Consider the following 288,358-nt stretch of genomic DNA (forward strand, 5'->3'; position numbering starts at 1 on the left):
TATTTTTTTCTCTTGGTCTACATTTGAATGAAGTATTTCAGTACATTCTCAGTAAAACCTTGGACAGAAAAATGATGACTTCTGCCTCTCGCTTCATTTGTGCAGCAGTTTCCCACAGGCCCCAGGGGTCCCAAAGATCTTTAAAGTTCAGACTTGGTATCTGAATATACAAACACTTGATACAAGCTGAAATCAGTATGATCTATCACTAAAAGAAACACGTCTGATTACCTAAGATTCAAGTCTCCGGCCCAGAGCCAGGAGCTGTCAGAGGTGCCAGCTAAGACTCGGTCCAAAGTTTTCAGATAGAGTTGGATACACACGAGCCAAAAGAATCTCTTTCAAGTCACACTGAACTTCTTAAAAGCTAATGAATAAAGTTGTGCTTAAGTATTACCATGAACTGGAGCTTTTGCTGAGCTCCAAGGATTACTGATAGCTTAAGAAGGCTGAAACACATCCCTTGCCTCTGGTACTTACAGAAGATCTCAGAAAAGGCTGGCTTCAAGGACAGGAGATGAATGATACCTCCCAGAGACCCAGGAATAAGCACTTTGCCTAGCAGCAAGTGCTTGCAGATTAAGCTTTTATCGTTTTTAAGATTCACAGGTTTCAATGTGTCCCACAATAACTTTTATTTGAGTGTTAAATACACTATGAGACCCAAAGAGCTAACTTGTCCTTAGTTTTGTACTGTTCCGTCATCCTAACAAATTAAAGTAGGAAAAAACCACTCTCTGCCTGGCCTAACACACAGCAAAGAGCAAAACAAAATCACAACTCCCTGAAAAGAACAGCTTACAAAAAATGAGACCATAAACATTACTGTTTCCAGATTAATGGCGCTGAGTTAAAATAGCAGCAAGAACCTGTGCTATTCCCCTTGTTCAGCTCAAGCTTTTACCAATTTCATGGGTGAATTTAAAGAACAGTATTGATCCATAGTGGCTATCCTTTTCAGTGCAAACATTGCACCGGACAGAGACACACACAGATCTTAGTTTAAGCAGAATATACAAGGCAGTTCTTTTCAACTGCTTATTCAGGAAAAAGGTGTCTGCCACTAAAATGTCATGCTGAAACCATCACATCATTAGCTAGGGCTAAAACATAGAGGACTGATTCAAATTTGTGCTGCAGTAATGAGTTCTTTTCAAAATCAAAACCTAACTTCTGGCTCTATTTGTTCTTCTTTCAACTGGAAATAAATAGAGTTCATAAAATTACAAAGCAACTTTGGAATCATAATACAGTTAAATCAGCAGTTACAATGATTAAGATAACTGAAGAATTTTAATTAAAAAAAGAAAATATATAATAAAATGTTCAATAAAAAAGACTCTTCTTTGAGACATATACAAACTTCCACCTCCCCCCTTTTAAACACACTGACAATAATTCTACACTAAAGTAATACTGTAGATTTATTATTGCATCTCACAAACTGTGAGGTCAATTCTTCTCTCACTAAAATCTACAGTGAGAATCCCCTTGCCCTCTGCAATATGCTTCTCCCCTGGTATCAAGGAGGCTTCTGAGCTGAAGCCTTCATAGCAGTTAACAGTGCTGGAAGCAGCATCAGCTCTTGTCAGCCCAAGCAGAGGAGGTAGAAGAGAAGCAAAGAGCAGAGCCATCAGAAGTGCTTCCAATTTTTATCAAACTCCCTAGGCTGTTTCTTAACTCCTCCATGCAAATCAAAGTTGTTATAGCTTTTTCCTGAGTTGGTTATCTGCCTCCCACAGGTAACCTGCCTGTAGTCACATGAACAGCAGCAATCAGTTTGTTAGGCTCAGAGGAAAAGAACAAAAACCCAGAGAAATATAAAATGCCTCCTATATGGGGCAGCAAATTGCTAATACTAAGTTTTACAAGATTATTACATAAAAGACAGGTTTTATCCATAAATCTCACAGCATTTTATTGAGTACTGTGAGGCAGATACTTTGAGATCCATGCTTTGAAAGCCAAGCATGAAACTTGAGAAGTGACCCATACATTGTCACATAGCAGGTCAACATGTTCCATTTCAATATCCCCAAGTCCATAAAGCCTCTGTCTATGCTTTGCTTTTAGTGAGAACCAAAAGAGAAGACAAGCAATCTGCACAGGTTGAGCTCTGAGCCTGTCATCAGGGTAGCATTGGGCTAGAATGATTAAACGTGTGGAAGAATTATCCAGTTTTCAAGATATTAGTTGGCATCTAAATTGCTAGTCCAAGTTGATGAACAAAGGACAAAAACGTACAAGAGAGGGGAAGCAAAATTCTGTCACAGATTATAAAGAACCTGTCCTCCTTAAACCAGCCACACTGTGTTTGGTCTATGTGGCCTTAGCTGGTTTTAATGGCAGGCTGGTAAGACCAAAGCATTTCCAAAAAAAGGAAAAAAGTACATTTATTAGCCTTTACCCCAAGACAACCCTGTTCAGAGCATATGCAGCACCAGCAGCACACATACATACACCTCCAGAGCACTCACACCTTGCCAGCACAACCCCTTGCAGGGCCAGAGGGGACAACTGCATTTCTTGCTGCTGCTGGCAGAGGTAAGGATGGTGCAATGCTGCCTGACTGCCACCACACCGGGATCAGTTCTGCTGGATCAAAGTCAGGCAGCTCCCTCTGCCAGTGTTCAGCCTTTAAGACATAAACCTACCTGGAACAGACGGCAAAAGACACAGAGCCTGCTGAAGTCAGGCTGATGTCTGCAGTCAGGGCGCATGGCCGCGCTGAGCAGAGGGGAGTCCAAGGGGCTGAGCTGTAATGGTCTCCCCTTGTGTCTCCTCCCAGCAATTCCTCAGCAGCTACGAGAGCCGGTAAATCAAGATCTCTCACCTCAGCCCCCACTCACCCATCAGGGATGGGAAGGCAAAACAGATAAGGCACTTCAGTGTGAAGGGCAAGAAGATGGGCTGGAGAGCTTGCGGATAAAGGGGTGAAGAACAGAAAATCATGCTAAGACCAAGGACATCAGGAGTACCTAGCAGACAGATAATCAGTGAGGGAAACAGTTTAGAAAGGCCAAAATGAGTGAAGTCTTCCATAATCAGCATTACCAGCCACCGAGACCACCGTGCTTACTCCAGACTTAGCCTAGCTCCTCGCAGAATAGTGCACAAAAATCAAGGTCTCAGGCTGCACCTGTAACACAACAAATGGCCTGAACCCAGAGAGCTCCAGGACAAGAACAGTGACCACAGTGGGACCTTCTAACATAAGTGATAAAGCGCATCTTTCCAGAAGACAAATCTCTTTTGAAAGTAAGATCATGACTGTGGAATGAGCTCGCTCAGAAACTAAGGACCAAAATGGTCAACACCATCTTCCTCTCCAAGCAAGATAAATGGTTTAGAAGTCATCTCTTCTAGAGCAGAATGAAAAACAAAACAAAAGAAAACCATTACAAGCAACTGTCACATACAGAATACTCTTCTAAGAAAAAATGGGCAAGTTATTAACAAATGACAGATGACAGCAGTTTAAGACACTACTGTTGGGACCTCAGATTAATTTTGAATGACAGTAAGACAGACAAGACAGAATACAATGTCATCAAATGAAATAAAAATTAGAGTATAAAGGGAAGAAGCATCAGTAAAATACAGAAAAATAAAAGGGGCCAGAAGGAAATGGGATATGAGAAAGAAAAAATAGTAAAGAATGAAGAAGCATACTGGGGTTACACCTTGGAGCAGATATCACTGGACGTTAACCGGTGCAGAACCACTGAATGAAACAGGTCAAGGACAGTTTCTGTCAGCTGAGGAATTGGCCCTCTACACAGAACCAGGCAAGGGCAACCAGACAGCACCCTGCCTAGTATTTGGTTGGGTGTGGGGCTTTTTTTGGGGGGTGGGGGTGGTCCCCCCTCAGAAAGTAAAGAGGCAACACAGGAAGAAAATAAATAAATATAGAGATAAATTGAAAAGGAGAAAATGGCTAAACAGAAAAAAAAAAAAGATGAGTAGTAAAAAAGAAAGAACAAAGAGACAGGTCAAAGGCAATACAAGAAGAAAATATCCACAGGTTAGTGGAATACATTTTATTTATTCATGAGCAGTGTTTTATTATGTGTCCTTGGCAGACATCCCATAACTGAAAATTTGCAAGGTAGGGAATGATGCAGGTTTAGAGACTTGAGCCTTGTTTCTAGTCATTAGCCTTGGGCAGATTTTTTTAATATACGTGCCCCAGTAGCAAGTAAACAAGTTCTTCAAATCAAGAACCTTCAGACAGGAGGCACGCTGCACACCAATGGGCTTAGACAGAGAGGTATTCCAGGAGAAAAGGCAGAAAGCATGATCATAACCTGAAGGACAGGCTGTTAGGAAAGATATTGCCCAACAGGATACAGTCTGCTTCTCACTCTGACTCTAGCTCACCTCAGACTCTGCAGAGCATCTGCCTTCCACACGTAATCCTTGTTAACCACCACTTACTTTACCTGAGAGCATGTGGGGCTCGGCTTGCTCAGCTGGCAGGGAGAAGGGATGCAAGCAGCAGGCAGCCACAGGAGCAGTGGCAGCGGTCTCTGGCAGTGATCCCAGCACAGAGCAGGCAATGTGTACGATGCCAGCTTCACTGGGGGCTCAGCCAGAACAAAGAGCACACCTCTGGCAGATGCACCAACACTGATTGGGGAAAGCCCAGCTGTCTCCACTCTCCACATGGGTTGAAGGTGCCTCTGCAGCTCAGCTCAATCACTGCTGAACCTTGTTTTGTATTGAGGCTCAACCTGGCCCATGGTCTTGGCGCTATTAATACTTGATTTTACCTTGCCTGTAGCTGTAACTGCACAATCAAAGCGATATTGGTGGCTTAATACTGATTTATCAGGTTTGAGGTGGTTTTATTCTTCTTGCCCCAGGAAATTTGCTAAGTCCTAGAGAGAGCAAGCAAAGAAATGTTCTCCTTCAGGACCTCTCTGTTTCTACAAAGGGCATTTTGGGAAAACATCTGACCTTGCCTGTCTCAGGAATAACACAGGATCACACTGGAGTTTGCATCAGTTCAGCTGAAAACCACTGTTCTTTGATTTTGTTTTTCCCACACTCACAAATAGGAAGTTGAAGGGCTGCTACCATTTCTGTAGGTTGCCTTAGTGCTGAGACTGATGACAAGACATGGACACTTAGATATGGTGTTCAAGGAAGAAGGTCTCCTAAAAAAAATTTAATGTCCTCTTCTATGAATACATATAGATCTTTCTTATTTTAAGATCAAGTTAAACAGATATGTTCAGCCTGTATAAATAACATCTAACAGACAAGTAAAGAACTGTGACTTAGGAAATTTGGATACTGTTTCTGGACCTTTCCCATTCTTCAATTCCTGCAATTGAAAAAAAATGAAATAATGATATTGCACCTCTTTTTGTAAAGAACTGTTTTGAAATCTATAGACAACAAACACCATGTAAAAGCTAGGTATGATTACTGTCAGTTAAAGCTCTTTTATCATCATTTAGCTATCTACCTATATACAAATAATTTACAGTTTCAGAACGTAAAATCATTTTTGTCTACCCACAGTACTATCTCAGCAGAAGTTTAGATACAAAAACTAAGAAGCTTTTTCCTTATTAGCCGATTGTCTTCCACTCCCTCAAGCATTACCTTTCTGAGCAATGAAATCCAGAAAAGTAGAAGGCAACTGCGAGAGGGTACAGTCCACTATAAAAACCCCTCCATTCTCATCACAAACTGTTGCTGGTCTCAACACTGCTGCAATGGCCAGCCTTCCCCCAGCAGCAGAGGCTAAAAATGTGCTTCAAAGCTGAAAAGCCACATCTGCTTCCTAGTGAGCTTAGGATATCAACACTGACCAAATCCTACCAAAACAGTGGATAATTTAACCCTAACTGCTTAGAGCAGAGAAGGATTTTGGGAAATGCTGCAGTTGTGACCAAGGAAAGTAAGAATGCATGGCCCAGGACATGTCTCTGAAAAGGAGGCCTTCCCAAGGTATCCCAAGTCAGACAGCCAGAATTTGACTCACGCATACCCTCCGAAAACCCTGGCTCACGTACAAAGTGTATTTTTGCCTCCTCTGTCCTCTTAGGATGTTAGCCTGAGTACCTTATGCCACCTATTGGCCTAGACCAGCGACGGATGCTCTGAGGAGAACTTTAATTCTGGGAAAGCAACTGTGTTAAAAAGGATCTGTCAGTAGATCTGTAAATTCTGCTAATGGAATCAATACGCTGCTGCTGCTCAGATCTTGAGGTCCACCTTCCCCGGCAGCCAGTCCGAGTTCAGCTCCCAGAATAACCAGCACTTGTGCTTTGCATTAGGCAAAAGAGAAACAGTATTGAGGGCTACCTCACTGGCAAGAAAATCCCAAAAATGAGCAGCGAGGATTTTCACTATTTTACAGAAGCAATTAAGAAAAGTCCTTTATAAAAAGAGAAAGCCTCTTCAAAATCCACCTGGATCTAAAATCAGGTTAGACTACCCCCAACTCTAGTAAGTCTACTTTAAAAAGCCCACGCAGGGAGAAGGAGCCTTCTCCCGCATTCCTTTAGCCACTCAGGCTACTGAAGTGATTCGCAGCTGCTTGCACCTAGTTTACTTTCTAGTCCAAATGTGTTTTTAAAAGGCGAGGCAGACCTCTGCAATGCGAAAGGGATTCAGAGACATCTCTATTGATCCGCTCTCGGACAAGCCATTAAAAAGCGGCGGCGGAGCAGCCGGCAGAGAACAGCGCGGCCGCGCCCCGGCCCCTCCGCGGTGCCCGCCGCCCCCCGCGCCGCCTCCTGCGGGGCTCGGGCAGGGCCTGCAAGTCCCGAGCCGGAGAGTTCAGGGCCAGACTTCGGCGGGGCAACGCAGCCCGCCGGGGCTCCCCCAGCACCGGGTTGAACCTCCCCCCCCCCCTCCTCCCCCCTCTGCTGTTCGCCCCGCAAAACGCCCGGAGGAGCGGCCGCAGCCCCGGCCCCGCGCCCCCCACCCGCCCGCCAAGCCGCCCGGCGCGGCGGGGAGCGCGGCCCGGGGCGGACGGGCGGACGGTGCTGCCTACCTGGAGCTACGGGCCGCCACCGGCCGCCCCGCCGCGCTCCGCCCGGCTCCGCGGGGCCGCACCGCGCAGCCCGCGGTGGGAGGGGAGGGGAGGCGGCGGGCGGGCTCAGGCCAGTCCCCACCCCGGCCTCGGGCACCCCCGCCCCGGTGCCCCGCTCCCGTCCCGGCGCCGCAGCGGACCGGCGCGGCCAGCGGAGCCGCGCTGCCTCCGCCCCTGGGCGTCCCGCTCCGCACCCCGGGGACCCGCACCGTGCCTGAGAGGTGCCGCTTTGCCCGCGGGGGTTCCGCACCGCTCCGGGCGGTCGCGCTCGGTGCTCCCTAAAAGTCCCGCTCCACAACCGGGAGATCCCGCATCGTGGCCGCGGGGGGCCCTGCACCGCCTCCGGGGGTCCCCCGCCTCCCCCAGAGAGTTCCCTCACTTTGCCAGGCGGTCCCGCACCGCGTCCGGGGTGGAGTGGGGGGTCCTCCCAGCTCAGCGCTCTCGGTGAGCCCCGCAGCCACCCGGCCCCGGAGCACGCGTGGGGACCCGGCGGCGCCGCTCCCTCCCGCAGCCACCTACCAGGCACCACCAGGCAGTTCCCCCCTCGCCCACGGCTCGCAGGAAGACACGGGGAGAGGGGCAGCCCCTCCGGGGAGGGGGCTGCTGCCGTGGCCGGGCCGTCGGGGGTGGGATGGAGCTGCCGCCTCCGGCCCCGGGGCTGCGACGGAGCAAATCCTGCGCCTGCCGCCGGTCCCCACGAACTGGGCTGCTGGGCTTGCACCTTCCCGCTTTTGTGCAGCAGCGGTGCCAAGTACCACGCAGATAATGACAACGCGGGTGGGATTGATCAGCGATTGATTCACTACCGCTGATTTGCTGAAGTGGCAAATACACGGGTTTACCTGCCGGCTGGACAGTGTTGGATGTGGGGTATTCCCTGGGACGCTGCAGAGGGAGATGATTTCTTCTCCGTGTTATGCCCCAAAGTAGTTGTCCCCGTCAGAGCTCATTTCTGCCTCAGTCAAAAGCAGAGGTAAGGGGAAGCCAGGCCAGCTCCCAGAGCAACTGCAAGGCACAGCCACACCAGCCTTCGAGAATGAACATCTTGCCCGTTCCACTGGTACCGTTTAGAAAATTCCTGAGGGTGAAAGTGGAGGTTTATTCCTTTGTTACAAATTTTGACACAAAGGAAAGTATCTCCTGCACTTTTGGCCAACTTCTCCAAACTTTTCATCAAAAATATCCTTTAAACCATCAGCAGCATCATAACCAACCACACGATTTGGGGAAAAAAACAAATCTGCTTAGTAACTATTTCTTTTTTTGTCCTGCTCAACCCTATAATGAAAAAAACCATGCACAAATGTTGCAGAAAATTTTCTTCTGTCTTTTGAGAGAAAAGAAAAAAATCAAGGTATTTTTTGTTTGTTAGTTGTTTGGGGTTTTTTTGGGGGGGTTGTGTGTGGGGGTTTTTTGGGGTTTTGTTTTAGACTTCATTACATGTTTTAAAGAAAAGTATTGAATGACTTCTTCTTATAGAGTCAACATCAATACTCACCCTGCTGTTGTTCCTGATAATAACTTTGAAGTCTTACAAGTATCTTCAGTTCTGAAGACTGAAGAGAATGGGGATTCTAAGATAATATATTTATCTCTGATTGTGTTTACTGGTATTCCCTTAAGTTACTATTGCCATGTAGTAAGGGTTCTTTTTCTTACAAGTTATGCTGTATAATTGCAGTAATAAATTCATTGTTTATCATCGTCCTGTTTCATTAATCACAGAAATTTTAATCACTGCAGAATATGGCCTGTCCAGATATTACATCAACCCTTCAATGTTGCGCACAGCAATCTGCAGTTCTGCTACATGTTTTTTCAAAAAACATAATTAACCAGCAGTATATTAAGATCAAAAGTAATGACCTGCATGGAATGATATTTAGTTACAGAAAGTTTGTGAGAAAGCGATGCCCTAAGTGCAGAGTGAATTTCTCAGAACTATCCAAATACGAGAATGTGACCAGAATACTTCCTGAAGACAAATGAGGTCATCTTAGTGGGTCATTTGGAGATTTCAGCATAAAATCTGAAAGATCCTGCAGAAATATTGTTACTGACTTTGGAAATGATACTGCAGCACAGCAGCCCATCAGATGGTTACACAACCTAAGTCATCACAGGTGAAAATGTGAGATGCTGGAAATTACCCAGGAAGGTGGGAAGCAAGGGCACGTATTAACATCCGGTGACACCTGTAGTGGCAAAGGGGGTTGTGGTGGGTTCATTGCTCAGGTCAACATCCTCATGACACTGATGACCCTTAGCCACTGTTGTGGCTACTGGATATCTCCGATGGTACTGCTTTGCCTGGCATGGAGGGCAAAAATTTGCTGCCTTGGCTTCTCACCGAGCCTGTCAAGCTGCAACCTGCATTATCATAACTTAAAGCTCCTTGCATCAGCATGAGCTTGCATTGCTCTTTTCTGGACAACAGACCCAGTCCCTTGGGGGCAGCATATTTAGAAATGCCAGTTCTCTCCTCCCAGTGTTCTGCAGACCCAGGCATCTTCTCTTTTTCATCTGCATCAAGAAATACCCCAAGACTTAGGAACTGCATTTATTTTTGTATTTGATGCATCATGGTTTCTTTTTACATAAGCAGTGTCTGAGCACTGGGCTGTCTGAAGGAGCATCTTCCCTTACAAAGCAGTTTTTCATGTGCTTCACTAAAACACAGCAACTCCTCTGAGCTGTGATCACGATTTTACACGGAGGGTTGACTTGAGATTTTTGGCAGCTTTTTTGCATCTTTGTTTGAAAACATGCCCTGGAATTTGACTCGTTCATCTGGAAAAGGAGAGAGGTCATTTCTAGCTTCCTGATGCAGGAAAACTTGTTGGCAGCTGTTTATGATGGGCATGAGCTTAGCTGCTGGCAGTGGGGAAAAGAGATGAAGGGAAATCTAGGCTATAACACCACCATCTTCATTGCACTGCAATGGTTTATAATATTGCAAATTGGTGTTAACTGTTCCTCACTGGCTTAAAAGGATTGTGAGATGAAGACTGTTAGGGAAAGCGGCATATATAAGACTGGCTCAAAGAATCTTGTGCTCTCACCAAAGGTCAACCAGAAATACTTGTATTCTGGTACAAATCATTATGAGGTGTCCAGACTAGTTTTCACAAATATTAACTCCTTCAAAGCCGCTGGTAATAAGTCAAGACAAAACTACTGTTTTAAATCTCTCTTAAGAAGAGAATATTTTTGCCAGTGGAGGAACAAAGTGAAAGGTTGGCACTAGTGAACATATGGCTACATCGGAAGGGACTGAGACGCCCCATAAAATGGCTTACGTCCTTTTTATGGCTCTCAAAAGTGTGTAGCGAGCCTATCCAAAGTCAAGCTGCCACTGGCTAATCAAAACTGGAAACAACAGTGCCCTGAGCCCTGTTGTGCATGAGTTTGTTGTGTTTGTGTAATGCTGCCATCCCTAGGGGCTGGCCGGTTTTCCTCCTATTTGTTTTCTTCCCTGAATTGCCTTCATTCAACCAAATTCTGTCAGCAGTTACACCAGGGGGACCCTATTAAAGACAAATGGACTCAATGTTCTTCCTCCACAAATGCTCATAATTTAAACTGCACAGCTGTGGGACAAAGTGGGAGTAACTCCGCCTTAGGTGCTTTCTTGAGGAGAAAAGAAAAAAAAATACAAAAAAAGGCAATTAGAATGGCAATTCTTCTGTCAGCAAGAGCTGAATGTGATCTGCTCTGCCTGCTGCAATCCCACCCACCTCAGCTCACAGAAGGGAATGTGGGACAGGGCCTGCAACGCTTCTTCCAGTCCATGCAGGACTCGCTGACGTACAGCCACCACACCAGCGAGCACAGGGAGCCATCGCTTGCCGCACAACAGCCTGTGAGAATCACAGCTTTTCCCTCTCCCATTGACCTATGTGTTCCTCAGGGCAGGACTCTGGGTTTCATTTGCACCTTGGCTGGATGCAAATTGTCTCGTTCAGTTGAGGCTTACATGGGGTTTGTGCTACATCTGCAGAGGCTCAGTCCTCCCTCTCAAACAAGTCGGAGGAACCGCTGTTCCATAGTATCATGTAGTATTACTATGCTCTTACGCAAGTCAGAGGTAGATCGGACACGGAGCACTCCTGTACTTGCTTTTGTGTTCCCAGTCTGAGGACTGTCTATGCTCTTTTAATTTGAGAAAATCAGTGGGAATTTACAACTTTTTTTGTTTAGTTCAGGAAGACAAACTTCCTTTGTAAATCATAGGGACCCTCCTTAATTAGCCTAAGAAAACAACTGCATATAATACAACATAGCACGTTCAGTTCACTAAATAGCATATTTCTAATGGTAACAAAGTATTACCAAGAGAAAGATAAAGACTTTTACAGGGTTTGTGAGGCAGCATCATCCAGTAACTTGAGGAAACACTACATCTGGTGCAGAGCCAGGAACGAACTTGGAGCACTGGAATTTTTTTAATAATTTTTTAAATTCTGAGTTTGGTAGTAAAGTATGAGTAGTCAGAAGAGAATACTGCTATCAATTGAATTTAAAAGCATCTGCAAAAGTTGCTAGGAATATGAGCCATAGCAGATCTTCAAGCAAGCAGAAGGAAAGAAAATCTGTCAGTGCCAGCTACTCCCTGGTTACTGGGCTATTGACACATTTCTTTGGAAGACAATTCAAATGTATATATGCATTAATTCCATTTCTGGAAAGTATGTTTTCCATTTATTCTGAAAACATATTAATACAGAAGCTTGTTTAATAGAAGATGATGGATGGCAAGCTGCTGAATTGCTATTCTTTGAGGTAGATAGGAAATTCCTGGTACCTTTCCTAACTCAAACTAATCTGAAACGGCAATGTGACCTGTAGCAAAATAGGTCTAAAGTAGGGCCTTGGAAGCAAAATATATAAATGACAGCTCATGTGGAAATGCTGAATGCAGCAGCTATCATTACACAGGCTACTAATACAGTAATTAGACATTGGATATATATAATCTGGCTTGTGTGTCACAGTTTAATTCTTGCCTACAAGAAATACATTGGGCTTTACAGTGCTAGGGCTTTTAAAAAATTAATGGAATAATTTAATAAGCATAGTTACTGAGGTAAAAGAAGACAAGGTCTTTCAGTGGGAAAAGGATGTCTGTAAAGAATGGTGAAGAAGGATCATATGTAATCTTTCATTTCTCCTACACGTCTATGGGGGGAGATGCCTAGGAAGATGAAGTAGAAGGTGGGGCCTTCTTTCTTCAACCTCCTTTCTCTTTATTATTTTATTTCTCCTTTGCTGGCTGTATTCTTGGTTTTCAACTATTACTATTCAGTGTTACTAAGGTATTCCCTTAGGAATCTCAGTCCAAGAACACAGATTTATGTGGGTAGGTGTGATATAATCAAGTACAACAGAAGAAATCCTGAAGATTGGATAAGACAGATAGGGCTACAGGAGGACCTGAAAATCAGGGTTTGGAAGGCAAGGTAATAGTAAAATGAATAGAGTAATATTGAAGCTATAGGAGTCTTTCAATTTGCTTTTAAACCCTCTTTTATTCTAGTTCTAGTTTCTTTCTTTTTAGGGATTTGTCCATCCTTTGCATTTCTGTTCAGCTCTGAAGTCCTTGACATGTCCATTTCTCTGACTTGCCAGAAGTCATCAGCTGTGTCGGTGAAAGATAGGATTGCAAAGATTTCCTTCAATACTTAAGAGAAAAATGGGCCAGGAATCAATGTTGCTATACAGCATATAGCACTGATTATTGAGATGTAAGGGTATTTATATCAGAAGGCATCCCACCTTCCTCTTCTCATGAATACTGAAAGAAGTTATGGCATTCTTGTGGCTCTGGATTAGCCAAGTAAAATCATTGGAACATGTGAAGGGACTACTACATCTTCATTACCATCCTGTGTTTACTTAATGTGTTCTGGAAAAAACAGAGCATTTGAAAACTAAGAACTTTGTTCACATTTTGGAAAGTTTCTGTTCTGAATAATCTATGAAGGCAGACAATTGACATAATTACTATATAAGTTCCAAAGAGGATCAAAACAGAAGCCTTTCAGCTCTAGACATTTTGTATTTTAATAAAATGATGTGAATTTCACCCATTTGCATCCCTTCAAAGGTTAGGTCTTCAGTCTGGGATAACCAGTAAGGACCTTCTTTTGTCCGTGGCAAGTGATTTATTCCATCTATCTTAGACACACACCTGACAACAAGAACTGTTTTTTTGGGGGTGCTCATTTTCATCTGACTGACTACAGGAAAAGCTTAAGCCTAATGGCTTAGGCTAAAAACCTAAAATCAAAGGACTAAGTTTAATGTGAAGTGAATTGCATTCTGTGTGATTAAAGAACAGGGAAATCTCTTTCTGGTTAAGGCAACGGATACTTACATTATGATTTTTTTGTGATTTAGCAGTTATGGAAGAAGGGCTGACCAAAATGGCATCAAAATGACTGCACAACCCACTGCAGGTGAGACACTAACACATTCTCAGTGACACGACCAAGAAGAAACACTGACGTTAGTGAAGGAATGCTTGTTCTGCCCTCAAAAGAATTGACAACCATCTTTGCCACTACATCTATAAATTGGCTAAAAATGGAGAAGTTGAGTGGAGAAAGTGGATGAAATGTCCAATGTCCAATGATCTAACATCCAGCAAAGAATGATGAAGCAGGACACTGGCTGTAGTGGTGGCTAACAGTGCATATGACTGGCTTGGCCTTCACATTGCACGTACTTTTCTTGTGGCAATTCTCTGTCCTTTCTGGAAGTTTTTTGAATGTAAACAAGCTATATTTCATATAGCTTTACTAACAGGGCATATAACATGATACAATTTTGTGTCGCTTAAAAATGGGAGCCATTTCACATCCAGCAGCTGAAATGCATCAAGGAGATATGACTTTTGCTGAATCCATCTGCTCAGAGATCTGACTAGAAAGACTAGAGAAAGAAGTCATAAAGGTAATTGGTCACAGTATGTCTATGAGCCATCAACAGAACATGACCGTAAAAACCCCAAGACATTTTCAGCAGAGACAGAGAAACTTTCATATTGTTCATTATATATAGTGCTGGTGAAATCTCATCTGTATTCAGATTTTCTATATGACAGAAAAATGTGCTACTAGGATGGATGTTTTGAGGAATGGAGAATCAAGTTTAAGATAGGATGAGAAAGACTAGGATGCTTCATTCCACAGAACGAAGCATAACACTGAGTATGAATTCTCCTTCTGAAAATGAGAAATAAAACCAAGAGGTGAGTGAGAGTAATTTAGGTTTAAGAGCTGTACTGGTACATGAACAAATCAATATAAATTGCTAAAGAACACAATCTGGATAAAAATTAGAACATTTCCAAATGTCAAGGAAATAAAGATCTGGAATGTTCTTTCATTAAAGAGTTTGGGGGGTGGGGGGGTGACAAATTTCATTTGATTTGAAGTGGGTTTTAATCAGCTGATGAAAATGATTGCATAAAGGATTGCCTGCAATAGTGGCGTACTAAGTAGATGGATTTATGGACTCATAAACTTCTGAGATTGTTAAGAATACCACTGCAAGCAAATGTGGAAAACTTCCAAAGTAATGTAGCAGCATTTAACATTTGCATGAAGGAAGCTGTGAATAGTTACCCTGATCTAAAGCCCTTGTAACACTATATCCACTTTCTTACAGTGATTAGAATCAGGTGCTTTAAAAATTGCTTCCTTCAGCAACAAACATCTATTTATATGCCCAGTTTGAATGTGGAGACACTGGATGAACATAGGTGCAAGCAATGTATCTGATGAGACTGGGCTTTCCAAAGCAAAAAGGTGGGCCAATTTTAAATCAGCTACGGAGCCATCTGATTGCTTAATGGAAAGAAACAGGAATCCCACAATGAGCTTAGTTTTAATGGCACTGTGTCACCCCTTTCTATAAATGCAACAAATAATACAGAACTCAGTAAAATATTTATGTGGATGAATTATGAAAGTTCTAACACAGTGTTAAAACATGAACTTTTGGACCCCTACAGCCATATTAAAATTTGTTTAATGATCCCTGTAACACTTGGATTTATCCGGATATCTGAGTTAAAGTAGTTGCAGCAGAATCTGTTATTTTATGAATACTTTCTTGAAGACCAGCCACTGCTCATTGCCTTGCAAGAGAAAAAAATAACACTCATCTCATTAAGGAGCTGAAGACATTCAAAGCACATAGTGCTTTCTCAAAAGAAAATCAACATCAGCATTGCTTCCCAGTCCTGTGCTATAAAGAGACTGCAAAGGAGTTTAAAGCAAACTGCTTTGAAAACATACAGGATTCACTTGCTCGACACAGGAGCTCTAAAAGCAGTCCTGGGACATCTACTGGACTAATATGCAATATTAGCAGCCTGATAGATAATTTAAAAAGCTGCATCATTACTCCTATACTGATGTCAGTGTGCTGCTCTTTAATTTAAAAATAACATTGAAACAAGATCCCTTCAGTTTATGTAAAATTAAATCATATCTCTAAGTCTAACATTATTTTATTCTTAAGCTATAGTAGTCTTGCTTCAAATATGTATAAAATCTAGAATAGCATATTTATATGTTGTTTAAGCCCAGCTTTTCCCCTTGTTTTTCTCCTGCTCTCCTGATAGGCTTGCTCTTGCTGGGCAGTATCGCAGGCTCAGGCTTACGAATGGACCTGCAAGATCAACACAGCAACATAGCAGTTTTACAAACAGACAAAGATGTGAAGCATCTAAACCCCAATTTTCAGAAGGCTTCTCTAGTAGTTACATGCCATGTTCAAATCACATTTTACAGGTGCCTCACTTGGGCATTCTAACTCAGCCATGTCACCTAAGTTCAAGAGAGGACTGTCACACTCCCTACTGTTCAAGGTTGCCTGATCCTGCCTGTCTCTGCAATAACTGGCAGAAGTAGTCAAAACATCTACTGTTCTGAAAATGCAGTGTTTAAAAATCTGTTATCAGAAGCAGTACACCATCTCTATACACAGTCATGTCCTCCCCATGCCAAAATAATCCAGCTCCTCTCCTTGTGACCAGTTATGCTAGCATTGATTTAAGACAACAGCAAAAATCCATCTTTTTCTTCTAAGGTTAGTGATTTTGGCCAATTCAGTCCACAGAATAGTCCCATGAATAGTCAAAATGATGCTCCTAGGGGGGCAGCACCTTGTAGCATGAAGACAGGCAGGTCTACCAGATGATGGGAGCCAAGCAGGGAAGACGTTAAGGCAATTTTGCCACTGTGAGCAATGCATAGTTAAACTGTAGCCTATTTTGACAGGAGCCCAGTAAGCTAATAAGTGTTTTCACTAAGCTGCACTAAAAGCACTCCTGAACTCTTCAAGAGCCTTTAATTTTACATCTCCCATACAACTTAAATAATGAAATTACAGCCAGAACCTGTTCAGAACTAGATGTGTGACACCAGTCTTGTTCTAACTGGTCTTCGTTTATTTTGAAAGAACAATTCCTATTTCCCTGTGACACAAGCAAGGTCATAATGAAACATTCAATTGTTTGATAAATTGTGAGGGGTTTTAAGAACTAGTTTCTACTGCTTTTTTTTTTTTTTAAATGGAGGCAGAAAGAACTGTTGGCACTTTCAGTAGAAAATACTGAGCTTTCACATGAAACCAGGAAGGGTCAATTTATGAAACTGTATTAGACTCAAGTTCTGAATCTCAGTGAATAATCGTTTTCTGTCAGCAAAGTGAAATTAAGAAACAAAACAATGTGTAAGTCAAGGTCAAATAAAAACAGGGTTCAGAGAGGGTATGTTGTTACACCTGGATGCTGATAACTGTTCTGATTAGTGTTGGGTAAAGAAGACTTCCAGACCCCTCATCCATCCTGGGATCTCAGCATCACCCTGATTCCTTCAACTGTAATTGTAATTACTATAGAGCAATTCCCTTCAGCAAGATGACATCAGTACCTATATTAAAACTTGCCATGACTTACTGCCAAACTACTAAGTGTCCTTGCAACTTTGAAATTATTATTATTGGCATACTGTCATCAGCTGCCATGGTACTTTGTGGAAGCTGTGGTTCAGTTGCTGAATATCTCCTGTTCTTCTCCATGGTCTGGAGTGTCTTGCCATGCAACACCTTCTGGGATGTGGGACAAACTGTTACCCATCAAGGTCAAGACACCATAGTGCATTACAGACAGGGAAGGCTGGCAGGGGAATTTGGCCTAGTGTGGAGAGCAGTGAGATTATAGACTCATAGAATCATTTAGGTTGGAAAAAAACCTTTAAAATCATGGAGTCCAACTGTAAAGACATTTAGTGTATAATCTCCAAATGATACCACAGAACCTCAAGAGATTTCAGCCCAGCATCAAAGCAAGCTGAAGCAAAGCCCTTAGATTCTTCCAGACAGAAATTCTTCTGAATTCTTCTTCTTTCCAGACCAAAGTTCACTTCTTCTGAACTTTCTCTTCTGCTAAATATTTATTTCTGCTCTTTATCTCTATTTGGGAGAAAAACAAATGTCAAATTTATTACAAGGGCATAACGCCTTTTCTTTCTTTTTTTTGACTGGAATTGATGAATGTTCAACGGCATTCTATGATTCTATGATTCTCTGACATTTATTGTGGAATCAATAGGAGTATATGAAACACAGAAAAGATGTGAACAATATCTCCTTAGGCCACAGACTTCTCTCTTTCCTGTAAAATACTTAATCTAAAGGCCAGTTTTCCCTGTAGGTATGCAAAGGCAGTGTAAATCCAGATTGATATTTAAAATAATGCTGCTACAGTAAACCACAAATGATCTTCCATACTTATATGGCCTTTTTGGTACATATATTCTGTAGCGTATGAGCAGTTCACAAACTTTTCCTGTATCTTGCCTAACAGTACTGTGAAACATTATCAACCCTGTCTTATAAATGGAGGATGTAGATAATGATGTCTAATCAGGTTCCCAATCTGAACCAGGTAGAAAATCTGAAACAGACTGCCCCAATCCCAGTACAATGTTCGAATCCAGTGCAATGATGCCTGTTCTGTCTCACTGCTCAAGACGAAGAGGCGAAAAGAAAGGGAGTTTGGAAGAGCTAACATGGCTTTTCTGTCTCGTAGTCTTTTCCACAGACTGCTGTGAAGTCAAACTGTAGGTTAAGCTCATTTTGCCTCTCTGACATTATTCGTAGGGTAGTCTCCATAGACAAGAGACTTGACTGGTTCCTTACACAATCCATTGCACAAGGTGGGGATATTCCCAGACCTTACCATATATTTAATGGTCCTACATAAATGTCATTCATCATTTGGCTCCTTATGATTAGAATCTGTTTCTGCAGAAGAAGGAAATCTGGCAGAAAGCCAGAGCTGTTCACTAATCGTCATGAAAAGTGCTGTGAAACCTTTAGCTTAACACTGGATGGCTGCCATTTACGGGGAAGAGACATGTCATCTGAATTTGAATTTATCTTCTCCCCCACAGGCTATACGGAGCTCTTTCAGCAGGGCAATGCAGATAAGCACTGACACAACTGAATACACTTCCAAATTTCAAAATAAATCAATCAATAACAAAAAGTTTTTCAGTGTTTACAGTGTGCTGGGAACACAAACAACCTCCTCCTCCTCCAAACTTTGAAAGCCTAATCCAAAGCTCACTGAAATCAGAAAGGATCAGATTGCTGTTTGTTCAAGACTGCAGAATTAAACATTAGAGACTTCCATAAACAAGCATAAAACTGTATTCAAATAAATTACTACAAGTAATTCAAATAAATTATTACAAGTTAGATTCTATAAGGATACTCTGGGAAGATTACTCTTCTATTGCTTCTATATTGCTTCATTTTGACAGCTAATAAGACATGGAATTACTTGAACAGGTGGAACAAATCTGTTTATTTGCTAGTGATCACACACTATTTTTACTTGCTGTCTCTGTTGCTACAGTGTCTGATTAGTACTGGTGCATGGTCTTGCACCAAAGAAAAATTCCTTCCTTCTTACAGCACCAAAGACTTACTAGATAAGTAAATGATATTGCAAGATCCCAAAGGCTTTACATAAATAGAGAAAAGATAGGATTCCAAATCAGTGAAATAGCAAGTATAAATCCAGAGAAGTAGTGGAAGTGACCAAAGAAATCTGTCTGAAGAGAATAATCCTGGCCAGTGAGCATAGGCCTGAGTGTTTCAGGTTCTTCAGCATCACAGGAGACCTGAAACTGAAGATGAACTAAAAATACAAAAGGTTTATACCTGTGTGACCCATCTGCATGACAGGAGCTACTTTACATGTCCATTACTTTAAGGGATATAAATGTGCAATAGCATCTTTAAATACAGACAAAAAGAGAAAATGGAAGGGAAGAGTAAAATGTGTTTGCCTATACTTGAAATAGAACTAGATCACAGATTGTATTTTCAATTTAAGAACAAGTAATTATTTCCTTCTTTATTACAGTTGTCAAGTAACCATATATAACTATGTATAGACAAAGACAGGGTTGTATGGGGGCAGCAATTATCAATGGACATCACTGAATGATAAATAAAGAGCTAGCTCAAAAATGCTATTCATTGCACACAGATGTCTGGACCATGGGCAGATGTCTTAAATTGTCTACACAAAGCACTTTTGTGCTATCATAGTAATTCAAATTGCTTTGCATTTGGTTCCAGACGTTTCCACAAATTGCTCTCCACTGCACATAAATTCCTATTCTCAAATTCTAACCAGACTTCAAGGGCCAAACTACTTCCTGGTGGAACTCTCTCACTTAATTTGGCTCAGCTTTATTGATGCAGACAAACCTTGAGATTGGTATGCTCATGTATAGGAGATCTTGTACATAACTCCACAGGTTATGGTTCAAGGGAGGGCATCCACTGCTCTTGTACCACCACACTGAAGGAGGTGATACTCAGAAAGCATGAGCTGGGAGAAGGTGGGGTGGAGGCATGGCTTCATGCAGGCTCTGTGTGCAAAACATGATGTGTTTCACAAGAAAATATGGTCATGATCAACAGTCTTGGAGAGAAGCTCGTTCCAAATGTCCTGCTGTACAGTATTCAGGGAAGAAAGGGCTACCATAGCTTGCTTTATAAAGCTTTAACTTGGGATATTTGTCCTTTTAAATGTGCTGGTCCCAGGTTTAATCTAAATTGTCAGCTGAAAATCATTATACCTACTGTCCCTAAATATGGAGAAGCCCAAAGAAAACCAGGTTTACTGACTCTCTAGGGTTCTTAGCTCTACTGTACTCTGCTAGCAGGACTCTGCCTAACTGAAAATCAAGTCAGCGATGATTTAAGAAATCATTCATACCCCCAGAGGAAGTATATCTTGCAGCAGAGGCAGCCCAGCGTAAGTTGCTGAGTTTTAGTTAATGGCCTTGTTCTGTCTAATGTGTCTGCTCTTGCAGGTATGACTTACAAATGAACTGTTTCCCTCTGCCGCCCCCCCCCCCCCCCTTTTTTTTTTTACATGGAAACAAAGACAGACAGATAGATTAGTTGGTTAAATATCTATTATTCTGCATTGCAACCCTATGAAGAAAATGAGTAATACATTTCCTCATGGACATTTTACAAGGGCCACTTTATACATGTGAGACTGCAAATTCTCTCTTGGTTTTATTACTCCTATTAGCATAGAATTACGTATTAGCTAATCCTAGAGGAACTATGATTTGACTTTAACTCATCATGCATTTTTGCATGCAGTCAAAATAGCTTTCAAGGTATGCTTAACAGATAGCCATACTAGATTGTACGTACCTCCTTTTTCCTTCATCCAAGAGTCATGGCACTACATGACCTGACCCTACTGCCCAGTTGCTAGTTGCCGTGGGAGAATTACCAGTTACCAGCTGAAAGGCTGCTAATATTAAAATACGGTGATACCAGCACATGGTTTCACACAGTTATTAGCCATGAAAGTGTGCATAATACTACATCATTTCTTCCTCTTCTTGCCCTGATACTGACTGAAAGGCCAAAAGGAAAATTTTGTCTGTAATCTTGGACATTTTGGCCATACAGTTTGAGTAAAGCCTTTTAGATGTCAGTATTCTTTAGAAATTCAAATTGTAAGAGACAAGACTTCTTCTTGCTTTTCAGTTGACAGGTCATAATTTAGGTCTGACGGGATATAAATGATCTCAGATTTATTTGTGTTACTGTATTACCCAAAATCATAATTATGGTCCAAGGCAACACGTGACACTTGCTAAAAATTAAAAAAAAAAAAAAAAAACAACCAAAAAAACCCCACAAACAAACCACAACAACCCAGAAACATAAAAGTGTCTAGGAATTCATCTACAGTTGATTGGTAAAAAAAACAAAAAGAAGGAACTAGACAAACAGTGCCTGTTTGAGTAAACTAGATGGGTAATGCTTTCAGTACCACTGTGATAAGGCTGAGTTGTAGCAGGACTACTGCAGTTCTCCTCCTATTTCAGTATATGCTTGCTAGTTCACTATTCACTGCAAGAAGTGAGTAAGACATCTCCAGGATGCCATTGTGCCCCATGACCTGAGCCTGCATGTGAGTATTGGCAGGTTGAAGGATTAATGGAAACACGGCTTGAATTTGTTTGGGGTGAAAAAGCACGAGCAACCCTGACACCATATAATTGGTGTGATGGGCTTGTCAAGAGTACAGATCTGCTCTAAATGTCAAATGCAGCTGATGCAAGCTAGAGGAAATCTCAGGCACTTCTTTGGTGGCACCTAAAATCAGGTTCTGGAAAAGTGTAATAACCTGTTTGGAATATTGAAAAAACGCACTGCACAGTGAAATAAAGCCATAATTCAAATGGTTTCCACTCCAACAGCAATAAACACGGATGTGCTATCCAATATTTAAACCCTTACTGCCTGATCATTGTTTTATTTATTATTATAATCTATTATTTAGATAGTATCCTTGGTGGATAGCGCTTCTCAGGAGAACTCCCCTTAAAGTTAAAAATTTATCGTATAGGGAATTTCAGAAAGAAACAACAGCAACACAAACCAGTTGGGGGTAACACTTGTTTCTGGGGTAAAATCCAACATCTTGGAACGTTGCAAACTTGGGCTTTACATTCAGTTAGGTTTTTTATACCCTTGAAGGCGTAGGAATGGTGCAGTAAGCTTAGCCACGGTAAGCAGCATAAATACATACGTCCGTCTAAAACGAGCCTGTGTAATCTGTGTTGGGTTTAAGGACAAACTCTGGGTACGTAAACGCGACCGCAGCAGGCGCGCGGCGCCGGGGGGAGGGAGCGGGCTGAGCCGGCCGGAGCAGAGTCTCGGGCTCCCTCTCGAGGACATCGGTGTTAATGACAAATCAATCAGCCAGCCCTACGGCGCGGGCAGCCTGCACGTGTGCAAAGGAGCAAACCCCAAATGTCACAGGCATAAGTCTAGGACAAAAGAATCCCCAACATAAGGTTAGTCTAGATATGGAATATATATATAGAGAGAGGGTTGCAGGCAATTCTGACTACTGATTAGGAAACACTGCCAAGCTTGCCTCTTGGCAAAGGCATTTCAAACAGATGAATGACATGGGCTAACATGCACAAGGTTATTTGTTTATTAAATTATTACATTTATATTAATTTAATAATTATATTAAATATAAATATAAATTATTACTGATTACTTATATATAAATATAAGCTGACATAAGTTTTTCCTATGTCCAATGGAGCCAGCGCCAGCTGGCTCTAAGAAAGACCCACCGCTGGCCCAGGCTGAGCCCCATCAGTGACAGTGGTGGTGCCTCTGGGATAAACCTATTTAAGAAAGGGGGAAAAAAACCCTCCAAACTGCAGCTGGAGAAGATAGGAGTGAGAATATCTGAGAGAATCAACTCTGCAGACCCCAAGGCAGTGGAGAAGGGGCTCCAGGCACTAGAGCAGAGAACAGAGCTGCCCACCGTGAAGCCCATGGTGAGGCAGGTTGTCCGTCCCCCCCCACGGAGCCCCCGGGGGGCAGCTCCCCCGCCGCAGCCCGGCAGGGCCCCACGCCGGGGCAGGGGGTGCCCGAGGGAGGCTGTGACCCGCGGGCAGCCCGCGCTGGAGCAGCTCCGGGCAGGGCCCGTGGCCCCGCGGGGAGAGGAGCCCGGGCCGGGGCCGGGCTGCGGGCAGGGCCGGTGCCCGGCTGCGGGCAGGGCCGGTGCCCCCGCGGGGACCCGCGCCGGGGCCGGCCGGGCCTGAGGGGCTGCGCCCCGCGGGGGGACCCACGGCGGGGCCGGGCGTGGGGAACTGCAGCCCGGCAGGGCCCCAGGCTGGGGCAGCCCGTGGAGGGCCCCCTGCCCTGGCAGGGCCCCGCGCTGGGGCAGGGCAGGGTGTGAGGAGCCTCCCCCGGAGGGGCAGGAGCGGCAGGGACAGCGCGGGAGGGACGGACCCAGCCCCGGGCCCTCCCCCTGTGCTGCTGGGGACAGGAGTGGGGGGGAGGCGGGGAAAGTCAGGAGTGAAGTCTAGCCCAGGAAGAAGGGAGGAGTGGCTGAAAGGTGATTTAAGGTTTAGGTTTCATTTCTCATTATCCTACTCTGATTTAATTGGTAATAAATTAAATTATTTTTCCCCAAGTCGAGTCTGTTTGCCCATGACAGTAATTGCAGAGTGATCTCTCCCTGCCCTTATCCCAACCCCCGACCTTTCTTTCCCTTGTCCAGCTGAGAACAGGGACAGAGCTGCTTGGCCATGGTCAAACCACCACACGGGGTAAAGAAGTGTAACTCCAAACCAACAAATTGCCACATGCTTTACCAGCACAGCACCAGCTGTTCTACTGTCCCCTGACAACCCAATAGTTAGGAGCTGGCAACTATCAAAATGGAGGAACCTAGAGGCCTCAGTAGGAGCAGATTTAATCAGTAAAGCAAATGAACAGGTGACATGAATTATAAGTTCATAGTTAGGAGGGTAAACAGCTGAAAATGAGTTTCATCAGTATAAAGGTGGCAGTCTTTCTATTTATCCCAAGACTCTGAGAAGTCAGAAAGGTTTTGCTTCTGTGTAAGGCTGATGAAGGAGTTTTTTGTTTCTGTGTGACTATAAAGGAGAGAAAAAAAAACCAACCCACACTCACAGGCTGAGCTAAATGTGCAATGGAGCTGAGTCTAGTACAGAGGTGAGAGTTTCATGGCTGCTAAATATAAATGGTCTTACCTAAGGTTTATATATTTAAATTTTTCTGGCTTACCTTCCCTGCTTTTCTAGTAGTGACTAAGGAAATCTCATTTTGTAACTTCTGGGTGTGGATCTGTAGCTCTAAACTGAAGACTAGTCTAATACCAAGGCCAGAACTTTCTGAGCACAGAAGTTTATTAGCAAGCTGTTATCACAGTTGAAGATGCTGCTAATCCCTGTTTTCTCTTACAGGTTGTTGCTAACAGGGATATTAATCTCTGAAATATGGACCTGGGAGAGACCAGGTAATGCTTCTGTAAACTGCTTTCAACATAACAGTTTCTAAGCTCTTTTCATAGGTGTTATGTGTGCTTGTGTGTGCGTTTCAGAGGAGTACGAAGCTGTTGTGGCAGCTGTTACTTGCACATTTTTCTGAGAAGCTCCAAGCACGCAGGTGTCTGTTGATAACTGCTTGTGGTCACTTTTTAGGTTTATGTACCATTATATTAAGCAAACCTTTCTACCTTGCCTCATTCTGGTAACAAGCACAGATGATTTAAGAAGGACTTAATTGTTGTTCTTGTTTTCTTTAACATAGTTATTGACAATACAATTACGTAAGGTTTTTAAATAATATAAAGATATCAGTACTTTGCCTGAAAAGAAACAGTTTTCATAACCAAAACTCTTGTCTACTTCAACTTTGTCCTTACAAAACAGAGGTGGTCCTAGATCAGCAGATACAGAGATCTGGTTCTAAGACTATCTGACCTACCTGCTGCAGGTGCTATATAAACATGATAGCATTTACCAAAGGTCAAAGTAAAAAGATACTTGAGGAGGTTTAATCCAGCTTGGAGCAATTGTATAGCTTCTGTACTGAATCAGATTGGTAGCTTAGACTATGGGCAGAATAAGGTCATGTTTGCCAGCACCTGTGAGCTGTGCCCTAGTATGAACATCTTTGATGTGGGAGTTGAACTTAAGGGTTCAGTGCTGAAATCTCTAGGAAAGATGATCCTCCAAGCCCTTGGAATACATCGTTATTATAAAAGGTCTAGTTGGTATTGGCTTACTTATGCTATGAAAACTTCTCTTTGAAACAACAAATCCCCATTTATTTGAAATGCATGTCAAACGAAAAGTCTTCTCTGGTCTCTACTCCTACATCTAGAACAGTTTATTCTGTTCAGCAGTTTGGAGGTTTGGCAGCCACAGCCTGGTTTATGCTGTGATGATAGCTTGGGACTTGAGCTTCTCAAGCCATTATCTTTGCTCCTGCGTGGTCATTTCCTACCATAAGCCACTGCCTTCTGGTATTTGGGCAAGTGAATAGGGTAGGCTGATGGGTAGCTGATGTGCCTGCTCCCACCCAGGTTTGGATTGTGGCTTCTTTTGAGAATAAGTGTGTATGGGTTTGTTTGTTTGTTTTGAAGTTTGTGGACTTTTGTTGGTTAGGTGTTTGGTGTGGGGTTGGTGTTTGTTTTGTTTTTGTTTGGGGGGGGGAGGGGAGTGGGGCATGGTTTAAGGGTGGGTTTTTTCCTTAGGAGGGTGAGACTTCCTTGTTCTGTTTTATTCCATCAAACTTGTTCAGATTGGGGCAGCCAATTTACTGCACTTTTTTTGACCCTGTTCCAAAATCCTGTTTCCATGATTGGCTGTTGCAGGTAGCATTGCCAGCTGATCACCCAAGTATGCTAATATCAGGTCTGGCTTTTCTCCTGGAAATATCGCTGGTTTTTAAAATAAAACCCTCTAACACCTCCTGACCAGAGATGTTGGAATACAACTATCACAACACTGACTTTATAAAGCAATCTGGCAAGTAACAGATTTGTTTGTGTGTTACCTTTAATCCTCCTCTTACTAGCTTTTCAATACATTCAACACAGGACCCATGAGTTCAGAGTGCCTGGGGAACCTTTTGCGTATAACACTGAGCACAGAATACTTTGAGGACAAATACTTATCTTTTTCTGTTGTTGGTAAGTTGGTATAGAAGAACTTGGAGAGGGAATTACACATGGTGAAATGTTTAAAATTCTCTGAGGTCTTCCTATGCTTGAATTCCCTGCACTGTTCTAAGATTATAGAGCTTAGTAGGTTGGACCTTGTTGTTAATAAAGCCAAATGCTACCTTTATTTCTGTATAAAGTATCCTGCAGACAAGTTATGTGATAACTCGGTGATATCAAGTCTAATCATGGCTACCTTAGGACTCAAATGGAAATGCAGCTGGTAATTTCTAGGCATGTTAATGCTGGTAGATTTGCCTCCTGGTAAAAATGCTTTCCGGTAACAGCACATACTATTCTGAAAATTCACTTCCTGAAGCTGGCACTACACTACTGATTTTGCACTAGTGGCTTTCCACCCTCTTTGCTTACAACTAAGGGATTTGATGGAGGCTTATAAATTCTTAATGAATCTTAAGGGAAAACTAGCTGGGCCTTCTGGTTATGGGCTGGTAGTCAACAAGAGGTGCATTTGAGAGGTGCCCTGGAAGGGCAGAGTGAGAACTTCTGGGCTATAAACATTATCAGGTGTAAAATCATATGCATAAAATGTAAACTCGGGCTTGAACCTGCTCTCCATGCTAATTAGCTGTTGAACTATAGTCCATGCTATCCATAACATTCTAGGAAGGCAATGTTAAACTTGTGAAAAAATTAATATATGTTCTTTGGTCAGGTGTTTTCATCCCTACACAAAGAAAGGCACTCTGCAACTCGGATATGTACAGCTTGAACGTATAGAGCAATTTTTTTTTTTTGGGGGGGGGGGTGTGAGCCAAACTAAAGCCCAAAACACAAACAAAATAGCCCAAAACCACAAAGACCTTTTTGTAGCCTAAAAAAAATATCCAAGCTAAGCTTTATTGTCTTTGTCATCCTGGTAAGACCCTTAAAGAGACTTCATTGGTTGGGCAGGCACCAAAGAGAAATATGGGCCTGTGACAGCCACAGATCAGACTCCTGGTATTGCTAGGTTATCATCATCTGTCAGTCCTGATGACTTTGAAACTGACTTAACTTCTGTGCTTACTGGGGGTTTTGCCCCTTTAGGATTTAATGATTTATTAATATAGAAAAATTAATCTTTTTTAATTTAGAAAGGATTAAATATTTCTATATTGGTAATATTTTTTTTTATCTTCAGTCCTTGAGCTGCTAGTGTCTTCTGTCCCAGTCTGTCTAATTCTACCTTTCTTACTTTCTATAGATATCACAGCTCTTTTTTTGCCACTTTGCAATTTTCTTATGTCTGAGCCCAAGGTATGCAGTTAGGCCCTATTAGGGCAGGGTCAGCTGAACCCTGGGGCAAGGGCAGGTTGCTTGGGAAGTTTGCAGAGCAGGAGGTGAACTCATTAATACAGCTTTTCATTAATTGCCCATAGATCAATCTGGAATAGCCTGGGAGCTAGATGAGGCTGTGGCATCACAGTGTGGCTATACAGTAACTTACAGCAATTGGAGTACCATTGAATTTCGTGCTTCTGCACTAAGCTGCCATTCTCACTTAGAGGTAAGTCTATTATAGGCATTTTTTTATTATGGTGCTGTTGTATACAAGCATTATGTGAAACATTACCAAATTATTGATAGATATTAACTGAGGTGCTGCAGTGTCTTGAACATCTATGTGCAGAAAATTATTTAATTATCCTCAAATGTATCCAGAGGTCTGAGACTATTCTGTCATATTGATATTTGAATGGCCTGCAGATGAACATATGAAGAACTATACCACATGAGCCCTTGAAGGGCAACTGTTTTCTCTTGGGTAAGAATAGGGAATTTTTTCTGGCAGCTGTGTTACACTCTGCTCTAATATTTAGTGTTTGAGACTTGTTAGGGTAAAAACTCACAAGCTTTGGCTGCTTGTGTTGCTTGCTCACTGCTACTATGTCATAAAACATAAGATTAGCTATATTGTAAAAAGCATTTTTTTGTCCAGTTCTGGGGGTATGTAAAAGGTTGAAGCTGCTCCCCAGAATTTATGTTGCTATGTAGCTGTATACCTAGATGCATATAGCCTACGTAGTCAATCAAGCAGAAAGCAGTAATGCTTCAGTATGGGTTTATTCTGTGCAGAGCTTAGTGGGTGGATGCTGTAATTTACTTTTAGGTCACAAGGACAGGTGGTGCCTAACTAGGGAAAATTAGCCTAACAGGCAAGTGTTCACTGTGTCCATGCAGAAAGATGTGTTCACAGTAACTATACAAATCAAAGCATCTCCTACTCCTGATATGAAAAATGCTACAACTCATCTGAAAAGTGCAAGTTGCTATTATGGTCCATGGAGTCAGAGAGAGCTAGTATGTGAAAGTAACTACATGGAGGTAAGTACTGGAAGTACTTATGGGAACGTACTTAAAGTACAGTAAGGAGGTGAGTACTGGAAGACGCTCTTTCTGAAGCTGATTAGATGCTAGGAATGTGTATTGGAAACAGTTTGAATGCCCTGCCATGAGCAATCCATCTTGAGTTTAGTGATGCATTTATATTATGCTTTGAAAGTCTACTTGCAAGCATTAATAGCCAATAAAGTTGTGAAATGGTATTCAAAAGGTTAAGCTAATGGATTGAACTCACTGAATGCTGCCTCAACAAATCTTATGTGAGATAAAAGAAATGAATACTTTCCAAAGGAACTTTCCCTACTGAATTTTCTGGGGAGAAATGGGGGGGGGGGAGGGGCAGGGGCAGGAGGAGAGGGTGAGGGTGGGAAGGATTCCTCTTGAGAGTCAAGAACAAATTCCTGGCCTTAACTGGAAGTAGAAATGGGAAGATAGACAGAAACTGAAATCAAGTGGACAATAGATAATACACGATGCATGATGGCATCTTATGCCATAATTTTTCACTTGGCAGAAGGAAACCTCCCTCTAAGAAATGCTAGTTTCTTTTGAAAAAGACTTATAGGGTGTTGAAGACAAGGAAACAAGTGCTATCAGCAAACCCCTTACACAGGCTTTTTTCTTTCAGGTTTCTGTCAGGAAGGAGGTTCCACAGACTGTAAAAGACTTCACTCAAGATGAACCTGAGGACTGGACTCATGCCTTTCCAGAGGTAAAACTACAAGTTTTTTCTTCCTAGTAAAAATCTAGTGCTATTTCTGGCACAACCATCCTTCTAGTCTATGTCAACACAGTACAAAATGTCCTTTCCAAATGCACTTAAGCCGGAAGAGCAGAACTTCTGTACCAAGTGGGTTTAGTACATGGATTTTATACGTTAGAAATCCAGGCAGCTGTAGGCCATGTATCCAAGAAAGAAATGGAAACTGATTTCTCAAAGAGCCTAGGAATCAAGTATTCCCCAGGCAAGAGACTGTGCAACAAAAACTGCCTGTAAGACCCCACGGTCCAGAAGTGAACTGTGGATAGGCTTTTCTTCTTGGACCCTGCATTTGCAATGCAGCAATGCAGTTGGTCTCTGATGCTCTTCATATGGGAAAGCTTTCTGTATGTGTGAGGGGGGAAAGCTGGAGGGGCATCTCACTAGCAGTATTTAGAATAAGGCAACAAAACTGCTGGGCTGTTCAGTAAAATACATTGTTGAATAGAGTTAATCTGTTACTTTGAACAACATGTTTAAACTGTTGATAAACTTCTCTGGGTAGGCAAAAGCAGGAGAAGCTTCAATATGGCAAATAGTATTCCATCAGCCAGAAGAAAAAAAGGCTCTGCTTGTAAGTGATGCTTGGAGTGCAGGTTATGGACTCAACACCACAGACACCAGGATTCTGCTGCGAATACCATACACTGCTGTGCAAGTTCAGCTGGTAGAGGTTGGTACTCTTATTCCACCCTATCAAGGTACCAGGCTGTGTGAGTCTAATAAGATTTATTCCTACAGGCTCAGGGAATTACCTTTTCTGCAGTGAGATCAAGTATGTTTTACAAACAGCGATGGATGATTCTGATGGTGGATACTGCTGTGGCATGTCCTGTAGGTGAGAAGTGCAGTACCTTGCTCCAGTGCTTTCAATGTACAGAGACTGACTTGCAACTAGAGTAATGAGCTGACAGCTCTCATATCTTGTCCCTAAGATGGTGTGGACTACACTAACAAAACGATAATCTGGACTGTTCCAAAATATGTTCAACCACTCTCTGCTGGAGCAACTAGCTTTAAAGATGTGCTTGTTGAAGCTGGTGTGAATCTACACAAACTCTCTGCCAAAGAAATGGATTCCAGGAAATATGTGTTATTGAATGACTTAAATGAAATTACAATGAAGATACCAATAGGTGCAGAAGGTGGCTATTACAAGGTTAGTGACTCATGTTAGGTGCCAAGCAACAGACTTTGTGGGGTTTTTTATTTTTTTTGGGTTTTTTTTTCTGGGGAGGAATAATTCTTCATCCTGTTCCCTTCAAGTGAAGGGTGGGAGTGAGGGGGAGGAAAGGTGTATATTAAAAATTTCAAAAGCCCTGACCAAAGACAGCTCTTGTAAGCACCACTGTGTGAATAATTTTTTTTATCACAAGCACAAATGGACAGAATCCTACACAGAACTATTCCTCAGGTTAACACAGAGCTTTTGCATTTTAGTCCTGATGTCATAGTCCTTGGAGACAGTCCTAACTGCACTGTAAAGCATAAATGGGTTCTAGTGTATTTTACACAGACCACTTAAGAGAATGGTAATGACCCATTTGTCTACCAGACTGTATGATATTGGGAGAGGCTGAGGCTATACATCTAAATCTAGTTTCTAGGAGTGAAATGAATCTTGTACAAATGTAACAACTGAACTCCAAAGAAAGTGGCAGGAGGAGCCCTTTCACTGCTGAAACAGTCCCCTCCTGCTTTGGAACATGGGAGTGGGGGACAATTTTCCAAAGGAGGTTTTCTGAGTAATCTGATATAATCTAAACTCATAGGGATACAGCAAGTGCCTCTTAGGAGTTCATAATTCCTGAGCAGAGAAGGACGGTTGTCTGGAGCTGTAGTTCTAGCTGACCTCAAGATGTTACAACACAACTTTAATGTAAAACCATATTATACTAAAGGGTGTTGATTTGAAATTTTAGACTTCTGTGAGCAGCGGACAGCATGGGGCAAAATACGTCATCAACCTGTTTTTGGAACATCAGTGGGAAGATAACAAATGGGGACTAACCAAACATACTATCATCAAGGAAATAGAAACACCATTTGAACAAGTAGAACTTGCTATAGCCACCAGTAAGTAACTGAATGTTTAATTTACTGAAGGTTTTGGTACTGCTAATAGATAATGTTACTGTGTTCCTTTTCAGACTCAAATCTGAGTGTGAGGCTAATAAATGTGACAGTGGGAACATTCCTCCCAGATGTGGAGCTTGTCAACTTAACCATTGAGGGGGCAACTGTTGCTGTACCTGAAGCTGTTCAGCATGGATACCTAACACACGAGATCAAATATGCAAATGGAAGCAAAGCCTATGTAATTCAAGTCCAATTTGATGCGCCAAGCATTAAGAAAGAGGTGTGTACTATGACACAGCAGCATACCATGATATAAAAATGATTATATCATTTAGTGATTTTAATTTCTAAATATGATTTTCCTAGTACATGAAAGCTGACATGAGAGCATACAACATGAATGTCACACTTGAATTTGTAACCCATCCAACAAGTGAGACCTTCGCTGTCCCAGTCAAAACAGTGTCAGCTGTTAAAGATGCAGGTAAACTAGTAGAATATGGGCAAAACTGTACCAGCTTGGCTGTGAACTCGTCTGTTAACTGGGCTGATTTCAGTCAGGGATACTGTCAAACTCTGGGATTAAACTCTGATGGCAGCTAGCGTGCTGGCTGACTCTTGACTGTATTACAGTATTGCCTAGTGCAAGAGGCTTTTGTGATGGGAGGAACCTTCACCTCATTATCACTCATGGGAATGTGGACCAAAACTGGCTACCCTTCATCTCTGACTGGCACCTGACCCCAGAGACTGTGCAGAAGTACAACTACAGCTTGAGGGACAATGGCACTCACTTGGCAATCTCTGTCCCTTTCCTTTCTTCCCATGTGAACTATGAGGTAAGGATGCCAGCATGTAGCAATTGAAAAGCATGCTCTAGCTGTGAGATGGCAACGTGATACATGATGTCATTGAAGGTGAAATGAAACTTCCCTTTGAGATAGGCTTCAAAGGATTAATGGAGGACTGTTTTCTGCCCTTGGAAGAACACTTCAATTTCCCTTGGTTAATGTTGGCAGAAATAGGAAAAAAAAAAAATCTTTCTGCGAGCACTTTAAGGATGAGCTGTCTCTTAATGGCACCTGTATGTGCAATGGAGTTTGTATTGCAAAACGACTGGAAAAGTTCATTGTGTGGGCTTTGAAATTAAAAAAAATCTCCTGTGGATTTGACTTTGATCAAGCACTATTACCTTTGGCTTGTATAACCTGCCCTCTTTGTTTTTGAATACTTTAGTTGAACGGTATGTCTTTATTCTCTTGTTTAACCTGTGATTGTCATCTCTAGGATTTTCATACCTCTGGAATAAAGACTTCACTCCACTTAACCTTGAAGGATGGCATCACCTTGGCTAATAGGAAGCACTTCTCATTTTCCTGCAGATTTTCACCTTCAGAGCTAATACGTAATGTGTTGGGGATTAGCTGTTAATGCAATGAGTTGCATAATTAAGTCACACAAGCCCAGGCAATCTGAAATGTTTCTAGAGTTTATACTTGTGTGATACTCTGTTTGTCTGTCAGATTTCATACAAAGTAATATACTAGAAGGCAAGTCCAATTACAGATTGGAGTGGCTATCCTGTCTAGTACTGGAGGGGGGGAAGGAGGTGGAAAACTAGATCCCCTCACACCTCCAAAATCATGAAGCTTTTTTAAAAGGGTTTTTGTAGCTGTTTTTGACATTAAATGATTTGGTGGTGTTTGGGGTTTTTTTTGGTGGGGTATGGGGAGCATTGGCATGTAAATTAGCTATTCTAAAGCTACTCATCAATACTGAATGTACTGGATATCTTGGCTAGGAAAATCCTTTTGGGAGAGGGTGAGAATTCCTAGGAAAAGAGAAAGGTAAGGGAAATCACCAGCTTCATCCATGTAGTGCACACTTTACTGGCAGTTGGCCTGGAGAAAATCAGGTGTTAGTACTGAAAAGAGTCTTGCTCAAAGCTTAGCCCTTGTGAGCTGCCAAAGAAATTGCCAGCTAATCTATGCAGAACCTCTTTGTTGTGCTAGGCTCCAAAATAAAGGAGTTTGTGTCCTGACTTGCATGAAAATGTGTTTTTCAGAGTGCCTGCCCAATGGTACTGTGGTTATTACTGCAGTAAAAGTGGCACGAGTTGCAGACCTGGACACTAGCCTGCTTGTCTTGAGGGACAGACGGTGCAAACCCAGCCTAGTGACAGAGAAGACTGCAACCTTCAAGTTCAATGTGAACACTTGTGGAACAAGTAGAAAGGTAAGGGCTTAGTCACAAGAAAAAAAAGTTTACTCTGTGTTGGGGCAGAGTTATTACTAGAACTGGCAGAGGCTCAGAGTTGAGCAGAAGTTGCAAGAAGGTCACAGATGACTTTTTGTTAAGTAATAAATCCACACTCTTTTTATGAAGATACTAAATTCAGTTGGGCAGAAGTTCTTGTTTGTAAAAATGGTTTTCAAGGTCAGAAGTGCTTTCTGAAACTAGCCTTCAGTTTAACACCTCTGAATTGCATAGTAATGGAATCAAATGTGAGTTTATGCTGTTGAGATATACTCATATGCCTTGCAGAAGCTGATTAGTGTTGCTAATGACTACTTGGCCCAAGACCAGAGTGGGACCTGTGTTTACACAATACATAAGCTGCAGGGACAAAACAGTAAAGGATCAGGTCATGCTCAAATTCAGGTTATCACGAATGCAGCTTGCTTCTGCAAGTGTTTCATCTCATGCTATACATTGATCTTGTCAACAGAAACAACTGATCTCTATCTCTGGCCCAGTGTTCTCCCTTTTTGGGGTGTTATGTCATCTTGTCATATTCAAGGTGGTGTTAGCTAATAAACTGTTTCTTCTTGACTATGGTGTAGTTGCCAGCTTTAGTTCAGCAAGCGCAGAGCTGTTGGCCAGTAATTTCTGGCCATTCCTGAGCACACTTTGCTCATTGCAATCTACCAGTCAAGTGGAGAGATGTGGATATTGTGTCAAAATCAAAGTAAACTCTAATGTAACAGTCTTGTTTGTAATTATGTGTATCTTTCAGTTCAATAGCACAACCATGACATATGAAAACGATGTCCTCTATTTCAGACCTGACAATGGTACACCAGTATACCGGTAAGTGTCATGCCCTAGAAGGCTGTCCAAGGTATCTTGGTTCTGAAAAATCTAATGCTAAACCTTTTCCCTCAGACTGAAATTTGTATGCTGGTATGCAATCAAGCAGACTGTTGATGTCCAATACGAATCTAAGAAGAACCCACCACCCAGTATTAAGCCAGGGTTTGGCTCTCTTGCTCTTTCAATGAAGCTTTTCAAAGGTAACACTTATGATTAGACTCCATAGAACTACTGAACAGTTGAGACTGGAAGGCACATCTGAAGGTGATCTTGTCTATGCCTTGTGCTCAGGCAGGGCCACCTAGAATAGGTTGTGTCCAGATGACTTTTGTAAATCTCCAGGGATGAAGTGGAAACCTCTTCAAGGCTTCTAACAGAGGTTTTGTGTTCCAGAACCCAACATAAATGGTCAACTATCTGTAGTGGATCGGACTTAGCATCACTGACACATGTTTTCTTGCTTGGTCTGGGCATGCTAAATGTTTTGTGTAGCGGATGTAATGTCAGCTTCTCTCTGTCAACTCCCTAATTGTTGCTAAGCAGAGTTAGTACTGACTGAAATAATCGTAACCTGTGTCAGAAGGAAGCTACGTGCCATACTGCTGTAAAATGTTAACTGAGCTAGCAGAAAGGGTTAACTGAAGCCTGGACCAAATACCCACTCTGACTGGAGCGGCCTGATGAAGTTTTTTACTTCCCATCCCCCCGGTATTTCTTATAGAGACAGTTTTTGAATGAGTATCTTAGTCCAATGTTTTTTTTTCAGGAGCATCTCACTTATGGATCCTCAGAGCCAAGGAATACAGTTCAGATCTTTGCTTTCCTTGCCAGTTCTTACTTTCCTGCCATCCTATCAACATTTGTTGTCATTCATACACTCCCTCAGGTTTTAGTATAACTGTGCCAGAGTAATTGGTGGTGGAAAGATGAGTGAAGCAGAAAGTTTGTGAATACTTACTCTGTAAAAAGGGAACTTTAACATCAATACTCTCTTCTAGAGAAATCCTATTCAGAGCCGTACCAGGAATCGGAATATCCTGTGGTAAAATACCTGAGGGAGGCACTGTATTTTGAAGTTGAACTGCTCCAGCCTAAAGATGTAAGACTGGAACTAAACCTGAACAACTGCTGGGCTGCGAACTCCCAAAGCCAGGACAGCCTTCCACAATGGCCCATCCTTGTAAATGGGTAAGGAGGACTTCCTGCCTGTATTTGGTAACTGCCCAGCACAAGGCCCCTTACCGTAGCTGGGAGAAAAGGGGAAGAGGACAGAAGTTGGCTTGGATGCACTGTTCTGTCCTGGTGGGCACTTGCTGCTAGGCTGTGGAGTTCATGTCAGTGTCAGCACAGTGGCTATGCCTTCTGGTGGCAGCAGATCATGGGGCTGGCCAGCAATGCTTCTAGCTAACAGCTTCCAGCTGGAAAGAAAGAACAAGAAGCAACCCTGACTGTGGCCAAATGCACACCTCATCACTGGGGGAGGCTCTAGCCACACCCTTATGGTCCAAGGAAAACTGAGAAAAGCTCCTCTGTATTTCATTTTCTTGCTTTGTTTAAAGATCTAGTTAAAGTGATGAAGGTTTAGATTAAATATATTTTTTTTTCACTTTCCCCAAAAGATGCGAAAACAGTGAAGATTCCTACAGAACTGTCTTCCATGAAGTTAATTATAGCCTCAGAGGTAAACTTCCTCAGCACCTAAAGAGATTTGAAGTGAGGATGTTCACCTTTGTACAAGGCACAACTCTGTTACAAGAGCAGGTGAGATGTCTCCATGGTCTGCCACATGCTTGAGCCTGGAGCACAGCATGCAGCAAACACTGTGTAAAGTTTCAGCTGGCCAGGTGCTGCCTGGGGTAACTAGCCACCCCTTTGAAAGCATAACACTGTAAGACTAGCCACTTAGCAGTGTTCAGGTCACCTCCTTTGGGGTCAGTACACATATCATGTTTGCCAAATAAGACTTCTCTACACATAATATGAATATTCTTGTCTTGTAGCTGTATTTCCACTGCAGTGTGGTGATCTGCAGCACTACACAACAGCCTTCAGGCTTTCTTTGTCCAAAGAGATGCAATCCTGGGAAACACAGACTTGGTAAGAAAACAGGCACTTCTCAATTCACTCCTGAATCTTTGCTCAGCAATTATAGCATGTGCTGTCATGAGCTGTGGCAGATAACAGATTCCTAGTCCTAGCATGTGCTGTAAAGAAAACTAAAAGCTGAAATGTCTCACCAGATCATAGTGTGGAACCAGTTCAGCGTGGGCAAGCATCATCTGGCGCAGTGCTTGTTAGGAAGGAAAACAACTAGCAGAGGTTGGTGTCAATCTTAAATTACGCTACTGGAATACCAAGTATGCTGCTGTTGTAACATAACACTTCTGTATGACTCTCTTCTCCTTGTAGGTGAATATGCTGACTTTTGACAGAGACTAAACAGAAACTATTTAGTTTCACGAAGCTGCAGTGAGGTGGCCTAAGCAAGCACAGCCTACCTAGACTTACAAGACATCTTGAAAGTATCTACTGGGAAAATATATTGACAGCCTCTACTGAGGAAAAGGGTCAGCTAACCAGTATGGATGTATCTTTGTCTTTAACATAAATTAGTGTGTTGCTGTCTTATATTTCTCTACAGTGTTAAACTCTTAGTCTTTTGTGGATTTACATCTGACCTAGTCTGCTCAGCTAGCAAGTCCAGAACTTCTGTCTAGTCACTTGGCAGTTGGAAGCTTTTTCGGGGGAGTAAGGGGAAGAAGGTGGCAACAGGTGTGAAGTCAATTGTAAATCACTTTGAGCCTTTTTAAAGTTTCAGTATGAATGAAAGATTTCAGGGAGCTTAATGTAGTAGAAAAAAGTGTTTTTTGAGGCAAGACAGGGTCAAACATGCTTGATCCTGTAGTGGCTATTGACAGGAACACTGCAGACTGGATCTTGCAGGTGTTGTGGCTTTGCATTGTCAAGTTGCCTTCTCTAGGTGGGGGAAATCTTTCACAGGTAACATCAGTGACTGCTTAGCTGAGTAAGCTGTCAGCCTAAACGGAAAAAAGCTTTTAGTGAAGACTCGCAGTAGTAACAATACATGGATTCTATCCATGAAGTGTTAAAGATTTTTACTTACTAGAGAACATGATGCTTATGAGCCCCTGTCAGATTATTGGGTTGTTTCTTTTTTTAATGGGAGGAAAATTTCTCCATTTCTTCTTTGCATCTGAGCAGTGATGTGAAACCAGTTCAGATTCAATATTTTCCTGTTTGAAGGAAAGCTATTGTTTAGCATGAATCACTATCCCTTAGGGCTAAAGATATAATAATGGGTGTCTGTTTTTTAACTTTATATTAAATAGAATTATACTACAGGGAATTTCTGTGAAGGTTAACTTGAGCAAGAAACTATTTTGTGACTATTTGCACATTGTGAAAAAGCATGGTATCTAAAAGGTGGTAGCTCTGTTGCTACAATACCTGTACAGAGATCTCACTAAACAGTTTGTGCTATAATTACAAGTTCAAATTTGTAAGCCTCATCTGTCTTCCAGTTGCCTGCTAAGCATTTCTGTAGTAGATGTCTTTCACTGTTATTTCTGGGAAAATCTGTGTGGGCCTCATGATGAGGGCATGTCAGGTCCCTAGCTGTGCATCAAGACTGTTTTTCAATAGAGGAGGCTACTGTGATAAAGGAGTCTTATTTTGGTTACCTCTGTGGTAAGTGAAGACTAAAGCTGTGGAGCTGTGATATTGATCAATGAGATGTAAATATGCCAGCATGGGAATAAAAAAAATAAATAATGCAGAACACGTAAAGTCTGCTGTCAGGCTTACAAGTCAGGACTTTGTGCTTAGTGCTTTTCCCTACATTAACCCAGTGGGTTGAGCACTAGTTATTCCTCAGTCTGTGGACACAATCTATTGAGAAATCAAAGGACATACCTATAATATGCTGCTAGGATTTTGCACTGAAGAGAACACAAGTATGGGTGTTGTAAGTGGTATGATGACTTCCCCGTGTCTTGCATCATGCTGCATGTCTGCCAAGAAATGAGACTGTTACAGTGTTTGCCATTCACTTATCTGGAGAAATCTTAATTTGCCGCAGCAGTGCTCTGCCAGCACGGCATAGGCTGCCTTGGGTAGCCTGAGCCACCTTCTCCCCTCTTACAGCATGCAAGGGGAAAACCCTAGCAACTAGTGGCTGCTCTGAGAACCAAGCATGGGGTTGGGCAGCCTATTCCAGTACTGTTAACTCAGTCTCAGTTGTGGCTTCCTGGGTTTCTGATTCCTTTCTTCAAACTAAGACTCAAGGGCAAGATCACTTAAGAATAGATATCTGGTACTTACAATCTTGTCTAAGGCACCTTAATTTCTTTCCGTAAGATTAGTCAGTATCTCGAGATTCTTTATCTGATTATGGGGATTCAAGAGTTATTGAAAAGCAAGATGATGCCCAGGTAAACTGAACAGCTCTGCTTAGTGCCATTTTGCAAAATGGAAAGTGTTAGTAGATAAGATGGTCCTTTACTGTTTTGTTAGGGGGAAAAATCAAGGAGATTCCCTTCCATGTTTGGACTAGGATTTATATAAAGCTTCTTGTCAGATTTTCTAACAGCACGATACACAAAATCCATTTGAATATCAGTTAAAATCTTTTGAAAACATGACAGTAACGTTCTCTCCACCTCAGAGGTGTCTGTTTATACTAAAATTCAGGAACTGCCTTCCTGGTTATAAATATATATTCTATTAAAAAAAATAAATCCTCTTCAAGTGTTGCATCAACACCTCTTTGCCTTTTAAGTGGATATTTTATGACCACATGCTTTTCTCCCTGGTATTTGGGATGTTATTTTTATATCCCTGTTAACATAAGCTGAAAGCAGATCAATCTTCTTTGTTTATGCTTAATGTCTTTGGCAATTTTGACAGGTGAATGATAAAACTATAAGGAAAAAGAGAAGTCTGGTGTAATTTGTTTTTATAGGAAAATAGGCACAATAACCAAAGTGTACTACAGAAAGTTATTTCCTTTTCAAATAAATGGTGGTAAGCCAGTGCTACAAGTAGCCTCGTTATATGTGGTCAGTGATAGTAAAAAAAAAGAGATCTGCATTTCTATAGTCTGTGTTCAGTGACATGGTTAGTATATTAAAACTCTACTGCTTTGGTGATGTAAAGTAGCAACAACTTGCTATTAATACTAAAAAAATAAGAAAACTGACATTTACATTTTCTGCCCCAATTAATTTTCTCTTTTAGTACATTGGTTTACTCTTTATTTTAAATCTCAAAGTCTTCAGTAAATGTTATGCACCTATATCCAGAGGAAAATATGTTCTGACAATGATGTAATGATTTAGGAAGCCATGGTTCAAGTTTTGGCTTCTGCCACAAGTCTGTTCGAGTCTTCAGCTAGTCACTCCCATACTTACTGCTTTCATTTGTGTATGTGAGTCCAGAAACACCTAAACACAGTGTTAGCACACTGTTAGCTAGGTTCCCAAACCCCAGACAGGCATGTGCTTTGAAAGAAATGCTTTAAAGCTTGAGTAAGCTGAATCAGTTGCTTTATACTACTTGGTGTAGTGATAAGAGCAAGTTGCTGTGTAAAGAAGCAAAAAGTCAAGGGCTTGATCAGGGAAGGGATTCAGATGGACCCAAGTTCTATAGCTTGCTTAAAACAAGCTGCTTTGCTGGGAGCTGGGACTATGCTTCGCAACTGAATTTCCCATCTGTTAAATGCAATAATAGCATTTGTGGTTGTATGGCAAATATGTTGGGGAGTAAAAGTCAGATACTGGCTCCTTAGAAGCTCCAGTGTATGTATATTGCTGTGGGGGTGGTTTTTGGTGGTGTGGGTTTTTGGGGGGGGTTAGTTACATGCAGAGCTGGAAGGATGGCCCCCAACATCCCTAGGCAGAGGGGATATGGAGCTGTGGCAGCTACTAGATAAGCAGCTCTCCCAAGGAACTGTCTGAAGCTCTTTTGCAGGAAGCCCACCCCCCACCCCCCTGCAAGCACACCTATGTGCAGCCCAAATGTGTAACCATAAAACCTCTTGGCACCTACATGGTGCTCTTCCGTGTAGAATTTCAAAGCACTGTGGGGGTGGGGTGGGGTGGCCCCAGGCTTCCCTCTGCTGTGGGGTGTGAGCTCTCTGTGGCTCACAGCCAAGGCTTGCTTAGGAAGCTTCTTCCACGTGTGATCCTTTAACCAGTGGGCAATAATACTCTTTCTTAGGCACTTACTCTTCCCACCAAGAGGGAATTTAGTCTCATTGCCACCTTTCAGGGTGTTTGTGTTGGGTATTGTTGCTGCTGGCAGGTAATGTGCTGCTGCACCCTTTTTATTGGGTGGGCAGAGAAGTTGTGACTCTCCTGAATTCAGGTGGAAACCTGCCATGGTGAATGAAGCTGCACAAGTCTCCTGAATACTGGGCGAATACCCTATCTGCTAGGCTTCCTCCTTTCCATTGGTGTGCCTTTTGTTAAATAAAGCAGCACCATATACTTCCAGCTGCACTAGAACAGCCACTGGTCTCTGGAATATGAGGAGAAACCCACAGCCTATTCTCATACTGTTGACAGCAGCAACTTCTCCCTCCAGCAGCACTAACTGCCTGGCTGATGGCACCACAGGGGTTAACTTGCACAAAATCCATTATATGTAAACTGCCTGCTCTGCCCTGCCTTATTCTTCCCTGATAGAAGGATTAGGATGACTGCGGGGCAAAAGCCCCTCTTTCCTCTGGCTTCTGAAGCCTTAAGCACTCTGTGATCATACCTGGTTCCCCTTTCAGTAACTTGCCCAGAGCAGGGGCAAGGGCACAGCTCGGAATATGAAGAGCTGCTCAGAAAAGTAGCTAATGGAGTCCGGCCATGTCGCCTATGATTCGGTGCCCCTTGCTTATCTTGTTCTCTTGCCTTCCGCCTGCTTCACTGCACTGCTCTCCAGTGTCTTTGGGCAGAGAGAGGGTGCGCACGGTTTGAGCTGTTTCTTTCTGGCTCTGTGAGGTGTGGGAGTTATGTTTTGGTTTTTTAAACGTCTGCAGCAGGATAGTGTAATCATCTCATTGGTAACCTCAAAGTGAAGGACTAGTAGTTCAACTGAACTCCCATGTTTCTGTATCTCAAGGCTCAAATTATTTAATTCATGTAGATCTTATGTTCTCTATCCCTTTTCTCTTTAGTATTTGAGCGCTTGTCTGTTTCCCTTTCAGCTTTATGCCTTGTATCACTCGTGAAGCATGATTTAATGAACCAGTTTATTGTATGAGAAATCTATGAACGCAGCAGAAATCTATGTGGTGGTTGCTTCTCTAGTACCCGTGTTCTGCTCTCCATGTCAGTAAGGAATTTCAGTGGCATGTTACCCTGGGAAAGGGAGAGAGAGCTCTTATGGCTGAAGAGTTCATTTCACTGTCTGGGACTAACCCCAGTTCAGTCTCCTGTATCTTTTTCTCTTCAGCATGGTAAGCAACTACATTCTGCCTAAGGAATGGAATTTAATCCTTCAACCATGAACTTCTAGTGACTTGTTGGGCTGCTACTTTAGCTTTATTTCCATGCAGATTTTTAGCATGCTGTGTTGAGAGATGTTTGTATGTGAAATGTCCTCTACTTCCGTGATTTGTGCAACTTTCTCAAACTGAGATTTTTTTTTTTTTTGTCTCTGTTCTATGGATTACTGTGGTGTGTTGTTGAAACTCAATATGGACCTTACGTACTAGCTCTGGAGGCTAGATCTCATACCCTTAAATGGGGACATAACTTGGTCTCTTTTACATCAATTTAAATATCCTAAATTCCTGGAGGTAAAGGAAAGAGAAAAGACTGTATTCATTTTACTGAAAAATAAATAAAATCCAACATTTAGTAGCAGCAGGAGTTGTACTTTCATGAATATAATAATTCAGACTATTTCCTTGGGATCAGCGACATGTTTATGCCAAAGGGAAGAATTACAAAAGGAAGGGTTTATAGAGATGCTCCATGTCAGGCAGAGCAAGAATCCATTTATTTCTGGGAGGGGAAAAATGAACTGGCAGATCCTAGAAGATCTGTCACAGGTAGGTACAGAACCTACATATGCTGCCTCTTTATACCTCCTTGGTCACTTTCCCCCCTGCCTCACATGCTGGTGGAATGAGAGATCCCCCTGAAAGGGGATCAAACAAACAGTGCAAGAGTACAAGGTATTCTAGTAAACTAACTCTGTCTTGGATGATGGGCCTTGGGCCTGTTGCAGGACAGTGAGTAAGATGATGTCGTGGTTGGTTGGTTGTTGGGTTTTTTTAAGGGAACAATCTGCCCTAAGTTCAGCTTAGATGCCACCATGTTGTGCTGGAGCCTAAAGTATTGAAGGGTATGGCAGTGGCCACCGGAATTCTGGGGCTAGGGAGTAGGCGCAGGCATGGTCTAGTTCACTGGCACAGAAGCAGTAAAGTGTCCTAAACCTGAAGCCTTGACTTTGTGGTTACTTTTGCTCTGCCCTGGACTTGCAGGGAGACAGAGGAACTCTACAAGCACTTAGAAGGAAGCTGTAGCCCAGTGTGCTCAGGGCCTTCACCTGCCACTTTCTCAGGGGTGGTGGGAAATGCTAACCTGAGCCATTTCTCAAACCTGCAGGGCCTCCTGCTGGGACACTCTCTCTGCATACAGCATTACTTAACCTCGCTGAAGAGCAGCAGCCTTCTGAAGCCATTAGGTTTCAGAGTTGTTTACTTGTAGATGGGTAAACTGAGGCAGCAGTGCTGGATGACCACCCAAGGTCATAGATAAACTAGCAATATAAGTGGATCCTTCTGACTCCTTGTTACTCTGCTTTAATCATGACCCTATAGGCTTCCCTAGCTAAACAACTGGAAAACATAGTTGTTACCTGTAGTTTTAGGTGTGGAAGATGTAAGAAACAAGATTAAAAGTTTTCCCAAGTATGGACAATATACCCAACCACTATACTTGTGAATGATGATGGTCTTTAACATCGCAGTCTCTGTGCATCTGTTGGTGGTTTGCCAATGCTGAGAACACCTCTTTAGAGCTGTCAGTGTGACAGTCTTTGAGAAAGGATGCGAGATTGGGCTCTGTTACTGTTTTGTGCAAGATCCCACAGGCAATGTGCAATTTCACTCCCTTGCAGAATGTAACTCAGACTGACTTTGTCTGTGTAGTTCTTCATCTCCTCAAATCTGGATCAGCTGCACAGGCTTATGCTGAGGAATACTATGCTGACATTAGTGCTGCCATCTCATGTGCACAAAACTTTCTCTGGTTTAACAATTTTATAGGGCTTTAAAAAAATTATTTTACTTATATCCTTGCTGAAACCCTAAAGCTTGTGAGAAATCTAACGTGGGTTAAAACAAAACAGAAGCATATGGGATATGCTTAGATGTGGCTATGTTTTGAGTGACAGTGCTACCTGCATAAATTTGAATGTAGCTGCTTTTTTGAGACACTGATGGATTTTGGGCTGATTGCTCCAGTATGCTTGTGCCATGTGAGAAGAGCATGGAGTCAGCTTAGGCTGAACCCTAGAGAAAAACAAAAAAATTACAAGGACAATTGTATTTCCTTCCAAACAAACAGAAAGAGGAAAAGAAAGAAACAGAAAGATGCAATAAAGTTTTAGGTTTGTGGTGCTCTGCTGCAGGATATATCTGCAAACCTAAACCATCTGTCCACACAGACATGCTGATCTAGCCATCCTGGTGAGACAAGTCTGTTACCTCCTCGCTGCTGCTTTCTCTGTGCTTACATCTCCTCATGGAGAAAAGGTTAATCTGATTTAATTAGCTCCATGCAACTCAGCAATGGGTTTTGCTCCTCTCTGTGTTGCTGGCCTTAGCACAGCCACGTTTTAAGAGTCAGTCTGCAGTGAGAGTTACAAAGCAACTCACATTTTTTTTGGTAATATGGTGAGACCTGTGCCATACCTGTCAGATGAAATTCAAAGTAATTAAGGATTAAGATTTATTTTTTTAATTTTGAAGTTGTGTGTTGTACTAGCTGTAGAAAACAGCTGATCTGACATCTTTTAATAAGGAGACATGGTTACTAGAGCCCTCCTAGGTTTCAGTACACCTTGAGGATAAAACTTTGCATCTTGCTAGTACCTGAATCAATTTATTTCATGTCAGAGAGAAGGAAGATAGCTCATTTGTTCTAGCAATTTGATGTACGAATGTCTCCTACAATTCATCAGGCATTGAAGCAAGGGGGGTTTAGGCATTAAATACAGAAATACTATATGTTTCTGTACGTATTAATGAAGAGGATAAGATTTAACAGCAATTTATCTATACAAAATGTCACTTTCCTTATATTTAATTGCCAGTATTTAGCATTCATTGCTAGATTTTATTTATCAATCAGATATATAATACAAGATACAAACTATGACACTGATACTTGTTTATGAGCAAAGATGTTCTCACTATTACTTTTTGCTTGACTTTGAGGTACAGTAGAAACGTGGATAAATAGACAATACTTGAACTAGCTATACATGTTTTTCATCATCCTAGTATTAAAGTGCCTACAAATCAATACACTGAGTAATCTTATAGTGTTTTGTCATTTACATTTTTAAAATTCAGTTTAAAACCTATGGATTTACTGTTGCCCTTCTTAAACAGAAGATCAGTCAGAACAGTGATATGTAAATCCTAGGAAGATCAGTTGGCTTTTTCTTTTAACTTTTTTATCAGACTAGGTTTAATATTTCCCAGAAGCTTATTATTAAAAAAAAAAAAAAGACATAAAAAAAGCAAAAAGCAAGACTTCTGTCTTGGCAACCTGCAGCTCAGGTTTTTCAGGCAATCCTACATCACCTTCCAGCATCCCGTCCTATGCACAACGGTGGCCCTCTCTTTCCCTCCCTTGCTCCGTCCTCCTCTCACAACCCGTGCCACCGCGGTCTGGTGAGGAAGAAATTTTGCTGGTTTTTTGTTTGTAAAGACCCTGAGCGTGCTGGGGCAGGTGCCCCAGGCAGGGTCTATACCCGCTTGACGCTGTTGAGGAGCTCCGTCAGTTCGCTGATATACTTGATGGTGTACTTCAGGGTTTGTATTTTGGTGAGGGGCTGTCCCCTCTGGCTGTAGACGGGGGGCAGGTAGTTGCGCAGCGTGTGGAGTGCATCAGCCAGGGTCCTCATCCGCAGCTTCTCTCTCTCACTGGCCTTCCTTCTGCGCTGGGCAGACATCCGCACCTTGGTGCCCTTGGGCAGCCGAGCCTGCCCGGGGCTAGGCAGGTAGGCAGGGGTGAAGTCCACCAGGTTGTAGCCCACCAAGCTGCTGCCACCACCGCTGCCGTAGGGGGTATCCACCGCTGCCGGGCAAGGGGATGAGGAGTAGGATTCGAAGGAGGGTGTCGGGGATAAGCTGTGTGGAGACGAGACTGGGTGCAGCTCGAAAGACCCAGTGGTGCTTTTCCAGTCCCAGGATGATAAGCAGACAGAATGTTCTGAACCCAAAGCGTCTTCCATGTTTATCAATGTCTCGTGCAATTTGTCCATGCTGGAGGAGCACTCCGGAGAAGCAATGCCCTCTGCCCGCCAGCAAAGGCTGGAGCTGCTGGCTGCCGAGACCTTTTTATGATGGAGGGAGGAAAGTGACAGAGTGGGAACGTGGGTTTGGTGAGAGGAGTTCAAAGGAGCGCCACAAGTGCTAAGATGGAAAATGAACTCCTGATGTGCTAGTTTCTTCTCAGTGATAATTATCAACCTTCAGCTAAAAAGCCTTTAAGCTAACAGGCAACAGCAAGAAAGGAGGAAAAAAAGATTATCTTCTTGCAACTAAACCAATTAAGGCTGCACATCTACATTTAATGTTGTGCTGGGGGGATAAGTGGTGAGAGAGGAAAAAGAAAATTAACCAGTTTACAAAACAATTTACACAAGCAGAATTTAAAGATCATGACTGCTAACAGAAATCCTGTATTTAAGCTGTTGAGCTCTGATTTCAGTGTGACTGAAGGTGATGGCACTACAGCAGTGAAGATTTGATCTATGCTGACTACTACTGATGAAGTCTCTCATTATCTGCATCCTAATAGTAAAAGTCAAAGATGGTTTGTTTGGATTCATGTGTGTTATGGCTCGGTGGATTTCTTTTATCATGAGACTGCAACTTCTCTCTGCATCGCTTTGGTTTTCAACAGAAGAAAGAACAGCAATGCATTCCCCTGCAGTCTGTAGATTAATTTGCTGGTTTAAGTTGTGACTGAGAAATCAAAAAGGGAAAACTAACTGTAAACAAAGTCAAAGCTCCATTTAAAAAAAGACACAGGAAAATGTGGTTTAAAATAACCAAAAATCTAGGAAATTAAATACATAGTGTATAAAATCTGGGCCCAAGGTTTTAATAGGAATTTAATTCAAAATAATATACAGATTACATGCATTTAAGGGAAGACTAGAAGCTACTTCTGTAAAATTTTCTACCTCTAGGAATCCATCCTTATGCCAAAAGAACTTTTTCTAGCCCTGACTCAACACAATAGTGAAGTTATATGTTAAGCAGTTAAAGAGCAAATGTATATCCCATAAATTAATAACATTAAGAATGAGCACTTTTCATCTCCAGGCTTCAGAACAGCTTACAGTGATGATTAATGATCTGTATTACTCTGGGAAAATGGATAAGCAGAGTTAAGGAGTAACTTGCCCAAAATCACAAAGCAAATCTTTAGGGGAGCCAGGAAAACTGTCTGAAACTACTGAGCTCTGCAGCTCTACTGAGCATCTCGGCTACCAGCCATGACTTTGTATTGGCCCATAAAGGAAGCAAAATAAAATGTATGATGAAAAGAAGGGAAAAAAGAATGCCAGCCTTGAGGAAAAAGAAAAGTAGGATTTGCTTTACAGATTCTTTCTGTGTGACAATCTCTGTGTGAACCATAATCCACGCTGAAAAAAGAGGAGGCATGCCTCTGAATGGTACATAGCTGAAGCAAGGTAAGGATTTCTGGAATACACAGTTTCTTTCTGATTGTGGAATCCTTGCTATAACTGCTCAGAAAAAAACCCAATCCAATACTCACCATAGTCATTAGGAAGACTTCTGTGAATTTTTGAGTTTGGGATTAAAATGTTGGGAAGCAGTTTATCGGAGACTTACTGATTTTATGCTGTGATGAATTAGAAAAAATGAAAAAGGAAAAGATTTTCTAGTTTCAATCTGGCCTGAGACAGCTTGACCATGATGGCATTTAAACCACACAGAAACGTGGGGCACAGCTCGTCACAGTCAGGATTGCTTTGGGTTTAGTGGTTATTCTATCATTCTGAGCTCTGCTTTATTCCTTCTTTAAGGAAATTGTGCTGAAACAGTCCTAAGAATCACAAATGCTTGCTACAAATTAAAATTTAAGACCAGATGAATGACAGGTATTTTCTGTGACCTCAATGAATGGAATGAGTTTCATTAGGCACCAAGGCAACTGTTGCAAGTTCACAAGTTAGACACAAGGTGTAATTTAGCATAAATAGGGGACTCAGGTTTGTCCCAGTTAAAATCTTTCTCCACGTTTTCTCTTCTTCCTCCCCCTATTTGGGGCATTTATAGTGCCTCTTCCATTTGACGTGTCCCCCGCTCTTATTTTGTCTTTCACTTTTTTGATAAACACAACAATTAAAAATCTACAAATAGACAAAACTCAGGAGAAGGAGGTGGAAGAGGAGGAACTTCTGTCAGGGTGTGCCAAGAGAAAGCAGCCTGCAAATATATGTATGTGTGTACACACATATATTAAAATACACATATTGAATGTAATTATATAAACTGTTTTGCTCAGCAGTTTTGATTTTGGAATCAAATGTTAGTTAAATGCAGTCAAATTTAGAAGCAAAAATTTCAACAACCCACTTGTTCACTGACTATAAACAATGCATGTTGCCAATTAATCTATACCTCTAATCTATGCGTAAATAATAAAAGTGTTGCTCAGACACCAAGGGGGAAAAGATTTTGTGTGTGTCCAAGATGCCATTGCTGTAAATAACAAATGAACACAGTCTGATTTCATCTCTCTGTTCTTACATATAGGGATTCAGATGAGATTAGGCAGGGAAGAGGAATGTAAGTTACAGCAATAGCTATACCTTTTTTATAACTTATGGATAAATGTTTAGAGCAACCAAGGCAGGATATTAGACTATGTGGACAGCTGCTCTGGATGCGTGAAAAATCACTGGATTTTATAAGCTTATGCTTTTATAAACTGTTACATGGGCAAGAAGAAATTACAGGCTTTTCCTATATTAACAGATTAAGTGGCTAATGCCCATACTTGAAAACTGCCTTGCAGTTGTGCACACTGCTTTATTTCCATCAGGCTCCACGGAGCTATTTCAGCTTGGACCCACCCAGCTGTGTCCCACACATTGCCTGACTGTGGTTCAGGGGATGCCACTGAGGGTGTAGGGGTGAGCAAAGGGTTTACCCCTATGAAAGCAAGCTTTGCCAGAGCACGTGTCTTTAGAGCCAAAGGGGCCGTGGCTCTGTTTGCCCTACTCGTATAGATGCAGCCAATGGTTCAGTTTTGAAAAATAGCCGCCTATTTCTACCCACAGCCCTCAGGTTTCCAAACTGTACTCGCAGAAGTGTGCCTCAGTTTTGGCCCACTCAGGAAGCTATGTAATATCTCTTTCCATGATCCCCATATGACCCATAGCCTGTGTAGGTCAAAAGGCTCTCATGGTATGTAGCTGTTCTTGGATTAGTTAGGTTTGTATAGTGCTGTATTTCCACCTGCAAGTATGAGAATCCCCAGTTAGGAAATTCTCTCTTAGAGACAATTACAACAGGAAAAAATTACTGGAAATGGTAGAACAGTTCACGGTGTTGTTTTATAACAAAGCCTTAAAAAGTACCGTACAGAGGCACTGGCAAGGCTACAGTCTGGATACCAGGTTTATTTTTCTATACCCTATGACTGTTATATATTCTCTAATTAAAGAGCTAAGAAAGTTTAGTATTTTAGGTGGCACCTTCCTAGAAAGTAAATCCATGAGGCGGGGGGGGGGGGGGGGGAAGGGGGAAGTGTTTGCAATGTTTATTTTATTCTACCTCTCACAAATTTTAGGAATTACCTTTTTATCTGTCAGTAACGTCAAAACATTGAAGGGTAGTGAGATATGAGTTTAACACCAATGAAATGTGAACTGACACTTAAAACATGATAAGGCATTTTCTGCTTGACTGATACTTTTGATTTTCATTTCAGTAATTTATTCTGCAATATAAAGGCTAACAATCTTCATCTCCTTTAAAATGAAAGTTTTCCTGTATTTTTGAATTCATTATGGAAAGGAGGAGAAGGAAGCACGGAAGGAACAAAAATTTTTCCATTAAAAAAAACCAAAACCCACCACCCATGGAAAAGAACATTTTTAGACCTTCCATGTGTATCTGATTCAGGTTTTAAATTTAATATAAGTTGTCCAGATAATTGCTGTAATCTACGAGTGTGGTAGATAAATGCATTTTTTGTATACAGTTATTTAAGGACTCATCTACTTTTTTTTTTTTTTCCCCCTTATTTTAGAGTATATTTCCACCAAGCTGTGAGTTTGGTAGGAGAAAAAGATTTGTAACAATAAGTAATAAATCATATTGGATGGGAAGATTGCAGGCTGAAATGGAGCAAACATGGATAAATGTGTTTCAACAACACTAATCCCATAACAGTCAGGCTCCTTTACAATTAGGATAGAAGTCTAGTCTTATTTTATTAACAAGAAACAGATCATACTAATATCCTTGTAGAGCACTTAGATGATAAAGCCTCATCTTGTACTTTGTAGCAGAAGAAAATATCTATCTCCCAAAAGCTTTTAAAGTCACTTCATCTCTTATCTAACAAGAGGTTTCCCAAGTATTAGATGCTTGCTGCCTGCTCGCTGTGGAGGTGGCTGTAACCATCCTGCTTTACACAGGCAAGACCAGGAGTCAGTCAGCTGTGTACAAAATGTGGGGCAAGCAGCTGCAGGTCTCACTAACTTCAGCAGACGCAGCAGGTGTTCAACACTTCTGAAAACTAGTGTTGAACACCTCAGTTTAAGCCCAAGCTGGCAATAAAGGAAGGAAAGGATCCACCACATTTGTTATCCAGAGTCACATTAGCCACCAGACAATGCTTCTCTCCTTTTTAAGGCTTTCCCTCATTTTGGATAGATGACTTTTTTTGTTTTTTAAATGAATAGATTTTGCAGCTTTTTTTCTACTTGTGGAAGATGGTTTTAATCTGGGTCCAGCCTCAACTGAAATGAGACTTCTAGGTAAGCCAGCTGGTCAACAAATATATACTTTTCTTCTTTTTTTTTTGTTTTGTTTTGTTTTGTTTTGTTTAGGTCAATATGCCAAAGGATACAGATGAATAGACAGCTACAATTCCCAGAGGGAAAGAAGGCAGTAAGAGAACCAGGACTGAGTCTGAGTCTAGCCCTATGAAAGGGAGCCCACAAGCCTTATTATAATCAATGAAAACCACATGTAAATTGGATGTCTAATTGTTATTACTGCCTTTAGCCAAACAAACCTGTGGCTAGCACAAGAGAAAACATTCATTTGTTGTAAGACCAGAAATAGGTTAGTTCTAGTGCTGTTAAAAACTCCTGTGTTAAACTTAAAACCTTTAATGTTCTCAAAGGTGCAACTACAAAATGCCAAACTAAGAGCCTTGTTATGGGGAACAGTCAAGTAAGTATCATTGCTTTCACCAAGGCTTTGCATAGTGACAAGCATCTCTCTGGTGTTGTCCTGGCAGGATCAGGATCTATCTATTCGCTTTACATCCTCAAATGTAAGTATTTGATCCTTCAAAAAATGGCAGTCTCCATCGACTGACAAGTGACATCAGCTCCGCAATTCATTTAAAACATCTGATCTCCAACCAACTGGCTTCCCAGATGAAAAGGCCTATGTGTGGAATTTACACCTACCCACCTTTTAAGTAGGGAGTTTATTACCTAGTGGTTTTCAGCTGATATTTAGGAATGTCTTTTTAATACCCCTGTTAACAGAAGTTGAAAGGAGGTTTGAGTATGTGGTTGGTCTTTTAATGTCTACTGGCTACTCCAGCCAGAAGGAAAGGGCAAAGCTGGGGGAGGAAGGGGAGCCTAACAAGTTTATTTTGCTCAGAAAATGAGAAGTAGCAGATATTATCAAAAAAATAGAAGCTGTTTCAGTAGAATAACTCCATTATTGCTTAGTGCAGCCTAATTGTATCAGCTTTCACATTTGGTTGTTAACAAATTTGTCTGCTGTGATAGTTGGATATATTTCAGTTTTTCATGGGAGAGGTGGAGGATTACCGGTTGCAAGTATTTCAAGATCATCAGCAATGCTTTCTTTTCTACCCAGAAACATACATTCCAATTTAAAAAAAGTACAATATAGTTTATCTCCAAGTGTATCCTTTACTCTCCCTAGAACAGCTTGAGGATTGCCTCTGCCGTGTGTCATAGTGGTTTCATAGGGGTTTTTAAAAAAAATGGGATAGCACGAAAGGGTTGGTACTCTTGCTCTCCTGCTATTACAATGGGCTTTTGAGCACTGTGCTCTACATGGTTCATTTTGCAGCATGATGAATTTTCCAAAACTTGGTAAATCTTACAAGAAATTTCAATAGCCAGGGAAATTGCATTGAAAGCTGTTGTGACTATTTCTAGTTGAGCTGCACAGCTGAATCTGGGTGTTTGTGAAGGGAGCTATTTTTCAATTGCTGTGATTACATTTCAGCTCAGGCTGTTACTTTTCATCCACTGAACCTCCTCATCAGTATGTGCTCGTTTCTTCCTCCCCCGTGTTCTAGCATTGATGTGCAGAATTGCTGCATGCTGCTAATAGAAACCATGTTTCATCTCAGTGCTAAATGAAGTTATGCTCTGGGCACAGCCTGCAGTTCAGTTTAATAATTATAAAATGGATCAATAGTCTGGGTAAGAGACACCATACAAGTGTTAGATTACAAATTTTATTTAGCTCTTACATATTTCCCATTCTGAAATAAAGTACCATGTGCCTGTTCAAGCCACCTTTCACAAGCACATGGTTAACCCACGGGTGAGGACCATTGATTTTCAACTGTAATCATAAATTTCTTGGCAAGTTGGTAAATCTTAATTTTAATCACGTTCAGTCCCAGGGAGGGGGAACGGGGTGGGGGATGAGGAAGTCTGTCCTTCAGCCTACTGATGAATGTGAATGGCATAGTAAATTTGGGATTTTATTTTTATTTTTTGCAATTTCCTCTGAATGCTTCCATGAATTTTGCCTAACAAATTACATTCAGTTCTAACGGTCCCATGAATACATTTGAGTAAAGTTCCTGTTTTTTAATAGGCAACATTGCGCTTACAGAGGTTTTCGGTTTATACTGAAATGGGGGAAGGGGTTCATGTATTGGAGAGCAGAGCTGCCATCCAGAGGGACCTGGACAGGCTGGAGAAAATTACCAGGGAGCAGCCTCTGGCTGTGCAAGGAAAGCAAATGCAAACCCCTGTGCCGTGTGGGACAACCACGCAGCAGCACAGGCTCGGGGTGACTGGCCAGGAGGCAGCTTCCCAGAAGTAACACCTGGGGAACCTGGTGGGTTGACAGGCTGGAGCAAGTCCAGAGAAGGATCACCAAGCTGGCCAGGGGGCTGGCAAACACAGCACATAGGAAGAAGCCCAGGGGGGCTGGGTCTGTCCAGCCTGGAGGTGAGAAGGGTCAGGGGAGACCTTACCAATGCCTGCAACTACCTGATGGTAGAGTGAAAAGAAGGGCAAGTAAACTTAAACTCTTTGTAGAAGTTCACAGTGGAAGACAGACAGACAGACAGATAACACATCAAGGTCTGAGTCTTAAAACCTTCAACCTTTCAATGATGCATTATAGCTTTCCTGCTGTACTTCTGGTGATAGAAGACCAGTATTTTTCCTGCCTGATTAGGTTTTTGGACAGTTGTGTCTGGGTGACAAGGACGTGGTGCAGAGGTCTGTTATTCTCCACCAGTGAAGACCCTGCTCCTTTTCTTTGCCTTATTATCAGCTTTTATTTTCTACCTCTTCTCAATTTTTCTACTTCTAGCTTGTGCCATCTATGATTAAACATACCTTTTCTCTTTCTCCCCCCACTCCATCCCCCTTTAATTTTCAGCCTGTTTCTCATTCTTTTTGGTGTTTCTTGATGCTGGCAGTAGAACATAATACCTTTTTAACATCCCCTGGCCATATAAATCATATGTCTCTGTTTATCTGCTCAGTTGGATGAATAAAGATAATGTTAGAAGCAGGAAACATTTAATTATCCACTTGAAACAGGCTTTTCAGGAAGTCAAAAGCACAGGTTATCAAATAAATAGTTACACTAATTATAGTTACACTATATAGTTGCAGATAAGGCCTCCATTAATGTTACAAAGTTGCAAAAAGTCATTTATGTCAGACAACAGCTGTTTAAAAAACTCATATTATTTTCTTTTCTATTTTGAAACACATGAAAGAGCAAAAAAACCTAAACTCCTACGGGGAAAACTTTTGCATAGGCCAGTAAGTCAAGCTCATAAATCTATTAGGTCAAACAAAGAGAAGATAAAATGCAGAACCAGTGGGAAAAAGGGATTCCTTATCAACTCTTAGCTTGCCTTCACTCTGACAGCCCATTTAACTGTAAGCTGCTGGCTACCTCGTCACTCTGATGAGACCGGGACATCTGGTTTGCACCCTGCCTAAGTTCCTGCTTCGTTAATGGTAATTGGGATGTGTAAAATCGGTGTATGCATGAATAAGCAGGTAGATCTTACAACAGCAGGTATGCAAATCTTGAGGGCAGCTGGTCCTGGCTAAAATTCTGCGCTTTTAGGGTCCAGTTTGCTGTAAACCATGAAGAATAGTAAAGCACAGTCTGGAGAGGTAGGACAATCACACAGACAGAAAATCAGGTCACAAATGTCCCATTCTCAGCCCTGCTGCTGATATGCCTGATCATAAAGAGACCCTGTCTTCTGCTCCTGCTCCCTCATATTGCTCCCTTCCTTAGATAAAGACTGTGTCAGGGGAGGGATTACCTCTCCACAGAGATCTTCTCTATGATGCCCACCACCGTGGTCAATTTAAAGCTCGTGACACTATCCTATTAGAAAATACTGTATAAAATGGAGACAGTATCAGAAAACAATTCAATCTAAATTCTGCAGATAAAATTGCTTTAAGTCAGCTGAACCCCCAGATAAGTGATTTTCTAAAGTAAATAGTGGCAAATGGCTTGTCTTAAAAAAAAAAAAAAAAAAAGGCAAAACTTTAATTTCCCTGACATTGACCTGCCCTGTCAGGCTGGGATGCACATTCATCAGTCTCTTGCTCTTATCTGGTATCTGACATTCTGTGATGAGCTGAAAGCAAAGTAATACAGATGGATAATGCTCTCTTTTGAAGAACAAAATGTACCAGGAACTGAATTTTCAAGTATGTTCAACGTGAAGTTAACTCTTAGATTGAAGAAGCATCTTTTAAAGGAGGGAGTGGAAAAATAAAAAGGGCTCAGAAGGGCTATTGGGGATTCCCTATGAATGTGCATATAAAGCAAGCTAACGTTTACATAGTCCCTGCTACCTTCAGTGTACTTTAGACAATGGCTAATCAATACTCATTACACAGCTTTAAAAAGGCTGAGTACTCTGGGATGGTGAGTTCCCTCTTCCCAAATACAACATGCAGCCTGAAGCCAGCTATTTGGCCAGACACCACCAACTTTGGAGTTTTCCTGAGATCAGACAGGCTGTCCTCCTCTAAGGAACCTAGCAAGCCTTGTCTTATTTCAGAGAAAAAGCTCATTTTGGAGAAATATAATTTGCTCATAGCACAGGAAGGAATTTCATGCAGGGAATTTTTAATTAGGGAATGCAGCCTACATATGAAGCAAGTCTGAGATGAGAATAAAATAAGTCCCTGGCTCACAGACCTGGAATTAACTGTTATGATCCAGCAAAGAAATCATCTGATTATATTAAATTTTAGACATTCACGAGGGATACAATAGTCCTGTTTCAAATATTCAGCTATGTTCCTCCTGAATCCTGTGACTCCCCAGTTATTTTGGGGTCAAATAGTAAACATTAAGAACATCCTTTATATATGCTAGGTTATACACTTGGTTTTGCTCACATATGTTCATGGCGCTAGTAATGACCTGATCTTTTTTTCAAGGTTTCCTCTTCCAGCCTAAAGTCAGCTCTCCTGCCCACAGTTAATTGCTTGCTTTTTAAATTACTTTTTAAATAACAAAGCAAAAATATAAATAATAGTTAAGAAATGGCTACATGGCTGTCACAGTCCTTTCTTGAGTTTGCTTAGTGCCAAAATTCTTGAAGCGTCCCACAGTGAGAAGTTCCATTTCAACAATAAATTCAAACCTACAGAAGCCAATCTTTACAGCTCAGTGGGTTTTACATCAGACTCTGTATTCCTTTAAAATCTTCCATGAGGACTTTCTCTAGCAAAAAAATAAACGCCAACAAATAACTCCAATAAAAGAAGCTCATATATATTGTGCCATGTGTTATTGACACAAGGCCACTCAAATTCAGTAACAAAAAATTTTCTGGACGCAAACTGTATAATTATTTTTTCTAGTGTACATCTTCAGAGTGACTCTCAGGGCTGCTTTTGCTCCTAGATCCTCCACCTGGTCAAACTGGCCAGGGGCACAAGCACTGGAGGGAAAAGATCAAAGGCCTATAAATGTGTCAAACTTTCAAATGCAAATCACCTGCCATAACGCTGCTGAGAACAAATCCTTCATTATCACCATTCTGTGAAAGGCTTAAATTAGCCTGAATTGGCTGAAAAGAACAAGAAAAAGAAAGCAATTTATCTTCCTGTGAGTTTTATTACCTTGAGATTTATTTGGCTAATGGTCCAACAGCCCACTAATCAGAATATCTACATAACAGATTCTTCAAATGATCCATAAATAAAATATGTGATAACATACTGTTGCTATTAAAGTTAAACCGAGATCTGTGACAATAGGTTATTAAAAGAGTTCTTACAATAAGGCATTCTTTTTAATTACCAACCTATGAGCTACTGTGATTTATGTACTGACAATTGTCAACTGGCTTCTTGGCTTGAATTACATTTAGGGGAATTTTTTAATATACACTTCCTAAACTGTATGTTCTCTAGATAGATGCCATACCTACCCTTATTTTATGCTATCATTACTCTGAAAGCATCTTAAAACGTACTATGTCTTGGGTTTTTTTATAGGTAGTTTCAGAGATGTGATAGAATATTTGACTGATCTAATTGACTGTAAGGGCAAGAGTTAAAAAAAACCACAATTGCATTATACTTAATCTTCATTTATAAGGGGAAATCCTAGCACTCGTATTTTGTTAAATAAACATTGCAGAGAGGGTTTTTTAAGTGGGCTTTACTGGGATCTTTGAAAGAGGATACGCCTTGATCAGAAATCTCTTGGTCAGGCTGGATAAGGGTTGTCTGAAGGGAGCTGACTGGGAACGCTGAACTCAGCAAGCATCTTCAGAAGGTGTCCCTGCTTGTGTCTGGCGAGAATCCCCAGAACATCTGTGCTGGTAACTTTTATCTGCACCAGGGACACTTTGTACTTCACTGGCTCTTCTGCTGGTCCAAGTTTTGATATATTAACCCTCTGAAACATTTGTCCCTCCACACTCACCTGCTGGGCTTATATTCTGTATTATATGATTGGTTAAACACAATATACAAATTAGGATCTTTTTGCCGGGGGCAAGTAACAAGGTTATATGAGTTCATACAAGAAGGCTATACAAGGTTATATAGATACCTACACAGAGGCCATACCATAAGGATCATAGAGCTTTGAAAGCTTTTCTCTGTTCACTGTCATGTCAAAGCAGTTCCAAGCCTTGGGCTTCTGTGGCAAGTGTGGCCTGGCAGTTGAGGGGCATTTATGACTGTTGATAGTAATTTTTTCTGTACCTCTAATTCATGGCCTCCCAGCACAAAACATTTGGTTTTTTTAATCCTGGAATCATCATAGAATCATTTAGGTTGGAAAAGACCTTTAAAATGAAGTCCAGCCATTAATCCAGGACCAAGTCTGACACTAAACCGTGTCCTTAAGCACCAAATCTATGTGTTTTTTAAATACCTCCAAGGGATGGTGAATCCACTACCTCCCTGGGCAGCCTGTTCCAACGCTTGACAACCCTTTCAGCGAAGAAATCTTTCCTAATATGCAACCTAAACCTCCCGGGGTGTAACTTGAGGCCATTTCCTCTTGTCCTGTCACTAGTTACCTGTGAGCAGGGACCGACCCCAACCCGCCTACAGCCTCCTTTCAGTTAGTTGTAGAACTTAATAAGGTCCCCCCCTGAGCCTCCTCTCCAGACTAAACAACTCCAGTTCCCTCAGCTGCTCCTTATAAGATTTGTGCTCTAGATTCTTCACTAGCTTTGCTGCCTGTCTCTGGACACACTCCAGCACCTCTGTGTCCCTCTTGCAGTGAGGGGCCCAAAGCTGAGCACAATGTGTGAGGTGTGACCTCCAGTGCCAAGTACAGGGGGACGATCCTGCTGGCCACACTGTTTCAGATACAAGCCAGGATGCTGTTGGCCTTCTTGGCCACCTGGGCGCCCTGCTGGCTCATGTTCATCTGGCCATCAACCATACCCCTAGGTCCTTTCCCACCAGACAGCTTTCCAGCCACTCTTCCCCAGGCCTGTAGTGTTGCTACAACAACGTGGCATTCTTGTGACCCAAGTGCAGGACCCAGCACTTTTTGTCAAACCTCATACCACTGGCCTCAGCCCACCAGTCCAGCCTGTCCAGATCCCTCTGCAGAGCCTTCCTACCCTCCAGCAGATCAACACTCCCACCCAACTTGGTGGTCTGCAAACTTACCTCAGTAAGCCTGGCACTCAACCCCCTCGTCCAGATCAGAACTGGCCCCAACACTGAGCCCGGGGGAACACCACTTGTGACCGGCCACCAGCTGGATGTATCTCCATTTACTACCATTTTTACTAAGAAAGAAAAACACATTTACTAAGAAAGAAAAAAACCCCAAACCCCCAAACTTAAGTTGCTGGTATCTTACAAGATAAATATGCTATCACAAAGAATTTGTTGCAAGATACACACCGCTGTTATTGGAAGGAGTATAATTTTCTTGAAGGAATTTTTTCAGTTCTGTGTACAAATTCCAACACTTTCAGTGCCAGAGCCACATGGCCCATTTTACACACTTATATTCAGATTATCAGTGCAGGGAGATGAAGGTCCGCTCCGTAAGACCTCAGTGGTGGGCTACTGATAACGCAACAAGCAAAGGACTGGTGGCTTTTGAAAAGTTATTTATGAAACCTGCTAGGTTGTTACACAGAGATCAATTAACTATTACGTGATACCTTCCAGCAACACCTTCCAAACCACTAACACCAGAGACTACAATGTGGAAAGTGCTGGAAGAGATGGTGCTGGATAAGGGTTTTTTTGATAAGCAGAATCTTGGCGTTTACAGCTAAATAATAATAATAATAACAAAACAATAAAAATAATATTAGGAAAATACTGTGAAACTTCCTTGCTTTTGGTATTATATCTCAGGACCTCTTAACCCTGTGATTATTGTAGTGTTTTCTTCTGGTATTGCCAAAAAGAATATTCTTAGAACAATAAAATAAAATAGTCTATAAGGTTTTACAATTAGCATACTAACAACCATAACAGCTATTGACAGTTAATACTGGAGGAAAATATAAGTATACCATCAACTGAAAACAGTACTCCTTTAGAAATCACAAACAAAAATCTTGAGTTCACAATTTTCCCCAAATACCTATCTTGCAAATTCTAAGCAATCTGTGAGCATTAAGATTTGGGATTTTTAGGAAGGGACATAAAGAAAAGTCCAGAAAGCAGAGTGACTCTTTGATGATAGCACAACAGCAGACACCAGAACAAAGGTGTACTTGTGCTTGGAAATGCATGTGCATAATCCCACCACCTTCACTTGGAGTTGATGGTAAGAACACCTAACTGAACTCCTCTGTAATGTCAGCAGCACCTTTCTCAGGTCTTTGATAACCCCTCATGGCAAAACTACCTTTACATCCTTATGCCCCCCCCCCCAAGCATCATCCATCTTTTTTGGTCTGCCCGATACCCAAAACATATCCCATGTCACAGCTTAGGGCAGCATGTGTGAGCTGACCGACCAGCTGACTGTCATCAGAGCCACTGCCGACTTCTTTCCATCAGGAAGTCATGAAAAGCCTTTCTGTCTTCCCTGAGCAATTGATAATTAAAAAATTACAGCCCTGAAACAATCAAATTTTGTTGAAATTGGTCATTTGTTAAAGTATGTCAGTGAAGGACAAAGGGAAAGAATTCAGATAAGATAGACAAAGCATCTTTCCATAAGGCTCCATGCCCTTAACTGGATGGCATGGCTACTTTCCCATAAGCTCATGCAGACCAGGAGGGGCACATAAGCAGTTTTCTCCTTCTCTGACTGAAATTCTTTATTTCTTAAGAACTTCTATCAAAAAGACACCCCGCATTCTTCTGATCTATCCAACAGAGTAGAAGAGGCCTGATTAAGGCTACTAAGCAGTAGTTCTGGTTACCCATACTAAGGACGCTGTCAGATTTCTACAAACACAGAAGAATGTAAGAGACCAGCAGCCTGTACAACTAAGCAAGCTTTCTGGAGAGATTTACCCACAGTCAAACCATAAAAACAATTTAGGTATAGAAAAATGCAATTAATGAAACTGTTCCAGTGCCATACAATCATCTATGAACTGCTAATTGCCCACTCCTTCAGCAGCATCTCACGTGCAAGATGCTGTTTATCCCAGCGGTGTCTTCCTAGGTCATAATGAGACATTAGCCCTTGAACTAATTAGAAGAGAATAGACCACCTCCCACATTTTTAACTGGCAGGTCTTATTTGGTAAAGAGGCCACTCAACAGTTAACAAAAACCAGCAACATGTTAGTCCGGATGACTAGCCCCCGTACAGTAGGTGTGCACGCGGCTGTAACTCCTGGAGCATATCGTTCCATTAAACTCCAAGCTTTGGGGAACCGGAGCCCGAGCCCAGGGCTCTTTTCCAACCAGCTGCAGATTCAGCAGCAAGTTTAGCTCACCAGTGCAAAAGATTCAAAGAAAATGTCTACAGCACATCACAGCGGGCTGAGTGACAGCGAGGCTTAGAGGCCAAAGCTGCTCTGAGACCTGGCATCCAGGTTGGACTGGAAGACAGGCTGAATTTGCCCTGAAACAAGGCCACAAATGTCACAATTTTGCAGAGATAAAACTTGGGACAGTTTCTAGGCTTTGGGCTATCTTTCTGTTACCTGGTGTCACTTCCAGGGCAGCACAGGGATGTTGGAATGGAGGAAGAAGACAGCACGTAAGGGTTCATCTGTTAAGTTTGCTCAGAACTTTATCCAAAGCAGACCACGCTCACAGTTCCTCCCACCACATCCTAGAGTACCCATAGCTTGCCACAGATCCAACCTCTGCCCGTAATGTTTGGTAGGACAACTAACTTGGCTTCAAGCTTGCCTGGGGAGGTGAAGCAGAATGCATTTTCAAAGATATTAAAATAACACAAATGCTAACGTACAGCTACTCCTACACTATCTGGGCATTAAAAATATCTTTAGTTAGCTTTTTATCCTTTGTTGTGCTTTAGTCAGGCAGCTAATTTATTTTAAATATCCATCAGGTAGAATTTTAGTGTAGGTAGCTGTTTTCATTGAGCAACATTTTCCAAGGTATGTTCCCTTTCCCAGCTGTGTTCTGTCTTTGAAGTGACAAAATCTCTCCAACTCTGTCAAGGGAAACTGGGGTGAGGGTTAGAGACAAGGCTTGAGTTTAAAAAACTTTTAAAGTTTGATAGATGATTGATCTTATTAAAAATGTAGCACTGAGAGTAGCTACGATGCAGAATACATGAGCAGAACTGCGCAAAGAGTGGTTCTGCCACCCATTGTAATTTTGTTTTCTTGAAACAGTTAGGAGTGTTTTGTTTCCTGAAGGAAAAAGTGCCAAATCTAGCACCGAGTTTACTGTTTTGTCAGTAGCACTTGGGTTTCTAACAACTCTCAATAATATTCTAACTGCAGTTTCCTTTTAACTACTTATATAATACGGCAGGGTTTGACACTTTTTTAGACATGAAAAGACTACCTTGTCTCAAGTAACAGCTGCCCTTAGTCTTTCTCACCACTAATTTCCAAGCACCTTTCTTGAAGAGCACAGAGCCCAGCCTGTGCAAATCCTTAAATAATCCCCTTCTCAAATTACAAAATTTCTGTTAACTAGTAACTTAAAGTTCATCAATTCTATCAATAAAGTAGAAATTAATACATGCAATGAAAATTAATTTTTCCTTTTATTAAGTATGTTCACCATGTTGATTAAGTATTTCCATATCTACCCACAAAAAAGTAAGAGCGTGTGTGGCTCGACGGTGGATATATAGGTACTGAGGTTTTGGTTTTTGTTAGTTTGGTTTATTTTAAACATTGTGATTTTTTCTAGCTTTCCATGTAAATAGTGTTTATTTTTATTTGTTTGATTCCCCGTAGACCTGAAACAGTGAGTTACGATCACAAGGAATGCTAAACAAATGTTTCCCCTTAAGCTACACCAAATAGATTTGCTACATCTAAGCAGATGTTTATTACTGTTTATAAGTGGAAACAGTGAAATTTATACTGCTAAGACAGAATTTATGTATTTGCTCTGTATCTGCAGGAAAACATCCAAGCTGGAGGGATGCTGAGATCACGAGTGACAGACCAGGTAAAATACTCAGGCTGGTAGGGTAGTTTTGCAGAAAAAATTTGCAGAAAAGTACTTGAAGAATAAAGCATCCTTTACTTGCCCTACCTCCATAGCAAGTGTATTTTTACTGCTTTAGATGAAGCACCCTGAAACAGCCTGTTTGGGCTGACCAGATCAGGTGATAAAAGAAGATACATTCACAGTCATCAGGCTGATGTGTCACATTCACTTATACTTACAGTCAGCGTAACATAATCTTGTAGGAATATTTCCTGCAGAAGAAAGTTATCTGTTACACCCACTCAATTTATTTAAACACCTTCACAAGTGTGAAAGGTTGAAAAGCTGTCAGCTTTGGCATGGTAAAAAATGTTTGAAAGAAAAATCATCCCTAATCCTTCAATTGAATAAATTACAGAAAGATGAGAAATGAAAACACTTCAAAAACTGTAATTTCTCTTCTGTAAAAAATCACAAGTTTCAATCAAGCAACAATCACCCCCAACGATAAATGTTCTTGTGTTTATTTCACTGCAGCGAGCAGATATAGCCTAAACGAGAGGACATCCTATACAGCTGTTTCACATCTATTCCTGCTCCTAAGGTAGTGGCAGAAAACTTACACAAAATTGAGATGCGTTGCAAATGAAAAAATTGAAATTTTTCTGCTTTTCATGCTTGAACTGTACTTACAAAACCAGATTAATTTGTAGTGATAATAAGCAACAGTTTTTTCCCTGCACAGATCTTAATATCTTATGATTGTATCTCATTTCTGGTTTCCATCATCCACAAAACACGAACTCATCATAATTCTAGCACAGTATTTTCAGCAAATCACCCATTAAATCAGTCACTTCAGCCAGATTTGGAAAACAGACACCAAACTCTCCAAAAACTGCTCTTGCCCTCGAGTTCTAAAGAAAACACAGAAACCTACACACTGTGGGTAAAATTGTATGATCCCTCCCGCACGAGTGCATTCCCATATACTGGGAAGGGACAAAATTGAGGTCATCCACATGATCTTGGTGGTTTTATTAATGAAAATTCAAACCCTTGATTTCAACTTTCAGTGTTCACAATCAGCAACAAGAAAAAGAATCATACATAACCAATAACAATGTTTTCCCACAAGAAATGGTCTGATCTCTCCGCTACTGACCACTGTATAAGGAATCTCTCAATTTATGGTCCTCAAATCACTGCTACTCTTCTTCTCTTTCACAATTCTGTTCTTCTAGGATGCTCTCACATCAGCAGAGTGATTAGGTTTTCAAGAGACCATCTTCAAAACTGAAAATAAGTTCCCAATATATTGGGGTTTTTGCTTATTTCCATAATACATTTCTCATTTGGAAAAATCAACTATAAATAAACTTTCTCCATCTGCCCACAGAGGAAAATAAGAAACTACCATTTTGATTAATTACATGTTGTATTATCTATAGACTGCCCATTCTTCCTTAAAAGACATCTGGAATTTGGCTTCATAACTTTTAAACTGAACCGACGGTTTCATTAAGGCACGGATATTCTAAATTTCTGTTGTTAATACTGCGTCTTGGTAGGAGCGGCCTTCCGTCTCGTTAGCCCATAGAAAGTTATGAACACTTAAATGCAGGGCAGGAGGCATATGCTAATAAGCTGTTGAAGACAACTTCTTTATGTACGAAACAGAGACTGCTTTATCGTTAAAGAGGTAGGAAGAACACCTTCAAAAATGTAATTGTATTCAAGTTCCCCCTTTAAAAAAAAATAAATTACAGACTATTATTCAAAGAATCTGCAATATCATAATTGTATTTTGATTTTCTGTAACTTAACCTTCATTCTATTACAAATTATTTAGATGAGATTTCATATCCTTAAGAAAAAATGCCCCAAATTATACATGTTTGATTAAAACAGCTATCAAATTTCCTTAACTATTAGATACGACAGCTACAAAACCAGAATATCCTTATATGGCTTATTCCATTCTTTGGAAGACGCACACACTCAAATTAACAGTTTATTTACAGGACATGGCAGATATAAATTTAGTTACCCTGCAAGGTGCATCTGCTATGTGTCTCTATCTCATCCTTCGGAGATAATCAACACAAGCAGCATCCCAGGATTTGAAAACCATTTTAAAACTAGCAAAATTAAATTAGTGGAGCAGAATGGAAAATTTCTGTTGGGAAGAACTGTATCACTTTGTCTTATTAAGAATATCGAAGAGCAGTGCAGGCACTATTTTAATGTCTGGTTTTATAAGCAGGACTAATAGTTGTATGCAAAATTCTCACAACTGGCTGGACATAAACAGACCTTACGCTCCCTTGTATACGGTACCTTGATGCTTATGTATCAAGCTCAGCATGTAATCAAGTCCAGAATAACTGGCATTTGCCTATAAACAACTATATTTGGTACTTTTGCTAACATTTTTGTTTCAAACTTTTGCTCCAGTATGCAGTATTTTGCAGCCCTTCTTATCCATCAAAACTGTGTCCACTAAAAATTGATAGAGCATACTACAGAAACTTTGAGCAAGAACTCTGTAAGAGCGGAAGGCTGAGTCAACTGTTATCATGATCTATTTTGTGGAGAACTTAATTGATTTTGAGTCTTCCTTTTAGTCTTTCAGACAGGGGAAGGGGACTGTCTGCCCATGCGTCAGTCAGAACAGCACTTCCGGCTTGCTGTGTGACACCAGAACCTGACCTCTCAAATGGTTCCTCTGTACTTGGGGAACAATAAACTTCCTCTACACAGGATGGTTCTGGAGATATTTGCGATGAGAAACTATTACTGATTTTTTTTAAACTGGTCGTTTCCATCTCCCTTTTAATTAAAAGGGCTGAATCACTGTTTGTTCTTTTGGTAGTAACAATGTTACTCCTTCTCTTTATAAAAGATTTTTTAAACTGACCAGGGTTCAGTTGCTTCTTCTGCTGCTCATAAATTAGATTTTTATTCATGTTCCCATCATCACTGTCTTCACTAGAAGAACATTTGTTCTGACATACGCTCTTTTTAAAAGAAGTTTTGCAAGTATTTTGAATAAAAGCTTTTTTAATGTGATGGCCAGTTATGACATCTGCTGGTTTTGGAGGCACTGGAAGCATTTCACACCCAGGATGCCACAACTCTGTTGTTTGCCCACTGAGGGCTAGAGATGTTGAACTGCTTCTATTATGGTCTTTTTGCATCATTTCAGCCAGGGTGTCAGCTTTTTTGTGCTGATCTTGATGAAAGTGTACGCTGGATTCCCTTGCATAGTTTTCTGATAGCACATTTTTACTTTCCTGCACTAGTTTATTTAACTGACATAAGGAAAAAGCATAATTTTTATCAGGATTCAATGTTTCTTTTGTTTGTTTAAAAGATTTCAAAGACTCCAGTTGTGTTACACCTTCAGACAACAAAGGCTTTGATGGAATTGAAGTCTTCTTAAGTATTCCCTCACTTAAAGACCACTTCTGAAGTTCTCCCATAGCATCATCTGAAACCATATCATCTGCACTATCAGAACGATGTTGATCAGACTGCACAGCATCAGAATATTCTGAGCTACTTCTTACTGTTTCATGACCTAGCAGATGTGAGCGTTTTATGCATGTAGTTAAGTGAACTGCTGGATCATGGGTATCACCCCCATGGGCTGGTGAAGCGGTGAGGAAGGTTCCTTCCCAATCGATACTGCGCAGTTGTAGATCAGTGGAAGAGGATGACATCCCTGAATTTTTAGGCAATTGTGCTGGCAATACAGATGAGTCAGCCAATGTACTCTGCAAGAGCAAGTAAGGTGAAGTCAGAGAAAGAGCAGCTGCTGATGCTGGCATCTGAACAGCTGTTACACAGGAAGCTGCAGCTAACGCTACATCTTTTGATTCAGTACTTCTCTGGTGTATCTGGTGTTCTGGGGGAGTTTTTATATCTGACGTGGAGTCTTGCACAGGAAGAATCCCACATCTAGACTTTAAATTCATTTGAGACAGGAGATCACTAACTTCATCACAAACATCTGGCAATTTCTTCCCTTTTGGTCTGTCTTTCCTACCTGAAAAAAACACAGGGCCTATCAAAATGACATATTAAACACAGTTCAGATTTCCTGCTGCTGAAGTATAAAACGGTAAGATAAAATCACAGTCCCTGCAAGATATGCCCTGATCGCGGCAAAACATGATACTACTCAACAGTGGGAGAAGTATTTGTTGCTTTTTCTTCTTGTATTCTGGCAGGACCCTTAAGTTCATAAGAAACAAGCTTCTGGACTTACTTTTCTGTTTCTTCTTCAAAACTTCTGACTTCTCCACTTGATAAAGACCAACAACATCAGGATAAGCAGCCTGAAACAAAGACTCCTCCTCCACCGTGACTACAAACAACTCCACAGGCTCATCTTCTGCATCAACATAATGTTCTAAAAAAATCATGAATATACATTAGACAGGTATATAGACACATATCAAAACAGGGAATAAGAAAAACAACAGAAGATTTATGAGTACAAAGAAGGTATGTAAAAAGGTCAATAGTACAATGTTGAGATTTAGCTACAAGTAAAATCTTTTTCTTTTTGCCAGTCTCCTGGCACAAACAGGCACGCTAAAGGCAGAAATCTGTCGGCACAGAAAATTCTCTAGCTGGTAAACAGTCACAGCTTCAGGTGCATAGTGAAATAAGATATGAAACACAGAGTCCAGGTCTTATTAACCTGTACCAGAAAAAGCACTTGAAGACTGAGTCCCTTGCTTTCTAGGTAGTTTGTTGGTTTTTTTTCTTAAAATAAACATTGCTTTTACTTTCAGGGTTATGTGAAATCTGATCCACATTTCCTATTGTTTTCACAAAACAGTTTCCAATTCATCCACATGCCATTGCTTCATAATGTTGTCAAAATCTTCTCCTTTTTAAAGCATGCTTTTCTTTTTTTCTATGAACTCTTTTGTTCCACAATGTACACAGAAATGAGACCAACCTGGTTTTTGCCACTGAATTTCAAAACAAGGAATTCCATTTTTAACACGTGTCTTGACTATCCTGTAAGAACAAAAAGAAGCCCGTTATTTTGCTTAAATGGAAAATGAAAAATCTTAAGTTATCTAAAAATATTTCAGTACTCTAATTTGTAATGATTCAGAGGAAAAAAATATTCTTGTAACCGTGAAATTAATATACCTTTTAAAAAACACACTACTTCTCTGTGTAAGTTATACAGTAAAATTTAGGGCCTAGACTTGAGTACTGAAACATTTTTTTTTTTAATGATATAGCTCAGAGGAGCATAACAAGAAATCAAAAAGCTATTCTGTAACAGACAACTGTAACGCTGACTCCTACAAACATCAGTTTGATACCTTCAACTAATGCCACAGAGAAGACTGTTGCCATAGACAGTAATTTTCTGAATGACCTGACATAAATTTCCGCATCATTTATATCCTTTGCAGGAGAGCATGAAGAAGATAAAGCATGAAATGAGCAGGGACAGCCAGTCTTTATGAGGTTTTTCTAAAAAAACAATTATCTACACCCCAGTTTAATAGGTTCCTACCTGTGAAGAGGCTCTTGCTGAATCATCACCACATTTTTAAACATTTGTAAAAAAAAAAATCTTCTAGAGCCCACATGATCTATCTTTGAAACCCCTGAAACACTAGAAAGTGTTATAAGCAGAGGATGTCAATTAGTTCATTCATCAAGGTAAATGCTGGTAATTTATCTATCTAAATTTGTGTAAAAAGCAGACCCAACCAATCTCTCCACTCTTTTGAAAGGTAACACTGAATAGGAGAGCTTCTCTGCAAGTAATAACTTAACAGACTATGACACATCAACCCAGAAGAGACACTATTACATTGCTACTGACTATCCTCTGTCCCCCCAAATTACGGTCTATAAAATCTTGACCAGCATCAAGGAACACGGAAAAACTATTAACCTTCCTGCAATACAATAATTCGGGGGAGGTGGCATTTGAGTTTCATTTGGGAAACGAAACAGTCAGATACTAAAGCTAAAATAAGTCACAATTCCCTTCACACAGTGAAATTCACATTTACCAACAGACACAGTAGATTCTAAAAGTTTACGTAAGTTTAAGAAAAGATCAGATAATTTAAAAAAATAAAATTACATAGAGGGCTGACAAGAACATAAGAAGGTACTACTTCTGGCTCAGAAAACCCTGAGTAACAGAAGCCTGGATGGTGGGAAAGTATTATAGGGGAAAATAGTTACATGCTTATCTTTCTTTTTCCTGCATATCCATTTTTAGTAACAGGACACTTGGTCATTTTTGTATTCCTAAATGCAGCAGTCCTGAATGAAAGTTTTGTTTTGAGAAGAAGGGGTAGCAGAATAGAACCATAATGCAATGATTTCATCGGACACATAGCACGCAGACAGTCGGTAGGTCTGGTAAGAAATCAGAGACCATGACTGAACCTGCAGATGCTCATTTCTAAGCTTAGGTTCTTATTTTGAATTATGGAAGTCAATTACACTTCTGCTAAGAACCTGAGCAAAGGGTCAAACCTGTAACGCTAAATCTCATGTGCAGATCCAAGGAAACAGAATAAAAAATAAGCACAGGAAAAAGCAGGCATTGTCAGAATGAAAGGAAACTGCTATATATCTTATGCTACTGCTGCACAAAGTAATTATTGGTGTACTGATCTAAATTTTTACCTCTCCTCAAAATGAGCATAAAGCTTGAGAAAGAGATGGAAGAAAATAATTAAATTTCTGTAAAAAAAGGAAAAAAACCCCATGTTTTTCATCCAGCAGCAGAAGTAAACATATTAAGTTCAAGAAATCAGGCTACATTACCGTATTGCCTGCAGTTGTTTTGAATCAACATATCCAGATTTTCTCTGGATCATATCATAACGTGTCAATAGTGCTAACAGTTTCTTACAAGCATAATGTTTGGTCCATTCCATCTTCTCAGAAGCAAACATCTGTCAGTATAAAAAAGAAAAAAACCACCCCAAACTTTAAAACGTTCTTATTCTGTTAGATATCAGGCTTAGAGACAGCTATCCTAGTAGGGACACAGGACTAAATACTGGAAAACTTCTAGAACGCTTTTATATATTACTGTAATGCCCAACAACATCTCACGGCCAAGGGAGCGAACAGTCATCTGTAACAGGGCAGATTCATTGGCTGTCAGTAACAAGCCAAGGGAACAGTTCTGTAGTGGCAGCAGCAGGGATAAGACAGTTGCTAAACCGTTTATCAGATTCAGATCAGCTACATAAGGATTTTGCATGTGAGAGAAGGATGAACACAGATTTTCATTAAAGCTGTATTACTTAACAGTGGTCTGTTATGGTATACATAACACATCATCAATCCTGGAAAATGAAACATTGTAAAGATCTGCTTTCAGCAATAAAAAAAGAAAAAAAGACCATTTTTAGAAAACAATGCTAACATGCATATATTAACACCCCCAGCTCCGCTGCGCCCCCCCCCCCCCCAAAAAAAAAAAAAAAAAAAAAAAAGCAGCTTTACAGGATATTTATCCTTTCTTCTATGGACAGAGGAATAATAAACCACTTTTGAGCTTTGCATGCTTTTAAGTAAAGGGCCTCTGAACTTCAAAGCTGGCAGTATTGTGCTAAACAGAAGCTTGCTCTCTGGTTTTGGGAAAACACTCAACATTCAGAATAAAAGACACTTCTGCTTGTCAGATACAAAACCTGATTATTTCAACAGCAAAAATATCATTGAAAAGAAAGCTTAACATTAAAAAAAGTCCACAATGATTACTTGCTATAATACCCAAAGTTACCATATACACACTATGTCAGTAGGATGATGGAAGAAGCATGAGTGAAAACAAAATCTCTATCTGTTATGCCTTTATGAAAGGCGTATTAGAATAGAAAAGATAACATCCAGGATGCATATATTATGCCATATAACCCTACAGTAATTTATACACTGTATAGATAATGCAGCACTCAGCAACCCAATCTAGTAATACCATAAAGTGAAAAATAACACAATGTCAAGTGACACTCCCCCGTCCCCCCACCCCAAGTTCTTTCAAAGTCTTCCATTTTAGGCTTTCAAAAAAATGAGGTATATTAAGAAGTTGTAGCAAGATTCTTTAATTCTTATTTCCACTAAAATTACCAATGAAGATCAAAATTATCACAGATGCCTTCCTTACTAATGAACAAAAAACAAGTACAGAGCTGAATATCCAGTATTTTGTTACATACCTGAAAGGACAATAAATTTGGCCTTTGACATTCCTTTATGTTGATCAATTTATTCTTGTTTACAAGAAATTCTTCAATAACCTTGAGATAAAACAAAAAAAGAGGCGGTTTAAGAGAGGGAAGAAAAATGAAGTTTCAATTAATTGATAAAAAAAACATCTGTAAATAAGCTTGTTTGTTACCTCAGAGAATGGAAAGCCCTCACAACTGTTGGCTTTTCTGCAGGTAAAACAAATGTGTTAGGAACTGAATATAAATGCTAAACCCACAGAATTTAAATGCTCACCCTGCACAAAACCACAGGGAAAAGCAGTTCAATTTTCATGACATTCCTACTTTCTGATGCTGTCCTCCACTGCACTTGCTTGTTTCACTCGCTCTGACTGATGCCATTCACAAGGGCAACTCTGTTTGGAGTCACTAGGTTTGCAGCATCTATCACTTTCACAGAATTTACATCCACTGTGCTCATGTTCCTTGTAAGATCCTACAGAAGCAGATGCACTAAGTGTGAGGAGAAAAGGTTTCCAAAATTTCCAAAAGCTAATACTACAAATACAAAGCTCAGAACACATATGAAGCTAACATGAATAGCAGCCGTAAGCAGATCTGACTATATTAGTTGTATTTATGTATCTACAGTGAAAACTGACAAATACAAGCAAACTTTTTTTTTTTTAAACAGACTTTTCCTCCAAACAGTTTCAGACTTTATGCTGAAGACTTTATTACCTAAAAACTACAGAACTAGTCCATGACAACCTGGCCAATGGATATAAGTAACACGTTTGAAATAAGCTTTTCCTTCTCCAAGTGATGGGTTTGAATGGTTTCACTGACGAAAAATGCTACCAAAATGAGGTTCCTTAAGATTAATTTATTTTTAAGAAAACAGTGCAGCAAACCCCATCAATGCTAATGTATTCAGTCCTCTGGAGGTAAGACCACTTCAGGCAACCAAAGAAATCACTGCTTGTCAGTATAGCATACTTTATTGATAAAGTTAAAAAGGCAAATATCTGGGATCACATAACAGCATTGTGGTAACACTCCATCTGCTATCAACTAGTTTCACGTTTGAATAAAGGTTGTCCCCAGCCTCAAAAATAATTTATATACAATACACATATACAATATTGAAAATGTGAAGATAGCCCAGAAGTTGAATGACAAGAAAAACACTTTTTAATGCTAGTCATAAAAAAGCCCCTTACCACTCCCAACCCTACACATCCAGGACAAAAAGTAAATAATTAGGCTAAAAATTAAATTCAGCACTTTTTACACTGACCTGGATGATGGCACTCAGAACAGTGAGTTACCCTTTTAACAACCAAAGGTGGATTATTATCATACTGAAATTCTTTCCATTGTTGAAACCTAAAAGGATGATATTAAAAGGATTAAAAAATACTTTAAACTTTCATACTTAAAATAAAACTTTGAAAAACAGTCATTATACTTCTCAGGCATCTACCTGAGAAACAGTTTTCCAATTTATGAAGGTTTTTTTTTTTTTTTTTTACAGTATACTATATGATTGTTTGATTTCTAGTATTGACACACACAGTGATCAGAAACACAGAAAGCATTAGGCATCTGATGTCCTGATCCACAACCCGATTAGAAATCGGCAAAAGGCTCTCATCAGTTGCTATGACTTCCTTTCCAATATATCAATATACTAGCTCAAGAGCTAGAAGCCAGCTAATGTATAGAATAATTAAGAAGCTTGCCTAGCAAAACACATGATTCATTTAGAAAGCAAAGTAAGGAATGTGGTAATCTCTCCCTGTACTCCTTCCCACCCCACCGTCAAATCAGAGTATTACAAACATTATTTTGGAGCTGAAGTACATATTAGTAAGCCTTCGAATAAAATCTAAGTACTTCAGAATACAACAAAAATTTTCATTTTACCTTTGCAATAAGTTTTGACCTCGTAAAGTCCCAATTAACTTTAAAGCTTGTTCCTTCCCAACTCCTGGAACACCCTATAGAGATAGAAATATTATTTAAAGACTAACAAGAGTATTCAGATTTTCATAAAAACTGCCTTCATAACATTTATGTAAAGAAATGATAAAAATGATCCCAGATGTTGAGAATAAACTGAGAATATTCTTGACCAAGTCCCAAAGTCAGAAAAGGTGAGAGATTACAGCTATACTACCAGTGTAACGCACAAGCTGCATAAAACATTCTTACACTCAGCAGCAACTCAGATAAAACCAGGTAGAGAAAGAAGGTAGTAGAAAACAATAGGAAGATGTTTTGTTTGGTTTGTTTTCTTTCTTGCTATCTGCAACAGGACAACAATATAAAATACTGGTGACATTATTGCCAGATAACTGCCAGATTGCTGAAACTTTTCAGAATTGTCTTGGAAAGACAAGAAAAAGACAGATCTTTCGGATTTTAGAAGCAAAAGGCTGGAACTTAAGAGACGGAAGAAACCCAGTGAAAAGCTTTCACTCACAGGAAAGAGATGCTTTATGGCAACAGAAACAGCTTTGAATATTTGAAAACCTCAAGCACTTATACAAAATCAATTCTGAGAGGTGACAAAGAAAAGTGTAAGAGCATTTTCTGAAAAATGATTAAAACCCCCAGTAAAATAACAAAACCAACAAATTCCTTCCTTTCAACAAAGGCTTGCTTGATTTTGATATTTACTCCATTATTACATCTGTAACATGCACATCCTTTATAGGAAAGGAGACTACCACTATGGATAATACTTAGATAGGAACAGCAAATATATTCACAGAATCACAAAATGGTTTGGGTTGGAAGGAACCTTTACAGGTCATCTAGTCCACTCCCCCGGGCATAAGCAGGGACATCTTCAACTAGATCAGGTTGCTCAGAGCCCCATCCAACCTGATCTTGGAGGTCCCTCTTCTAGAACCTTGCTCATAGACTGAAATCCAGAACTTTGTAGTAACCCCTAGACATAATCTAGAGTAAAAGTCAATTGATTCAAAACAATCAGAGGAGGGCCACAAAGATGTTCAGAGGGCTGGAGCACCTCTCCCTGTAAGAAAAGGCTGGGAGAGTGGGGGTTGTTCAGCCTGGAGAAGAGAAGGTTTTGGGGAAACCTTATTGCAGTCTTTCAATACTTAAAGGGATCTTATAAGAAAGATGGGGACAGACTTTTTAGTGGGGCAGGCAGTGATAGGGCAAGGGGTAATGGCTTTAGACTGGAAGAGGGTATATTCAGATTTGCAATAAGGAAGAAATTCTTTACTGTGAGGGTGGTGAGGCACTAGACCAGGTTGCCCAGAGAAGCTGTGGATGCCCCATCCCTGGCAGTGCTCAAGGCCAGGCTGGATGGGGCTTTGAGCAACCTGGTCTAGTGGAAGGTGTCCCTGCCCATGGCAGGGGGGTTGGAACTAGATGATCTTTAAAGCTGCTTCCAACCCAAACCATTCCGTAGTTCACAAATCATATATTTATAAACAATAGAATTATAAGGGGATACATCCAAACTGCATCCAGAACTGGCATTACTAATAACTACAGTTCAAAATTATCACATTTAAGTCTTCCACACAGCTTAGAGACAGCTGTTTTTCTTATTTTCACAGCTGCTCTGCTAGGGATGTACTTATACACAAATGGTTATAAAGCATCCTCACAAACAACTGAATTCTCACACCTTTGCTCAATGCAATCAACTTATAAAATTTTGTCTTCACCTCTGTCATAGAAAAAGTCTGGAATAACATATAACAGTTTCAGAAAGATTAATGCTCATGAACCATTTTGGATTATCTGTAAGCTTTCACAAATGAAATTTACAGTGACTTACTAAGCACCCTCTTCAACTAGATCTCAGTAAACATGCATTGCATACAGTTTTGTCAGCATGCACACATCTCCCTTGATACAGTTTATAGTTCTTCAAAACAGTGTAAGTACCTAATAAAAGTAATTATATTGCTTACCTTTGGAAGATAATCACAACCCAGAAGAACAGCTAGCCCAATCAAAGACTCTCTGTCGCAGCCAAGCTTCTCCTTAATAGAGGATATTGTGTAACAGTCAAGATGTGGATCCTGCAAGAGAAATTTATCGTACATTTTATTTTTGTAACATCAGGGAAGGAACTGCTCTGAGTCACATTCAGTTGTGATTGCTTATTGACCCACATCTGCAGGAAACAAGTCTATCCCATAAGAGGGGTCTTACTGCAAAAATACAGTTCTGGAATTTCAAGTTTTAAGTATGGGCATCAACTGTTGAAAACTGTTGAAAGAAACTAAAATAAGCCAAGAGGTGGTTTTATTGTTTACTACCTGTAGAAAAAGTATGACAAGACTAATACTATCCAGTACTAGTGGCTGTGTAAGTAATCTCAGGATTGCTAGTGAATCAAACAAAACATTCCTGCCTTAAATGTACTACCTTAAACAAACCCAACTACTAGAGGATAAATGTGATAATATCTAAGTGATTGTTTCAAATCCCTTCTTTCTATTTCCTATTTTTGGAAGAGTCTAAAGAGAGGGTGGGAATGGGATGAGGTACATTACCTTGGCATTCATGGCAAAGTTCCTATAAACTGTCTGAGCTCCATATAGGAAGACATCCCCATCATTGGTAATGCAGCCGTCAACATGTCCTTTTGCATTTAGGTATGCACACATCGCCTCTGCTTCCCCGGCTGCTTGAACGCAAGGGACACCTAAGCACTCCAGCAGTTCGAGACACTAGAAGAAGGAATCCAAAGGGGAAGGGAGAGTGAATGCTGAATTGGATCCACTTATGCGCTTTCTCAGGCAAAAGTGTATACAAAAACTGTTACTGCTGCACTGCCTATAGAACACTACATCAATACAAGCACTACTTTACGATAGTTTACTGTAACAGTGAAAAGAAATACCCAACTAAGAGCAAAGTACTAGTTATAGGACTTAAACACAGCATGATTAATGGTTATTCCTTCACAAAAATCTTTATAATTTAAATAGATATTTAGGATTTTTTCAGAAGAGTAACAGAGGAATATTTATCTTTGTGAAGCAACACTATTTACTAAAGTAGTAATACTGGGCTAGCACTGACATCTTTCAACAGGTGCCAGACTGTCTGAGAATATTGTTGACTTAGTAAGATTAAACCACAGTATAGACATACTGACATACACTTCTTACAAATTTCAGAAAACAATAATTTTAGAACTTATGATTAAAACAGAAATTCATACATTCAATTTACTGAAGCCACGAGTCTCTATAAATTCTATTTCATAAAATTCTGAATAGATAAAAAGTGTATGTATCTGAAACAATGAATGAAGAAGAAAATTACTGAATAGGAAGTCTTTGCAACCAGAGTAATCTCAACCACCTATAAAGACAAGTACACAATCTTCCTTTTAGCCTAATCCAGCAGGTGTCCAACAAGTGTATCCTCTTTGCTATTCAACTAGTTCACCAAATCGTAGACCTAGGTTACAAAACAGTTCAGTGTACCCTTTCAAAAACACACTAGCTTAGTTTACATAGGTACACAACACATTCCTGTTTTCCCATATACCCATCTAGAAAAAAACCCCCAAGGTATCAATACTAACACTGTAAAAGAAAAAGAAAGCTGAACTTCTGTAATAAACACCCCATTATGACTGTGGCGCTCTACAGCACAACATGCACAGATACACATCAAACAACAAAACTATTCTGACATTGTCCCTCCTTCCCAAGTTAACAGATGCTGTAAAGTCCAATTTCAAAGGCATGTGTTCCCTTAAAATTCAAAATTCTGTTGAAATTGGTTGTGTAGGAAACTATTGATTCTTTCAAGTTCTTGTATATAATTTGGTTAACATTTCTTCCTATCACATTGAAAATACCGAAACACAGCCTACAATTACCTCCTTTAAAATGGCTTTAAATGAAGATCTCCCTGTTCTTGCAGCTCCAGCTTTCTTTGAAGGTCCATAGCGCATCTCATTCCTCTTACTCATGGTGTCTGCTTTCAGCCTGGGAGCCTCTCCTTCCATGACAAACACTAGTTTAATTCCCATTGATGTTAAGAAAGAGAACCGAAAAAACAGGTTTCTGCAATAAAGCAAGGTGTTCCATAAGCTGCAGAACTAGCGAAGATTGATTTCTTCAGACATTTTCCTCATATTCCTCAGCAATAACCTTACCTTTCTCTCCACCTTTTATGATTCCCTCACCCCCAAGCTAACAGATCTTTCATCTATATCCCTGTCTTTGGCTGAAGTTGTTTTACTATGAACTTTACAAAATTCCCAAGAAAATACCACATAAGAATAAGAAAGATTTTTTGGGGTGTAAAAACATAAGCAAATTTAAAAGGCTTAATAAAAAACATTCACTATCCAAAGTCTGCTTCCAAACTCATTGCCACATTGATTCTTTTATATCAAATTTTAATCCCAAATCTCTCAATACAGGTACATCGATCCTGAGGTGACTGAATGCTGTAGTAATTAGACTGACTCATGGATGCCATTACCATGCAAATTTATTTCATATGCAAGCCAGTATCACTGACAGGTCAAGTTGTGGAGATCAGTGAAAGGTGGCATTCCTCTGGGGTCAATACTGGGACCAGCGCTGCTCCACACCTTTGTCAGCAACACAGACAGCGGGATCGAGCGCACCCTAACCAGGTTTGTCGACGACACCAAGAGGACTGGTGAGGCTGACACATTGGAGGGAAGGGATGCCATCCAGAGGGACCTTGACAGGCTTGAGAGCTGGGCCTGTGCAAACCTCATGAAGTTCAACAAGGCCAAGTGCAATGTTCTGCACATGGGTAAGGGCACTCCCAAACACAAATAGAGGCTGGGCAGAGAATGGATTTAGAGCAGACCCCACCTGGAGTACTGCATCCAGCTCTGGGGCCCCCAGCACAAGAAGGACATGGACCTGTTGGATTGAGTCCAGAGCAGGGCCACAAAGATGATCAGAGGGCTGGTGCACCTCTGTGGTGATGCAAGTCAAGGCGGACTTAAAAGAAACACTATGTCTGCGTGGCTGGGTTTGGACAAAATGGCCTTTATTGTTTATACAAACTATTTATGTATCTTAGTGCAGGTGTTAGACCCTGATAGGTTTTTGTGTCCTTCCTCTTGCTTGCCATTTGCTGTTGCTGTAGGTGCCCGTATACTGTGGTTCTAAGTTCCAATTCTTCACATCCTGTTTACATACCTGACAATTTGTGGCTGTCTTAAAGGTACACGGCTAAGTCTTTGAGGTCAACTAACTTGTCTGCAGATCCGCTGCAGACTCCAACACACCTCACCTATGAAGACAGGCTGAGAGAGCTGGGGTTGCTCAACTTGGAGAAGAGAAGGTTCTGGGGATACCTGACAGCAGCCTTCCAGTACCTAAAAAGGGCCTACAAAAAAGCTGGAGAGGGACTTTTTAGCAGGGCAGGTAGTGATAGGGCAAGGGGTAATGGCTTTAAACTTGAAGAGGGTATATTCAGATTGGCAATAAGGAAGAAATTCTTTACTGTGAGGGTGGTGAGGCACTGGAACAGGTTGCCCAGAGAAGCTGTAGATGCCCCATCCTTGGAAGTGTTCAAGGCCTGGTTGGATGGGGCTTTGAGCAACCTGGTCTAGTGGAAGGTGTCCCTGCCCATGGCAGGGGGTTGGAAATAGATGATCTTTAAGGTCCCTTCTAACCCAAACTACTCTATGATGATTAATTTTGTAAGGAAGCAATGATAATATCTAGTCTACAATAGTAAAATTGAGAGCCGTTAACGTCAGACAACATATTTCCAGTAATTTCAGGATCAATCTTTCAAAAGGAGTGGACCAAACATTTACATCTCTTCAATGACATGGAAAGACCATTACGCTGTACAGACTTTATTCGTACACTTGCTATTGGTAAAAAAGGATAAAGTGATCTTTTGAGGCTAGTCCCATTTCCAAAATAATATTTAAAAAAAAATAAAATCACTTACAGTAAGTTTCTCTAAAATACTTAACAAAACAGTTTAATTTCCAGCTGCCTGAAAACATGTCTTTTTTGTTTTGGTTGAAATCTGTTCATCCCTTTGTCTTAACTTGGAAAGATTGCATAGCGAGCTGGACTGATGTTTCCATTCCACTGAAAAAAGGACATCCTAACTAATGACTTTGGTGATGCTTCAAGTTTTACAGTTATTCATCCATTTGGGGTCATAAGCATAACATTTTAAGAAATTATTCTCAGAAGAGGCTGATATTTCATACCAGCTGAATTTAACAGAAGCCATAGCAACATCTAACAGTAGCTAGTAACTAGGCATTCTTGAGCTAATCAGTAAGATGTCATTTATGAAAATTTGTATGTACTTTCACTTTTGTCAGCATCATTTGCAAAGAACAGTGCTTTGGAGTTACAGTTGCTTATGCTTGCTTACCCCTTAAGTATGTGATTCATTTAAATTAAAAATATATTCTTCAAGGTTGTTCATAAGCCTGAAGAATAATTTAAACATATTTAATTCAACATGGGGTCTAACTAGAATTTTAATTTATAAGCCAGATCACGCTAGAGCATGCATGACTTATTATGGTCATGACTAGCATCCAAACCTCTGTGATAAACAGTTGAAACTCCCATACTACATTGCATCACAGAGCCTCAGAAACATACAGGAACTAGCACACTGATCTGTGTTGCTTGATAATCCCTGTATCACACAGTGCTATACTACAATAAGACAAACACGGTTCTGCTTACATCCATCTCATCCTTATCTACAGTTGAGACCTCAAGACAAAGCAGGCTGGGCCCAAGAACTTCTATTTGCAGCAGACCATTAAGTTGAATTCAGCCACTATAACAGAGTCTTCACTTCGAACCATTTACTTATGTAGTACAAGTGGTAACAACAGAATCAAAACAGTCACATGAATCTCAGAGGTAGTCTTAAATTTGGAATAAGTATTGTACCTAAATTATGCAGCTCCAAGACGTTTGGCTACAAGTATTTATATGGATATCATACCTCAGATATGGCTTGGTAACTACTCCAATCATCTTTTTAACCGTCTGTGCTTCACAAACCCACAGACTTAAATCAACAGCAAGTGTTTTTCCCTTGAGTCTGCTCAAGTTGACAGGTTGTCTCACAGGCTCAAGGATTTGCCACAGATTAGTCACTCCCATTGTTCTAGCTTCTTTGTTGTCAGCACAAAGGTTTTAGCTGTGAAGACCAAGCAAAATAAAATACTTTCAGAATGTAACATGAAATATGACATATTACGAACACTAAGTTCAGAAAATAAATATTTAGTCATTATCAGTTTTACTTTTATAAGCCAAGAACACTTTCAATCAAGCCTTCTAAGTGTGTAGTGACTTCAGTTCACAGATGGTTAATTACTAAATACCTTCTTTGGACTGTACATTTTCACTGCTAATAGCCTGAACTTAAATGAAACCAAACATATTTGAGGGGATAAAATAAAAAACATTCATTTCCAAGTCTCATGTGTCCCTTACACATCGACCATCCAAGCTTTATCTAAAAAACAAAGAAAACCCACACCTCTAAAGGGAATTACTTCCTGATCTGAAGTGGTAGGACTCACATCAAAATGCTTCTGTTCAAACATAAGTAGCTTAAAGCCACTCGAAGAATATTTGCAATAATGACAGAATATAAAACTTTTTGTACTATTCCAAGATGACATAAGGAGGGATAATGGCCATAGATTATAGCTGGGGAAACTCAAGTTGGACTTCAGGGAGGAAAAAATAAAATATATATTGAAAAAATCCCAGAGTACTGCAACACTGGTTTCCCAGAGGTCACAGAATCTCCATTCCTGAAGATTTTCAATATCCAGCCAGTATACTGTTTTACTGGTTAATCCAACACTGGTGGAAGTCCGCCTCTGAGCAGGGAATCAGCATTTATGACCTCCAGAGGCCGTTTCCAACAAACATTTCAACATTAGTAACACCGTGTGATTGCAGAAACATGCCAGTCTGCACGTTTTTACAATTTTAATTTTGGTATTGTGTGATTGGCACTACTTATAATGAATGCCAGCTGAAAACATGCACCTATTAGGTGGCATATTTCTTTGTCTCTTATTTAACTTTATTTACATAGCTGTGTTCTCCATGTTTCCCCACTACCATATTTAATTTTCTTCCCTTTTTTATTCTTCTGGTTTCCATACCTTGCCAGTTCTAACAAATACTCTGCTTTTCACAAGACCAATCTATTCCTGCACAGTCTTATTGTACAAAGTTTGCCTTATGCTTAGCTCTCTACTTTTCCCTCTTCTTCCTCAATATTAGAAGATAAAAATCAAATAAAATGTGGAATGTTTTGTATTTCTTTCTTCCTGATTTTGATACTAGTGTATACTCAGGTAAAATAAACCCTTCCTTTGAATAGGCGATGACTAGATTAGCTAGCTACCTGTGCTCTAAGACCTGCTTATGATACACGAGGAGCTACGCCACCTTGTGGTACGCAGCCATGTTAAATCCAGCAGTCTTCCACATTTAACACCATCACAGCCTGTCAGAACAGCAAGCCTGTCTTTGTAGGGTGCATTGTTTGATACTCTAGAACTGTTACAAAGCAAGGCAGCTAATCAATTCCAAGTTGTTTTTAAATCGCATTCTTCTGTTAAGATCTACCTTCAAAAGAAAAAGTATTTCTCTAGTCCATTTCTTTGAGTACTACAATCACTCAACCTGATTTTAGCTGCACATCTACTCGGCATAATGTATTGCTTTTGTTGTTGTTATCCCAAAGTACATAAAATGAGTTAAAAGGACAAATAACACATGCAAAAACATGGCGTAATTTCTTGAAGTCCAGGATAATCAACCTCTGCGACGCACAGGGGAGGCTAACAAAAGCTGTCCAAACCTTCTCAAAGACAAGCGTGAGATTCAACTTCAGCAAGATTTCTTGAAGTCCACCTAGAATTTTGATGTTATCACCTGGTTCCTGCCAGTCTGCATCAACGCAAATTTAAAAAAGCCACTGTGTTAGTTGTTTCCAAATATTTTTTTGGAACTTCACACGGTACTTAATAGGCAAGATAAACACACTACAAACTTTATAGTCCATAAGATTGAGAACAATAAAGAAAAAAAAAGTATAACCCCCTGAAAATTACAAAAAAAACAGGGTTTTTTTTCCATTATGAGATAATTAATTATTGTTATTTGAGGACAAACGTTCTCCCTACCCCTATTCAATATATATCTAAAGTTGAGTTATGAAAGCCCGAGTCCCACCAGTCTTTTTTGAGAGCATTCAGTAAAATATTTAGATCTGGATCTTGTATACAAATACAACTACTACTTTTAACAGAAGTTATCTGTCTGCTCAGATTTTCTTATTTATCACAAGCCTCAAATCTGCTTTGAGAGATGGTAACTTCCAAAGGGTGACTGATCCTGGGGGTTTTTTTCATATACTTAGAAATCACTGAAGACATCATGGTATTTTAAGATCACTGACCGAAAATATAAACTAAAAAACCCCAACTTAAGACCTCAGAGAAAACCTTCTGAATTTTTCACGGGGCCAGTATGTGCTACAGCTATGTGTCTTATACTAAGTTGTTTTTGGTTGGTTGGGGGTTTTTTGGTTTTTGTTGGGTTTTGTTTTTTTTTTTTTACACAGTCAGAAAAGTAAACCAGTTACTTGAAAATAACTACATAAGACATATAATGCTGAAATGTAATTCATACAGATATGCTTTCACCTATTGCCAAGGTAATTTGCAAAGACTGGCAAGCATAGCTTTAAGCCTGACCCAGAGGTCTCTTGAAAAAAGGAAGGAAAAAACCCACACGACACGTTTATAACAACTCTCCCATTCCCTCTCTGTGCTGCTGCAATACTCCACGCTTGGTACAGCTTTGCCAATAAACCTGAGCACCTGAAGCAAGCAGTAGCATGTTTCATCATTCACAGATTCCTCCTCAAATATTTTTCCCCCCCTAGATAAAAACAAAACCGAGAAATTGCATGGAAGTGACATAACAAGACGCACAGTCATCTTGAACACAAACATCTGGAATTCCCGCCTTGATGCGACCTAGATAATAACGCACCACACACCCAGGAAGAGACACTTCCCTGACCCACTGTGAGATGAACAGCCTTTGGGCGGGCTCTCCCTGACCCCCGACCCCAGCCCGGGGCAGGGGGCCGCTCTCTCGCAACGTTGCCTACCTCCCGCCCGCGGGCGGACGCCTGCGGAGCCGAGGCTGCGGCGCCTAGAGACTCCCGACACCTCCCCAGGGGAACCCGGGCGGCGCAGGGGGACCCGGCCAGACCTAGTTCCTAACTCCTAAGGCCCCCACGGAAGAGGAGGGGATGAAAGCCCCGCGGCCGCTCACCCGCGCCGCGTTCCGCAGCCCTAACGGTCGTGCCGGCCGCGCGCCCCGCCTCAGCGGCAGCTCCGCCCCCTCGAAAATGGCGGGCTCTCGGAAACGGCCCCGCAGGGCGGGGGCAGGAGCGCGCAGGCGCCGCGCCCCCGGTTCCTCTTCCGTCGCACCCAGGTATCGGCGCCGTCCATTGGTGTGGCTGTGGCGCCGCGTGGGGTTCGGGACCTGCCCGGCGGCGCTGAGGAGAAGGTAGGGTGCGGGGCTGGTGCTGCCGTGGCCGGGTGCGCTTCTCTCCGGGAGCGGCTGGGAGGAAGGGTCGGTCGGTCCCAGGGTACCGGCGGTGCTTACCCTCGCCCCGGCGCGCTAAGTCAGAGCAGTGCCGGGCCGGGACCGCCACGCCCCGCCGGTCCTGCCCGCGCCGGTGTGGCTTTCGCAGGCCGTTTTGGCGGGCACGTTAGTGGTCGGAGGTGGTTTTTGTCCGGCATGGTCGCTGTGCCTGGCGTGTGGGCTTCCTGCCGGGTGCCCCCGGCTTGGCCCGACGGCAGCCGGCGCTGCGAAGGCGGGGGAAGCGGGTACGGAGCGGCGAGCGGCCGCCGCCCGCGCTTTCCAGCTGCCGAAGGGCCGGCGTCGCTTCTCTGGGAGGTGAGCGGGTCTTCCAGGTGGCCTGGACAAAGCGCTGGGCCACGCAGCAAATAACTGTGGGATTGGAGGTGCGAGTGGGGGGATTTTTGCCCCCTCTTTCCTTTGTCCCTCCCTGTAGCAGAGGGGGAGCTGCCTTCTGCGCTGCTGTGTATGACAGTGCTGCTCCAGGGGCCCGGGGGGTGGTGGGGGCTGCTGGTGCATCGCCTGTGAACGCCTTTGGAGAGGAGTCCTGAATGCCAGCCGTGCCCACGTGAGGCGCCTGTTTTGGGTAACCCTAAAAATACTAGGCACTCCACTGCTGTGCATGAGGCTGGGCTTCTGCCTTCAGTCAACTGAAACGTGCCTTTTTAAGGACAACCATAGTGAACGATCCCTTCATTATTATAAACTGCTAGAGTTAATTTGTAACTGATTTATCACCATCTTTGTTTAAACTAGTGTAGGTCAGCAGAAGACCACAACTTTTTTCTTCCTCTTCTCCCACCCTGCGCTTCCTCCCGTATTTTGCATTCATCTCGCCACAGCTCTGCGATGTCCTTTTCTCTTCCCTTGTTTTGCTACCTGGACAAAAGGCAGGCTGGGTTGCGGCTGGCCTGGATGCAGAGTAGTTTAAGTGGGTGTTTTGAGTGGCACCCACTTACCTTACAGGGACACCAAGGCTGGCACGAGGCTGCTGGAAAGCCAGCGGTGTGGTTTTGGTGGCAGTGGGTTGATTGTGTCTGCTCTGGATGTGACCAGCGAGGTAGGGAAAGGGCAAAACAGCTGTAGAACTGCATCGCAATGCAAGTTGTGGGAAGAGATGATTAAGTTGAAACACGGGTGGATATCACTGTATGTTGCTTCCAGGGGATGCAGCCTCTGTTTTCCTATGATGTTAACAGGGTAAATACATAACATTTAATAGTCCTAATAGTTTTATGTAGCACATTTGGGGATTGCATTTTTCTTTCACGCTTTCATTACATGCATAAAAATTAATTGCAATAATTGGTAGCAATGCTGTGATGCTTTTACAATTGGATCTGCCTTGCCCTTATTTGCTTTCAGTTTATACCTCCAGTCTTTATTCCTAACTGCTTTTACATTGCATCATAGACAAAACAAAAGCACTGATTTAATAGAGAAAATGAACTTTACTTTCTGAAAGACAGTTGGTTTCTCATTTGAATTATTGATGTTCCTGAGTCTGTCATAGCAAATTTCCATTAACATAGTCCTACTTTATATTGTAGTATAAACATGGGTTTAGTTTTCAGTTTTTAAATATGATGCCCAGTCCATTAAAAACCCTTCTGTTAACATTTGTCAATAGTGTCGATTGTTGGCTTCCCAATGCTCCATTACATACCTTAAAACACTTGCAGTAATATGTGGCTGTGCCAATTTAATTGTTTCCAGTAGAGCACTGCACGTTTTAAAAACCTTCAGACAGTTCAGCTGCTTTTCCTTTGCGTTGAATTTTTTTTCCCAAACAGTTGTAAAACTTATGGTAAGTGGTGCTGAGACTGAAATCGACTATTTTTTCAATTAAAAATTTAGTGAAGAAAATTAGGAGTGTCATGTTACAAGAATTTTGGGAGCAATTAATGTAAAAAAGACCTGTCAAAAATTTCAAGCTGGTCTAAAGATAAAATTTAAATGCTTGTGTCATTTTTTGTGGTATTTTTTTTTATTTCTTTATGTTGATAAATTCTTCCTTTAACTTTTAAAGCTTTGTTTCTTGTGAAGTCTTAGTAGTGGATTCCTAGTTTCTGCAGTCAGTTTCTCCTTCCTTATGGCTTTTTTGTACCCAGTGTAGCTATTACATCTGTTGGTACTTGTAATTTCTGAGGCTACTTCAATGCAGTTTGCTTGCAGTTCCAGTTAAGTTTTGTTTGCAGTACTAGCTCGTCAAGAGTTCTGAGGTGCAGACTGTTCTGCCCTTTGCCTTCATCATGCTTAGATTACATGAGTGAGGTTTCTTCTAGGTTATTTTGGCCTGTTTTATATTCTTTTTCTTAAATGTCCAGATGGTATAGCAGTGGAACTCATAGCCCTGATCTTTAATTTGGACATTAGTAATTACATTTTAATCTTGTGCTTTCTCTTCTTTCTAGAGAGAGATTTTAATAGAACAGAAGATCGAATGAATGCTTGTCTTGTTATTTGAGTGATAGGTAAATTCTAAGAGCATCCAAGTAACTCTTTCCTGGTCTGAGTAATTTAAGCATGAAGACATTTCTATGTAGGAAACTGAAAGTAGCATAGTAAAAGGTATGTAAACTGAACGATGAAGTGTGTTTGCTCCTTGGTTTCTATGTGTATGGTGTTAAACTACATCACATAAAATGGAAGTTATAGATTCCCTTTAAATATTTAATGGACATAATAATAATCCAGTATTTGATCTGAAATCCCTGCCATACGTAATTATTGCAAGAGTATCAAATTGAAAATTTAATGCATTTCTGCATTTGCTTTGAATTTTGTTCATGGCACTTAATGGAAAGAGATGCATATTAATTTTTCTTTATCACTGAGAATGCTGTGTCAAAGAAAATTAATGAGGAAATTATTAGACGGTATTTTATAAAACAGTCAGTGAGCAGAACAGAAATTAAATACCCTTTGTAACAATGTAACAGGTTTTAGTATCTGTGGTGTTTCATATAATAAATGTTACTGTCTGTGATGCTTGGTAGTATGAGCTATCTGACCTTCTGTCAGTTGCAATCAGGCTATGGTTTGACCAGAACCTTAAGCTGACACAAGCAAAAGAAGCTGCTTAAAAAAGCATCTTTTTCCTCACAGCGACCCAAACGTACAGATCTGCATGGTGAAATGGTTGGGGAAGTTAATCTAACTTGAAAAGAAAGAAGTTTTTTTTCCTGCATTAATTTTCAGTAGAATCAGTGCCTTGAGACAGCTTATTATTCTGCTGCATAAAGAGCTGCTTGAACTCAGGGGGATGAGACAGAAACAGAAAAGGCAGAGGGAGGAAAGACTTGCTCCTCCCCCTTGCAGTGCTAGTTCTTAGGACTAAAGTTGTAATTTAACAGTCTTTATTTCATTGAGTTCTCTGTAGATTCCTCAAGTTACTAATCTTAAAAGATAGAAGGTGGAGCGAGACCCACAGAGAAGCGCTGGGAGGGCCTGAAGGCGTTAACGAGGGAGCCCCGTGGGGCCCTGGGGCTGTGCACGGCTCAGCTGGAACCGCTGTGCCGATCCACCCAGCTTTCTCACACCTCCCCTGCGGGACACTGGAGATGATGTTAGGAACTGTTAGGCTGACCTGCCTGCCCTCTCCTGGATTGTCCCATCTGTCCTGTGGGACAAGGGAGTGATCACTTGTTACTGTTAAACGCATCCGTGACTAGAAGTGTTCTGGTGTCCAAGCCCACAGTGCGTTCACTCCATACAGTCAATTTGGCCTCTAACCATGACACGTGGTATCAACTGAACATGCAATGTCTCTAATGCTGGACATTGTTTCCATTCCTGTACCCCACCTCATTTAAAAAGAAATAATATTTTTATTTATTTTTATAAATAAACTCCGCCTACTCTTAGGTCATGTGCCATGCAGTGATCTTTCTGTAGCAGTGGATATTCATTATATTTAATGCCTCTGAATTTTGCTTGAATTGGTCGGATGCATTTAAGTTAGTTGCCATCTTTCATAAAAGGGAGCTCTAGTGAAATTCTAGTAAACAAAGTTGTCTGAGTAGGAGAACATACTCAGTTTCAGAAACTTTTTGACATCAGAAAGCTATGCAGCTGATGTCAATTTTAGCCTGTTTTGGACACTGTACTGGTTTCAGCTGACATAATTCTCTTCTTAGTAGCTGGTGCAGTGCTGTGTTTTGGATTTGGTGTAAGAATAATTTGGTAACATGTTTTTAGTGGTTGTTAGGTAATGTTTATACTAAGTCAAGGACTTTTGAGTTTCTCAGGCCTTGCCAGTGAGAGGGCTGGAGGGGACACAGCCAGGACAGCTGACCTGAACTAGACAGAAGGATATTCCATACCATAGAATGTCATGCTGAGTATATAAACTTTGGGGGAGTTGGCTGGGGCCTGCTGGATTGGGGAAACTGGCTGGGCATTGGTCAGCGGGTGGCGAGCAATTATATTGTGCATCACTTGCTTGGTGGTTTGTGGTTTTTTTCCTTCCTTCCCTTTGGATTTTATTCTTCTCCCCTTCTCCCTCCTTTTCATTATAATTGTTATTAGTGATGGTGGTGGTGTCATCCCTGTCTGCCGCCCCCCCCCCCCCCCCTTTATTTTATTTTAATTATTAAATTGTTCTTATCTCAACCCTCAAGTTTAACGTTCCTGCCTGATGCTCCTTCCTGTCCCTCTTGCCAGGGGGCAGGGGGGAGTAGGCAAGTGGCTGCATGATACTTTAGTTACTGTACTGACTGGGGTTAAACCATGGCAGACACCAGTAAGTGACTTTACTGGCAAGTAAGAAGACTGTGCATTGCCTTTGTATAAAGAGGACCTTGCTTCTATTTTGGGCAAAAGTATGTGAACTTCCATGTTTTGTATAATGCTTCGGAAATCTGGGTATGAAGAATGTAGTATATGCTTTTGGGGGACTAAAAACTGCCCTAAGGTTTACAGTTACAGAAAATGTGAGATTTTGACTAACCTTGATGCCTTTCGTTTCAGCTTTGTGACTTTAGGAGACCTTGTTACTTTTGCAAGATTCATGTCTGATCAGACATATTAATGCAGAAGTCTGTGCATTATTTATCGAAGTAGAGGAAGTATATATGTGTGTTCTTTTCATAGGGAGTTGTTAGTTCATCAGTGAAACAACAGCATTTGTTTACCATAATCATATTACACTGCCTCACAAGAACAGGGTGGCTGTGTGCAAGGAACAGTACAGGAACAATGCTATGAATCTAAATTTTCCTTTGTTCTGATTTTGTGTTCTGCGTATTAATTTTCTAGGCATTTGTCAACAACATATAATTAATATGTTTTCTTTTTGGATGTGCAGCTTGCTTTAATCAAACCTGCTGATCATGCTATGATAGTTACATGCTTTTCGACTCCATTACTAACCAAAAACTATTGCTAAGTCTAATGTATCAATGAAAACGGAATCAAGGTTGATTTTGTTGTTAATCAACAAACAAATTCAGCTTGATTAGGATAATGCTAGTTGTGTTTCTTTTGTTCTAACACAACTTCTTCATAGTAAGCTTATGCTTAAATTCACTGACATTTCAGTTTTGAAAAAGTATGTTTGTTGCGTTGTTTGCTGTGATTTTAATTTTTTTTTTACTGAATTAAATAAATTGGTATGTCTGTGCTATCACCTGTAGGTATGTTTTCATCTAGAAGACTGAAACCTGCAATGTTTCATTTATTTTTTAGTACTCATGGGTAAGAGAAAGGAAGAAAGTATTTCAGAGACTAGATCCCATAAAAGGCAGAGACAAGAATACACAGAAGAAAATAGCGATGAGTCTAATCAAGAAGAAAATTCACAGTCATCAGTCGATACTAATTTATCTTCACTGTTGGTAAGTTTTCTTGTATGTTTTCCCCAACAACTTTTTAAAAAACATTGATACAAAAAAATGTCCATGCCTTTGGTTGATGTTGAAATAAGTATCTTGCATGTAGGCTTCAGTGGAACCAATATAAAAGGAACTACAGGTAATGTCAGTGATGAGGATTTCCGTGTGAGTTTGTTCTTACCTTATTTCTTTTTGGGTCATCTAGTTAAAACACCTGTTCATAAAATAACGGTATTTTGGTTTTATAGAATGAATACTTTTGAAGTTGTCAAATAACCAAATTGAGGAAACATTTTGTTTGATAGAAGTATGGTATATTTTGTTTATGGTTGTAGTAAAAGCAGAGAAAATATTTAGAAAATAAGTTATTTACTAAAAGAAGTACCAAAGACTTGTTTGTTTTGCATAGCTGACGCTTTCAAATGTCTAAAAAAAAAAATCTAGTATTTGAAATGCATATTTTGATGGAAATCAAACTTGAAAACAGGAATACTGTTTTTTTTTTTCTGCTTTTGTGTAATAGTTGAACTCTAATTTGATGGAGGATTTAAAAAAATAATTTATGAGTGTGGAAATACTGTCTTATGTATTTAGTTTGGACATTAGGAAGCATTTCTTTACCAAGAAAGTGGTCAAATAGTGGAACAGGCTTGCTCTGTGATGGATGCCCCAAGCCTGTCAGTATTTAAGAGGCATTTGGAGAATGCCTTTAACTTTTGGTCAGTGCTGAATGGGCCAGGCAGTCAGACTAGATGATCATTGTAGGTCTCTTCCAACTGAAATACTCTATTTTGTAAGACACCATGGTTGATTTTCAGTGTGCAGAAACGTTACTCCTCACGTAATTTTTTTGAACTGCAGCTGGTCTGTGTCATTGGTTTATTTATTTTTCCTGAGGACTTTGTTTTCTTAGAAAACATTGCTTTGCTGAAGCACTGCCAATAAAAGTGGCTTCCTGTCAAAACAATACTTTACCAGTTGAACAGTGGGCAATGTCACTTTCAGTTTCATTTCCCCATTCCTGATCTAATTTAATTTCTGTTGTTCTAAGCTGTGCTAAAATTTCTCACAAATAGTATTATTCAAGTAACAAAAAAGTTTTTCTGTGATGCTCTTTATTACTGCTCTAACAACCATGTAGAATCTATGATACTAATTTTTTATGTTATGTTAATATAAAGTAATTATTGGGAGAACTGAAAGTTACTATGAGTGAGCGATCAGCTTTGGTAACTTTTCCTCATTCCTACGTAACTGCTCTATAGCAAGCAACTTTTCATATTGTCATGAAACCTTTCTCATTTCCTTGTAGCTTGTAACCATTAACGTTTTAGGTCATGCTATCTTTTGAATTTTCATTATATTTAAAATGGATAAACTGTATCTCATTAAAATGCATGCATAACACCAGTTCTAATCGTTAATTCTTTAGACTGTAGGGGAAGCTGGGATAATTGAAAGTATACAGCTGAAGAACTTCATGTGCCATTCAATGTTGGGGCCTTTTCAGTTTGGATCAAATCTCAATTTTGTTATTGGAAACAATGGAAGTAAGTATTAATTGCATCATTTCTTTGTCAAAGAGCACTTCTGTTAATTTAGAAGATGTAATTTTTATTTGAAAAATAATTGCTAGCCATCTTTTAGGAACAGAGACAGATTCACTTTTGGACTTTGGAACCACACAGGTCTATTCTAGTAGTTTAAGGCTGGTGAAAAAGTTAGGTCTTCAATTTGGAGATTTGCAAAGGTGTTGTAAGTATAAATCTTTCCATAGCTAAATCATACATGAATTTGTATTTAAACTAAATGTACTTCAGTGTTTGTTATTAAATGCACAGTAATTGTCCAAGTATATGTCATGTAGAAACTGTTATAGGGGAAGGGAGTGATACTTTCTTATGTGAGTTCACTTCTGGCAGTGAGGATTTTTTTAAAAAGAGGATTTTAAAAATTAAACATAAATTTTGAAAGAGACCTTAAAACCTTTCAGATAGTAATATAAATGGTAATGTGTATTTGATTTCCTTTGTTGTATATAAGTTTTCTGTGTGCTTGCAAGGAAGGGGAGATACTTTCCTCCTGAGATACAACATCTTGTTGAAAGCAGATTGCTAAATAGAAATAACAGAAGTTGGCTCAGCGTTTGGGTGTTTTTTTAGGGAGAACCCTGGAAGTTGCAGATGTTTTTCTGGAGTTATCACTATTTTATGTATTTGTTCAGATGACAGAGTTTGGACTTCAAGTGCATGAATACATAAGCAGTCAAACAAAAATATGTAATATGGGTGGACTGGATAAAGAATTACGATAAATTCTTATTAAAGAAGTTCAATGCTTTTGTTACAGGTGGAAAAAGTTCTATATTAACTGCTCTTATTGTTGGACTTGGTGGAAAAGCCACTACCACTAACAGAGGTTCCTCATTAAAAGTGTTTGTACGAGATGGAGAGACGTAAGTAAAACTTTTTCAGTTTTAAGCTTGAATATGTTTAGTGATTGTGATTCAGGTTAGCTGATCAGTTTTCTGTTCACCTTCACTTTCTCTGTTCTCTTATTGGATCTAGCAGCATGACACTGAAGAGACCATATTTAAATAAAACCCCAAAACTACAAACAAAAAACACTAGAAGTTTTACCAGTAATTTACCAGTTGTATACCATTATCTTCGAATTGTCTAATATGGTGATATGTCCTGTGTACCACCTAGATCTTCTGTATTACTTACACAACGTACTTGGATATCCTACAGAAAAATCGGTTTAATTAAAAAGAGTTATAGGAAACTAGTTATCATTATTCTGTGAGCTATGAGGTTAATTCCTTTTCTGTCTTTCTGGTGAAATAAATGAATATACAATATAAAGACCTTAACGTACAGGTGGGTTATTAAACATACAGGAAGTGGATTCTTGTCTGCTGCAAGAGTGGGGATAACATGTTTAGGGGAATCAATAAGAGAGGTGGTTTACAACATTATTACATGTACATAAAGCTGTAACTCAGAGACCCAGACTTTTCCTTTCAGAGGTGCTTGTAATAAAATTGTTGGCAGTATCTTCCTTTATATATAAACAACTTCATGTTTCAGCGTTTGCTTGAAAAACAGAAAATACTAATTCGGAACTGAAAGCACATCTCATCTTTTCTAGAAGAGTGCTTTAAGTATTCTGCTATAGATTACTTTGGTTAGGGATGGCTGTAGAAGCTAAGCAACTGTTTTCTACAGGAGCCAGTTTGGGGACAGGAGAACAACTGAAAAGTAACTTGATTCTGCAACCTAGAGATGAGGGCAGTCAGATGGGAAGGGAAAGTGGGGGAGATCTGCTCTCACAACTGTTTCCTTTTGGCTCGCGATTTATCTGAAGCGTAGGAGGTAAAAACAGGTTACTGTATGGCAGCCTTTCTGGCCATGCGTCTCTGATGCTGTTTTGGTTCAAATAACATGTATGTATCTTCTCATTGTTACTATGACTGACTTCCAGTTACAACCTGTACAAGACCTAACAATCCTTGTGGAAAATTAGAATGTTCTGATTTTTCATAATATTTTTTTTAAATATTTGAAAGTAATTTCAATTGTCTTTTTTCAGTTCTGCAGATATTTCCATAAAACTGCGAAACCAAGGCAGAGATGCATTTAAACCAGAAGTGTATGGTGACTCTATTATCGTGAATCAGCACATTAATCTGGATGGAAACAGAAGTTACAAACTGAAAAGCAAATCTGGTTGGTAGTAGTTTTTGTCCTCAGTCTTAGAAACTCTTGAAATGCTTTCATTGCTTTCAGTGCCTTGATGTTAGTAAAGGATGGTGTTTCTTATTTCATTTATCATTGAATGATGGCGATGTCCATTTTTTGTGTTTACCTTAGACTTAAGTATTTGAGCATGTCAAAAGGAGTTGTCAGGTTCCGTGTGATGTGAGGTCATACAGTATTTGTCTTTATGAAAATCAGCTTGTTTGATAAGGCTGAACATAGTTTTTAGTCTTTTTGAGTTTTTATTGAATCGGGTGTTTTACTTTAATTCTGTCACAGAAGGTTTATGAAGCAAGGAGGGACTTCCAATTAGAAGTCTTTCTGTACAAATGCAAATGTATCAGAAAAATTAAACCCAGCTGACTGTGTTTCTCATTTAAGGCTAAATCTGTGTTACAAAAATACTAATCCCATTTTTTACGTTTACTAAGAACCGCTAGGTTGAACGAAAGAACGAAAGTCTAGGGCATTGTATGTCTCTACTTCAGACCTGCTGCTATTTTTCGTTTCTTTTTTTACCATTAGGGACCTTAATTTCTTCAAAGAAAGAGGAACTTGTAGCAATACTGGATCACTTTAATATACAGGTAATTGTTATAGTGCTTAAATCCTGTGCAGTTTAATACATCAGCATGCAATTACATGCATTACAATTCTTCAATTAAAAATTAATGTTCCATTTTGTTAAATGAGAGAGGGTCACCTCTTCTGTGTTATCTCAAGATCAAATGCCATGGCAAAAGAAAATTGAAATTTATACCTCATGCAATGCACGATAAGATTCTGTCCGAGACAGGTAAGTATCTGCTATGATCTGAGGGCTATGAGTCACGTATCCTGTTAATAAAAGTCTTGGCATGTGTAGGTTTCTTTCATACCTGAGCCTTTCTTTTTTTCTGCTCATTATTTCAGTTTTTGCTGTTGGAGAAGTTTGAGTGTGTTTTTGGTGTTTAAGTGATTAAGGAAAGATGAGGAAGTGCACATGAAGTTTAAAATATTCAACACATTCAGCCTTCCAAATTTTATAAACTTGTGTTAATATATATTGATTTTATTTTGTGGAAACTTCATAAGAATATATGCAGCAATTAATTGCATTTAATGCAATACTTTGATCAATTAAATGAGAAATGAAACTGATCTTGTGAAATAAATGGAAAAAAACAGACACTGTCTTTTTAGAAGTTAGTTATCCTCCTGGAAACAATTCTTTAGTTGTCTTTGACGTTCTGATTTGTACTTGATGGAGTTGGTTTTTTTTTTTAATTTCTTTGTTGTTTGTTTGGTTTTAAGAAGAATGGGTGAGAGGAGTAGAAGTCTTTATTTGTGGATCTGCTTCTCTCAGCTTATTACTGAATTGCTGGGCATGGAACAGGGAGATGGTTTGCTCACTGTCATGGATATATAGAGTTACATAAGAACTTTTTTGCTTAAAATAAAATGAATGTAATACTTTTACAGGTAGATAATCCTGTGTCTGTTTTAACCCAAGAGATGAGTAAGCACTTTTTACAGTCTAAAAATGAAGGTGACAAGTACAAGGTAAGAGTACTCATTTAAAATTTTGATTAAACATTAAAATACTGATTTGAAATTTTTAGAGGTGGCATTTGGAGGAAAAAAATAAATCTGAGTTCCTATTTTAATAACTTGCTGTGGGTTAACTCAGGTAAGCAGCTAAGCACCACACAGCCACTCACTTCCCTTCCCTGTTGTCACCTACTTGGGATGGGGAAGAGGAAGGAGAGTAAAAGCAAGGAAACTTGTGGGTTGAGATAAAAATTGTTTAAAAAAAATGAAGGAAAAGCTGGAAGAAAAGACAAAGCAAAACAAGACAAGACATGCTAAGCCAGTCACTCTCCACCTCCCATGGGTAGACTGATGCCCAGCCAGTTCCTGAGCAAAAGATGGCTAAACCCGCTAAACACTCACCTCTGGTTTTGGCTGGAATAGAGTTGATTTTCTTCATAGCAGGTGTGTTATAAGGCAATGTTTTGGATTTGTGTGGAAAACTGTTGATAATACAGAGATGTTTTTGTTATTACCTAGCAGTGCTTACCAGTGTCAAGGTCTTTTCTGCCTCTCAGACCACCCCACAGGTAAGTAAGCTGAGGGTGCACAAGAAATTGGGAGGGGGACAGTGCCAGGAGAGCTGACCTGAACCAGCCAAAGAGATGTTCCATACCAGTGAACATCATGCTGGGTATATAAACTGGGGGAAGAAGAAGGAAGGGGCAAATGTTCGGAGTGATGGTGTTTGTCTTCCCAAGTAACTGTTACGTGGGATGGAGCCCTGCTTTCCTGGGGCTGACTAAATATCTGCGAACTGCCAATGGGAAGCAGTGAATTAATTCCTTATTTCGCTTTGTTTGCTTGTGTGGCTTTCGTTTTGTCTAATAAACTGTTTTTATCTCAACCCACAAGTTTTCTCATTTTTACCCTTCTGGTTCTCTCCCTCATCCCACTGGGGTGGAGGAGTGAGCCAGCGACTGGGGTTAAACCATGACAATGGAATTGAATAGCTCTTTGGTTGGTTGGAGTCACTTACTTGGTTGTTTCCCCTCCTAACCTCTTGCACACTCTGCCAGTGTATTCTCTGGGAGAGCAGAGTGAGAAACAGAAGGCCTTGACATACATACAAATGCACAAATTTTGGTATATGAATACCAAGCAGTGTTTAGCACAGCTACAACATTAGTGTGTTACCTGTATTGTTTTGGTCACACATCTAAAACACGGTACCCCAACAGTTACTGTGAAGAAACTTAACTACAATCCAGGCAGTACACTGTCTTGATTGTAGCAGTCATCCACTTGCAAAAAAAAGTTTTTGAAGTTTCTTTTCTCTATAGAAAAGGACAAATTAAAAAAACAAACCCCCCCCCCCCCCCCCCCCCCCAAAAAAAAAAAACAACCAACCCAACCCAAAAAAACAAACCCAGGACACAGCTGCGTTAGTTCATTATTCAGAAATATCCCACCAGTTATTTTACTTTGGGCATCATTCAGCTTGCATACAAGTTGGCATGAGTGGTCTTTCTGTGGTAGTTATTTGAAGTTCACTTAGGTAAACTGCTGAAGCTGGCATTTGTGTCTTTTTGTTCCTTTTTAGTTTTTTATGAAGGCAACTCAGATGGAACAAATGAAAGAAGATTATTCATCTATTATGAAAACTAAAGAAAATGCATGTATTCAGATAGAACAAGGAGTAGAGGTATGTAAAAGCTGAATTAATTACTGGTACAGATCTGAGCACTGAGATAACTATAGGAGCTGAATTACATAGTTTTGTTTTGTGTAGGTCTCAGTGACATTACATTTTTAGAAAAAATAAATCTTTCCAAGACTTCATATGGTATCACAGCTTTTTGCACTCAAAATTGAGCCTCTCTGTCTTTTTTTGAGATTTTTGTGTTTTGTTTTGTTTTATTTAAGCATCTCCAAGAACTTAAGCGGCTTTATTGTGAAAAAAAGGAACGTTACAAAAACATTGGATTTGTGAATGACATGCGAAACAGTCTTGAAGATTTGAAACATAAAATGGCATGGGCAGTGGTAAATGTCTTGTTACAATGTTTCCTCATATGAAATGTACTTTTAAATTATTCCCGATGTGCTGTGGACATTCTGATATATGCTAATACATGCTTCTATTTAGGTGAGTGAGATGGAAAAAGAAATAGAGCCAATCAAAGAAAGCATCAGAGCTGAAGAAGGAAATACAGAGAAGTTTGTTCAGAAGCTAGAAGAATGCCGGGTACCTATGTGGTTTAAATCATACATCACTCTGGTTTTAGCTCTTTGACTCAGTAATTAAGATAATATTTAAACTGTGATTGTCTTCTACATTGTAAGCTGAAACTGGCAATCTTAGCTTTTCACAACCAGCTAAGAACATTCCCATTTATATATCTTTTTAACCATCTGAAACTTAATGGTAACATTTGCATTCCACATTTCATTTGAGAATAATATTAGGACATTTTGTTTTCTGTTGTTTAGTAGGGGTATGTGTTTATGTTTTTCATACTAATACTTCTATTTCAGGTAAGGTTTATATCATTGTGGCTGGGAGTTTGAGATGACAAGCATTACATATACCAGTGAACAGTAATTTAAACTTTTATTGTTGAGAGTACTTACTAGATGCCTATTTCAGTGAAGTTGGAGCATTTTTCAGGGATCTGTCATGTAGGTTTGCTTGGGTATCATTACCTGTAGAAAAGGTCAGTGTCTAATTTCAGAAGATATCTGGAACTTTAACAGACTCATTGAATGGTACTTTAAGACTTCTGTAGGTAACAAGAAAGAGTAATTTTGCCAAACATTCAGATTCACATACAAAATTTATATTTTGCAGAGAAACACTAGCCATTGTTATTTTGAACTTGTAAGTCTATTAAAACTCCTTCTCCAAACTTTCTTGATCGGTACTCAGTTTTCATTGAATTTTTAATATTTTTTTAATGTTTAAAAAAAGGAAATGTGTATTGCTTGACAATTAAGATGTTATTACTTTATAGCCTAATATGTCTGTGTGGTGTTGAAGGAACATTGTTCGAATACTCATTTCACTTCTTTCCATATTATGGTACTTGACCTTATTGTATTGAGGCCTGTCTTTGAGTAAACTGTGAGTTAGAAAAGAAGGTTGCTGTTTATTTCACAGATTTGGTAGTCTGTTGGTTCCCTGAGAATGTTCCTTTATTAATTTTCATCTTAGATTATTCATAGTAGCAATGACTTGCTTTATTTCTTCTAATAACAAAAAAAAGGCAAATGAGGTATGTCAGATGGATTCTTTTGGGACATATTTCTTCTGTAGCTTTATGAAGTTTTGAAGAAAATTGTTTCATTACTACTTGTGTATTATTCTCTTTTTGCACCAAAGATAAAAGTGAATGAAGCAGATGAAAAGTACAAAGCAATACAAGACAAGCTGATAACAGTAAGTGAAGAAGCACAAGTCCTGCATCCTCAGTGTATTTCTTTGAAGGCTGATGTGCAGGCAAAAAGAAAAGCAGTTAATGAAACAGAGGTAGGCAAAAAGAACTTTCGAAGTTCATACCAATTTAAAAGCTTTAATCTTGTCCACGCTCTACTCGTATGTACTTCTGCATCTGTGTCTATGCTTCCTGAATCCATAGTGCAGTTCAAAAGAGGTGCAATTTCCTGCCTGCCTTGCAAATAATTTTGTTTTCAGGAGCCATGGGGTTTATATCTTTACACAGGTGTTAAGCAGTGTTAAGCTTATGTCAACATAAATATGATTCAAATTAAGTGTGTTATTCTTTTTTCACATTCTTGAAATTCGAGTGATGTTTGTCTGTTTTGATGCAGTTCAGTATTTATTTACTCAAAAATGTAGTTCTCTTTGAAATGATTTCTTGCTTCTATCGATTAAACTACTGTATCCCATTTCCTTCACAGGTACTTTATAATCGTTTCAAAACTGAGTTAAAACGGCTGGGAAAAGATGATGAACAGCTATGTAAACGAATTGAAGAACTGAAAAGCAGGTAAATACAGATGCAGTGATTATGGTGCGTGTTTATTAAAATATAGGTATGCAAGGAGTGACCTCTTCTGATTGATGAGAAAATCTGCAGTAACAGAAAATATGTAACTGGACCCTCTAAATTTTAAATAAATATTTAAATATTTCTGATCCTGCTTACATACCAGTTGTTTGACTGGAAGGTGATGAGGTATTTGGGCAGAAAAAGTTTTTCTTTATTGTTGAAGATAATATAAATGTTCTAGCTTCTATGGTGTTGCAAAACAAGTATACCTTAAACTAAATGTAATAGGAATGTAACTGGGTGAGTGTTATGTGTGATTACAAATAAAAAAAACCAAACAACAAACTGTTCATGCTTTGTAGGTCTTGTAAATGCACAGAATCTTAAATGTAATTTTCTGATGCATAAATCTTTTGTGTGAAACAGTGTCACTTAGAAATTATCAGTGTGGTTTTAAAATACTGACTTACAATCTTTTCTAGTGCTAATCAGTTTTCGGAGCCTGAAAAATTGGAAAGACAAAGGAAAATCACACACTTAAGGGAACAGTTGAAGGCATTCCATGATGAAGAAATGATGATTGGTCAACAGATGGATCAGTTTCAGCAGGCTATATATAAGTGTAAGGAAGAATGTGCTAGAGTTAAGTAAGTTAAGCTTTTTGAATGTAATTGTTTTCCTTTCTTTCAAGTTTTAAGAGATACTTTCTTGTACCTCCATTCCCTGAGGTATTAGGCTTCAAGTTTTAGTTGGTTTTTTCCCCTCTAGTTTATTTTAAGACTTGCTAAACTGTTGTCTTTGGTACAACATGACTTAATTGAGAAACTTTTGGAAAATTAAGAAAAGTGTTGTGTCATTAAAGGTGAAAAGCATTACTAATTTAAAGCCTGATACAAATCCATACTGTCAGTTTAATGCCCTTCTTTCTTCCTCCCACCATCTTATTCTTATCTCTTATTCTCTTATCATCCTATGGGCAAACTGTGCTTTAAATTTTTCCATGTTGTTTAATACCCTAGTAAATCCTGATGTCATGTTACAAGATATAAAACACCACATAAGGAAATAAATAAACTTTAGAGGTAATTATTTTATGTGTAGTTAAAGGTAAATTTATAGACACTTTGGAGCGCAAGGTTCAAATACCAACTTAGCCCATACTCGAGCTAAAAAAAGCACTCTTTGGCTTTGATGTGGAAACCTGGGCTTGAACAATGTTACCAGAGGGGATTATGGTGATCTTGTCATTTATTGTCTTAAGAGATTTGAGAATTGTTGCTTATTGCACTTGATGCAAAGACTTTAAACATCTTTTATCAATTACTCTAACCAATAGTTACTTTGTTCTGTTGAAGATCTTTACAGAAGATAGTGAAATTGAAGCATATGGTTAGAAATAAAATAAACTTACTATAGACTGTTAGAAAGAAAAAAGTGTTTTAAAACTCTTGCAAATAGTAATTTTCTTTCTTGCTTTTTTTGTCTTATGTTTCTTGAAACTGTAAAAATATTGTTGTATGTGTGTAGCTAGCTGTACATTGAAATAGAGGTCCTGATACACTGTCCCATTATTACTTGAAAAATGAGACTATAATTATCTTAATCAAATTAAGGCTTCATAAGCTGTTGCTGCTGAGAAGAATTCTGTTCTCTTAGGAGAGAAGGCTGTGATGTGAAACAAACACTGGATGCCAAGCAGAAACAGCTGAGAGAGCTGAATGATAGTAAAACAAATACCTTGAAAAGATATGGACCACATATGCCAGCATTTCTTGAAGTAGTTGAAGCAGCCTATAGGCAAGGGCGGTTTAAACACAAACCTGTTGGACCTATAGGTAAGAATGGCTGCTGAAAAAGACATTTTTCCTCATGAGTTTCATTGCATAGTTGCTAATGTAAGAAGTGAACTAGAGAAACTATTTGTTCTTTAAGCAGGTTCAGGTATGTCTTTTTTTCTGTACTTTCTGGACTAAACATTTTATCCTGGTAGGTTGTCTTTTGCTTCTGTCCTTTTTGTCACGTGAACTAGCTAACATCTACTGGTTTTCCTCATTTTCCAGCTGTGTTTGTTGAGGTATTTTATATAGTTACAATGGCAAACTTTCAGTGCACCCCTCTGACTCACCTGCACTCTCTAAGCATCAGACTACTGTGCTTGGCTGCTTGTTCCTTGGTGGATAGCACTGTCCAGCTCTTGAACAGAATTTGTTCAAAATGTCCAGTGGTTGACTAGTAGGCTTGTCAAACTTAATGCTTTGCATGGAGCAACTCGGACAGAACCAATTGAGATTTTCTTGGGAAGTGGTTTCAAGTATGTTTTTTGACCAGCTCTGATAGTGACTGCTATGTTCAGTTTGTGAATGGGAGTAATGCTTCAGCATATTTTGGATGTGAGTGTAAAGGCCAAGTACTTAAGTACTTGGCATTGACTGCAGGGTAAGAACATGCAAACCCGTGTTCTACTGAAGGCAGCTGATATAATAGCAATCTTCGTGTGTGTTTAACTTGCAACATAGTTGTTCCTCTGCTTTCACCTTAAAGCATTAAATTGTTGACAAGCAATCTTTGCCTTGACATACTCCTGCTGAGCTTCCATGAAAATTGGTACCTTAATGGAAGGTAGAAGTGATCTGTCAAGGATCTTGGAAGAAAATGTAGGCTTCCAAGCATGTATAGAGAAATGATATGTCTGTGTTCTCAGGGTAGCTTGCCTGCTGTGGGGTTTTCTCTCTTTTAGTTAACTTGTTAATTTTTTTTTTCTTACAAGAAAAGTTTATTTTAGTCTCTTTTAAAAAAACCCACAAACATAACAAAACAAAAACCTTGAGTGGTAAAAATGCACTATTGGATGTTTTTTTATGGAACACAGCTCCTAAAGCCTTGTCTCTTCTGTCTTTATTTAGGTGCTTTCATTCATCCAAAAGATGCTGAACTGACCTTGGCTATTGAATCTTGTTTAAAGACCCTAGTTCAGGCATTTTGCTGTGACAGTCATAGTGATGAAAGAAATCTTCAGCTACTGATGTCAAAATATTATCCACGTGGATTTAGACCTCAAATAATTGTAAATAAATTTCAGAATGAAGTTTATGATGTTAGGCAGAGGTAAGTTGTTTTGAATTTTTTTGCTTAGCTGTGATGGTTCGGATTATTATTAGTTGAAAAAACTGTAGTTTTGTGGGGGTTTTTGTTTAAAGAATCTCATGTGAGTTTTATTAATGATCGTTTTTCTTATTTTCTTCAGAGGAACTCATCATCCAGAATTCCCAACAGTTCTCTCAGCACTGGAAATAGATAATGCAGTGGTTGCCAACTGTTTGATTGATGTGAGGGGTATAGAAAAGATCCTGCTGATTAAAGTAAGGCTCTAGGTTCCCTATTCATCTTTAAAGAAAAAAGTTTTCTCTTTGTATGTAGGATATACAATACATTCACTGATGGTGTCTGTAATGGACAAAAGAGGTAGAGAAAGATATTTTTTTGGGGTTGGGTTTTTTTTTTTTTTCCTTACCCACTGAAGAGAGGTGGCCCTGATGACTCAGCAGACCTAGACTGTATCAGTTACCAGTGTTACAAAGGTAACCACTGGAGGGTTCCCAGTAAGGCCTTCTTGGCATTCAATAAACTGTCAGTGTCCACTTCAAACACTGTTTTCTGTCATGGGCAAGACAGAGTAAACTGACAGCCCATAGTGAATTTAGATACTGGCATTTATTTAAGAATCAGTAAGGTCAGAACTTTTATTTCCACATACTCTTTTCCCTGCCCCTCAACTCTGCCTTCATAGGTCTCAACTTCTGTCCCCAGTAGGAAGGTCGCAGCTGGTCAGGGAATGTCAGGCAGAAAATATTACTGGTTCCTGCTGTGCAGCTGCTCACAGATACCGGTTTGGGCTATTACTGGCCAAAGTCCCTGGGCATTCCCTTGGATTAGTCCCTAAAGATCTCTTCCTATGTGTATCCAGGGTCTTCCCTGGTTGATTCTGGGATGTTCACCACCACCTTTCTGGGTGTCGAAGTATTCTGGTTTCCCAGTCTTAATAGTCCATGTGTATGTGGTCATCAGCCTCCTAAAGGCTGTCTTTGTCTCGTGTCTCTTAAATAATAGATGGGTTCAGGATGTGTCAGTTTCATGAGGTCCAGCTGTTACCAAGATTTGCAGCCAGCTCCTACCAGTTGTACCTAGCTTGTGCTTGAGAGTTGAAAAGTTCCCTTTCAGATATTCAGCCACCCACTCTTATATGACATTATCAGCTGCCTGTTAGCATTCACAGCTGAATTTATTTTTCGCCTACCACAATCAACACAGCTTCTTTGGACTCTGCAGTCTTAAAGCATTTGAGATGAGAGAGTGCAAAGAAACATGCTTGTGGATAGAGTCTGATAAAATAAAGAAATAGCAATGATCAGTTATTAAGTAGGGTTTGAATGAGGTGACTGGTGACTGGCAACGGGTGCTGAATTAGGATTTACATGCTATGTTGATAACAATCTATTTTTATTCACCATGAAAACATGATAGTGAACTGTTTTCTGCCACTATATGATTTCTGATCTTAATTGGTTTTTGTTAAAATTTTCTGTTACTACTGAAGGTAAGAGGTCCTGCAGATAAGTTTACAGGTAAAGTGTTCAGAGATAAAGATAAGATTTATATATTTTTATTTAAAAAAAGTACTCTACAAGCAGCAGAACTGATGATGCTGACTTTTTTTTTGATTTTGTTTTTCTCTAAAACAACTTGTCCCAGTTTTCCCGTTGACGTTCCTACTGGAAAAGAGGTGGTTTATGCTGTCTAGTGCAAAGCTGACTGTTTATCAAGCATGGCTGTTACTGAATGGGATATGTAACAGCTGAACTTCCTAGGCTTTTCTTATGGCAGGAATGCTAGTTTTGTTCTTCCCTGTCTGCCTTATACTAACTACTGATTTTCATAACGTTATTATCTTGAAGCCCTACTTGAGCACTTCCAACTGAATCTGAAAGAAGTTGTACAGCTACTATGTGGGAGAAATGATAGTTCTGAATGGATAACGTGATTGCCTTGGACAAAGGCACTTGTGACCATTTAGTCTGGCATTGGCAATGTTCTTTTTTACCAACCTGTTTCCCCAAACTCTAAGTGAATATTGTTCAATGTACTTGACAGCTTGCTTTGGAAGATTGTTTATCGTATGTGTATTTCTTTTTGGTAGTTAAACAAAAGGTCACTACGTACAGGTATGTTTAATCATTTTTTAAATTTTTTTTTCCCCCATGGCAAATTATGACAGATTGATTAGTGTATGGAACTTAAAATGCAGGTAAATTTGTAATGGTTTAGCTGCCAATTTCTTTTATTCTAAGAGGGTGGTTTTTGAGAACATAAGTGTTGTATTCACCTAAGAAAAGCAGATTCTTGACATTCTAGATCTTGTTTTTCTACGCTCTTCTATTACTGTATTTCTTATTTTTCATTAGGAATTGGAATTATTTCTTGGTGACAGCTTCTAGACTTTTAAAATTGATATCTTTAATTATGATTGCTTTTCTATTGGTATGATAAGGCCATTTTATTTTTCAGAGCAGCAGTAAAGCTCGTGAAGTAATGCAGTTTAATCGGCCCCCGAAAAATTGTAGAGAGGCTTTTACTGCTGAAGGTGATCATGTATTTGAAAAACGGTATTACTCTTCTAATTACGTCAGACCCAGGTTCCTAAGCCAAGATGTTGAAGCAGAAATAAGGTTAGCATCTTGTAATGTTGTACCTATAAAAACTGCACTTGTTGATGTGAAGAGTGGAATTGCATATTTGTACACTGCTATCCAGTCTCTCCGTTTTCTTCCTGAGATTCATGATTTGCTTCTGGGAATTCTGGAAAAACTTTTAATATCATTGCCTTTCTGTGGTAGGTACAAACCCGAGTTATAGCTAGATATCTTTCAGTTTGTGGCATGTAAACCTTGCCGAGCAAGTAGGGATTTGCTGGGCTGAATATTCCAGGAAATCTAGTTACTTACCTTTTGTTTTACACTTGCTGGAAAAGAGTATGAAATCAAAACCGTTTCTGTATAAACCTAATACCTGAACAGCGGTATCCCAGTTTACTGCAAAGGAAACCTGAATAGTCAAACCAAAGTTACATTGGCATGTGTAGTCCTACTGGTTGCAAACATTGCATCTGTGTTTTTTCAGGCTTTTGACTTCATTTATGGCAGGTATCTCTGATAAACTTGACTTCTCCTTCCCTCCATTTTATTTTTGATATCTTTTTTTCTGCTTACTTTCAAAATGGTAGTTTAAAAAGCCAAAGATATTTCAAAGATTATACTTGAATGTCACTAAGCAAACTGGTGACAATAGAATACTTTTGAGGATCAGATTATATTACAGACATATTATGTAATATTTTAATTTTAGTATTAATAGCTGATAGTGTAGACTGAATGTTAAAAATCTGTTTCTGTAAACTGAGAAGTTAAATGTGTTAGTTATACTGACATGAGCAAAGTGCTGTTATAATGAACTTCACTCAAAGATTATCTTAACTTTCAAAGTGTTACAGGCATTTCATTACCGATATTGCTGTGGGGGAATGATGTAGGCCAGTTAAAAAGGAAAAATGCCCTCCTCTGTTGCCCCCCACTTCACAACTTAGCCTAAAGCAATGACACATTTATCTGGAATAGCATACGTCATTTATTAAACACAGATTCTGGGATCGGACTTAATCAGTCAATTTCATGCATCTATAACAAAAGTTGATTTAAACACTTGTGTTAAGATATTTATATTTTTTTAAACTGTAATATTAGTAAAGTTCCCCTTTCTTTTGCAGTGGTAAAAGACGCTATCAAAGTTTTGCCATCGATGAATAGTAATACAAAACAAAGATTTTTTTATTTCAAATAAGTTTACCACAGACTGAAAGAATTAATTACGGAAATCTCTGGACGTGACCTCCTTTGTAGAAGGAAAAGTGTTGAGACTACATAAAAAACTTTCTTCAGATCTCTGTTAATGTGTTTTCTCTCTGACTAGAGCTGTTTTGTCCTAGTCAAAGTATTTCTTTCCTTTAAGATGCAGTAGTATTTTTAGCAGTAACACCACTGTTTAGTTCAAACATTTGGCCTGTTACAGAAAATCGGTAAGAGAGGTTATGGTGGTTCAAATTACATAAATGTTTTATCTGCTAGGCATTGAACTAAGACCATCAAGCAGCTATCTGCTGGTTATTAACTCTGAGTTCTGCTGTAGACCTTTGGTGCTTCTTTATTGATCATCAAAACCGTCCAATACTAAACAAAATTAAGGTATTTTTTTTCTAGGGGAGTGCATTTTTACCCTTTGTCTTGTCATGCATTTAATTTTTATTTGTGTATTTCCTTGTGTGTGTAATAAGTAATATCTCAATACTACTTTGTTTATAAAGTCACTTGGAGAAAGAAATTGAAAATAAAAAGGCACAGTTGACAGCATCTCAGCAGCGTTTATATTCCATTGAAGATGAGATTAGGCAGAATGAAGATCATCTTCATGGTCATAGACGACACCAAAAAGAACTACAGGTAAAAAGTACACTATTGGTTTTCAGAAAATGATCTGTCTTTCCCTACTTCATTTTGACTTCTGCAGTATATTTTGAATGGATGATAGTTTTTGATGTTTTTCCTTACTTTTGTATTTGCTTTCGTGTTGTTCACCTTCATCGTTTAGGACAGAATGGTAGAGGCCACATCAGTCCTAGCATATGCTGTTGTTTCTGTATGGGGGTTTTTGGTGGTTGTTTTTTTCCCCCTCTTGTGCTAAATCTCACAAATTTCTATTACTTTTTTTGCCACAAATAGGAAGTTGCAATATTTGCTGCACATTTCCTGCTTCCCCTTCCTTTATTTCTGTTGAGCCTTGCCTTTTCATTCCTAGAATCCTGTTTCTCTTCATTATCTTCATATATATTGCTGACTCGTTTTAATATGCTGAATGTTTCACCTTCAAGTGTTCCTAACTTTAATATCTTTATAAACCATTTTACAACTATTAGGCTTCTTTCTTTCTTTTCCAGTACTTCTAGGTAGGATATGTATTTGTGGTGGTAAATGTTGTTACAGTTAGGCAGAGTAAGATAATACATGCTATATAAGGTTATATTCAGTAAATTACAAATAAGAACTGACAAAAAAACCTGGCATGTGGACTCAAATTGATAAAGATAAATATTTGAAGGAAAAATAAAATACATTTTTTTCAATTGTCATGTTGAATGGACATTTAATAATAATAATTTAAAGTGTATCTGACTTTCAGAACAAGTATATCTTAGAAAAACAGATTTCATAGGTAAGTGGGAAGAGTTCTGTCTAGGCACTAATGAAACTAGAAGATGCTTTCTGTGTCAACTTAAATGAACAAATGTAAAGTTTTCTCTCTAGGTAAGCTTAAGAACATTTTTTTTTTCTTTTTCTTTTCAGAAAAAAATAAGAAAAACAAATGCAGAAATAGCAGATCTTGAAAATGTGCAAGAATACCACTCAATGGACATACATATATTAGTAAGAACAGTTTATCAAATTATGTCTAATAAGGATACGAAATAATGTTTGCAGTGTTTTGAAATGAGCAAATACTGTAGATTTTCAACTAGTGTACAAGTTCAGTAGTGAAGAACGCTTTATAGGATGTCTGTGATCGTGGCAATAGCATAATTCTATTTTTCTGGTGAGGTTTTGGTTAGTTTTTCTTTCCTTGTTTTTCTTTTTTCTAACCAGTAGCACTGCAGCTTTATGGAAGGCAAAGTGGTGGTGTAAAGGAGGTATATTCTGTGCATTTTCTTTTTTTAGTTCCAGATCCACAATGCTGTAAAACACTGGTATTAAATAATATCTCTGTAGGTAACGCTGTAGGTTTGGGGGTCAGAAGTGTCATCATCAAAGCATAGGTGAAGGCCACTCTGGAGCATAATTATTGTCACAGCACTGCTGCTCTACCCTGAACCAGAGTTTTCTTGCTTTGCTTCTAGCTTTGTTGTACGGAAGTTTTACAGTTCATGTATCACCCTAAGGAAGTATGTTGATTCCTTCAAGGTTCCTATCATTATCCATGTGTTCTTAGAATATGCACATAGTAGTTTAAGAACAGAAATAAAAGTTCGATAGTGTATTGTGATTTGTATGTTGGTGGCCATGAATTTCGGCTGTTACTCTGTAACAAGCTAATGTATAGATGGACAAGAATTCAATTCTGAGAATCATGCTGATGTTAATAATAATACTACAGTTATTTCATTTAAATTCCATGTCAGTTTTCCCACTACTTTATCGAAATCAACAAGAGGCTAAGTTGCGCAGATTTTTTTTTATTTTTGGGGTTTTTTTGTCACTTCTGATTTTGGCAGAAGCTCACGTTTTTTTAGTAGTCTGACTTTCAATGTGTGCATGTAAGTAAACGTTTCAAAATTAACTCGAAAAGTAAGGGATCGGTACAGATTCTGTAAACTCTTGGAGGGTTTCTCATTTTCTATATAATCTAGTTCTGTTGGTTTAAAAAAAAATAATTTATTCTTTGTCCTTTTGGTGAGATGGAAAAATAGTCTGTTACTTTTTTACTGGAGAATATCTTTCTGTTAAAAAATTATTGAAGGCTTACTTACTCAACATCAGCATTTTTACCATCACCTTCTGATAATGGTCTTAAACAGCTGGTAGACTTACATATTTGTAATTTGTACATTCACCTTATTCCTTTCTTGGATTTTTGTTGTTTTTCTGTTTTCTGTGCTTTCTGACTGCTACTATGAATTAATTGCTGTTCTTCCACTTGGTATTTGTCTTTCATTACTACCTTGATTTCACAATTGTTTGATTGTGAAGGAGAGTCTAAAGTAATGCAAAGTTGCATTTACATATTTTTCCCAGGTTTTGGAATATTTGTCATCTTGAGTCAGAATGTATGATAACTCATTAGAAATGGTATAATTTTCTAGGAAACATTGGCGATCCACTTACTCTTCCTGTATTCCTTTCTATAATGGATGTATATACTCTGCCACAGATCTGGTGGGAACTTACCTTGTTCTTTTGTTGAAAAAAAAATTACCATAGTGAAATACTAGTGTGGCTAAGTCTTCACAAAACCCTAGCCCCTTTAGTATTTTCATCACAATTCCCAAATAAAGTCCCCTTAATTTTCAGTCAGATAACTGGGAAATTCCACTTTTTATTTTGCAGTTTGATTTAGTGGTCTCCTGCAAGATCTGTCAGTCTCTTCTTCTGGGCTTTAGTGACAACTACGTTGAGCTGCTCATACTCTTTTTAGAGTTACAGAGTATTGTATGTAACGTTGCACCCTGTTAGTGGTAATAAACCAAAAAATCTTGTACAATAATTTGCAAATGTGTATCTTTTTATTATTCTTCATTTTAATATATTTTGACAGAAAGATGAAGCTAAAGAAAATAAGAGTAAGATGGAATCTGTAAAAAAAGACATGCAGCAGCAAAGCAGAAAAATGGAAGAACTGAAAAATACTCTGCAGGTAGCTGAAAAAAAACTTGAAGAAATGAGAGAAAAAATTAATCAAGTAGAAGAAATTGCTGGTCCAATTAAGGTAGCAAAATTTTTATATTGTATTTTTAATTCTTTCCCTTCGTGTGACAAGGAGGTGGTGATGTTCAAAGGAGGTGGGAGAAGAGATTGTGATGCTTCCTGATACATTTAAGATCTACCTATGAAAATGGAAATAGAGCATTCCATCTGGAGCATGTCAAGAAATAAGCTTGGCAATATTTTGACGGTGATGTCAATTATGAAGTGTAGTTGCTATAGTGTTTTGTGTTTAAAGAGTTTGTTTCCAGTTATTTTTAGTCATGGACTGAAAAGGAAGGAAAAATAGTTTGCTTGACTTTCTTTCTAGTCCATCACATTTGTTGTTTTGGCTTGTCTGTTTCTGATAAGGGTCGGCTAAGAGTGTTCGTAACTGTTCAGTTTTCAAAACAGCATTTGAAGTTCTGTCTGAAGTGGTTGTTATTCTGTAAAGTTGCGTAATCATGGAATGTACCGATACGTAATTTTAATTATTCAGGACTACAGAAGACACCTGAAAATCACAGAGAAGTAGCAAGACTTAAGATAAATAGCAGAGTGGTGACATGCAAAATTTGATACTGGCAAATGGAAAGCAGTTGCATGTTGTCAAGAATTAATGGTTTGAAAATGGAAAACAGAAATAAGAGACCAGCATGTTTACAGTATTGTAAACTTGTAGAAGGATGGAATGAGGAAAAACTTAGACCGCTGTAGGATTCTCTTCTGAGCCTCACTCAAATTGTATATTGCTATGTAGTCAGCCCAAACTAAAAAAACAAAAGCAAACAAAAAGATGAAGGAAACAGGTACATTATATTTATGAGTTGTTTTCTGTTTCTGATGTGGAAATGCTGAAGATAATGTTCTCATTTCTTACACAGTGGTTCTTTTTAAATAGAACAGATTTATTCACAATATTAAAACATTATTGCTTGTTACTAAGAGGACCAAATGCAATAGAGGGCAACTCTTAAATGTCTGAAAGGCTTTTAGGTTAGATGTACTGCTGTGTGTTCTACAGTTGTTTAATGGACTGCTGACAGACAGCAAGTTGTGGCTTTAAGGTAGGATTAGAAAAAGGCAAGAGCATCCGTTATTATTGGTGATGGTTGTTTTTCTTGTTTCTTGTTCTGGTGTTTTGGGGTGTTTTTGTTGGTTTTGTTTAGTTTGGGGTTATTTATTTTGGCTTTTTAAGATAATCCATCTAATTGACAGGTATTAGGAAGAAATTTGTCTTCTGATTTATATCATTCTTTATACCTCTGCTTCTCTGGAAAGATATGATACCACTTCAACTGTATCAACACTTAAGTATCATAGAAGTTGCTGTAGTCTATATCATATTATAGATAATAGCAAGGCACTGAATTTTCAGGCAGAAATGCAATTCTGGCTGAGGTCACACTGGCTAGAACGTAGTGTAAAAAGTGTAGGTTTTGGAGGTTTAGGAGAAAGGATGGCTTTCTTCTGAAGGATGGGATTAAAACGTCTCCTCAAGGTACTATTCGTAAAAACTTTACAAGCATATTATGTCCTTGTCAAAATTAAGTATAGACTTTCTGGTAAGTTGCTTTTAAAGCTCCTGAACTTTAGAAATAGTCTTACTGAAAGCAAAACCAATTAGGCAGTGTTAACAACAACATAATTTTGGGTGGTAAGTCAGTAAACATTAGAGAGATGCTTAGGGATCTACCTCAAAGAGCTCACATCTCAAGTTATTTCAAACAGGATGAATTAAACCAAGCTGACTCAGAACTGGAAAACAGTAAACGCTGTTTGCAGCACTATGAAGACAAGCAGAAAGAACACCTGGTTTGCATTAAAAGACACAAAGAATTACTAGCTGCCAAAGAAAAGGAATTAGAGGTAGGTGTGGGGGTTTTTTTTCTTTTTTTTTTCAGGTCACATGATCATGATCTTTCTGATACTTAATAATAAATCATTCCACTTGTACAACATACAGATCCTATTGATACTGAACTGCACCAAGTATTTGCTTAGCTATGTAAATCAAGTAAAAGTAATTTTGTATAAAGAATCAAGGACTGTTTTTGTCTGGCAGAGTACAGTTTCTGTTTTGACAGATAGGTTAGTGGTTATCCATCTAGGACTATTTCTTCTGTATTTTGCAATGAAAATATTAAATTACTTATTCAATTTAACTTAAACCACAAATTTTAAGATTAATACTGCTTTGTTTTTTTGGATACTGGGATTTTCCTTGTACAGACCTCATACCTGATCTTTTGAGGACTTACCCTAATCAAGCTTTATTAACTAACTCTAAAGTCACATCCGCTAAGACTTTTGGAAGACCGTCCTATTTAAATATGGTGAATTTGGTTCCTTATTTGTGTTAGCTAAATGACTGTGAACATAGTAAAGATCTTGGATACAATTCTTAACACTGAAATAACTACTTGCCTATAAACATCAGTAAAATCGTTAATGATAACTAGGTTTGTTGTGATAAGTACACAAAGAACAATACAAAAATATTGTTCTTGCATGGAGACCTTGTTTTTCCATAGCACAAAATATTTGTTGTGAAGGCTAAACAGATTTTTTTTTTTAAAAAATGTAACAATTAATTGACTTTCAAACATTACTTTAGGAAAAAGTGGCACAAGCTAGGCAAATCTGTTCAGAACGCATAGAGGTCAACAGAACTGTTAAGAGTCTTGATGTGGAAATGATTCGCTTGAGAGAGAGGATAAATTTGGAAAGCGCTCGCCATGGAAACAGAGAAGAAATAATAAAGTAAGTCATCTTTAATGTCTGAAGTAGTTCAGGTAGGATGGAGAAGATAGGGTGCTTTTAGTACTTAAACCATGTATGAAGGTATGGAAACATGCCGTGCCGATTGCTCACTCAACCAGTACTGAACAGGTTTAGGAGTCTTGAAATACCCTCTAGTGATTGTAGACAGTAGCTGTACTATATATATGAAGCTACCACTAATCATGTCACCTTCTAGTGTTTAGAATATCCCAATTACAACTATGTGGTGGGAACGTAACTGTTGTTCTGTAATGAAGAACTAACGGAGAAGTTAAGCAATTACACTGCAGTCAAAGCCTCAGGTGTTTCAAGGAATTGCTCACCTTGGATATTTTTGAGCATGGGGAGCCCAGTCATTCATTCTCCTTGGTGTAAGAGTTTCCTTTCAAAAGAATTAAAAATAGAAGTAAAGTTTAATTTTTGACTACTTTTCATTTGTGAACAGTGTCTTACTTAATTCATGAAATGCTTTTAGCTTTAATGTAGATCCTCACAAGATAGATTTGATAATCAAAACACTCAAATAAAAATTATTTTCAGCATTTAAAACAATACCTTGATTTTAATGTAATGTGTGTTGATCCTGGACTTTCTGTTAATTAAAACAGACAGTTTCATGATGCAAAGGAAAGATACGAGGATACAAACCTTAAAGTAAAGAATTTAAAGAAATTTATTAGGCTGCTGGAAGAAATAATGACACAGAGATTCAAAATATACCGGCAATTCTTAAGGTGAGTTAATCTTACTATAATGTCAGGTTTCAGGTAAAGTAAGGTATAGATGTAGGTATGTGCCCATATTCCAGGGTAAAAATTATGGAGCAGGCTTATGGGAACGAGGTATCTCTAAGGTGTATTCACAGTAACCTTTTTAACCTGATCTTGCTCCCAGAGCCAATACAATTGTGCCTGACAGTTTAGAGGCAGCCTGGTCCAAGGGCTAGAAAAACAACATGGTCAGTGGAGGCTGTATTTTGTTTCACACCAAAGTCTTTGACTTTGCCAACGTAATCTAAGGCAGTTCTGTTTCAGTGTGACAGTGCTGGTTTTGGTCAGTAGAATGTCAGCAACATACTAGCACTGAAATCATGTGGACTGTCACTCATTTTCATTGAGTGTGATTAGTGGTGCTGTGCTGAAAAAACTTCAAGGTCTTTATTCAGGTTCTGCAGTTTGACAGCTGCTTCCCTCATGGAGTTCCCATACTAAGAGTCCACCTCTTCTTTTTTGCTTCAGTCCCCTAGTATCCCGCACCTATTAATGAAGGTTTTTGTGGCGGTCTGCCTTCAGAAGGACTGATGGTCTTGTTTTCCGCTGCAGTCCTTTACTGTTTATCGTTCATTTCAGCAGAATTTGAGGGATATCTGTGTTGACTCTGCTTTCTGTACTTTTTGATCTGGGATTTGGAGGGGGTGCCAGTATGATCCTGACAAATAATAATGATCAGGAGAATCCCAGCCTTTGCAGGTGGAAGTATAGAAAGAGTAGTGGTTAAGATTTACCTGCAGAATCTGATGCTTCCCTTATGGTGCCTATGTCAAAGAGAATCTTGTTCTTAGTGCTAAATTTGAGTATGAATTCCATTTCGAGATGTCTTGGAACCATAGTCTGTTCTTGAAGGAATCTTGATGTATTGTGTATCGAGCAATTATATGCTCGAATTGGCGCGTGTGTGTGTGTGAAGGGAGAAATTAATACACTGTTTAATTCCTGGGGTCTAGCAGAGACTGTGAATTCTTTACTGTCCTTACTGTGCAGTCCTAATGCTGGATAGGAAAGAAATGGAATGTGGTCATTTTCTGTTGAAGTTGTGAGGAATGGTGTAAAAGGGTTCCAGTCTGTTGAAAAAGACTTCTAGAAAGTACAAAGCCTGTACCTTGTGGATTTCTTACCTTGGTACTTTGTGTCGGTGATTATCTCCAGCATGCCAGTACAGAATGTCACCCACTTGAGAGTGTAATTGATTTTGGAAAATGTTCTTAATGGAGCAGGGCTTAATATTTAAGATTATGATGTGGAACTGTTGATAAAAATCTGCTGGCACTTTTTCATGTATTTTAAAACTCACTGACCTAATGTTTGTTTGCTTGATTTAACTGATTTAAGGCTCCTTTCTTTACGATGCAAACTCTACTTTGACCGTTTATTACGTATTCGAGCTTGCTATGGAAAAATACTCTTTGATCACAAGAATGAGACACTTTCAATAACAGTAAGTTATTTTATATTACTTCAATTACCATAATAATTAATGATTTATTTTTATTTAATACCAGCTGCTAGAACATGTATTGCAAAGGATAGAATAAATCGTTCTTCCCTCTCCAAATCTGGTATGTTAAATTGTAGGATATTGTGGGAAACAAGCAAGAGCCAAAGCCATATTGCCATCTTATATGGACAGGTTGCTAGATTATATGGAATAAATTTGGACTGTTGCCTTAGGTGGGTGATAAGAATTCACTAGCGAGTCATCCTAGTCAGACTTTCAAAATTATTCATTCCTATTTCATTGATAGGAAGTTTGCCTTTATTTGTGTGATTGTGTAATGGCTCTAGTTGTTATTTAAACAACTTCTAATGGCTGAAAGATTCGATATTATGTTTTTTTCTGTGTATCTTTTAACACTGTTCCCCAGAACTGTTGTCATGGGCTATTTACTTTTGTTTCTGTGGGAGATTTCAGGTTTAGGAATTGAGGGGGGAAAACGTGTAGTGACAATATAAATAGGTGTTGATGCAGTCCCAATTAAACAGGTGAAGGTTATGTATTTGAAGAACTTAAAATTCAGTCTGTAAAATGTCAAGTCATTACCTGGCTTTATCAGAATACTTTTTTTTTTTTGTATAGCTAGTATTTCATGTTTCTCATGCAAGAGACCTACATTTAGTCAAGGAAAATAAATTGAAAAAAAACCCACCAAAACACTGTCCCCTTGCCCTCCCACCCCTCAACCCCCCCCCCCCCCCCCCCCAAAAGAACACACTCTAAAATAATTCTTTGTTTTCCCACTTAGCTTGTTGAAGGTAATATAATTAATAGAAGGTAATGCTTAAGCTTAAAGGGGGAATGCCACAAGGTGCCATCATAATCAACGTAACTAGAGGACTGTTTGCGATGTGTCATGTGCTCCACAGAAACGGTTCCTCCTATAATCAATATAATCAATAAATGAATTACCTGCTTTTCTATTGTATTTAGTAACTACTGGATTTTACTGTAACTACACTGGTTGACATTTATTAAACATTGTTTAACAACTATTAAAAATAGAGAATTGAATAAAAAAACACTGGCAGGGTCATTCAGTCTGTTCAATGTATTTTGCTGTGACGGAGAAAGCTGCAGTGATTGTACAAGTCGTGTTATTAAATAGTTAGGAGCCATTCCATTCCAGAATGGCAGTGGCAGTGAAGTGCATAAAATTGTTCTCAGGTGATCTCTCTCTGTTCATGTGTAATTCGTATGCCACTAAAATTATGATCCTGTTAGTAAGTCCCCTATCTTGTGTTTTAAAAATTGCTCTGTTACTTTTATTTCAAGATTCAGCCTCGAGAGGAAGACAAAGCTTCTCTTAATGATGTGAGATCCTTGTCAGGAGGTGAACGTTCCTTCTCAACAGTTTGTTTCATTCTTTCTCTGTGGTCAATTACCGAATCTCCTTTCAGATGCTTGGATGAATTTGATGTCTATATGGTATAGTTTAAATTTAAATTACATATGCTGTTCTGATTTGTGTAAGTCAAACAGTTGGGTTGTTGTTTGTATTTGGTTAGATTTTAAAACACTACAGTTAACTGTAAATAATAAATAAAAATCCCAAACCAAAACCCAAACCCAAATCCCCAAAACCAAAACTTGTTAGGGAGCTTGTTCACTTTGCTTAGTGACTGTTGAAGCATTGTTTCTGAAGTTGGTAGCCAGAGCTATGAGCATCTCTGTACTTTACATGCTTAAACCTTAGTTCAGCACAAAACCCGTAAAATATAACTTTTTATTCATTCCCCAAGCAGTTGTTACTGTGTTTGTTGCAGGTTGCCTCTGCATGTTGCTGTGACAGTTTGGGGCTTAGCATGTGCTTTTGCTTTTACAGATTTTGAGATCAGTGTGTCTCTTTTTCAGAGCAAGTACATCAATTGAGTTCACTGTTGCTGCTCAGAACTTCGTTTTATAGAGAATAATGAACAGTAAATACTAACGTCAGCTAAAACTGATAAACCTCATCTTTGTGTACAGCTTCCCTGGATAGGCAATTAACCAATTTTTTAATGTATTTTTATTTTATTTCCGCCTTAATAATATGCAGTGTGGTGTGGTTTGAGAAAATAATTAGTTCTCCGAGTTGATACTGGATTATTTCATTTTGCCTTCAGTGTCCCTCCCCTATCGGTGATTTATTTATTGGGAATCACAGACCTAAAGGCGAAAAAAGATTTTCACACTTTGTAGGTAAAGAATTTCAAAGAGGAAAGTATGCATCTAAGGTGTTCAAGCAGTCATTTTTCAGCTGACTTCTGGAGCTTAGGTCATCTTTTACAAGTTAGTTGTGAAGAAGTGTATCCATCTGTCCAGAAGAGGGTGGGTACTCGGAACCATAGGCCCTGCAGAGAACTTCCATGTCATCTATTCCATAATAGTTCCATGTGATTTGTCTTTCCGCTGCTGTGCCAGTCAGTGCAACCTTACCGTCTCCACGTTAGGGAGTTTTGATGTAATCCTGGAGACCCACCACAAGAGGGCTCCATCAGCATGTTTCCTAGGGAGATCGCTAGCCTTAAGCGTTAGTGTCTAGAAGCAGTCCTTTGTTTAACTCCTGCTAATAATAGCTTCCCATTACACATTTTTTTCGGTAAGCTTAATGCATAACGTCTTGTTCAAATCGGTAATAATAATCACAACAAAAACAAGCTACAGAATATCTTTGATTTCATGCAGCCCTTAAATCCTTTCAGGTAATTTTGAGGCAGGATTTTACAAGACGCATTATTCTGCTAAAATACAGTTCATCTCAGCATACCAATAAAGAAGTAGTACGTGTGTATCAAAGCTGATTTATGAGTAGGAGCGTGTTATTTTTCCAAGAGATGTTTTCTGTCGTCCATGTATACTAAGAAAGTAGAGTTTAAGAATTTCCCAGACTATGATTTGTAGCTTTTAGAATTTTACCCTAACATTTCTCCAGCTTAGTTTTCATTAGACTTCTCTTTAGCTCAACTTTGCTGTATAGGAATTAATTCCAATAGGTTTTTCTACTAAGATATTTTCTAATGAATTTTTATTCTTAGGCATTTGTCTTAATTTGTTCAATAATAGGCCAGTGAAATACACAGTTAATATCACTACCTGATAAATCTTTTTTCTTTAGGACATGGTTAACAGAAGAATTGCAATGGATATGATTCTTAAGGTGGCTGATTCTCAGCAGCATCGACAGTTCATTTTGCTCACCCCACAAAACATGAGGTAATACTGTTGTGTTTTATTTCCTGGTACAAGAATAACCAGGAAGCTCTATTGCAAGGAGTATACCTTGAAAAAAATATGAGGAGAAAGAAATTTTACTGTTTTTACAGTAGAGTATCAACAATTAAGCAGTTCATTGCTGATGGTTCTAGGAATTTAATAGGTTTTTACTCTTCCTTTGTATAATGTGTCTTAATATGGTAGTTTGGTGGGACTTGAATAACTTTATCTTAAGTAGAACAGCTTTTTGAAAAGTTTTACTGTTTAAAGTGGGCTCCTGATAACTTTTAGTACTGTATATCCCTCTTCTCCCAAAAATTTCAGAAGACACTGCATTTTTCCATTTTTCTATTAATCCTACAATACTTTCAAGATATTTGTCATTTGAGAGTTGTTTTTTTTTCTTAAATATCATTGATCTAGAAGCTGATCGCTTACTCCTTGTTATCTTTTTTGATCTAATAACCCCAAATTTTTTAAAAACCTCCATATAAAAATCCCCAGTAAAGCCATGCCTAGCATAAGGGGACAGTCACTCTAACCTTACACAGCTGCATAACGTTACTCTTCTCTATATTAGCCAAATGTAATCAGTGCAGCATGCAGAGGGTAGTTAAGTAGTGTTGATTTAATTGTCTTCCCTTACTAAAATCTATAAAAAGTAGAATAACGGTATTCTGTTGTTGTTTAAGTGGAAATGCTTTCTGGGAAACTTCTGAAATTGTATTCAATAAACTTAAAGGAATTTTCTATATGGTTACTGTTTATTAAAAGTTTAATAATTCTTGTGCAGCTTGGTTTTATATTTTGTTACATGTTGCATGTTCAGCGAAAAATTGATTTCACAAAAGTACAGAGGCACCTTCAGAAGAAATAAGTTTAGGATAATTGGTGGAGAAGCCCGTATAAATGTCTGTTTAATAACTTTGCTCATTTTTAGTATGATTATCAGTGATTATACAGGTACAAGCTGTGTGCCACTACAGGATCTGTAAGGCAAATATGAAGCATATTTGATCATTATTTCATTTGGAGTTTCTCTTAAAAGTACCTGCTCTATAATTAAAGTATTCTAATGGTTAGGAATCAAGATTGAAATCAGTCATTGTCTTTACCTCAAGCTTTTACTGAAGTCTGGCTTCAGTATCAGTTCAGTGGAGCCAGAACTTCACCCCATGTTACTGTTTTTTAAAATTGTAAAATTAAAAAAGGGGGAGTTAAAGGAAAATATGTAATGGAAAGAATCAAATGTATATATGAAATTTGTGGACAAGAAACACTGTTTAAATGATGCATACTTTATTTTTAGTTCTGTGCCAGCAAGTTCCCGTATTCGAATCCTCCAATTGCAAGACCCTGAAAGAGGCCAGAAAACATCAAATTGCCAAAATAGGAATGACAGAGAGGAAGAACAATAAGTATCTCTGTGTGTAAATATGGCATACTATTGGGGATAAATGTGAATTGGTATGTGTAAAGTTATTACTTTCTGATGCTGGATAAGAGGATTTTTTTTGTTAGAATACTCTCAGGAAAAGAGAAGGCTCCTGTATATTTCTTCTTTGAATTACTGTATGTGTACAGACCAAGAATAATCACCATTTTGATAACGGGAAAATCCTTAGTGTTCAGTTGATATTTGTAACTACCAGCTAGTAGAATTTTTTATCAGTTGTTCTGTTTTTTCTTCTGGAAAAGTTGAAATATATTTTGTATAACTATGGAGTAATATTTTAATACAGTGAGACTGATACTTGTAGTAATGCTTTTTAGTGTCTACACACTTAAAATTAGCATTAAGTTGTTTTCTTTATAGCTCTGCTTTATTTTGTAAACATGTGCTAATAATAATAAATACATGCTGTAAAACAGGTGTGGTGTTTTTTTCCAGTGGAACCACAGTGACTGTACATGAGAAGCTATTAGTACTTATAGTGTGTACTTTCATAATCAGAGAAGTGAGAAATTTATTTGCAATATATTCTCTAGGTGGGGAAAAAAAGTTATTTTATTTCTTCCTAAAGAGTTTATAGGGAAGAGTTTGAGTTTCTTTGGACCTGAGCTTGTACAACCTAGCAAATTATGGTTTTATGAACTTAGGTTCTTAATTCTAATTTACTAAGCTCTTGCTCAGTCTGAGTTTGCAGGTATAGACTAAGTGTAGGTATTTATTACATTGTAACAAACTAAAGTGACAGAAGTCCTTCCGCTATAGAGGAATGAAGTAGAATAAGAATTCTGGAAAATAATACAGTAGCTTTTCTACAGCATTGTAGGCCTGCATTTTGCTGGGTGTTCCTGTCCCCACTCCCCTTCCGTCTTCCCCTGGGACTATACTACAGCAGTTAAACTAAAATACACTTGCTTTATTGAAATAATACAAGCATTTATTGGGGATAAGAAGGAGACAGAAGAACCAGATTTTTCAAACTCCCGAATAAATTTTTTTCTCTTCCGTTCTCCTTTCTCCAGGAACTTGAAGTTGTTGGGAGCTCTTAAAAAACAATCAATTTTTAGAGTTCAGCCATTAGACATACTTTTTTTTTTTTTCATTAGGTGGATATAAAAAGCCATACAGACTATTGAGAGAACAGTTCTGCAGTTTCTGCAGTTATTTACCAAGCAGCAGTTCCTCAGTAAACTCACTGTAGTCTAAGTTTTAACTCTGCTTTGTAGCTGAATTTGGTTTTAGGTGCTGTACAGTGTTTTGTGCTTTCTGATGTCTTTCAGTTACTATGCAAGAATTTGTAGGTATTTCAAAAATATGGATGCTAGATGAGAACTGAAGGAAATACGCTGAGAAAGCTAGCTGCAGTTCTAGTGCATTCTAAATGTAGGAAATAAGTCTAGTGATTTTTTTTTTTTTTTAAAAGCTTCAGATGTTTCCTTCTGAAAGCCCAGGGTAATGGGCCAGCAGGCTCACGGCAGCCTTGAGGAGGTTTACAGGGTCGGCTTTTTTTGTTGTTGAAGTGTGTGGCAGAAGAGAGACAGTGGTCAAATTGAAGTAGGATAAACCAGGGGCAGGGATTGTTCATGATGAAGATAGGAAGAGCACGTCCATCCTTGGAGGCTTTCGGGGCCTAAATAGACTGCTGTATCTCCTTCAAGCAGGGATCTGCGCAATAGACCTCTGGAGGTCCCTACCAAACTAAACAATTGTAAAATCCTGTGATTTGATGGAATACATATTGAAGATACTTAAAATGTTAGGATTATGTGAAAATAGTTGGGGGGATACACCATTCAAAGTGCACACTTGGTAAAACTTGTCTAGAACACAAGCCCAGTTTGTACGGGGATGTCCTTGATACTCTTACGCCACCATGAACCACATAGTTTGACTGGATTTTGTGATGAAATTAGAATATGTTTCAGACTTTTATAATATGAAATAATAGAATGGCATATAATTATTTATCCACCTGATTTTCTTCAGCGTCCAAAAAATAAAGCAAGAGTGCAGAGGCAGGAGAGAGGGAAGACTTTATCTTCATTAGTACTTTTATCAAGACATCTATTGAGAAAAGAGCTCAAGAAAAATTATTGCATTCCTACTAAGCCAACACTTCAGCTTTCTCCCAAGTTTTCTATAGGCTTGCTTGGAATATTGGAGCAGTTGGCATCAATTCTGGTCTTTGGTTCAAATCAATATATTGTATTTATTCTGATCTACCACTGCACTTGAAAATGCATGCTTGACTGTGTAATTATTACAAGCAACTGTTTACATGGTACAGGATTAGTTCTGAATAAGCACTTGCTTAGATGCATTTATTTTTGCACCGATTCTTGTGAGGTCTCAAAACTACCTTATTCTTGGTGCTTTAAGTACAGAGTTTACTACACCAGTTACCTAGAGAGAGAACTGCAGTGCTAATGTTACGTTTTGTGACTGTGTTTGAGTTGCTGGCTGTTTTGGATGGCAGTGTGTTGCTTAATGCTGCATTAAAGTAAATGGAGCCTGTCCAGCTATATAAATTCAAGGTGCAGGGAAATGTAGAATGAGGTACTGCTGCTCTGCTAAGTACACGTAAACCAGAGAGGCGTAAATTCCCAGGAAAGTTCAACATCCTCTCTACAACTAATAATTTAAGCCTAAGTGGAAACGATGGGCATATCATTCTCAGATGTATGTTACGTTTGCAGAGTATGTGTTTTACTTTTAAGTTACAGCCAAAGGTACAAAGTGTACCATTCTCTAATTTGCGAAGACTGTTACCTGGGTAGCCTAAGCAACTTTCTTGTATTTAAAAATAATTGAATTTTCTGCCTTTTGCTGTTTGTTTGGAATACAAAGAAACTTAAATATGAGAGGATGGCCGTGTTGTGGCAACTGATTCTGTGTTCCCCCCACCATGTTTGTTAGCAAAATGTGTAAAACTTTGTTGGGTTTTTTTACCCTCAATTTTAAGGTGAGTTTCACTTTTTAAATTTGAAAATACAGAGAATGATTTGGTTTGTGCCATGTTTTATTGTTTGACTTGTAGCTATTAAGAATACGGTCTCGTTTCTTCATAAGGTAAAGAAGAAATATCAAACATGCAATTGTACTATGTTCAATTTTTTTCTTTTAATCCTGCAAGCAACCATTTAAAGCAACTGGGAAATGTGGTGTAGCAAAGATTATTTTTTTTTGATCTGCAATCTCTGCAGTCTGCTGGTTCTCGATGCTTTCCCAGGGCTGTGCTGAACTTGCACTTGCCATAGTATAAAGATAAACTCGATTGATGCACATAGAATTGAGGAGGAAGGTGCTTCTCTTCACTATCCCTTCTCAATCATCACACGTTACGGTTAATTTCTCAGTAATGATTTTCAACATGTCTGTTTATATTAAAACCGGGGTAGCTCAAAGACTCTTACTCAAGGAGGGAAAAGCATTAGAAGACCAGGTTTAGGTCAAGCAAATAAACTGTATTTGACTATGAGCTAGCTTAAAAAGCTAAGTAAGCACAGGTCTAGTAGGATTAGCATCTTAGAGGATAAACAGCTGCTCTGTTGGTAAACACAAGAACTACAATTTTTGGTTTTATATAATATGACTTCAAGTGTGTGAGTGAGTGCAAGGAAGTTTTTTTTCATGCTTTCATAATGAAATATATATTTCCCAGTATTACAGTGATAGATAATTAAGGAAAATGAACTTTTTTTCTATTACCATGCTGAAGATATGAAATAAGAATTAGGGGAAAAGGTCAAATGTTATAAATTTATTTTGGGACATATATATTGCAACCTCTGTGGAAGCTTTTGAAAATTCAGGCAGAGATCAATACACTTCCAATAAAACCTTTAAACTTCCAATAAAACAATATTTTAAACATTATATATATATATTTATATATGTTTTTAATTAAAGGGATCATTTTAGCAGGATTTTTTTTTTTTTTTTTTTTTAATATACTGCATTCCTCTGACATAGCTCTTTCCAGATTGAAGGGATGCAAATGAGGTAAGAATTAAGGCAAACCTAAAAGGCATGCAAATGAAGTACATTTATATCCACTGACAATACAAGCACATGTGTGGATCAGACTTAAGAGCTGAGGAACTCTTCCCCTCTGTCTGTCCAGTACTACTTTACAGCAGAATGGTGACATGATTTATAATAAACAGTTAACATTGCCATGGGAATTCAGTGTCACTAACATTACTCAGTCTAGGAGGACACAGAGCTAGCATCAGTAAAACATGAACAATAAATAATATAATTCACTGCAGCACAGGACTGCTGCACAGGCTTCAGAGGAATAGGGTTGTTATGAAATGACATTGCAAACATCACGTTGTGGCAGTTTATTTTTATAATATATACTTTTAAAATTCTTTAGCAAATGACATTCTCATGCACACAAGTGTTTCAAACACAAGAAGCAAGTCCATTTATAGGTAGTCCAAGCAAATTTTTGTGTGTGTGGAAATAGCTGCAAACTGAATGGAACATTAAACTTCTGTGCAGTCTATGACTCATTGTACACAAGCTCATTTTTGAATGTCACACTGCAGGAGTAATACAATGGATGGATCACTCTTTGCAGCTTCTTTGAATTCATCCAGTGTGATCTGGTCATCTTTGTTCTTATCCATCTTACTGAAGATCTTGTCTACCCGTTGCTCAGGCGTCAGACCATCCTCATTCATCTTCATCATTATCACAGTGCCCACCATTTTGTAGATGGCCTTTGGAAAGAAACCAAACGGAAAATTCAACAGATGAATTAATGTTTTCTTGATGTGATCAAATTCTGGAAAGATACCCAACAAAATGATGGCCAGTGTCCTTAATTTTGTGGGTTTTTTTTCTTAGAATCTGCTGTCCATATACTTAAAGAAGAATGTGTTTTACTTTCTTTAGATGCAGATTTATTTCAGGGGTTGCATTTTGCATCCCAGAATGAATTTCTTGGGCTTTCTGTTTCACAGTGCAAAACTGTTGCAATCTGTTCTCTGGGGCAACTGTTTATTTGGCTTTTAGTCATTCCATTGAAATATTTCACATAAATTCAGAATAATCACTTTTAGAAGCTGTCACCTTTTAATAGCTTTCTATGTGTACGTGTGAGCAAAATCTGGTATTAACTACTGTGGCGAGTAGCTTGCAGATGACGTGGGTGGTAAACGTTATCCTTCCCGTTATATGCTGTGGTCATCCTAAAGCCCATCTGTGAGAGCTCACTTCAAATACTGTGGTGTTATCCCTGTAAATTTCTGTAATTATCTGAAGTTAATCTCCGGTAAGGTTTCAGCTACAAACCAGTAATTTCATGGGTGTCAAGTGATTTTGAGATGGGCTTTGTAAATACTTTGCTGTGCTGTTCTCATGGTTAATCTGTTCATCAGAAAAAACCCAACCCAACCCATCAATAAAAACCAAACCTCTGGATATTTAAAAGCTTATATGCACATATGTACTTCCTGCAATTTTCAAAGATTACACTTGTTAAAACATTAGTGAGCTTGCGCCACTTAGACATGAGTTAGTATAGGATGAAGACATGTAATATATGCTTTTAATGATACACTACAACCTTCTGTGTGCTTAAAATCTAAACTATATGTGAACAAGTAATCAAATTCTATTAATGTTCAGACATGTTACTTCTGAGTGTTGCACTGATCTCACCTCTATAATTTCCAGCATTTCCACTCTTGTAATTTTACCATCACCATCCAAGTCGTACATGTTGAAGGCCCAGTTTAGCTTTTGCTCAAAACTGCCTCGTGAGGTGATGGACAGCGCGCAAATGAACTCTCTGAAGTCAATGGTCCCATCTCCATTTTTATCAAAGGTTCGGAAGGCGTGCTGGGCAAACTTTGAAGCATCTCCATAAGGAAAGAACTGCAAAATACAATAATAAATAGAACTGTGGGCAATGCAAGGGAGCAAGCTGTGTACCTGCCTCCAAAATACAGATGTGAGGCATTTATAAAAAGTTGCTGGCGGGCTTTGTGTGAAACTGAAGATCTGCAACGTAAGCTTCTGTAAGTTACAGTGTAATGATTATTACAAATTTACTTCTACAAAAATCTCTTAAGTTTACCGCAAAGTATATTATAAATATATCTAAAACTAAATTAACTAGATGAACCTTAACATGAAGTTGGGTGCAAAACAAGAGAGTTTACATAATATTCTCTGTTGTTGTCTCTCTGACAGCAATCACAGTGCACTTTAGTAGTGTTTTTTCTGCCTGGGAGAACCAGCTCTTGACATGTTGCGACGAAGTAGATGTGTGGGTTTGTTGTTATATAACTTCATTTATTAAAAAAAAAAAAAATACACACACAGCATAAAAAGCCAGGAACATATGTTCTCTTCTGCCAACCAACATTAGTACAAGTACATAAGATGAGAACTGAGATGCAGTTAAACAATACTTTTCATGTTTAATATCCATTATCAGTGAACGCTGCAAGTGACTAGCTTAATGAAATGTTTTAAATGACCATAACATGGAGGTTTTCTGCTGGTATTTTTTCCTTTGGGAAATGTATAATTCAAGACAATTGAGACAGCAGCAGTTCCTTCTGTGGCCCAGACTCAGGAAAACATACCTCTTAGGAACAGGAGATTAAACTAGTGCTGAAGTCCAATTGCAGTGCAGGGGCTATACACAAAAATGTATACACACACAATTTTATGGAGGTCTTCATGCTCCTAGAACACAAACGTCTTGCTCCCAATCTGACAGCTATCTCATTTTGTGCTTTTTAGCATTCCAATTCTTAGTAAGTATTGCATTTAATAATGGAAGTTTGAAGGAAAAACTTCAGTGGCAGCCAAGGAAACGGATCTGCATTTTGCAGTTTTCCATTTCCCCATCCAGAGCTTTCACTGCAGGCTGATGGTTGCTGTGGTCAGCTGTGAAAGCTCTTGAATACACTCAAATTTCATGGGGGATCTTGGGGATCTCACAGCATATACAGAAATGGGAGCTACTAATACTCTGACTAAATACAGATGTAGAACATGGCAAGCCTTTGCTGCTTTTCCTTTGAGGAGGCCAAATGACCATTTGGCTACTGTGTCTTGCCCTAAAAAATGCAAAACTGAGCAGGCAGCTGCTCACACTCTGTGGCCATGCAGGTCATGTCAGGAGCCACTCCTGCATTGCCAAAGGGGTCCTAAACTGCAAGTTTCCTTTAAACTTACTGTTTTATCTGATAGCAGCTTTTCAGACACCATTCTGGATAACCTTTCCATTGCTGAAGAGGTACGATACAATCACTTCTCTGGCTCAGTGGCATTACAGTAATTGTCAAATCTGCCTCTTCCCCTCAAAAGAGAGAGCAGGGTTAACTTTTGCCCACCTCCCTCCATTCAGAACATTGCCCTGTTGGGAATTACCCCCAAAGAGATGCAAATCACTTCATTATCCCAGAAGAGGTATCAAATATGCCCATCTCACTTCCCAAGGACCTTCTTGTGAAGCTATTTGAGCATGGTGTGGAGGCATCAACAGAGAAGGCCACTCTACCCATTGCAGCGGTATTTTGTCCATGTTAACATCCGTCGCTGTTAAAGTTGTCATTTTCTCATTTGATGTTGTATGGATCATCATCCACCCACTGCTTCCACGCCCCTTCTTCAACAGCTGAAGGATGCATTGGGTATTGTCTCCTGAAAACGTAACTTACATGCCTGTACTCAACCCAGCCCTAGTTTCTGTTTTGATAATCCAAACTGATGGAGCTGTAAATGCCTCCAGGTACTGTTGCAGCTCTTTCTGTACTTTGTTTTTTGACCTTTAAAAATTTTTGGTCTTGGGTATGGTAAGCATGATTGGGTTTGTAAACATATAAAGATATGTGGGTTCTCTGATCCAATTCAGGACTGCAGTGACTGCAGCTACCAGACCTTGCTGAATTGCTCTTCCAGTGTAAACCTCAACCTTTTGTCAAAGTAAAGACAGCTCCCTCAGCTGGATGGTTCTTTGGGCTCACACTCCTACATTCAGCTGTGTCAAAACAAAGTTACGTGAATGTTATCGAAAACCTGAATGTTATTTGCAGGTTACTGAAAATCCTGCACACTGCTTCCTCTTTTTCATGATCTACCATTCCCCCAGCTTCTGTTCCAACTGCAAATGTGAGCATAGGTGATATTTAATTTTGTATGTATAGATAGGTGATGCTTCTGCAGACCACTGGTGAGAAGTTACGCAGTGGCTCTTCTGCCCTGCAGCTCCACAGGGACTCCACTGCTTCCCCCCCGCGCCCCCCCCCCCGCAATCTTGGGAACCTAGTAGCTGTTCAAAGCTTTTTAAATCTTTAAACCAAAATCTGTCAAAATTTTAGTCTTCCAAGTGTTTCTGTTAAGAGCTGACTATTGCTGAGGATGCTGCCTGATCAATGTTTTTGTGACTGTCACACCACAGTCTCTGTAACAGAAAAGCAAGCAGCTAGAGGGAAAGGGGATGGTCCTTTTTGCTGTCCAGAGAACCAAAATACCTTCAGGTGCTTTCTCCTATGATCCAGACTGAGGAATGGTACAAATGTACCAGCTGACCCAAAAAACCAAACTACAGTGCAGAAGCTCACCTACAAAAATGGCTAAGAAGTGGCAGACACCCCAAAATACTCAAGAGCACAAGAACAAACCCAGGGATTAGGAGGGGTCAGTGGCTGGAGATGCTGAAGACCATTTCTAAATTATTCTTGGGGAAACATGAATATATCATTCAGTCTCCCACTAAAGCAAGCTGTGACTACCTCTTTTCCAGTCATGCCATTAACCTCACATAGCAGGGAGAAAAGCATTGTTCCGATTTTTTCATCACAGACAAGGCAACAAATTTTTCTCTTCTGAGGTGAGGAAGGCAGTGGCACCGCTCAGAGCTAAGCCTTGGCATTTACAGCCTAGCAAGGTGAACAAATGGAGCTAAGGCCTCTTCCTTTTTTACCCCTTCATCTTTGCCTCCCTCTAGGGAGCAAGTGCAGTAAAAGGTCCTTTAGGGAGTGAAGGCACTCTTCTCTGGCCTGTACCTGCCGATTTGTATTATTTTTAGCTCAGAACAACTGGAAAAACATTGTCAAAGCCTGTTTAAAAACCTACCTGAAGATTTTAAAGTTGACTTGAAGACTTCCATTGGTCTGCTTTGAAATGATTCATAAATAAGAAACAGAGTGAATGCAAGCCAAAAGAATTACAGAGCAAAAGAAGCCAGCTCTGGTAAAATATTATTGGATTATTAAAACACGGTGAGACCTCAGGAAGGTACAATGGCACTGACTAACTACCTCAATCCTAGTCTGAGCCAAGTGTCAATGGGAGACAAGAGTCTCTGGAAGACAAAGATGCATTTTTGGCAGCGAGAACATGAGGAGGGCAGTTTAGTCCGCCTCATATGGCACTCTGGCATAAGCTTGGTGAATGCCTCAGAAACAAGTAAAGAAACACAACTAGGATTTTCAGAGGCTACAGCCACTAGGCAAGTCGGTGCCTTCAGCCTCCTCTCCAAACCATCGTCTAGGTGATCGATCTATGAGAAATCTACTATGAAAGCAACTAGTTCCCTCCTGGAGCCATGGTACCATTGAAAAGTGCAGTCTACACACCAGCATTGTCTCCTGCTTTACCCCTTTAATCAAAAAATTAAGACAAACAACACCTGCCTGGGCTTTTTACAGCCTGCACAGTATCTGACCAGTTAGATCAACATGGTGATGTGTGAAGAAAATATTTTCTCTAGGGACAACTACCAGTTAGGAAAGGAAAAAGGAAGAAGAAAGAAAAATCCTACATATTCTGCTTCTAAATTTTGGAGAAGATTGTCTTGCAGATTCTTAGCTTCCAGAGTGTTTCTAGACACCTTTCTGGTATATGGGGGGCTTTCAAATGGTCCTGAAATAAGAATATCTAGCAAATAGCATCTACAAATTATACATAACTTAAGTCTTGGGGAAACTGATCAAATACCTAGAAATATTTATCTGCGCAGATGCTTTAGCATCTTTGAAGTGATGCCATTCACAGACAACTTTGTAACCAACTGTATTCAGATCATCTTTGGGAGGGAGTTACTGAAAAAGCATAAAGCATATGCTAAAGCATATGGCTAAAGGTTTAACATATGGTTAAAATATAAAGAAAAAACAAAACAAAAAGCAATATACTTTCCCAAATTCCCCTGTGATGGGAGGTCCAAAAAAGAAGGATCCATCCTTCCTTGGTAGGGTGGGGTAGAGCAAATCCATAGACTGGCCTGAGCAGTGCTTTGGTTTTCATGCTATGTTTTATCATGTTTGAGATGCATTTCTATTAAAAGGGAAATTCTGATATAAAATGGAGAAAACCAGAATTAGCATAGTGTATGGAAAGTTAAACTCACTGCCTACACATCCTCAGGTGACAACTTGGTCACTGATGTAAGGTCACAGCTTCCAGCACCAAGGTGGGAGCTGGAGCGCAGAATGGGAGGCAGGTGAGCAGGAGCAAGTACAGGGCTTCTGTATCCCAGGCTTGGAGAAGATGGAAGAAGCAGCCGCTGATTCACCCAGGAGATGAGATGCCCCATTCGGGGCTCAGCACTGCCAGATGCTGCTGAGGGCTGAAGTGGTGAAGAGGAACGAGTAGGGCACAGCCAGTGCAAGGAGCAGTGGGAGCATCATCAGGGGCTGGCACGTGGAAACAAGCCTAACTGTTGGCTCCCATGGGAAAAACCTTACACAATTGATGCTGTTACACCGTAGGAAGGAGTTTGTTACCCTTTTATAATCTACTTCCTTAGTGTTTTCTTTCGTCCTTTTAGTAAGTTTGCTAGGCAACTCAGTTCACCTTTGTAAGTGGAGAACACGAGCACTTTGCAAATCACAAAGTCTGGTTACTGGTAGAAGCTCAAAGGGGTATTTTTTATAGCAAGCCCCAAATTTGAACCCAGACACTGACAGCTGCTGGTCAAGCCCGATCTTGCAGATCCTCAGACGTGAGGTCACTGAGAGGGATGCCTGTGATGACTAGGGAGCAGGTTGCTGCTCTCTAGTTTTTCAAGAGGACAAAGCTCTGGGTTCCTGCCAGCAGTACAAATGCAGGAGTTGAGGATGTAAGAAAAAAAGAAAAGATTACTTTTTAATTCTCTACTTTAGAAAAAATAGTTGTAACTTACTGTAGTCTTGCACTTTATGAGTTAAGGCATGAGAAGGGGAAGAGATGTACCGGGCTGTGCCACTCTGGCACCAGGGTGATCTGTAGGGCTGCAGCCTGTGCCTGTCAGCACCTCTTTGCACAAAACTGAAAACTCATGTTTTCAGCATGAGCATAACCACAGCAGCACAAAGACACAGTCAGTACGTTTGTCCTTCTTCTGGAAGAGATTTGACTGCCCTGGGAACACACAGCTCAAGGGCAGGTCAGGACAGATAAAGACACATTTTCAAGACTTCCTGAGGGTATGTGGATTAAGAATGGATAAAGCACAATGTGCCCCTCTCATCCATGTTATGTCTCACCCTTATTCTTCGGAGTAATGCCAGTGAAATCGATGTGAAGTGTTGTGAGCTGCCTCTATGTCCAGTGCTGGAGCGGAGAGGGCTGGCAGAGAGCATCCTGCCAAGGATGGTGGCACTGATGAGGAGGGGACCAGTGGAACAGGGCAACACAGAGCAGGACGGGGCTGTGAGCAGGAACGCCTGTGTGTGAGAGCGCCACAGCATCACCCTGGATTGGTGCTGTGCATTGCTCTTTGGTCAACGGACAGAGGCTTCTCCAAAGAGTCATCTGAAGCAATCAAATTAGGTGTCTGGCTGTAAGTGGAGCAGAGGGATCATTAAGCTTAAATTCTGCATTTTTTTTCCAAAGTCAGTCTTCACAGTACTAACCAGGGAGACTTCTAGTTCCTGTAATCCTCAGACTAGGACTCTTCCCAGCTATCTTCCACATACTTTTGCTGAACAAGTGTTTTCAGAGCTTGCCTACAAAACAGGCTTTCCAAAATCACAGCAGTGGGATGACACAACATCTTTTTCCCTACTGAAAGGTCTCAGCTTCGAGGTGGAAACCCCACATTCACTTCCCTCCTCTATCTGAGACAAACTGAATGGGCAGCTCAGGAGATAGCCCAGCTACAGCCCAGTTCATATCAGGGAACTATGAGTTCCCAAACTGGGAGTAGCTTGTGTGAACTAATATTAAAGGGATCAGAAAGAGAGCGAACTCTTTTTTAAAAAAACAAATTAGCGGTTAAGAAACTGCTTTGGGAGACAGAAGATTTGGATTCTAGTATTTCCCCCACTAAATATATTTTAAAATCTACTTTAACTCAGGTAATTTTCACAATTCTTTCATTCACTTGCATCTTAACCACTATGATACCAAGCAGAATATATATTATTAGCAGTATGAGCCAATGTAAACAATCAATTACTTCAATGGCTTTTGAATTGGGCCTATGATGATGCTCAATCTGAAAGAATTTCCTTATCGCTTTTTAGTTCTGTCAAAGGTTTTCCTTGAGTTATTATTCATTGGAGGAGATCTTCAATGAACTGAAACACATCCAAATGTTGTTATTCAAGTCCAGGCCCCCAAGGGCCTTAGACAATCATGGCAAAACCCACAAAGGGATACAGGCAATTAAAAGTACTAAGCAATCCACCTCCATAGTCAGGTTTTCCATCTCTGAGGTGTCCAAATGTTTTAGTTGCGGATTTCCAAAGCCTTTTGTCACACAACTCTTCTGTCTAGACTTCAGAGATCCTGTTCCCAGAGGCAATTTACACCACCTTACTGTGCTGAAGTCCTGTGGTGCCTATCCCCAACTGTCCTTTAAATGAAAAGCATTCAGATGCACTTAGGTAATCACTGAGGATTTCAGTCTCAGAGCACTCAGAGGCTGAAGTTTACTGCAGAGACCTAACAGGCAATGAATGAGCACCCAAGAATTTGGCTTCACAGAAGCAGAAGTAATTTCAGCAGCTTTGCATGCTTCTATTAACAATTTAATCAAGCATTAAGGGATTTGGGTCCCAGAGATACAGATGTTCCTGTCCTGTTCCCAGCTCTCAGCCACAGAGGAGCAGCACATCAACACAGAAAGGCACATCACATGCCCTTGAAAGGTCTAGGGCTGTCTTGTTCATATGCATGGAAAATGAAGTGAGGGTTACAACAATTTAATTCTATTACTGAAATTCCGGGGGGTGGAATCAGATGATGTTTCTGCACTGAGCTAGAGGTAGGATGCTGGAACAGATCCAGACATGTTATTCAGAACTGTGGTACAGACGGGGACCCTCTTCTCAACTTTGTCCATATCCTCTGTTCCTCCCCTCCCTGCACTATCACTCCATTATGCAGAGAAATCCTAGGAAAGGTCTAAAAGCTCCCACAACGGCTCACGCCCAGCTACAGCACTGATGCCACTAATCTCCATATGAGCTGAAGCAAATGCTGCACTAATGGGGCTGACAGAGATCCCCAATCTCTGCTCCACCAGAGGTACAGCCAGAAGAAAATGGACAGGTTGGCTGGGTCTTGTGGGTTAACACCACATGTAAACTGCCTGGAATAGCCGCAGGGTTTTGTGGAGTACATTTCAAAGCTTAGAGCCTTGCCCAACCACATCTTGCATATATTTCCAGGCTAGTTAGTTAGCTTAATTTTTTTTTCTAAGCTATTTCCACTTTGCAGATGAAGCTGGAAACAGCAAGCATAGCCCTAACAAACTCCATTAATGGCTAATGAATTGTATTTCCTCTGCCTTCCAAAATACAAATAAATGGATAAAAATGATACTACTGCGTCTGCATGTGTACCTGTTGAAAACCAAGCTCAATGTATTACTCTAAATCACAAATGTAACTGATGTAATAGCAAGATTACCAAAGCAGATGATGATATTTAGCCTGTTCATGTGTAGGACTGCAGCTTCTGCTGACAGAATAAGCAATGAAGCAACTGCACTGACGTATTTTTTTCTTTTGCATGTTAATACAGCGACACTGCTTCAGAAGTCAGATTCCTTTTGTGTTCCTCCTACAGCTGCCTTTATTGGGATCAAAACATTATCAGTTTTCCAGCTTCTCCCTCTTCTCCCAGTCAGCCTGTGAAGGGTTATTATCTCCTTCCAGCTTGTCATACGTGTACCAAAGCACTTCACATCCAAAGTATGTCAGTCCCTGCTCAGTGTCTGAGAGAAAGGCCATTTTCTGGCTCAGCTCTGGCCTTTTACTGTGCTTTACACAGGCAAAAGGTCCACTGGGTTGACCCACTGGAAAAATGCAGAATTGGAGCATACAATGCCACAGCCTAGTACTGCAGGTCTGCATGGCTTTTACCAGCCAGTTTCCTTCAGAGGAATCAAGTTCTTCTCTCAAGTCAGCCCCAAAAAATGAGTCTGATTATGTTTTGCTTAGTATCAGGAAAGATATTACCCCACAGGATTACAATGGATAGATACACATGAATCTGGGCTTCAGGCTGGCAGGATACAGACCCACACATTTCAACACTGGCAAAATTCATTGCTGCAAAGCAGAAACCAGCACAGTATTTTCTACAGCAAGGTGAATACAAAAAAAAAAAAAAAAAAAAAAAAAAGAAGACATCAGGGAAAACACATCAGTTGCAGAGCAGGAACAGTACAGAAACATAAGATAAAAAAACCCCAACCAAAATACCTATATACTGTCCCAGAGCAATCTTCACAGTAAAAGCCCTCCAAGCCTTTTGTCCCCATAGATGCTGAGTCTGGTATAACTGCACTCTTAAGTGCATTTGCAGTGTAAGGTAGAAATATTCCACCTACGAAAACTGCCTCCAGCCACCTGGCTACAGCTTGCCAGAGTGTCCCAAGCCACAGGACTGAGCCTCTTGGAAAGGATAAACTCAAGGACCACCAAAGACCAGAGTCTAAACCAGACCTTTTAGATCCAGGTCTCAGTTCTCTATGTGTAAATCTGTGAAATGTCCCCACCTCAGAGGTGCACTGCGAGGATAAATACAATAAACAATTATGACTATTTCAGATACTGCTGCAGTGGGAGTCGTACAACTAGCAAGAACTGGGGAGAACTGCCAAACCTCATGGATGTTTACTGCTTATGCCTCTGCTCAGTAGATTTAATGCTGTGAACACCTATGCATGCATAGACACATGGGGAGGCTTATAAGCAGCTGTTCTTCACATAAAGAAGAAATATTTAGGAAAGCCAAGAAAAGTATTTTCTCCCCTTCACAGAGAAAATTCACAACTTGTACAGGCTGAAGTAGGAACAGAGAAGAGCCTGTGTCTTATCCAGACCTCCATGAACTGTGACTAGCTCTTACATTATTGTTAAGGACTAAGCCACCCTGTCTTGCAGATGCTTTTAGCCACTGCAGAAATGCTCATTTGAAGCATATGGAGAAGAAATATTTGACAATGTAGGAGTTGGCAATTGTGTGAAACATGGGTTAAGAGACCAAAGAACAAGTACACACCACAGGCTATGATAAAGCAAGATCCAGAGTAAAAAAACAGCATATGCCGAGAGCTTGGAGGAAGATGGATGGGAAAAGAGAAGCCACGCTTCTCAAACATCCATCTGGCAGGGTCTACCTCCAAAAAAAACACCCTTTCAACCTGAAAAGTTAATCTTTATATTCACATTTGTGGGGAATTAGTCATAACTAGCAGGAAATGAATCGATTTTCAATCTTGGCTTTTCTCTGATTAGATTTGGACAATAAGAAACTTAATTGAGCTGTGGTAGTGCTATAGGTGAATACACTAGCAGATCAGTTATTACTCAGTGCTAACAAAAAGAAATCTTCAGAGAGAACTGTCATCAAAACAATTAGTATTGCTAGTGCTTAACACCACAACTACCACCAATTAAGTGTTATTTCTCTTTGATCTTCTTTAACTGAGCAGCAGCACTGGAACGCTTTATTTATTTTAAGTTTGGCAGAGTCTCCCACTACCCCAAGGTCAGTGATAGCACTGGGCTATGATAATGTCAGGGTCCTGCTGTGCTGTAGCTATGCCCCAGCCTAATTACAACATCCTTTTTCTTGACACCATGTTATCTCTTTAGGAATCTGGGAACATACCAGATGGAGAATACACTTATCTGGGACATGTATTCCTACCCTCCCCCCCCCCAATTACAGATCATCTGACTCCTTTCCATTTCTGAAAAAGGCTTTATTTTCCCAGTAAGTTTTGGCTCCAAAGGTTCAGTGTATTAGTTTGAATGCTGTGCCTGCTGTGTTGTGAACTCCTTAGCGCAAATTTCCCAAAAGAACAGGACTATAGAAACATCAGTAAGTGCTATTTCCAGCCAAAAAGGCATTTGAAACAGGAGTCACTGAAGTCAGAGACAACCATCTTATGAATATACAGATGGAACTGCAGAAAAAATTCTCATGCCTGAAATATCTGAATGTCTCATACTTATGTAATATGTCCTCCTAAAATGCTTATACATATGGAGTTGTCACAGCCCAGTACTGCAGAAAGGAAACTGCAGAAAGAAGTAAAATGGCTGTAGCTGGGAGTATCAGAGAACTGAGATCTGAACCTCAAGATCTCTGTGAGTGCTAAACTACAGAATTCCTCTTCTGGATATTGAGTGCAAAACCTGCTAATTCAGGAATTACTAAAAAATAACTTTAATTTCTGAGGAGAATTCTCAATTCCCTTACAAGCACAGCTCACTCCAGTAAGCTAGGAATTAGGGGACTCATCTTTTCCAGTTCACAAAACCTTTGGGTGTAGAGCAGTCCATAAACCTTTCCATCTACAGCAGGACACTACAACCTGAAGCCCAGAAAGACCAAAGAAGAGGAAACAGAGTAAAATTTTATGGTATCACAAACACCTTGAGAGAACCTGTTCTGCTGAGAAAAGCATGGAGTACTCAAGAAGGGAAACTGGGAAGCGCTGACAGCGTCCGAAACTGGTGTAGCCTGCTGCTCGTAGCCATCACAGGCTAGAAAAGAGAACCCCAGCCTGCACCCCCAGGCAGCTCGGTCCCAACAGGAACACATGTTAACAAGACAAGTAACCGGGCTACAGACAGAGTCTCTCGGTCAGTCACTGTGCAGCGGTGCGCACTTACCCTTCTGTGCTCAACAACCACAGGCAATGGACTGGAAGCGGTTATTTTGTGTTGTACCCAAAACGTTTAACACCACCTAAGGGCTAGGCAGAGTTAATGACACAGAGTACTTGGAAACCCACCTGGGTAAATCCTGACATGTCCTTGCTTGGAGACCACACAACGTATGTCCCTAAACTCTTGTAGGCTTGGCACACAACAGATAGCTGATCAGAGTTGGTAACCGAAGGATAAGGTTTCCATGCGGGACAAAAGGGAGAAGAGCTAAGGGAATGGAAAGGACCCCAAAGTTAGAGATGAGAGGCAGGAAGGATGGTAGCAATAGCAGCAATACTTAGCATATAGATAAGGGGCAGGTGGACAATAACCTGACATCATCCTTTCTTCCCTATTGTCCCTAGACATATCCTATTGACTTTTATTTTCAGTACTGAGTTGGAAAGCAATTCAACCACTCACAGAGGAACTGTACTATAATGAAGTTTCTAATGATTTGAAATTGGAAATGGGCCTGTATTTCTAACTGCTGCAAGACCCGTCTCAAAGCTTTTCTTTTGCAATGAAGCTGTGAGCAAATAGGTTTTCAGCTATCCTTCTGAAAATTCTGTACAGTCCTACTTAGGAGATCCATCCCTCTGTAACCCTTCCAATTCTGTTCTTATGGATAACAATAAAAAAGGAGTGTTAACACAGTGCAGTTTAAAGATTCCAGCTTTGACAGATAACGTATTATCTTTCCTATCTACGCTTTCCCTTGTAACATAAACCCTTTCAATAGCCAATGCCAAGACTTAGAAGCATAACAGTATATAAAAATCTCTGAAATACCAGCATTCTGGTACAAAGAATCATGAGTATACATCTATATATAGATATCTATCTATCTAGAGATACCTGTACATCTAGATATAGATCAAGGGAGTGGACTAAACCAGTTCTTGCTTAGAGAAAATGTATTGGAGGACAACTCTTGAGCTCACCGATGTCTGAAACCCCCCAGTTTTCTTTAAGTGAAGTCGTATGCACATATGCAGTTCCATGCGAATAACAGCATTATTATTGCTGTTATTGATAGTCATAATACCTAGGAGTCTTGGCCGAGCAGCATTTGGATAAACACTAAAGCTCAACATACAAGAAAAAGAAAGAGGAAAAGTCAGTGCAAGGAGCCTGAAATTCTTATCTTTGTGACTTGAACCCAATGAGTGTTGCCAAGGGTGGGAAAGGAGAAGAGAATGACACAACCCATTGTGTCACCTTCTGGGAAATAAGATGTATTTTCAGGTCTAGAAGAAACCACAGGTAGTCAAACAATGACAGCTCTTTGGTACACCGTCTCCTTGTCTATTAGGTCCACAGACTGACTATTAGGTCCAAAGACTTTCAAAGGATGAATGGAAGGATGTAAAGGAGCTTTACATTCTTTTTCTTTGTCTAAAATGGTGTAAGAAGGGAAAATCCTCATCATATACAGATTATTTTTCCCATCAGTTACATTCTTTGCGATCTGTAGAAAGAGATGTAGAAAAACTCCTTGTGGGCCATATGGATCAATGCTTTCACATATAGATGTTATCTCCCTGGATATGCTCTTGTTGCACTAGCATGGACTGTGCTCAAAAGCCACTGCAGACAAAACGTGGATATTAACACTAGTTAATACTCTGTATGAGACTGTTCCCAAAGGTGTCTCCTTTTTAGGCAACTGGCCAGCTAAAGAAGACACTATCATCCCACAGAGTAGAGCTTTTCCCAGGTTTCACCTCTCCTATCCTAATCAACTCTTGGGGGATGCAGACTTCTATGGGATGAACTTAAGTGAACCAGATGTTCGGAAGAGGAAAATTACCCACAGATTCTGTTTCCTCAGTGCTGTAACTTTGTATTGTCACCTTCCAGTGGATTTCTGTGGTTTTACCCACTCTTCCAGGTATCAGACCATGATCACAAAGGCTCAATTTAGAGAAATCTGTAAATGCATTAGTATAAACTAGATCATGCTCCTTGTTGATTTAAAGCATTGCAAATGAGAAGGCAGGATTACCTTCTCTCCTCCATCTGCCTGCTGAAGTAACTTAAATCCTTCAGCACACAGCAGCTTTGAATTTCAGCTCCTTTTTGCCATGAGAAAACCACCACTGAAGCAAAAAGCTACAATGGGTAGAACAGCCAGATAAATCACGCAGCTAAGAGCTTACCTGCCACTTGGTTCCTTTAAGATCTTATCAGTATTCATATACTTAGTCTATAAGACACTAGAATGCAGTAAGACCATACAAAGAAGTAGTATAAAATGCATTCTAACATCCACAGAGAATGTTACCTTTAATTAAAAATTACCTTTGTCTAAAAAGGTGAACAAAATTATACTAACAAAAAAGATGTCTCAATATGCATGCTTTAAAGAAAGCTACTATCCATGCCCATACTTCCAACACTGGGTTATCTCATTGTATGCACTATTTGACACCATTATAATGACTGAAGTGCCAATAACATAATTAGGAGTCAGCTGAAAAGAAGACAGAATAAAAAATACTTAAGCAATATACTCTAATGCTGATACCTTGTTGCTTTATTTATCACACAAGCTTAGTGTAGCTACACATTCTCCTCTGGATTAAGTCACTCTCTGTGCACCAGACCAACTGAAGATACCTGTACCACTTCAGTTGTGCATAAAAATCTGAGCGTGACAAATCTAAGACTGATGTCTTCACTGTAGTGCTGAATGCAATTTCATTTCAAAATCAGATCTACTTGATTTCTTCCCCTCAGCTACAAAAAAAAAAAAAGTCTCAGAAACCCTGAATGCCCAACTAAATCCACTTGCAAGGAGCAAAATACAAGGTCTATTTATAGACATGGCAAAGCATAACTACAGGAATGTATCAAAATCAGTGTTTCCCATTAATAAACACTATCTCAAAAATACACTCAAATACGTAGACTGATGCAATTTGAACTGCCCAGCAGTATAATTATGGTAACTATCTCACACTGGGGAATAACTGTTGCTTTTCCACACTGAGTAACGAAAATGAGTAATAGATTTGACTTTTCCCCCCAAGTATTCTGGTAAACATGTTAAATAAATCAGGTTGTAGACTTTCACGAATACACAGCAACAGCTATTCAGTCCTCAGCAAGCATGCAACAATACAATAATAACAATAACAGGAAAAAAAAAAAGTTCAATATCAGGGTTAGAATTTGAAGGAGGATTAGTCATACATGCCTTCAGGTAAATTCTCTTTCTTATCTTACAAGAGCAGCAGATTGCATCATCTTCAATATTCTTGAATCCCAGAGTCAAAGATGAATAAAAAGCCCTGTAGATATTAATGGTTAAACAATAAACTATGTAATCATGACCAAACTACTATGCTACCAACTGCTTTGCAGAAGGATGCTGGTTTATTCTTGCCAAGAGGGATCCTCCCAGGAACACTGTTCTTGGAAATGCCAGTTCCCAAAACATTCTTTTAAAGTTTACAGCTGGGAGATACAGCTCAGTTCCTGACATCCCCATGTTCTTATACATCTCCTCTATCAGTTGACTGCAAATAATGCTCTCTAGAGACAAGTTATTTCTAGAGGAACACTAATGACATGTATTTCACACTTATTTGATAGACTCACATTTCAGACCAGATGTAATTAAGAATGAAAATTAATGACCTAATTCTAGTAAGATGTTAAAATCTCAAATAATAAAAAAACCAAACCCCAAGTTACAAGAAGATGCAAATAAAACAAGAAAGCATTCTCGTGACTGGTTGCTGTTATCACTGAAGTAACATGTAGGCACCTTCTCCAGCAAGGGGGCTTTTCTGAATTTGTTCTCCTATTGCATTCCTTTCCCAACACACTTCTGGCTAAAAGGGTCTTGTTGATGGTCAAAGGATTTTCAAGCCTCTAGATGCTTCATAAATCATCTGTGAGAGGCATTCAATGAACAACAGCTCTCTTATGGCAGCTGTCTCTAGAATGCAACTAGCTTCACAAAGACTCCATGTGGCATCTTTAAAAATACATGACAGAGCTGGCATTTTGTCTGTTTTAGAGTTCATGCTCTCATAAAAATAGGGCAACCTCCCCCTTCTCATAGCATGAAATATTTATGGAATGGTGGCAGCATCTTAGTAACTAAGGCTACAACCAGATTCCCTCGTAAAGAAATCTCAAAATTCTTTGCATCTTTCCTCAGTGACAGCCAAATACATAAGGGTGATAATACTGCCCAGGCAAAGACCAGGGAAATTCAAACCAGCCAGGGAATTCAGTCTCTGAGGATGTAACAAATACTTACTGAACAAAACCCACAGGAGAACTGTACACAGTTGCTGTTAACAGGAGAGATGAAACTTGAAATATGCCTTAGACAGGATATGTCTAAAGAAAAATCATAGCCTACCAAGCCAATAGGTGACAATGCTTTTTGGTGCTGTCGAAATATGGAGAATCTTGTTTTCCAGGCTGGGGTCTAGGGTCCAAGTAGAAAATACAATACTGGCATCTTTTCGTGAACCTGGGGTGGAACCCAGAAGATACCTAGTCCAGCTGCCAGGGCAGACTTAGCAGCAGCATCTGCTATGACCCTGGGCAGAGACAGCTCACGAGAAAGGAAAAATCATAAGCCACAGCACCAAAGCTGTCAAATTGAACATTCTAAGCACACACCCAAGTAAACACCATTAGCAGTTAGCAACAGTATTTTGGGTTGTCTGAGCGTGCTGGAGAGGGAATTCTGAAAGCACCAAAATAAGGTCAATTAGAAACTGCTCTCTGAGTTGGCTCTGTCCTTTCTTTCTCACAGAAGTGCTGGCCGAAGTCTGTACCTCTGATAGCTCAGTCTCTCTTGCTAGAGTGCAAGCAGACCACCAAATCTTAGGAAGCTCCCAGAGGTCAACAATATTGTCACAGAAGTCTGCCAGTTGGAGACTCCCTGTGTCAAGGTTTTGGCCGTCTTCATTTGGGGAACAGTGAGAGTATACTCAAAGCAAGCACAGAAAAAGGTAGATCTTCCACAGTTGTCCAGGTTATCCATGAAGAAAAACATCTAAATTAAATCTAAATAAAGCCCTGCCGGCAGAGAAAGGTCTTAAATTCAATCATTTGTACCTGCTGTCAACATCACTACTTCTTCCAGCCCCACCCCCCAAAAAAATGTTTATGTCTGGCTTCTCTTGTTCACTAGATTTCTGACTGCCTCTCAGAGCTGTGGACAGTCCTCATTCCTAATCAGCACCACAGTACTGACATTTGTCATCTGTGAATATACTATCTTTATTTTTGTAGCACTGTTTGCTGAAAAAATATTTTTGTAAGCCATGGTGTTTAAATGGTCTGTCACGTTTAGTTTGACAGTCAGCCTGACAAATACCAATTCAAAGCTCATTGCTTCATTCTTCTTCATCAATGGAAAGAGATGCTGCATCCTGATGGGATGATCTATCCCAAGACAGGTTATATATCCCAACAGCAGGCATGACGTGAATCCCATTCCGGGTGAGCACTTAGTGATTTCTTGGGTTATGAAGGATTGCATGACTACAGACTGAATACCTCAGTGAAGGACAAGATTTTAATTCTCAACTGAAATATAAAGTGCTATTTCCTCATGCTGTCTTTAACTGATGATGTACCTATAACCTTTCCAGATTTACTGATGAAGTAGACAGTCCTGCTGCATTTCCAGTAAAACGCATAAATACCTGCAATCTACAACAAATTATTCTAGCTAATGATCTGAAATGACAGGGAGAGAAAGGGACGGTGTGGCACTGAAGCTTAAATGCAATGCAAATTTGAGGTCACAGTATTGTGTGTTTCAGACCTGTCATGAAGCTGAAATACAAGTGAAGCTGTCACAGCGGTACTGTGACAGTACAGTTCAGCAGGCTGATGAAGTGACTAAAATCCAGAATGGCTGCAGTCAAAGGACGAAAAGGTGGGGGTTTTTTCCCTACTCTGTGTACATAAATAGGAAAGATTTGGTCCTGTTGTCCTATAAGCACACTCTCTGAGATGTCATTCAAAAGCAACGGCTGACCTGTGCTACATTTATAGAGTGGCAGAGTATGTTGACTTTTCAACTGAAATGCATCCTTGGATATTTCTATTGCTGCAGCGGAGTTTTGTTTTCACAAGAGGGCAATGTACATTTTCTAGTCACAGCTAACTGGTTTGTGCTTTTCCTTTGACAGATATCAACACTCCCATTGCCTCAGGAGAGGTAACAATCTGCAGATTTAACTAGCCATACCAATTTGTAAGATGTGTGGTTAATAACAGGTTTTCAATTTTAAAAAGAGCTGTTTTCACACCTACAGAAATCTGAGTGATCCCAAAGTACTTTGCTAGCATCAATCTAATCCCACAACCTACCCACAGGGGTGGACATCAGAGTACCAGCAAAGCAAGGCAACAAAACAAATGAGCTTGTGAGATCATAAATACATAAGCCACCTACCAACTCTACCACTTTTATACCTGACCTATCACCTTAATTTTTGGGTCCATCTGCTTGGGACTTTTGGGTGGAAAGCAGTGTAGAATATGTGCTTTAAGTACCCTTTAGGAAAACTCAGTTTCCCAGATAAAGGACCACTCTGCATTTGCACATGGAGTCCACAGTGAAGCACAGCAAGTCTGACGTAGCAGGAGCACCACAGTGGCTGCTTATGCACTGCAGGGTCAATCTGCACACGTACAGCATGCCCACGGCTGACACCAGAACGTGCAAAGCTCATTGTTTCAGTGCAAATGAGTTATACAACATATAGACAATAGTTATACAACACACAGACATTAGGAGAATTCAACCCGTTATTCACACTGCATGGTGTGGAAGCATGTAACTCTCCCCAGGAAGATTATCCAAGAAATCCAGACGCAACTATAAGAAACAGCATTTTTTGAATTTTGGAGATTGGCAAGAATTAGCATGGCTGAATCATCTATAGCTCTCGAGCCATGAGAGCAAACTGCACACTGCTGAGAGGGTAAGCAGATTTCTGGCTGCTCCAAAAAGGCCAGGAATTACAGTTTCCATGTAAAGCAGGTGAGATCTTGGTTTCTAAATACCTTGGATCGTGAATCTGATCTTCTTCCAAATTCTCCATGGAAAGGTTGGTTTCTGGTTTTAGGCATTAGAAACAAATGCTGCGTCCAACCAATGAGCTAAGATGAGGTTTTTAACGTCTGTGCTATGTTTCCAAACAAGTCCCAACCATTTACTGAAAAGTTAGTCATTCACATTTGAATACCACATCATTCATTGCTTTACATTGCACAATTTAAAGTCAGGTTTTCAGCTTTACTTAAAGATTGTCCAAAGCTGAGGGAGAGTATGAAGCATGAGGGACCTAGTAGGAGCTTCCACAGTGGGGGGAGGCCAGTTTCATATCGCCCCTGTGTTTAACACTGCTTAACATTTCTGGGCTGCTAAAAGCTAGGCAGCATCCAAGTAAGCTTCAGGAAACTGGCAGATCTCTGGGGCGCTGAAAATAGTGACCATTTTCACTGGGAACATTTATGACATCGGAAGGAAGACTCTCCCACGTTCCTTAGCTTGCACCTAGGCCCTGTAGGCTTGTCCTTCCACCACCTGGGAAGCAGATACAAACAGGCTACAGCACTGCTCTACCTCCAGAGCCCCCTTCTACCAACATCTCTTTTCAGTTTAACTTGAAAAGATAAGAGCAATTTAATCTTTCCTGCCTTCACTTGAAGGTTTTGTTCTAAATGTATTTTGACAGCAGAAATAAAGACAAAGTTTTAATAGAACTAACTGAACCACAAACTGAATTATGTATTTCCATTTCAGGAGACAATCTCACCGCTAATAACATCACCCTCCTTCCAAAAGCATGCATGACAGAATTCAAAGCATTTCGCTGATCCTTCACAGTATTTTGTATCTGGCAGTAGCTATGCAGCATACAGAGCTCCCTCTTACACGTGTATGTGTCATGTGTCTCACTCTCTTTTGTCCAGGAGTCAGGGTGGGACCATCTGAATTGCTGAACCAGTCTGCCTGGAAAATTTGTACGCTAGTGGATTAAAATGCAGTCTGAACCCTGGCAACATCCCTGCTTTGGATCTCTGCCTAGAACCTTTATTTCTTCACATTCAGTGTTCTCTGGAAACATGCAGCAGCTGCAGGCTTTCTGTAGGACCCCAATACCTACAGTCTTCTCCCAGAACAGAAGCACATGACAAGGCAGGATCTAAACTGTACTGACACCCTGGAGCACCTTCATTTTCCAACACTGGATCTTTATTTAGTTCCCATCTTACAGAAATGACTGCAGTCACCAAGCAGGTTACTAAACTGGAGTCAAATCCTGAACAGACACCTTGCTCACAGATTTGTTCTTAATTAGCCAAACAGCCACTGAAGTCACCAAAAGTGCCAATAAAATGAAAGCACATTTTGTTTTGGGACCACAAGGAAGAGGATTGAAGGAATTTGCATCAGATGCTAAACATATGCTCTAATGATCACTACTGGATTATTTGCAGTGACCTAGATGTAGGAAAGCTTTGATCTTCTTATTCCTGGGTTATTATCCAGTTTCGAGATCTCTTAAGGTCAGAGTGAACAATAATTAGGATGGGTGAAAACTGTGTGTGATATGAGAGAGAGGACCACGGAATATCGATCCCCAGACATTTCATTGAATCAAGCAAGTGGACACCAGCAAAGATGATTAATATGAGCAAGTCAGAAAACAACATTACATTTCAAAGAAATCCAGGGGTGAAGAGCTTGAGGTAATGAGATACAAAGTCTTCCACATGTAGGTCACTAGTTTTAATCCAGCTCTAGTCATAGCAAATTCTGGTCATTAATATCTGACAGCTGTCTGACAGTGGCGCAGAATGAGATGGTGGTTCTGGTTTAATTGCTAGCGGTATCTGCAAAATAAAGCATATCAAGAGAACTGTAATGCTGTTAAAAGTCTAGGCAGGAAGGTCAAGGACTGACTGGGCATTGAGAGAGGACTTCTACCCCCTTACTGATGAACTTCATTTTCTATTAGTGTCAACTTGAGATATCTCAAGGGCAATAAACCATTGTGAGGGAACAGCGGATAAAGAAAGCAAAAAACCATTTCAGAGAGCACTGCAGAAACTCTGCTGCCTTGAACCCAGACCAAGGGCAGCTCCCCAGCCGGTGCTTCCACTGAAGTGCTCGCGCTACACCAGTTCACATCGGCCCAGGGCTTCTCCCTGGTATTCACAACAAGAGCGGCAGAGAAGCCAGGACCAGCAGGTGAAAGGACAGACACATGGAGCTGTGGAAGGCAGGCAGAGAGCAGACCAAGGCCACAAAAAAAAAAAGAGACTGAGAAGGAAGAAGAAGCTCTGAACAAGCTTTGAGGATGACAATACGAAAGATGACCTTAGCATGGGTCTTTCCCCACAGGGAGCTCCCTGGTTTTTACATCTTGGTCCAGCGAAGGGTTTATTATGCACGCTGTTGGCCCTGCTGCTGTCTCTGAGGTGGGTCACAGCAGACACCAAAGACCACAGGACCAGCCCACATGGCTGTGGCTCACGAACCCACACTGCCCCTCAACCCAGGGTCCCTCCTAAGAGTCACAGCAACAGACCAACCCAGAAGTAAGCTGTGGGGACAGGATGAAGTTGTAATTCATGTAATTGGAATACAGGGTCCAGCCAGAAAGGATGAATAAGAAACAGAACTCTTTACTGCTGCCTTTTCAAAACATTTTCTTTACAGAAAGAGAAAGGCCTGAATTTCCAAAGCCCACGCGAAACATCTAACATTCACATCAGTGAGAGAAGAGATTATTTTACAGCTTGCAAGACAGATCCTCCCAGCTGCAGATTAGAACAGAAAGCTCTGTTTTCTATTTTTAACTAAAAAATACTGGGTTTCAGTTTTTCTTCTTTTTGGTAAGGGCTAAGTTTAAAATTCAACTTTGATTCATAAGAGCAAATGGTGATTTTTTTCTTTTTCTCTGATAACTGTGACTATTTTTTTTTAAATGTGATTTATCTCACTTTATCTGTCCCAAAACCAGGCATTCCATCTAAGCTAGTTACCAAAGCTCCTTCACAGTGACCGAAAATAAGTAATCACCTCCATTAGGAGACTTGTCTTAAAATAGGAGGATACATGGAATAGGTAGAATGAATTCTCCTCTCAGGATGTGGCTGCTGGAGGTGCCCAATGTATAAATTACTTAGACTCCAATATGGCAAAACTTAAGTAAATGAGTTGAACATGATCTTTGGTAACCAGCGTGATTCTTCAAGCATTTTATGGACATTCTGCATGGATACTTTGGATTCTGCCTTGAACAATGCACTCTTGATGTTACTATATAAAGCACAACATTTTACATTTAACAATCAAATTATCTGAGGATATTTGTTTGCAAAAATGACAAATCAAATATGTGCCTAAAATGAATAGCTTAGAGTTAAAAAAGATGGTTTTACAACTCACAACGACCAGTGCTGTCTTATCTGCTCAGTATAAGAAATATGCCAAAAAAGGAGTCATGCTTATTTTTTCCTTAGTATTTTCCTTTTAAAACTCCTTCACTTGCTTCTAGAACTATGCAGGTAACATACAAGAGTCACATTTCCAAGTGTTTTGCATTCAGCAGTATCTTACAAAAACCAGTGCTCTTGTAAAATTGCATTTTAGAATTGTGCAAATTCTACACTGATCATTCACATAGTCTCTCCAGCTGTTAAACAGGAACACATCAACAGAATTAAATTTTCTTTCTTTGAATGCTTTCCTTAAGTAAACAAATAAACAATACAGAAATGTACTGAGGTACAACAGCCCCAGGTGAGAATTTTCCCAGTTTCCAAGATAATTCTGCTTAGCACCTTCCAGCCAGCTATCCATCAAGCTCTAAGGTAACCAGCAGATGGTGGTGGTGTATACCACACATGCACCGCCTCACACTTTTTACTCGGCTTTCTCAGAAAGCTCGAGGAAGGAGAAACATTTCAGCACACTGTACAGACCTCCACTGTGGTGGAAGTCAAACATCCTTGATCCTTCCCAAGCAAGAGCCAAGTGCTTTAACTTGCCACAGACTGTTTTGTCACAAAAGCTGTATCACAGTAAGTCAATACTTTAGAAAAACGTCACGCCCCATGTGATAAAATTGAGCACTGCAGGACATTGATAAAAACAAAAATGAGGAATTCAGGAGTTTCTCTAGACTTCATGTAAAAAAAAAAAATAAATCACATTCTGCCCCATCATGCTACAGCTGCCTTTGTTGAATTTAGCTCCATAATTGGCAGTGGAAACCTTTGCTTTCTCTCTTGTGGAATTTACATGTTCTGCTGCTCTTCCTTCAAGCAATGTAATTAAAAGAACCTGCTTAGCATAATTAATTTGCAGACAGGTTGGGTGAAATGGGATTGTATCCCAAAGGCTTTTTCAGCATTAAGTGAAACTACTTCTTCAAGCATACTGTAATCTAGAGTCCCCCCTAAATCAATTTCTTGCATTTTGCATTTTAAAAGCTCTTCATTTTGAAAGATGCTACACTTAGCAGCCCAGTTCTGAGCTGTGATGCTGATGTAGACCTAGATTATACAGCTCATTCTGCAATCCATTCCTCTCAGAGTATCCAAGCTCTGAGCAAAGGAGGCTGAGTAGTCAAGAGCTCTTACATGTTGAAGAGTTCTTGCTGCAACCCAATTACCTTCCTCGAAAGTCTCCAACCTGATCTGAAACAGCAACATGGCATTTCAGATGTTAAAGGAAATACCAGTCCTGCAGAGCCAACCAGAGGAACAGACAGAACAGGGAGGGAAGTTATAGGGAAGTAACGGGGAGCAGCTGGGACCTCTGCTCCTCCCTGACCACCTGGACCAGCTGCAAGCCATCCCCCAAGATGAGTTCTCCTGACTGCAGCAAGACCTGGCACTATTCCTCCCTCATGTTGAGGCTGTCTGCAAGGACAAGGACATAGAGAGGGGACCTTTAATGCATTACTCTCACTGGCACCTGCTCCACCTGAGCAGCTGAGACATTGCTCACACTACCCAGCACCAAGTGCACCCGCAGGACCCTCCTGCTCCCTCCCCTGCCCATGAGTGAGCTGCAAAGGCACACACAGGGACCCAGCCCTTCCGAGTGCTCCCTACAATTAACAGTCTGTGACTTCTACGCTTTGCTTCTTTTTTATCTGTTTATTTTTTGAATGGAGAACATGTCCCCTTCAGTCTGCAACAGAGAGATTTCAGATTTCTCAAGCTCCCTTCCATGACAAACTCATTTTCAAAGAGTGATAATAAATCAATCATTTATGGCTTTAACAGCTTAGCTCTAGAGACTTCTAATTTCAATACAATCACCAGCAGCTGATAACAGCAGGCAAACGGAAAGCTCCACCCCCAAACCTCATCTAAAGCTGATCGTCCCAGATTAGAAAAGAAAGAAGATTATTTTAATGATCTAACCTGAGAAAACATCATTTAGGTAGTTTTACAAAGAGGGAGGTACATTTATGACATGACAGTGATGGAGAAGCGATGCAGAAAAAACAGCCCACAGTTTCCTTTGGCAAAATCTTTCAACCACTTGAATTTACATGGGGACTAACATGATGTCTGACAGTGCAAGGGATAGGAATTATTCTCTATTAAAAGAATGATGTATTGTAGTGAAGTACCTATTAAACTCAGCTATCATGCAAACAAAACTAATTTAGCAAGCCCATGGTTTCTAATGGTGACATGATATTGCCTGCTGATATTATTTCTATTTAAGCGTTAGTAATACTGCTTTTATAAGCAGTTGTCTTCTAATACAAGCTATAGAGTTCACTGCTCAAGATGTCACTGAAGGGGAATGCTTGGGAGGGAAGTCACTAGATTTCATCTATTGATTCATGACTGGAAGGAACGAACAGACATGATGCTGTCTGAGGCACTCAACTGGTCATTCCTCAAAAATCAGATATGAACCCCAGATAAATGTCAGTGTATCAATGCTTCTAAAATGTGGGGGCATTTGAACAAATTCAGTTATTAAAAAGATCTATTACCTTTATTAATGAAGTCCTCTTCCACACACAATCACTGTACCACATCACTGGAGTACTAAGGGATATATCACACTAAAAAGCCATAAAAATAGTCTGCAGTGTACATCTGAAGCCTTGATTTAAAAACTTACAATAGACAGGGAGGTTTATCAAGATCTGTATGTAAGGCCATTAATGACAATCTATTAGGTTTTAAGCAACAAATTTTAAATCAGAATGATAAGACAGAAAATAATGTAATACATTTTATATTATGTTAAAGTATTAAGAGAATGGGAGAGAAACAAGAACTTGATGGTTTCTATAGGCTGCATAATCTTAATTGGTTAATATCAAATACTTTATTAAACTCTTTAATAATTGACTTTCATTATTAAGTACAATATTGAACAAGCTATGAAACTTGTTAAACAGGGGACAGATAACCTCTTGAGCAGCAGACTCAGAGAAACTCATCATCGCTTCTCACAATCAAGTGCCCATCTGAATTCTCTGATATCTAAGAAGGTTGCAGTGCATGCTGGTGTCTTTCCTCCATGAGGGTATTATGGCCTCATGCAGATATTCGTGCAGGATTTTTTTCTTTATTCCACTGTCCAAATTGTATGAATCATAGACATAGATTCAAAACTCAGGGGAAGTCAGAAAGACAGATGCAAATATGCACAGAGCTCGATCACATCACCTATATTTCCTTAAGAAAGGAGACATCAAATATCATCCAGACAGATATGACAGACTAACTCTAGGACAAACCAGTGACCTCAGGCAGAAGCTCTGACATGGGACAGACCAGCGCTGCCCCTTTTCAACATAATGCGGAAGAGGATGAGGGAGACTGACAAAGACACATTGATACCAAGTGCCAAGACACCTTAACAGGAGTTTGGAAAACTAAGTTTAAATACCCTCAAGCAGGGCTAAGTTTACACCTCATCCCCCAGTATACTTTAAGGCACCACACTGGGGGCTATAAAGAAGGCAGAAACAAGGCTTTTGTGAAAAGGCCTGAATCTGCTTTGGTGCTCTGCTCCAACAAGGACTCTCCACTCTGGGAATCAAGAACCGAGGGACACAGCCAGCTCCAGTGATGTATGCGATGCAATGTTTTCTGGGAGCAGGGCTTAACCTAACGCATCACCACCCCGTCCCCGCCCCTGATATGTCTCTTCAGAGAATCAGCTCTCCCCTGAAAATATTGGCTTAAGTGTCTCAGCTCACCCTATCTATTAAGCAGGCACCTAGACACACACCTTGTGTGAAGAAAAAAAACAGAAATTATTTTCTGTTCAATCTGTCCACTTTGGTCAATTGTGCATTTTTTGTTTCTGTAACGTGTGCGTGCACGTGTGTGTATGTGTGTATATGATATATATATATATATTTCTTTAACATTTCTATACACCCAGAATCCCTTGTGCACATGCGATTTGCACAAACTCTCCCCAACACTGTATTCTTTCTATGCAGACTCTTCACGTTACGTTTTGCCAAATCAGACCACCCACAAGCAATCAGCAGCTCTTGCTTGGGAAGTGCTTCATCTCCTTTATGCAGATTGTTAGTGCCTCTCTTTCACTTCTGAAGCCAGAATATAACACAGGGATGCTTAGGATGTGTCCTAAGACCTCACCACTGAATCATCCATCCCAGGTCCCTCTTTCTTGGTAAAGGCACATAGAGTATGATCTTCTCTCTTGATGGCACAAGGAAAAAGAGATCAAACCCAACCAAACACACTGTAATAAGTAGGACCCTGTCTTGTAGAAAATAAGGCTTGCCATGCAGATCAGCCACTGCTCACACGGTTTATTGATAACACACATCACATGTTGAACCTTCTGCTAGCAACAGAAGGGAAAAAACCAACCACATGTTCTTGGTTGCACAACATCGTGGAGGGACAGCTCACCGACATCAGTAAGCCTTGCCGGAAAAGTGCCACAAAGAGGAAGAATGTCTTTTAATGATTAAGCCAATGAGAGGAAGACACTTTAGAGTTCAAAAAATGTGTCGCAACACCAGTCAGTGTTTTATTTCTTCTTAATTTGGTGAAGGGTGATTTTCCAGAGGAATTAAACATTGTTTTGACAGCTGACTGAAACCACCACAGCTTTTGGACCCTTATTTTCCCCTTCTATCTGTCCATTACCAGAACTGTCCAACTGACTCTGACTTCTCCATTTGTTAGTAGACTGGTCCTATTTTGCCAGTAGACTATTTTAGCAGCAGACCGCTCCTATTTCATCTTTAAGTGAAACAGCATTGCCAGCTTCACAGCACTTTTTTTTTTACTCCTTCAACACAGAACAGCAATTTGCAAGGACACTTTGGGGTGACGGTTTGAAGAGGACAGGAACAAAGACTACCTGCTTTTTCTGGATCTGCCCTACAGCCCCAGCTTCAAAAGCTGCAGGTTCAGGAGCGATAACATAATCCCTGTCCCCCGGGGAGTCCCAGCTGGGGTCGTCGTGAGCACAACAGCCAGCAGAACTGCTGGCAAACACAGCTCCCCGCCGTCAGAGCAGACGCAACACACGCTCTGCTCTCATCCCGAATCAGTGGGATGAAAGGGATTCATTCTGTTGGCTACTTAACCCAGGGACACAGTCCCTCCATTCTCAACAGGGATACTGGAAAGAATAAGCGGTTGCCTTGACTGATGTCAACCAGATGTGGTTTTTAGAGAATGATTTAGGTTGGAAAACATGCCTAAAGGGGGCCTGGAGAGGGACTTTTTACAAGGGCATGTAGTGATAGGACAAGAGGGAATGGCTTTAAACTGAAAGAGGGTACATTTAGATGAGATATTAGGAAGAAATTCTTTACTATGAGGGTGGTGAGGCACTGGACCAGGTTGCCCAAAGAAGTTGTGGATGCCCCATCCCTGGAAGTGTTCAAGGCCAGGCTGGATGGGGCTTTGAGCAACCTGGTCTCGTGCAAGGTGTCCCTGTCCATGGCAGGAGGGTTGGAACTAGGTGGTCTTCAAGGTTCCTTCCAACCCAAACCATTCTATGATTTTATGATTCTATGAAAACACCTTTAAAATCATCAGTCTAACACTGCCAAGTTCACCACAAAACCATGTCCCCAAGCACCTCATCTACCTGTCTTTTTTGGCTGGTTTTGTTTTGGTTTACTTACAAGTTATTTTATTTGTGACCCATGATACTCTTCAGTCTTAGTCTTACCTTGCATTTCAACTTCTCCCCAGGTACATTAGCTCAAATTCCTTCATTTAAGTTAGAATACATGAGGCTGGGTGACAGCTTTAATGGAAGTGCTAGCATGAGAAGTAATCAAATTATTTAGAGGTTTATTTTTCTTCCCATGGCCTTTCTCCATTGGTGTCAGTGACACAGTCTCTTTATTCCAAGCACTTCAGGTTGGTGCCTTCAGGCACTGCTACTCATGAGTAATAAGATCCCCCTTTAAGAACCATAATACACATGAGAAAAGAAGAGGGTAGCTATACACCGTGAGATATCAATTGCTGCTCTGAGAACAGCAGTAAGATTTTCAAATGAGATAACCATTGCTTTTCTCTACAGCTTTAAATATATCCCCAGAAGAAAAGAGAGTTAAGGCTGAGAATACATTGTCCTTTAAAATAGCATTAATATTCAACAAAAATAATAAAGCATTGTGAGACACGGGAATCCAGAAGATCCAGTTAAAGACCCAGTATAGATATTAAAAGGAGCAGTTGCAAAGGCTGGGGTTATGTGAGGGGTACTTCTTTCCTGAAGGTCAGTGCCAGGTTTCACATGGGGTCAAATCAGAGACCTTAAATGAGATCCTTGTTCTGGGTGATCCTGGGGAGAAGCCCATCTCTTATCTGTAACTTGAAGAAGCCTAGGAGACACTTATTCCTCATTTGGTGAAGGGCTTTGTCAAATTCTTTGGGAAGTCAAGTAAAGGGTATCAACCTGATTATCTTTATACACATGCCCACCTACCCCTTCAGAGATCTCCGAGAGGTGAGGAAAGAATACACTTGTATTATATATGTTGTATATACAACAACATATATATATATTATATATATATCTATATCGTTCTATATAACAACAACAGAAGTGTTGACTCTTCCGCAGCAGACTGTAAATACATAAATCCCAGTGGATAAATTGCAGGCTTCATATAATGATGCTGAGAGGGGAAACAGAGCTAAACTGGACATAGTTACCTTAGCGCTGAATAAAAAAAAATCTGCCTTCACTTTGATTGAACCATTGACTTAATCTGGTATCTTGTATATCACTTTTTTGAAGTCACTTGATAATTCTTTTTCTAAAAAGTACAGTGCACTTCTATTACAGAAAAATAAACTAGTCCTAAATTTTTTAGATTATGTTATAAAGTCAGTTGTTCTATTCTTGTATTCCACAGCCATAGATGTGTTACTATGACTTTTTTCTGCATAGTGACTTGTTTCATTGCTTTTCACAGCCTAAATAATTTGCCTCAAACGTCACAACAGTTTTGTTAGCAAAACTGTGTGTACCAAAGTACCAAACCAAGGGAACTAAAGAAAGTATTAGGAATTTGCTGCATAAACTGCCTGTCTAAAATTACATTTTATGATGTTATATTCTCATCAGACTGTGTCTTGAAGTGCAGGAAAGAATAACCGTTTTGTAGGAAACTTCTCTTAAATGCTTTTAAAGACAGTTAAATGTGTTACTTGGCTGCAATGTTACTCTGAAGGAAGGAATGCCTTGAAGAATTATAAAATGCCTTCAAAAGCAGGGAAAAATACGAACAATTTTCAGAGGAGTATGCTTCTGTTATACATGATGAATATCTGACATTTTGTCTGTCCAAACAGTTTGAACTTGCTCATTGACACCATTCTCTGTCCTACAAAAAATTATCTTCCCACTGTTAAAACCATGCCAACACTGCTGCAAAATTAATTTACCCATCCTGTCACTTCAACCTGCAGCATTCACGGTACCTCTTTCTTCATCATGTGCACCAAAGCATAAATGTAGACCAGCTCTTCACTTCAAGCAGTGATGCTACCTGTATCTACAGTTTCAGAGCAAACAGTATTACATGTTCTTCCAGTGCGTACCCACTGCAGAGGATCTCTTCCTCTTCAAAATGTCTTCTTGAAATCTGTCTGTGGCTACCCAAGGCTTGACAATGGTCAGCTGGCATTTGGATTGTGACTTCTGGGTCTCTAGGTATTGTTTCACTCTTCACATTTATTCACATGGTCCATTTCCCCCCATATACCACCACCTCCTTAAATTCAGACTATAAGGTCTGCAGGGTAAAGATTTATGCCTTGTGTTGGTACAACACCAGTCATCATGCACCTCTAGACTTAAATGCTACTGCTATTAACTGCAACATTTCTAATGTCCAAACCATTTCTTAGAAACACTCCTATCCTGTCAAGCCAAAACCATGAGACCAAAAACTTAAAAAGAAAGTCAATAAAGTCTTTGAAAAGCACTTGAGATTGACGCATTTCTTATCCAAATATAAATACATCTGCCTTTAAAAGAAGACCACCACTAAAAGAAGAAAAAACACTACACAAAATACTATTATTCAAACTTGGTCTGTTTAGGAATACTATATACATTCAATTAATTTTTTTTCTTGTTCTTCTTACTCCTTGCTCCCCATTATCTAACAGTGCATGTAGACCTAACACTTCGTGGCAAGATCTTGCAAAGCAAAACCAATCTGACAACGGGTTATTTTCAAGAACAGATCACCTAAATACAACAAATTGGCTGACTCTCTAAATTTTCTTTAACATTATATCACCCTTATTCACATGTTTCTAGAATGGAATTGTATTCCTTTTATACCTCCACATTTCTACGTATTTCCAAAACCACATTCCTCACTTGTTATTTTAAGTATATTACACTTCTATATTTCTACCCATGATTTTTACCGACCTGGGATTTGAATCCAGGCTTTGGCAGGTAATTCAGCACTGTTGCTTAGCAGCAGCTGAGACACATGTAAATGCAATAATGGAAATTCTCGCGGTTACAAAAGTGGAAAGCTCTTGCCTGCTAAAAGCGGATGTTTATAAATCGGCTGGAAGCAGAGTAAGTGGTAATATTAGATTAGAAAAACTCTTCCCAAACAAAATACAGTCTTGAACACAAAGCAAACCAGCCTGACACAACCTAAATAACAGAGAGACTGAGGTTAAAAAAGCAAAAGTAGATATTTAATTATGATTGGTTTTATGTATTGATTACTCTAGTATTTTAATCATCATATGATTACCAGTAAAAAAAGACCATACATCATTTCATTTAATGGGTGAAATAACGGATTCATGGAAGTCAACTGCAAAACTTTCGCTGCCTTTACAGAACTGGGATTTATTATTAACTCAGTTTTTTTCATTAAAACTTATTTTTACAAGCACTGATCCATGAGTCCATGGGAATCAGAAGCCAACAGCTTAGCACTCCATCTCTGCTTAAAAAAATACCTGTTTTAGTCTGTATGCTCACAGAAATGAGGACTACAGTTGAAGCTTCTTAACTCTATGGTACCATCAGCAAGAAGGAACCTACAATAGCCTCCAAACTGAAAAAAATGGACTTGGGAATGATCCCAGTCAATGATGAGGACTATCCCTTCCTGCACCGGCTTAAGCATCTTCTGCATTGGTAGCATGTACCATGCTGGACGGTTGTGCCCATGCTCATCATTAAAGACTTAAGGCTTAATACTTTGCACATGTAGAATGCAATTTATCTTAGGTGTCTAAATTGTCCAAGTCTAAAAGACAGCTATGAAACTTGAGAATCCCTTTATAGTGAATGGAGAACAGCATATCAATAGTGTCATTAATTTAGTCAAAAAAAACCCTGTTTAAGATGAGATTAATTCCTTTGAGATCTCTCCTTCAGTCCATTAGCTATTAAAGAAATTAAGGTGGTTTTGTGTAAGGCAGACAAAATGAATAATCCTCTGGAAATGCCTCTCTCTTTCCACTGACTCTAGTGCAGCCTAAATAACAAACTAGCCTTCAGAGCACAAAATTAATCCCAACCCTTACATCTGTGCTGAAGCTCAATGACAGGGATGAGGGTGACTAAACAAGCAATGACCTAGTGGAGAACATCTTGGATGTTAACTCACAAGATATGAGTACTATCCCCAAAGGTACACACAGTCTCCTGAAGATTAATTTAAGTCTATTTCCACCTCTAACCCAGACTGATTCTTACAGTCTGTAAAGAAGTTATTTTGATACCCAGTTCTTGTTTGGGACTCCTTTGACCTAAAGATAATTTAAAACATCATATTTTAGTCTACAGTGCCACATTCCCTGAGTTCTAACTCCATTTGTTGTTTATACATTGCAGATTTACACATCATATAAGGGTTTTTTTCTTCACTGAAGTCCGTGCAGCAGAAAGGAAGAAATAACAGTTTTCCCTATTCTGAATATTTGACAAAAGGTTTTATTTATTCCAATGAAACACCATTTATTTTTTATTTTTTCCCTTCTAAATATGATGGTTTGATATCTTGTGTCACTCATTCTCTATTCATTTCCATCAGCTGTATCTGGCTCCCATGAGAACACTTCAGTTTTGTTGCAAGGCCCAGAAATATGATAATCCACAGATATTTCTAGGTCAAATCCATTGTCACAGTGTCAGCGTGTTCATGAGAAATACTGATGCAATTAAACACTGATTTGCCACTCCAACTACCAGCAAGATGGATACAAAATACAGTTTGGTTTATATAGATCTTTTTAAATTATCCCCTTTAAGAACCCTGTGAAAGATAATCAGTTATACTGAAGAACTGAAAAAGGAAAAATGCTTAATACTTTTATGGTGGTTTGCATTTTACTGCTGTACAAACATTAACTAATTAAGCCTCATTATACCCAAGTGAGGAATAGAAGGAAGCCTTATTATGGTTATATATTATAATTTTACTGTCTCATTTAGAATCTCCTGGCTTGTGACTTTTAAAATAATTATTACAATTATCATAAAACTAATAAAAAGTCAGAAACAACCTTTTTTTTTTTTCCTTGGTATGAATGTGCTCTAAGCTAAGCAAAGAGTTTACAAATGCCTAAAAGCACACTTTTTCTTCATGTATGTCAGTTTCTGTTTTCTCTTTGTCCATCTGAGAGTCCACAGGACTTGATCTTGCTTCCATCAGAGAGGAAGAAAATCTTGACAAAAAACACAGTGGATCATTAATTTTAACAACAGTTAAAAAAAGAAAAAAAAGCGTGTGAAGTGAGTTTCTCTCTTGTGATTTTTACTATTTGCTAAGAAAACATTATGAGGTCTTGATAGAAAACATTCTTTTATGTTCCAAGCAACATTATAAAGTCTCTATGATATCTTGTAATTGCAATTAATTTTTAATTATTTATGAAAAATTGTTTGTTCTCTCAAATACCTCTTGCCAGTGTGTGGATTCCTCTAACCAGTGTCTGGATTCCTCTTCCCAGTTCTAACCTTCTAACAGCACAGTGGCACCCTTTAGATGCAGGTAGACAGGTTCCTTCAGAGAATGGTTCCTGCCATCTCCCTTATACATCTATTTTGTAACGAGAGGATTTACCTACTGGAGATGTCTTTGCTCTCCAGTAATAGCATAGTACTATATGTTTCTCCTGTAATACTGGAATTTTCAAGGTCTATGAGGGAAAAATCCATTTTATTATACAAAAGCATCATACAATTTTTTGTATTTGACAACATTTGAACTTCCATGTGGTTCCATCATAACAGCCTGTCACTGCAAACTCTTAGGAGTTATCCACAGCTGGATCAGCCTCTGGGAGAACCTTCCTTATAAGGCCATAATCAACTGAATGATAATTTGGAAAAAGATCTCAAGTAGTTTCCTTCAGCTGGAAGCACAGCAATTGAGATAATTCCTTTCTTCTTTTCTAATTATGTAGCATAGACCTAACGGTACTAATGTACATGCAGTAGATTCAGCAGAAGAGAAGAAAGAGAAGTAATAAACCCAAGATACACACAATACTATTTGCTGACAGCTGCTGGAAAAAGAAACAAAGTAGTAAAAAGGTCTGATAATATCAAGCAGGTCAAGCCAAGATTAATAGAAGATTAATGTTCCTAACTTGCAATCCAGAAACCAACCAGAGCACCACCAAGTATTCTAGGTTGCCACCTACTACCTGCATACCCCAACCATGGCTGGAGCTGGTGCTCAGTTCATCTGCCTGTTAGAAATCACCATCAAATGCCATCAACAGTGGTTTTCCATAAAATAACTTCTTTTCTGCAGCAAGTTGCCAATACAACCCTTGTGCTAGTTGTATAGCATTTTGACTGTACTTGCCACATTACACCAGGAAGGCCATCTGGCTAAGCAGATGTGGTAACCTGATTTGTTTGGCCAATGAACTGAAAAAAACCCACAATGGCTTGAATGGGAGTTTCCAGGAGTGCCCAGTCCAGCATCTTGTCTTGTGCGCTTCCAGATACTATATTTGTCATCTCAGGATGAGTTTGGTAACAGATTATTTGCTTGTGGAAGTTACCAAGAGAGAAAAGACAAAAAGAGGTAAACATATTATCATCACAAAATAATTATTTGTATGGCTATCTGTCATTCTTTTGCAGAGTATATCATATGCTATAAAACAAGAAACTGATAAAATGCAAGCCAAGTCTTGGTCCCACAGAAGGTGTCAAATCTCCCATGGATTTCAACAGGACCATTGGCTATTCAATCTGTTAATTTAGAACCCTATTTAAAGACTGCTGTACAGTTCTTCTCAGAACTATTTATATTATTAGAGCTGTATAACCTTAAACATGGAATAGATTGTCTAGATGATGTCCCCCTATCAAGATTCTCTTCATCATCTGTCTTAATTTTTAAAACCCTTGGGTTTATAAAAATATATGTAATTTTACATCTTCCAAGACCTATAGCAAGTTTAAACTTACCCAGCCTCAATCTCCTCTATTCTTAATTTCCTCTCATTCCTCAGACCTGTATTGTTTGACACCACCACAATTCATATAACTGCTATTACTGCCAAAAACATTTTCAAAATGAAAAAATTACAAAGAAAAAACCCCAAACCTCTGACATAGTGAATTAGAAATGTATACATTCAAAGACTAAAAGGAAGGCATTTTTAAAATCTTTCTGAAGATATTCCATTGTAGTTCAAGTAAAAGAGTTTGAATAGTTCCATAAAGTGTTTTCAGGTCCATTAACAACGAATAATGAACACTATGCCCACTCATTTTGCTTTGCTACGCAGAATCTTGCCAGAGCTGGTAAACTCATATTTTAGAAAAGTTTTCAGCTCTAAGGTCCTCCTTTGCGTAATGGATCGGGCTAGCTTTCTGATGTTCGACTGCCCTTTTCTTAAGGTAAAGAGAGAGACAAACTAAAATATAATGACCAAGCCCACATCATAGGCTGAATGAGCACAACTGACAGCAAACTTCTCATTATGTTGAAGTCACAGCATCCCTTGCCCAACAAGGCTGCATTGCAGAAATTGAAAAGCTGGAAAAGAAAAGGACAAAGGTCCAGACATCATATCAGGCTTTGCCCCTCATCTAGCCAGTGCCCCAGGAAAGAAGGATATGAGATAGCCCAGAAAAGAAGCAAAGCATATTATGGTTAATAAAAAGACAGGGATGTAGCTCAAGACTGCATGCCCAACAGCCAGAACTGTGCAGGAGTCTGGAGATGCCAAGGTTGCATCTTCTGGCCCACCCCAGGAAGAAGGAGGGAACCTTGCTCCTTCAGGGAGAAAAATTTGCTTTCTCATTATATTGCATTCTGTATATTTACCCAGTGATAGCAAGAATTGAGGCCCTAATGCAATAAATTAATTTTAAGAAATGAAAAAGCGCATTTTTAGTCCATCATGGATTATACTAAAAAACTATTTTCATTTTGGTCAAACTCTTATCCTCCACCATAGTGCTTCCCTTTCACTAAAAGTGTGAGCTGTGCACTGTTACCACTCCCTTTTTTTATACAATAAATGATATTCACAGTAACTAGGGATTGCTTTTCTTGTAAAGAGGGTTTTTCCCCCCCTTGTTGTTCTTTTGGCTCCAAGACATCTTGCCTGCACAGTAACACGACTTCAGCTTTCCCTTGACCCAGCAATTACACCAACGTGCTGGCAATAAAATGTGGGAGAGACTTCTTCAACCAGTGACCTATGTGAACTCCCTCACACCACACATGTAGAGAGGACTTTCATGGAATTATACCATTCCAGCCCTTTACTCCACATAAAAGGAAAGGAGAAAAGATAAAAAGTGTTCTTGCCCATTGGTGTACTTTGCAGTGACAGGGGCTATCCCACAGAAATCAGCGGTCCTCTTAGGACTACATACTTGCGTTCATAGCATTGTATGTAGAACAATATTTCTATGAATCTGGAAACTTAAATATAGCCCGAAGTATTCTGGAAATATGTAAAATGTATGCACATGAGCCCAGAATAGAGGAGAGCAAAGAAAATAATTGAGATGAACAATCACATGGAAATAAAGAACATTGCATACATGTATAGAAAATGGAAACAAAAACCTGAAAACTGCCTGAAGGCAAGTGCTACTGGCGATAATGCAGGGAGAATGTTTTCATAGGGATTAACTGTTCTGCAGCACTTTTCCCATGTGTAAAGGACAACATACTTTTTATTCAGATAGGTTGATTTGGCAGCCTCTTTATTGCTAGCAAAAACTATTTATTGTGCCTGTGTAGGAAAAATTCCACCCTTGGATAGCCAGAATGCAGTTCTTTTATCTCACACGGACAATTGCTCACTGGATAGAGCTCAACAGCCAATTTCCCACTGATAGGATGCCTATTAGAAGTTTGTGTGCCAAATAAATAATTTTCAAAATTCGGCTATGTGTTAAAGTAATTTTCATACTGAATGTGTTAAATCCAGCCTTTCAAAACAGATTTGATTTCTTTGGCAAAATATCATTACTCTTACAGAGAGGTACATCACTTTAAAAGCAACTGCTGAATACAAAGACCAGCATTTACCTTTTGTTAGCATTATTTTTTTACTCAGTTTTACTGCCATGGACATGCTGGTGATTTTCTGTATGAGCAACTTAATTTTCTGAGAGTCAGAATAGGCTTTCCTTACATGTTGTTTTAGACCATGTGCTCTTTTTCATGATTTTTCATGCTTTGAAGATACCTCAGGGCAGTAAATACAGGAAACAGAAACTGTCCTTACTCTCCCTACTCTTCGCTGTACCTTAGAATAACCCCAGAACTGATGTCTCTGTGAAAATAACATCAGGCCCATTAAACACCATTTTCCTGCTATACAGAAAAACTCCAGAGAAAAACACTAATACACCATAGGGGCTAATTTGTGGCATGGAGTTTGCAATTCTAACACAAGGCCACTAATTTGTTGGGCTTCCCTTGTCATGTACTGTATTTAACTGTAGCAAGAACTAACTGATAGATAAGTAATTGCTTCTTCAAGCCAAGATTAATATAGAACCCTTAAATATGACTATTACTATTATAAAATCCTATTTTCAGATTCTTATTTTATATACCAGCATTTTTTCCAAATATAAAAAATATAATAGACATTAGATATGCTATAAATAGCTGTTCTAGACTTTAATGACAGTTCTCCTGCTGGCTTTTTAGGAATCGCCATATACTGGAACTCAGAAAATGTACCTTTCTCAGGCCAAGTGTTATCTGAAGTATTGGTTTTTTAAAAAAAGAAAAACAAACAGCAAAACAAATGCCAAGCATGGACATTATATTATAAAAAGTCAAACATTACAAACTATGACTTCCTAAAGTGATAAATGGACTGTTAAGGCCTCTCTTGTTCTGAACAAATGAGCAACAGAAGAGATAAGATGAAAATTAGGCATCCCTTGCTCTGCAGAAATGAGCAACAGAAAGATAAAACGAAAATTATGTGTGAAGTACCATTAGTGTGAAGCTGCTTCTCAGCTGTACCTTTCTGTGGCTTTAGATATACATGAAATGGAATGACTGTATTCTTCCAAGAAAAGTTTGGGATTTGGTCACCACTAAGCAACTGTGAACTCAGAGTGGTGGATTACCACCTAAGTGACTTGTCCTAATCAAGAAACCAGGAGAAATTTAATGTGTGTATCTAATGTTTGTACCAAGTTTGCCTCACATGTAATGTAAGTTTCAAACATGCTGAAGATGCTTTGTACTGAAATGTAGAAATTGGACCCTGAAGAAAGGAAATGTGTTTTACTCCTGAATGAAGTTAGGAATGTTAATGGAGTACAGAGGATGGCACCCGACCTGCCGAAGTGCCACCCACATCTGTGAGGGAAAGTGGGATGCAGTAATTTAGTGAGAGGAACAACTGCATGCTTTCCTGTTGAAGCTAAGGCATACGTGTGGGTGGGGAGACTCTGAAGGGAACTAAGGACATCTGCACTTCACTGAGACCACATCCAAAGAGCATCACCTTCCAGCTACCCATGTTTACCAACTGGCTGAAAAGCAGCTGGCTGGCGTTTATCCTAGTGAAAACAAACCCATGCTAGGAGGGAGGACATTTCCTGAAGTCATCTGTAAGCTTTACCTGTGGTATCCTGTGAGGCTTTCACAGCACAATTTGTTTTAATTGGTCCATTCTTAAGACAACTTCATCATTTCAGTTACGCAGTTTAATTACACAATTATCTGCACTGACACATATTATAAAATTAGACACTGTAATTGCTACATTAATAAACATCAACACAATTACAAGCGTCTCCAGTACCAAAAAGGTATTTAGAAGAGGAACACAAATCTAGTCAACATCGACACAAGAAGTAGTGGTAGCTAGAGCCTGCGAACATGAAAGCAAATGCAAGGACTCATCTTTTTAATCAGTTCTTGTTATTTGATATTAGCACCAGGGACAGGAACCACAGAGCCAAAACTCATTAGGTTGGAACAGGGCTTTAACTATCTCATAGCCTGATCAGTTTGACAGGGAGGAGTATATTAATGAGTATCTGTCAAAGCAAGCTGTGAAGAGTCATGAGTATGCATACAGGTGTGTAAATTCCTAGTAAGGGGTAAGAGCAATTCTAAGGTATATCCTTCCAAATGAATGGGGTTGCAGGCATCTAGAAATATTGAATATACTTCTGTTGAAAGCTGCTTACATAGTCCATATAAAATTTTATTTCAGTTAATGACCTAAGAATTTTTAGTTCCTTTTTTTAATAGGTTTGTTAAAATGGAAACAATCCCCAGCTGACTTTGATACTCACTTTGAAGTGAACTGTAGTGTCATTCTCCTTATACTGCAGCTTCTCTGGACTACAGGTGGATTTTATTTAAAGCTGCATATTCAGTTCTGGGCTATCCATGCATCCAGACAGCCAAAGTTCACAACTTTTTATACAGGTGGATTTCACACCAACATCTTCTGAGAATGTTTCATATGCATTTCAGCAAAATGGCAACATCTCCTCCAGTCTGAATTTCCTTGTGTTGATTATCCAAACCATATGCTTGTCTCATTTTGTTTTGTTTGTGATTGAATATAAAATTCAGATAGGTAGCTAATTCTCATGCCAAGTAGTGGTAAGTCATCTCAATTCAGCAATCAATAGGTTTGTCGGTGCAAATAGTCTATTCCTATGAGCCTTAATTAAACATGAAAAGATGGAAATTTACTCTCATTGAAGAAAAAGAAAGTTGATATCCCAAGGTACTGGAAATGTTCAGACTATGATTAGAAGAAACCTGACTGGAATCTCAACTAATTTCTACATGATAATAAAAACTGCATTTAACTTGGTAACTAAGCAAGCTCCAGAATGCCTCTCCATTCCACAGAACCCTGAAAAAACACCTGATATTTCATTATTGCATAGCTATAGCTACCCACAGTGGTGTGTCTTGCAGTGGTAATAGTGATTTGCCATCTCAAAGTACCACAAGCAGATGGAGTAGGCTGAGATGCAATGCATGGTGCAAGAGCCACGGTCCAGAGTAATCAGACCCCGCTAATTTTTGGATTATTCATACCCAGCAACAGTCACTCACAGCTGTCCATCTAGGAAGCTTTGGAAGTACATAACACTAAGGTAATTTAATTTTCTGAAGGACTGTTGAGATGTGAGGAGGAGGTGAAGCTGAGGCATGGTCAGAGATGTTGCATCTGGGTGAAGGGATTTGGTTCAGAGCACCAAGTTCCCATCCATACTCTACGAAACAAGAATGCTGTTTTCAGCCTGAGGCCATGTGTACAAGTGAGATACTGGAAGCAGACTTTGACACTAGAAGAAAACACGTCAATGTTTTAAAACAAAATAATTTAAATCATATTAGTTTACTCCAGTGTTCAAATTAAGTGCCCTGATTTCAAAGGCTCCTTCAGGAACCCTGTAATACCAGACAGCTTATTTTATATTTTAAACAAACAGAAATATTTCTAGTTCAAGAAATGTCAAAAGCTGAAGTCCCTGAAAGACTTTAGTTGACTTTGTCCCAAGTAACAAAACCAAAAACATGCTTACTAGCCTTGAGAACAAGTTTTAGGATGATCCAGTTTTCCAAATCAAAGTTACTGAAGACCTAAAATACAGGTTTCCACTGACATAGTCACAATTTAACTGCAGAGCACGGATCGCAGTGTAGAACTCGAGTAAACATTTGATTCAAGTCTGGCCAGAAGTGCCATGCTATAATATATATATGTACCCCCAGGAAGTCACTACCAAACCATTCTGTAGGAAAAAATCCCAAACCAATAACCCTCACTCCAAAGAAATGAAAAAACAGCCATTTGTATTTTGACCCATGAAATATTTTTAACCCTGAATTTGCCAAAGACATCAAGCGAGAGGTTTAACATTTTTTATCTCAACTGTCCATACATAACAGTGAGACTTTGTATGCTCCATTCATGGTTATTTTATTTGGATTGCAAGAGAAGGGAGTATCTTTGAGAAAAGCACAGTTAGTATCACCACTCCCTCTCTCCACTGCACCCTCAAGGGTTTTCACTGGTTTGTGAACACCCTTCCTTGTGATCAGAAGGAAAGCAATGAGGTGGTATGAAGGGAGCTAGCAAATGGGAAGTTTCAGGAAGAAAAAATTCCAAAACACTTGACTTTTGCAACAGGTTGGGTAAAGGTTGTGAACCACTGATCAGTCTTGATGACTGCTCTGAGGATTAATTAATAGCAAATTAAGCATTGTTACCACAATAGACCTGAACACCATAACAGCTATGGGACTTGGTACTGACTGTTGGGTTTTTTTCTTTCTTTGAGGTCTTCGATATTTTGTGTTAACAACAGATCTCTCCATCCAAGCTGCACCACTCCTTCTGTATTACTTTTCAGGGAAATCATAACTGTATTAATGAATTCCGAGTTTTGCTACAGAAATAGTTACAATATCCCAAATTTATCGTTTTTATTTCTCTGAGGAATCCAACACAGAGCGAAGGTGAACTGTAAAGAAACAAGGTCTCTCATAAAAATGCATGGTGGTTTTTGGAACTGGTGAGCTTCCTTTAAAATAAAAGATAAAGTAAAAGTAATTTGCCTGTTACTGTTAGAAAATTTACCCATTCTGGATTCTTTCATTGGGCTATATTGGAAACTAGGGCATGCACGTACATAGTGAGATTTTTAAGCATTCCAGGCTGGATCATCTTGCCCTGGCTGCACATATCCCTTAAGAGTGCCTCCAGGAACTACATATAACCACAAACAACTCAATACTTGGTAATAATCAGAGGTTTGGACTAAACCTTCACATCCCCACACATCTGCTGACTCTGTAAGCCCTGGAGATGCCTTTGGACAGTCAGACTGCTTTATGGATTCCTGTGATTATCATTCCTGCCTCTCAGAGAGAGGATGTCAGCATATGTTACTGAACTGCTCAAGCATCAGGAAGATTCATCCCACTAGCCTGGACACTCCACAAGCTGCTATTTGGAGCAATTACTATTTAGCTATTTAGATTTCATCTCTTAGAATTGTCTGACTTCCTCATTTTCTAGATTTAGAGTCTCCAGAGATCATCTGGAGGATATGGGCTGTTATGTGCTTTGCAACAGAAGCAAAGAAAAATCTATTTTAGCCTTTAAAATTAGATACTAGCCATAATGTTGCAAAAAGAAAAGGACTTGTCCTTTGCCTTTAAAACTGTTTTTCTACTCACTTCAGGACCCTTACTCTCACCACTCATCCATATAGACTTAATTTTTAAATAACTGCTGCCTTTAAATGACAGATAGTAATGAGTATGTCCTCCACATATGATGGGAGGAGCTCTCCAGGCTCTAGATCCAGCTTGTAGAACACCAGACTTCACAGGACTCGGGATAAACAATTTCAGGAGCTCAGTGCAGTCCTAAGCGCTTAAATAAGGATTAGGAATGAAAACTCCCATTAGCTTCAGTGAGGTTAGGATTTCAATCTAAACTGACACCATTCTACATTGTTAAAGGCTCTTAGTGCCTGGTGTTGTGATTTATGGCCATATTTTGAGACCGGTCTGCTACCCAGTGTGCTGGTCCTCTTCTGAAAATCACTGTTTTCATTTTACTTTGCAGCTTAAATGAGAATCCATGTTTGTTTACTGTATTTTATTTTTCAATATGGTTGCTGATCTTTGTTTACTAAAAACAGAATTTTAAAAAAGTTCCATAAAATGATATTAAGTCCATCCATTATTTTCCCTGAGATCAGCACAGAGACAGATATGCAGCAGAAGAGCATGTTACCAGTCTCCTCCCATTCCTGAATCGTTAAAAGTCAGCTTCAAAGTTAACACTGCCTTCAGGGTTTTTTTTGATTTTGTTTTTGTATCTAAGAAGCATTCTGGCCCTTTGTTTTAAAATTCATGCAGCAAAATCTTAGCTTCTGTTTGAAACATACAATAAGTCTCTTATGTGGTTTTCTAGTAGACCTGCATTTTGGCACAGCACCTGCCTATTCATGTTTATAAGAAGAAGGAGGAGGAGGAAAAATGGCAAAAGCAGTTTTGTATGGAAAACATCCAGGCAACAAGATCATGCCTTCTGTTTTTTAAACAAATACTGTATGAAGTGATTGCAATCTCTTTTGTTTTTAAAGTTATGAGAACCCAATTTTAATAGAGCTTTGGAGCAACAAACATATATTTCATCCTGAAAAGCGCTCCCCTGTGATAAATGCTGGACCGCAAATACATTTGCTTTTCAGCATACTGCCTTTTGGATTCTTATATATTAATCTTCCTTTCAGAGGAACTTTTACTGCACTTCTGGTGAAAGGTCTTTTACCCTTTAGGAGCATTTGTTTCTAATGATTTTACTGTAATTGTCTCAAATGTGCCAATTTGTATTGAGTGCTTAAGGAATGCATTAAGAGTATTTACCTTGTAGAATGTTCTACAACCCTCCCCAAAACAAAACTTCCACTGATGCCAATGATGTTTCTGCTATTTCTTTCCAGCCTGTATTTGCCTATCTACACGTGTTGCTTCTCATAAAGCCACCTTGTAATGTCCCTGGATCAGAACTATCTGTTGCTTTACTTGTTTGCATCCAATGCCATTTCTAATTGTCTGTAACGTAATAATAATAGTTTTACTATTCTGTATAATTTTAAAAAATTCAGTAACAGTACCATTAACCTGTTCAAGGATTTTTAAATTTAAAGTTGTGTTTATAAATAAATACATATGATGTTTTCTGTGTTGCAGTTAAATTTAGGTGGCACAACCAATAAACATACTATAATATTGTCCAGGCAGACTGCTAGCACTCCAGATGTGATCTTCTGGAACGTAGCAACAGCATGAGCTAAAATCATTGTATGAGTAGATACCTCAGTAGTTTTGATAATCTGAATGATTTCAAAGCATGCTGTATTTCTTCAGCAATACAGGACTGGTATAATATACCTAAATATATTAGGTATAATATACCTAACATTGGTATGCTATACCTAAAAAGTACTCCTATTATAGGGAGAACTTAAGTGGTCAAACCATACTTGTAAAACCATCACAGCTCTTCCAGCTAAAAGAGATGATCCCAGAAAAATCAGTTTCTGCCAGCGCAACTGCATCTATGTTAGGGGCATCTGTAAACACAGCTGTGCTGTTCTGGAATCTGACTTCTTCACAGCCACTGAAAGCCTGAAACAGAGCTCTAACCTAACATTTTGAAGGAGCTCTGTGCCATCTTTAGAAAGAAGCTAGTCTGTCTTGAAAATCTGGATAGAGAAGAAGAGGCTGCAAATATACCCACTTAAATTTCAATAGATTTTTCACATTCTTTTGTTCTACACATATTAAAATGAAGGACTAGAAATAAATTCCCTTCAAGGCAGGAAATGTGAGATAGAAGCCAAAAATATGACAAACTGTTTGACTGTAATTAATCAAATAGCATTACTGTATTTTTTTCCTTTAAAACTTTATCTATAAACCCCCCAAACATAGCTAAATAATAGATGTGCAATAAATTCACAAAGTAAATTATTTAACGCTAGCATTATATCATGATCAAGCCCAACCCTACCCTTCCACTTAAAGTGCCATTGGTGCTTGTTTCCATTATTAATCCAGAGGATATTCTTCTCATGTTCAGTGACCCAGTTCCAAGAAGTATCACAATATAGAAACCTATTTTCCACTTAATAAACATGCATAATTCCTGTGAACATTAGCACTGATTATGCACACTTACACACTCTAGGGCACATTCATCTAAACCCAGTGAATTCAAACGATCTGAAGGAAAATTTATTTGGCCCTCTAGACTTCAAGAAATCCTAAAGAGTGATAGGAACAGTCCATAATATTTTATTGGTATATTTTATTTTAATGACACTTTTGTATATTAATTCCTTCAGTTGTCTGCCCACAATGCTAATAATGTTTTATGTAAGACAAAAGAATTAAAGACTTTTTAGGATAGAAAAAGGAAAATCAAACAAGCAGGTAAGGATTAAAGTTATTGATTAGGATATTCTCTTTGAAAATTGAAATGGTAGGGTCCAGCCTGTCCGATACTACTTATCACATTTCCTGCAGAAAAACAGGTTAATCGGCGTATTGCCAGCAGCCCAGAAGCGTATATCTCATCACAGGTAGAGCAACGAGAGGGTGAGCAGTGCAGATTCAAAGTTTTTACAGGGACATGATAATTGATTCAGAATTTTCTACAGCTTGATGAGTACCTTAAACCACCGTGGTAAAGATAAGGCACTCGTAGCATCTTTGTTACTGAAGAGGGAAAGAAGAGACTTCAGTTACTTGATTTTGCTTTGACTTCTAGGGCGCTAGACACTTCTGTGCAGGAAAGGTTTGAAAGATGCACCTCACATTGGAAAACAGATGCATACACCACAGAGAAACATAGAATTTCACATAAATTTCTGTCCTGAGCATTACCTTGTGGTTTTGCATTGGCACATTTGTTTACACCAGGGGTCCTCAAACTTTTTAACCAGGGGGCCGGCGCGCGGATGAAGTGGCAGGCAGTCATCTGCGGCTGCTTGGTTTCCCCCCCAACCCCCCGTGGGGGGGTCTGTAAATACCAGGGGCCGGATTGAGGACCCTGGGGAGCTGTATCCAGCCCACAGGCCGTAGTTTGAGGACCCCTGGTTTACACCATGCTGAGTTGAGTTTCAGCTCCCTTAGAATGGTATACACAAATTCCTCCCCCTCCCACGCTCTGTGCAGACTGTTGGGGCAGCTAACTTGGTGTTTCAGCATTTAGCTCTGGCTCTGGCTCTGGGTTTACAGTATATAAACAATTCTTCAACAAACTATTTCAAAAACTGCTGAAGCATTCACCTCATTCAGCACCATGGAGGGAAACATGAGCCCTAACAGCTTGCCAAAATTTCTGGATCCCAAAAAGAATCTGTCCACCCAAAAAATACTTTTAATGAACCTGTTAGATTGCACAGAATGCTAAATATGCAACAGTATAAAGTATATTTCTGCCTATTGTCTGCCTATTTAAAAGAAGTGCTTTTCACTAAATATTTTTTACAAACACTTCCACAAAAAGTGTTGCAAGTATTTTTTCTGTAGCGTCTGTTTCTATAACTGCTATTTATTTTAAGCTTTGCATGATCTGTATTTATAACGGAAACTTCAATAGCAAAGGCTTCCAAGCCAAGCTAGAGTCAATACAGTCTTCATCTACATCAGTAAACAGCACAGTACAATTGACGCAAATGCACAGAGTGCAAGAGTTAGTGTTGAGGACCTGACATCCACATCACACGTGTCCTGGATTTTTTACTTCAGACCAACTCTGTCTTATTAAAAGGTGTTAGATACAGTAATTCATTAGGTGTGACTGCAAGACACACATTCTAGTTATGTTTCATCAAAAAAGAGCAGTTTCCGTGCCTCAAGATTGTGTACCCCACTCTGTAATTATGATGGACAAGAAGTAAATGGTGAAAACCAGGAAATTCACCTCAAAATATTGCTCCTGATATAATCTAAAATGTTTTAGCTCTTTAAGCTGAGGATATTTTCTACTGTGTGTGAGCAGAAGAGAACTTCCTTTGTGTCTTGGTTAGATGATCAACCCTTTTATCAATTGACAAGAAAGTGCACCACACAAATCTCATGAGCAAAGAAACTCATCCTAAGAAAGTGTAAATCTGAACTGAAGGCAAGTCTTGTTGTATTTCTTTTCCAAATATATTGATTTATGGAAATCTTCTTCAATAAAATCCAGTTTAGACCAACGCATAAATGTCACTCCTCCCAACTACAAGTTCACACAGAGGAATTACTAATCAATACGTGCTTCATACATTTTCACCTTGATTCTGAAATTCTTTAAATGTAATCATAATGATTTGGGTCTCCTGCTGGTGGCTTCTCCTGGAAAGATCAAATTTTGCATCTGGGGTTTTGTCTGCAGACAGCAGCCAGGGCAGGCTGAATGTCCTACATAGCAGAAGTCGCCACTACGGCCAACACTTAAGACTATTAGCTCCTCAGAGAGCCCAGGGCCATTATTTTACAAGCATTTCTGTGACAGAAGCTCTGGATTTACTACAGCTAATTGTATTTATCCTCTGCAAAATTAGTATTTTGCCCTGTATATAGACATTATACATAGAATGACAATAAACTGGACTAAATATATGACAGTACCATTACAGAGCAGATCCCAATCCCCGTAACTACCAATGCAAGGGAGACAATCTTGTTTGATATGAATATCAAAAAATGTATGAGGTCACAAAACTAAAAGCCAAATATTGCAGCTTAGAAGACTACAGAGCTGTCTCCAAATTTCAAGAGAAAAATACTGCTGTGTTCTTCATGTTGTTTTATTTGCACTACCATTTTTGTAAACATGGTAATGAATTTACTCTCTGATATATCTTCATGAGCAAAGTATCTTGTGAAATAACTTCAAACAGGCCTTTGAAGAGAGGAAGTCCTAACAGTTTCAAGCTATTTTCAGAAGATATCTTTCCCTACATTTAATAAAACAAAAAACAAGCAAACAACCCTTTACTTTGATTTGCCAAAAAGAAAATAATGGTTTCTAAAGAGTTAAACAGTTGACATATTTTATTAGGAACACGTATTTTGTAAAGACCATTCACTTTCCTTAGAAACATTTATGAGAAAGTACCAGATGTCTGATCTTGCTGGATGCGCACTGAGTACTGCTTAAAATGGAAGCTATAAATTATCAGTCAATAACAAGCACAATACCTGAGGCAGTAAAAATTCTTTCATCTGAAAATAACAGTTATTTCAAAGTCAGTAATTTCTTAAGAAAAGGATTCTGAGGCAACATCTTGAGCCTTAAATATTAAAATATGAGGACAGAAGCTTATTTATGTAAGCTGGAGTTAGCACTTTTTGTTAGAACATTCACTAGAAGGAAAAAGGGGCTAAGTAATTTGTGAAGTGATCCGGTTCATTTAGGACATTTAGACAATTAGACATTTAGGAAAGGACTATAGCATGCATTTAAGAGAAAAGACAGATAGTCCATCTGTCTGCAGAAATTGTCAGTGTGCTGAATATTAACTACTTACCTTTGAAAGGCTTTTTTATTTTTATTCAGTCTCACATTGTATTTATAAACTGTTCTGATCCTACTGTTCATCATCACCATCCAATATTTTTCCTAATTAATATTACTTTGAAGTCTCTGACCTTCAGGCAGACACTCGATTCTGAATTAAAATATAATTGTCTTTGTAACACAAATACACTTCTTATGCTACCCCCACACTCTTCTTGTTACAGAATAAATACATAATAAATGTAAGGAAAAGTCTACACTGAACTTGATAAAATAATGAAAAATAAGAAGAAAATAAACTGAGCAGCCTGGATTTCCTTTCCTATACAATGACTACAAAGAGACAATAGGGAAAAAATAAAGGCAATACTTAAAATTTAAAGAAAGGAAAACCTTTATGCACAGTGTATAATTTATCTGCAGGACATACTGTCATGAAACTTCATCACTCTTTCAGAAGCCAAAAAAAGAGTCTTTTATATGAGTAGGTCCAGCAGTCACATGGTTTATATTCCACAGGTATTCCACAGGTGCAGCACCATTTACTGAACAGGACCACAACCACTTTTTCAAGGTGAAAGAGGCCCACGAATTACAGAGTGCAGAGAATATATTTCTTGTGAGTAAATCACAGCTTTTTTTCCAAATTTTTGGTTCTGGTCACTGCAGCCATATGAATCGCTGGTGTGATGAGGGTAGCACTATTTACCTCCTCATTCTCACCACTGCTTCTCATAGCAAAAGTATTCCTTAGTGTAAATGACTGGCAGCTCTTGACCATATGTTTGCAAAGCACATTACTTCGCAACCTTTTCTACAGCCAAATAATAGGAACTTAATAACTAACTTACTTTTACGTAGAGCTGCTGAAACTCCTCAAGGTTCAGTCTACCGCTTGGACAGTCCTTTAGAAATCCTTTGTACCACTGTTTTAGCTCGTGTTCATTGAACTCCGTGCTTTTCACCAGGTCCTCCATCACCTCAGGGGCCAGCTTGCTATTCTGTTTCCCCATTCTGCCTTAAGAAGAAAGAAAGAAATACAATTAGCCAAGTTTCTGTGAACATTTCAAACCTTAATTAGTGACACAGCTTAAATTCATCACTCGTTTCGTACTCACTGATGCTTTTAATCAAATGCAACTTCACAGATTCACCAGTGGACAGGAACCTAAACTGTGCTTGAATATTGAAGGCTGAAAATGGTGAAAAAGACAACATTCTTCTATCATTTAGGAGTCTTAAGGCCTGGAGACAGACTGCTTATTTGCTTTCAATTTAGGCAATTTCTAGCTTTTCTTTACACTAAGGCTGAAAAAGATTACTTCATTTTCCTTTGAATTTAACAAAAAAATTTCACAGATTCAGGGATGTCCACAGAACCTCTCTTTATCTTTGTCTTGAACATCTCTTCTGCTATGACACCTGCGTTAGCAACTATTCTTCATAGGTACAAGGCTGTGGACAGACAGGCTTGTAACGTACGAGCGCTAGATGTTCCACTGGGAGGAAGCAAAGGGAGAGTCCACACACTTGGTCTCAAAAAATGATGACACCAATCTGGAAAAATAAATTTAATTCTTATATATATGCACATATAAGTGTATATATACACACATGTATACATATATGTATATATTTACTGCACAGCTGATACACAGTAGATGGTTTATATTTCATCACTGTTAACTCTAACATACAGAAATTCAAAATATGCATGTGTATCTAGATAAATACAGTAATTTCAGTACTACTCATGTTGGCCCCTTAAGATATTTCCAGGTCTTTTGACATTTGACCAAAGATGTTCTTCGAGATAACTTTTGAGAAATCCTTCAACTTTTTCTGATTCTACTACAGTTTGTTTCATGACAGGATATATCTTTCAGTTACTTTTCAATCAGATGGCAGACAGTACTTAACTTGTCCTGTACAGAACTGCAAAGTGATGAGTAATTTCTTTCCTGAGCCTAGTTTAGCATTTTCATTTTTATCTCCCAGTATAACATCTGTCTCTAATAAAAGCACCACATTGAATGCATTGATTTCTAGTCCATATCACCACCCATTCCTGATATTAATCTGTTGCTTTTGGTGCATTCTCTTATTCCAAAGAGGAAGTTTCTTTCTCCTCAGAAAGGCATACTTTGCTCTGTTCCAAAAAATCAATGTATTTATATAATTTCCTTTATAGGAACCTTCCTGGAGCAGGTGCAAAGTTAACCATTCCTCCTAGTCTGTGTGTGGCCAACACAGCCCCTGGTGCCATACCACCAGTAGAACCAGGTGTTCTCCTGAAACACTTCATGGCCCCCGTCCCCTCTGGCCATGGTCCTCCCCGGTCTGTCCTCTCCCCTGCCCACAGCCCCAGCCCACCAAGACAACCAGGGCTGGCAGCAAACCTCTTTGCCAAGACACTACATGACTTGGCTGCACAAACATCCTGACAGTGAGGAGGAAGGTGTCTTTCATCAAAGTGTTCAGCTGGTACGAAGTTGGGAAGTGTGGTCATCAGAAAGTACAAAATGCCACACCGCATCTGGCTAGAAACTCCAGTCAGAAATGTCTCAATGCCTTTGGGACACAGCTGTTAGACAAGTGCTCTGTGCTGTGCACAGATGTCACTGGAGGTGGAAGTGGGCCACCATTTCTTGGGGTGATTCCAGCAAGCAGATCCCCCTTCCCCAGGCTCTGCATTTCCTTCCTCTACCAATGCTGCAAGATACCACAGTGTTTTCTTGCCCAGGGCTCTGCATCTCTGAACTACAAGAACCCGCTGCAAGGACTCACCCAGCTGTTAATTAATGGCAGCACACTGCCTGCTCTAAACTTACTTTGAAGCTTTGCCAAGTTCCCATCCACACATTTTGGTCAATTTAGCACAAATATGGGAAAGTTCAACCTTTCAGCTAATTGCCACAGGCCTAATTGTACACACAGATGTGCAGAAGTTAGCCATTTTGACTCAACGACAGGTTTGCAATTTACAGTACTTAGAACAACTGCCCAGCCTTACCTTTGAAGTCCCCATCTTCTCATGCATGACACTGACCTGATTTGGCAAAATCTGAATTTAAATCCCATGGTGACTAAAGTATACTAATACTACGTACTATACTAGTACTACGTCCAACTCGGGTGGCTTTTAAGTGAAATAGTAGACTGTTCCGTTTGTTTTAAATCATTAAGGGGCCTGTTTATTTCCCCCCTTTTTTTCCCTTTCTCCTTTAAACTGTGTTACCCTTTGCAGTCATAAGGTGCTTTGCTTAGGATCCAGAGGACTCTTAAAGATTCTCAGCAATTATAGTAACTACCTTAGGCAGATTCATAAGGCATCTTCCAGCTCTCTTAATTTAGCCAAGTGTGCTTTTACTTGACTCTTTTCACCTGGATTCTTAGCCCCATTAACATTTAACTCAATGACACTTAAACATGGAAAAAAGCATCTTCAGTGGACAAAAATCGGGTGATTTTGACTGACAAATTTTCTGTAATAGCAGCTTTTCTGTACTTATCATGTTAGCTTTACAGCCCCTGGACCTGGCACTATGCAGAGGTAGAAGCAGACAGAACTGTGAATTGCAACACCATCTTCCGAAGTTATCTATGTAATTTTCAGTAATGTGCATGTAAAACACTGTAGAAAATGGAGTGGATCTGCACTTGTGTAAGAATTCATGAACAAAGAGCTGGGCAAACATCACCACACACAACCTTTTCTAAGTTCAGATTCAGAGAAACGTGACATCAGTTTTCTGCTTCTGCAATACAGATCTCTAGTTTTGGTCAGCTGCTTGTGCTGCCATAGGCTGTCCAGTACGTCCCAAACACCTTCCAGCTATCCCTGATGTACCTCACCACAAAATACCCTCTAGTAAATCAAAACCACAGCTGGTATCTTGAAAACACTTTCAGAAACTATTTTTTCCACAGAACCAAACCAGTATTTGAGGAAGGTATAATTTGGGACTGCTGGGTTCTGTACTCTTATTTGCTGCTCCAGCACAGTATGGTGCATAATCTGCTGGGCTCTGTTTGAGACAAGGGACTAAACAAGCTGACCAAGCTGGTAACAATGCCTTCCAGTAATTACAGGCACTCATTCTTTCGTTTCATTTTAAAGTTCTTTTCTTATGGAATTGAATTACAATCTGCAAGAAGCTTGAGTCTCATATAATTATCAAATATAAACTCACACTTCTGGCTCTGGGAGATCCGGTTTATTTGGGAATAACAACTCAAATACAGATTATCTAGTTAATCATATCCTAACATCTTCTAGAGTTTCATTGAATCTCTTATTATTATTGAAAAAGTACAATCACCCATTAGCAATGAGTATGCCACTGCCAACACATTTAATTTTCTAAAATGAAAACTATTTTTAATTAACTTATAAACATAGTTTCCCAAACATGTTTTTTCCTTGTGAAAATCTATGAATATGCATTAGGAAAAGACAGGAGAGAACAGCTGCACAATCACTAAATTTTCAAAAGTAGGAAAGGTCACTCTGCAAGCATTTCTTTGTTCAGTAAATTCTTTTAAATTATAAATTTGTTTCCAACTTCCATGCTTCCAAGCGTGCAATGTGACAATCCAAGCACTGTTATTCATCTTCTGTTGCATCTTCTGATTGGCAGAAATCGTGAGAGGGAAAAACACACAAAAAAAGCAGCAAACAAAAAAGCAACACGTTTCAATTCCAAACTATCATGGGGGAGAGAGACTCAATAAACAAGGAAACAGGTATGTGGGTGGCAGTTAGCATCAGGAAAGGCGTCAGGTCTGTTCCCAGTGAGTTTACTTTGGCAGGAGAATGCTTATTAATATTAGCAAGGGCAACACAATCCAAATTAGAGATCAAGAAAAACACTAAAATTCCACTGTTGTGCCGCAAGTAGCAACAGCAATGAAGGCTGAGTTTAAAAACACATCATCTTGGCTGAAGTGCTGCAAAGAGGCTGTCAGCTACCCAGAGAAACAAGCTTTTCATAAATGCTTAGTATAGTAGTACTTCAGTACTTCATTAAGTAACATCCCAATTGCTGCTTTTACAGGTCCATAGAAGGGTCAGTTTTAAAAGATGGAATTTTATCAAACAACTGATCCCCAGCCTGAAACAGTCCAGGCTGGGCCAGCACCAGGCAGGGACAATATTGAGGATGTATTTGCCTGCTCTTTGCCCAGCTGGACCTCAGGAGGTCCACATCAGCTAGCCCAGGAAGTGGGAAAGGGCTTCAGCAGCAGCTGGAAGTTACTCTAAAATGACTCAGCAGCATAGCTTAGCAAACTGATTTTATATGATTTACTGAGGGTTTGGAGGTAAGGTATTAAGTCACATGCAGAAAGAGGAAGACAGTTCCTCCAGTTTTAAATCCATACCTGGTTTTAAAACAGTTTTTCCATTATTATATCTTTTGTTTGGTGTATTTCCTGCAGTGCTATCATGTGTCCCACATGTGCTCATGCTGCTTCAAAAGCTCTCCACTCTCCACAGTATCATCATCCAAACCTCCTGTCCAATGGCAAGGGTTTTACCTTGGAATATTTTACAGCAATTCCTGCACAAGTTTATCAGGTCTGCCTCTCCCACTAGGCTTGCCAGTACTAAACTGCCAGTGTGAGCAGAGTTTTACAAACCAAAATTTTACTAAAGACCTAAAACACCCCCAAACTGTTGCTAACACAGCTCCATTCCTACCTGATTCCTCTTTCCCCTCCTCTCCATTCCCCTTGGACCTCCTCATCCAGTGTTCAATGTTCAAAGCGACCAAGTGCAAACAAATACAACTCCAGCCTGTTCCTAAAGAAGAGTAAACTGGGAGCTGCCAAAGATCTCATAATTGCACTGAAAAAAGACCCAAATTCCTTTGAGAAGACAGCACCAATAGTGTCCAGTCATGCCCCTAAAAACCCAGTTCTGTGCTGTTATGCTTCCTTTCCTTAAACCCAGTCAAATAAAATAATTTTATTTCCAAGTTGCATTAGAAAGACTGTTGTCAGCAGGTTGAGGGAGGTGATCCTTCCCCTCTGCTCAGCACTGGTTGAGACACATTTGGAGTACTGGGTCCTGTGCTGGCTCCTCGTACCACACAGGCATTTACTTACTGGGGTGAGTCCAGTGACGGGCCACAAAGGTGATGAAGGGACTGGAGCATCTGTCATACAAGGAAAGGCTGAGAGAGCTGAGGCTGTTCAGCCTGGAGAAGAGAAGGCTCAGGGGGTCTTATCAATACGTGTCTAAATACCTAATGTGGGGAACAAAGACAGCACAGCCAGCCTCCTCTCAGGGGTGCCCAGAGAGACAAGAGGCAATGGACACAAACTGAAATTCAGGAAATTCGGTCTGAATGTAAGAAAATGCTTTTTCCTGTGCAGGTGATCAAACACTGGAAGAGGTTACCCAGAGAAGTTGTGGACTTTCCATCCCTGAAGATAGGCAAAACCCAACCGAACACAGCTCTGAGCAATCATTTCTAGCTGACCTTGCCTGAGCAGCGTGTTGGACCACAGCACCTCTAGAAGCACCCTCCAACCTCAGAGATTCTGTGAGACAGTTAGGGGGAAATGGGAAAAGTTATTCATACCACCTAACTCCTGGTATTCACAGTAGCTGCCTAGTTTCACTAAATGCCCTCCATGGGTAGCTGAGAGAAAAAGGGCTCATCTGAATGATCATTTGGAGAAGATGTGCTGATGACAGCAATCTGCTCCCTTCCCTCACTGACTCAAGGAGATTTGCCTTAGGTACCTGGGCATACCTGGGCACAGGCACCTAACTGAATGGGGCTACCCCAACATATCTCTATATTTTGCCTGCTTTAACACGGGCCCATGTTCACACTATTTGTTTTCCCCGTAATCCTGCAGGAGCTGAAGGAGGTAGTCAACCAAAAGCTCTGCAGCCTTGTGAGGTCTGTGCATTCGAGTTCTCTTGTATGGCGCGTGTTTTTCGTGCTCTTCCCTGGCTCTGGGAAATGAGAATGAGTCGTGTGGACTATGCCAGAAGCAAATGACAACACTCACTTTGCCAGCTCAGCTGTGCTGGCAGGCACTCATTAGGTTGGAAGGAAAGCTGTGGTTCATCCCCACCCCTCTGCCTACTCAGCCCACAAGCTCCCTCAGGAACGTGCTGACTCCTAAGGACTACATGTGAAATCCAGGCGTTGAGCAGGCAAGTATGGTGTGTGTTGTTGCAATCTTCGACACAATATAAATCTATAAATGGTAAATTAAATACTGTATAGGCTCCAACATACATACATACATACATATATAGGGGTAACAAAACCCCAAACATGAAATGCTGGGGAAAGCAGAACTATGTCTATAACCTACAATAGCAGAATAATTTTCATGTTATTTTTGAGCAGGCTGTTTATCAAATTTCCAGCTGTGTGCTGATAATAACTATAACTTCTGACAACTCCCAGCATTGTTCCTTTCTCCTCAGGCTACTTCTGACACTAGCTTTTCTCTACTAACGTCAGCATGAAGGATAGATAGAAGCAGACTATCAAGCCACACAGATGCCTCATTCCTATGAATACATTTGTTTCACAGAAGAAACTGGGAGCTATAGCCTGTCTTTCACACACAAAAAACCCTGCAACAATCTCACACCCAAAGCCCCATGAAAATAAGTACACAAGAAACCATTTATGTGGAAAAGAAGATGGATTTTCCCATCCAAACCCTTGTTCAAAAGGCTACAACTAAAATGACCTTGTCCAACAACAGTGCCCCCAAGGCAGACGACACCAAGCTGAGTGGTACAACTGATGTGCTTGAGGGAAGGGAAGCCATCCAGACCCTGACAGGCTTGAGGAGTGGGCCCATGCAAACCTCATGAAGTTCAACAAAGCCAAGTGCAAGGTCTGCGTCGGGATTGAGCAATCCCCATTATCAACACAGGCTGAGGGATGAAGGGATTGAGAGGAGCCTCACACAGAAGGACTTGGATGGATGAAAAGCTGGACATGAGCCGGCATTGTGCGCTCACAGCCCAGAAAACCAAGTGTATCCTGAGCTGCATCAAAATAAATGTGGCCAGCAGTCTGAGGGAGGTGATTCTCCCCCTCTACTCTACTCTCATGGGACCCCACCTGGAGTATTGCATCCAGCTCTGGAGTTCTCAGCAGAGGAAAGACATGGACCTGTTGGCGTGAGTCCAGAGGAGGGCCACAGAAATGAACAGAGGGCTGGAGCACCTCTCCTATGAGGAAAGGCTGAGAAAGTTGGGGTTGTTCAGCCTGGAGAAGAGAAGGCTCCAGGGAGACCTTATTGCAGCCTTTCAATATATGAAAGGAGCTTATAAGAAAGATGGAGAAAGGTTTTCAATACTTAAAGAGCACTTACAAGACAGATGGAGAGAGACTTTTTACAAGGGGCAATGGTTTTAAACTGAAAGAGGCCAGATTCACATTGGAGATAACGAAGAAATGTTTTACAATAAAGGTGGTGAGACACTGGAACAGGTTGCCCAGAGAAGTTTTGTGAATGCTCCATCATTGAAAGTATTCAAGGTCAGGTTGGATGGGTCTGTCAGCAACTTGATCTAGTGAAAGACATCCCTGGTGATGGCAGGGGGATTGCAGTAGATGATTTTTAAAGGTGCCTTCCAACCCAAACCATTCTATGACTCTATGCCTCCTAGGCAACTTTTGAATCACCTCCTCACATTGGTTTGGAAAATAATTTCTAAGCCAGCTTGCATGAAATACATATGATCCCAAATCCTGTCCTATACTTTGCCCAGTAGAACCACAATGGACAGGGAAAGCCCTTTTTCCCCCCAATATGTGCAACGGATGAAGATATTTTAGAGAAGGTTCTGGTACTTTTGCATCATACCAGATCTTAATATGCTGACACCATGTAAGTACTACACTGCTGTTGAACCTTTTGATAAAGGGGCCAATCAGTTAGAAGGAACTAGTGGTGACAGCAGTTGTCCTTCTCCCATCGCTGTCTCTCCTGTAAGCCAGCCAAGCGGATCTTCCTCACTGACCAGGAGTCTTCATCATGGCCACTGCATCATGTCATCATGTCTACGGCTCTTCAAAATCCCCATGGATCAAAGACTTCCTCACTTGGCTCAGTCCCATCCTCCTACTCCTCTCTCAAACCCCATGGATCCAAACACACAGCAGCTCCACACCTGCACTTTGCCAGCAAGGAATAAGGGCTGCAACAACCTGTAGGAGTGGAAGATGAAAGCAATCCACCTCTAAGTGTTTACTGTCAGGGCAGAAAAGACAGGCAAAGCTACCCTAGATACTGGCAGAGGTACCAGGGGCAGAGAGCACCAGAGACAGTGAAAGCCAGATGGAGCTGAACAATACCAAACACTGTGGACCTACTCCAGCTGACCCTGCTCTGGGCACGGCATTGCACTACACAGTCTTCAGAGGCCCCTGTCAAACACCATGGTTCTGTGACTCAAGAACTGCAGATTTCATTTCAGTAGTAATTTTGGGAGAAATTGATTATCAGGTATATGTAGAGTTAATATACTTTCATATTGGTGTATTGGCCATCAGTGACCTCAGGAACATGTTGTTCCCACAACTCAGAAGTAAAACCCACCCTGAACTACCAGCTTTCTCCTTCACATAAAACTTTGGGCTCTATTCTGAGTTTTTAACCAAACTTATGCTTCCTATCCCAAAATGATGGGAAGTCAATCAGTGAAAAATAAGAAAATGTGTGTGTGTTCGTGTGACACCATACTGATGTTAGAAGCAGTCATAATTTACTGCTGATAACACAAATCTCAAGCTAAGGGTGAAACAAACAGGCTAGGTTCTGATTTATATTACCCTACAGCAAAAACTGGAATAAATCTAGTGATTTCAGATTACTTTACCGGCTTTACCAAAGATTAGATTCAGGCCTGCAATCTCTCCGTGTAAAAGAAATGGGGAAAAATAGAAAGTAATGACATTAAGGAATCCAATTATCCAACTGAATTGAATAATAAATGGAGAAAAGAGGTTTAAGCAAAAGAAGAGATATATATTTTTAAATTTTATTTGAAATTAGATGGATATGCAATTAGATTCAAGCAATAAAAAAACATTTGAAAGAGCAAAAGCTGTGCAGGAAGATGCTCTAACATAACAATGATGGGTATGTTGAGGTTTTTTTCTCTAGGTGGATAGAAAGCAAAAATTTGATTTATTTCATTAAAAGCGTGGATTTGTTTTCTGTTGAGTCTGGAATTAAACAAAAAGGGAGTTCTCTACATTTCAACACAAAAATGAAGGGCAATACCAGACGCACCAGTAGCTCCACCATTGATGCACTCTTGAGTGCCACAGTCGGGCTCTATTCAAAGCCCGATGCTGAAGCTGGCAACTTGGGTATAAACTAACCTGCAGACATGGTCTGAAGTACATCACAGGGTTCTACTTCAGCCCCCTCTTCTCATTTGGATTGGGAAACTGCTTACAACATGCCACAGCTAGCTTTCCTCCTTTGCATAAAGCAGAGACTTAGGGTTGCCCAACAAAACACAAGTGCTTGGAAGAGCTTCCAAGCTCTACCACTTAGCTTCAGAGTTGGAGAGACAGGGATAAAATCCCTCTTCTACTTGCTCTTTCTCTTAAGACTCTTTTTAGACCACAAAGGGGACAGTGTCCTTGTTCCTACAGGAAGCTTAGGCTCTGAAAGTTCAGTGGTCCTTAACTCTTGTTATTAGACTTTGTTGCATGCCATAACTCAAACTTGGTTTTGGTGTTGGCCTTTTTTTATGTCCCCTTCTTCTCCAATATTTCCACAGAACTTTGTGACTTACATGCTCTAAAGAATTTAGTGATTAATTTTTGAAAATAGTAATATGCTTGTTAATGCTACGTGTCAGACAAACACGTATATACAGCTGTTGCCATAGATTCATTTTGCTATTGGCCCAGCCTCTATCAACTGTGGTGATCAGTAAGTAAAAAGGAGGTGTGAGCTGAGGTAGAAGCCTCGTTTTTCAGCAATGAAATGAGTACTTTCTTCATTGGTCTATTCTCTTCAATTTTGTTCTCGTAAATAAAAAAATGCATGCAGAATATTTACTGTACCTTTTTGTAATAATTCATATGCTGAATACCATTCCAATCACCTGATTATCCAGAATGCTCCAACATCAGAGACTTGATTGTTGTGACAAGATTGTTACATACTTTATACAAACTATAACAGGTTTTCATTGCTTTCTCTGTGGTTTTATTCTAGAATACGAGTTCCAATAGGCTTGCCCTCATGAGATGCCCTGATACATTAACAGAGAAATCCATAACCTCCCAGTCATCATTAGTTCAGAGTGGCCACTGGAAAAAGTTACACATCAGCAGTGATGATCACTTTCCATGACTTGCATTTCAAAAGAGAGGCTTATACAATTTTAGATATTTCAGAGATCTATCCACTACTCAGTAGTCCACCTCTTCTGGGATAGGTGCTGCAAATACCTGTTTTGGGGGGGAAAGATTGACAAGGCATGCCTGAACATTATAGTCTCCCTGAGTAGTTTCCAGTCTTCTTCAGGAACCACAGGACAACGTTTATGTAGACTGTAAACATCCATCTAGTTTTGTTATGCCAAACAGTATCGACATTTCCTCTGCCTGAGATACATAATTCTTGTCAATTTGTAGAGGCTACTGTTAATTAAAATGCTGCTTTTCTTTGAAATAAACACTATTGATGGCTCATGCTTGGGGATATGAGGTTTTAGATTTCAGCCATTGCCTTGACCACATTTACATATATGTACCAATTTTTTTTCATATTTTTGTTTTTTCAAAAAAATTAACTATTCTGTTGTAGTTGCCTATAGGCAAGTAATACATGCTTTCTCTCTACTTGTATTACAGCTGGTCTTCTTATTTGTTATCAGTCTGCTTTACTGTTAGTTTCAAATGTTACTCTACTCCTATGTTTGATATGGGCAAAGCCAAATTTGGTAAGCTGGTATGCTTACCAAGAGGTACTTTTACTGCTCCACTCCCAGCCTCATTTTGTGTTTGAATCCAATACATGCCTTTTTAGGACTGCATCTCTGACTCATAAGTCGTTGGGCTTTACTTAATGGTACAAGTTTCACTCTTCATTTATATCCACATCACAGCTCCTAAACAATACTGCCCTACTTTTCTGCAAAGGTGGATTAATCACATCAAATGTTAGCTGTTCAAAAAGTCAGTTGTTTTTGGTCCCTCTGCTGTCAATGGAGATGGCTGCAATTTCATAGTGATTTACCCCATGTGGAGAGAGTTGTCTGAAAGAGGCAGGATGAATATATGCATGCTTATTTTAAGACAGGATGAATCACCTTCTACAAGTGTCCCTTTCTGCTGCTTGTAGAAGCAGCCTTGTAAACTTGCTTAGATCTGAAACTGGATTTCTAAATGCTTAAAATGAAGCAAGAAAAATTCTGCTTTGCTCATTGGCAGTGGATAACCTAGAATCAAAATGCCATTGCTGATCTCACTAGGAAGCACATACATTTGCCAAGGCTGATTGTTATTCCTATGTATCTCAACCTTTATTCAGGTCTGCTCAATGCCATTATAAGTACAACATGCTGGTGTACCAAATACAGGCAATCTTTCCTAAACTACTGTTTACTTCCATTAAAGCAGTGGAAAAATTAAATCTTTTCCACCTTTTTCCAGGCCCCTGAAACTATAATAGTTTTAAGTAGCTGAACTGCAGAGATGAGGCTGCTCAGGACTGTTTCATTATGCCCTAGTGTGGTGGGTTGACCCTGGCTGTATGCCAGGTGGCCACCAAAGCCGCTCTGTCCCTGCCCTTCTCATCTGGGCAGGGGAGAGAAAACGCAGAGAGAGGCTCGTGGGTCGGGATAAGGGCAGGGAGCCATCACTCGCCAATTACTGTCATGGGCAAACAGACTCGACTTGGGGAAAATTAGTTTATTACCATTCAAATCAGATCGAACACCTCCTCCACACCCCCTCCTGTCTTCCTGGGCTTAACTTAATTCTCAATTTAACTCCTCCCCATGAGTGGTGCAGAGGGATGGGTAATGGGGAATGAGAGCTTTGGTCAGTTCATCACAGCTGTCTCTCCTTCGGTCCTTCATACTCACTCACACCCTGCCCTGCCCCAGCGCGGGGCCCTGCCAGGGCAGGGGGCCCTCCACGGGCTGCCCCAGCCTGGGGCCCTGCCGGGCTGCAGTTCCCCACGCCCGGCCCCGCCGGGGGTCCCCCCGCGGGGCGCAGCCCCTCAGGCCCGGCCGGCCCCGGCGCGGGTCCCCGCGGGGGCCCCGGCCCTGCCCGCAGCCCGGCCCCGGCCCGGGCTCCTCTCCCCGCGGGGCCACGGGCCCTGCCCGGAGCTGCTCCAGCGCGGGCTGCCCGCGGGTCACAGCCTCCCTCGGGCACCCCCTGCCCCGGCGTGGGGCCCTGCCGGGCTGCGGGGGGGGAGCTGCCCCCCGGGGGCTCCGTGGGCTGGGGGCACAGCCTGCCCCGCCGGGGGCTGCGCCGCGGGCTGGGGGGAGCCTCTGCCGCGGCGCCTGGAGCCCCCCGGCCTCCTCCTGCCCTGCCCTGGGGGCTGCAGAGGCGTTTCTCTCACATACTCTCACTCCTCTCTCCAGCTGCAGGTTTTTTGCACAGATTTTTTTCCCCACCTTCTGAAATACGCAACCCCAGGGGCACTACCACCTTGGCTGCTCGGCTGGGCCTTGGCCAGCGGTGGGTCTGTCTCGGAGCCGGCTGGCACTGGCCCTGTTGGATGTGGGGGAAGCTTCTGGCATCTTCTCACAGAAGCCACCCCTGTAGCCCTCCTGCCTACCAAACTTTACCGTGCAAACCCAATACACCTTGTCATTCCCCACTTTTCCCCCAGTGTAGTTCTTAGCCAAGTCCTGGCCTCAATCAGTAAGAATATTTATTATTAATAATAAATACAGCATTATTTTATAAGACATTTCACTTTGACCTTTGATCACCTAAACCCTATATTAAAGTTTGGTCTTCTCCAAAGCTTTTCTAATAGCCAGCTCTTTTTATTCACCACAGTCTTTCTAACAGCCATGTCCAGCAGTGCAAGACACTCCTCATCGCTCTGGGTTCACAGGGAGGAGCAGGTACGGTGAGCACTGTGTGGCCCTCATCCAGTCTCTCCTGGGATTAACAGCGCCAAGATTACTGCCCAGATTGTTTCCTCTGTTCTCAATTTACAAAACAGCAATGGGGTCTCTTTTCCATCTTGTTCACGCTCCTGTGTCCCGTAAGGACAACTATGGCTAACAAAGGATGGAGTAATACTCTGAGTAGGGATATCAGCATATGGTCTACAGTGTTGCAATAACTGAAATAAATGTAAACTAACATATACAGATACATTTCAAATCCTTTGCTTCCATTCAATTTCTGCATGAAAAAGGAACACTTAAGACTCTGGAGTTAGCTTGCTTTCGCACACTCATCTATGACAGCTGTGAACGAGCTGATTTCAGCTGATGATTTTGACCTATGTGCTAAACAACTGCATTACTAAAAACCACATGACTATATTATAACAGATAGTAACAGAACTGATTATCAGGAGAGCAGATTACAGCTTTTTATTTTACCAAAAACCTTTCAAAGTCAAAACAAAGTGTTTACATCATTGTGGCTAGTGGTCCATTGGTGCAATGCTTGCCCCAAATTAATTATAAAGGAATGGTCGGAACTATCCCTTGTGACTGCTTCAGATGGAGCATGATTAAATGCAGAGGAAATACATTACTGAGAAGATGAATCATAATTCTGCAGAATGAAAGCAATGGCTTTACACTTTGGAGTTGGACACTGAGGGGCGGTCGAAAATGTTACTCATACAAACAAGTGAGTAAATACATAAACAGTTTGAACAGGGAAAATATACCTAAAATTTGACTGGTAGTAACTGTGACTATCAAGCACAGAAGAAAACCTGAGTATGTTTCCTTAAGGTAGAATTTTCAAATAAAAAATTCCTTCATTGCACTATAATGAAATGCAAAGGTTTTCCATCACATTTTATTTTTATGGTTTGAAATAAATGTAATAATTTTACTTTAGAGTGGATCGATGGCTCATTTGAAACAACATTTTAGTTCCTTCAATCTAGTTCTAAGCAAGCAGGCTGATAAACCATCTCACAGCAACGACAGGATGAGATGCCCTAGCAAGTATCCAGTGATATGACTTCAGCCACTCCGGTCAGCTCAGCTGCCCAGACAGACACAGCGTGTCCCTGTTAGTATCTGCTAGCTCCATGTGCATGGCTCAGACAACTTAGGGCCCTTCAGATGGCACCAGACACCTCTGCTTAAGCAGCTGAATCTGATGAATGACATCTTGCCCACCTAATTTAGTCAGATAACTTGATCCTAACAAAACAGTGCCAAAGCGCCCTGCTTTGGCAACCAAGAAAAGCCATCACAGAGAAACCCTGATCACCCAAATTAATTCATCGAGCTTATATCTACAGGCTTTCCCTCTGTAGTCTATGAAAAATGTCTGCCTTCCCCTGTTCCCCACTTACGCTGGGAGGATGGCTTTGTTATGCATCTAAAGGTTAGGTGAGAAATAAGGTGTTTCTGATCTAGCTTAACACGCCGATGTTGGGTGTGCTATGCTGTGTTAAGAGCAAGCTGCCAGCCTTCCCGTCTACTCATGCTAGCACACACACAACTGGGAAAGAGCGCTCATAGAGTCAGCTGCCATGTCAGCAGTGCCAAAGGGAGAGCCACTAAGCTCCCCTGCTCTTTGTGCCTGTCCATATACAGAATCATAGACTCACAGAATCATTTAGGTTGGAAAAGACCTTTAAGATCGTGGAGTCTAACCGTTAACCTAGCACTGCCAAGCCCACCACTATACTGTCCCCTTTGCTATTTTATAGAATAATGCACAAGAGGTCCAAATCATAGTTGATCTCCAAGTCATTTTTTGGCCTTGACGGTATCCTTGATGGATGTCGGAGCGAAAAGGTCAAGGCTGGGAAAGCGTGAAACCGAACTGGTCCCACCAGGACTGAATTTAGAAGTATTCATTGTGCTTCTTCCTTTAGAAGCTGCACTTTCCAGAACAGCCAATCCAATTCTGTCATAAATAAAAATTTAAAAACGTCTTCAAGGCAGGTTGAGAACATGAGTTCTTCAGTACAGAGCATGTCTGTCACGTGGGCAAACCAGCATCAAAAAGCAATAATGCACATAACCATTACCTAGTGCTTCCTCATTAATTAGCACACGCTAGTAATACTGCTATTTGAAATCAGTCTGACAGATAATATAGATGAGTCTCACAAACCCTTCTTTCTGGAAAACTCAAGTATTTTTACAGATGACAGAGCTCCTAGCAAGGTTTATGTATTGAGGGGGAAAAAAGTGCACTCTGACATTAATATTGATAGAAACTGCAAAATGAGCAAAAAGGACAAAGCAAAAGGAAAGCTGGCTGTCTCTGAGGAGACTCTATGTCCCCAGTACAGGAACCTCATTATTCTTTCATGGCCTTAATAGCAAGCCTCTAAGCCTTGTGTATGTCCTTCAAAACAAAAAATTAATGACAAACAAAATAGAAAATCTCAAATATGCAATAATTGAAAGCTGTTAGCTGTTTCTTCCAGTTTTGACTTAATTTATATAGTAAAATAGTTCTGAGACACAGCAATGTAAAACATACAACTTTTCATAAGTTCATATGAATCACAGCATACGGTCTTTCTGTTAATAGATAAGCCAGAGTGAGGCAGGAAGACAGAGGAAGCCTCTCATGCTAAAGGACTGCACAGTTTTATTAGTTTGTACATTAAAAATAATTTGAACCATTTCTTCCAACTGCTTCTCAATGAGAGCTCTACTGCAATAAATTTTTACAACTGGTTATTGTGGCTGTGCTAATAAAACTGATACACTTGCTCAGCTGAATCCGTGTGTGCCCATGCTTTCTTTTTTTGAAATAATAAAAAACAGGCAAAAAATAAGAGAGAGTCTAAATTTCAATAGTATTTACCATGGCCAAGAATAATACGATCTATATTGAGGAAAGAGGAGGAAACAGAGAAGACGCATACAACATATCACACACACATTTGTAGTACCACACCATCCATGAGAACTTCAGTGCCTCAACCTGCAAAGGACAATACACAAGGTATAGTCTACTGGTTTGTTGTTTGTTGTTTTTTTTTGGTGTGTTTTTTTTTTTTTTTTTTTTTTTTAACTTTAAAGAGATGTTTACTTTTCAGCTTACTTTCTAAAATCATGTTTTTCTAGGACACACAGTTCAGGAGTTCTCTTTTTGGTGATAACAGGAAAAGGCGAGCAAAAAAAATGCTAGCAACATTTTTGATTTGGACATCAGTGCATGTAGAATTCCTTCAGCAAAGCACATGGGGAGCTGTTACAAAGGAACAGCTCTGGGACAGGCTGTAGCAATACATCCAACAAAACAGAAAAAAGCAAAGGTGACACAGATAAAAATATGAAAGAAAACAAATGAAAGCTATAAAAAAATTAAATTATTTAGATTATGAAATTAACCAAAATATTGTCTGAATTCCTTGAGTTTATCATCCACCAGGATAAAGCAATTGATAGAGGTTGCTAAGCACAGACAAGGTGACTCAGAAATCTTTTCAAAGGTCTCAAAATTGCAAATCTAAAATACCAGCCTGCAGTTCCATTAAATTGTCTAGGAAAATAGAATTTTTTTCTGATTCACTGCCCACCTCTGGTAGATAAGGACCCCCTGGGAAAACTACTTTAGACAACCTACCAAGAAAAAGATACTATTACAGGCTATGAATCCTGGAAAGCATGACATATAACTCTAATTCTCAAGGGGCACGATGGTTTTTTCCTAACTTAGGGCTGTCTGTTGCTGAATTGTCCAGGGGAATAGTTGAGGCCCATGGAGATGGATTGCAAAGGTGCTGGACAGAAAAAGAAAAGTAAACATTAAAACACATTTCCATTTTAAAGCAGAGTTGATCTTGCTGAGACAACCTGGAGGGTCTGGCCAAAGCCAATCAGGGAGTATCTCTCTAATCGAGAGGGAACTGTTGGAGGCAACAGGCAGGGATGAACAGCCTGGACAGCTTTTACATGGCTGTGCCTTTCACAGTAACTGCTGCTCCCAGGTGACAGGAGACAGCAGTGAGTGACAAAGTCTTATTCCCAACCATGATACTAAGCAGCTGCAACTGCACTGGCAGCTACCCTGGACAATTTAAGTCTGTAGAATCTGGAAAGCTAGAAAAATCAAACACTGCTTTCCTCGGCATTACCTCATGGTTACTTCCCTCATTACTAGAGAATGTGGAGGTAAAAAGGTTTGTGATAAAAAATGGTTGTTGCTCACCCTAATGATTTCAGAGGCTGGGAGTGACTTTGAGGATGATATAATCTCTTTCAGGATGATATAATCTCTTTCATATTTCTTGTACTTCTGCAATAAGTTACACAAATTAAACTGCTGCAAAGAAAGAAGAAAAATACCTTTGATGACAAATAGAAAAATATCCTTTCTGTATAGTCAATCCCATCTTCACCATTCAGTTGCATCCACAGCTTTTCTAATTGCAAAAACACCCCAAAACTTGAGTATATGAATATAACATCTATAATGGTATTGAAATCACCTGGCTCTAATGCTCTCAAATTTTGGTGCCTACACTAAGATAGTTATTTAGGCCAACAGGGACACAGTCATCTCCAAGTAGCAATTCAGCAAGTTGGTCTAAGACATTTCTCCTAGGATGGGATGAGTCATGCTTTGGAGGTGCTATTCTCTCTCCACCGACTCTCCAGACTATCATGTCTAATAAGCACTGACTAAATTATCTTTCCTGAATTTGTCTGATCCCTTTTTGACCACATTTATATCTTGGTCTCCACAACATCCTGTGGAAATCGGTTTCTTAATGTTTAATTAAACATTATACAATAATTTCATTGGTGACCCTATTTCTTTTACTGTGAGAAACAGTGCCTATGTCTTATTCACCTGCTCTTAATCAGTCACGAAACAGCCAGACTCTGCCTCGCCTATGTTTCATGTTCCTAACCAACTTTACTCCTTTTTTGTAGACTTTTTACAATTTTATGAACTCTTTACCATACAATTGACTATAATTACAGATAGAATGTGCCACATGCTTATACAGTAGAATAGTTTTCTACTTCTGTCCTAGCTATTTGTCATGACCTGGTAATTTCAGAGATCTGTCCTCAGTAATGCCCAGTTCCTCCCCTGATTTCTACTAGTTAAAGTCATCAATTTACTTTGTCCCATGGACATTACCTTCCTCTTACTGCCAACAAAGTCACCTACCATTTTATCTTCCCAATATTCAGTAGTATATAATTGTGCCACAGCACTTTGACTGTTATGGGTAATGGCAAATCATATGCAAACTTTCTCACTTCACTAGTCAACTCTCTAACAGTCGTTATGAATACATTTCAATTTTCCCCCACTCTCCATGAATTGTAAAAATGTGTGATAACTGTTTTCATGCCACCTTTTACCATACTATGTGTGTACCACTTAGAAAAATCAAAACTAGATGGAACATAGATTAAACGTGTTGCTACCATTAAAGACTAAAAACTTGATAAAATATTTCATAGATTCTTATATTTTAACAACCTGGGAAGACATGTTGTGATAGTTTAGGACAGAAATAGAATTTCACACACAAATTCCTGGTTCATTTCCAATCTTTGTCATTAAACAAGAGTACAGACTTTAGATACCTGATCTTCATTTAAAGAAGCTTTAAAACAACAGATAATCTACTAGGTCTGTAGCTGGATCAGGCCCTGCTTATGCTGAATGCTGCACTGGTAGAGCTGTTAACTCTCTCTAGTGTGACAATACGGGGGGAAAATGGAAGGAAACGAAGGCAAGGGAAAAGCTGAAGGAAATGAAGGCTACAGCTTATGAATAAGGTAAACACTGGAATAAAATAACATAATAATAATAAATCCCCCAAACCCAGCAGCAAGAGACAGAGTAATTTTAGAAGTTATTGTGGCACTTGCCAGGACCTTGGAGGCACTTTGCCAGGAGCAGAAGTTGTTTGAGCTGATATAGTTGTAACACTTTTTTTTCTTTCTTTTTTCCTGAATTATTCCAAAAAGACTCAATATAATGAAAACCTGTTATAGACTCCACTGGAACTGAACAAGACTCTTAAGTGATGGACTTTTTGTAGCAATATTTTTCAATCTCCGAGACAAAATGGAATACAGAACAAATGATATTCAGGAAATCTGCCCACTTTTTGATGGTGAAAAAAATCCCTTCATCTCTCCTGACGAGAGCAGCCCCATTACTAAAGCCAAGCAAAAGGGGAGGGTAGCAAGTGTACGTCAAGAAATAGATTCAGGGAAAAGGATCAAAAATCTCTTTTCTCACTTACAAAAAACTGTATTGTATTCTGTGGGAATACGCATGTATCTTGGGACAGAAAAATGTAGACTTCAAGGCAAGCGGTATAAGGAGCCAGATTTACAAAGACATGTAAGGACTTCTATGGGTCTGCACTAGTGGCTAATGAGGATGCTGTTACCTAATTGCCTTGGATTGCTTCTAGTCAAGTAAATCAAGGTGACGTTCAGTGTTATCAACCATTTCTCCGGCAGCTTGGGTGCTCTTATAAAAATCTCACCAAGTAACTAAATAGCTATGTAAATCTCAACTGAAGTATTTAGTTGCTGCATTCCCTGCTCAAAATGCAACTTAAACTCTGTCACCTCTACTTTCAAAGAATATGACACCAGCATACAAAACAGGCCAGGTTCCGAACTTCATAATGCTAGCTTGTGCATCCATGCCTTGTTTTACATGGTACCACTTCTTAGCATTTTGAAGGTTCCAATTTCTCACACACTGACACTGTGAAATATTCAGGTTGGCATTTGATTTTTCATAAAAACAGCCAGGAACATGAATAATTGTATGTCATATTAACATTAGTCTTGGGGAGCTGCGAGTGCCAAGCTGTGAGGGCACATTAACAGAGTGGGGTAAGGAACATACCTGAATAGCCCAGTGAAATTGCTGGCTGTAACGTTGCTGAGAAACACTAACATGCATATAGGTGTACACATGCAATAAATATGGGCTAAGCTGGTTTTATTATGCAGGTGTGCTTAGCGCACACAGTATTACTATGGCTCTGCTGTCAGACAGACAGTTAGGTAACAGTAAATTGACTTTGAATCTCAGCCTCAAGTTGTCCCTCTTCTTCCTTGTCCAGTATTTTCCTTGTACTTTTGGTTCCCTGGCAACATGCTTGACAAACCAGTCCAAGTAAATATGTACCAGCTCATCCTGACTCTTTCTCCCGCCTTCCTTCCCTCCTTCCTTCCTACCTGGCTTTTATTCCTGACCCAATGCCAATTCTCATCATCCCTGGTGTTTTAGTTGCACTTTTTCTTTTCCTTTTTTGGCTTTTCATCAGCAAAAGCAGTGACAGCAGCGACATTCACAGCATGCAAGGTATAGGTAAGGAAAAAAAGAGGTAGGCTTGCTTAAGCTGCAGAGGAATTCATCTAGGCAATATCTTACCGACATTTAAACAATCTTGGCATCTCCAGGCACAAAGATAACACAACCACTCCCAACCAGCAGAGAGGGATGGATGCCCAGGCTGCCAGCAGGGCTGTCAGAATTTCTCAGAGAGGCAGCCGCTGAACAGGAGGGACCAGGGGCAGGCCTCAGCATGTTTAAATGTTGCTGCATACTATACAATATTTGAGGACATTTTATGTTAAAAAACAGATTGTAAAGCTAAGCGAATTAGGCAGCTTACAATTATGTTGTGTAAAGCTTAAACAACCCAAGGCAGCCATCCAAGAAAAAACATGATTTACAGACATGAGATGCAGATGCAGGGAGGAAGGCAAGACTGGTACAAATGTCTCCCTCCCATGTGGGCAAACATGTGGGGTTTGTACATGTATATGTACTCCTCCGACTACCCAACATCACCACAGATTGGTCGGAGAAGAAACCACTCATGGAGAGGAGCCGTCTGTGGGCAGGAAGAGCAGGAGAACCAGCTATGTTTTTAGATCTTAAAGGGTCTTGATGAATCTAATAATATAAAAAGAGGGCTATGAGGAAGAAGTGTGGGAGGAGCTGATATCCCTACAGGAACATATTATTTGTTACATCCTGAAGTAGAAAAAGAGAATTCAAATTACCAGGGAGACAGGTGGTTACTTGTATTTTCTACATTTCAACCCCTAACCCAGCAGGGTTAAGTGAACCTATCTGCGTGACCTTGTAAGCAGGGAAGCAGAGCTCACTGTCCGCACATGTCATCGCCTAGGTTTCTAGGTGGAGGCTTGAGATGGCTTCGTTTTTTTGTTTATTTTTCCCAGAACAAATGCAGAAATGAACATGATTCTTGCTGCTGCCAGTCTGCCCCTGATGAAAACTTAAAATGGAGACAGAAAAGGCACTGGGGTCAGAGATGTCACTTGCATTTTTACTTTCTCTTTTAAAAACTAGCTGTACTTCTCAAAAAAACCTTTTCAGAACATCTAAGAAAAACCTTTACTAAGGTTAAGATGAACAATCAGTTTGTTCCTCTGTCCTGTTCGTTAACATAGACCTGTTGCCAAAAAAAAAAACCCCAAACCAAAAAGGAAAAAAATCTTAAATCTGACATGCATGGGAAAACCCTGAGGAGCTGCAATCACCCAAACAACCAAGTAATTACTGTCTTGGAAGTTTCCATCAAATTAGTGGCTGTCACCAAATAAAGCCACTCAACAGTCTGCTTGTTCTTCGCTGATGTCATACTTCCACTCTATTCCAGTATCAGTGCTCCAAATTTTCTTGGAAACATTATTTTTCCCTAACTTGAAAGGAACTAGGTTGATTTATGACTCCAAGAACCTGGCCAGAATCCAGAAGGACATCAAACTGCCACTCTGTAACTTAATCTGTTCCCTCAAGTAACTGAGTGAAAATGTTTCTTCTTTTATTATTAATTATGACATTAAGTAACAAAAATCCATCACAATTTTTAAAACTTTTGTATAACTAGGGACAACAGAAAACTGAGCAATTATACTATTAATGCCAAACTGTTTGAAATTATTTCAAAGAAAACCAAGAGGAGACTCTTTTACTCTAACACAGTATTCACAAATTCTGCACAGAAGAGTAACAAGGAAGTTATTACATAGTCAGTAGCTGGGAACTTGGTTAATCCAGGTTATTTCTACCTGGGTGGTATCCATTAGAAATTGGATAGCTAATCTAAACTAGTCATCAAGGCTCCAACAAACAATGGAGAGAAACAGGCATCCAATTTACCAAGAGGCAATTCATCCCATGTTAAAAGTATATATAGAAGATTAGTAGGATTAATTGCTCTCTGGAGATGTCTACTCTTGTTTGACTAACAAGAAAGCCTACACAATTAGTTTAGACTAGACATTTAACTTCTAGGCAGCTAGACTGGAATGAAAAAAAAGTTCACCCCTTAAGCTTGCTGAGCTGACTCTCCCAGTTCAGGGACAACTGCTGAGCCTACAGTCAAGCTACGCTTTGATCCTCATGACCCAAACCTCGGTACTACCTGGGTGGCAAAGTCCAGTGAGGAGGCAGTGGATCTTGGTGAACTTGGACAAAAGACCCACTCGGCGTTGCAGCAGCCCCTGCGCAGACTCTTCCCAAGAAATTCTCTTTCTGCCAATACAACCAGTTACCAGCAGCTCTTTTGGGGTTCAGATTTACTAACAGAAATCACAAAGCTTCACGTTCTGCAATTTCTCTGGCCCTTGTATGGCCATCGTCACACATGTGTTCAGTTAATACGCTTCTCTTGGATGCAAAATGGAGACTATGCTAACAATTATTTTAAAAGGTATTTTTAATAGATCTGACAGGTTAATACCATTGACTTGCTGACACTTCCACGGGGAATGGCTTAGGCCCAACTGGCTCCAGTCCTTGGTAATGAACATATAGGAAAGAACACAAGCATTTCCACAGTATTACATTTCTGTAACTCTACAAACTCATTTTGTATGAATGTATCAGTAAAAGGCAAGTTTAGAAAATAGCATCTATCTGTTGTTCCATAAAGAATTAGTTGCAACATCCCCAGTGCACCTACAGTGCTTCGTTTCAAGCACCTGGAGATAAGTAGATACCCTGCAAGTCCTACTTCTCCAAACAGCACAGGTCATTTTGACATTCTAAGAGGACTACGTTACTAGGCATCTAAGCACAGTCTAAATTATATGAGTTGAAGTAAATCCAATCACAGCCAAAGGTCCCAGTTCAGACACCATGTAACTCTCTTTACTTTCAGGTCTCATGACATGTTTCTCTAGATTCTTGCTTTTCTTAAAAGAACTGTCCTCTCAATATAGAAACGGCATGCTATCATTGCTAACCTCAGCCTTCGTTAAGCTCCTTTGATTTGCTTTCAACCATGACATATACTCATTTTGTCCTTGCTTTCGCTCTCTAAAGCACTTTATAAAACTTGAAAAAAGGACTGCTTTGTATCATATGGAAAATAACTGTGCTGTAAGGAACAATACCAAGGCTGAAAAGCCTAAAATTAGACCTGCAAGTTTTGCTTTCATTGGCAGTGATGTGTGTGCATTCATATTGTCTCAATCCTACATTCCACCTCTTCTATTCTTGCTAAACACACTACTTTCTGAAAAACACTGAAGTTTAAAATTAACAAACCTCTCTGATTCAAGGGTATACTGACCTTGATGATTGGCTATTTTGATCACCTTCACCTTTAGACTTTAATAATGAATTACAAGATCCCCTTATTTTCAAAAGCAGTAGCAACAAAAAAGCATTTGCAGAACAAAAAGCTGAACATTTCTGAAATGGTGCCTGGAATAATCCTGCAATTTCCAGGTTGTGGGTTGGTTTTTTTCCCTCCTCAGAAATTCAAACACAAATCCAATAGCTGTATTTTTCTATCCTGAAAGCAAGCTAGCGAGGAGATATGCACTATATAAAGTGGCTGATGCTGGGCAACAAGGGACTAACAGGGATAATTTAGTCGTAACAGGTTAGCATCTATGATATACACATTCTCTTCTCAGCTACATCCATTCAGTTCCCACTGTAGTCAACAGGGGGAATAAATAAAAGTGAAATGTATCCAAAAGGTCAAACTTCATGGATTTTCAAATGAAGAAAGCCACAGAGAGGCTAAAGTGAAACCAGTGCAAGCTACTGCCTTAAAGATAATGCAAGCTGTTGCTAGCGTAGTGTTTATTTTGAGTGTCTCCTCATGGAATTTCAGGATAAAATATGAGCTTGGCAGTGAGCCTGAAGGGGGTATAGTCAGAGAAGTCCAATTTCAACAGACTATCAAGATGAACTGTTGGGAGTTATTTTACAGGTTTATGGCTATAGCTCACTATATTTGTAGAACACTACAGTATAAATAGCAAAACTACGTCCACCACCTAGATACCTGCAGTATGCTCTGACAGAGCACTTTTTAGATAATTAAATACCATTAAATGCACCACAAATACTATACGGGAGTTAGGATATTAGATACAGATTTAAGTAATGCAACAGTTATTTATTCATCAAAAAAATGCTGATGTGGATCTATAATGTAGCACTCGCACTAACAGCACTAAATCTGGGGGTGATTTTCTGTCAGAAAACAGAATTTAATTCCAGCACTGTTACAGTGAACAAGAAGCCAAATAGTTTCTTGGAGTTAGAACCAGGGGAAGTCTAGACAAAGCTGGTCCTGAACTGCATTCAGTGTTTCCCACTGGAAAATCTGTGTCCATAAAAAGTAATGTTTTCAAAGTCAGACAAAGAGCATCTGGAGAATACTATTTGTTTCATCACACTGATTTTGTCAGTGTTTCCTAGTGTTTCCTACACCCTGGAAACTGCGTAGGCTGTCCTTCAAGCTTCACTACTCAAGCTCCACAGGTCACACGGTGGCATTTCAGACAATGTTGAGCTTTTGGAAAAAGAATTGAGGCTGGCTGCATCACTGAGACAAAACAGAGATGTGTTAACTACCAACTGCCTCATGAGTGGGTAGTCATGGCATGGAAACCCTGAGAAAGGTAAATACACCTTTCTCAGGACCGGGAAGTATTGTCCTAGTTCCAACCTCAGGATGAGGTAATTTCTTCCTGGGACAGCTCTTCTTTTATGCCTGATTAAGCCAGGTAATTACCTCCTGGGTTTTGTGGGTAGGAACATTATGTGCAATAAATCCATTTATGGAGCTGTGTTTTCAGTCTCGGGTTTAGCTTTCTATTCTTACATATTGCTCTTACTGCCTTCATAACTGTCATCCTTCAGGTTTCAGTAATTCTTTCAAACGCTTCTAATGATTCAATCACTACGGACATGCCCATACTTGAGTATTAATTCAGGCTAAAATTGGTAGTGAATATGAACTACAAAAGGTATTCCTGAGAAATTCAAGGTATTAACACTCATCTCTCTCTTATTCCTCAAAAAAGCATTTTTTTTTATAGCTATGTTTCCAAATAAGAATGATACTTTAAAGTATCTATACATAGAACTATTTCAGGATATTTTTGTCCCAAAGAACATCAGGAACAGGAGAGCTCCCCTATTCACTTCACTACATAAATATCTCTCATTTCACACAGAAGGAGTAAGATCCATGGACCTAGATATTTGCAGAAAGAAATTTTATATTACTTATTATTGATTATAATAGATAATCAGTAGTAGAACTGATTGTACTGTGGGATTTTATCAGAAGTGCACTGGAAGGAGAATTACCGCCAAAAAAAATTAATCAAAATTGTTAAAGATTCTGCAGTGATTTGTAGCATCCTTTCTAAAAGATTTAAACTGAATTAAATTTATATTAATCTATTTTAAAAGATTCCCCACAGAATCCTAGAACCCCACAAAAGCTATGCACTTTATAAACTTCATATACTCCATACTGTACCATATAGAGGTTGTGCACAGAGGCAGAAGGTAGCTTTGCAAATTTCTTCATTAATAATGTAGAGAAAAGTAAAAGTTAGGCTTTTCTGGAGCCAACTGACGGAGCAGAGGTAATGGCATGATATCCTGAGTCTGTATCTGAAACTGCTGAGTAAGAAACTTTTCATCAAAGCTCCACACAGACCTGGGGGAAATGTGAGGTTAAGTCGGTGACCTGGGCATAACTGATGCAGGATGTTTATTTCTTAGGAAAAACAGGTTATCATTCAAGCTGTCTGTGGTGTCTTCAGGTCTTCATTCATTTGGAGTGTCTTCATGGTAGGTCCCAGCTGTCATTAAACCAGTGGGTGCTGAGATGAGTTGTGCACTGGACTGCCAAAGAGCCCCAGGTCCTGGGCACATCCCCAGGGCGGCTCTCCCCAACCTGTCCGAGGCAGAGACCTGGTGCCAGCAGGCTGTACCCACACTAGATGCAGAAGCAGGACCCCAGCAGCACCCTCTGTGCTTTACTCCACACCATCCATTCCCCGACCAAGGAAGTATATATTTCACTATAAAGCAGTCTAGACATGAGCTAATATATACACAACACAGACGCAAAGGAGATTATTACCTGACACAAAACCAGAAGAAACCATCTGATAAACTTAAGAGAAAAAATGTAGACAGGTTGAGTAAGCTTGATGCTATTGAACATATTTCTATCACAATCTCCTTTTAGAACAGCTATTTCATCAGCTCACTACAGAAAGGGCTGCTTGCTGCTTCCCTCCAGACATATTCTGCCTTTCCACTACTTGAGGCTTGTTTTTATTCTGGCCGAGTGGAAAGGAGATTTGGAGAAATCCTTGCAGGAATGGCAGAGTGCAGGGAGCTGCCTTGCCTACTAATTGATGCACGCTGCCCAGGAAGAGAGGCAGGATGAGCAGTTTCCTCCTTGCTGGTTTATCTGCCCCCCTGGGAATAAGCAAAACCACAGTGACACATTAAGGCATGTGCTGTCAAAGTGCCTCAGGCAGAAAAATAAGGGAAGTATCAAGTGACTGAGCCCTTTCAGCCAGCCATGGGATGTAGGGCTGCTCCAGCCAAAGCAAAGTCCCACTACAGCTAACCATACCTTCAAATATTTCATTTAGAGTGATAAAAAGTCCCGTTGAATGGTTTGAAGCTACAGGAACAGAATAAAACTGGCAAGTTCTTTTGCTGAAAAACAAGAAGACTGTGGAGTTCTATTTTCAGAACACACACCTAAGCCGAAAAGTTTGCATATGAGCTCCAGAGTCTTGCTACGCTGAAAAAAAACCTGTACAATCAACTCTTAGAGATGGCAGATTTCCATCTTTTGTCTTCCATAATGTGGACTTGGCTGACAGCACTTAATAACAACTTAATGAAGCCTGATGGAGTTGAATTAGCTTATATCCAGCGTATTGGGTGGTCTAGATGACACACATTTAAATATTTTGCCACATTAATAAATGGGAAGTAATTATCACCCACAGTTGGCCAAAGAATTAAGAGATTTTTCAAGGGAAAAACAGGGAACATGCAACATCCGGACCATTCCACATAAAATACGTATCTTCCACCTTCTTCTGCTCTAGTACTTTTTTAAAAAGTATTTTTACCAGGCCTCAGTCTTTACATTGTCACACCCATTCCCCACTGAAACAAGCATGAACAGATAATAGCCACTCCCGTCAATTTTTACTATAGTGACAAATCTCAGACACAACCCAGAGATTAGCAGAATGTAACTGGTTATGCCTGTTTACTGCACTGTGCTAAGAAATCTTCACGTCCCAGTTTATTCACCATCAAACTGACTTCTAGGTAATGCTTCACATGTCCACAGAGAAAAGCCACAAAGCCTGTAAATGGAATTCAGCTATATATTATAGGAGGGCTGTACCATTTTATAGTCTGCCATAAAGCATACAACCGAGAAGAGGTCAGTAGCATGATTTTTTCTAAAGGAAACTGACCTGGGACCTTATTTTTCAAAAGTACTTTGACAATAGTGTGTGCATGAGAAACCTGTCATATGTGGAGTGCTGCCACCTGTGTTTTCTTATGCAAAAACCTAAGAAGAAAAAATATGTCAAGGACTATGGCTAAACTGATAATTAAAACTGATGTAATGATTGTATGTAAATGAAATATAATGATGTAATTAATCCAATGTAATTAAACCCCAGAGGTAACGGGCACACGCATCTCCTCACTACCTACTTAAGAGAGCCTTGCCGGTGCTCCGTAACCCACTTCCTCACCAGCTGCAGTCCAAGTGGATCATCATTACCACAGCACCACCTGACTGAGACCTCTGCAGCAAAAGCATAGGAACCTGGGAGAGATGTAAATACCTGCTTATTTCCACTTTATAAACATTATAAAATCAGACTGGTGGCGGCCTAATCATTTAAATTTAAGGTATACAATAATTATTACTTAGTTAATTAATACTTTCATTTAATTTTTACTTCATCAACTACACACAAGCACTTGCTTCTGTAAGAATTTATAAGGATAGCCAGTATTTCTAAACTGCACTCTTTAGCTTCATACCAAGTACCTCAGAGCCAAGAGGAAAGAAGCCTCAGGAACAAACAGGTCACAGGCAGACAACGATTATAACTCTGCATTGGTCCCATTACTCCATGGGAGGATGATTACATACTTATTTTAATCTGACATAATCCAGTTCTGCTGCCAAAAGGGTTATACCCTCCAAAGAAAACCTCTCTCATTTTTGGAAGTAATGCCTTGCCTAATGTTGCCTAATGTGTGTACCCTAGGATCTGTATGGCCATGTGCAAGGCAGGAGAAGAAAACACTACCCATGGCCCTTCACCCAGGAAAAAAAAAAGAGCTCACTTGGGTGAGCTAAATCACAAAGGAATAGGTGGTAATAGGGTAGACAGGCAACAAGAAAAGCTTCTCTTCCTAGCAGGTGCATGTGATTTGGTGATCATCCTATCCCAGCTGGGAAAGGCTGGGCTGGATGGAGAGCTCAGCCAAAGCTGGTGCCACCATTCATCCTCCTACTGTCAGGATCGTAGATTACCTGGTGCTGGGGTAATCAGATGCTGTGTTTCACTCGGGACAGACCAATGTCACACCAAATGTCCAATGGGACACTGCTTTCATCCAAATTTCTAGGTCTGCACCCCCATTCTTTTCAAACCCCAAATGTTGTCACCCACCAGCAGAACTTGTATTATTTGTCTCGCTGCCTTATGCGGGAGACAATCATCAGTATGGGAACAACACCCGAACCGTATGGACAACTCTTTTGAGGAAGACATTGGCCTTTACTGATTTACAGGACTGAAACACTTGTAGCTTATCAGTGAAAAATTTACACAAATGCCAAATGTTTTTCCACCTTGACTTGTAACAACTAGAAACAGGGATCCTGTTGTTTTGCCCAGACTCTTTCAAATCATCAGTGCAAACTGAGTTCCTCCCATTAAAGGAACTTCACTATAGGGCTATGATCAAGCAAATAGATAAAACGGTCTACAATTCACTATGAGAATCAGGGTCCTGGTTTCCATTCACTGCTTTGCCATCAATTTTCCAAAAAGCTCTTGGACAAGTCATGTTTCTGCCTTCTGCTTCACCACGTAATACGATGTGAATGAAATCATGTCAAATTCTTTAAATCTGCCAATACTGTAGGTGTTGTATCCCATTCAAAACTGACATCAGCAGTGAAAAACTACATGGCACACAAATACAAATGCAAAACAATGAGCAGCTTGTCGTTTAAATACTTCAAAATCAGGGCCCCAAACTAACAGCTTTTTACTGCATATAAGCAGGATTTTTAAAAGCTGCAGTTCAGTCATAAGATCAATGAATCATATGATGAGAGAACATATAAAGTCTTATGCAAATGCTTCACATTTTATTTTTCAGTCCTTCTCCCCACTTAGCTCAACATCCCAAACACCTCTAGATGAGCAAATTCCCCTGCACCCACACAGAACTCACTGCCAGAGGGAACCTGCACTGGGGGTGTTTCTCTGGTCATTTTCAGGACTTACTTGTATGTGACTTAAACCATGTCAGTTCCCCTTCTTCTTCCCCAACAGCTACATCTATCACTACATCTATCACCCTTCTCACACACTCATACAAGCAAAGTTAGCACAGCTCAGCTCGCTAGCTATTGGCATCTCAGCCAGGTCTCCTCCAAGTGCCTAACTGAGATGGTTTTGCCCTAGTACAGTTCTGATACAGCTTGGCTATCTTTACATCTGAAAAAGCGGTTCAGAGAAAAGTGGCAAAAATCAGCTGGATTTATTATTAAATGCAATGTTTCCTGGGAATTCAAATTTTTCCTGCAAAGTCTCCTCACATCGCCTAAAGAATCATGAAAAAGTGGTGAATCGGTTGACAATTTTCTAATTAATCACCCTTTTTGTAAGAGGCTTTCTGCTCCTCAGTCTTTCCTAGATGCTGACACCTTTGCCTCCTGGTATCTTCAAATGCTATCCTACTCCTTTTCCTTGCTTCCCCCTTCCTTTTTGATTCATTTAAAATGTGTTCTTCCCAGCACTGAAATCCTCGCAGATCTGATCCTGCCTACATCTCTGACATGATTCATGATCACACCTTCTCCTTTTCCCCAAGTCTCATCTCCTTTAGGCTACGAGCTTGCTGAACACTTACACCTACATTTCTAGTCAACCCTCTGTGTTCAAAGCAGCAGATTTTCCCATGTATTTAAATGCACTCACTGAAGTGTTTTGGCGGTTCAGGATGTACTTTGCACTATTCAAATCCATTCCTTGATCCATTTTTTCCAGTAGGGGTCTGACAGATCAGCTTACAGAATGAGTCCCTATAGTTGTATGGCCTTGGACTTTGGTCCAGCTACTTCAGGATGGGACTGATGCAGAAAAGAGATTTCCAGTTCACATTCATCTCTATGGGAATTTTTAATAGTGAAGGAACATCAAGCCATCCTTCCATTTGCTCCTAAATATTTCCTGATGTCTGTGCTTGTCAATAGCGCAGCTAATGCCACTGCCCACTGCCGGCATACATTTCCTTGCACTGTACAACCACACCTAGGTCACTTTTGCTGTAATTAGAACTTCTGCAGCATGGCCAATTATCATAGCACAGTTGACACATGATGACTTTCCTCCCGTACCTTCTGTGGATTTGATCCCTTATTTTTTTGTTTATTCTCCTACATTCGACATTTACATAAGAGTACCTCATTACTCAAGTGTCCAGAGCAATACCACTAACTTCGATCATTCAGAGCAAATTTAAAACTGCTAATTGCTGTGGACTTCTTGAAGGTATTTTCAATGGAAAACAGCAGCACAAGACTCAAAAGGCTACCAGCTGCTGTGTAGGTCTTACGAGAATCAGCAATCTCATAAACTACTATTCTGAGTGACAAAATACAAAGTCACAGAAATAAGGAATGTGTTAGTTATCTCGCACAGATTCAGATGTTGAAGCCCTTCTGAACATATCAATGCTGACAACAGTAAATGGTTGGGTTTACTGAGTAACACTGAGAATTACAATCTCCAGATATCTCTGTTACGTATAATCCCAGAAAAACCTTGAACGTTTCATGATCTCCTCCTTTTACCTGGAGATGAGCTGACATTGATATATTGCTATTGGTCACCGCTAATACACTGCTATTGGCAATAGGGAGATGCATATAGCTGAAATGAGTCACATATTGCAACACCTTGCAGTTTATATGGAAGGAAGTTGAATTTTCAAAGTATCTTTCCCTTTCCTCCTCAGCAGACTATGGAATACAAGATGACCGCTAAAACTCAAGCCATAGTTAGACATAGTTGTTTCCCACATATTTGAAATGCATGAAGTTGCAGGATTTTTTTATTTATTTTAAATTGACTACCTGTATTTCACCAACATTAAAAAAGCAACACAAAGTAATGATAGGACCATTCAATACAGAAATACAAATTACTTTACTATTTTATGTTTACTGTGGATTTCTCATACAAAAATTCAGAGCCTTGTTAAATTGTTTTCATTTATTTATAGTTGCATATTATGAAAAAAATCTACATTCAGTGAAAAATATTTGGAGGCACTAAAGTAACGTATCTCACAAGTAATAACAATTAACTAGCTAACAGTTCTCTAGCTCATTATTGTCTAAGAAAAGCGACTGCTTTGTGACTGAAGAACTCACATGAATAGATTTTGTTAAGCTAATTAAACACCACAGATGTTATGACAAAGTGATATGTACATACTGATAGAAGGACCATTGATAACAGCACGTAGAAATGAAAACCGCAGAGTATGTTATGCTAAATTATTGCAACATTTTCAGTCTCCTATATCACATCTTCCCACACTGACAACCCAGAAAAAAAAAAAAGAAATACATGGGCTGTGTTCAGACTACACAGATTCACAAGGAACTACATCTCGGGCCTTGCACTAAGATACGGGGAATTAAAGCACTGAAGACAGCGATTCAACAGACAAAGCAGACAGACACACAGAAAGAACACAGCTGTATTCAACATCTGTTCACACTGCACTGTGACTTCTTACAGACCTCTCTTTGAAAATACCAGTCTAGAAATCTTTGGATACCAGCCCTGCAGTTTAGAACGTGTTCTAGGGTGCACCTACACTGCAGGGTCTGCCCTGCAGCTGGAGCAGAGCACGTGCCCGAGCCAGCCTTTAACTTGCTGGCTTTGCCACTGCAAACTGCCATGCCGGGGCAAAGTAGAACGTGGTGTGAGCTGCATAACCTGCTCAAGGGCAGGATGAAGACCTGAGTACATAAGCCATGCTAAGCGCTGTACTGCTGTGTCTGGCTTGCTGCAGGTACATCATACATTTGGTTTACGGCTGTCAGCATACTTCACTCAAAACCCAGTGCCTGCAGAATAAATGTATCCTAATTAGCTTTGCAGGAGAGGGACTCAGTCACTGCTATCAGACATGGATTGGTTCAGAGTCACCTCATGAAATCCCTGAACATGCACCTTGCCCTTCTGCACTAGCTGTAGTTACAGTATCTTGTATATGTTGTTAAAATTTTAAATTTTAATAAAAGTATTTACCCTTATAGCACTGTACGTATAGCTGTACCTTCTGGAATATATACGAAGGCCAGATCCTTGTGTTATGAAGCTCACAGTTTAAAAAACAAACACAAAACCACAGTTAAAATGCAAGATGAAGGAGGCATCCACAGTGGTGAAACATGCACAGCCAGGTATCGTTAAGGAGAGGGAGGCTCTTGGGCAACAGGAGACTGTTGGAGCAAAATCAGGAGACTGTTGGAGCAAAATCAAAGAGAGGAAGCAGGAATCAAAGGCAGGAAACAAGGGATCACTAAAGCTGAGGATGAGATAGGACATGAGGCATAGTTAGTACCTGCTGACACTTCAGGATTACATTCTCATATAAGAGAGTGGGACGCCTCAATGAGTAATGTTCACCTCTTCAACCATGTGGAAATTAGCATTACTTATTGATCTGCATTCCATGAGCACCTCTTTGTGGCAGACACTTGAGAAAAATGTAAAGCACCATAACTCCTTCCAAAATTCCTATTTCACCAGGCAAGAATTAAAATAAAAAACAGCCATTGAACTATAATAGATAAGCACTTGCCCAATGGGTACCATAGGAAGAGACAAGTTTTGTAAACAAAACTTGTTATGAGAATGATAAAGGCTGCTTTGTGACTATACCTGAGAAAGAAAATGGAGCCTTAGAAGCTACTTCGCTTAAGCACTTTGGCATTTCAGTAATACAGCTGTTATCATCAGAAATTCACTGACAGAAGGCGGCATGCATTTCGTGCACTTATAGTGGGAAAAAAACAGTTTGTGATTCCTTGACTGTCCTCATTTAGGATGCATAATATAAAAGTTTAACAAGGTAAAACATCTAAAATTCTGATTGCAAGGCCAAAAAGCATGCTAATCTTCTATTTTTTTTCATTCTGCATGGATGCCAAGGACCAGATTCCAAGCCCACTGGAGCATGCTGCAGAGCATCCTCTGACCTTATGATGTGGCTGATGTGATCAGACCCAAGAGTACCAACACATTCAGGCCAAACGCAAAAAAAAGACAAGCAACAAAACAGGTGAAATACACAGGTAAAACTTTGTTAGAAGGCATTTGAAGATACAGTCCTTTTGTATAAATCAGTCTGGTTTGCAAAAATCATCAGTGCGGTCCAACATTTTATGCATCTAACTAAAACTCTTTTTCAGGCCATCATACTTTCAAACTGAAAGACTTTTATGCAATCAAAACCAGGTATTTCAAGAGAAAGCCTTTTACACAATTCAAAACAGGTATTTCAAGACCATTCCTTAACATTGGTACTCACTTGTATAATTTGAAAAAAAAGTATACATTTAAAAAGAAAAATGACTGCTTTAAGAAAGTACCATATATATCCCACTGTAATCAAAGAGCATTGACTGGGTATGTGCTGGATATTGGCAATACTTGCACAAATAACTTTTTGCAGCATTATCCATTATATGAGCTGATTTTATTTTCAGTGCTAAGACCTTGAAAAAATGTTCACTTTTATTCTTTTCAAAATCACATTTTTATATATACATACCAACTTCTATTAAAAACCAAAAGCATTTTAATTCAAACTACTAATATCCCAAATTTCACTCTCTAAGAGTCTTGTTACTTTGTATTTCTAAATATAGCAGATAAAGACTAAATATAGCAGATAAAGAATACACAGAAATATGCTGTATTCTAAAGAACTTTATAAACACGATGTTCTAATTTTAGAGAACTCCATTCTGAATAAAGTCTAATTAAATACACATATATTCTCAAATGTACTCCACAAGAAGGATAATATTTGGCTCCCCTCACTGCTATTTAATTCCATCTTGGAGTGAATGACTTAATATCTACTTTTGAATAAAAATGTTTTCTACTAAATGGAACACTAATCTTTTATTAAACAAATAATTCCCAGTAACTTACTACCTTTGTGAAATTAGTTTTAGATACTGAAATCAAATCATAGGTACTTCATACACACCTGGCTCAACAGCTGACCTATTTAAGATTAATATTCTTTCAACTACTTCAGAGACAGATTGGCTCAAGAACTTGTAATGGAGTCCAGAACCAAGATGCAAGGTGTACGTTTTAACACTAAGGATAATTAACTACTAGAAAATCTTAGGGAGAACTGAGATACATTTTCCATTATCTGTGGCCTTTAAATCAAGACTGATTTTTTCTCTTCCTCAAAAATATGTACCTGTTCATGAACAGGAGGCTGGATAGAGGCATCACTGAGTCAAATGTTATGGACTCTGCTAGACACTTGGTTAAAATTCTCATTATTCTCCCTTAAAGAGTTAAACATTTATGAATCTGAAAGCTTTCACCTCTGGAACACAACTTCTTATTTAGCTACAAGTTAAAACTAATTAAAGTAATCTTCATCAAAAGGTTTAAAGCTTTATATTTATTAGTCTAAAAGATCTGTAAATCATCATCAGACCTTGTTTGCTTCCTGAGCGTGCACTTTGACTTGTACAGTGCTGACTATATTCTTCATTGAAGTTTGAACAAGGTAATCCTGTTGGTTATCATTATACTAGCTGATTCAACTCATCAGGAGTTAAATGAAATTCCATCATCTTATGCCTAACTATGGTATGAAATACGTTGGTAGGGCCAAAAAAGAAAAGTCAACATGCCATTTCCAAGTCTTATCATCACGGATCTCAATCTTTATGTCATTTCATCAGTGAACTTTGAGAAAGTCTAAATTAGTGAACGAGAAATAGGTAAAATTATTCTTTCTGGTATTTAGTAAACTATAGAGTGGAGCTGCACAAAAACAGTGATGCATTTCTCAAGTCATCAATTACTTAAAATTAAATCTGCTTTAAGGCAAAAGTGATAAAAGATCATTTGAATCAAGAAGTTCAATGTCTCATACGTATTAGTGTAAAAGTGTAAAAATTACTATAAAAATCACCATCAGAGCTTGTTTTTTTCCTGCACATCAATTTAGACTTGTAATACTGATTGTATACATATTACTCCTCAAATGGCTTTGTGATGATAAAGAAAGTGATCTAAAAATTATTTATCTTCCTAATAGGGAATTATTTTATTATAATTATCTTAAAAGATCCACTTGATTACCTCTAATTATCACTTCTCATTATTTCAAAAATTGTAGGTTGTTGACAAACTCATGAATGTACCAAACTCTCACTCTTTCAAAACAGTAAAACTGGGAAGCTATAATATGTTCTGTTAAATTTGTACAGTCTGGGATTGAAAACGTGACTTAATGGCATTTGTTCCAGGCAGAAAATCTTCAATAACATCTGTAATACTTCCTCCTTTGCCTTTGATATCAGAATTTCAGAATACATCATGTTTAGGTCAAGAAAAGATGCATTTGTTATCTCACTCCCAATGAACACTTTTATTTCAATTAACTGTGGTTTTAACATATTCTGTTCCTTACCCTCCTCAGGGGAATAATCACAAAGAAAAACAGCTTGATTATTTTTATAACACATCAGTGAAATTAGTATCAAGTGCCTTCTAATCTTTTCTCTCCTTCAACTCCCTCCTTGAGACTACTTACTTCTTATCCAGCTTTCAGCTGTGAGACCATGTCTAATAATCTGCCTTAATTTCCTAAATGTGTATTATTGCACTTTGGGTCATATTCATATCTAAATTTTGGAAAAGCTCCTGACAGCAGAGACCCTTTGAATAACGTCCACAGAGTTTAAACACAAATTGCAAAAAAATAACATATTCTTAGCAACTTTAAATCATAACTTAAAAAGCAATAAGGATTCGAAGCACTACGTGGAGATTGTGTATTCCACAAGTAAGTATCCTTTTTATCACCTGTTTCATTATCTTTGAGAAGGATTATAGCTATTATTCCCAGAACAATAACATAAAATTCAAAAGGTAAGATTCTCTCTTTCTATGAATAAAGTCAAGAGTTGGAGCTTAGGTAAGAAAGCGCCTCCCTGTGATGGGAGCCCATCTGCATCCTTACATCTTACAGCGCTGCTACATACGCTCATAGTCTTCCCTGTTCATGCTGTATTCCTTTATCAGGCAATGGCTTCGGTGTTGCCGCATCTATAGAGTAAGTCATGATCTTTCCAAGGATTAAGGGAAATAAACAGTGAAGAAGATAATTGGTAAAGAGAAAAGCAATCCAAAGATGCAATTAAGGCACACAAAGATCAGAGAAGAAACAAAATTACACTCCAAAGAAAAGAAAAAGGCCAAGGATATACAGAATGGCAAAAGGTATGCAAATGCAGGTTAAGGTTAACGGGGACCAACAAGAAAATGGGGACAGAGGAAACGGTCTACACTCATTACAGTGAAGTCTGAGTCAAAATTAGGCATGAAGAGTAACAAAATTAAAGTGCAGAATCCGTTGGCAATCAAAACCACTCTGAAACAAGCTGCTTTTCAGACCACTCTAATGACACAGGCTATTTAGACCCAATCCACGCTGGTAAAACAGTACACATTAAAAACAAAGGGATGAAGACCAGTGCTGAAAACATTTGACATCACAGACAAGGAGCACAGTTTCTCATGGTAAATGCTATGTGTTACAATTCCAAGTACTTTAAAAACAAATTTGCCTATCATATTTTCAGTTTTCTAATCCTCATTTCAGTTAGTCCACGTTGCTGTTTAATTCACAATTAGCGGATGAACCAGCATTATTTGCCCAAGTGACAAACTTCTGAAATCCACGAGAATCTGCAAAATTTACAGAACTGAATACCTAAAATACAAGCATGAGGCACAGATATAATACAAAAAAACTCAGGAACACAGAGTGAAGCCAGACATAAAATTGGAATTCCAAAACTGGAAACCAGAATCAGGACAACAGCTTGAAAAGTAAACAATTTTGGAAGCTCCCAGAACAAAGTTCACCATATTCATGTGTTTGTTAAAAGGAATCTATATTCTTAAACTTAGATCCTGCCTGCAGCTATATTGAGAGTACAGGCAAAAGTCAAGAGGGCTGTACCATCCCAACACACTGGAAAAGAGAAGAAATGGAGGTGCCGGACCATGGTACTGTGGCCCATTCCCCATGCCCTCCAGCAGGACCGTGCTGGAAGGCACGTTGGCATCCCCAGTGCACCACCACACATGCAGCAGTCAGCAGGATGTCACACCCTGGGACACACACAGCACCTTTTCCAAAGAACACCAAAGCCAGCTTTGTTGCATTGCATCCATCCCGCACAGCCAGCCTGATCTCTGCAAGCTGAACCGGCAGCCTTCTGTTCCACTCTGCTCTGCCCTGTCCTACACTACTCCATCACGCCCCAGTTAGATTTTGCCTTACCATTCTGGCCAGAGCACATTTTTTTTTTTTTTCTTCTGGGTGGTACTGTAGTGCGTATCAGCTATGACTCTACCAGAATATAATACATCAGGGAAATGCACACGGGGAATTGTACAATGGGACTGCATGGCAGGGACATCTCTGGCATTGGCTCTGCAGTTGTGAGGTTATGTAATGCTGTGAGGGTCCGAAGCAGACGTTGCTTGAGCAAACAGCTGATGTGCTGTCAATAGCTGGGCGTTCCAGAACACCAGGCACGTTGAAAAATCAGTGGTGTAATTCTATGTATAGGTATGCATTTGTGTGGGGCGAGGAGATAGGGCAACTGAGAAAACTGATCAAATATTGCGGTTCTATGTCAGAAAAGTTTGTGGCTAAACTCCTTTTAAGCCCAACAAGATAAGGATTCAGTCCTTAATTAAAAAACAGGAATAATACATAATGAAGATTAAGAATGTTTCCTTATTTTTCCTTGACAGCAGCATTAGCCCAGACTACTTTATGCTTTGTTTGAACGAAGCAGCAAAACGTAATTAAAGTTTTAATTAAAATTGATCACAGACCACAAACCTGAAAGTGCTGTTCTAACACTACTGGAAGACTTTTCAACTAAACTGATGTTCTTAAATTGTGTTCTTTAAAAAAAAAAAAAAAAAGCATGTCAAGTAAAAGGATAGTAGTGAAAACTGATGAGTCTGAAAACATGTCATAGAAACAAACTACTAGTGTTCTGAAAGGGCCAGTGAGTATATATTTCACAAAGACTTAGCTTCCTCACATACTTATTTTTCTCTGAATGTGAGGAATCTGTTCCTTTATCATATTCTGGTTAGCAAATATGCGCATCTTTTTCTTCTTCGTGAAGAGGTGGTAGTACCTCTGAGAGTTGAACTTTCTAATATATGAAGGAAGAGAACACCTATTCACAGAAACACTCGCTACAAAATAATACTGCTAAAAATATTTTGCCAGCAGAATTGTTAGGAGAAGTACTTGTACCTTTTAAACACATCTGTTGACATTAACATCTTCTGTACAAGAACACAGAATTTAGCCTTTTGCAACTTGGCGAAGGTGCTGGTGTGCAAGTAATCACATCTCAATTTTAGTTAAAAGGGCAGGTTTTTCATTTACCCTGTTAACTGCACGGTTTCTTTGTCGGCCGAAAAGCCTGGCGGTGCAGGTCACCGCCGCCCCCCTCCCCCGGCCGCGCTGCGCTGTCGGGCCGACGCGGGATGCGGGAGCGCGGTTCCCCCCGGCGGTACCTGCGCGGCGGGCAGGAGCTCCGGCTGCCCCGACGGCACCCCCACCCCCGCCCTAGGAAGGTGGCGAGCCCCGTCCTACCTCCCAAAAGCCCCAGCACGGGCTCCTCCAGGGGCGGGGAGGGGGGGTGTCTGCTGTTGCGTAAAATCAGGCTCCCCGCTGCCTCTCCCCGGTCTCCGACCACTTCTCCCTACGTCGAAGGTCGGAGCAACCAAGCCGGGCTGGGGCAAGGCAGGGCAGCGTCGCGGGGGCACCTCAGCAGAGGAGAGGCGCATGGGGTTGGGGACAGGACGCAGGGGCTGTGTGTGAGGGGACCTTGCAGGTGGCTTCATGCAAGCAGGGGACCGCCCGGCTGGGGGGTGGGGGAGCGGGGGAGGGGCGTTCCCTGGCGGGGGCAGTGGGGAGGGGGGGACACTCCGAAGGGGTGAGGAAACCCCTGGGGGAGGGGGGGAAGCCTCGCACCGGGGAGCCGGCGGCACGGGCAGCCGTGCAGGGGGCAGCGATCCGCGGGGGGCTGGCGCGGGGCGGCGGGTCTCGCGGTGCGCGGGGTGTGCGGAGGGGGGCAGCGCTGGGGGCGCAGCGCCGGGGGGGCCCTGCCAGCAGCCCCCGCCGCAACCGGCAGCGGGACGGCCGCCCCGCGCAGAGCCGCCCCCCGTGTCCCGCCGCGGCACCCCGTGCGCTGGCGAAGCGTGGCCGCCGCAGCGCGGTGCTGGGCGCGATCCGCCGGCCACGCACTGCCGGGAGCCGGCGGTTAAAGAGCCCTTCGCGGGGGGGCTTGGGAAGAGGAGGGAGAAGAAGCCCCCCCGGGGCACCGGCAGGCACGCCTCCCGCTCTCCCCCGCACACGCAGCGCATCTCCCCGGGGGCGGACAACTCATCTCCAAGCGGTGCTTGCGCGCAAAGTTGCGCCGGCCAGGCTGCCCCGCGGCCGCGCTCCCTCCCTCCGCGGCCGCGCACGCCCCGGTCCCGCAGAGCCCCCGCACTCCGCTCCGCTCGGGTCAGCGCGGAAAACGCCTCGCTTTCCCCCACGGCTGCTCACGATCTGCCTCAACCTACTCCTCCTTTTGTTTTGATCTCTGGAAATGAATCTCTCCCTCCTGTCGTCTCCTTTCCCTCCTCCTCCTCACGCCTTCGTGTGGGAAATGACTTGGATCCCACAGCAGCTTTTGTTACCTCCGCCCACCTCCATCTTCACTCCGACTGATGCCCAAGTAAATAAGCAGGAGCGCGGCCTCGCCACCCCGCACCTACCCCGCCGGCGGGGCGAGCCGGGCGCACCCGCTTGCAGAGGCACCCCAAGGTTCACCCTGCAAGCACCTCGCGTGTTAAATACAAGGAAATCATTGCTTACAGGCAGCAAGAGTATCGATAAAAAGACCGCAAGGACCCGGGAGCACCCCTGCTTTCCCGGTGGGTGTGATGACCTTGCGAGGACTGCTCTTGCTCTTCAGTTTCGCACGGTCTTTTTTTTTTTTTTCCCCTTTTTCTTCCCTACTGAAAAAAACCCCAAAAACAACCCACACAAAAAAAAATCCCCCAAAAACCCCAACCCAAAAACCACCAAACCAAACAAACCCCCACTTATCTCATTGCAAATGAACAAAAGAACACCAAAGACTTCCACTTTTCACCAAAACATTTCCAAGCGCAAACTGTAAAAGCGACTGATCAATGCCGCCTTTTGATGCTGTCGGTGTTTATAACCGGATCGATGCGGGGTTCGGTCTCCTTTTATCTGGCAACAATTCGCGGCAGATGGCTGCGGGCACCGTCCCGCTCCACCCCGCCGCCACACAGCCGCTCCTCACACCGCAACTTTCCCGGTGAGGCTGACCGCACCGCACCACCCAGCAGCCCCCGCCGCAGCCTCCGCCGCGCTTCATCCCGCCGCGCTCGCACGCACCCCCGCCGCCTTCCCGGCAGGAAAACCCCGCGCGGGGCAGCCCGGGGCTGCCTCGTCCCTCCCGCCGCCGGCGCCCCGGCGAAGCTTCCCGCCCGCACCGAGCCCGGCGGGTACCGAACTCGGCGCCCCCCCCGCCGCCGCCTCCGGCCCCAGCCCCGTTTATGCCCGCGCCGGTGCCCGGGGCGCACTTACTGCAGGCGCCGAGAGCTGTCCGCGGTGCGGAGGAGGGCGCTGGGCCGCGGGGTCCCGCCGGGGTGCTGGGGCCGGAGGGACGGCGCCTCGGTGCGCGCCCGCCCGCCGCTCGCGCCGCAGCTCACTTCGCGCCGCCGCCGCCGCGCGCGCCCCCGCTCCGCCCCGCGCGCCGCCCGCCCGCCCCGCACTGCAGGACCGCCGCCCCGCGCCGCCCCGCGCACGCGCCGCCCCGCGCCCCGAGCATGCGCGCGGCCGCCCGGCGGGCGCGAGGGAGGGGGAGCGGCAGCGCGAGCGCGGCGGGAAGGCAGCGCGGGGAAGCCCCGGGGCGGGCGGGCGGCGGCCCGTGGGAAGCGCGGGGAGAGGGGCAGGAACCCCCCGCCGCGAGGGGGGCGGGGGCGAGTGTGTGTGTCGCGCCGCCGCCGCCCCAGCGCGGTGGTCTCGGTGTCACGCCTGGCTGGAGCAAAACGCCCGCGGCGCGGCCCGCCCGGGCGCTGCCGGTGCCTCGTCGGTAGCCGGCACGCGTGTGGCGGGAGGCGGCCTGGCCCGGGGCTGCTTGGCGGCGGTGTGATCCAAGGCGCGAGGCCGCCCGCAGCGCGGGACACGGCCGGCGCCACCCCGCGGTCCCCGCTGCCCTGCGGCTAGTGGCACTCCCGCCCGCGCGCGCAGCCGCCGGTGGCCGTCGTGAGTGTGTGGAAGCACCGGCTGGGCGGCGCCAGCCGCACCTGCGCTGGTGCGGAGCTCTGCCGGCAGCCGGCTGTCAGCAGCGTGGGAGCTGGCGTTAGCGCCTGAACCCGCGTAAGGATGCGCAGCCCTTCGATGTAAAATGCAACCGATGTTGCCCTTCCCTCGCTGTTGTCACTGTCGTTGTAGTTGCTGTTCTGGTAGGAGTAAGGACCTTTCGCTAGACGTTGCACAGCATATAACTGATGGGTAGTCCCCATCTAAGGCAAAGACGTACATAAATGTTTACTTTCACGCATGGCGAGGTCTGTCACTGACTGTTCACAATACATAAATTAAGCCCATTTAGCATGTCCTAAGTGTAACACTAGGGAATGCGGATGGGTACAGCAAGGAGGTGAAAGGAGGCCAAAATAATAACATAGATGAAGAAGATGCAAGCCATGCCCGTTTTTACCTTGCTACTCATTATTTAAAAAAAACAACAAACCACCCAACCATGAAGATTGTATGATACATGATAGATGGTTATCATTCTTAGTTTATTGTTCAAATGCCCAAAGAATTCAATTATAACACGAACTGATGTGTTAGATATTGTACAAATGCACAGGAAGGTACCATATTTTCAGTTTGCTAATGTAGGCAATTGAATAAGATACCTTTGCATGATAAGTATAAGTCACTGATTTTACACCCAGAATTGCTTTTTGTGTGTAAGTCAATAATGTTATGATTTTGCACTTTTTTGGCATTTTCCAGTGCGCTCCTCTTCCTTAGTATTTTGATTTTCTCTATGTGCAAAAATGCAGCCTGAAAATGCTAAAAAAATTAGGTTGGTTCCAGTCCTAGCACAAACAAACACATAGGAGGTGATTCACTTCAACTAGTATCTCAAAATTCCTGTTTTATTTGTTCTGATTAATTTAAATTATTTTCTGTCATCTTCATATTTTGTCACCTCATTGCTTGTTTGGCCTGCTAGATCATTAATAATAATCTTTAGCGTGATGAAACTTAGAGTGCTGTTGCATCTGCTTGGTAAGTTTTAATCACATTGTTCCCTCATATTTTCTGTCTCTTGTTCAGTTTTTTATAAGTTTGTCTTTCACCATCACGGTGTAACATTAACTCTGTGTGACCTATTTTGACTTTGCCTTTGTTGCGGTTACTGCATGACTTCATCTCGTCTTGGTAACTCTTCTAGTGGCAGCAGTGTAGCCATGGGAGCACAGAGTTCTGTGTTGGCTATAAGATCAGGTAGTTGCTTGGTGTGTCGGTTGGATTTTGCTGTTGTTTCATTCTTGCACAACCACTGAGGTAGCAATATCACAGGCAGATGGTGGAAAGGTAGCTTAGGATTGTCTGCTGGGTGACTGGCACTTGGAGATGACATCTTTTTCAGTATCATTGGGAGTCATCCTTTTTAAACAGGTGCTGAGCATTTGCTTGCCCTCAAAAAGTGAAAATTATAGGTTGAATTTTAAAACATTTAAAAATATTTAAATATTTAAAATATTTTTAAAAAAAACCAACAAATAAAGCATATTTATATAGGACTTTTCCTATTACATAATTTTTTTGATTGAATTCAGTGGCAGAATTGCCATCTACTAGAAAAAAACATAGATTAAGCAGAAGACACTATGTAGTGTGCTTTCATGTATAACCTTCACTGTCTAAATTTAAATAATTCTGTATAAAATCAGGTTACTTATCATATCATAGAATGGTTCAAGTTGGAAGCGACCTTGAAGATCATTTGGTTCCAGTGCCCTTGCCATGGGCACAAACACCTTCCACTAGACCAGGTTTCAAATGCATTTGAAAACATGGTGCTCATTAAAAAAAAAAAAGTAGTATTCTAAGGTATTATTCTCTAAAACTTTGGGTTGTTTTTTTTTCATGTGTTACATCACAGTAACAATGCAATACAAAATCCCATATGAGAAGTGTAGAAAAGCTCCCCATTCATAGTATTGCTGCTTAGTCCAAAATGCCCACAAAGAAGCCACATTTTGCTGTAAATCAGCAGTGTAATAAAAGTTGCCTTTTAAATCATGCATAGGGTTATCATTACAAAGATAATAATGACATTATCAACAATTATGCTATTATGACATGTCTTACCTTGTGCTGTCCTATGTGGTATGTGATTACTGAAGGCTTTTGTAAACCAGGTGTAAATGTTTACCAGTTCAAACTGTTGGCATTTTCAGCCACTTAATGCTCATTTTTAATCTATGTAAGTGATAATATTGTATTTTAGACTGTGGAAAATTAGATCCACTGCACTTACCATATAGATAATTGTAGGATTTTTCATGTTCCTGCTATACAGTTCTTTGGATTTTGCAAATGAAACTAACTCTTGCCATTTAGCAACTTTAAAAGTTTTTTGAACATAAAGAACAGGTTGCTCATAATGGAACTATGGCAATTCAAATAAAGTCAGGATCTGACCCAAACTTTTCTATTTAGTGTAATTTTTTTTTGTTAGCATCAGAATGAACAGTGTAAATATAATAATTCTTGTCTTATGAATGAATAGCACAAAACTGTAGGTACCTGCTGCTTTTACAGTCTGCCATGGCTTTCATGTGTCTCCTTTAGGCTTTGAATCCTAAACCTTATGCTTACGCCTTTGAAAAAAGCCAAGTGATGCCCTAAGCCTCTGATCTTGTCAGGGGAGAGAGATAGGCATCTCCAGAGGGGAATTCAAAATCTAATGAAATCAAGGATCTTCCTCTCCTTTTTCCTCTCCTTTCTTTAATCCAGAGTAGAGAATTCAATATTAAAACACAGTAGTCTCAGAGGAGTCACTATCTCAGCAGGTGGCTTACTGGTAATGAGATTTTTTTAAATTTTTGGGGTCTTTTAGCATGACCTCCTGTTTTACAGACACCAATTTAACTGCAGAATACCACTTTAGTCTATATTTACATCTACAGCTGTATACTTTATGTTCTGCCAGGCCTTTTGAAGGAATTGTTTCCTCTCTGTCTTCTGCGTTCCCTTCGTGCAGTTTCTGCATGCTGAAATACAGTTGTCTGTTCCATGGGGGAACTGAAAGCAGCAATGCGGCTGCAAGGATTGGCAGAAGCAAGCTGCTTCAAGGCTCTATGATTAAATGAAGCTGCTGCAACATGCTGCAGTTGGAAAAGGGTGAGATTCCTGATACTCAACAGCAAAAAATGAGTGTGACCGAGATGGTAATTTTCAAAATAACCATAGATTTTCTCGCTTCATTAATGTGCTGTATATAATTATATGAAAATTTCATTTGTATGTATAGGTATTATCTTTCACATTTATGTCATTAATTTTTAAATAATGCCCCTAAGAATATAGATATAACAAAATGTACTTACTTTATTAATAAATCCAATTTTTCCTCTTTATGATATGTAATGATTTCATGTATACAGATCACTTTTGCATGTGTCAAGCCAAATAATTTATAATTCAGTCTTTTTATTATGAGGTTATTTATTAGTCTTCCATTTCTCAGACTCATGGAATGAAATGTAAAGAAAATACCATTTATGTAACATCATCTCTGATATTGTATAATACAGTCACAACTGGGGAGTACATGCAATGCCTAAGTTTAGATACCTCAATTTGATAGCTATATTACTTGCCTATTTCCTTGCATTGCTTTGGCATCAATGAAAATAAAAAGAAGCCCTGACAAGGTGATTTGGGCCAGAAACCTGGCTACCAAGAGTAAAGAAAAAATATATTTAAGTTTAGGCACCTAAATGAAGTGTCTAAAGCTAAATGGCATGAGCCTACATTTCACTCCAGTAGGCTGTTTCTTGCAGAAGCTGTTCCAGTTAGTTGTTCTTCCTAAGTGAGGCATTTGCTCAAGTGGAAATATAAGGTTGACATTCTGGACCTGAGAAATATAAACTTCAAGTAAAAAATGGGCGTTTGACAGAGAGAAATGACAAAACTTAAAAGCATTTAATTTCCTGCAAATGTCCTGAACATAGCATCATGCTTTCCTCTGACATTAAGCTCAAGGCAGAACCCTTACATATACAAAATAATTCCTGTGACGTCAAAATGGTCATGATATGTTCCAAGAGGGCTTTGTTTGCTTATTTGATCCACAAGTGGTTGTCATTAGCTAAAATATCATAATAGTGACATGTAGCAAATTGGAACACAGCTGCAGAAATAACAGTAAATGATAAAGGAAATAAAAATAAAGGACAAGGCCACACATTTCAGAGACGTAAGCAGATTTATGAATAATAAAATAGGATGCTATCTATAGCACCAAAACAGGATGCTACCTAACCTTTTTTTGGACACCAGATTCTTATCTTACTCTAGTTTGCTTGCATTTTTGTAATTATTTTTGCTACTAATATTTGTCATACAGTTCTGTGTGGTCAATAGTACAATGCTACGCTGTGATATGAATGTACTTTCTACTAAAAAATGGCAGAGAGGGTAGATGAAGAATAAAGCTTGCAGCAGGACTGTTTACTTGCTTATGGACAACATGTACTCAAATCCCAGTGGACATGTAGGTAGTTATCTTTTTATAATTAAACTGCACTGTGAGACACAATGACTTCTCATAATAGTCTTTATTTCAGAAGTAATACTTTTAAATATAATTTGGTTTGAGAAAACAGCAGTGAATCAGCACTCTTGGACTATAATAGCAAAAGCAAGATGTACTCCTAAGAGTGGAGATACATCTCAGAAAGTAGGTTACTGGTCATAAAATAAGTTCAAAACCAACAGACAGAAGTGCTCATCAGAGAAAAGAAATGTTAAACAAAACATTGAAAAATTATTTCATAAATTGATTTGCAATGCAATCTTTCCATCTGTAATACTAACTCATCTTTTTCTGTATCTATTAACCCCTAAAATAAGTACCAGTCCTCTGCACATACCGTTCTAACTGCCAACAACGTCTATTTGTAAAATCATGCTGCTGCTTCTCTTCCCAAAATACAGCGTGCAGCGCCTAGCCTGGTACCTGGTATCAGAGATGTCAGCTGAAGAAAAGGTTATTAAAGGCAAAGCAGTTTACACAATGTCGCTCTCATGAGAACACCTCCCTTTCCAGTAGTTTCAAGTTTAGGAACATGCAGAGCTGGAGTGCACATTTGGATCAGGATACGTAACAGGCACTGATAAGCTTCTCAGCCATGAATTTGTCATTATTAATTAATTAGAGTTCCACAGTTAACTATACTTTATATATATTTGAAAAAATTTCCACCCATACTATGAATACAGAACCCATTTTTCACATTCAGTGCTGAAAAATGTAGTGCCACACTCAAAACAAGTTGTGCAATACCAGCATATTACTTTGAAGTAACTTTGAAAATACATTTTTATAAATATTTATTAAAATACTTAATAGAAAAATATAAGAAATATTAATACTGAACTAACTGCACTGATTTTCATTCTTTACCAGCTGATAAAAGTGAGAAAGAAAAAAAATCAACTGCTTTTTATGCTTGTAAACAAGTATTCTGTAGCATATCCCATCACCATGTGCATTTCCTGCAGAATTCAAGGGCCTTCCCCCAACATCAGGCCTCAGGGAGCACCTGGGGTGTGCATGTGCTGATGGATTATTATATTTGATGTGGGAGGATGAAGAGGGGAAGATGAAGAGGGGTGGGGTTCTCAGAACCTGCCTCATAAAACTGTAAGAGCTTAAAACCATGTACCTGTGAGAACCAACCTAGGTAGTTTAGCTCAACATCAGATATTATTCTGAAGTGTTTCTTCTTCCCTCAGCCTCTCCAAATAACTTCCACACCCTTTTGAAGCCTTGTGGTTAGCCCTTGTTATAGTTCTATCCATTCTGTCTTCCCTCTCAGGTCCCTGCCTGACCATCTTGCATCACTGTTTACTCCTTCATCCCTGGAATCTACCATGCTCTCTGCTGCATTGCATAGCCCATTGCCTGGGGTGCAAGCCCACCCCCAGAATGGCTGTTTCCTCCCAGGGGAGGGTTGTACCAAAAAACAAGAGAGGGTAGCTGTGTACATACTATATTTTAAAGTTCAAGTGTGTCTTACTATGTAAGAGAAAGAGAATTTTAGTATGTTTACTTGCTCTTGTGATTTGTTTAGCACTGATAGAAGACTAAACTAAGGAAAAGGGGCAACTGGTGTGGCTGTCGTAAAAAAATGATTCTGTAGCAAGCTGGAAAACTTCAAACAAATGCAGGAGATACTTGGAAAAACTGCAGTCTCACATAAACATTATCGACTTTTCCAGCTATGTTTATTACTCTGTAGTTGCCAGAGATGTCTATGTATCTGGAGACTGATGAAAAAACATACATTATTCCATACACTTGTTAGCTTATACAAATTAGGTATAACGTAGCAATAATAAACATTCTCTATGCACATAAAATGTTTTCTTCATCTTTAACATGGAGTTTTATTTCTTTTTAACAATTTGGTAGTTTATTTCATGTTATACAGTACTGTACAATGTACCATTAATCTTACTCCAGTTTGCAGATTCTTTACTGATCATGATTCTTCTACCCATAAATATTTTGTATGTGATGCCTAAAGTACCGGTCAGCATACTTAAATCATTACCAGGTACTGTTTGTTCATTTATGAGGCCATCAGTGTTTGTCATTTGGGTGGTGAACCAAAAATCATAGAGTAGGTTAATTTAAAATCAACTCACTCTGAAAAAAAGATTGCCCCTAGCTCATTATTATATGACTGCAGGCTGCTGCTAACTATGTAGTATATTGTAATATAACACTATACCACAGCATAAACAGCAAAGAAATGAAAGAAATATTGAGTTAGATGACTTTTAATACCAATAAAAATTTAAATACAATAGAAACTAATAGAGGCCTTAGACTAGATATTTTACCTTATCATTATTTATTGTATATTTCAATCAGTTTTAACAAGGTCTAAGGAAACGCTGAGTAGATTTTACTTCATGTAATCATAGAATCATAGAATGGTTTAGGTTGGACGGGAGCTTAAAGATCACCTAGTTCCAACCCCCCTGCCATGGGCAGGGACACCTTCCACTAGACCACCTTGCTCAAAGCCCCGTCCAACGTGGCTTTCAACACTTCCAGGGATGGGGCACCTATAACTTCTCCGGGCAACCTCTGCCAGTGCCTCACCACCCTCACAACAGAGAATTTATTCCTAATATCTCATCTAAGACTACCCTCCTTCAGTTTAAAGCCATTACTCCTTGTCCTGTCACAACACCATCATGTCAAAAGTCCCTCTCCAGCTTTCTTGCAGGCCCCCTTTAGGTACCGGAAGGCTGCTATAAGGTCTCCCTGGAGCCTTCTCTGCTTCAGGCTGAACAAGCCCAACTCTCTCATCTTTGTGGGCCCCCTCTGACTTTGCTCCAACAATTTGCTCCGTGTCCTTCTTATGCTGGGGGCCCCAGTGCTGAATGCAGTGCTCCAGGTGGGGTCTCACAGGAGCAGAGCAGAGGGGGAGGATCACCTCTCTCAGCCTGCTGAGCCGTTGACTGCAACTCCTTTGAGTATGACCATGCAGCCAACTCCTTGTCCACCGAGAGGTCCATCCATGTCGCTCCAGTTTAGAGACAAGGATATCATGCAGGACAGTGTCAAAAGCTTTGCACAAATCCAGGTAGATGACATCAGCCAGTCTTCCCTGATCTGTCAGTGTGGTAACCCCATCATAGAAGGCCACTGTATTTGTCAGGCACGATTTGCCCTTGGTGAAGCCCTGTTGGCTGTCACAAATCACCTCCTTGTTTTCCATGTGCCTTAGCATCGTTTCCAGGTGGATCTGCTCCATGGTATTGATGATTGTCAGAAGCTAGAGGGTACTAAGTGAAGTATTTTATATTTGCATCATTTCTTAAACACTTTCTCCAAGTATCAGCTACTGGCCAATTCTGGAGACAATATACCGTGCTATCTGTATGCAAATCAGAAATATCTGATCCAGTATGGCCATTTTTAAGTTCTTTTATTAGTTATGTACTTCAGATTATTATTACTGGTTCAAAAATGTGCTGTATTTTTACATTTTCCAGAAGATACTTTATCCTGAAACGTTCTACTAATAAAAAGTAATAAAGCCTAAGGAGTCATGAAATAATGAATGACCGAACTTTTGAACTCAATGCTCATTATGTAGATTGAATATTCATCCCTCTTTAAATCCCTTGAAGATTTTTTAATGAGTTCTTCCTTTCTTTTGTTTATTATTCCTGTTTGAACTTTTTCCAAAGAATATATCTGTCCAGTGATAAAAAAGAAGATATGTTGATCTTTCAGGTGGGATAGCAGCATAATGGTATGTTTTGTTCTAATGACAGAAGGTTTTGACTTTGAGAGCAATTGGCTGGAATTTGAAGAGCACATTACTCCATGGCAAATGTTTCAGAGGGTGCTTTCATTACACATTAATGTCTCATAAATTCTTCAAAATTACCTTGTCTTATTTGGACATCAGAAATTGTTTCCTGTAATGGGATTGCAATTGAAGACATCATATTTCTTTGTAAAATATCTACTCCCATTCATATACGCAGTCCATGACTAAATCTGTCCTCCAGACACATGTTCCTCTGTTCCTATAGATCATACATGATAAATATTTTCTGAATTCCTTCATTTAGTGTAATTGTAACACATTTGCCAACCATGAAGCAAGATTTACATCTTAAGAAATCAAATCTATTGCTTACACTGTAAGGGAATTGGCACATTGTAATTGATACATGCATTATTTTTTCTTTTTTATTCTCCCCTACCATCCTGACCTAATATAAATAGTATTATTTGTGGGCATTAAATGTGGGCATACAACACATTCATTTAGTCAAGTGTCAAAATGCAGTTCACTTTCATCAGGCACACAGAACTAATAAGCCTGTGGGAAACGTACATGTTCTCTGTTAATTTTGTGAAGTCTCCAGATGTTGTGGCTGTTAATGTAAATAATGTGGGTGGAAGCTAATTCCTGGTTTTCCAGAAACTTGAAAAGATTAAGCTTCTGAACTACAAAAAACCCTCATCTCCTAGGTCTCAGTTGTCATCCCAAAATATAATTTACTACCATCATACCAATGTGAAAACATTTTTGTGTTACATGTATCACATCTGTATGAGCCTTTTATTTCAGAAACTGAAATTCTTATGTTTCATCGGTTCTAGATTGCAAAACATGTAACACAGAGGCACATCTAGGACATCTAGATGACATACATCTTGTAGTGTGCTGATTTAATGCACTTGATCTTCACTTTTCATGACATAGTTTGTATAACTGAGCATTTTAAAACTGTCCTTTCATGCATTAATATGGAACCATTAGGAGTTAGCTATGACTTATTGTGAATATATTATCTACTGTATTTAAAATTATGACTATAATGATGAATGATGTAAACAATGACAAAGCTGAAAATCACTTAACAGGGAATCAGAAAAGCAGGAATACTGTTACTAGTATTTAAGGAAACTGTAGGTGATAATGATGCAATATTCTAAATGGCTGATAATCAGAATTCAAATATTTTTCCCTGTGGAAGCACAATTCACAATTATCGAATTTTGAATATTCAGTAATACTTAGACATCTTGTACAGTATTTGTAAGGTGAAACCAAGTGAACCTAAAATGTTATACCCAAATTAATTTCAAATATAATGGATGGCACTTTCCTTTTAGTGTCTTTTAAAGTTATCTTAATGTGAATAAGATGCTCTCATTATACCAACATATACAAAACACTGTAGATCAAGATGCATATTTGAATTTGTTAGCATGTCAGACTGCAAAGTCTAGGAAAAATTAATAACATGATGTGTTAAAGAATGACAGTGATAATAAAGAATGTTATGTGACCATTAATATGAGCAGTCCTCTGCCTGTTACAAATATATGCAAAATAAAGAAAAATAAATAAAATCTGTTTTTATTTTCAGGAAGGGAACAGTGCAGAATGCTGCTGTTAGGCAGTGGTTCTACAACATAAAGACAATATAGAATTCTTTTTATTTCTTTAAGGCTTCAACAATCAGACAGTAGGTTTTTATAATAACAATCATTGCCTTTTTCTCATTATCTTGAAAAAAAAAAGCATCCCTTATTTCATGTATTTTCACGTATAAGATGCTTTCTGACATATACCATGAAGTCACAGTGTAGATACAGTGTTAATTTATACACATATATTTAATTACAAAAATCTTCTCCACAGACAGGAAAACACTAGAAGAAAGGAAAAGTACCTAAAGCAGACAAACGCAGGGATAAAACGCCCATTCACTGGCACTCAATTCTGCCCATCCTGTTGAGTGGGATGGACAGGAGTATATTTTCTTGTGATCTCGGGCTTTCCTGACACTGCTGTAAATTGCGAGAGCATTGTATCTGTCTTCAGCAAGCCCCAGGAATCAGGCATAGTGTACAGGTAGGTAAGTGATTCCTCTCCATGATTTCACAACATGTAGTGATTTCGTATAGCTGAAGGTCAACACTATAAATGAGACATCCTAGCAACTGGTAAATGGTTTCCACACTGACTGCTTGCTAAAACAACGCCTAGACCATGTTGATTTAATAAGCAGTTTGCTTTTAAATTTAGCAATTATTCTTTCAAATCTATTTTCATATAGTCAGGTGTTGCTAGTTTGAAAGAGATACGGAATTTCAGTAATACTCATGGTATGAATAGAGATCAGTTTTTTATTTTGATCAAAACCTCCCTTTTAAATGTTTTTCACAGCCTTAGGGAAGAAAAAAAAAAAGGAAAGAAATTATGGGTGGAGGAGAAGGAAATTGAACAAGGTCTATTGGGTCCATAAATCCAGAAAGAATTTAATGCTCTTTTTTCAAGAATAAGAATCAGAAATTTGTGTTTAATAAAAGCCTTAGGGAGAAGAAAAGGAAATCTTTAAGAAAATGAGGTTCATGCTGAATAACTGCAAAATTAGCTAGCTTCCAGCTCCTGCTTGGTCCAATCTTAAACATGGTCAAATATGAACATATGACACAAGAAAGACTGCAGGCATTTCTGTATTATAAAGTATCTTGTAAACTGATCAGAATCTTTCTCACATGAAAGATACACCAATTACATATATTAGTTTTTGTACTTGTATAAAAAACTTGTATAAAAATTTAGAGGCCTACTCTGATGTCTAAATTTGGCTAAGTGAATCTTAGCCCACATGTCTGCAATTAGATGCTAATCATTTCAGAAGTTAATGCAATACTGCTTCAGGCAAAGCTGGAGAGAAAAATAATGCAACAAAGGTTGTGTAGTGAACCGCCTTGCAGAATGCAAGGTCATGAACTTTAAAATATTTTGCGTATAGGAAGCAGTTGGACCAGGGGGTAAATAAATACGGGCTCAGGGGTGCATTAGCATGACTATCCTACTGCTGGAACATTTCAGGATTAGGCATCTCTACCTGAAACTTCCTTATGAAGTGCAACCCTGTCTTTTGACCAACGCTATTCTTTTATTGACTGTTAACCAATTGCTAAACTGTCACTTTTCCACTGGGAAAGCTCAGTGGATTACATGGGGAAACATTGTTTTCACTGAGACTGATGCTTGCAACAGACATTTAGGCTGAGCCACCTGGGCTTCCTTTTGAGTTTCTGAATTGTGCATGCCCACAGAGTTGCTCTACTCAGAAATGAGAGTGCAGAACACTCTGCATTTATTAGTCGACAGCTCTTCAGAGCAAAAGGAGTGAGGAATTGCATCCCTCCTCGATCTTGTCCCTTCACAAGACAACTAGCTAGCAGCACAGGAATTGCATGTTGTAGTCAGCTTTTGGAAAGCTCCTGGATAAGGTACTGAAGAAATGTGAAGAAAGGATCTATCTTACCTACATACGCCACATAAACTCATACACATCCTAATATATGTGTGCAGCATATGACGAATCCTTGTCTAAGAATGTATGCCAAAGTACAGTAAAATAAAGGGAACAGGTCTAAATAGGTTTGCTGTGTTCATAGACCTACACAGTTCTTGTTTAATTATTAGAAAATAATTTATGCTCACAATTTTTTAACTGGGAAGATGTTAGCTCTTTTGACTTAGAACAACCTTCAGACTTAACTATTTTCCTTACAAAATTATTTTTAAAATTACCCAAAGCAGTGGATGGCAAGGGTATTATAGAGGTGTTTTTTAGCTATTTATATAAAACTTCTGATCTAGAGAGACAAATTACTGCTCAGGAACTCAGGACTGTTGGGTCTAAAGAACCTGAAGGTGCACAGGTCTGTGGGAGCTCATGAGATGCATCTGCATATCCTGAGGAAACTGGGTGGATGAAATTGCTAAGCTACCACCCATCATATTCAAGAGATCATGGCAGAGTAATGAAGTTCCCACTATCTAGAAAATGGGAAACATAACCCCCATTTTTAAAAAGGGAAAAGAGGAAGACCTAGGGAACTACAGGCCAGTCAGTCTCACCTTTGTGCCTGGCAAGATTACAGAGCAGATCCACCTGGAAACGATGCTAAGGCACATGGAAAACAAGGAGGTGATTTGTGACAGCCAACAGGGCTTCACCAAGGGCAAATCGTGCCTGACAAATACAGTGGCCTTCTATGATGGGGTTACCACACTGACAGATCAGGGAAGACTGGCTGATGTCATCTACCTGGATTTGTGCAAAGCTTTTGACACTGTCCTGCATGATATCCTTGTCTCTAAACTGGAGCGACATGGATGGACCTCTCGGTGGACAAGGAGTTGGCTGCATGGTCATACTCAAAGGAGTTGCAGTCAACGGCTCAATGTCCAAGTGGAGACCAGTAACGAGAGGCGTTCCTTAGGGGTCAGTACTGGGACTGGTGATGTTGTTCAGCATCTTTGTCAGCAACACAGACAGTGGGATCAAGTGCATCCTCAGCAAGTCTGCTAATGACACCAAGCTGTGTGGTGCAGTCAACATGCTGGAGGGAAGGGACCTTGACAGGCTTAAGGGGTGGGTCTGTGCTAACCCCATGAAATTTAACAAGGCTAAGTCCAAGGTCCTGGTCAAGGCAATCCCAAGCACAAACACAGGCTGGCTTGAGATCAGCCCTGAGGGGAAGGACTTGGGGATGTTGGTGGGCAAGAAGCTCAATATGAGCTGGCAACGTGCGCTTGTAGCCCAAAAAGCCAACTGAATCCTGGGCTGAATCACAAGAAGCGTGACCAGCAGGTTGAGGGAGGTGATCCTCCCCCTCTGCTCTGCTCCTGTGAGACCCCACCTGGAGCACTGCATTCAGCTCTGGGGCCCCCAGCATAAGAAGGACACGGAGCAAATTGTTGGAGCAAAGTCAGAGGGGGCCCACAAAGATGAGAGAGTTGGGCTTGTTCAGCCTGAAGCAGAGAAGGCTCCAGAGAGACCTTATAGCAGCCTTCCGGTACCTAAAGGGGGCCTGCAAGAAAGCTGGAGAGGGACTTTTGACATGATGGTGTTGTGACAGGACAAGGAGTAATGGCTTTAAACTGAAGGAGGGTAGTCTTAGATGAGATATTAGGAATAAATTCTCTGTTGTGAGGGTGGTGAGGCACTGGCAGAGGTTGCCCGGAGAAGTTATAGGTGCCCCATCCCTGGAAGTGTTGAAAGCCACGTTGGACGGGGCTCTGAGCAAGGTGGTCTAGTGGAAGGTGTCCCTGCCCATGGCAAGGGGGAGTGAAGCTAGGTGATCTTTAAGCACCTGTTCAACCCAAACCATTCTATGATTCTGCAGTTTTTTCATTTTGTAATTTTCCGAATCTTAGTTTCTAATGAAGGTATTGTGATTAATAGATTATGGAGGTATTTTTCCTGAATTTTATCTTAATCAGTTATGAAACCTCTCATATCTTTGAGCCTCATCACTACATGCTACCATGGATTCCACAATTTAATTATATACGAAAAGTACTGTATTTAGTTTGTGCTAAGCTTCTGGCACAGTAATTTTAGTGATACATTAGGGTTCTTGTCCTGCAAGGAATTTCTCATACATTGTTTGACACATAGAAAGGCGATCTGAAAAAGGGAATGGATAGGAAGACAACAAATTTACTGATGATATTAACTTGTTTAGAATAGTAAAAATGAGAACCATATGTGAAGAACTGTAGAAGGACCTTCTGAGATGGGGCAATAAACCAGCAGTTGAAATTCAATTTGGAGTAATGTAAACTATTACAGAGAGGAAAAAAAATTAGTCGTAGCTCACATTTAAATTGATGGGCTCTGAAACGACTGTTATTGCAGCTCTTCAAGTTATGATAGAGCATTCAGTGAAAATGTTAGTGATCAGAAGCAGTCAAAAAAACAAGCTGAATATTAAAAATTATTAGGAAGGGAATAAAAGCCAAACCAGAGTATTAGTATGATGCTGTGTAAATATGTAAAGGACCTGCAATGTGACCAGTATATGTGCTTCTGATCGCTCATTTTATGGAGGATATGGTAGAAGTATAGTATCAGTAGAATTTTCCCAATAATTTATTACTTTTTCTCCCTTTTTTCACTGCTGGTGAACGTTGAATTACTATTTTCACAGGGTGTCTGCAGATTCCCCTATATCTTTCTTTCTGAGTAGTAGCAACTAGTAAAAATACAAGAATCTATATGTACAAATAAGGTTATTTTTCTCCGAAATATTAGCTCTCTTTTATCAATAATGATTTTATCTACAGCTTTATTTTGCAGTTGTTTAATATTGCAGGATGATTGTAGGATTCTTCACAATCAACTATAACTTTCAAGTACCTCAGATAACTGTGATCTGTTTTACATAGTTTTCCAGGTAATTTATGAGTACGTTCAACAGCATAGTTCTCAGCCCAGGTTTTTCAGAAATGAAAAGAGAACAAATGAAGGCTTTGTCAAGACCATCAGTTTGTTTTCATATGAAGACGGATGGCCAATAGGTAAATACACACTACTCAAAAGTGTACTTCAGCTTTTGATTTTCCTCTTCAAAAGGCACTTTCATCTTGCACACTTAATTTTTCATCTGTTCTTGCCAATTAAAAAGGCATTATAATCTGGATAATTTTAAGAAGCTAGACGGGAAGTGGCTGAACAAGACTTCAAATTCCCCTGATGAAAGAACTAGAAGAATTTATTATTTTTCTGCCTTTGATACATCCCCAAACTATCATGAAATGATTCATCATGCACTTTGCCAAATAGCTCCATGTGGAAGTTCAGGAACCAAAATCAGTAATCTGCACTACTTTTATTGCCCTAAGGCAGTAGAGTACCTATTTTAGTTGTCCTTTTGCTCATATGGGAACTGGTGCAATCAATATGGGGAAAGCTATCTTGTGAAACTTCTCGCTTGTCCCATGGATATTTTGTGCTTTGATTATATGCTTTGGCATATTGTTAAGTGGGTGCAACTCACACTCAGGTTTTACACTGTCGACTTCCCAACATAAACTATGTTTCCTGTGAGCTTCTGCAATACTTTATCACCTTTAAATGGCTCCACTTGTCTAAGAAGCTGCATGAGCAGCTCAGCTGCAACTTCTGTAATATAGCCATTTAGTAATGCTAGAAGGGGTGCTATGTTTGTTGTTAATCAGGCTTATTTCCAAGGGCATAAAAACTACTGATAAGCAGATATGGCTAACACTTTGCTTTACTATGTGACTCTGAAACATAATTTCTTACTGTAAACACTATTCAAGAGGAAAGCAGGATGTGTAGACATTTTGTGTCTTCACAATGCATTTAAAGAAGATTCATTTATTTAAATGTAACCTGTTATTCTTAACGAGCTTTGTATCAGAAATAGATGCTACTGTAAGACTATATGAATCACTCTCCATGTTACTCTTGTATTACACATGGTTTAGTTACTCTGTCTTGATAAGCATAGAAACTAAAAGAAGAAAGCAACACTGAAAAATGGTGGATGGATTGCTTAAAATTTAGTGCTATAACCAGCTTTTCATAGCAAGCACCCCAGAGGCACTGGAGGATCTCCAAACTTAGAGATACTCAGAGCTTGGATAGAAAAGCCCCGAGCAACCTGATCAAGGATTAAAGTTAGATGCAACTTGAAAGCTGGCTCTGCTCTGAGCAGAGTGGTCCAGATGATCTCCAGAGGTCCCTTCCAACCTGAGTTTTTCTGTGGCTCTGTGAACAAGCCTGTATGTTCCATTCAGTGTCTTGGGCAAAAGTAAATCAGGCTTAGGGATCTATGAACTGAGTTAATTGCCCTGATAGCATGAAAAGAAATCATCTGTATTCTGAATGCCTTTGGATGCATGTGACCTGAATTCAGCAGCACTGCAGACTTTCAACAAAGAAGTTTCAAATGGTCTTGACAAGGCAGAACTATTCCCATTGCCCTTTATGAAGAAGATGGATAGTGGCAGGTAAAACTGGATGAAGATCCTTTGTATGTCTGTGTTTAGTGCTCTGTATACAAAATGCCTTTTTTGCTACTTCTGTTTTGGAATTATACTGCAAACAAGGTATTTCAGCTGGAAAATGAGAACATCTTCGGGATTGTCCAGGGAGTTAATATAATAGAGAATGATACAGTCACAGCAAAGGAGCGGTATGATCAAACAGTGTATCAGATGATAGGAAGAGAATGTGTCTAAAATATCAAGTCCAATAAACAGCATTTTTTATTCAAAGTGACAGCTGTCAAATGGGTAGGACGTGAGGCAGTCAAGCAGTGACTTCATTGCAGCGGACAAAATGAAGGGGTCATGGAGAGGTGATGATTTACCTTCCAATTAAATAGGGCTGGCTTTTAAGTTCTTAAATGCCTCTTGAGCATGTTCTTTTCATATATCTCAAGATGTAAAAGAACTCTCTTTGAAAGCAACAGAAGAATCTATTTCCAGCAGAAATCAGAACCAAACCATCTTCAAAGAAGTCAAGTCATTGTGGCAGCTAGGCAGCAGTGACTGCCCAGTGCGGGGAGAAGATGATGTGTGTCAGATGTACTCCCTTTCCTAAGAGTTATAGAGGGGGGTTGTGTCTTGCACTTCCCTATTACTCTTAGCTTTAGTTACAGTGCCTTCTGGATCTCTCCCAGCGAATCTTCACACACTTTGTTCTCTTTGTTTTACAGCAGTATTTTTTTTTTTAAATTTAGCTCTCTAGGAGGCTACAAGAGAAATAATACCTGGTTTTCTGAACAGCTTCCTTCTTTGATGAGTGCTACTTTGTGTTGGTCACGAAAAAGTTGCCACCATTTATAGTGGCAGAAACAAAAAGGAAAAAAGAAAAGGAGTACAGAAATGGGAAGAAATATAAAAATAATAGCATCTCATTAAATGCTACTGAGCAGTTTGAGCAGTTAGTAAACTTTTACTAAATAACTTTTCAGGGAGTCTGTGAATTTTGGGACAGTTTTATTCCAGGTCCAGCTTTGAAGGACTAAAATATCACTAAACCAATCTAAGACTGTTGCTTGTGTACACGTGGAAGATGGTAGTAATGTAGTGTACCTCCAATGTGATTTTTTTTCTCTGTTAGTCAGTATGGATACTCTGCTAAGAATATGGAATGAATACATGCAATGCATACAGAGGGACATTAGCTTCCTTATGATTTCAAGTACCTTGGGTAAACTTGAAGTTCTGTCTATATTAACCCAAAGAACATTTAGCAAGTCTAACAGCATTAGTTATTGGGGACAACATGGATTATTCCGGAACAGAGGGAAGGACTGAAGATTTTATTTTAATAATTTCAAAATTACATGGATAGATAGGAAGTACATGAGTTAGGGTTGCAGATACAGCAGTTGTGATAGAAAGTATAGAAAGTATTTTCACACACCAAATTTTTCATCAATACTGGTATTGAAGTGATTTTGTGACATGTGACAGTAACATGACAAGAAAAGGTAATTTGTAAAATACAGTTTTAATAATGTCATTGACCAATGTCCTGTTTGTAAGACAAGTATCAACATGAACCTTTTCCTAGTAAAGCAGTAAATTCCCTTTGGAATCTTAATTACGACCTGTGATGAATCAGTGTTACAAGGTGAGCTACTTTCAGACTGGAAAAACAGTTCATGATAGAAACATGATGGATTACAACAGTCCTTCAGTCTTGAAATGTCATGTTCTAAAAAGGCAGTTTACTTACAAGGATTTATAAGGACAAGGCTGCAATCATTAAGTTAGCACAGCTAAATTAAGATAAAGGACTGGAGCCAAGTTGCACCTTTTCACTTGACAAATCAAGATTGTCAAATTTTAGTGTCTTACTGATCACATAGAGTAGCATAATTATTTTTGTTGCTGTCTTTGCTGATATTTAACTTAATTTCCTAATAATTATTCCTGACATTTTAAAAATATTTTGCAATGTTTTCCTTTCCTAGTTTCCACAAAAAGAAAAAAGAGAATGAGATCTGCAAAACCTTTTGTGAGAGTTTTAAATAATGGTTTGAAGTGGAGGAATTTTTCTGAGAATTCGTTGCTGCATAAGAATTCAAAACTTCTTTGATGACTTTGTCTAGAAGCTGCTGTACAACCCACTTTGTCAACTTGTATTAAACAGTATATTAATAGTTATATACCTGCTAAGTGTGATGGAGATGTAACCAATTTACAGAAAATGGAAGTTTTGAAATTACCAAAATTCTACAACAAAACTGTGGTGTTTACATCATATTAAATTATTGAACCGAGTACTGGAGAAAGCAATTATGTCTTTTTTCCACTCCATTAGTAAAAATATGCTATATTCAATTTGTACTTTCAGTAAATAAGTAGTATGAAAAATTTTTTTTCATGAGTTGCAAATTGAAAAGTGCAGACCATGCAGGATATGCTTCAGTGGAAGTCTGTCAGCTTATACTAGGTATTTAAGTCATATACAATAAAGTAAGCCGTGGATGTGAAAGAACTAGATGGGGTTTAATAAACAATATTGATTTATAGCTGTGTAGATACAGGAAAAGGCAGTTTATTTTTAATTTAATTCTAGTTGTTTTCACTGTTCAAAGGCATGAGTATTTTTAAACTGACTCCTGTTTACTTGCATACTTCACACTGACAGGCAAGTGGGAGAATATTCTATTCAGAAGGCATTAGAAACAGTTGTAAACACTACAGCATTTCCACTTCATAAAAACACAATAATTTGTCTTCCAGGAACGCTTCGTATACGCTATTCCAATGCAGAGAAGTAGCAAACATCAGGGCCATAGTGAATCTCTCTAATATGCCTTAAAATCCTATTTCTAGTTTAGATTATGAGCTTCATTTCGTATGGTATTTCAAATGCTTTAAAATGTGAATGTAATCTAACTGATTTCAGTCAGACTATCTGTTGCTTAAAAATAGACTGGAACTGTATCTTGTTTACTAAAGATTGATTCAATTAATATGATTTTTTAAGTATTAGGAAGCAGTTATTATTTACGAAAGCATAAATAGCTAAGAGAAAGTGATACTAATGCTCAGTTATGGAATATTTCTGCGTGTTAATGTTTACTACCAGGAACAGTGGATCTGTTGGGCTTCAGTGGGTTTGCTCACTGTAGTATGGATGATAAACCTTAAAAAAAGAGTATTTGCAGCAACAGGCCTTAAGGAAGTTTCTGTTTTTATTGCCCACCCCTAATGGTATTACAGCAACCTGCTGGTTTAGCACAAATTTTAAAAAACAACCGTTTGGTTATTTCAGCAGTTGAAGAAGAAACACCTATTTCAAAAGCGTGAAGCTGTATGAATACTTGTTATTTTTGGAATAAAGTCCTTGGCTGAATCAACGCTTGCTACCATGGAGAAAAAAAAAAAACCACAAACAAAAACAACAACAAAATAAGGGAAGCCATGTCTTTTCTGCTCTGTATTAATCAGAGGATGATGGAAAAGAGCCACAGCCATGAGCATTTGCACATGCAGGATCTCATGCTTTTGGAATCAGGCAATCTGAAAAAATACATCCCACTTGTAGAAATAATTGCTGGCAGGTTGCTTGGCTCTAGGTGGTGACCTTCATTGCTCAGCCACCAAAGGCTTTTCCAACTAAATTGCAGTTTCTACAGTGTGTTGGCAGTCGTGAGCCTCGACCTGCAGCCTTTGGCGCATAAATCCCAACTGGTCTTTGTCGTTTGGTGTCCGAGGACGAGAAGCCACCGGTCTCTTTCCAGCAGGGCAGAGGGACATACCGCCACTGAGCCAGCGTTGCGTGAGGGTGCTGGGTCCGCCGCGCGGGCGGAGGGACTCTTCCCGCCTCGGGGACTCTTCCCGCCTCGGGGACTCTTCCCGCCTCGGAGGCTTTTCCCGCCTTGCTGCGCCTGAAGCGACGGCTCAGGCGACCGCCCCGTCAGATCAGCGCGGGGGCCGTGCTCCGTTTCTCCAGGCTTCCAGCTGAAATGTACCAGTGTCCCCTGCTCTGAGGGTAGCCGGGGTGCTGGGCAGTCGGAGCCCTTAGAGAAGGCAGCTCCCCCACCGAGAGGGCGGCTGAGGCGGGGTTGGCTGGGGGGGTTCCCCTCGCCGCTGAGGAATGCACCGAGGGGAAGTACCTCAGGGCGGGGTCGGGGCGCAGAGCGACCCTGTTGGGAGGAGAGGAGAAACAATCGCTGCAGAAGACTGAAAAAAGCCCACCAAAAAACAAACCCAAACCCCAAAGTTTGCAAGAGGTTATACAAACCAGGAGGGAGAAACGGCTTCCCTCAGAGTGAAACAATTCAAAGAGAAGGGAGGAGGGTGGCTGTCTACCAGAGAGGGAAACCACCTCAGCGACAGGACAGACGGGTCCGGTCGCCGTCATCTAGAAGGAAGTCTCTTCAGAGAGGGGAGGGAACAGCCTTGTGGAAGGAGGCAAAAAAGCTACAAGCCTGAGGCTTCATTTGCTCTCTGCATTTCATAGGTATATCCACAATTGCAGAAGTGTTCCTTGCCAAAATGGATTTTCCTGTGCCATTAAAGAAGTAAACTTGTCAAGTTAGGAATGCTACTTGATTCTTGAATCATGCAGCCCTGATTAAAAAATTAATTCTGTTAATTACATACTTTATGAAACATTTTGGGTGCCTTCCTGTTGGCTCTCTGCATGGTGACAGATTGTTCAGAGATACTGGTGAACCACTTTGTTACAAGTATAATAAATTCCCTCAATCAGCGTAAGAAATTTCATTTTGCTCAAATTATGTTCCACACACTAGGTAGATTACTTCTTAAATTAAGCTGCTGAGTGCATTTAACTTCAAGAGACATGCACTTAGACATCACCAGCACCAGTACACTTAACAATTTAGATCTGTGCCTGCAACACCATTACTTTGTATATGAAGATACACAACCTAATACAGTGTTATGTCATACCTGAGGGCTTTTGATAAACTTGCCTACAGTTCTGCACTACAAATTATCACACAGTGTGGACAAGACTGGCAATTTTTTTCAACTTTAACAGTTTTAAAGGGTTTACTCCCCAGATTCAGAAGAGTTCATCTTCTGTGGCATTTTCTTGATATTTGTTCTCAATATTCATTTTTGGCAAAAATACAGTGTGACAAATGCATGAAAAATGCAATTAATCTCTTCAACTTGTTGACACTGAAATTATTACCTAATTTAATTTTGCATATGTCTGCAACTTTAGTAAATAACTTCTATCTTAAATTCTAGATCTTGGTTTTAAATGTTGTTCAGTGATCCTGCCTTTATCTCAGGCCTGTAATATATACAGAACAAATATCAATCTGGTAATGTGTAGATGATAGAATTACTGATTTTGTGTCCTGTACATTTTTTAAATCATTAAAAGACCATTTATGCCTAATACTTTAATATTTATTTAAATTTCAGGACTGTCTTAGCAAGTATAGAACTTACTTTTGTGAGCATGGAAAGTACATTTTTTTCTGCAGCCTCAGATGAAACTGAACACTACCTATATCCAAAGCGGATTAAAATAGGAAGTAATCAAAAAAGTGTAGAAAAAGAGGAGCAGCAAAAGCTAGAACAAAGCATACACTATGTGAACAGATACCAAATATTACCATGTGAACCTACATATTTATCAGAAAGACAAAGCAATGGGGCATTAGAAAAGCAAAATTGTGATACAGCAAGAAAAAACTGTATGAGAGAGTTCTTCCATTTTCAAACCTGTAGTAATGAAAAATTCCCATGTAGAGTATCAGAAAATAAACTGTCCAGCAGAAAATTGAATCCTGAAAATGAAAACCAAAATACAATAGAAGATGACTTTTCATTGAATGTACATAGACACGAGGAGCCTTTTGAAGCGGAGTCACTCCATGTGTGGAATGCTGCTAACACTTGTAAAAAGCTACAGGTACTAAATCCACCCCAATTGCAGTGGAGCAACAATATAGAGCAAAATAATAAAAGAAATGGTGATTGTGAAGTTGAACAAAATTCTTCGGTTACACCCTTAAACAGAGACTTGCTTCAGATGGAATTGTTAAGTCATAAGTCTGTCTTTGATAAAAAGTGGAAACAATACCAATTTTTGAAAATTCCATTTTTCTGTGGTACAAGTTCTGTGTTTTCACACATAGAACACAAGAAAAATAATTTTCTGGAAGAAGTATGTTCTACAGAAGGTAAAGATTATTCCAGTAATGACAATGCAACTACTGCAGAAAGAGATCATAAAGAAAAAAATAATTCATCATATATAATGCCAAAATTAAAACCTTTTAAAAATATACAACCACTGGAAATCCCTAATTTTCAACTTGCTAGCATTTCAAATAAAATAAATAGTAAAATGCCATCAACTAACTTGAAGGAGATGGACTGGAAGAATTTTAAAGTCCATCCATCTTTGGTGCAATCTAAACAGATACCTGGTGTGCAAAAAATGTCTGAGATAGAGAAACAAAAATTGCAAAATGATAAAAGCAGTACAAAAGCTTCAACTGTTCATTCTGAATTTAAAGAAAAGAATGACCCATCAACTGGCAAACAAGAGCGCAGTGCTTTGGCAGAAGGAGGAAGAGTAACTTATTTCAGAGGCAACAGCACTGACATTGAATGTAATCGAATATTTGCTGAAAATTATTTCAAAGATAAAGTGGTGGAGAATTCAGATGGTGATGATGACCAGAAGCCAAAGATTCAGATTTACATTAGTGCTAAAAATGTTCATAATGAGAAAAGTGTCAGCTGTAATGATCTTTTGAAGAGAATGGGGTGGAAGAGTAGTAATGAGAACGTGGGAATGTTTCATATACAGACAAGTATTCCAGTAATAACAGAAGCACTAGAGAAAAATGAGTTAGACATAAACATATGTGGTGTGCATAATTCCAGCAGTGATATTAGTTTGTCTGAAGCAGAATCAAAACCTTCTACAAAAGAAATACTTGATTTCAAAAGATATTTAACTAAAGCCATTATATTTGAAAATAATTGCCCTCACATTGAGCAGAATTTTCCAGATAAGAAAGTGAGTTGCAATATATTTAGGGGAAAGGAAATGTTTAAATTAGAGTTTTCATTTCAAAACATCTTGCTTGGATGGGTCAAGACATGGACTGAATCTTTATATAAAGAAATGCCCACGTGTCAGGATGACAGTGTTACACATTGCTTTCATTTTCATGAAATGTTAAATGAGCGGTGTAGTGCTCAAGAGTTAGTAAAAAGTAATATAAATAGGAACCACAACAATAAAATATGCATTTATTTGCTGGACATTATTTCAAAGCATCTGAAGGTGGAACTACTAACGACAATTATTGCTTCCTTTTTCAATAGCACTAGTACTTTATTGCCACCTGAGGGAATGTCTATGCGAGTGGAGAAACACTCTTTATGTGGCAGAAAGCCAGATCAGTTAAACTCAAGCACAGATAATACATTGAGGCAAAACACAGAATTTCATAAAAAAAAGGAAACTTACCCAGGCTTTGTAAGTTCTAAATTTGTGGAAAGCATTGCTTTTGAGCTGCGTAATGAATGCAAGAGAAGACGGTTTTCTAGATCTTTAGGTGAAGAAGAATCAACTCTCCTAAAAAGAGGAACCCTCTTTCGTAACCAAAAAAGTGGATTATGTAAGGGAAGACATGTCAGAAAGCACCACCTGTTGTCCCGAGGGAGTGAAGAGTTTAGCACCTATCTGAGGTCAGTCAGTCACAAAACCAGTATGAAAAAGCAAATTTTAGTTGCTAAATGCTTAACCTTGCTGCAGGGTACTTTTGATTGTTCTTCACTAGACAAGATGCATCGCTGCAGTATCACAAAAATACAGTATCTGATAGGAGCAAATCTTAGATTTGGGAGTTACTTTCCTGCCCATTCGCAACTGAAATTTGAAAAGTTAAATAGTAAATGTGCAAATCAGGAAATGTTGGTAACTACAGTAAAGCAGGAGAAGAAGAAACCAAATAAAATGTTTAATAATCTTTTTCATGGAGAAGGACTTAAAGCTTTCCCTTTTGTTTTGTGTGAAAGTAAGAAACACGAAACAACTGGATGTAGAAATTGCATAATGTCTACCAAAGAAGTCACAGATGAAGTGACATATACCATGAAAAAATATTTGAGTGCTTCTAGTTATATAAATGCTGACAGAAAAGCATGTGTTAAGTCAGAAGAGCTGCAAATAAATTCTCATCATTGTCTTCCAAAAAAATCATTTTCTATGTTTGACACATATGAAAAAATTCCCCTTACTACTGATTATGAAGACTTTGACCAGATCACAGTTGTAAGCCAAGATAATTCTGTCAAAAAAAAGTTGTCTGAAGAAAGTGCAGTCACCAGTTCAAAAGAGGTTCATAATTTGCCTGCTAAATCAAACAATGTCTTCATTCTACCTGAGCAGACAAAAGCAGCTATGGAAAAATGTAATTCTCTCTTTCTACAAGATAACCAAGCAAAGAAGCCTGAATATTGCAAAAAAGTAGATATGTACAGCCCACATTTAGCAAATCAAAAAGAAAAATTATTATACCAAAATGCTTATTTAAATTTTGAAAGCTTATTTCCTAGTTCCTCAAATGTTTATCAGTCTGTCACTTTGTCATTAGGCAGCAGCTTTTCTGTCAGCAAAGACAGACTAGTAAGTGAAGATGGACACTGCAGGAGTTCCTCAAATGCAGACAAACAAAAACAAAGTGAAAAAATGAATGCCACTGTACAATATCCATCTACAGGAAGTCCTACCATGACAGATACATACTTGCCATTACAGGCTAATGAAACGGTGCTGCTTTCTTTACAAGGGCACACACAGACAAATAAGGCAGTCAGTTTAGAGCCAGCGACTTTGAAACAACATCTTGAATATGTAAAAGAACAGGAAGAGATAAATGATGAACAAATGTATGTAACTAATGAAAGTCAATGTGAGACTGTAATGAATGACTTGATTATTTCATATTCAGAAGATGAATCTAAAACATTCATTGCTGCAGAAGAGAAATTAAAAATGCATTTATCTGGAGTGAACAATGAAGATGTAAAAGATAAGTATTTACCTTTAGAAAATAAAATCACATATGAATTTGATCTGAAGAGAACATTTAATTTAGTGTTAGAAGAGCTACACATGTTTCATGAAATTAGCAAGGGAAATGAAAACAATTCATCTAGTTTGGAAACAAACTCACACAAAAATTGTGAATTAAATAATTCTGAGGGGGCAGACGAAAATGTGACAAGTGTTTCTCAAAAGAAAATATGTGTTTCTTCTTCAATCTGTGGTACTATAGAAGGGCAAAACATAACTGACAGTAATGAAAGTTCATTAAATGAAAAGATAGCAAATGAAAATGAAGACCAAGAAGTATATAAGGCATATTCTATTTCAAGTCTTTCAAGTGAAGAATTACTGCATTCACCTGTTGCGGAAGGTAAGCACATGGAATTATTGGCTTTTATGTTAATAAGCAAATTTAAATTTTAGGCAATATTTGTTTTCCTTTAAAGGTGTGTTTCTCAACTCAAATAATTCTATAACAATAATTGACTTTTCATTGAATTGTATGAGGTTTGTCAGGCAAAAGGTACTTGACTATGAGTAGCCAAATGCAAAAACCCTACACTACTATTGCAGCCTGGTCCCTGTGCTGTAGCAGTTGTACTCCAGAATTCAGTCAGTCAGTCAGTTTTAGGCTTGCTCAATCCTGTCTTAATGTAAATTCCATTCCAGATTATTTCTTTTGTCTTCTGTTTCATCATAATAAGCCCTAAAACCCCTAAGAGTCAAAAACCCAGTAAAATGCACATTTACAGAGAAAAAAGGCTCAATTAAAACATAATACAATATTCACAGAGGAGAAAACTGTTTCCTTACAACTGGTGTCATAGAATCATGGAATAGTTTGAGTTGGAAGGGACCTTTCAAGGTCATCTAGTCCAAACACCCCTCCCCTGCAATGGGCAGGGTCATCTTCAACTAGATCAGGTTGACTAGAGCCCCATCCAACCTGACCTTTAATATTTCCAGGGATGTGTTCTACTGAAAACTTTTGTAGTGTTGTGAAAGTCAGCTTCATCTTTTCAGAATGGATTTTGCTTAATATTCAGGTCACATTAATAAGGAGTTGAATAATCACAAAAAAATTATTTTGGGGTTAGGTGATCAGTGGCAACAGTCACCTGTTAAATTTCTCTGGTTGTTTAAGACCTGTGAGGGAACACAACAGCTAATCTTGCAATATTTGCATGTTTTTGCATCTGTCATGGATACTAATATCTTCTGTTTAAAGAATGTTAGCTTGGGAAAATTGGCAGCTTAACACAAGTTCAAATAATAGATTAATAAAGGTATGTATGAGTATGTTCATGAGTTGTAGGCACTACTTGTCATGTGTGATGTTTGTGTATTTCTCTAAAGTGGGTACTTGTTGTCTGTCCTCAGAAGTTAATTCTGGGCTGTAGATCCCAAAAGTTGAAAGAAGTTTGCAATACTTCGAGGTCTTAAGCTCGGAAAGCAGCAGTAGGTTTCTAAACATAATCTGCACTTAATCTTCCTCATGGCATTTCCCAAAGCAGTTCTTGCCCAATTAATTCCTTATATCCCATCCTGTTTTGGATGACCTAAAGTTTTCCATCCACCATAAAGGAAGCATATGTACCTCACTTACAGTTCTGGCTTCCAGGCCAGGCCCTCACAAAATTTAGGCAGTACTATAGTTATGTTTGTTTATAGTTTAGGTGCTGCCTTTATTTTATTGTTTTATTTTTACTTAAAGAAACACTTCAAACTATGTGGGAAATCCACTTGGTAAACTAACAATCCTACCCCATTTGCTGGAGAATCAAGAGGTATTTAATTAGCAAAGGAAGGACACCATGAAGAAAACTGGTTGAATGCTATACCTTCTTTTACATATAGCTCCTATGTGATAAGTAAATTATTCAGGCACTTTTCAAACAGCGTGTTTATCAGATTTTGTATCGGAAAGTCATTTTGCAGAAGTGATGAGTTCTCACAGCTGCCAATAAAATCAGTAAGAGATATGCTTTGATCATATTTGGTCCTATCTTTGGCTTGGGTCACAAAAAGCAGCCATCTCAAATTTGGCATCTGTAATCAATTTCTCAGGGACTTGGCTCTAAATCTATGATGTGAAGACTGCAGGGGTTTTGTGGAGGTAATCAGTGTTTCCAAAGAAATTGGAGAAGTGTCACCAAAAAGCCCTGGAGGGAATTCTGTTCAGTAGAGTTTTAGCAGTATAATGTGCTCAAAGGTACACCTGAATGCCTTGCTCCAGAGAGTGAAAACCTTAACAGATACTGGATAAATTGCTCACTAAGTGACCACTTTTCTGCCTAAGTCTGGATTAAAAAGATTCAAGTCAAGAAAAACATGTGTTGTTAGTGGATAAAAAACTGCATCATTGTATCTATGCAAAGGAGAACTTCATGAGGTCTAGGTATATAGAGGAATGAAGCTGGGTTAATTAGCATTGATAATATACAACTGTGGGTTGACTTCAGGGGCAGCGGGTTGGCCAATGTAGATAAGGTGCAGCTGTGGCTGGTTAAGTTTAGTGGTTGAGAGCCAATGAAGAGAGAGCAGCCAAGGAAGAGAGAGAGGAAGAAGCAAGAGGAGGGAGAATTCATGCCCTGGATGAGGTGAGGAGAAGGCAGTAGAGGGACTGTATGAAGAGTATGTTGGTATGAGATAGTAAAAGACCTTGTTGCAGCCAGCTAGTATTGAGAGTACTCTGAGGGTGAGACTTTCTAGTTTCATTATTTCCTGTAATATGCATATATATGTTTTATTTGTGTTAACAAGAACCATGAATTAACAACTAGATGAAAAAAACTTATTTAGTTATAAAAAATTAGTTAAAATTTTAAATGCTGTATTTATGTTTCTGTTTTAAGGCTATTTTGATGCAGCTTATAAAGAGCCATACACATGGGACCCTGCTTTTTTATCCTGCATGCTTCTTAAGGAACAAAACTATAATTTAGAGAAAGGGAGAGGTAAGAGTAATATTCTCTTATTTATACCACAAATACCAGTGCTAATAAACTTATTTCTCAAACACTTGTATTTCTTTCTTCCTTTTTTGTCTTTCTTTCTGTAGCAATCACATTTTGTATAATTGTAAGGTTACTAGAAAGCTGTCCTATCTTTGGCTTGGGTCACAAAGCAAGTAACGTAGATGAACATGTTTGTTCTTTGGATAGAAAAAAAAACCTCCTAAAAATGTGAGGATTCCTTTTTTTGCTTGTTTTGAAGCCATTTGTAACAAACATCTTTGAGCTTCCAGTCATTGTGGACTATCGAAGATACACTACAAGGAGAACATGATTTGATTTGCTTTTCCTGGAAGAGTTGCAGTTTTGGACACATTGTGGAAGGAAATTCAGAAGGATATTGCCAATTGATCTATTAGGATTTCAAAAAGCATTACTGTTGCATTTTTTCCAACGCTTGGAAACATTTAGTAAAACAAGGCCATTGGTTTATTCTGAAATGAAATCCTTAAACATTGTAAGGAAAAGGCTATGGATAACTTCCGCTTCACTAAGTCAAATAATGTACAGGTATTTTCACTTTTATTCCCTGTTACACCTCTTAAAACTGATGCACGCTTTGCTGTTCTCAGAATCAGAAAGTTGTTTCCTTCATTCAGGCCATTCTGTGAAATGAGACTGAAAATCTTGAACATTTGCAGATAACTTCTGGTGTTCTTTGATATTTTTACTGAAGATATGTCATCTTTTGATAATACCTTGTATACTAAATATGAAATGTTTCAGGGAATTCTGCTGAACTTTTTTACTGTTCATCACTGCTGTATAAGGTGGTTGGTTGGTTTGGGTTTGGTGGGTTTTTTGTTTGTTTGTTTTTGTGGCAAGTGGCTCTTGGTTTCTGACTTTTGTGGTAGGGGTTGTTACTGCTTAAGGAAAATTCAAACTCTAGAATGCTATATTGTGCATAACATCACAAGGTGGTTGATATTAACTTCTTCTTGGAAGCTTTGTTCAGATGGTGTTGAAGCTTGCTGGATGGAACATTGTAGCTCCTGCAAAGATCAGAAAGTGACAGAACCTGGATCACCTTCCCTTTCTTTTTTCCCCTGTTGTTTTGAGCTACAGGGTGAAAGGCAAAGAAAACCAGACATTTTCTCCATTGCCATTAACAGTAACTATTCCCTTTACATTGCGTCGTAGTCTTTTTAAGTTCCTATCTGAGCTTATCCAGAAACATTTGGAAGGAAGCCTTAGCAATGAGTAACTTTTTTCCCAACTGCTGAGAAATCATGTGGGTTTCTAGGGAAATGTCGTATTTCCAAGCATTCTAAACCTTATTTCCAGAGCTTTGTATTAGGTGCCCATTGATTCTGACACTTCCAGTAGAAGAAGCTGAAAAAATGTAATGTTCCCCTCATCATTACTCTCAGTTGATAGCAAATAGGGAACTGCTGAGCATCTTCTTTCCTTAAGGAGGTATATGGCTTCTGTGCTGTAATATATGGTTGGCGGAGACAGTTCTCTTCCATTTACACTGAATGTTGGCTTAGAGATTATTTTGAAGCAAGGACTATATCCGTTTTTGTCAGGGGGAATACTATATATACTGTACTGATGGGAATTAATGTCAGAAGTTTTGCTGATGTGTGGCTGTATCCCTCTGTTTTCCAGTAGGATTCTGAACTGTTGCATGTGCTTTTGCATGATTTGGGTTGGTTATGTATCTTGGATATGATCACTGTGTTTCTGCTATGGAATCCAAGCCTGTTATTTAGCCAGTTTAGTTGCTAAAACTCTGTGGTTTAATCCAGTGTGGTGTCCCCATAGTTAGAAAATTAGGAAGTACAGATTTTATAGTGGTTGGTATCAAAGAGTTCTTTGTTTTACATCCCACTGTTTGGTCACATGAAGTGACTGTTGCCTCAGAAACTGTGACTGTTTTGGAAAGGAGGTAGGTGGGACAAGATTTATACTTCAGAAGTTTTACAACTCAGCATGACTAACTACCACGCTTTACTGGCTACATATAAACCCGTAACACTTGACTGACTTTTAGTGCATGCAGTTCCTCTTCCAACTGACTCTTATGAGTCTTATAAAAGACATAACAGCACTACTATCTCATCATTGACTTAAGAATGGAGCTTTGGATTTTTTTTTCTCATCCCATAATTTAAAATTCTTGTGAAAGCTTAGATTTTTTTTTTCTCCCTTTAAGATTCCATCTGAGTGCCTAAGGCTATGATGCACTCGCTATTTGGTATCCTAGCTAATTGCTCAGTGCTTCATAATTTTATGGAATAATGGAAAAAACTGGAAAAGATCTTGAAGTTTGACACCTTGTGTGAATATTACTTCTGATGACTCATTGTCCTAATCTCTAGTTCACAAGGTCATGGTCTTCCATTCTTCCCAGTAATTTTATTTGTTGTAAAACAGAACAGCTTCTACTAAAGGATGACTGAATCATGCTCCAGATCACTTGGTGGTGTATACTGTGCCTAATAGACTATGGAACAGAAAACAAACATCCTCCTGTCCTACTTTCTGTAAATGAGTGGCACAGAGACAAGGCATCATGATTATTAATGCCAGTAGACTGATGCCTGGCTCTGTGATTTGCGTTTATACATCTAAACCACTCAAATTAGTGGTAAGTATTAAAGCATACTCCTCTCATCATGTCCCCTCTGTCCTGGAATGGTAATTTCTATCAAACTTATATGCCTTTGCCAGACTGTTAGGAAACATATGTAATGTTAGGTGGAGGATCCTTCTAATTAGAAGGAATTGACATGTGACCCAGCTGTTAGCATTTAAATTTCAACCCAAAAGAATGTTAGATGCTCTACAGCTGAACAAAATAGAGATGGGATACAATGTTATAAAGCACTGAGAAGCTGCAACTAACATTCATCTGATTTACATATCTTGACAGTATGTAATTCTTGGGTATATCATATGTAATTCTGGATTTATTTTTTTTAAATATAGGACAGCTTCATGTGACAGAAAGTATAAGAGTACAGCCTCTTAAGACATGCAAGGGCCCCGTCAGGATTGGGCTGTCGAGAAGAGCTCGACCCAAACACCTTCATCCTTATCTGAAATGACTTACTGGATTCTTTTACCACTCTTCATAGAATCACTCTGCTAGAAAACTGTTGAAATGTTTTTATGTTATGGTTTTTTGGTTGATAGTTTGATCTTTGTGGTTTATGGGTTTTTTAGCTATTAATATTGCAGTATTTTCTAGTGATTTATTTAGGAATACTCCTGCAAATACTTGATATTTATAATGATTTATAATTATTTATAAATATATATAAAGGGATTTATAATGAATGTTTACTAGTAGAAGTTTTAATGGAAAGATGAGGCCCTTTTAAAGTTTATGTAATATTAATAAGATCTGACATGTATTTTTCATCTATTAAAATAAACAGTTGAAATTTTCTGTTGTACTCAGACATTCTTAGAATCCTCCGTGTTATACAGTTTTAAAAACGCAATTAGTATTTTTAAAGAGACTCGATACAAATGTTTAGAGAGGTGTAGAAGAGAATATGAGGAAGCCAAATTTAGATTATGAAATAGGGAGGTTATGTTTTAGTCTTCAGAGCTCATTTCCTCTGATGTATTTTTGGTTCCATACACTTGTCCTGTTAGACATACAAACTCTTGAATTTCGGTGCAGAGTTGGGAAGGAGGGAAAGTGTAAATGCTGCAGACAGAATGTCTTATTGTGAGGGTACTGATTCCACCGCACGCAACATGGAAGCAAAATACCAGCACATAAATTCTGGAGACTATTTAATGTCCCAAGAAATGGGGAAACTTGGGCTGATGTGAAGCATATGGGTATTGGTTAGGGGCTATTTGTTAATATACTGATATTTGTATTAACTGATAAAGAATAGCGACAGTTTCAACTGAGTAAGAGCATAGCAAGAAACCACGTGTGAAGTCTGAAAAAACCCCACTGAAGTGTCAGAACAAGAGTAATCTGGTAAGAGATATCAATATGAAAACTTTAAAATCTCTGTGAAATTGCACAAAGGTTTTCAGAAAGAGTGTATTTTACATTGCAGTGGATGAGACTTTCAGTTTAAGAAGCATTATGGAATAGTGAGGGAATGATGATAAACCCCAGTACAAATAATACTACTTGGTTGCAAGCTGACACAAGGAAAGCTGAGCAAGCAGAAATGAAAGGGAAATAAATCTATAGATAAATTAATAGAATCTATAGTAACAGTGCAAATGTTAAGTCACTCCACAGCTTAATCTATTTAGAAGCAACCATCAAAATATGTCATATATAATAATAGTACATTGTAGTGGGTTTGCATGAGAAGGTTTTGGTAGTGGTGGTGGGCTACAGGGGTGGCTTCTGTGAGAAGATGCCAGAAGTTTCTCTTTTGTCCACCTGAGCCAGCACCAGCTGGCCAAGGCCCAGCCCATTGTTGACAGTGGTAGCACCTGTGGGATAGCACATTAAGAAGGGGGGGGAAAATGTGTATCTGCGCCAGTAGAAGAGGGCAGTGAGAGAAACGCCTCTGCAGCCCCCAGGCCAGGGCAGGAGGAGGCCGGGGGGCTCCAGGCGCCGCGGCAGAGGCTCCCCCCAGCCCGCGGCGCAGCCCCCGGCGGGGCAGGCTGTGCCCCCAGCCCACGGAGCCCCCGGGGGGCAGCTCCCCCCCCGCAGCCCGGCAGGGCCCCACGCCGGGGCAGGGGGTGCCCGAGGGAGGCTGTGACCCGCGGGCAGCCCGCGCTGGAGCAGCTCCGGGCAGGGCCCGTGGCCCCGCGGGGAGAGGAGCCCGGGCCGGGGCCGGGCTGCGGGCAGGGCCGGGGCCCCCGCGGGGACCCGCGCCGGGGCCGGCCGGGCCTGAGGGGCTGCGCCCCGCGGGGGGACCCACGGCGGGGCCGGGCGTGGGGAACTGCAGCCCGTGGGACGGGCCATGGAGGGCTGTCTCCCGTGGCAGGGATGCAATGGTGTAGCAGGGGAAGAGTGTGAGGAGGGAGGAGCAGCAAAGCAATGTGTGATGAACTGACCAAAGCCTCCGTTTCCCATCCCTCTTCATTGCTCGGAGGGAGGAGTTAGACAAATCGAGAATTAAGTTAAGCCCGAGAAAAAAACGGAGGGGTGGGGGGAAGGTGTTTGAATGGTAATAAATTAAATTGATTTCTCCAAGTTGAGTTTGTTTTGCCGGTGACAGTAGTTGGTGAGTGATCTCCCTGTCCTTATCTTGACCCATAAGCCTTTCATTGTATTTTCTCTCCCCTGTCTGGTTGAGGGGATGTGTGATATGGTTGGCTGTGGTGGGCACTTGGCATTTAGCCAGGATCAACCCACTGCATAAATATATCAATATGCTTAGCCTATAGGGGTCGAAATAAGAAGAGGAGCTTCAGTACACAATGTTGAGTGAAATCAATGAGGCAATAAAATCTAAGAGAATGTTTATAATTTGGTTCATAATTTCTGTTATTCTCAGGTGAAACAGCAAAAATGCCACATGAACAGTTGTTTCTAGGAACAGCTGGTTCTAAAACAGGGGTTTCTAAACTCATCTGTGGACTATAGGTTGTCCAAAAGGTGTAGTAAGTGCTATGCACCTGGTCTAAAAATAATTTGAAACAGTAAAACTTACTACCTTACACATTAAAATTTCGACGGCGTGAGTATAAAACTTGCCATGCTAATGGAAAGCATATTTCTGGAGGTCACAGGACAGGAAATTATCCTTCCTTTATCATTAGTACACCTAATCTATGTAAAAATTTTAAAAGGGCTAAGCAAATGGGCAACAAACGCATACACAAATTCAGAAGCAATTCAGAAGTAGCTCTTAGGAGGACTCAGTCATCAGGCAGCTCCCTGGGGAACACGCAAATGAGTCTGAGGAGTCTGGTCAAGCAGCTGAACAGAGATGGGATGGACTAGATTTTGTAACTTCTTCACCATCAGCAGCAGACATCTCTGTCTCGGAGAGGGTAACTTGGCGTTATAGATCAGGGTGACAGTATGGAGGAGCTTGTGGACTTGTGGTTGGTAGCAACCCCTAAATGGCAACTGAGGGTCACTGCTTTGTCCTCCTCTTACTTCATTTTAGGCCTTGCAAGTGTGAGGTCTTTATATTTTATCGTTTGTGAATAGACAGTAAAGGGATGCTGGTTTCCCAGTGCTCTATAAGAAGTATCAGATTAAGTTTCTCTAGATCCCAGCAAGCAGCAACTGATCAAAATTATTTAGCTAAGTGTTCTTTATTGTGCATCCAGGGCAGAACAAGGAGAGCTGATCTATAGGTATCTGAATGTTCCTGCCCCCCCTTGGAGTTTTGTCCTCACAGTTGGGCAAACAGTTTCTTGAGTATTGCCCAATATGAATTGACTTTCAGGAAATATGTCTTACCAATAGCTTCTCTATATCATATTTGTAAAGGCTGATGTTTACAATAGGAGAATGTATTATGGTTTGGGAGTGATACTTCTGTATTTCCAACACATTCTCTGATCTTTTTGAGAAAGCCTCTGTGTCATACCTCATCCTACAACTCTGGTGGGAAAAGATAACTTTATGCCACAGAGCCGTATTCCCATATTCTCTTCCAGTTCTGGCCTGTGATCATTAATGAAACTTGGAAATACAATGAAAACATTGTATTTATAATAATTGTGGGAGGCCACTGGTGGCCGTGGCTTTGAAATATGCAGATCATTTCTGTCCTAGGACAATCGAGCACTCCCAGTGTTCAAAGCATGGTGATATTGGGTGTCAACCACCTTAAAAAGCCACTAACTATAGAACTTTACAGATCAGTGCAAGGATGACACCCAGAGCACCTGTGTCCACCACCAGCTTCCACACCACAGACTGATCAGTTTGTTATGTTCAGGGGTCAAGGCCTTAAATATCTGGGATGGAGGCCTCATAACTCTGATTCTTTGTCATTAGTGTCCAACATGGAGTCATGAAAGTGGCCTTTGTCATTCTTCAATCAATAAAAGTTGACAAGTTGTGTATGGGGATGATGTGACCCCACCAAAGGGTACTTGTAATGAACGTTCACATAGCTAATTCTGACACTAAAGAAAATACCATTCCTTGAAATATCTAGGTAATTTTCTTCTGCCTTATATTAAACTTCAGGATGCCCGGAAACTCAGATGATACTAAAATCTGCAGGAATCAATCCCAAGGAAAGATTCCACTAAATTACCTCATCATTGTTTATTCAGCAAATCATACTTCAACTGGAGAACTTTGCTGTCTAGTAAAAAGTTAAGATATAAGAAGCCTGATATAAAGATATTTCCTACAAGATAGGAAATATCTTTAAAAAACATCCAAGAGTTAGGTGGTAACTGTTTATATTATATACAATTTTTAGCATTTAGGAACATGCTTAGTTTAAATCAATGAACTCACTATTTTTTAAAAAAATGTTTCTTTATCTGATGCTCTTAAGTGAAAATACTACAGTGCTTTTGTGTGCAGAATACAGAGGGGTAAACAGGCTACTTTTTTAGGACAAGCGACAAAGTCTTAAATCACTGAGTTTATATTCAATAATGAACTTCCTTCTGTTTAATGGTGCAAAGTTTGTGCAAGAATGTCCCAAAATATCCTGGAAAATATACTAGAAATACAAAGTCATATTCTTCAACTTAAAAAACACCCAACCACGAAAAAGCAACAATCAGTCAAGGAAAAGAACAAAAATCAGACCATGCAGACAAGTGGAAAGAATACTCCAGCTGAGATACTATGTAAACTGCATGCTTCATTGATCATTGACCTGGAGATAGCTGCTATCATCTTAAATAACAGAAGAAGGGTTGGCATTGGGAATGCTAGACTGGCCACCTGCCGACTTTTGCTTCCCCAGCCACCGTCAGCTGGAAAAGCTGAGGTACTTTGTTAACGCTGGGGAGAAGCACATGAGTGTTCAGCTGTGTAAATCCAGGACACAAACTGGCCTTTTTCCAATGACTTTTAGAGTGTGCGAGTATATGCCAAGCAAAGATCCTGCCATATATCTTTGCATATTTTGTCAAATGCAAGTGTATAGGTTTTGATTTTTTTCATTGCAGAAACAGTATCTGGTGATATTTTTTGAGTTAGCTAAGCTTAGTAATGCTGACTAACAGAAGTGCAGATGTTACGTGTCATTATACTTCAATAAGTATACAGAAAAGCTTAAATATAATTTCTGAATCATTTTTATCAGCTGCTAGAACAATAGATATAGCTATGGCTTATTTAGTACAAAAGATTTCAATTATAGCCTACTGAAAGCCTTGAGTTCTGTTACATGTAGCAATACATGGGATTTTTTAATAAATAGTAACTGAATGTATCTTTTATGTCTGCCTTTTGAATGACTGGGTGCAAAGCTAACACTGCTCTTAGTGTATTTCGGATAAATGTGGGTGATTAATGTGAACAAATGCAAGACTGTTAAAATCCAGCTTAATAACAGCACCTGTAGAGTAGAAGTATAGCTATTGTCTCTTTCAGGGAATGGAACTGAAACAGGTGATGAAGCCCTGTTACTCCTTCTACTGTTGGAAGGCAGTTTCCAAACAAGAATAGATGACAAACATTTGAGGGAGAGCACTGGGAAAAGGGCTGGAATGCCTGTATATAGTAAAAGGTTCTTCATCAAGCAAGATGGTACCAGAGCACTTTGTACCAAGAAGCTTCATGTAGTTAAGGATGAGCTAAACTTCCGCTCCTACAATTCACATCCAGTTTTGATCTTAACGCTCTGGTCCCAACATGGACATCCCACCATGTTATTCCCACACACCATTGGAGAATATACCTGCCATTGTCCCCTAGCCAAGCCACTGAGGTCTTTGTATCTGCTGTGTTCCTGTTGAGCCTTCAGTAAAGCATTTCTAGACAGTGTCAGGTAAACTCAAAAAACACTTTAAAAATACCTCGGAAAATGGAAAGTTAATTTTATTCAAAATTATTTCTGCTTAGTATGATTCATGTGAAAATGTAAATAAGGACACTGGTTTCAAAATTTGTCCACTGATGGTCTGGGTGATAGATGAAAGGCTGACAACTGTCTATATGAAATGCAGCAATTTAACATTTACAAGTTATGATTAATTTCGTAAAGAAAATTAGTTCATCATGGGTTGGTAAGGTAACCAAATTAAACAGTCATCTTATGAAATACATGCTATTATTTGGTATTTGATCTTAGTCAGTGCTGCGATAGAAGAGACTAAGTGTTCATAGCTAAAAAGAAGTGTATCTTCTGTTTTGTTATTTAACATCTTCCCCCCACAAGGGCCCTTGAATTATCAAAATATTTTTAGCCAGGAGTCATAATGAAAATTCAATATAAATGATATTCAGTCTATGCACTAAGAAAGATGCCTAAACTAATTCTCTGTTAAAATACTTCCTGTCAAAGCTTAAATATGCAAAAATATGCAAAGCTTACCTAAGAAACATGAAAAATACATGCCTCAGCATGGATATATATATGTATATATACATGTGTAACCTACCCTGTTTTAAAGTATAATCAAAATAAAGTATAATTAAAATGTATTCTTATTAGCAATGACGTTTTGGAGCCTCCAATGCAACATATTGGCAAAGATATATTTCACAATTTTGAATAGAGGTTATGGCTGCACATGGAGAGATGGGAAAGAAATTGAATTGACTTGGGAAACCCCAGTCAATACAATAAAGTATGCTCTGAAGTGACCTGAACTGCCTTTGGGACAGTCCTATTGATTAGTAAGGAAACTTAGGGAAAATTTGTGCCAGAGTCAGTGTTTTCAATGGACTGCAAGAGTTGAAAAATCCTTTTTATTTCCTATTTGTAGCCAAGGGTGAAATAGCTATTTAAAGTGTTTTCCAGTATCGAAATTCTGTTATTCTAAGGTTTGTATTCCAACAGTATCCAGGACCTCTGGTCATGAACTTGCTGTTTACTGCAAAATCTTGGAACGAAGATTTGGTTCCTGTCCCAAGGATCTTACACTTAATTTTCAGTCTGTCAATGTACATTTAAATTATTTATTTCTTATTATATGACATGTAATGAAGGCAAAATGACCAAAAAACCACACTCCAAACCTTTCAAAAAGAGCAGTCTTTGATTTACTTCTACACTGTAGATAAAGGAATCTTAAATTTTAAAATAATTTTGTTTATTTGGAGGAATATGTTGATGGATGCATGAGCAAAGGGATGGGTTATCTGTATGTAGCAGGCAGAGAACTGACCATGGGAAAGGTAATGTTCTATAGATTAGTCTGAAGATGGATCTCAAGTTTTATTCTTCTCATGCATTCCAAACATTTCCACCCTTTTTGGAGCCAACTTTTCCTTGAGAAAACAAGCAACGTTTTATGTGCTACTGGAGCTAGCTTCTTGTGCCCCTTACCCTATGTGTCAACTCATACTTCTTTCTGCCTTGCTTTCTTCCCCCTCCATAGCTGCTTCTGTCCCGGAATTTGCTGAGGTTCTGCCAGCATGGTGGAAAGCAACTAGAGCTGGTCCTCCCTACAGTCAGCCTTGCTACAGCAAAACTTACCTGCATGGGCTTGTTAAAGGTCACCTTTTTTATATGCTTGTGCCTCAGAAGTACACCGTAACTGACCACATGTGGTGAACTACTGGTCTTGTCCAATATTTTCATTTCGGGAGAGGTTCCTTGGCAATGGACAGGTACTGAACTGTCATAGTATGACTCTCCAACCACATTTCTGTAAGCCCGTGTTCACACTGGCAGTTCTGAGTTGCCCAGCTTTGGAATGGTTAACAGCAATGGTTATGAAAAACCAGTAGTATTAGAAATCTTCAGTTTCCAGGAACCTATGGAGTGTGACGGTCAAAGGAACTTGAACATGGTATTGATTTTGGAGCCAGTGTCATAAGGAGAGTGCCATGAGAATTAGAATATAACTCTTCTTTTCTCCCAGTGAAATAAGCATTTGTGGATGATCTACACTCATTCTTTGTGTATCTTCCTATTTTACATGCATATTTTATTATCTGTTTTTTAAAAACAATGTCATTAACAGTATATCTGTAAAAAAACTTTTAGGATGGGGAAATCTGTAGAAAAAATGTTTTGACATATTTTCAGAGGAGAATCTTTTTTAAAAGATTATGAAAGCTTGCATTATGCTTGTATACTACAGTATCCTGCTCTTCTTTATCCCATGTATTTAGTATGTTATTGCTTGAAAATAATTGTAGGGTACAAAGAATGGAGGTATGAGAAATAAGCGTAGTTAATACTGAAAAAAAATAATACAAGGCTGTTCACAAAACTGAAGACACAGCGTAGGACGTGTTCATCCTTGTGAAAATTCTCCCTTTGTAAGTGCTGCCAAGGTCAATGTCAGCTTGAATTCTTTAATGCATGCTGTAAGTGCTAGCCGTGCAGATTAGATCTGCCCAGAGCTATTCTTATTTGTTCATCCAGCTTTTAAAAATACATGTTTGTGCTCTTCTATTAAAAAAATTTCCATTAAAAAATCAGCAGTCCAAGCTTGTATCAAGTCTTTCATTATATTCATTCTCCACCTACTTTTCATTTTGCCCCAGGAATATGTACAAACAACTTTCCAGATGCACACTGCTGAATGTATTTTCACATTCATTAACAAAGGAATAACATATTTCCTGCATTTTCCAGATAAATTAATGAAATTAGATTTTATAGGGAATAAAAATAGTTCAATGTTGGGACTCATTATGAGAACCCTAAGGTTTACTAAAATGCTAAACTAATAACATTGAACATGGAATTGTATTTGTAATTGCCTTTATTTCTAGAATGAATCTTACCTGTATGAACTATGTCATTAATGGCACAAAATAATCCAAAGTACAGAAATATTTCATGCAGTCCCACTTATCCTACTAAGGTTCCTATTTTTCTGAAGCTTCCAAGGAAAGAGAGGAAGGAAAGAGAGAGAAATAAGTCCTTTTTTACATATTCTTTTTTTATCATTAGGTCAAATGTGAGGTTGTTTGCCAGATCTCCTTCGGGCCAAATCTTGTAGTATTTTTTTTTTTATCAACCTATTTTTCTCTAGCAAATAAAATATTGGAAAAAAATCTAATTCAGCCTGATTCCTAGGCATAGTCCTTAATGATTCCTGGAGATACTTGTCTGTATGGTGGGGACGTATGTGATACTTCCTAGGCAACCACAAGCAGGAGTAGTAGGAGTCTGTCAGTCTTTGCACCTAATATCAACATACAGAGTTACGTTTGTACTTGACAGCCTTTTCCAAAGAGCTCAGGAATGTCTCTGCAACAACGGATGGACACTTTTGGATGATAGCAGGGTAGAAATCTGTCAGAAATGCTAACAACTTGTTCAGGATAGTCCAAAGATGTGATATCAGAGATTTTCTATCATCACTAATTATTCTGGGCTACCAAATGCACTCACTGTGTTTCGAGGAGGTGATATTTGGCTTCCCAATTTGATAACAATTGTTATTGTTTGATTGGCTCTGAGCCATCTGAAATGTGGGGAGGTGCTGACCTTACAGGTATCCCTCTTGATTCCCATGTTGCCATACAACTCTGTCTCCTGGCTTTACTGTTCTGGAGAAAACTGCGATTTTTAAAAGTTTAAACTACTATTTTCTTCTGTCTCTGGCTCACTTATCTATCATTGCTGTGCTTCCTGATGCTGAAGCTGAGCTGCTAATGGCTTTTCAAGCTGACCCTGCTGTAGCCTGTTGACATTGCTAGGCTGTCTATGGTGGTGCTGACTTTGTTTCCATCGCAAGACACTGGGTCTGTTGCTGCCATGCTTGTCCCACCCTATACTGTTGCAGTTCTTAGTGTGCTTCCATGAGTTACTGGCAATTTATGCAGGTTCCTTATAAGAAGGGAGATCTCTCTTAAGACTGAGCAATAGATTTTGTTCAGTGGCTGAGCCAAACAAGAAAAGTAATGCCTGAATCGGAGTATTTTTAGTTTTTTTGGAAGATTTCCTTTTTGGAGCGGCTTTTTTTCCAAAAGTTCTTCTCATAGTAATGAAAGGCTGAAAAAAGTCCATTCTGGATCAAGGAAATGTTTAGTTCAATATCAGACATAACATTTTGCTTCCAGTGTAGATACTTGTAACAAAAGTAAAAAACAGAAATACAGTAAATTTTAAACACCAGTTACAATACTAGGCAGGAGCATCGCCCTCAGTGAGTATTCAGGACACTTTTAAAATACGTGGGAGGTTTAAGTTCAAATCCTCCCTCAAGAAACATCACTTCTTCACCTTCTGTCTGCCTGGTGCATGTTCTAGGTGTCATAGTGTGTGGGTGTACCTTTACTCATTCAACTGAAGACGTTCTACTTTGTGTAATTATTTTAACAGGAACTGACAGCTGCTTGTTCTGCCTTCACAATGACTGCATGAGCATGTAACCTGTTACATCATTCTCATCTCCTCCTTCATGAATATTTAAGTATTTGTACAAGACGGAAGAGCTTCACAAGGAGAAATTGGAACAACTTATGCTAGAATGCATTACAGTCACTGCAGCGATCACATACTCTGTTCTGAGATACTGTTTCTGAGATCCTTGTTCTTAACTGCACACTGTAATAACTGCTGTTGTTATCTCCACATGCCTTTGTTGAACATAATTCCAAATGGTTTTGTTTGTACATCAAGAAGTTCTCATATTCCTGTGTCACTGAGCTCTGAACTCTGCAGAGTGGAGTGACTCTTGGAGCAGGAGCAATGTGTGTACCAAGAGAATTCGTTCTCCATCTCAATCTCAGGTTTGTATCAGTTCTCCAAGGAGGATTAGTCTCTGAGATGATGACATTAGTAATGAGTGCTGATTCTTGAAGAACAAATTGACTTCTTACTGTTTCATCACTGCAGTTCCTAGAAGTCATGATGCCAAGATCTTCATTGCTTTGCAGCCGTCTGCCCAAACTCCTTATCCTGTCAATCCCAGCTGTGGAGGAAAACTGGGTCCGACACATTGGCACAGGCACCACTCGTTCACTGCTCAAACCACAGCTTTGTCCCAGCATCACCTCAGCCATCTAAATGGTTAGAGTAAGAGGACTAATGGTCATCCGAACAAATCCCATTATGAAGCATTATTATTCTCTTTCAGTGACAGAAAAAACTTAGAGCTGAAAGGCAAGTCCTGTAGTTAATAAGTGTTTTGAAGAAGAAGTGCAGCCCTCCTTTATGCTGCCCCTGCCATGAGCTGCATGTCTAAAGGTCCTCCTTACAAACATATTTAACCCAGCAATATCAGGTCATAAACCTCAGCATCTATGATTATATCTCTGATTATATGAAATAATACTGACTGAGTCTACTAGAAGCTTTCTCCCTCACACTGTGTTCATATTTATATTAACTTAGAAAAACAGCTTCAACTTCTTTTCTCCCATCCTTGTATTTCCTACTTCACATTATCGTCTTAGTCCACAAGGATGGTATTTTTTCATTTCACTTTTATTGCAAGATTTTTTTACTTTTTTTTTTTTAATTCCTTTGCCTGTATCAAATGCTTTTGTATCTACAGTTGAATGCTGTGTTGAATTTGTACTGGTCTTGTGGAAACTCCTGAAAGTATGATTTGTTTATTATCAGATGGAACATTGTGCCTCAGAGCATTCTTTTTGTTATGAAGACTAGGATTAAACTAATTTGATTGTCAAGCTCCTACTGTCAATCTGATGAACCACTAGTAACCTTCTCTGCCATTTTCTTGATTTAGTAAACCAGTTCTAGAAGAACTGCCAGATTATAATCCAGGTGAAAGGGGCAGCAACTGCAGTTTCTGCAGCACTTCCTAGCCCGCAGACATGTCTATATAAGCACTTTCAGAGTCTGGCTCCTTTTGGAACTTCCTTAGAAAGTGAGTGAGATAGGTTTTATTTATTTTCTCATTTATTGCTTATATAGAATATATACTAGTGCTGATTTTCCTGATTATTTATCTGGGTAGAATTTAATATGCTTCCACAGAAAACATTCTTTTCTATGAAGACAAGAAATTCAAGATGTCAATTTAATGATCACCAAATCATTGACAATGGCTTATCTGTACTGATGTCCTCAGTCCCTCTTGTTGAAGCAGGCTGAGACAGCCAGTGCTCCTGAACCTGAGCTGGCAGCCCTGGGCACCTTCCAAGGCCCCGTTCTGAATGATGATCATCCTTCCCCAGGAAGAAACATAAGCAAATATAATTTGAAACCTGACTTTTTACTGATAACCTTTACTTAACATTATCTCAGGAACCAACAGCAAGGAGCACTTTCAGAAGATGCACTCAAATGTGTTTTCTCAAGCTGCTGAATTCCCTGTATTGTTATCTGGTTCCTCATACTGGCTACAGGACTGCTGCCACGCATAATGACATTGTGTAAAAATTGTGAGTAGTGAGGTGATAAGATTATACAATGTAGATCTGGGAACCATACAAGCAATTTGAAAAAAAGGAGGAGGGCAAAATAAATATCAGGCAAATAAGATTTAAAAAGACTTGTCTTATTAATCTTTCCTAAAGAGTAAAAATCAACATATTTGCATAAACTTCTGCAAAAGGTGCTTTTTGTGAGTGTACTATTTGCACAATGAGAGCAGTGAAGCATTGTGTTTGTGCTGTCTAACAGGCAGGCTGCAAGTTCTGAGTGGGGGCAGATATGAATGCTGCTTGCGCTGTTTAGAATATTTTTTGCATAACACTGAAACCCAGTAAAAAGTATTTTATATATATAAGAGGAGTATTCTGTAATTATTAATCTCTTCACAGATGTGTAATTTTACAGAGGTCGGCCACATGAACCGACATATTTATCATAAGAAAATATCTATCCAGCAGATGAAGATAACTGGTATCATCCAGCAGTTTATTTTACCAAAATTAAGTTTCTTCTGAGATGTGGCACTTGTAATAAACCATTCTTTAATTTAAGATGAAATTGTGGTTTTTTTCTTTTCCCCAGTTTCATACAGATTCATGGGTGGCTTATATGTTATTTTACAGTAGATTAAAAAGCCTTTCTTTTCAGTTATAATACTCTAATACAATCTATTTGATAAGGATAAATTTGGTTTCATCCTGCAAAGTAATGTGAGAGCTGAGAACCTGAAATTGTTCTGAGAGGAGGTGAGGACATACAAAGAAAGGCCATGAAAAAGGGTGTTATTGGTACAGTCAACATAAATCATTACTTCCTCTGCAGACCCACCATTCTGCAACTACGTTTCTGCTGATTCTAAACACACAGCAATTGCAACACAAGTCTTGTAAAAAGGTTTTTGAATCCTAAACTTTCCCTATGTAGCATAGCCAGATCTATTCTAATGTAAAATATTTTATTCTAAAATTAACAAAATAAACCAACCCAGAATGGTTTTGTCAGCACAGGAACATGACTCAACAAAATGTTAGTCTACCAAATTCGTTGGCATTGTTCAACTCTTCTGTAACCATCTAAACATTTTTTAAATGTTGTTTCTTGACTCAGCAACCGATTTGGCTATTCATTCCAAATTGTGATTGATGATATTGATTGGTTTCTCAAAAGGACTGATTCAAAGCCTCTAGATGTCAATAGGACATCAATAATTTAGTCTGTGTACGTTGGATCAGGCCTGATGAGTAATCAGAATAACTGGTGTTTTCTTCTAGACTGCTCTTCACTGCCACTGATTTTGTAACAGAGTGAAACAAGCATTAGCTGGGATTAAACTGTAAACTCTTAGTTCTTTTCTTGTAATTAAAAAATAAAGAATATATAATGAAAACATGACAAAAAGTATTAATGATAATTCCTACTTAAATAACAGTAGCATAAAATCATCTAGTAATACCCTGAAGGGAAAATTATTTTGGGGTCCTGTGATTTTAGTTTTATCAGTGAGAAAATGAAACTAATATTAGAAGCTGTGAAGATCACAGGAAATAGTATTTGTAAACCAAACACAGTCTAATTGTGGTTTGAATTAAATAATTTGAATCTCTTTTACAAGAAGCATGTTTCAACTTGAAGCTCCCAATTTAGTGTGATGTGTAACGAAATCCTATAATAATATATTAAACGTTAAATTCATATATGTGCTTTTTCTCTAAAATTTACAAATATGTTTATTTGGCAACTAAGATGTAGCTTTTCAGTGGCCAAAATGCTGTGTTAAGTAAGTTTTTCTAATTAAATTACTTTTGCGTAGAGATTCATTAATATTCATTCACTAAAATCTAGCAAAGGTCAGCCAAAAGCTAAATGTGTGAGGACTGAATACCTTCCCTTGGAACTTTCTGTACATTTTAAAACAACTTTTTTTTTTCTTCTACAGCTGTAAAACTGATTTGAAGGAGGACTCACTGGGTCTGTCAGATCTCTCTTACTCCTTTCAGCTGTATCTGCTACAGACTCACAGACACACACACACATTATCACAACAGTGTTGTGAATTTGCACTGATACGGGGAATTAGCAACATCACTGAAGAGCAGTTAGCTGTGAACTGCAGCAGCTAGCTAGTGAAATCTTCCAAGTGCCAAATTGGTGTTTGGCCAGGACACTGCAGCAAACCCTTTACTTTTAAAGAAGTAGCACTTGAGCACTGAGGAATTAAAAAATAGAAAAGCATTAAGGAATAGAAAATCATTAAGGAATAGAGTTGTGCTGACTTAACATTTCAGCCAAAAAGTAAAACCTATGAACATAAAGGGCGTGTCAGCATGGTACAACAAGGAATGGCCTCAACTCAAGCTCAAAATTATAGTAAATTGTTATTTATTATAAACAGCTAGCTGGCTTTAAACTTGTCTTAAAAGTTCAAGTTTACCCCCAGGGGACAACTACAGATTGAATTTATGCTGCTAACTCAAGCTGGTGTATTGCAACCCAGGAGCACTGAATTCTATTTTACTTTTTGTTGGCATTTGTCATCCTGGGTGTAGTTTATGATCTGATCTGGCATCATGGCAGTGTCTGGACAGCAAGGGAGACCCCAGCTTACCTTTCTGTGGCTCTTGTCCTCAGGAGGAACTCCCTAGACAGAGGTGAGATTGCTCTTTTCTTGGGAGATACTGAGTATTCGTGGAAGGGAGAAACTTCTGGAGCCAAGGGAGGAAGAGGCAGAGACCACACTGGGAGCAATTCTGCTGCAGGAGAAGCTGGGAGTTTCCATAGAGGAGCAGGCGTATGATCAGTCTTCAAGGTGATGGCAAGGAGACTTTCACAAGCCCGTGAGAGCTTTTTCATGCCAAATATACTGAAAACAAGGATAAGAAAGATGAAAAGAACAGAAGAAAATTTTGCTTTTATTTTGATCACTAAGCAGAGCTGTGTCCTGAACTCAAATAGTGATTTTGTGTTAGTTTTCATTCAGATCAAACAACATCTGAGATTCAGAGCTTCCTGATATCTTTGGTGATCACTGTAAGGAAAACACAAGGTGATTCTGTAAGTCTGGCTCACCTGTGGCTCACAAAAATCTCACTGTGACACTGGGTGCTGCTGAATCTGTTCTCCCTTTGTGAATTATAATTGAAAAAATTTAAGACAGATAGGTAAAAGTTTTTACAGCTTACCCATTAGCAAGAACCAACATATTCTTTTGTCAAAACTTTTTTTTTTCTTTTTTTTTTTTTTTTTTTTTTTCAGATTGCAAAGGCCCTAGTCAATATTAAAACTCCCCTCAAAAAAGAGTTATTTATTCTTTCTTTCAGGGAAACACTGTTTCTGATTTCCTATCAAATGCTACATCAGAACAGACCCAAAACAGTTAAGATGTTGAGCAAAACCACCTAGAGCTGGTGAATAAAAGGTGACAAGGGCACCTCTTAGGTCTTGGTCCTCTTTTTTGGTCTTAGATTAACTTAGATGGGTTTACAGAGCACCTTTCTCCTTTTTGCTCCACAGCCTGGAAAGGGGTGTTCACAATTTCTTTCTGGAAGTAACTATGCAGGAAATACTTTATCTTCAAGAAGGTAGTCAGCAGGGCTGAAGGAGGAAAGGTACAACTTGTGACCATCGGCATCTTATGTTGACAGGATCACAGATACCAGCTTTTACTTTTGTCCCAGCACAATAAATATACATCTGTATGCCATGACAAGTACCTCTGCATATATACACTCACATAAATACAGAACTAAGATAATTAGAACATTTCAATTTGTTGCTTTGCCTCAGATTTAAACCAGCGTTTCCTATCTCACTTAAAAGTACCTTAACAGTGAGGGTTTCCCAGCCTTGAGGAGGCCATTTTTATGTATAGGAAGAGAGGTTCCTCACAGAGCTCACTGGGCCAGAAAGGAAGGATTTAGAAGGATTTTTTTTTTTAATCTTTATTTTTTTTTAATAATTTGACCAGTAGGCACTCAGCTGAAAGGGATCCATCAATGGGTTTGGATCTAGTTCCTGTTCCTATAACTGTTATTAACAAGAAAATGTACAAATAGTTTTCTGGAAGCGGACTAGCACATAACTCTGCTCCCAAGTGAATCCTCTAATCATAGTTTTCCTTAATGTTATTGACACTGTGGTCTAAAGGAATTTGAGCTAGTTTCTTGTGGTGACACCTTTCAGTGGGGAGGAGTAGGATGTCATTCCTCAGTCCTCCTTCTACCTTCAAGAATAGCTACCTGTTGTGGTTAGGAGATGGAGATTTGACCTTGTAAGGCTGAAAAGAGAATTCAACCCACTTTACAGAGAAATGGCAGCATAAAAGGTCAATAGTGCTTTCACAAATGTGTCCTGCAGGGCGTCTGCTTCTGTCAGTATCTGAAATGGTCTGAGAAACTCTGCAGATCAAGTCCCGGAGGCACCTCAGGGAGACGTTTGTTCATCCTGGGACCTTGAGCCTGAACTCTTACCCACTTACAGTAGGGTGGCTTGGCATGCACAGAGGTAATATTTTAGCACTTTGGGCTAAAAAAAGAATAATTAAAAAAAGCTAAACAGCTAGGGACTTGAGGTTTAGCCCACTGCTTAAAGTGAATTTTGAAACCTGTGTTCTGCCCTGTATATCTGACATGAGTCAGGTGCTACTTACATTGTGTATGCGGAGATTTTTGCAGTCACAGAAGAGTTAGATGTATCTGAAGAAGAAAAATGCATTGTTCATGGTCTACTGGAAAAGAAAATTAAAATGTATGTGTCTGCTCTTATGGAAAGAATTATAAAATTAGGCTGATCGGTCTGAGTCAGTCATATATTGAGAGACAGCACATTTCCCATGTTGCTTGTTTCTTCAAGGATAATCAGCATCTAAAATGAAAACTGTGAATAAATGAAACTGTTCCTTTCAAGTTTAATTGGATGTAAAGCAAGTGTCCAGCACAGGTATATGCAATACCACTACCTTGTAGATTAGCTTCACTGGCTTTTTAAAAGACTTTGCTATAGCTGCTACCAATGTTTTCCCTAACAGAAGATATAACCAGTTTCAGGAGACCCCCAAGAAAATTGCTAAAATTAGACTGATCACCCCAAAAGGCTGAAGGTGTTAACATTTTAAACAACAAACCTATTAAAATGCAGACTCATTCATTACTAGGCATGACTTATCATACTAAGAAACCGTTTAATGAGAAACTAGATAAGAAGGATGATGAAAACTGAGGCAATTACAATAAATACTATAAATAAGAAAATAATGTGCTTTCTGATATTACTGCTCATATAAAAGCTGTTTTTCCTGTATTTATATATGTAGAAATGTTATACCAAGTATTTTACAGGGTGCAGGTGACATTTCTGTAATTTATACTGGGATCTAAAGCAAACCAATCCACCAGCATCAGTTAAAATCAATACAATCTACAGCAACTGTCTGCAATGCAGAGGATACAGGGTAGCCATTTAAAGACAGTCAGAATATGAAGAACCTGGCAATAAAGAAAATTATACACTGATGCCTGAATGCAGATTTCAAAAAACCCTGAAACATAAACCCCATGCAGGCCAAAGCTGTCTTCAGAGAGTAAGTATTTTTGAACTTACAGCAGATAGTGATGACCTAAGTGTCATTCCAGGAACAACAGTGACATAAGAATGAGCTGCTATTAGGCAAGGTTTGGACAGCAACAAGTACTTCTACATTTAGTCATCAAGTTATCTTGTTTCTCCTCCAGTTAATGTATTAAGGGGTCATTTAAAATTAAGTTCCCACTCTACCAGTCATAATAGAGTTTTATTTTATCTGTTTCACATTCTTGCTAGAGAGAATTAAAAACGAAACATGTAATAAACTCACATTTGTCTCGGGGCCCATCACTGCAGTGAGGAATACCTTCCCTTGTGAACTGAAATCCAATGGTTTAGCAACATGCATCATGTTGATATAAGACAGACTCTTTTGCCTAGAGGACACTCTAATGTCTAACTAGATAGACATCATAATTCTCTGTATATTAGAGGCAAATAACTAACTCTCTGTTGTTCAAGTTGCAAGTGATTTCTGTTTGAGTCTGGTTTTTAATCTTGCCATTTTAAATGGCCAAAACAAAATTGATCTTGCATATATATTTGTTTGTTCTAGAAAATTAAACTCTTGGTGAAAAGCTGATAAGCAAATTGCATTAGTAAGATATGACAGTTTTAATAAACTTCCTTTAGCAAAATTCTGACTTCCTTTTTTAATGAACATTATGTCTCAAAAGCTTATGGGCTATAGTGGCACCAAACATAGTTAATTTTTATTGATCTCAGAATTCAAAGTGGAACCTCTGCATACTTCAAGACCGTAAAGTGGTTTGTATTTAAATCATCCTAAATACATTTGGAGAACATAAATGAATTTTATGATGTATGGAATTTAAGTTACAATTTTTTATGGAATCTGCAGACCTATTGTTAACATACTATTCCTGCCATGAAAGAAGAGAGTGATTCTTATATAGTCCCAGCATTTATTAAGGTGGTTATTAAACATCCATGTCATGCTAGGAATCCACATGTATTAAATTCTCAGGAACTCTCTCACAGAGATGGAGCATGGTCCAAGGAAGGATCTAGGTAACACCACGGTAAGAAAAATTCAAATGTAGGCTGCATTGGAGTGGTAGGGTTGCCTACTGGTGATAGAATTCAGGTAAAACAATCTTACTCATCATCATTCAGATGACATCACTACTGAAAAGTGAAAGGAAAAGCAATTGAAAATCAAACCAATACCTTGGTCTACTACTCCTGACTTTTGAGCTTACTTATGAGCTCTCTTATCACTCTTATGAGTGATAGCTTTCACCTCTTTCCAGCAAAGTTTTTATATTCTTATACGTTTTTGGGACTTCCATTGATTATTCATGGGTTGGAGACCTCCAGATGAAGCTAGGAACTACCAAGATTCAGAATGATTCTTCAGATATCTGACCTTATTTCTAGTAAGATTAAGGCGAATATATACGTATATATTTTTTCATTATCTCAAAACTACTCAGAAACTTCACTCTTTAGGCCCAGCAAACAACATCTTATATCTGTTAAAGCATCTAAACCACAGATTCCTTGTTACTGTATGCTTTCACTGTAGATTTGCCGGGATCTCCCCATACTTAATGTAGATTATAAGATCACACACAAATTAGACTGGCTTCCTTCTCTTAAACTATTGCCATTCTTACAGATTTTGATTGTTCCCCAAAATAATAAGAGACAAAGACCAACGCGCAGTAGCAAAATTTGCTTAGTACAGAAAGTCTAACTGAGTATTTCTAATCCTTCGACGAGTTAGGATATTTAGGTGGGGTTTGATTCTGATTTTAAATCCAAGCCAAGAATAAATGCAAATGCCTTTATGGAAATATAGGGCAATTCAGATCTATCTATTTGGTGAGCATAGACAAGCATGCAGAAATCCTTCTGCCTGTATGTTAATTGAAAATTGAAAGTCAGAGAGGAAACTACTCCCATTTTACTAAGTGGCTGTTTCTGCAGATTCAGAGATTCAGTAAGTCTACCCTGTAAAACTTCAGATTCATTTTGTAATTAATAGTCTGATTGAGGTGGGCATTTTGGAGCTGTGGCTTTCAGCTACATGTATCGAAAGCGCTACCATACACCAAAGCAATTGTAGTGTAGTAATACGACAATGCTGAAGATCACAAAGTATTTGGTATTCTGTATAAATTCAGTGATGCATTTCAGATGCACATGATGTTATTTAACTTAGACTTGAAATGTCTGGCACTAGACTTCGAGAATGCTGCAAGAAATACCACAGGCAGGCATCTCCAGTTTGGCTGTGCTTAATATGTGATCCAGAAGGCCCTTTTAAAAAGGTATTTTAAGCCCATTTTAAATCAATAGACCGAATGGCTGCTAGGATCAGTTTTGACTTCATTGGTATCAGCCTTTGTATCAGAAAGGTAAGTGGAATGACATTACTCCTTTTCTGTACTGGTCTGAAAGCTGAATCAGGGCAGGAGTGCCTCACTTTCCTCAGCTAACCTCAAGAAAACTTGTTAATTTAGTTAATATAACTGAAATACCTTTGTAAATGTAAAAATTTTGTGTAAATAATAACTGCTGCCCCTTTAATTTTGTTTGGAGTATTTCCCCAAGTAAATCTGAAAGAAGTGCTCTGAGGGAGATGGGTGCACCATTCCCTTAGTGGCAGGCTGCTTGGTCTGGGAGGGAGTTATTACACCCCTATTGTCAGGCTGTACATGCAGGATTTTTCATTCAGTTCTCCAGAGTGCTACACATTTCACTGCCTGATTAAAAAAGAAGCTGTTAGCACATGTCAAATTCCAACCAGGTGTAAGTCACCAGAGAAAGGTCTGAGGCATTGCAGGCAGACATTCATTAAAAGCATAAACTGGACAGAAGAAAAAGGCACATAGCAAAAGGACCCAAAACCACTGCCGCATCTAGCATTTAACAGGGAGTTTGTCCCTCTGCAAAGGTCAAGTTTCAAAAAATATTTTAATGGATGCTGCTCATAGCCTTTGAGGAAGTTTCTCTAGGACTGAGGAGACACACCAAGTCCCTGGATCAGCTGGAAGTGTGTGTTGCCTTTATTTTCACTCTACAAGGTATGGCTTTAGCATGAGGAGCAGAGAACAAACTCCATGCATTAAAGAAGTGTATCTTCTCCCCATTAGCTTAGGTTTTTTTGCTATAGGGGGTACAGAGGCAGTGTTATTAGGCAGTGTTGGAAGTTGCTGTCCCTACGGGAGGGCAGTGTTCCAGGTCACCAAGAAGAGTGGACATACAGGCTTCGCTCCAAGTGTACTAAAGCCAGAAGTATAACTTGCAGCAATGTCATGACCTTTCATAGGATCACAGAATAATTTGGGTTGAAAAGGACTTTTAAAGATTATCTAGTCCAATGCCCTTTCCTTAGGCAGAGACATCTTTCAGTAGATCAAGTTGCTCAAAGCTCCATCCAGCCTGGCCTTGAACACTTCCAGGATGAGGCATCCACAACTTCTCTGGGCAACTTGTTGCAGTGTATCGCCACTCTCATCATAATAAAATCTAAGTCTGTTGTCTCTCAGTTTAAAGCAATTACCCCTTCTCTGGTCACTACAAGCCCTGATAAAAAGTCTGTTCCTCTTTCTTATAAACCCCCTTTGTATATTGAAAGCCACAATAAAGTCTCTTCTCCATGCTGAACCACCCCAACTGTCTCTTCACAGAAGAGGTGCCTAGCCCTCTGATCATTTTCATGGCCCTCCTCTGGACGCACTGCAACAGGGATTATGTTTGAGTTGAGGCTGTTCTGTGGGTTGGAGCATAATACTTCATATACAAGAACATGGTAAAGATAGTAGTTTCCCATCACCAAAAAAATGTATCTTCCTTCTTATACAGGAAGTTACAAATGAAGATTAATGAACTTGTGAGGACAGGCAATAAGCTGCTGGTCGCTCTTTTCCTTGCTGTGACAGCAAGGAAAGACCTTGAATTCCTCCCTGCCCTCACCTTCTTTATTATACATGGTTCATAAAGACAGGGTGATAATTCTTTAAATCTCATAGTGATATGTATCACAGAGAGATTCAATTTTTCAGCTGATCCAGTCAACTTCCTGAAAGTATCTAGAATCATAAAACTTCATTTTATGACTGGAAATGCTATCTTGCCACCAGGGACCTGCTTAGGTATTGGCGTAGTAAATATCAAGGTATGCATTCATTCCGACATTAAATTAAAGTTGGCTTAGAAGGATTAATTACTCTCAGGTGTGCTCATTTCTTCTACATTAGGGAAGCTTTAGTTCCAAACTGTAACTTCATCCATTAAACTGTCTGGTCTGAATTCAATTATGTCATCGCCCTCCATTGGATTTTATAAGTGCCTTTATAATAGACAGTGGTGTTTGGGACAGAACCAACAGAGTTTTGTTGCCCAGGAGAATTTCTCTTTCTATTGGCATACGTATAAACTATATATATATATATTTCTGAGCACAAAACACAACCTTCTAGCTGCTAGCCATCAGCCAACAGTTCCAAGGAACACTTGCACTGTACCTTTCCCTGGGTTCAAGTAGGATGCATCTGAAGCGCGTAAAGTGGGGTCCCTTTATAGGGTGTTGAAACCATAACTGGATACAGCTGGAATCAATGCTGGACTTCTGTTTTATTTCATTATGGCCTCAAATAGCTGGTTTATACCCATCTGTTTAACTTGCACTAGAGCAGAGGAAGAAGAGCTCATGCTGCAGACACCACTATCAGCTAGGCAGTGGCAACAGAGATGAGTCCTCTTGCCTCTCAGAAGAGACATGCTAGCTGGGTTTCTCCTTTTTCTCTCTTCTGCAGCTGAAAACTGTTTGACTTTCGACCACTAGAACAAAGATATGTTTGCAGAACAAACTCTATTGGGAAGGAAAACTATTGGTGCTGCTTCTCTGCTGAAAGCACTGTGATTCTAAATTAAACGAATTGCACTTTAAGAGAGCAGAAAAAAGCCAGAAAAACTAGTGTCAGCTGGGAAATTAAGAGCTCACTTGAGAAACGTATCCTAATTCAGGCTCAGAGCCAAATCACACTCCATGTTATGAGTGCTATGATATTGCTGCTTGCAAGCACTGTTTTTGGTCCTGGCTTTTCTGCATAGTGGCACATTCTTGACTTCAGAAATGAGCAGAGCCTGAGCTGTGGAAGGGGGTCATATTTCTAGGATAAGGTGGCAACTGAGCTTATCTTGCATAAGTGCTCCAAATGATGTTGTTATAAAATAAAAAGATTCCATCTTTTTCTTTGAATTTTGTTTGCCTAAGTGGCAATAAATGCATTTTTTTGAGAACCTAAGTGTTAAATATGCTCTAAGCAAGACATAATCATGTCAGCTTACACTACAGCAGAGCAGAGGAACATCAAATTTTGAATCAGCCCTGGGTGGGAAAGAGAACTTGCTTGGAATACTGTGGTTCTGGATATATGCAGAACTTTAAGTAACTATAAAAAAAAAAGGGAGGTGTCTAGTTTGTTTTGTCTCTATGTTTGGGATAGGCTGCAGCTGAAATTCAATTGAATACAATTTATATTGAATGTAAAATATGTTAGAAATCTCACTCCTCCATTGATTTTTGCAGGCATAAAACTATTTCTGCCTCTGGAATTAGCTGTCAATAGTGAAATCATATAGCTCTGTTATTTATATAAATAGTTCAGTGATTGTTATGTCCTTGCAGGTTATATTTTCACCAACAAACTTTCCAATTAGGATATCAAACAGTATCATAAATCCAGTTTCTTCCTACTTTATTTAGGCATTAAATCAGTATGGGTCTCCAGAGGACAATTCAAATTGTACTTGAGTTGATTTGTTTCCAGTGATGTCCATCTCTCCCTGTTGATTTGAGGAGATATGTAAGGCAATCAAACTCCTAACTAAAAAACTTCAAGTACCTACAGCCAGCTGAGATTAATACAGCGTCCAACTTATACATGTTATAAATTATTTGAATTTCTTAGGCAATGGCAACGTGCTACATAACACTAAAGGCACACATACAGATTCATTGCCTATATCAAATAGTAGACAAGCTCTCAGGGAGAAGATTGATAGGGTTTAGTTGAAAACTTTGTAAGTGATGAGGTGATACTTATATGAATTAAGGTTTGGCAAGCTTTGCCGTAGATGAAACGTTATTGCTATGGTTTGAAAGGAAAGCCTGTCTCACTACCATTGATCATTATTCCCAGGAACAGAGCACAGCATGGAAGAAGTCAGGGGCAGAAGAGTCAATAAGAAAATAAAAACTGCAGGGCTACTGAGCAAAATGGGTCAAAGAGAAAAGAGCATGAGAAATTCTGTAGAGAAAGGCAATGATACAATGGGATGCTCAAAGAAATTGAAGTTGTTAGAGACAAGGTGTCTAGCAAATAGGCCAAAGGATTATTTTTAAGGATGGGAAATGTCTGAATGCTGACATGGAAAGTGATTTCACTCTCTAATCATGAAGCTTGTGTCCACATTATGCACTTTCACAAAGTTGCAACAATTAAGCCTTCCCATTTTGCATGATCCCCTTGATATCCATACATAAGCCTTTAGCATGTATTTTGTACCTACCAAGATATCATGGATATTAAAAGAATTACTTCAAAAGTAGATTCTTGACTAGATCATTAATAATTTTGCCTTTTGGCAGATCAGTAATTTATAGTTCTGAATGCTCCCGTTTCAGACACACAAACCTACTCTTATTTCTAAAATAATATTCCGGAATGGTAACTTAAAATTGAGATGGAAAAAGCATACAAATGACTACCAAATGAAAGGTAACGTGGCAATCCTGTCTTGCTGGAAAAGCTCTGATGCCTCAGGTGACAAAACGGAGAATGTCCAGTTAGTGAATGTAAAGCACAACATTTCCTGGCTAGGCAGGATTAAAAATTAAATTTCCTTTAAAAGGTCACCAGAATTAGGTGGGGGGGTATCACTATAAACCTCTTTCTAAAGGAAGAAGCTCTTACTTTTCCTTTTGTCCTTGGATGTGAAAGAAAGTGGCAAGTCCATCATCTTGTGTTTGTGGATAAGTTCAAACACTTGAAACAAAAGGAAAATTCCTAAGCATGCACTGCTGTCTTTTTCAGGTTACATTAACTGTGATTCATGCTGCTATCCTTCATTTTCTTGTACTGTACTCTTGGGTCTGCTGGAAAATTGCAAAGGGATGAATGAACATTACTTTGACAAAAAGGTGAAAGGCATATTGATCATAACCTTTTTTTTTTTTTTTTGATCAGATAATTTATGAAGAGGGTGCAAAGTAGCAAGTGTTCTAGGTAGGTAGATTTCTTTTTTTCTTTTGAAGCTAAGAACAACTTGTTTCTATGTAATTATGTGTAAATGGCAAAAATAGCAATTCATCTGAAAGAAAGGACACACCATACTAATGTGCAGTGTAATATAATCAGGTGGGCATTGAATGAGGTCCCTAAGGGACAGGCATATAAAAGCAGTACTTCTGCTGAACCTTTGTTTCCAAGAACTTCTCTGTCATGCATTTCCATCTAATAAAGGAATCCTAGCATATAAGAACAGATGTGTCGAATACCAGTGAGTCAGGCAAAAGTTGTAACAAGGTTAACGTGTGTGTAGGTGGCAGAAGTCTTTTGGCTGTTTCCTCTTCTGGTTTCTGTTCAAATTGATTTCTGTTCTGCTCTGTTTTCCCATCAGAGTTTTGAAGGATAATTGTTCTAAAGAAAAGTAATATTGACTGTCAAAGAGCACCCACTGGTATGGAACGATCATCCACTGGATTTTATTTTCACCATCAACAGACATGCTAAGAACAGTTGGGACCCAGAAGTGACATCTATGCCAACAAATCAAACAGTTCTCTGGATCTGGGCATGGTGTTGGGAAACTGTTGTCTGTATGGCCTAATAACCACTACATGGTAATTGTTCATCCAATTCAGTAAAAAAAATGCACAGATAAGATGTATACTGACGCTGTTAGGATCAAAACCGAGCACTGAATAAACCCATCTTGTCCCATTTGATTTAGCTACACATTTAATCTGTATATCGAGGCAGCATAGTTGCACAAAAAGTTGTTCAAATAATTATTCAGTTGTCTATCTACTATAATCACTTGAATTTTAGAAACCTAAAAATGGAAAATAAAAATTATTGTTTGAAGTTCTTCTGCAAACATTTCTGACAATGTCATGTGTACTGAAATTCTGAAACTACAGTCCTAGTGCCAGCCACTTCCATGTTCTACTGGTAGAAATCTTAGAATGCAAGAATAACCACATGATTTACTTACACACTGTGACAGATATTTTTTCCATTATGTAAGTCCATGTAATCACACCAATCTCTTCTAGTGTTTGAAGATCAAAAGCAGATTGACCTTTGGTGAGCTTTTGGTGAAAATAGTTAAGGTAAAATTAGAACAGGCTTTAATCTGAACCATTATATCTGCTGAAATTTAATATTTCACACAAAAATATAATGTTACTTGTGAAATGTAAAATTTGTCTTATAAAAATGAAAGGAACTGTCTTAGTGTACAAGAAATTGTTTACCCAGTTTATAGAAATTAATGAGCCTGGCTTTTGACTAACTCCACTGCAACCCAGGAATCACTTTCTAGACTCCAGGGAACTAACACTAGTGCATAAACAGTAAAAATGGAAAAGAAAACTTGGACAGTCCTCTAAAAAGAGAAAATAGAAAGGGGAAGTAGTAGAGCTGTGTGGGTAGACATTATTATTCCATGTTTTGTAGAAGCAAATGAGGAGCTGGAACCACAGCCCCTGTTCTTAGGAGTTTAATCTGGTTGGAGTGAATTGGGGAAAGATGGATTCAGAAAAATAAATTATGCTGATACGTTCTGGTTATCTATATACTGTGGTGCAGTTTTGTCAAACTATGTGTAAATATTAACTACTTCCTAAATGTCATGCATGCCTTTTTGGAAACTGAGGTAAATGTTAAAGTGAGATAAAAGTTGGAAGGGTCCTGAAAGATTGGTATCTTCTGGTCCAGTATTGCTTATAATTTGTAAGTTCCTTTCTCCCAAATTAATACGAAAATGTACCAAATCAGTCAGATTTTATAAAGGTTGTGTTTCATATGCGTTCTTAGCTTCTATAGTGTTATTGTTTGACACTTCTGGAGTACATCACTCCATCAGTCCAGTTTTGCAGTAAATAGTAGTTTCCTGCTCTGGAACTCCAGTCCATACTCACCATATATTTGCACTTATATTAAACCAGAAATTATGTCTTGATCATTTTATGTTAAAAAATAAAAAACAAAGCCAGGTGTTTATTCCTCATTTGTGTTGTAAGCCCAAAAGAGGACATGCTGGTCCTGTCTCATAAAATACAGCATTTACAAGAACTCCTCCAGTTAAACATCACGGAAAGCACTGAGAATGTCAAAACTTTTCAGCTTATATGTTTTCTTGGGCCCTTGGTTACTGAAGGGTTGATGTTATCATTCAGGGGGTTTTGGTTGTTTTTAAGGTTTTGTTAATTAGTGTTTACAAAGCCCGTAAAAGAGCCACAGCGTTGTTTTAGTCTGTGACTCTCTGAGATCCAGGTGCTAAGCATGTACAATCCTTTGCCTGGATTTTGCAACCCTCTTTTCTATTCCCTCTCCTCTCCCACTCCCCCTTTGCATTTTTGCTGCTCCATGGCACAGCAAAAAAAGGGTGAAGCAGGTTAACCTGCCAGCTTTATCTCTAGTTCTGATTATTTCTTGGAAATTGGTTTGCCCTCTCTGTGCTAGCAGGATATGAAGCTCTCAGCTTTTCCCAACCATTTTTGTCTTCCCAGTCCCCCACTCCCAGAAATACAATATTAACAAGCAAGATCAGCATAGAATTGCAAAAGAGACTGTGGTATTGATTTTTTAAATATTGTATTTAAAATGGTGATAATTTATCCATGAGTTTTTGAAAACTTTTTATTAAAGAAGATCATAGCAAGGAGCTCTTAGTCTAATATTTTATAGATTTTTCAATTTTTTAGAGAAAGGAACTGGAGAAAATTTGTACCTGGCTACCAAAAATTATTTTCTGTTTGTCATTTGCCATTTCAGATATGCAATCAATAGCAAGATTTTTATCTCTACCAAGATCATGCTGTAATTCCAATACTAACATCTTAAAATTCAAGTAATTTTTGTTTCTAGTAAAAGAGGATGCAAAAATCTCCAAGTTTACTATAAGAATTTGTTAGCCTTCTGGATTGTTTTCTGACATTATTAACAGTAGAGGATGCCTCAGGAATGTCACTGTAGTTGTTGGGCTTTCAACTGCTTATCTGCTCACCTGGAAAATCAGTAATTGCAGAACAAACTTCACAGAGAATTAATAGAGACACTAGGGTGATGGTGAGCTAGCTGCCAGTTATTCATTGTAAACATAATGTATTTAAATGAAACTATTATTGATAAGCAATTAATGTGCATAACTGGCAGCCAGTTTCTTAGATCTAAATAATTCAATGCTTTTATACCTAAAAGCAATATCTGTGTTTGTGAGAGGTCTGAGATTGACAGGCACTAGAAAATGAAATTCCCTGTTTATCCATTGAACGTGCACTGCATGTCCAGGACAGCTCTCCCATGGATGGGCTGTCAAGGTGCCTCACTCCTTTCCTGGAAGACCTGCTGTACCTAACAAAGCACCTATCCATTTCCATTTAGTTGCAAGTGAAAGTGCTGATGAGTAATTACTGTCATGTTCTTGCTATGTGTCTGAGCTGAGTCCTAACATGCTTTTTTTATTGCATTTATTATTATTCACCATTTCCCAAATTAATCAGTGGTTTGGCTCAGACACACTTCATTAATGTGAAGGTAGTCTGAGTCAATATTGCAGGGTATCATCACAACACACTTTGGACTACATTAACCACTATACTACAGTTGTTTTGCATCACTTGTAAAATACGAAGATAACACAAAACCTGGTTTGCTTGTTCTTCCCTTTGTATGTGTAAGCAAAAACTCAAGGATGACAAATCAGAAATATAAAGGATAACTGAGTGCCTTACAGCCAGATGCATGGCATTATTGTGGTGCACAGGCTATACTCTGCCTCTAAGCGTGGAGGAATTAATTTAGAAATGAAGTTTCTCTCCTCTTGTCACGAAGGTTCAGCTCAACTCTGTTGCAGGTGTTGGTCTTGTTAGTGTCAATGGGAGTCCACACAGCTGGATTTTTGGTCTCTGGATTTACATCTCAGAGACTAAAATAATTTTAATTAATTAATGTTTTAATTACATATTTTAAATTTATTGTGTGGGACACACAAAATAAGGAAAACAAACCCCTCTGTCACTGAAATTTTAGGTGGAGAAATTCAGACTTGGAAAAATATATGGATTTTTAACACAGATTGTCTAAGTCATGACTAGGACCATCTGCAAAGTCTTATATTATCTTTCACCAGCGATATAAGTTTTTTTCTAAAGAATTTAAAAGCATAATTGGGTTTAGATCACTGATGTCCTATTGGTTCTCTTTTGATGGAGATCACTGATGGTTTTATTCCGTTTTTAAACAATTACACAATTTAAAAGTATTTTTGTAGTTGATTTAAGCCATATGTTATATTTTCTAATATACAGAAAATAACTAATCAGAAAGAAAGTAACTAAAAATATTAGGGATTGTTTAATTCCAGAATACAAAACCACATCTGTGTTATTAATGGTCTTAATATATATAAATATTACATTTTATTCAAGAGAAATATACAAATAATGCAATCTATTTTCAGATTTAGCTTGTTCTACACAAGGTTTACCCACAGTCTAGTTAATTTGCTCAGCATCTCAAACAGCATCCTTAGTGAAGACAGCAGCTGAGCTTGTTTCCTTACATTCAGATTCGTACTCATTCTACTGTTTTAAGAATTCTCACAACAGTATGATGAGTCCAGGCCTCAAGACCCTTTTAAACAGTTAATACACCAGAAGAGGTTTTGAAAGGAGGGTTTTAAAAGGAAAGCGAAATAACTAGCTAGTTAGCTAGCTGTGGAGGGGGAAGAGAGCGGCAGACCTTGCGGCTACATCTGTACCAGGAAATTAAACAAGCACGGGACTGTTCTGTAGCATAGAATAGTCCAGATCTGTACTATTAAATCCTTTTACCCTTAAAAGCATGAAGACTCTGCATAGGAAGATCTGCCCAGCCACTGCTGTCTTCTGAGTAGTGCCCAAAATGGTCAGGGAGCAGCCCCACCGCAGGGTGATCCAGCCCCCGCAGCGTGTCCCAGCCCCCTCTCCTTTATTAGCAGAGACTTGCCTGTGGCTCTGCAAGAGGTGTTACTGCTCTGCAGCACGGGGGAACAGCTCTGTATGTCATCAAGGCAGTATAGTCTGGTGAGACTCAGCACAGTGAAACACATGAGGAGCTCAGTATATTAGTGATTTAATTAATATGGACCAAAACACCTTCACATCTTGGCAAAGGTTAAAGCCATTGCATCAAATGGAATAGGCATACGCTGTGGCTACTGGAGGTTAAAGAGTTTCCTTTACATAATCTAACACCAACACATACTTGGTTTGTGTTTTGGCTTTGTGGAGTTCTTTTCCCTTTTTTTCCCCTGCATTTTAAACCCCTAGTTGTTAAGTAACAGCTGTCGGTGTTCACCAATCCAGCACGCCAGCTCTGCACTAGTGTGACGTCCCAAAGTGACCCAAGCTCCAGCTATATGTGACCGCCTTTTCACACCTAATTACCCTCAGAGTTTGTAGCTGTATTCTAAAGTATGTGGTTGAGAATACCTGGACTACCAATTTTTTTCCAGTGAGCTTGAAAGCCAGATTTCTTTCTATGGCTTATTATAGCTAATTGGAAAGGTGTGTGCAGCTGGGTCTGGCCCAATTAAGAGGAAAATACAATATCTGTCCAGACATTTCTGTGCATACCAGTTCTTGTTCTCTAGTTCTTTCTCCTCCTCTTCAGTACTACTTATTTTAAAATGTATCTAAGATTAGGCTGCTGTGATGAGGCAATTCCCATTTATACAGGAGCAATTTTGGGATCAGTATGAGAAGTGAGCACTGTCTTTTACACTGACAGACATAAATGCCCCTCAATAAGTAAATATAAAAGAAACAAGACAGCAGCTAAAGCTAAGAGTATATTTCCCCCTTTCAAAAGAAGAGAAACAAATTTAGTCAAAAACCCATCTAAAATGCATTAAATGCTCCTCATTTAATCTAATTTAGATGGAAAACCAATAATCTTGAATATGAAAATCTTACATTACTAGAGGAATGGTTTTTTTTCGTATAAAGTTGAAGCTTCATGTGAGACTCACGAAATTTCAGTCTGATTCTCAGCCTAGCTCTGATGTGATTTTGATCCTACACCATAGATTAATATAATCCAGAAGAAAAAAATATTTCTACAGCCCACCTCTATTGTCCATGAATATATATAAATAAAAATATTATAACAAGGGAAGATTCTGGGTTGATGTGTCTGTAATACTGACATTGGTGAACAAGGTCTTGCCTGTATTTGTATAGAAATGAGCAAGAGTGGCAGCACTCAAAGGGCTGCCAAGAGCCATGTTCTTCTCTTTACTCATCTCCTTGAGAAAGAAGATTAACATTGATCTTTTGAATGAACAAATGAATGAAAGAATCTGTCAGTACAAAATAAGTTTTTAGGAAGATGTGACACTTGAAGAAACAGTTTTGTTATCAGCTACTCCAGGACACCAAAGCAGATATTTCAGGTTCAGTTTTCAAAAAAATATTCCTGAGCTATATACACAAATCTGCAATTAGAGAACCAGGAAAAGAATATGCCATAGAATTCAAGACCTTGTAATTCAATTATTTTAGTTATGACCCTTCTTCAAATAACAATAAATAAAATAAAACATGAAAGCATACATTTACAGACCAACACAAAAAGCTATTTGAGATTTTTTTACAACATTTTATTAATTTAATTGCTTAGACTGCTCTGAAATGCAAGGTAAAATAAAAAGCTTTTAAACTACTGTGACACAGTGCCCTTGCTCACTGGGTATTTATATATTAATTTTATTCATAGCTGAAAAAAGGAGACTTAGAAATTAATTTTAGCACTTAGTCTGTAAATTCCTCATAGCAAGAAGCCTGTGTATCTTCTGTGTTATCTTTTGTTGTGGCATTAGTAATACTTACATAAAATGGTCTTAATCATCAAGAAAATTATTCTGAAAGCAGCTGTTCTTCAAGACCCATCTCTAAATAGTATCATCAAAACATCCAAATATGTTTCCCCTGGTTAGCATTTATAACTGAACTCTTTGAATACGTGTTTTTGATCTGTAGTACTATTATTTTAATGGCAACCCCTAAGTAGAGTTGGCATTTCACTAGCCTTATTTCATAATCTAGTTCATTCTGACCTCAGACAAGCTATTTAAAGGTGCTGAGGTTTGGTTTATATCAAAAATGGTGTGCACATTCTTACTTTTTCAGAGCAGCTAACCCACTTGGAGTCTGTCTTCATTTACAGTATTACTGCCCTTTTGAACTCTGTGTTAGGGCAGCATCGAGCATAAGTGATACACCAGGATCCCTGCAGCAATCCACAAAAGGAATTTATAACCTGCTAGACAGACTGTGCCAGACTTTGACCAGCTACTGGCCCATGGTGATGTTTACTAAAAGAAAACCAGTGATCTGGGGGAGTGCTGCTGCTGGGAGAATGGACTTGGTTCAGCCTGGAGAAGGGAAAGCTGATGTGGATGTGTCCTTGTTCGCCACTGCTGATGCCCAAGAGACATTTCTGGGCATGTAAGGACCAGAGTTGGGAAGGGAGTGGGTAGAAAGAGAACTGCCTGTATTTCAGCCTTACATCCTGTGTCCCGTATTAAAAAATATGAGAAATACAGGAAAAAACCCTTCTTGCATGAGGTGTATAACAGACCATGCAGTTAGAGAGGTGGGAATCACTTCCACTTAACTCTGTCATAACTGGTTCCCAGGTCAACAGGGGGCAAAAATACCAAGATATTTTCCCCAAATACCCAACTTTTGATCCATATCATGTCCTGAAGTAGGGCTATAACTCCAGAGGGAGAATGCAAGAAAGGGAGACACTCTGATGTTTATGGAAAAGTCCTATTTTCATCTACATAAGTCAAGAAAAGAGGTACAAAACATGAAGAATAGGGTTGTTCAGGCTTGCATTTTGGCACCAGAATTTCTTAGTCTGGAATGATGAAAACTTTGCACTTCAAAAGAAAGCATCAAAATAATAAAAATCAATAAATTTAGCTGTCTGGGTTTTATTACATGCCATTTATTATAGAAATTAATGTAATTCTCAAAGGACTAGGTCTTTGTCATTCACATGGACGGAAGGTAAAAAAACCCTAGAAGATTAGACGGAGTGGGAATGCTGATGCTAAATATGTTGTTTACAGTTCTGCCTTTCATTGTTGCACTGAGCTGTAGCAGCTTAAACAGCTTATTGACAAATATGTGCAAAAAAACTTCAAAGCTTAATTTAAACAGTTTAATGCTCCGAAAAGTGTAACAGCTTATCTACAGTGAAAACATGGTGCCTACAGTGTGTTCCTCAGGTCAGGGGCAATGCTTTTCCTTTCTGTCAGTGCGGCATAATGCATCATCCCACCTGACAATCCTATGAAAAAGAATTGTGCTGAAAATCTGTATTAAAATTTTTTGTTCTTGTTTACATCTTATGGTATTTGGCAAGCATTTCTTTTTATAAGTTTCCGTGTTTGTTTGCAATTTGCATCATAAATCTGATAGCAATCAAAGGATTCACTTTAGAAATGTGAATATTGTGACTATTCTTGGTAGTCAAAAGCCAGTTCTGTGGCAGAAATATATGAAATTGAGCACCAAAATGACCAAGCAATGTTCCTTTCTGAAGATTTCACATGTACCGGCTTGTGAGTCATAAATACTCAGCTACAACTATCTTTCTAACAAAATCCCAGCTTTTCTATAGCTCTCTTGAGCAAAAATACATCTTATTTTGCCTTCTTTCCCTGTCTGCACTTTTGGTTTTTTCCCTTCTGTAATTTCTTTAACACAATGTTCAGGTTTCTTGTGTCCTCTCCAGTGGAGTCATATTTGAAAGAACAGAGAGTGAGTGCCCTTTAGCCTTCAGGACAAACTCAGAGAGATTAATAAGAAAGCGCAAGATGCCTTCTGCTAGACAAAAAGGGTTTGGAAGGGATGAGTTTAGGATGAGAGGAATTCAGGAAACATTATTTTCTGATTCTCTTTCCATTCCTTGAAACCAGCATTCTGTTTACCTCTGTATTTTCTCCTGGCTTTGGGGGAAGTCGCACTGAGCATCTGTCCCCTAGAGCATTTGTGTGCATCTACTGAGCTCCAGAAGCTCTGGCTTGAGTCTAGGTTTTAGGAGGCAGAGCTTGTAAGAAGTCAGTGCTTTATTAAAGCTTTGGAAGCAGACTTCTGCCTGCTTCTTTCTTATCTGTAGGGCTTGTGTACCTGAAAGCTTTTCTGCTTTTTCTGAGCATACCTGTTGGTCTAATAAAAACCATTAGCTTTTCCTATAATATTTATTTTGCCCTGGAGCATCACAGATGGAGCAACAGAACCTCTATAACATAGGTATAACGTAGCTATAGCTATCCACAAAGGCAGATGTGCACACTCACCAATGTATTATTTCCTCTTTCCTTATGCTGCATATTTTTCACCGTTTCTCTTTCTCAGATAGAGTGTTCCTTCATGGTTTATTTCTGCTTTCAGAATTATTTAAGAAATATAGAAAGTTGAAGAATGATATAATAATCTAAAAGTAGTAATACTTAATCATTCCCATTTTCCTGTATAATTCAGTGAGGTCTCAATAATATAAGTTTCATGTAGCACATTTTATGATCCCTAGTGCCCAAATATTGGGGTTTTATATAAAATACATATGCAAATAATTATATGTCTCTTTTACCTCTCCACAAATATAAAATGGACATCTTATAAATATTGAAAAAATGAGAACTAAAAAAAAGGCAAAATAAATCAAGAATATTAGGCAAGTCTTTTTTATGTAAATTAAATTAAAAATTGATTAACTCTTTAGTCTGATCTAAACTGCATAATATTACAGTCCAAAAGACTGAGTTCCTTTTGGGATTAAACACATACAGAAAGAGATAGTAAAGAGTTTATTAATCTGCACCGTCTCTGTGCCCTTTACGGGTTGTACAACAACTCTGTCATACTTTCCTAGGAAACCTTTTTTTCAGATTTGAAGACCCCTAGCCTACTCAATCGTTCCCCATATGGAAAATTCCTCACCATTGATCATCCTTTTCTTTTTCTAAATATTTTCAAATTTGAATATAACCTTCCTTAGACAAACAAACCAGAAATGCACACAGTGTTCCTGGATGAGTGAATAATGGATTTGTGTATCGGCATAGTGGTATTTGTTCTTTTATTTTTGGTTGTTCTACTACTAATTTTTAACAGTTGAGGCAGGTTTTGGTGGGGTTTGTGGGGTTTTTTTGACTGTTATTGAGTACTGAGCTGATGTTTTCAAGAAACTGTCCTATCATGATCCCAAGGTCTCACTCCTGAGCGGTAATGCTCAGCTGAGAGCCCATCATTTTTTATGAGAAACTAGGATTGTTATTCCCCAAGCTCATTGCTTTATGTTTATGTACACTGACCTTCATTTGCCATTTAATTGCATAGGTACTGATTGTTGTGAAGGCCTGTGTAAGTCTTCACAATTAGACCCTATTCTTCCTAGCATGAATAACTTTGTAACATCATGAAACTTTTTCATGGCACAGCTCACTTGCTTTTCCATTTTTAAAAATAAAACTATTGAACAGTGTAGCCCTCTATTACTGTTGACCTCTCTCCAGTATTAAGATTCCTTAACTGTTTCTTATCTTTTAACTAATTATTTAACCTTATTAAATATCTAGCACATTTATTCTTCTGCTAGGAAATGTCACTTCTGTTATAAGTACTTAATTTCTTTAAAATATTTTTTGTGATTCAAAAAGATTAGGGAAATTCAGATAATTCATCTTTATCCATGTGCTAGTTCAGCTGGCTCATTCAAATAACTGCAAGAGTTTGCAAGGAAAATGTTCCCTTTATAGGTGACTCTACTCAGAGCTTATTCTTCACATCTATTTTTTATTATAGCTTCTACTCTTTTGTCTTGTTCAGCTCTCATTTTATGTGCCCATAGTTCTCCTGACCTTCCCAGAAATTTCTTTTAAAGATTGGCATCATGTTTGCTTGCCTCCATTCTTCACGTATCAAGGAAGTTTCAGGGAAGCGGTTACACACTGCTGTTAGTACTTCAGCTGTTCCATCCTTCAGATCTTTTTGAATACTTTGATGAATTCCCTCTGGTTTTGGTGGATTACTGGAGTTCATTTGGTCTGCTTGAACCATACTCACTTCCACTGTTCCTTCAGTGTAAGTGAAATTCACTGCTCACTCCCTCCATCCCCCACAAGGGTTCTTGTGTGGGAACCTACTCATTTTCTTCTACAGCAAAAAGTGATGCAAAAAATTAATTTGATTTCTTTGCAACACTTTTGTGTTCCTTTTATTCCTGGGATGTCAGCAGTATTCAGTTAAACAAAGGAATCTGAACACATTTAACCTGTTAGTGTCTGGTTGATTTTGACAGACAACTAGTAAGTCCCACAATTTCAGACACCATTTGGGAAGTAATACAGGACAAGAACTATTTTGCACAGTTTGGATGCATTACCCTACTATAAATGCTAAGATAATGTATGAATATGATCATGCTATACCAGTAAGGTAAAGGACCAGGGAACATGTCCTGGTGCAACTTTGTTTAGCAGAAGAGATGTAGACTGATTCTGTGCTCCATGGTCCTGTGTTGATCAGAACAGAAATGCTCAGAGTTTGCATTTGATCTCTGATGTTAATCTTTTCTCTGTCGTCTTCTTCTAATGTAAGACAACAGTCTCTAGTTTTTATCCTGGCAAAGTATTTTCTTCCTGCCCCCTTCACTCAACTCTTGATGATACTAATGTGAATGCCTTCTTAGTTTCAAAATTTGAAAGACAGAAATTAAATTGGGATAACAGAGATACAGCGTTTTTTTCTAAAAGAAAACAAAGAAGCCACAACATAAATATAAATATGGCTTAAAGGACATATTTCTCTGTGAAATAGACACTCAGGGCAGGATACAGGAGCCTAGGTGTTGGCATCTGGGGCTATCTGGGATGCTCTATGGAATCTTACCTGGTATCTGCTCAAGCAACCTTGTTTGGTCTGCCGCTCAAGGATAAAAGTGGTGTCTTGCAGATGCTTTGTCATATCTGACAGCCTAATGGCAAAGTGTCTCACGTTCCTTAGAGCATCTAAAATAGCACTCAGTTCCTATGTTTTAGTCAATTGAATTAAGCTTCTTGTCAGCTGAATTTCTCTCTAGGCTCTACTGGCTGTACTAATTCAATTCATTGTCTATAATGGAAGCTTAGACACCTACCTCATACCTTCCCTCAGAAACAGATATTTAGGCAGCTTCTATTGACAACAATAACTTAATTTAGGTGTTATTGGAATGAGATGAATTGGGGAGACACTGGGATGAAACAGAAAGAAAAAGGGCAGCAGTTATTTATAGTGCATTTAGGAAGTTTACAGGTGAAAGGGAAAAGGAGGGCACTTGGAGAGGCAAGCACAGCACAGTGTGTCAGGCTTGTCTTAAATATGCCAGTTCTGTGAGAAAAAGTGCAGTGACTAAAAAATAAAGGCTGGATTCACATTCACTCTGTGGTGCCTTTAATACCTCTGGCTGTATAAAGGGACCTAAGGCAGGTATGATACCCCCACCTTGTATCAATGTGAAAAGACCTCACTGTAGCTAAGAATTCAACCCCAGCTAGGTAACTGGCACTACTGAGTTCATGCTCGTTCTCTTTCAAGGGAAGTTACCTTGGGAAAAAAAGCAACCAATCACCATGAAACCCTCGAAGTCTTTATAGTAGCCATTAATAAAAGCTTTATCTGGGATATGAGAATTATCTTAGATATGTATGAGCTTGTTTAATGTCATTGGAAATCAACATTTTGCAGAATGATTTCTGCATGCCTGCCCTACTGTGTGTATCAGGAGAAATAATGAAGATCCTCATTAATGTCTCTTCACAGCCCGTTCCTACACTGTCACCTCAGTCAATATCTAAAGGTCAGCTTCTGCTTTTGATCTCACTATATGACAGTAAAAATCTGAAGAAACAGACTGTTGTTGAAGAAAATATATTGTCAGCTTAGAAATTGAAGATATGTGGAAGTAATTCCTCCATTAAGAGTTGTTTTATTCAAGTTCAGCTCACAGAAATGATATAGTTTGATTTGCTCTGAAGGGTTTGAATCCTGCTGTATCCCTCTAGCCTTGTGGCTGTGCTGCGTTTTCTTACATCTGACATTATTACCAGCATATCACACCTGCAGCACAGTTTGGCCCCAGAGCTTATGGTACCTAATTGTATCTATTCGACTACCAAGTGTGTTGTGATCAGAAGGACGCTTGTGTGATTGGAGAAGCAGCTGGAACAGAAGTAGAGGCAAAGAAAGGACCAACATTTTAAAAACATATGGCACAAACTTCTGATAGTTTCTCTATTACAAACAATCTACAGTCATCACAAGCCTTTCTGCTATAATAACCTGAATCCATTGAACATTTCCTGCTAGATACATTAAGCACCAATATATTAATTTCAGACCTTCTGACTCAGACCTTTTTTATGATAGTTTTGGTAAAATGCATCTCCATTCCCCTTGAGTTATACCTGGGTCACATCGAAGGAAATGGGAGGAGAAGCAAACACTGGAATATTTACTTTGCAGCCCCTATTTTAGTTCAAAATATTTTCTTTCAAGTTGTAAAGTAGAGTTTTTAATGCCTTAAAAAGTGAGGTATAGCTTGAATGAAAGTTCATTCTTGATGTGCTTTAAAAAAATGCAAAAATCTGGGATCCAGAAAAATGGAGTGGGGAAGGCAAGCTGGAAATAATTTAGTTTGATTCATCTCTTTTGTAGAAAAAATTATTGACAGAATAGAGTTCTGCACGGTGATGACTGAGCACACAGGCAGAGCAGGGGAAAGCCTCCGTATCTTGACCCTTTTTTCTGCTTCTTCTCTGTATCTGGATGGAGTGTGTTCCCCATGAGCTGTCATGCTGATAAAAATTGAGTGGGGTCAAAGGGACGTCTTCATCAAGCTATAGCAAGACAGAATCTAAACGCTTTGAAAAGCCATTTTGGCTGTACATGGGCATGTGCATTCTCTGTCTGTCCAGTGCTGTCTGAAAGGGGAATGTGTTGCTGTTTTGTTCAGAGTAGGCAAACAAGGAAATGCTCAGTTTTGGGAATGTCTTTTGGAAAGTCACCAAAACTCAGTGCAAAGAGATTTTCAGAGCTGGCTTGCTAATGAGAGTTTTGTTTTTGAAATTATAGTGTCTGGGATTTCTTCTGAGGAAGGAATGTTTCCTCGCTTCCACCTGGAAGCCAAATTAGCAAAGCTGCATGGCAGCATGGGCTCCTTGTTCAGAAGAGGCAGAGAGCAGTGCTTTTGTGTAGCATCAGCTAAAATTGTTATGCAGTCCCATCTGTTATATCTCATCACAGACCTTGCTGGAAATTTTTTTTTTTGTAGTTAACTCCAAAGAATTGTTATAGGAAGTATATTTAAAGGCACAACTGTCTAGAACAGAGTACCAATATCTATACATTTCTAGCTCATCAAAGACCACCTGATTTTTGTGGTCTTGCTTTCTCAGGTGTTGCGTACAGAAGACCATGAACAAGAGAAAACACATTCAGAGTTTTAAAACAGAAGTTTTACTTGTGTTAAGAGAATGTTTATCTTAGCATTATAGAACTGTTACAGAACGTATAGAACCCAAAACTGTTGGGTATTGTCTTAGATTTTTTTTTATGGTGTTCCCAGAGGCTCACATTTCAGCGTGGCTCAGATTTTAGTACACAGCTTTTCTTGTTTATCAGAATCTCACAAACTGCTTTTCTTTTATAGCCTTTTATAAAAGCTCTTTATAAAAGGCTGTAGAGGACTTGAGTTTATAGTATGCCTGAAGATAAGTCTGCAAAGGAACTTCAGCATTACAAAACTTAGTGCTAAAATGCTTAGTTCTTGGGTGTCCTGCTCTGGGGAAACCTTGATGTATAGCATCCAATGTCTTATATCTACAGGGAAAAGTCTAGGCAGAATAAAAGTAACAAAATGAGTGAAAATTTGCCAGAATTGCTTAGTGCTGCTGTTTAAAATTCTTCTGGAGTTCAATGTTCAAAGCAGGGGGAAGAAAAAAAACCCCAAAAACCCACAAAAACAAATCTTCCCCCAAGCAAAATCTGCACACAGCTAGTGGTTAGGAAGTTCATGGGGGATGATAAGAGACCTCTGTGTGTTATGACCAGACTTTCTGGACAGCTGAAATGAGTCTATGTAAGGAAGTGCTGTAAGTGCAGGGTTGCACAGCACTCAATAACTCTATGGAAATTATTCTGCTTTGGGTATTTAATTAGTCCCTGGAACAGGGACTTGGATGTGATTCTTTTTTCTCAGTTTTCATAGTACTTCTAGACCAAGAGCCTAAAAAGTTTACCTTTCTCTCTGGCTCTATCAACAATCAAAGAAATTAAAGGAAATAATGTCAAAATGAAAGTTATGGAGTCATTTTCTCAGAAAAACAAGAATTTGGAGAATCTGTTCTAGTACGCATGGCCAAATCTCTGCTTTGAATCCAGCAGGGAGAAACGGAATAAAAACCTACCTGCCAGGTAAGTGCTTTGGCAATTGAATAAAATGGATACAGATGTGATCCTGGAAGGTCAGTTGTCATGACTTTTTGCAGAAAATTTAATCTGAGGAGTATTTTAAACCCCAGTTGACCTGACTTCACAGTGGAATAGGGCAGGGAGAATCCAGAATAAGGATTAATCATTTTTATGATTATAGCATGGACACAGGCACCGGCAGGTCTTGGCGAAGTTGCAAGTGGAAGATTATACTGGGCTATAAATGTGGGGGTTTTTTCTATGTCAGGTATGTGCTTAAAACTTTCGTTGAAATTAAACTTTTGAGATTAATGTTGGTTATCCTTCAGGTGTATTCTACTGACTTAAAAAACTGGCCTTTCTGGAGGATCCTCTGATAACGTTGGGCTCTGAACGACACTTTGTTCCTGAGGGAAAGTGAATTTACTTGGTGAAGAGTTAGACACGATTTCTATCACTAGCAGCACCCATCAGACTAACGTACGTACTTGTATTTCTCATGGTGCTATAATGTTAGCTGTGTAGCGAGCCTTCACTCAACAGTACTTCTGCATGGTCTGGGGACACATTCTTGTAGCATGGGTCAAAAGGAGAAGTGCCAGCACAGTTTGCTCTTCTTATGTACCCTTAAATCACCACATTCCTCACACCTTAGCATTCAAGCTTAGACAAGATTTCTCAAAGATATGTGTAAGATGTGCACATCAAAGCCATGTGCTGCAAAAAAAACCACCAACCAAACAAAAAAACCCCCAAACAGATATATTATGCAGGACTGTGCTTAAGACTCTGAGAGAATAAATGTATCCAGAAGGATCTCCCCAACTCTGAAAATGGCTGGTTAATGGATGGGTAGTCAAATGTGGCACAGAATGCAACTAGTGTTCATGCTGAGATGTCTTTATGGAATATTTAAGTAATATGGCCCAAATAAATCTCATCTAATATTAAACACAGCAATGTACTACTTAGTCTAGAAGTGTAGTTATCTGTTATCTGTCTCCCTCTATAGTCAACCAAGAGGGAAAAGCACTTAAAGATGACATTTCATACTGCATAGATCCAATAACT

General features: G+C 39.5%; 5 protein-coding genes across 12 annotated transcripts; 2 read left to right on the plus strand and 3 right to left on the minus strand.

The window, feature by feature from the left end:
• Nucleotides 1-24,136: 24,136 nt before the first annotated feature.
• Nucleotides 24,137-36,887, plus strand: LOC119149936. Its single transcript, XM_037391844.1, has 20 exons — nucleotides 24,137-24,166; nucleotides 26,036-26,150; nucleotides 27,563-27,690; nucleotides 28,365-28,508; nucleotides 29,155-29,238; nucleotides 29,792-29,959; nucleotides 30,028-30,124; nucleotides 30,222-30,445; nucleotides 31,209-31,362; nucleotides 31,437-31,645; nucleotides 31,732-31,849; nucleotides 31,999-32,204; nucleotides 32,653-32,770; nucleotides 33,431-33,600; nucleotides 34,382-34,455; nucleotides 34,531-34,658; nucleotides 35,457-35,646; nucleotides 36,078-36,219; nucleotides 36,459-36,555; nucleotides 36,868-36,887. The coding sequence occupies exons 1-20, from the start codon at nucleotides 24,137-24,139 to the stop codon at nucleotides 36,885-36,887; spliced, it is 2,616 nt and encodes an 871-aa protein (XP_037247741.1).
• Nucleotides 36,888-45,453: 8,566 nt separating this feature from the next.
• MSGN1 (mesogenin 1) lies at nucleotides 45,454-45,972 on the minus strand. Its single transcript, XM_037390922.1, has one exon. The coding sequence runs from the start codon at nucleotides 45,970-45,972 to the stop codon at nucleotides 45,454-45,456; it is 519 nt and encodes a 172-aa protein (XP_037246819.1).
• A 16,789-nt stretch (nucleotides 45,973-62,761) lies between these two features.
• Nucleotides 62,762-82,917, minus strand: GEN1 (GEN1 Holliday junction 5' flap endonuclease). Of its 4 annotated transcripts, none has more exons than XM_037392983.1 (14): nucleotides 82,387-82,673; nucleotides 79,476-79,673; nucleotides 76,369-76,555; nucleotides 75,026-75,202; nucleotides 74,438-74,548; nucleotides 72,408-72,481; nucleotides 71,779-71,867; nucleotides 70,824-70,974; nucleotides 70,670-70,706; nucleotides 70,488-70,568; nucleotides 69,082-69,212; nucleotides 67,229-67,290; nucleotides 66,527-66,670; nucleotides 62,762-66,304 (listed from the first exon to the last, which is right to left on the minus strand). In XM_037392983.1, the coding sequence occupies exons 2-14, from the start codon at nucleotides 79,634-79,636 to the stop codon at nucleotides 64,854-64,856; spliced, it is 2,856 nt and encodes a 951-aa protein (XP_037248880.1). In that variant the 5' UTR covers nucleotides 79,637-79,673; nucleotides 82,387-82,673; the 3' UTR covers nucleotides 62,762-64,853. The 4 variants fall into 4 exon arrangements, with proteins under 4 accessions (XP_037248880.1, XP_037248878.1, XP_037248879.1 ...); XM_037392981.1 differs by having other exon boundaries at nucleotides 81,363-82,673; XM_037392982.1 differs by lacking the exon at nucleotides 82,387-82,673 and adding an exon at nucleotides 82,850-82,917 and having other exon boundaries at nucleotides 63,262-66,304.
• A 72-nt stretch (nucleotides 82,918-82,989) lies between these two features.
• On the plus strand, nucleotides 82,990-118,953 carry SMC6 (structural maintenance of chromosomes 6). Of its 4 annotated transcripts, XM_037392978.1 has the most exons (28): nucleotides 83,001-83,086; nucleotides 85,576-85,732; nucleotides 88,850-88,998; nucleotides 90,428-90,545; nucleotides 91,345-91,450; nucleotides 92,590-92,726; nucleotides 93,282-93,343; nucleotides 94,218-94,298; nucleotides 95,869-95,970; nucleotides 96,192-96,311; nucleotides 96,415-96,513; nucleotides 97,648-97,794; nucleotides 98,187-98,275; nucleotides 98,761-98,925; nucleotides 99,935-100,113; nucleotides 101,182-101,383; nucleotides 101,523-101,637; nucleotides 103,841-104,001; nucleotides 105,690-105,825; nucleotides 106,726-106,806; nucleotides 108,689-108,859; nucleotides 110,566-110,703; nucleotides 111,452-111,597; nucleotides 112,227-112,352; nucleotides 113,727-113,832; nucleotides 115,165-115,317; nucleotides 116,987-117,084; nucleotides 118,394-118,953. In XM_037392978.1, the coding sequence occupies exons 3-28, from the start codon at nucleotides 88,855-88,857 to the stop codon at nucleotides 118,500-118,502; spliced, it is 3,291 nt and encodes a 1,096-aa protein (XP_037248875.1). In that variant the 5' UTR covers nucleotides 83,001-83,086; nucleotides 85,576-85,732; nucleotides 88,850-88,854; the 3' UTR covers nucleotides 118,503-118,953. The 4 variants fall into 4 exon arrangements, 3 of the variants coding, with proteins under 3 accessions (XP_037248874.1, XP_037248875.1, XP_037248876.1); XR_005105059.1 differs by lacking the exon at nucleotides 85,576-85,732 and having other exon boundaries at nucleotides 82,990-83,086; nucleotides 115,165-115,222; nucleotides 118,394-118,411; XM_037392977.1 differs by lacking the exon at nucleotides 85,576-85,732 and having other exon boundaries at nucleotides 82,991-83,086.
• Nucleotides 118,954-121,639: 2,686 nt separating this feature from the next.
• Nucleotides 121,640-214,648, minus strand: VSNL1 (visinin like 1). Of its 2 annotated transcripts, none has more exons than XM_037392984.1 (4): nucleotides 214,452-214,648; nucleotides 172,584-172,750; nucleotides 124,208-124,423; nucleotides 121,640-123,264 (listed from the first exon to the last, which is right to left on the minus strand). In XM_037392984.1, exons 2-4 carry the CDS (start codon nucleotides 172,743-172,745, stop codon nucleotides 123,067-123,069), a joined length of 576 nt encoding a protein of 191 aa, XP_037248881.1. In that variant the 5' UTR covers nucleotides 172,746-172,750; nucleotides 214,452-214,648; the 3' UTR covers nucleotides 121,640-123,066. The 2 variants fall into 2 exon arrangements, with proteins under 2 accessions (XP_037248881.1, XP_037248883.1); XM_037392986.1 differs by lacking the exon at nucleotides 214,452-214,648 and adding an exon at nucleotides 213,413-213,430 and having other exon boundaries at nucleotides 121,653-123,264.
• Between the last annotated feature and the right edge of the window lie 73,710 nt (nucleotides 214,649-288,358).

This window comes from Falco rusticolus, chromosome 6 (assembly GCF_015220075.1).
Source record: "Falco rusticolus isolate bFalRus1 chromosome 6, bFalRus1.pri, whole genome shotgun sequence".
NCBI classification, from domain to species: domain Eukaryota; kingdom Metazoa; phylum Chordata; class Aves; order Falconiformes; family Falconidae; genus Falco; species Falco rusticolus.

Coding starts and splice junctions, on each gene's coding strand:
- LOC119149936 (XM_037391844.1), top strand. CDS start 24,137: ATGTGCAATGGAGCTGAGTCTAGTACAGAG. Junction 30,446..31,208: donor CAGAAGGTGGCTATTACAAG/GTTAGTGACTCA, acceptor TTGAAATTTTAG/ACTTCTGTGAGCAGCGGACA. Junction 36,556..36,867: donor TCCTGGGAAACACAGACTTG/GTAAGAAAACAG, acceptor TTCTCCTTGTAG/GTGAATATGCTGACTTTTGA.
- MSGN1 (XM_037390922.1), bottom strand. CDS start 45,972: ATGGACAAATTGCACGAGACATTGATAAACATGGAAGACGCTTTGGGT.
- GEN1 (XM_037392983.1), bottom strand. CDS start 79,636: ATGGGAGTGACTAATCTGTGGCAAATCCTTGAGCCTGTGAGACAACCT. Junction 70,707..70,823: donor GTGGAGGACAGCATCAGAAA/GTAGGAATGTCA, acceptor TTTTACCTGCAG/AAAAGCCAACAGTTGTGAGG. Junction 67,291..69,081: donor AAACAACTGCAGGCAATACG/GTAATGTAGCCT, acceptor TTGTTCTTACAG/GATAGTCAAGACACGTGTTA.
- SMC6 (XM_037392977.1), top strand. CDS start 88,855: ATGGGTAAGAGAAAGGAAGAAAGTATTTCAGAGACTAGATCCCATAAA. Junction 95,971..96,191: donor AGATAGAACAAGGAGTAGAG/GTATGTAAAAGC, acceptor GTTTTATTTAAG/CATCTCCAAGAACTTAAGCG. Junction 115,318..116,986: donor ATGAATTTGATGTCTATATG/GTATAGTTTAAA, acceptor TTTTTTCTTTAG/GACATGGTTAACAGAAGAAT.
- VSNL1 (XM_037392984.1), bottom strand. CDS start 172,745: ATGGGGAAACAGAATAGCAAGCTGGCCCCTGAGGTGATGGAGGACCTG. Junction 124,424..172,583: donor TTCAGCAGCTCTACGTAAAA/GTAAGTTAGTTA, acceptor TGTATTTTGCAG/TTCTTTCCTTATGGAGATGC. Junction 123,265..124,207: donor AAATGCTGGAAATTATAGAG/GTGAGATCAGTG, acceptor TTCTTTCCAAAG/GCCATCTACAAAATGGTGGG.